The sequence below is a fragment of the Poecilia reticulata genome, chromosome 6 (genome assembly GCF_904066995.2).
Source record: "Poecilia reticulata chromosome 6, P_reticulata-male-v2, whole genome shotgun sequence".
Taxonomy (NCBI): Eukaryota; Metazoa; Chordata; class Actinopteri; order Cyprinodontiformes; family Poeciliidae; genus Poecilia; species Poecilia reticulata.
In genome coordinates this window covers 26,880,597-27,114,690 of record NC_088835.1, presented here as the reverse complement: position 1 = coordinate 27,114,690, position 234,094 = coordinate 26,880,597, and the positions used below count along the sequence as shown (strand labels likewise).

The window sequence follows — 234,094 nt, the reverse complement described above, 5'->3', positions numbered from 1 at the left end:
ATACATGATTCAAAGAGTTGGAGCATGAAAACTTGTGCAAGCCACTGTATTTGTTGCTTATGTCATAATTGAGAAGCACGCCCATGTTTTTAAACTCTACCTTGAGTTTTTTTTTTTTTTTTTGCTTTTGTTATTGTGCACGGAAACTGCATTATCAGGCTTTCACTGCATCACAAAGCCAGGTCATCCAACACCACTGTGCCCGTTCTGTTGTTGCGCTGCCTCACATTGTTCTCTGGGCTCATCAGCAGCCATGATGGGTGGTTCCAGAAGACGGACATATCTCCCAAATAGTCAGTCATGCATAAAGCTTGAACAAAAAGCTTGGGTGCCGACACTCGGCCAGGTCAACCATCTTTGTATTCTGTTTACCTGGAAAGATACTGATCTCATAATCTCCTATTAATTTAGCTTCATGTTACATTTAGAGGGAGAGATTTCCTGGAAATAAACAGCTGTAAGCTGATAGACTAAGGCAATATGGCTTGAAAATAAAATCTAATATTTCTTTCATAACTCCAATGCGCAATAAGGACCTTGTGGACAGAAATAAAGAGTAAAAATTCTGCCAAAAAACTCAAAAGTGTTTAGATTTATCTCAGAAATTTTCAAGAAAAAGAAAATTGGAAGTTTCTGAGTTGGAAAAGTCAAAGATTTTCAGAAGTCAAACATTTTCTAGACAAAACTCAGAATTTCTGAGATTCACCTCAGAAATTCTCTTGAAAAACTTGGAGTCTGAAAAGTAATGTTCAAATGTCAAACATTTTCAACTTCTGAAATTCAGAAATTTCCAAGAATATTGAAGAAAATATCTGAAAATAATCTAAACATTTCTGAGTTTTTTTTCTCAATCAGAAATGTCCTAATTTTCTAGAGAATTTCAGACAATCTTACATTTTTTCAAAACAAGCAACCATAAAAATAACCCGTCTGTGGTGGCGGTTATTGCATGTGATCTTGAAACCAACTCGTGATTGTAAAGGATCTGAAAGATGTTGCTCCTCACGTAAAACCTGAACTCCAACTCCTCTGAGCAGAACTTCAGCAGAAAAGAGAAGTGAAACCAACTTAACTATGACACATTTTCCAAAAGTATGACCTAAAAAAAACTTTTTTACTGTAAATTCATTGATAATTTCTTCAGAAAAACCAAAAATTGCAGGGAGGATGTGTAGGATTTCACCGTTAAGGCCCGGCGGTTCTGACATAACCAAACGTGAACGAAGGGGTTCTTCTCGGCAGAAACAGACGTTTCCCAAACGCAGCCCACAGTTGCCAGGGTGAACAATGCTGCACTAAGCCGCAGCTTATCATCCCCGCTGAAACAGCCTAAAACCATTTCGCCCTGAATGGAAGTGGGAAGCCGTGTTCGACCTTCTAGAGGAGGGATAAGTACAGAGCTCAGTCCATTTGGTGCTGAAGTGCCTCGGAAAAGTATTTATACCACCTGAGCACTTTCACATTTTGTTACATTACAACACAAAATCTTAATAAACTTGAAATAAAACAAAGCTAACACATAGAAATGCACCGATCTGATATTGACATCTGGATCGGTATTATTTACTTAAAAGAAGTGCTGGAAAGTTACATGTAAGTTAGTTTTGTCTGATTCCAAGTGTACTAAGATATTTCCATTAGAAACTAGACCAAGTGGTAAAAATACTTTCACAAGATACTAAATACTTCAACTGGAAATTTCTGAGTTATAGAGAATTAAAGCAAAAAGTTAAAGTAAGATGGGGGGGGGAAGAGAACTAGTCCAGGATTTAAATGTCTTGCTGAGATACTAATGACTTACCAGAAATGGTTTGGTGTTTCATGCAAATACAAAATCAGATTTCCAGACCAAATATAGGGAAGGCAGGCAAAAATAAAAGACAAATTGAAGAAATTTTATAGAACTTTCAGGTTAAAACATCGGATTGAAGATGGTGAATTTTACTTCACGTACTAAAGGAAAACCTGTGTTTACACTGCAAAAACACAAACTCTTACCAAGTATTTTGGTCTAGTTTCTAGTGCAAATATCTTAGTGCACTTGAAATACAACAAAACTAACCTAAAAGCAACTTTTCTGCAAGAAAGAGTAACCTGTTTTAAGTTAATACTTTCTTAAAATTGTTGAAAAGTACTTGTTCAATTGGAAGATTATTTCATTTAAAGCAAGTAAAAAATGTCTTGTTATAAGTGAAATAATCTACCAGACACTAGAACCGTTTCCCCATTATGAAGAAATGATTTAACTAAAACAAGCTGCAATGTCCTGCTGGAAAGTTACTTGTAAGTTAGTTTTGTCTTATTTCAAATGCACTAAGACAGAAACTAGACCAAGAATACTTATGTGTTGAACGTATATTACAAACTACAGGATAATCACCGCTGGCCTCAGAGCTTTATGGAGTTGGGATTGTGCAATGCATTCTTATGCAATTGCTCAATGCTGAGCAACGCGTGGGTTCTGCCCTTTGCTGCTCGGGCCAGACTCGAGACATGAGGCACAATGTAATGAGTAGCTGCACATTATGAGACAGCTGTTAGAGGCTTTGTAGTGGTGCCAGCTCAGGAGAGAAACCTCGTTCCTGTCTGAGCTGAGTGAAGTCGCTCCCATTTACACTGGAGACACTTCAGCACTCAGCTCTCCACCTTTGACGGGATCAACAGGATTTTTATGTCTTAGTTATAATTAAGAATGTAATCAAAATGTATAGATGTAAGTGTGGAAGATGATTAGGGCCACTGAAAGAAAAAATAATAATAACCCAGACTTTATTCTCAGAATATTTACTTTCATCTCAGAATTTTGAAATCAAAAGTGAGAACTCTGAGTTAAAAGTCTGAATTTTAAAAATTCAGATTTTTTTTTTTTTTCAAAATTCAGACTTTTTTCCTCAGAATTCTGGCTTTAAACTAAGAATTTCTTAAAACTCTGACTTTTACGAATTTGGACTTTAAATTCAGAATTCTGATTTTAATCTGAAATGTTATCAAAAATTTGAATTCCGAGTTTAAAGTCAGAATTAAGAGAATTTAGAACTGTTCAGAATTCTGATTGTTTTCACAAAATTCTCAGAAAAAGTCAAAATTTCTCAGAATTTTGACTTTAGTCACAGAATTTGGATTATGATTTTTTAAACATATGGGAGAAAAAAAATAAAGACTTACTTTCCTGGAAAAATTTCTCGAGATCCCAACTTAGTTTTGCGAGATCTAAGGGGACATAATGAAATAGTCACATAACATTTAAATAAAGCTGAAAAATGTGTGAGTAAATCTGACTCGGCCACACGTGCTATTTCTGGAAGAATATCCTGCAAACTATTGTGTTTGTTTATTTCGTTCTTTTACAATTTAAAATATGTTAAGACAAGCAAATGTTCTGAATAAAAAGGGGTGGTGTAAATAATATCTCAAGTGAACTAAGATATTTGCAATAGAATAAGATTTTATTTACACCACCTCTTCTCTCAAAAATATATTCACTGTGCCAGAGGTGTCAAACTCATTTTCATTTTGGGTCAAATAAAAAATCTGAATGTACTTAAAGGGCCGGTTGTGCCAGAATGCATTGGTAAAAACTAATTGTTAAAATATCAATAAATAGCTATTTCAGCATTCAATAAGTGATTCTTAAAGTTAAACAATATTGAACATCTTTCCACACCGATCAGTCCATTCAGGATTTTGTCATTGTTTTTGTTTTTTGCAATCAAAATTCCAGATTTTGTGGTTAAAAAGAAATTTTCATGATGTCTGCGCTAATGTGTGTCGTTAAATGTGACTTTTTATTAATAATGGACACCTATAAATTGACATCAAGTAAAGCTGAGGCCGCAGTCACTTAAACCAAATGTTTTTGGTCAATTTTGAGAAAAAATGTCAGTAAAATCAGAAAATTGTGGGGATCTGCTGATTTTGTGTGAATTTTGCGTGAATTTTTCAAATTTGTGAAAAACTGGAGGAACTTATTGATGTAATTTGGAGTCTAGAGGGCCACATAAAAATCTTCAGCGGGCCAGATTTGGTCCCCGGGCCTCAAGTTTGACACATGTGCTTTATACCATCAGCAACTAAACCTGACATGGTAGCCTTTGAGAAGGGAACACAAAATATTTGATCCAAATCATGCAGTTTGTGTGGCAGTTCTACTAAATACAAAAGACATACTAAATTTAAAGAAAGCAACAAGAAATCCTCTAAAAAGTCTCTCTTTCATCATTCTGGCTTTCAGAAATTAGAAATACCTGCCTGAAAGCAGGATGCCAAATCCGATTACATGACAAAAGAATAATAATTAAAAAAAAGGTTTTAAAGTGTATGTAAATATCTGGTTTCAGTTGTAGCAAATGTAAACTCTTATTTCTCACAGCCGAGCGCTTTAAGTCCATAGCATAAAGCCATCCGCGCCTCCCCAGTCTCAACACATGGTATCATTTGATCGGCATGCATAAACCACAACCCAGGACGGCTATTATGGCGAGGCAAGTCAGCAAACCAGGTTAATGGGCAACTCTGGAAAAATCATTTAACAGTTAATTTATTTATATGATTGGGAGACGTCTGTAGGAGTTTTAAGGTTTAAGAAAAGGCCCTGAATGGAGTGTTTTTTCTCACAGTTTACCTCTGAATCACTAAACACGCCTCCCTGAATCACAGTTAGTCACTTCAGAAAACAACCAAACCCTCCAGCAGCTCACTATTCACCACCGTTCACAGGCTAAATCTATTAAATATGCCGGTATGATCTAACCCAAATGTTTTCCTTACAGCTTTCCATGAGATTTAAAATCATTTAATGTTCAACAGATACAAACGCAAACTAGAGGAAACATATGAAATAGGTGCAGTAATATGAAGAGCAGAGCCACAACGGCAGAGTTTTAGCAGGCAGGAAGTAGTGGAGCTGCTTCTGATTTTGTGGGTTTTTGCCTGATGGCAGCAGATCAAAACGTTTACGCCGACTGTGTTAAGCATTTCTGAGTAAGTTGCAGAGGTTTGCTCCATCAGTAGCTGACCATATAATCGGAAAAATTGGAAGTATAAAAATAATTTTGCTTAACTGAAGCATAACAACTGTGAAAAAAGCTGCTTTTCAATAAAAGAGTTTGGCACTAGGATAGAATAATTTCCACTGGCCGTGTAATTGAACATTTTGACATTTCTAAAATAAATTTGCTTAATGGGAACATGATGATTTTGAAAAACGCTTGTTTTTACATGGTGCTAGGATTTGACCAAACAATTTTTCAATTTGATAATTCAAAAATATATTTGCTTCATGGAAACACGCCCATTTAAAAACAAAAAAACAAAAAAAAAACTTGTTTTTCAATAAAAGGTTTTGGCACTACTATAGCTGCCTTTACACTGCCTATATAATTGCGCAAATTTTATTTACAAAAATAAATTTGCATGAAAAAACAACACCTAAAAAGGACCTCGTCTTTTTTGATAAAAGTTTTTGTGTGTGGATGAGTTGGGTTTTTTTGGCCGTTTGAAAATTGGTTTATTTCTCAAAAGTACAATGGAAACACTTTTTTTGCATGAAAAGAGTTCCATAATAACCGAATGTTGCCACTGGCACAAACCATGAAGTAGAAAATGACAGGAATCATGGGGTGACATGATTATAGATATGGTGTAATTCGTTTTTGTGTGTATGAAACCATTTATTAGCCTTTCAGACTGACCTGAAATTGATTTCTTCCCACATACAAGCAGTTTAAATCAGCTGTCGGTAAATTACTCCATACGCCTCCACTTATTCTAATCCGCAAAATTTTGGACAAAGCACCAGATTGTTTATTTAACAATAATTAAGTACATTTTATGAAAATGGCATTTTCTATTGAGTATTCATTAGCCAATTGATGTAAACATAATCAAAATAGAAAACCTTTTTGAAAAAAATTAACCAAAGTATGTTTTAATACTAACAGAACTAAAACTAAACAATATTTAATTAATGAAAACACTGTAAAAATTAATTAAAGCTGAATTGTCACAACGAAATAAAACTATAATGAAAACTCTGGTTCATATTTTGTTGTAAACTCAAGATTCTCATCTGGTGAGCAACTAAACCAACATATGATTTTCTTAGACATGTAGTCTTCAGGCATTATTGGTTTAGACAAGGACCTCTGTGATTAGATAATGAAATTAGCCTGGCCCCTTCTAGCTCTCTCTGTGCTCCATAAACTACTTTATTAATTGCTGTCTCCATGCAGAGTGCTTTAAAAAACGTCTACTGTAAATACTCCAGACACTAAATTATCCGCACGTAGCAGGAGTGGGTCCTGCGCTGATTGCAGACGGTATCATTACTCTAAAGTTCCTGCTGTGTCATTTCAGTAATGGAGCATATTTTTATTCGAGATAAAGGGCCACTTAACATTGATCAGGGTCTTTAGCTCTACTTAGCAGCAAAGCGTAAATAACCCGACACTGGAGTGATTCCCCAACATGGAGTGCTCATTACAGCCCATCACATGTGCTGACATCACAACTAGTGATGTGCTCCTGGTTTCATCTCCATGAGTGCACCGCTGCACCTTCACCCTGCAGCGTGTGCTTATGCTTAAGTAGCAGATTGCAGATCAGTTCAGCGAAAACTACCTCAAGTGCAGGCTTGGAGTAGAGTCTCGAAAGCGTGATTATACAGTAAATGTGAGGCTGTGCAAATATAAAAGAAGCTGCATAGACTGGGGTAAGATGAAATAAGACCTAATGCAATAAGCAATAAATTAAAACAAGCTCAATAACTTCCATTTTCTCTCTTTCTACCAAAAACTGGGTGATAAAAATCTTCAGTTTGGTGATTTGGTCTCAACAGGCCCTTTTTTTGAAGGACATTTTTGTTTACAGAGACTTCATTATTAATTTTATTTTGTTTATGTATCTTGGATAAAATGTCTTCCAGGTCCAGTGTAAAATGTTCATTTGAATTTAAAGTTTATTGATCTTTGGGAATGTGTTCTTGCATTATTATCCAATTACCATTTTAAATATGGTTGCAAAACAACAATATTATTGTTTATCATGATAACTTTTGGGACAATTTATCGTCCAACAAAATTTGTTACTGTGACAGGCACTTTTGCTCATCAAATATATTCTATTTGTTGCATAAAATTCAACCAGTACAAGAACATTTTAATTGTTGCGAATTACAGCTAAACTTCTGTTTTTAAAAGAAAAATGTCCCAAACAAAACAGAGAATCTTTCAAGAATATTTTGGAGGTGAACATTGACATTTTAAAGGGAAAAAACTCTAAAACTGCATCCCTGTTTCAGAATAAAACATGTTTTCCTCCAAGCTATCTGGTCACATGATCAATGTTTTTAACATTTTCTAGAAACAAGGGGAGGCTAAACTTACCCGAGTCTCCTCTACTGATAAAAAAAAAAATCTCTTTAATCGCACAAGTTAATGCAGCCTGCTGTATGGCGGTTCAACCACAACATCTGTTGGCGTCTGCAGTATTTACGATGGCTCAGCGTGTTGTTGTCCCCTGATGACACACATATCCTGTGTCTGATGGGAAAGCATAGCAATGAGATGAGCAGGTCATGAGCGTCTTCTCGGGGCACCGAGGGTCATGTGAGCGACAGAGAGAAGCGTTCCGGGTTTGGAATAATTCTTCAAAGCAGATGGTAGGCACTCCTCAAGGACAGCTCCGATGTTAGACGATGACTCTGGGAGGATAAAGTCTCCCAGAATAAATCCTCTTCCCTTAGCTTTGAGTCGCTGCTCCCCTTACGTTTAAGATAGCAGTCGATTCATAATTCTGGGGCAGAAAGTGTGTCCAGCAAAGAATGTTAACTTCTTCTTCAGAGCTTTCTCTTAATTCTTTAGATGATTTTTGTTGCAAAGATCATATCATCATATTTTTTCTGTGCCATCAAGAAGTAGTTTTAGGTTGCCTTAAAGGGAATTTATTAGGCAAAATTCACATTTTGCACATTTTTTAACTCTGGGTATCTACTGCTTCTAGAAACAGCCCAAGCGCTTAAACCCCCCGCCCCCCCAAAAAAAACAGCAACTTGTTTTTGGGTAAAAACTATCTGTAAATGTTTTTTGGTGTCTGTTCAATGAGCCGTTTAAAACTCACATTTGATAGGCACTACGCCGTTACCTAGCAACACCAATGGAGTTCCACCGGTCACCTAGCAACCCAAGCTAAGCTACAGCACGTCTAGTTTTCCCCTTGTACAATGGCTACTGGAAAAGACATGTGTTTTGTTGTTGACTTACCATCCAGAAACCACTTGCTGCGTTCTTGTTAGTTGTGCAGGAGGCTCCACTTCTGCTTTTCAAAGATATACTGTGACAAAATTGCATTTCTAGAGCCATTTTCACACTGAGTTGGGGGCGTGGCCAGCAGCAGCTTATTTGGATTTAAAGTGACAAGACGCCCTAAAACAGCTCACTCTGACAGGAGTTGAAAATTGGCAGAACTGAGGAAACTAAAATGATTTTGTGCAAAAAAAAACAAAAAAACATCATGAACATGTTCAAGGAAGCATATTAGGTCACCTTTGAATATGTTGATAAATGTCCTTTAATTATTTTTAAAGACAAAAATAGTCAAAGTGAAGTGCTCCAGAACAAAGGAGCCCTTGACATCACAGTTTTACATATATTTATGCATGGACATCTGTTCCTGTTGAGCCTATTTTGGGCCTGCAGATTTTAAAATTCAAAGTCATGCTCATGCTGCAACAATCATACAACTATTCTCATTATCAATTGGTCATCGCTGCCTCTCTGAGTTACCTAATGTTCTGCATGAAAGGGCGATCCGTTAGCGCACGCCTTTGCATTTCAGGGATTTGTGTCTGAGTGTTAAACTCAGACAAAGGAAGTGATTGTGAAACATGAAATTAGTCGGCTGTTTTGTCTGCTACCAAACCTCATGCTGATTCTTGTGTCGTCAGGATTAATCATGCTACTTACTGCAGTAAGTGCATCTCTGAAAGCAAAACTATCAACTTCCACAGACAACATCAGCTTTTAGAAAACCTAGTCAGCACTCAGCAAATCAGAACCCTGAATCTGCTAACTTCCTAAAAGAATAAAGCTGTCTATTGTGCATGAAAGCCACAATATTTAGGCACTGAAACTGTAGGGTTGGCTCTAATCCTTTCCCTCCTGTTTTTCTCTGCAGGAACCCGGAACTGAAATGTAGTTTCCCTCTGACTCACTGTCAGATTCTGTGACTGCAGCTGAACTCACCTTGTCTTTTTAAATGTAGCTTTACCGGGTTTCAGTGTCAATCAACTTCGCTTCTAAGCCAGACTCAGCGCTCCCACAGAAAAAAAAAGAAAAAGCAGGAAGTGAGAATGGTTTTATATCCATCAGGAAAGTACTACAGTAATGAAATTCCAGTCAGGACACATCAGAGTGCTGAATCTGCTTGATTAAAACTCTGCAGTGACCTGTCCTTGTCCTCAGACAAAAGCTAATATCTACCAACACTGATGCAAATATGAATTGTTTTAAATCCAAAGGTAATTTAAAGCAGATGGTGTGTGTCTGAATATGTTGCTACACTGCAAAAGCGCAAACGTATCAATGTATAGTTTCTTGTGAAAATATCTTAGTATGCTTGAAATAAGACTAAACTGACTTACAAATAACTTTTTAGCAAAATATAAGAGCTTATTTTAAGTTAACGTCTTAACATTGATTTTAAAAAAGTGCTAGTTGTACTGGCAGATTATTTCACTGAAGACATGAGAAAAAAAGTGAAATAATTTGCCAGTAGAATCAGTACTTTTTAATCAATAATAAGTTATTATTGATTAAAATAATATTGGATTGGATTTCAAAAATAATTTGCCATTGTGTTTTGTTGCTGAGTAATCTATGTTTTTATATATTTTTTAATTTGACTGTTATGTTTTTATTCCATTAGTTGTTTGTCGCTGTTTTGGAATTTAAGATTTGCTTAAAGTGGCTTTGATATGTAAAATCAACATTTTGACCTTTACGTCACCTGCAGTGTTTATTATAAGAACTATTTCTCAGTCCAATGTTACAAAGAACATTTGTAAAAAGATTAACGCAGAAATGTTGTTGTGATGAATGTCGGAAAGAACAGAAACTTCTTAAAGACACAGAGGCCCAAATTCAAGACGTCAAATTGTGAAGTTTTGTTTGATGTAATCTATTCAGCATTTTTATAACAACTAAAAATAACAGTTACATGATTGTGCTATAGTAGAACTACAATACTGTCCATTTAAACAGACTTTTGAGCAAACTAATTGTTTTAATTGCTCTTTATTAGTAAAGTTAACTTAATCTTTTGTCATTTTGTCTTTGGTGTAAAATACTTTTTCTAAATAACTTTAGATTTTTAGAACGTGATAAAACATGATAAAATACATCTTAAAAGAGACATGGTGTCTATATTAATGTAATGTTCATCTTTCAGGCTGAGCTAAATATACACCTAAAGTCCAGCTGCAATGCTTTCAGTTTCATTAAAGAGCATCTCATCATATAGTGTTTCCATTTGGTTTCTCTTTAAAAATACCTGAAACAAGTATACGTATCTTTCTGCAGTTTTATGTAATATTATATCTGTTATGGGTTGGTATCATATTTCTGTTCTGGGTTTATTTATTCTGCTTATGCGGCTGCTTCCTCAAGCTTGAAGGCCAAGTATTTCCTCTGCAGCAGATCAGGTGCAGTGACTTTCATATTCCACCTCTGGGTTGAAAAACAACGTAACCGCATTTACTGTAACCAGTTCTCACGATGATCCGTGTCAGAAGCAGTGAAGGAGCCGGGACAGTAAACTGGTGCTGAATCGATGAGTGGGAGTGTTGTGGGAAATCGCAGCTCATTTCCTCACTGGTTGAGGTCCAGTAAGCGAAGGGGCGGTACGTCAACGTTCAGGCGTTTACTGCACATCCCCCAGAGATGCTAACAATGATTTATAATCACTCTCTCTAATGAAAAAAAAAAAACATCAACAATATAGGTAGAAAGAAAGTGTTTGAAAGGTGATCTGTTATGCAAAATTCACATTTTGAACGCTTTTTTTTTTTTTTTTTACCGCCATTTGGGTTTTTACTGCTTCTAAAAACAACCCAAGCACTTAAAAAAAAAACACCACGCTGTTTTTTTGGTGTCTGGGAAATTAACCGTTTCAAAAACCTTCAGAATGTAACTTCACAAATCAGCAGGCACCCTACCCTCACCTAGTAACCCCAGCCTGTTACCTAGCAACCACGGAAGAGCTCCACCCGTTACCTAGCAACCCAAACTGAGCTCCAGAACGTTTGATTAGCTGGTTATAGAATAGAAAGAAATAGTCTTTATTAATACCATAGCAGCAACTCAGAAACAAAATATACCCCACTGAAAATATATGGTAAATGGACTGAACTTATATAGCACTTTATCCAATCTTTTTTGACCACTCAAAGCGCTTTACACTAGAGCCACATTCACCCATTTGCACTTACAAACGCTCACACATTTATACACCAATATGCAGCTTGGTAGACAACTTGGGGTTAAGTGCCTTGCCCAGGGGCACATCAACATGTGGCAGGAGGAAGCTGGAATCAAACCTACAACCTTCTGATCGCAAGACGACTACTCTACCCACACAGCCACAGTCGCCATATATATGTACAATATAAACAACTGTATATTAATAAAGTATCTACAGATAAAACAACATTTTAAATAAGCAGGAACCTTAAAATTCGAAGATTATACAGCTATATGTTCTGTATAATGGCTGCGGGAGAAGACAAGTCTTCTGTTGTGCATAAATTGTGTATCTATTTGCAGTCATATTCAAGTATGATTGTAAAGGCTGAGTTGGAGGTGTGACCAGCAGCAACTTTTTGGATTTGAAATGATAAGAGGCCCTAAAACAGCTCATTCTGAAAGGAAATCTCATTATCTAAGAGTGATTTTGTGTTTTATATTACCCATTGACCCATCCTAACCTGTACAATGAAGATCACCTTTAATCAAATGCCCTGTGACAAAACAGAGTTATACCGTTTTCTTGAAAAACACTGGCATGTTTCAAAACCATGACAGAGTGCCACAGTGGGTGTGTGTCTTCTGCAGGAGAATCTAAATTTATAGGTCTGTTGGAGAGGATTCACGACACAGCCGGGACTTGCTGAGAGGTTGCGTCTGGGCCACTAAACAAGTCCTGTTGGCCGAGCACCGTTGGGCACCAGGACCATCTGCCTTCTGCAGCACGAAGCCCGGCTAAGCCGTGAGGGAAATCGATACGCATTGATTCCTCACTTATCTCAAATACAGCCGAGCTGATGAGATGAGATGCAACACATCTGACCAGAGCCGAGATTGGTATATAACATTTACAGGTATGAACATCCATACCTATATTTGTTAATGCTGCAAACACAGTATGTTGATTTATGAAAACACAGGAGGACAAAGGTCATGTCTGTGAGGACGTTTGTCTCTGAAATGTGTATGCTAACACTGCCATTTCCTCTGGTTGGACATGTTCTGAGCTAGCATGAACAGATATTCCCCTGCTGCTGCTTTTTGCTACCCATCTCCGATCCGCCTCCCCCTGCTGCTTTCATTCTCTCTCATTGCAGGCAGACAATTAATCAGCGCTTTGTCGGCTGGATGGCTCACATTTACTGCAGCTGCTGTGCTCAGCAGAAAGGTAAAATAAATAAAGAACAAGGAAACGTCTAAGGTGACAGTCACACAGGTGGACAGACGGACGGATGGGGAGCTTTACAGATAACCTTTTTAAGGTTTTTTGATCCAACTCCTTCTCACACGAGCAGAGACACTGTAGCAAAATTGTAATAAAAAAGGAAGGCACAATACAGTTTCTGACAGGAGGCAATAAAGCAGCTGAAATTGCCATAGAAGCTCACAGGAAAATGCAAATGCTCCATAGCTTACAGATCAAAGAGCTCAATGTTCAGAGATTTAAAAAGCCACATATGAAGGTGGCAAAGTAGGACCATAAAAACCTTCTAGATTTGCTTTTTTTTGTGCTGTGAATGTTAAAAATGCAACGCATATTTTATCTTGCTGTAACTCCTACCCTTCCTGCCTCACCTGGCTTCATTCCTCCAGCTTTACACGCAATACTTCCTGTACATGGGCTTTGAAGGCTATAACTATATTTATTTTCAATCTATTGTGATGTCTAGACAAACTCCCTACCCTCCTGATAAATGCTTGCTGAACAACTGAACAATTATTCCCTTTGGATGGTTGTTATGACGCGTAACCGTGGCAACAAGGCGTCGCTTTTTTACAACTGGTAGAATCCTATTAGCATCTCTAAAGCCCTAATGACACCTGAGATCCAGCACCTTTCTGGATCCATACGGCCAGACAGAGATTTAAAGAGGAGCGGCAAGAGCAAAAGAGGTGGATTAGCAGAGCTTGTCAACACCTGGAGATGTTACTGTGGATTATCATTTATGCTGTGTGGATACAGAGCTGTTAGCATGTTGTGACAGTCATGAGGCCGTCATTCAGCAACGGTCTTCAGTCAGAGGCTTTTTTTAGATTTGTTGCAAGACTGACTGCTACTGGAGATTCTTCCTGCCCACAGAATCATCATCCATGCAACATAAAAGTGAACAACTGATTTAATTGCACTGCTACAATTACCTTTTGCCGTCGTTAATGATTCAAAATTTAATTTTTCTTTGTAAAACAAATAAAAACATTTTGGATGCTGCAATATGACAAATCAGAAAGCAGTGTCAACAAAATGAGCCTATGTCTTCATAAACTGCGGATCACGACCGCTGTGAAGTGTAATTAATTCATCTTGGGTTTATTTAATGAGCTGTGATGAGCAAGTTAGCAGGAGCTCAGAGAGTCAAACTGCACTGTGCACACTTTATCCAGGCTTAGCATAAAATCCCTGTCAAAACGTCACGATGTTCTGCTTCTAGGGATGCATTAAAGGAAAAACACATTCAAAGAAACTTAAATTTAGATGTAGAAACAGCTTCTAAATAAAAAGGATACTGTGAATTCATACAAGCTGAATATAGAACAAAGTCAGATATCACCCAGTAGTTATAGCTCTAAGCCACTTTCAGTACATTAATGTATTTAAAACACCCTGTTGTATCATTTTATCTGGAAAATACCAACGTGGGTGTCATACAGAGGTCAGAGAGATTTTCAAAGAGGTAGATGTTGAGGGAAAAATCTTTAAAAACTGTGAGACATCAGTGCAAAACACCAAGATTTTCCACATGACTGTCATTGCCCTGCAGGGAAGAGCTAGCAAGAGGAAAACCGTAAAGCTACTCAATAATACCAGAAGATGCCTTCTGGAGATTTTAGGCTTCGTTGTTCAGCTTTGTTTGAACATGACGCTTTTAATGAGGATATGAGAAGAAGAAACCTGCACAACCACTGCTTATCTTAGCTGTGCTGGAAAAAAATAAATCTTTAGACATTATTACACATGCCTTTCCAGCTTTAACCTGAGGCTCCAGAGCCGCTAGCAGCTAAAATGATGAAGAACCAACTAACACACTAACATGTAGATATTGGATGATGTGCTATTAAAGGTGATTTATTATGCTACAAGATAGATCAATGTGTTACAGAACATGTTTGCTACCTTTAATTTTTTTAAACAAAATCATTCTTTGACATTAAGATTTTAATCAAATGCTGGCCAATTCCCCTCAACTCAAGGTGCACACTCACGTAAAAATGGCTGCAAACAGATACACAATTATACAACCGTACATCTTTGAAAAGCAAAGTGGCGCCTCCTGCACAACCAATAAGAATGCAGCAAGTGGTTTCTGGATGGTAAGTCAACAACAAAACACTTGTCTTTTCCAGCAGCCATTGTACAGCTCAGTCAGCAGGAAAGCCAGCTGATCAAACATGCTGCAACTCTACCGGAGTTGCTAGGTAACGGCGCAGTGCCTGTGGAGTGTGATGTAACAATCGGGAGGTTTTTGAAACGGCTCACTTTCCGACAACAAAAACATCAACATATTGCCAAAAATCTGCTTGGTTCTTTTATTTAGCACCTTTTAGAAGCAATGGAAGTATAAAAATTAGCTAAAGGTGAATTTTGCATAATAGGTCCCCTTTAAAACCTCATCACAGTACATTCCACACACACACACACACACACACACACACACACACACACACACACACACACACACACACACACACACACAAATCAATGTTAGCAAACATGATTTTTTTTTGCTATCATTGATACAGGTGGGGATGTTCTCTACATACATTTTTGCTTTTGAATTGGACTTTTTTTTTTTACAACATTGTCACTAAAAAGTAAATAAGTGATGATGAAAAGGAGTTCTTTATTGTTATTGAATGAAATAAATAAAAGGTAGGTAGTTTGACCATCTTTTCAGCTTCTTTTTATGAGCCAATTTGCATTTTCTTGTCTAACAAACCAAGATTTAATGAAACTCAGCTCCCTCGTTATAATCATTGATCTTCAGACAATACAGAGTGTGCCTACAAGAGTAGAAGGAAACATTTACAGCAAATTCAAATGTGTTCAGAATCTGGAGACTTGAACTCATTATGTTTCTTTAACAGCTTTTCACCAGGCAGATTTATTCTACATGCATAATGCTTTTGTGAGAACGCAGCTCCACTTTTATAGAACAAATAACCAGAGAAAGATTGCAGAAAGATTTTGTGCAACATATATTCGATACGAGAAAGAGAATATTCACTACACTGACAAAGAGATCCAGCTTGGACTCCTCCCAGGAAACAACGTGTTCAGTATCGCTGTGGAAAAACGCCGCCTCTTTGTTCTTCCTACTTTGCAATCTTTAAGGGAACTGCTCTCCAGACTCTGGACGCCATCACCGTTATTGTTCTTGTTGAGCCGTTTTTGCATAAACGGCAGCATTCTAATCTTTTTGTGTTGAGTATATTTGTCACTCAGTTTTATGGTGTGATATCTTACAAACAACAATTTATCCCTGCAGAACAAATAACAAGAGTCATAACCTTTTGCTGGAGTTTAAAGTGAAAGCAATATTGATCAGAAGAAATTATTTTTTGTTTTTATTGTCAGTTTCTGGAAACTCTTTACTGCTTGTTTCTTGATGGAGATGATGATAACCTTCAATGTAAGGAGGAATAAACTACAAGACCACTGGAAAATAAGCATTACCGAATTATACTGTCACTGAGCTGCTTTGCTTCTTCGGCATGTCTTGAATCTGAGCAGGGTATGATGAAATCTGAAGACAATCAAGGCATTCTGGAGAGGAATGTGCTGCCGTGTCAGAAAGCTTGGTCTCAGTCGCAGGTCATGGGTCGTCCAGCAGGACAATGACCCAAAACAAGCAGCTAAAAATTCCCGAAAATGGCTAAGAGCAAAACACTGGACTATTCTGAACTATCAAGTGAACAATCACTTGATTGTTTGAAAGTGGTTGCCTCAAAAGGTTGGGCAACAAGATGAGTTACAGGTGCCATCATTTTCTCAGGATATGTTCAACTTTTCAACAGTTTGATACAACACAAACAAAAAGCAAACCTTAAAAATTTGGCCCATAAACATCATCGTGCTCAAGTGTCACATAAGTAGCAGCATAAATAGAAAAAGACATAGCGCAGCATGAATACTGATTCGCACAAAGATGTATTCACTCATATTATAATACAGTGGTTCAGTAAGGACTGCAGATATATTCAGCCTTATGTATGGCAAAAAGGGTTTCATATTTTGATAAAAACATCATCTTTGTCATGCAGCCAGCATGTCAGTTAATCAAGAGAGTTGTATTTTACTGTCTACAGCACAGGGAATTCTGGGTAAATAAAACCAAAACAAATACAAGAGTTTACCGCTAGGTGGAGAAATTTCTTATTGTCATTTACCAAAGACAAAAGAGAAATCCTACAACCACTAAAATATGAAGCCTCCATTTTTGTTTACATTTTGAGAAGAAGGAAGTTGTGCTCAGTGTTTTCTTCTGAGGTTTTCACGTTGTTTCCTTCAGTGGCTCTTGTTGCAGCGCCACCACAGGCGAGGAGGGGAACTGGTTTTTCTATTGTGGAAGCAAAGCGTAGCAGCTGAAAATGTAACAAATGTTGCAAGTTTGGTTCCCAAAAGAACTGAGTCTACTGGACAGTCAGGTGTGAAAAAAAACTTAAATGTGACCAGAAAAGCAAAAATTTAAGAAGGGGGCAAATACGTTTACACTAAATACACATTTTTCAAGTTTTCCTTACTCTCAAAAAGAGTCGTTAGATGCTGAAGGCAGCTTGAAGTTTCATAATATTAACTTTTAAAGGGGAATACAAACAGTCCTACTACTGGGAGTGTTTGACATAATTCTCCATATTTCCATAATATGATTTATTTTGGCTAACAAAAGTAGCAGCAGAATACGACCTCACAGGAGTCAGGCAGCAGACAAACTCAAATACATAACTTATTTACCTAACATTATCTGTTTTTCCATGCTGCAGATTCATAGGAGGAAGAAAGACACGCACCGACGGATAATTCCGCCGAGGCACGGTTCAGCAACTAATTGCCTGGATGGAGAAGGTGCACGAACTATGATGGAGTGCTAAGTGGGTCAATTTTCCCTGCCACGTGAACGGCCTCCTCCAGCAGAACTCTTGGCAGCCAGCAAGGCTAACAGACACCAATTAATCTCCCATGTCTATTATGGGGCAAGCTGGCACAGAAAATGAATGGGGAGTCTCACTGAGACAGAGAGAAGATATGTAATTTGCTGGGGATTACTGCTCATTGGCTGGAACCAGCTATAATTAAGCAGTCAGCAAAAGTTTGACGATTATTCCATAATTTGTTACAGATGTAATTAAATTAGCGCTCTTGCTGTCGTGCTTTCTGGTCCTCGTGAGCTGCGCCACAGAGCGGACCAATTATACGTGGCTCGGTTTAAGTGGCTTCCATTGAAGACTGTTTTCTGCACAGTTCTGAACCGAGAAAAACAGTTTTGCATTCCACCAGGAAATTACTTGTGTTTATTTTTAAAGGGATATTATTTTGTAAAAAGAAAAAATTAATTTGAGCTTTACGTCATGGTGCAACGTGACGTAAAGCTCATCGAAAACAGACCTGGAGTGTTGCCTGGATTATTTCATGAATGTTTGAAAAATTCTTTCATCTCCATGGCAACCATTCAGTTGTGCAAAACGCCTGGGTGGACTTAGCCCCGCCTTCGAGCCACAGCTCCTCCCTAGAGCTGCAGTTTCCAAGTAGGGCTGTCACAATAACACATTTTGCTGGATGTTAAATTGTCCCAGAAATTATTGGGATAAATGAAAGTATTGTTGTTTTGAGACCATTTTCAAGTGATATAATGGTGATGGGATAAAAATGCAAACTTTAATTCTAATGAACACTTAACACTGGAACTGGAAGACATTTTAAATATACAAAATAAATAAACAAAACATGAATTATGAAGTCTGTGAACAAAACTGCCCTTCAAAAAAAAGGTTCAGTTGAGACCAAAACACCAAACTGAAGACTTTTGTCCTCCAGTTTTTAGTAGAAAGAGAGAAAAGGGAAAAATTATAAATCCTGCAAATGGAAATTATTAAGCTCATTTTAATTTATCATGCAATTAATTGATTGTTTATTGTGACAGGTCTATCTCCAAGCTTCAGAGCTGTGTCTCCTCCACTCAGCTCCTTCAGACTAGTCAACAGCAATTAGCAAACACCTGGTATAACTGCACATCTGCTGAACTGATAATACAAGCTGCTTCTCAGTGGGTTTTTAAAGAGACAGAGGCCCAATTTCAAGGCATTAAATTACACAGTGAAATTTCTCTTACATGATATTTAATATGTAAAACATTTGTGTAACAACTGAAGGTAACAGTCACTTGACTGTGCTATAAAATGGCACTAATCTTTGTTACTTGCTTCTCAATTGGTGATTGTATGTTGTTATCATGACTTTGTATTTTTGGGGTTTTATAAAACATAAGCTACACAAATAAACTTGATTCATAGATTGATAGTACTGCCTCTTTAAATAATTTGAATCCGATATGGGGAGACTTGTATTTGACCTGTGTTGTGACAAAACCTGCATTCCATCGTTGTTGTTTTTGTAAAACTCAACATTCCAGTTGGTTACGTTTCTCTGTTTAAAGCGTAATCTAGGTGTGGCCGGCCTGCCGCGGCTTGCAGGCTTGCCTCCAGAATCCGTGTATTATCAGGACTCACGCGTTCCCCGGACGGGCCCAGATCAGTATCAATGGCTCCATCCTGAGCTGGATTACAGATGAACGTCTCTTGTTCCTGCTGCTTTGACCTGCTGATTTCAGCTGCAACCCAGCTGCCAGTCGCTCCACACCCAGGAACTGCCACAGAATGCAGATTTCAGAGCCTCAGAAACATGCACGCTGTCGCTTCCCTGACAGATGGTCATTTGCTCCAGGCCACAGCAATATCTGTCAAGAAATAACAGGAATACTAACCAGCAAGGAACTTTGATTTATTTTCCAGTGGCAAACCAAACCAAACCTCCAGCATGTTTGTAATGCTGCATTATTGGCATGATCTGTCCTAGTGGTACTGTTGCTTCCTGAGCAACCTGTTATTTCTATTGTCATTTAGAGGATGCTATAAACATTATTTCAAGTATTTAAGTGGCAAGATTGGGTGTTTTGCTATTTTTAACATGGTATTTGTTACACAGAAGATCTGCGTAACAACCATAACAAACCACAACAAATCTGTGGGTTTGCCTACAGAAAATGCAATAAAATATGTAAAGAAATACTGAATTTTAAATTCACCTCACTTTTACTTACTATTAAACAATTATTACATCCATTAGCATAAAAGATGCCTGATACTTTTTAATTTAGCTGCAAATGTTTTATCAGGTAAAATATTATAACTTTATTAATCTATGTTAAATATATTGCCTACCAAGATGGCGCGGATCACTTCCGGGAGTGATCCGCACCATCGTAGGAGGGCAGCGTTTGCACAATGCATACTGGCTTCGAGACCAACAAAAAGAAAATATGTGGGCACTTTTAACCGATGTGAGAGAGAAAGAAAGATACATGAACAAAATGGCTGCTGTCGGGATCGACTGTATGCAATGGAGAAGCAAAATATGTGAGACGATGTGGACAAGCTGCCTCTGATCTCATGTAGTTCACTACTGAGTAAACATGAAAAGTAAACAGTCAACGTTTAAACGGATTTGTAAAAGATGTACGAACTCTTCGTGTGACGTCTCTTAGCTTGCAGATAAAAGCTACATCAGCTGAGCTAATTTTGCCAGTTCAGCAGTAAATATCACTGATATTTATCTTAGTATTACACAAAAGTGGTTAGAGTACTCAAAACGTTAGATAGGAATGAGGCAAGAGCTTGTTTTAAGCTTGTAGTTTGCTTATTGTTGCCATAGTAACTCAATTGCAAGATGGCTGTCAGTTAGGCTACGTTCAGACTCGCAACCTGAAGTGACACTATTCCAATTTGTTTTTATTTTTTTGTCTTAATGCGACCTGAATCAAATCTTTTGACAGCCTGAACAACACAAATTGGATTTTTTTTTATTCAAACCTGACTATTTGGATATCGGAGTCGTGTATGTGTCCTGAATCTGAACGTCCAGGTCGCATTCATCTGACCCGAATGTCATTGAGTCTCGACCAACATCACTGTTCTACGCCCTGATACGAGCAAGCAGGAAGAGAAACAGCAACCATAGCGGACTATAATAAGGGTTAAGTTGTTAATGCGCTGGTTCTGGTTGGATAACAAGTGTAAAATAGTAAGCTATGCTCCATCGTTAGCATCCATGTTTACTTCTGCACTGAGCACTTTTTCTTTTTTATGGCGGTTGGCAAAAACAATGAGCACGCTCTCTACCAGGTTGTTTTCAGTTCACAACAGGGATCACATATGGTGAACAACCATGCAGAAAAAGAAAAAAAAATCGGATTTGGTTCACTTCAGGCTGCAGTGTGAACGTAAACTTACAAAGTTCACGAACGTGTGACATTGCTTGAGATGTATGTATTCTTATACTGATCTGTTCTTCAACACTCCAATCTCCACAGTTGCACCAAAACCAAACCTGACAGATTTCATGACACCTACACGCCGCGACTTCAAATCAGTCCAGCTAACCGGCTGCGGAGAAAGAGGGACGAGGAAGCAGAGACTGGGGCCATAAAGAGGGCTTCATGCTCACAGCCTGGGAATTATCACGTCAGACTACTGCTCCAGATTGTTCTGACAGGCCCAAGGCCAAACAATTAAAGGCTGGTGTGGACAGAAACAACTCTGCCCATTTCAACTTGGCAACAGCTACTCGGTGTTGCATCAAAATGTTTAATCACACAACCAGGGAAGGAAGTAAGGAAGAGTGGATATTGTCCTGGAAACCTCATCGACATGCTCAGAGCATTTCTTCATGACGCATCAACACTTTGATCGTCTGTGGTTTTGGCTTTGTGGAGGATCTGGACTTTATTTCATGAAATTAACGCTGCTAGAACTAATCTGAATATCTTGGCAGTCATTTGCATGATATATACTGTTCCCTTGTAGAAAATTGCAAGCAAAAAGTAATTTGTGAGACACATGCTGAAGCAGAGAACACACTGGGGAACCAAATTATTGTTTTTCAGCTGCACTTTCCACAGAAAAAATGATCATTTTAACCTCAGCAGTGCAGATGTGAATTGTTCTTATAGCAAGAAGTAAGCAGCAGTATGACAAGGTTAGCATCACCGTTCATCATGGTGATGTATGCAAGATTAAAAGTTGAAAAATAAAATCAGAAAATAGCTGCCAAAGTTAAAGGGGAGAAAGTAAATCCTAACTCGTGTGTTAAACAATTTCATTGTTTTTGTTGTTAAATCAACTTCATGAACTTTAATTTCTGAGTTAAAACCAAAACAGTTTTCTTGTTCAAGGCAGCAGGTGAACTTTCATTTTCAAGTTAAACCACCTTCAAATGTTTTACAGTGTGAGGGGTCAAAAGGTTGCCTGCGTTTTTGCCAAGAAATCATCTGATTGGGAAACTAACCTTTAATTGGGCTCTTTTATATTCAGATTTGACTATATTCAAAGGAAAAAAAAGAAAACTGGAAATTTGAAATTCTGTTTTTCGTTAATTTGAAATATTTTAGACCTCAGAGACGATGGTTTATTAAACGCTTTAACGGCAGCTGTACCTCTAATCTGTTGTACTGATTCTGTCTTAGAAAAGATTTTAACAAAACTAAGAAGTGGAAAGTTTTTATAAAAACAGAAAACATTAAAGCAGAGAGGAAACTTCTCACCGGTAGCATAAAGGGAGGCAACACTACAGAGAAACTGTTGCGTTTGTGATTTTCACATTTCCTGCCTTTAGAACTGGAATGTTCCGTCACCATGGCAACAACTTTCCTTACCTACAGAGAAACTGGCTGAAAACTTTAGAGACTATTTTCATGCCCAACGGCTATAGCGCTTATTTTTTAAACATATTTTTAATATTAATATAAATCTATCTTTACATTTTCAAAGCAGAGGCTCAGCGGCCATCTTTAATCAAGGTAAGGTTGTCTCAGAAAAGTTTTGGGGAAATTAATCAAGCTGCGCTAAAGCTAACTGACGAAAGCCTTTGTTACTGTAAAAGCCATCATCATCATGCATCATGCATATTTTATCTACTTTTTTTGTAATTTATATTAGGTTCTTGGATGATTAGTAACCTAAGGGAATGTTTCATTTCTGCAGGAGTATTAAAAGTTAATTAAAAGCCTTTTCAGTATGAAAGGTCTTTTCTGCGCTGCTAACATCATCGTGGCATACAGGCACTTTGAAGGCATGTAGAGCTGAACGATATGGAGGGAAAGTGGCAGAAATAATAAAGAAAAATGAAAAAATATATATAAATAAGCCAGAGATTGTCACAGACTTTCCCCCCTGCCTGAGAGGAATGACAAAGACAGGAGAAGCAGTTTTTGTCCCTCCGAAGATTTCATCTGCGGAGGCAAAAATCCAGACTTCTCTTTTATTCCCTTTCATGTTGAGCTTGAGACATAAGTATTCTAAAGATGCGAACAGGTAAACACCGACATACATCTCATGGCTGACACCTCTGTTCACGGCCTCCGGAAGAAGTTTTGTGAAAATGTAATCTGTCACTGAAAGTTGAGACTCACAAAAATCATCTAAAAAAAAATGCTGCAGCTCAATAAATAAATTAGAATGTGATTAAAAGGTTAATTTATTTAATTCCAGAACTGAAACTTGTAGATTACATTGCAAAAACACAAAATCTCAGCAAGTAACAAGGTGTTATATCTTGCTGAAAAGTTACTTGTAAGTTAGTTCTGTCTTATTTCAAGTGTACAAATACTCGCTTGATTAAACTCTGTGTTTTTGCTGGACAATAAATTGTCCAGGAAGTTATCGCGATAAACGATGATATTGTTGTTTTGATTTTTAAGTGACATAATGGTAATAAAGCGGAAGAAAACATTCTCAAAGATCAAAATGAACATGTAACACTGGAACCAGAAAACATTTTAAAAATCCACAATAAATAAACAGAAAAACTAAACAAAATTAATTATGAAGTTGCTGTAAACAAAATTGCCCTTTAAAAAGGGCTAGTTGAGACCAAAGCTAGTTGAGAAGACTAGTTAAAAAGACAAAAGAGAAAAACAATAAATCCTGCAAATTGAAATTATTGAGCTGCTTTTAATTTATCATGTGATTGATTGATTGATTGATTGATTGTTTATTGCCTATTTTTACTGTGTATTTACTTTCAACACACACACAGTGTGACATATATCCAGTGTTGATTTCTGTAAATTCTGGTAATTATATTTAATCAAAAAACCTGAAATTCCCAGATAATTAGAATATCAAGTAAGACCAACAGAAAAAGTCAGTTTTGATGAAAAACCCTCTAATGAGCCTGAATTGATCTTAGTACGGTTTTATGTCTTCAATTGATTGATTAAACTTTACTTTATGCAGGTAATGTTGAAGAGAACCAAGGTGCTGCAATCCAGGAGAGTAGAAATCCTGTCTCTGTTTCAAAGATACACAGAAGGAATCCCTACTTTATCTGCGAGCGCTCTGCTGACGTTCCTCTGTAAGGAACAAATGGAGCTCGCAGCGAACAAAGACACGGCGGAGGATCTGATCGACAGATACGAGATCGACGAGGCAGGTGAGTGACTGAGTGAACGAGGGGGAAGCTCGTCTCGTCGCTGCATCAAGAAGGTTTAAAAATTATTATGGAAAATAGATGAATCATGACGATGGTGATTCAGTCTGCATGTAAGTTGGGACCTGACAGGAGAAAAGAGGATTCATCACTGGGAAAGTGGAACAGGTATTGTTAAAAGCTCGATGTGCTGCAGAGTGAGTCACAGAACGTCTCATTAAAAAGCAGGAAATGTAAGAGGACGTGTCTCCCAGTCGCACCGAGTCTGCAGCTGTGCAGGAACAAATGTTCATGCAAGGAGCATAATTCAATCTGATCTTAAAAAGACAGAACTGTGAAGAAAAACAATCCAGAAAGAACTGAATGTTACTGGAAAACCCAACAATCCCCTTAAAGTTATATAAAATAATATTTTTTTAATGCTTTAGTTGTTTTTAGGAAAAATTTTTTAGCATTTACTGATTTTCTGTTTCCTCTGGTTGTAAATCTAACATGATATAGATGCCAGTTTCTCTTTTTGGGACCGTGGACACTGTTTTATTAAAATTTAAATAAATAAATACTGTTAATCAAATAAAAAATATGTTCTAAAGGGGATTTTGTCGATCAGTTTTAGTTTTTTTATTTCAGGGTTTATTTGTGTATTTATTTAGTTATTTGACTATATGAACATAAAAATAAAGATCTCTGAAAATAAGTCACAAAATAAAACACCATTATTATATAAATAAGTAACAAAATACACAAAAACAATCTTGAAATGAACGTCAAACAGTTTAATATTTATTTTGTTTTTATTTTATGGGGATGCTCATTTGGTTTCATTAACCCATTTATTAAAATAATTATATATGTAATAAATAAATAAATTATATATTTATTTATAACAGTATTACTTCAGTAAAGTTTCTGGATCCTCTACCCACTGAGTAACTTCACAAGAAAATTTGTTTTAACCAAAAATTCACAGGACTCAAGACACAAACCTGCAATTTCTGTTAAGTTTCATATTGAAAGAAACGGATTTGAAAAAATGTTCTCTTTACCTAATTCAGTTATTTTGTAGTTATTTTATAAATATGATTTATTTTAATTTTGACCTTTAAAAACATTTAAAGTACAAAAAAGTTAAATATTAAATGATTGATCAGTTATATATTTTTACTTGAGTCATTTCTTGGAAAGCTACTTTTTACTTTAAAATTGTTGAAGTAGTGCTACTCTTGTGATTTTTGGGTACTTTACTTTTATGTAAATTGATCTGTGATTGCTCGGTTGCAACATGTCTATTTTGGAGCTGGAATACTTAAAGACGCAGCTCTGGTATTGGTAAAAAGACAAAATGGGGTATGGCAGCTCAGATATTCCACTTAGAACAAAATAAAGTGTTTTTCAATAAAACAAATAAAAAACCTCATTAGCGAAGTAGTTAGCAGACTGTGTCCTTACATGTTAAGGGGATCAGCAGTTTTTCTGCTTGGGTTTGCTGTTGCAGCTGTTTTATTAAATTTCCTGACCCAGAGTTCAGCCTGTTGTTTCCTCCTTTCAGCTATAGAAAACAGGTGCATGACGTTCGAAGGCTTCCTCAGGTATATGGAGTCCAAAGACTGCTGCGTGTTCAACCGGACTCATAAGATGGTGTACCAGGACATGGACCAGCCTTTCACCAGCTACTTCATCTCCTCGTCTCACAACACCTACCTGACCGGAGATCAGCTGGTCGGGAAGAGCCGCCTGGACGCGTATGTTAGGTGGGGAGCGTTTTTACGACGCCTTGTCTATCATTTAAAAATTTATAAATGAGAATTGGCATTATATAGAAAGAGGGAATGACAAAACATTTCTTGGTGTAATCTGGTGAAACCTACGGAAGATCAAAGCTGTCAAATGTACTGCAATTCTCAGAAGAATAAACAATATTCTGTACCAGAACAACGCAATAAGGATACTTAAAGTATTATACAAAGAATGCACAAACCCACAATTTATATAATTATGAGCATTGAAATCTCTGGATTTGGTTGAATTCAAAGTACTTAATGTACAGAGCAATACATAATCTACTATCCAAACATATTCAAGAATTGCTTACAAAGACGCAATTTAAGGGGAAATATTAATTTTAAAAAAGCATGGATGAAGAAATGAAGCAATAAAAAAGGTACAAAAAATATTTCTACATAGCTTTGTGAAGGATGAAGTTTATTCATGAATAGTAAAATAATACGGGATTAGGGCCCTGAAAAAAAGAATTATTCTGAATTCTTTTAACTTTTTTCTTCTCAGTTTGGAATTTTTTTCAAAGTTCAGATTGTTTTTCTAACTCTGAGAAAAAAAAAGACTGAACTCTGAAGGAAACAAACGTCAGATTTTTGGGAAAAAAAGTCTGATTTATTTATTTTTTAAGTCACATTTAACAACAAAAAAAAGTCAGATTGAGGAAAAAATTTCAGACTTTTTAGATTAAAGTTAGAATTCTGAGAAAAAAGTCGGAATTCTTTTTCCAGTGACCCTAATCCTCTTCTCTATGATTTAAATAAATGTAGTACCGTATTTTCCGCACTATAAGGCACCTAAAAACCTTCAATTTCCTCAAAAGCCGACAGTGTGCCTCATAACCCGGTGCGCCTTATATATGGACCAATATTGAGCCACAACAGGTCTAGCAACTACGGTAAGCAGCCGCCGACTTCATTTTCGCCCGTAGAAGAAGGAGTGCGCAGTGCATGCTGGGATAGTTGTCAGAACGGTGGTTTGTTAATAAAGTTTGGGAGGGTTCGGGGGAAGAGACAGAGACTGCGGCGGCAGCGTGTCGGATGGTCTGTGTTACCCAGAATGCAGTTGGGCACAATATCGCAACACCAACACTGAGTGAAACAACAACTGGGGCAGACTACTATATAAAGTACTCGGGGACCAATTCTTTATAAATGTGGATGTGTAATAATAGAGTACGGCAACCCAAACTGAATCGTCTATTCTATGCACCTTATATATGAAAAAGGTTTTAAAATAGGCCATTCGTTGAAGGCGCGCCTTATAATCCAGTGCGCCTTATAGTGAGGTAAATATGGTATATAAAAATAGGATAAAATAATATTTTCTATGTAAGCTATAGATATAACATACTGTCATATGTATCTTAATATAAGGGGAGTATTGAAGAATAGCAAAACTGGGTGGGAATTAAAATAAACTTGTAGCTCCTTTTCTTTTGTAGCTAAAATTATTATTAACTTAAGTTTTTAGTGTACATGTTTAAATGTATGTTGTTTTTGATTTATTTTATTGATTTGTTCAAATAGAATCTAAAAATACAAGATGCCTAAAAGGAAAAAGCGCTGAAATCAAGTTTTTCTTTGTAAGTCGATCCTGAACCTGCAGAGCTGCACGTTTGGTTTCTGAACACTGAATATCGTCCTTCTCGTCTCACTGACCTACTCATGTGCTGAGGCAGACAGCAAATCTGCTGTGGATACCTCTGTGGCACAATGAGAGCGATTACAAAGCAGCTGACAGCAGCAAGAGTTCAGTATTTATGGATCCGGCGAACGGCTGAATGCCCCGGCCAGCTGGTAGAAACCAACCATTCAGCCCCGGCAGCCTTCAAGCTCTGCTCTGGCCTGATAACTAAATGTTTATCTGCGAGAAAAACAGGACTACAGCTGCAGAAGGCTGCTGATTAGAGACTCAGCAAGGAAATAAAAAAAAGAGCTTAGATTCACCCTTTGGAGAGTGAACGCAACTGAACTGAGGCACAAAGTTAAAACTACACTGAAAACTATTACATTAGGCTTTCTATGTGTTTTATGTGGATTTTATGTGAAGTGAATCTAAAACACTGTTTTCCAATTTTCTTCATATTCTCAGTTCATAACTGCAATTACCAAGGAAAACGTCTTGAACTGAAGCTTTAACCTGCAAGTCGTTCAAGAAAAAATGGTCCAAAATGGATTCAAGATTTTATTTTGCCTTGATTATTACATAATGCGGTTTTATGTACATCTTAAAGTCTGATTTTGTTATGTTACTCCTAAAGAGTGCAGCAATTGCAGTTTTTACTGATCTTTAAAAAGCCTGACCTGCTGATTCAAATTTGGCCGATACTGATTGTTTTTGGTTAAAATGTTGCTAAATATAGCAAGAAAGTCACTGAGTTGGTAACAGTGGAGGGATTATTCTAACTGAAAACATGCAGAGATTACCTGGTGGATCAGTCAAACCTCTCTGATGGGAGAGCAGAAGAGGACAGAGGTTGATTTTTAGACCTTTGCTGATGTAGATAAAATCAGCTTCACATGCAAGTATCAGCTGATCTCCCAAAATTAAGGAAATTGTGCACCCATAACTGTTACTTATTGCATCGTTTCACTGATTAGAGTGAATATTTAACTTGTACGAGGGTTGCATCAATTCATCGGTACGAGATCAGTGATCGGTTGATCTTATGCCCTGATTTCATCTGCCTCTGTCCTCTTCTGCTCTGCTGTGAGAGGTTTGACTGACAGACCGGCCCATCAGGTCACGTCTGCGGTTAACGAGTCACCCGCCTCAGCTATCTGAGGACAATAATAATGCTAACAGCTAGTAAGAAAATGGGTAAAGGTGGACCCTCTGTCATGAACAAAGGATTGGAATAATAGAATAAATCTACATTATGAAAAAATTGACATGTCATCTGAGACTTCAGCAAATAGATGGAAGAAAATAGGACAAAATGGACACTATTCAAGACAAAAGACAGCGATGAAAAATAGAGAAAGACCTGGACAAACTGGATGGGAGAAAAGCTCCCATCAAAAGTTTTACGTTATATAATGTTTAATGTGAATTTTTCATGTATGTTTTATATGTAAACAAATGTGGAAAATGCTTATAAACGGTTAAATAATAAAAAACAATAGTCATCCACCTGTTGCCAACTCAGAGACTTTCTTGCTATATTTAACGACATTTCAGACAAAAAGAAAAAATAGTTAGTATTAGTTAAAACTGGAATCAGCAGGTCAGACTTTTAAAGATCAGTAATCACCGATCAGACAGAAAACTTACACTCCCAACTTGGACCATCTTGTTTTTCCCCTTACAGTATTTGCATTAACTGGACACCAAGATTTAAAAAAACAACATAATGATTTGCATTGGGCTGCAGCTTTTCTACGTCGCTTCGTTAGTGATATAAAAGAAGGCAATAAACTGGCAGAAAACCAAAAGCAGTCCCTCTGGAGAGCATCTGCAGAAACGGAGATAACTCTTCACTACGCTGCCAGAAAATATATCAAATCCATAACAATTTAAAGTGACATCATTATCATCCAGCTCAAGCAGAATGCTGCTTTCCACAAGACTTCATGTTTAAATATTGAGCAGAAGGAATACACATCTATGGTATCATTAAAAACAGAAATAGATGAGTGAGAATGTATGCATGGGAAGGAAGCAGTGAAGTTTGTGATTATGATAACCCTGCATGAACTCAGTGTGTGTGTGTGTGTGTGTGTGTGTGTGTGTGTGTGTGTGTGTGTGACGCAGCGCCCTGAGGAAAGGCTGCCGCTGTCTGGAGATCGACTGCTGGGATGGTCCAGATACGGAGCCCGTAGTTTACCACGGCTACACCCTCACCACCAAGATTTTATTCAAGGATGTCATCAGAACCGTGGAACAACACGCCTTCGAGGTAACAGCTCCGGCTTTTCACTCGCATTGATGCAGCGCCGAGAATCAGCTTCTGATCACACTTTTATAAGCACGAGGAATCTCTGCTGAGATGCTACTGGTCCAGTTAGCAAACACAAAGTCTTACCAAGCAGTTTTGGTCTAGTTTCTAGTGCAAGTATAATAAATTTACGAGAAATAAAGCTATAATATTACGAGAAAAATAGAAATAATACAAGACTAATAATAATATGAGAATAAAGTCAGATTTTGAGAATAAAGTGGCAATATGACTATTATAATACTATTCTGGTATGAGTTTATTCTCTATATGACTTAACTCTTGTAATTTTTTCCTAATACTTTGTTGTGAAAACTAACTTACAAGTAACTTTACAGGAAGGAATAAGAGTTTGTTTTAAGTTAATGATTCATTAATATTGATGAAAAAGTGCTAGCTATGTTAAATAATCTAACCGTTAAACAATAACTAAATTTCCCATGTTGTGTATAATAATTATATATGTGAAATTAGAACTTATTCATCGATAATAAGGAATAATTTACTTAAAACAAGGTTCCATATTGTGCTGAAAAGTTACTTGTAAGATAGTTTTGTCTTATTTCAAGTTTACTAAGATATTTGCACTAGAAACTAGACCATAAATACTTGGTAATATTTTGTGTTTTTGCATTGAACACTGTGACTGCACACTTTCTGATTTCAGGAGTCTGATTTTTTTGGACTCTTTCGTGATGTGATTTGTTAAATTAGATTTTATTTGCGTCCTGACAGGTCTCCGCCTACCCGGTGATTCTGTCTCTGGAAAACCACTGCTGCGAGGAGCAGCAGGAGGTCATGGCCGAGTACCTGATGTCCATCCTGGGGGACAAGCTGTTGAAGTGTCCTTTGGATCACCCGACCACCGGAGACCTCCCAAGCCCAAATGTAAGACTAGTATAACAGAGGATGTGTTGAAGAATGTAAGGCTACATTCACACTGCAACCTGAAGTGACCCAATTCCACTTTTTTGCCTTAATGCGACCTCCACCTGACCTTTACATGAAGTCTGAACAACACACATCAGATGATCACATACAAGTCGCATATATTTGGAAGAAATATACGCAGAAAATAAACTGGATTTGGGTCACTTCAGGCTGTAGTGTGAACGTGAGCTTGATGGCAGGATGACCGCTCATGGGAATTTTTAGCTGATATCATGGACAGAAAAAATGTGCAGAACAATAAATTGTTCATTTGGCCATTGGGTTCTTTGTCTCGGAGATGAAAACATTCTCCGTTTTTGAAATGAATAAAAGCAACGGACCATGTGACGAAGTTCGCTCAAGCTGGTGTTAATGTTTCTCCACAGAGAAACGAGTCCTGGTCCAACATCTGCTGCAAAGCCACTCAGAAAGAAAGGAGCCGTTATCCTAAAAACGATAAATACTAACATTACACAGGGACGAAGGGAAATGTCCTCGAGTTTATGAAAATGAGAGTTTAAAGAGAAACTAAACACAAAATCAATCTTTCTTTGCAGATAAAATGTCTAAACTGGGGCTCAAAGACAGCACATCTTTATGTTTCTGTGGTATATTTGTTTAATTCTGCGTAATTTGTCTAATACCAATTTTGTGCTGCCCTCTTTTGGTTGAACCGTGGCAACTGCAGGCACATTTTCCTATTGGTTATGAAACTTAGTTTCACATGTTGTTGTCATAAAAGTATCAAATGACGACAACAACAAAATGGCTAGTCGCTTGTTTGAGAAAAAAGTTGCTCTAGGCGTTTAAAAAGTCGTTAAATTTGGAGCCTGTAAAGTCGCTACAGTGTTTTACCTGAAACCTGTGCATTACTTAAACAGCTGATTGTGTTCTTGGACATGCAAAGTTTATTGGTGTCTATGCAGATTTTTAAAGATCTGTTGCACAAGTCTGTCGATCAGTTAAATTGAACTTGGTTATTTCCATTTGCATGATTGTTTCTCTAGTTTTGTCTCTTTTTCTTCTCAAACTGACCAAAGGCTTCAGTCTGGTGAATTGGTCCAAAATGGTCCCTTTTTTTAAGGACAATTTTGTTTGTTGTTTTCAGTTGTTTTGTTTATTTATTTTGGATGTTTAAAATGTTTTCCAGTTTCAGTGTTAAATGTTCATCAGCTAGAAAATGGTGTCAAAACAACAATATTGTTTATTCTGGGACAGTTTATGGTCCAGCAATATTTATTTTCATTATATTCTTTGTTGGGTTTGAGGAGGAGCTTATTGATGTGCGGTTTTATTTTCTTTGTCTCGTCAGAATCCCAATTCTTGTACAATTTTTTGAAAAATTGTTAGTACTGAAAAGAGGGGCCCTTATTTAGCTTTCCCCTGGAAACACTAAAGTTAGTCTTTTAAAGATGTTTTAACTTTGCTTTGAGAATAACTCTTATCTGAAGATATATTGTTAAACAAGGGAAGTAATTTGTAGAGTTTATAGACCCTAGCATTGCTTGCATTGGTAAATCTGCCAATATGCGTCATATTTTCTCCCCAAAAATCTTGTATATTACAGTTTGTGGCAGAAACAGATGACGATTTAAAGCACAAATAGAGTAAATAGTAGATATATTGGTGTGTGATTAAATGGTCTGTTTTTATAACCCCAAACTGTGTGCAGTAATGCGAATATGACCTGAAATGATCTCTGCTGTAGTGATTTATGCAAAAGTGGTGCTTGGCTGTTACACTTACGCAAGTATGTGATAATTTTTAAAAGAGGAGCATGAATTAATGATATATATTAAGGGTTGTGTGCATAACTTTATGACTGAGTTCGTGCCGTTTGTGTGGGACCGTTAGGACTTGATGTATAAGATCCTGATCAAGAACAAAAAGCTAAAGTCACAGATTAGGAGAGAGGACAAGACAGAGGACAGTGCAGATGAGGGCGAGGATGCTGATGATGAGGATGATGAGGATGAGGAGGATGAGGACGATAGCATTCAACCCAAAGCAAAGTTTTGGTCTCCAAGAAAAATGAGTTCAAAGAAGAAAGTAAGTCAGGGTTTGTTGCTTCAGTCACTTTAAAACAGATTCTAGTAAGTGGCATGTTTGTGTAATAAGTCAGAGTATCAGGGTCACGCTGAGAAAACTTACAAAATAAAATTACCTGAATAATGTATGAGAAAAAAGTCAAATAACATGAGGATAAAGTCATAATATTACGACATTGTGGTATTCCTTTTTCTGGTATTAAAAACACTAATATTATAAATATTATATAATATTATGAACTGTATTCTCATAATTTTATTACTTTACTCTCGTACGACTTTATTCTTTTGACTCTTCTCATATTAAACTTTTTTCTAGTGATGTGACTTCTGGTAATACAACTTTTCCTTGTACAAGTTTTTCTCATAAAATTATTCTCGTATTATTTTGGCATTATTCTCATGTTATTTCAACTTTATATATCACTTCTTGTAATGCGACTATTTTTCTCATAACATTTTTTTCTCATGATTATTATTGTAATTTTATGATTTTATTTCGACTTTATCCTCATGACCCTTTTCTCGTAACATGGCTGTTTATCTCTTAGTTTTTTCTTGTAATTTTATTTTCATATCATTATGACTGTATTTCTGCAATGCAACAACATTATTCTCAGAATTTTATTGTTTAATTTTTTTCTCAGTATGAGTTTAACCTTGTCTCACTTAACGGCACTGAGCAGAAGAAGGTGAAGGTGGCCCAGGCTTTATCGGACCTGGTGATTTACACACGGTCTGTGAAGTTCATCAGCTTCAGCCACTCCAGGGACAATCAGAACTGCTATGAGAACACGTCCATGGCAGAAAAGAAGGCACGCAAGCTCATCAAGGCCTCAGGTACACAGAGAGACTCGCTGATGAGGTCATGGTGAGGAGTGATGATGTCGTAGCGATGTCATGATTAGGAGTGACGATGTCATTGTGATGAGTGATGATGTCATAGTGCGGTCATGATGAGGAGTAACGAGGTGATGTCATGATGAGGAGTGATTATGTCATGGTGAGGAGTGATTATGTCATGGTGATGTCATGGTGAGGTATGATGAGGTCATGGTGAAGAGTGATTAGGTCATGGGGATGTCATGGTGATGAGTGATGAGGTCATGGTGATTAGGCCATAGTGAGGTATGATGAGGTCATTGTGAAGAGTGATGAGGTCATGGGGATGTCATGGTGATGAGTGATGGGGTCATGGTGATGAGTGATGAGGCCATTGTGAGGTATGATGAGGTCATGGTGAAGAGTGATGGGGTCAGAGACATTAATGGAGGTTTGATTCTGTGAAATACAAAGAAGAGCTGTGCAAAAGTCTTGGGTCTTCAAGGCACCCATGGACGGACAGACATGCTGCATCCATCTGTTTGTCCATCTATTCATCCATTCGTCATCAATCCATCCTGTATTCACCCATCAGTCATCCATTCATCCATCCATTCATTTATCCATCTTTGGGATTTTGTATCTGAAAATCACAAAGTTTTGGGATTCCAAACTTTTATCTGGAAATCGATGTGAATTATCTTCCATCATCCCACATTTCTCTACTGTTTGTTACCAAACAGCCAGGCTCTCTTCCATGCTGTTCATTGTGGTCTTGATTAGAGCTATAAATAGTTCAGAAGAATACGAAGGAAATGTTTACCCGGTAAACACCTTCTTTCTAAATCTGAGAAAGAAGATTTCTCAGACTTACTTTATTGAAGTAAACATACTTCAATAAAGTATGTTTATTGAACATACTTTGTTTATGTTCAATAAACAAAGTATAAAGAACGTTTGGGGTAAAGAAAAAAAATAGTGACAAAAATTCCTTGCAGCCCTGTCATATGTGTGTGCATGAGGAGCTGCAAAATCTCACTTAAAAGTTTAAAGTGTTAAAAGTTTTTATGTGAAATTATTGTTCTTGTGAACTGACCTTCTTTTGAACTCCAGTTGTCCACTTTCCTCTTTTTTGGACAGAAAATGAATAAAACAGAACCAAAGACAAACTTTTAGAGATGTTCAGAAAACCTAAGGAATCCATACATCAAGACCAAGTAATGAGACTACAGGACTGTCTGGCTCCCTGGAGGCAAAATGTTAAGAAATGAAGAGTTATTTAAACTTTTTCCACAGAACTGCATGTTGAAGCTGCAGAATATTTGTAGTCCAGGAGCAAGAATAAGATCCGTCTCATACTAAGCTGAAAAATGTATTCGAAACTCGTCAAAAATTGACCATGTCCTTCCAGATGAACCCCATTACCGCCTGATGGCGTCCAGTGTGACAGTGTGGAGCATCACAAGGAAGTGGCACTCAGTGCTGTATGTTTAATATTTCCCCCTGACCGGCTTCTGCATACTCTCTTTCAGCTTCCAGTTTTATTCAGCACAATCAAAGGTTCCTAAGCAGAATTTATCCAGCAGGCTCGAGAACGTCCTCGTCCAATTACAACCCGCAGGAGTTCTGGAACATCGGCGCGCAGCTTGGTGAGTCCAGAACCTCTAGACATACTTGTTAGAGCAGGAACATGTAGATTTAATTCATTATTGAGGAAACGCTGATATTTAAATTTTTAAATGCTGTTGCAACAGTGTGGAGTATTATCTAATGTTATTGATAAGTTAATATAAAGTTGACTGATCTTATTGATCAACTAATTAATTTAGAGACGCCCATTAATAAAATAAAAAAATTATTCTCTTGTGTATGAAGAAGGTTGATCGTTTCCGTTTCATCAAGGGCTACATTTGTCATTATATTTTGGCTTTTAAAAATAAAAACCTTGTGAAACTTAAAGAGCTTGTTATGTAAGAGGATTAGGGCCACTGACAAAAAAAGAAATCTGTCTTTAATCTTCTGAGATTAAAGTCAGAATTTTGAGTTCAAATTCAGAATTTTGAGAAGAAATTCAGAATTCTGAGATTAAAGTCAGAATTCTGAGTTCAAAATCAAAATTTTGAGAAAAAATTCAGAATTCTGAGATGTATCATAGTTCTAATAAAGAAAAAAGGTCAAAATTGTAGTAAATAAAAGTTCTGACATAGACATAATCCTGACAGTCGGGAGTCTGAGATTAAGTCCATATTTTTTTATTTTTTTTTCGGTGTCTCTAATCCTCTTTCGTAGCTTGTCGAGAGTTTATATTTCAAAACAGAACTGCATAAATGCATTGTGCATCCCACACCAGACCGTTTCTCTTTCCTATTCTGGTATCCCGCCGCCATCTTTGTTTCTGTATCAACTGGCTCTGTTTAAGGATGACCAGCGGCGCCCTTTGCTGGATGGTAGCCGAACTACAACACTAAAAGCAGACCTTATTAGTTTATCACAAGTAACTAATTTTAATCTAATAAACCATTAAGCAACATCCCAAGTACAGACACAAATGTCCTTGTCAAAATGTTAAATAAAATGAATACAGAAAGATTCTTTTTGATCCCTTGTATCTGCAGTGTCACAATGAATCAAAAAGCTTTCGACATTCACCGAATCGTCTTTGCAACTCATTACAAGCTGAGACGGAGAGAAGTTGCCGTGCAGAGGTTGAGTTGTCAAACTTCAAAGGGAATGGCTTAGAAATCTGTTTTCCATTTGGGATCATCAGCCCCTGCAGCAACGTCTCTGCTGCCTCCTATCACACCTCCTCCAGACTGATTTGCTCCTGTGTAAATGTATTTCTTTATTTCCTTTGCACAGCGGCTGTGTCATTGTCAAGAGCCCCATACATTTTCATTTTACACACTCAAACGGTCTGAATCGAGTTTGACGACATCAACAGTAACAAACTTCTCTCAGTGAAATTACGCTTTGAGTGGAAATATTAAACTTTACATGTACAATTCTGCAGCTATTCACTGCGTTTTCCTGACTCACTGAATCGCTGCATCTTGCAGGCTCCAGTCACTCCGTCTGTCGTTGCACTTCCTCCTCATCCGTCTCCATCGCTCATTCAGGTTGGTGGCGTCTTTGAAAAGGAGTCCTGCTGAGCAGACGGCGCGCGTTTGCGTGGGGGCAGCTCAGCAGCTGCAGAGCTCTGAGACAGACGAACAAAGCAGCAGCTCAGACAGATCAATCACTGTTAGATTAGCGGAGCTTCACGCCGTATGCTGGAGAAAGTTGTTAATTCAGACAAACATTTTGGCAGTTATACATATTTTTCTTCTTTTATTTGACAGTTTTCTCATTTGTGCCAGAAGTCTGGTCAAGTCCTTTGCAGAACTGCTTGTACCCCTTGAATTTAGTGTAATTTGTTGAGATTGTTTCAGAAAGCCCAATCAAAGTAGTGTATTGTTGTGCAGTGAAATTAAGAAAATACACGGTATTAAAACTGTGACAAATAACAAAATAACTGCAAACCCACTGCAGTCTGCAGAGTTAGGGTAGGGCACCGTTTGAAGCTCAATAATTCCTATTTGCATGATTTATTGTTTTTCTCTTTTCTCATCAAAAACTGGACAACCAAAGTGTTTTGGTCTCAACTTGCCCTTTTTTTAAGGACAATTTTGTGTACAGAGACTTCATAATTTGTTTTATTATAAGTTTAAATTTTGTTTATTTTACACATTTAAAATGCCCCGTGTTAAATGTAAAATGTAAAACAAACTCTTGGTTCCTTTTTATTTTAGCTGCTAAATAATACACAAAATTTCAATTTTATAAGAATGAAAAAAATGGTCAGATTTCTGTAAAAAATACAAAATCATTGTAGATACAAAACTTGAAGAACTCCGACAATTTCTACATTTTTGGGTTGATTGTTTTCTTGAAAAAGAAATATGAAAAGTAAGATTTGCTTTTGGGAAAAAGGTTATAATTATATCTAAAATTAAGATGAATGCAAAAACATTATTGATAAATGGGGATCTATTTTTGTACCTAATACTTATTTATCTGTAAATCATGTGAAGAAAGTGTCCAATCTGCATCAACCACAAGCCAGATTGGCTCCCTTTGGGCCGCCTAAAATGCTTTCAGCGGGCCATGAATGGCCCCCGAGCCGAACTTTGGACACCCCTCGTATATGCAGTGGACATGGTCAAAGGTTTAGACAACAGAAACCTCACAAGATACATTTCCCTCTATCTGACGCAACCTTTGCTGCAGAAACATTTGAAGTTGTTCCATAACGTAACTCTCCTCGGTGCGGTGGAGCAGACATCCTCTCACGCCGGCCTCCTTCCCCCCCGACCAGCTTTGGGCACAAAGCTCTCATGTTGCCGTGAGGCTCCTGGCTCTCATTGTTCTCAGACTGTCCCTCTGTGTTTTGCAGTGGCTCTGAATTTCCAGTCTCCGGGCCTGTCCATGGACCTCAACAACGGCCGTTTCCAAGACAACGGCGGCTGCGGGTACGTCCTGAAGCCAGCGGTGCTGATGTCCAGTGAGAAGAGCTTTGATCCCAGCACCAGCTGCCGCTACCTCAAACCCATACAGCTGGTGCTCAAGGTACAGATATGGAGCAACGAATGCTCAATAATCCCCCTGCGGTGGATTATGGATTATGGATTGAGGTTCAGTTGTACGCCGCTGTCTGTACCTCACAATCTAGGGTGTTTTTTTATAGCAGACCTTATTTCACTCTTAGCTGCCAGAGAAACAGTCCCCTGCTGGATGCTGTGAAGTAACAATGATGTAAAACTTCCTGAGCGTGTCTCTTTAATGAGATTATCTCCCTTTAGAAATTAAAGGGAAAAAGGAAACACAGGAAATCTAATGCAATTAGGCTGACAGTCCAATTAATAAATCATTGCATTCCATTATTCTAAGTGTCTTAGCGAGCGGTGCTCGGATCTTCAAGGAAACCTCGAAGCAAAGACTCAGAGAAGTGGTATGATCTGAATTTTTCAGATTTTGCCTGGCGGTGTTTCATAAGATTATCCTTTATAGAGTCTTAAGTGAAAAGAGTTCAACATATTAGCAGAAATATCACACACACTGCAAAAATACAACATCTTGCCAAGTATTGAGCAAATTTCTTAGTACACTTGAAATAAGACAAAGCTAACTTAACTTTTCAGCAAGACAGAAGAGATTGTTTTAAGATTGTTTTCCTTATTATTAATGGAAAAAGTACTATTTCCACTGGTAGATTATTTCACTCATAAGACATTTTTCCCTTGCTAAGAGTGAAATAGTTCGTGGAACTAGTACTTTTTCATCAATTTTAAAGGAACTATTTGCTTAAAACAATCTCCTCTATCTTCCTGAAAAGCAACTTGTAATTTAGCTTTGTCTTAGTGTACTAAGATATTTTAACCAGAATTACTTACTTATTTTATGCTTTTGCAGTGAAGAGGCTTTAAATGAACTTCAAGCTTTAAATTAACTTAAACTCAAGCAGATAACATCCCCAGATGTTGGTCAAATTCCTTTTAAGCCTTTGCTTCACAGTGACAACTTTGTGCTTCCGCAGTTTCCTGTGATTGCATCATAAAACATCCTGAAGAAAAATATTAAGTTCAACATACTGGCACTTACAGTGCTGAGAAAAGGTTTTTCCTACCTTACAGATCTCTTCAGTTTTATTTTTTATGTGACATTTAAAGGTTTTAGATCATTAAAAAGTTAATATCAAAGATTACTTGGGTAAATACCGGATAGATTTTTTTATTTTCATACAAAAATGATATTATAAAACAAACCTGACAGTATTTGAAAAGGAATATTAACCTGATATCTAGACAACAAGTGCTTAAAAACAGTCAATTTTGGCAAGATGTTTTTTGGTGTCTGGAAAATGAGACGTTTCAAAACTCCCCCGAATGCAACCCCAGAGAAGTCCAGCACGTTACCAAGCAACCCAGGGGAAGTTCCATCCGTCTCCTAGTTTCAGAACGTTTGGTCAGCTGGTTTTACTGCTGTATGTGCTGTACAATGGCTGCTGGAAAAGACAAGTGTTTTGTTGTTGACTTAACATTCACAAACAACTTGCTGCATTCTTTTTGGTTGTGCAGGAGGCTCTACTAATGCCTCTCAAAGATTTACATTTGTATAATTGCGTACATTTCTAAAATTTTCATTTTTGAAAATGACTGTTTGCAGTCATTTTCAAAAGTTGAGTTATGGGGCGTGGCCATTAGCAGCTTATTTGGATGTAAAGTGACAAGAGGCCCTAAAAAAGCTCATTCTGAAAGGATCTCAAAATGAGCAGAACTGAGCAGACTAAAATGTCATTATCGAAGGACGATTTTGTGGAGAAAATGTAATGAACATGTTTTGTAAAGCCCACAGACCTATTCTAACCTGTTCAAGCAAGCATAGTAGGTCACCTTTAACAGAATGCGAGTTTAATTACTCCATTAAGGGTTAGGCTGTAATATGCCTTTTATGTTTACGACAAAGCTTTGAGTCAATTCCAATCTGAGATTTAAACACCAACATGAAGGTATTGTTGCTACTGAGTAAAATGTAGTGTGTTTTTTTATATAGCGTGACTTTGGGTGATAAAGAAGGGACCTTAATTTGAGGCTGGACACTGTAAGGCTCCATCACGACCAAGTGATGCATGTCGTGATAAGTACTTGCAGGTTTGTCTTTGATCAGAGGCAGTGAAAGGGAAGGCACAGTGTGACAGGACTGCAGATAAGTTCGCTTTCTGCCAGACTGTAGTAATTACAGTCTGACAGAAAAAAAAAAAACATTACATAATTTCTTTCTTCTGTTTTGTTGATACCAATGTTTCTGTTATGGCACCATCTAAACTGAGTTGACTTCCACCTCTCTCTGTTCACAGGTGATAAGTGGGTCCAACCTTCCGGTCATCAAGTCTCGAAACACTCTGGACCCATTTGTCCGAGTGGAGATTCATGGGATTACATTCGACTCCCGCAGTAAAAGCACTCACACTGTCAAGAACAATTGTGAGTACCACAAAGCAAACTCCTTTTAAGGACTGGCTCTACTCAATTTAGCCTGATTTGTCCCAACTTTTGTCTTCTGAGGGGAAAAAAAGAATCATTAAAACACTAAGAATTGATATTACTGCAAAGTGGTTGATCAAAGCGTTTGGTCAAGCTAAAAATACCAGCCAGACTTTCTTGTGAAAGCTATTAAACTGAATTTAGATGCATATAAAAAGTAAAAATCACCCTCCTATGCAAACAAGCTTCTTACTTATGACATCACGTAAGGCAGATGATTATTATTATGATTATTCTTCCTTCTTCTTGTCTTTTTTCCCCACATTATTTCCACTACTTCTTTGAAGGTTTATGGCTGCAGCAAAACATTTTAACCGTATCCAAGAGAGACAGATTGAGGAACTACTTTAAAAATGTGCACTGATAAATGAGAATTAGTTCATACTGGATCTGTGAATTATAAACAGGAATTAATTTAAATTTTAATTAATTAGGAATTTTCTAGAAACAAAACAAGAAATTTTGTTTTTCTAGCAAATTATTTTTGCTAGAAAATGTTTTAATTTTTGCTAGAAAAAACTCAGAAATTTTTTAATTAATCACAGAAATTTTCTAGAAAAAAAAGCAAGGACATTTCTGAATCTGAAAAGTCAAAAATGTTAAACGTTTGTTTATTTTTTGAGTTTCAAGACAAACTCAAAATGTTCCTATTTTTTTTCTAGAAAATGTCTTCATTTCATAATTTCTGAGTTTTTACTAGCAAATTTTTACCAGCCAAAAACTTGGTATTATATGATATCCTATGGTTCTTAACACTTCATCTCCTACCTGTGTTTTATTGTCTTCTTGTGTGTTCAGTTTCACTCCGAGTGGCGATGACTTTCGGTTGTCGCTGTCCTTCATCGTCCTTTGTCGATGTCCTTCAGAGGCAAAAAGCTAGTTAGCTCCCTAGCATATATTAGCAGCTAGTTAGCGGTAGCCTCAACTGCCTCGAGTCACAGGACGCAATAAAAATGTCTAAACTTTTGCCTGACAAAATTTAAGTCCTGTAACTTTTATTTATTTATTTTTTTTTTACATATTTGTTAGAACTGTCACGACAGTATAAAATCAGACAGATGATCTGCGAAAAAGCTTCTCGACCTCCTCCCAGTGCTTTATTGACGTTTGAAGAAATACACCGGTTCCGGTTCAAAAAAGAGCCAGCAGGAGGCTCTTGTGTCAATCGTCTTCAGATACACCCGGTTTAATGTGCTAATAGCCGAGAAAGAACTTACCGTGACCGGAAAACCATTTATCCACCGTCACCGGTGGCCATGCTAATTAGCCTTAGCAGTCATGGCTCCATTGTGATGATCTGTGTTTCTGTCGTTAGCATTGAAAAAAAGACAGACTCATTCAATTGTTTTTCATTTATTATCTGTCTCACGACATAGTGACAGATTTAACAAACATATAGAAAAAAAACTTACACACCCCAGCTTTAAAGCCAACTTTTATTTTGCTTAATGAATTTAAGACATTACAGACTTTGATACATTAACGTTCCGATGTTGTATCAAACTTCCAGACCACTGAGGTCTTGTGGTTCTGACTTCCCAGAATCAGAACAAGAACCAAACACAAAGGAGCAGCACCACAAATCTGGAACAAACTTCCAGAAAACTGCAAAACAGCGGAAACCTTCTTTGAATCAAAACTAAAAACTCACCTGTTTAGTTGCTTTTAAAGCATAATAAATGGAACATTGACCAAAATATTTAATGTGTATTTTAAAAATGACACTTGATATAATGCAGTGGCTATTACTGCATTATATCAGTAATGCAGTAACTGATATAAGTTACTGCATAAATCTTGGTAAGATTTTGTGCAAAAACACAAAATCTTACCAAGTAATTTTGGTCTAGTTTCTAGTGCAAATATGTTAGTACACATGAAATAAGACAAAGCTAACTTACAAGTAACTGTTTAAGGATGATATAATTCTGTATTATTGATGAAAAGTACTTGCTCCATTAGTGGATAATTTCACTTACAAGACATTTATTTTCCCAAGTTGTAAGTGAAATAACCTGCCAATGGAACTAGCACTTTTTCATCAATATAAGGGAATTATTGACCTAAAACAAGCTTATATATCTTGTTGAAAAGTTGCTTTTAATTTTGTTCTCTTATTTCAAGTATATAAAAATTTTCACATTAGAAACTAGACCAAATGGCCTAGTAAGATTTGCAGTGTATTGACTATATGGTGTTTATTTTTGTGTTTTATGACATAAAACACTTTGAGCTGCCCTGTTGCTGAAATGTGTTTTACAAATAAGTCAGTGAAACCTTTGTGAAGCTAATAATGGTGATTTTTCCTGCTCCAGCTATGACTCCACGCTGGGACACCGACATGAACTTCAGCATCACCGTCCCCGAGCTCTGCCTCGTCCGCTTCTGCGTGCGTGACCAGACGACCCTCTTCAAGAGCGAGTTTGTGGGCCAGTACACGATGCCCTTCACCAGTTTGAAGAAAGGTGAGCCACAGGGCAGAAGGGGTGAGACTTTAAGTGGCTGTGGGGAGATTATATCAGATAACACTGTTGGTCCATCATTGCCTGACATTCGCAGTGTCAGCACAGCTAAGGGCTACGCTCTGCGGAACGGATTTTTAAAAACATGGAAATGGTCTTATCTGCCTGTTTGATGTAACTTCATTTGCCCCCTAACCTCCTCCAGGCTACCGCTGGGTGCCTCTCCTGTCCCGACAAGGATGCAGTCTGGATCCGGCTTCTCTCTTCGTGTTGGTTTCGTATTAGTATCAATCCAAGATGGACTCTCTCTCACACAAAAAGTTTAGATACAACGATGGATGGATTATCTAGCACCCAATAAGAGCAACAAAATATCAATAATTAAGTTACACAATGCATGATTTTCTGATATATAAATATAAATTTTATTGACAAAATATGTAAATGTCTATTTTTACTGATGGCTAACAGTTACAGAAAAAAGAAAAGAAACTGATTGCGTACTGCTTGAATTTCTTTGGTAATCAATATTAATCCATATATTAAATCACACAAATTTTCGTCCAATAATCACCTTGAACATGAACTACAAAAACAACAAACTTGAGCTTCATGTTTTCTTGGAGCCTAATCTCAGGCTGAATTCATTAAAACAATTCTAACTTTAGTTTGAGTCTTTTCACTAGAGAGGAAAAAAAATCCCACGTTAAGAAATTACTGCTTTTAACAAAATCACAGTTAGCACAATTACTGTCCCCAGCATAAATCAGTTTCACATTTTTATACTTTTAAGTGATTCACAGTTTCAATAAACTTCCTTATTGGGGTTTAAATAATAAACGACAAGAGGGACATTTCCTTTAGCAGTTAGGCTGGATGAAACCTTCATCAAATCTCCATGACAACCAATGGGCACAAGTTGTTAGGCATTTAGATAGAAAAAAAGGCTCATCTGTCCCAGTACCAAAAAAAGTAATTTACAAACTCAGGCAGTTGATGCAGAAACAAGTAAAAAAAAAAAAAAAAAAAAAAAAATCAGCTGCAAATGTTCATTAATTTGAGGCCTTAAAATGAAAAACGTAAGGTACAACACAAAGTTTTCATCTTTAATCAAACTTTTTTTTTTTGCTTTTAATTTAATAAGTTGGTGATTTGAGCTGAAAAAACATTTGGTGAATTTTACTGAAAACTAAACTTGAGCTCAACCATTGAGTGAGCTGAATGTTGTTGCTGAAAACACACACAGAAAAATATAGACAAAGATCATCAACCCCAAATATTTGGAACATTGAATGTTTTTTTTTTCTTGTCTTTTTAACTGCGCAGCCCAGCCCGTTACCTAGCAACCCCAGCAGAGTTCCGCCCATTACCTAGCAACCCCAGCAAAATTCCGCCTGTCACCTAGCAACAGAAGCGACGCTCCTGCATGTTTTGTGCAATTTGCTGTTGACTTACCAACCAGAAAACACTGGCTGCATTCTTGTTAATTGTGCAGGAGGCTCAACTTCTGCTGTTCAAAGATATACAGTTGTATAATTGTGCTTCTGCTTGCTACCATTTTTATGTGCAAGTGTAAACATCGAGTTGGGGGGCGTTGCCAGCAGCTTGTTTGGATTTAAAGTGACAAGAGGTCCTACAACAGATCTGAGCAGACATAAAACTCATCATCAAAGAATGATTTTGTGCAAAAATGTAATGAACTGCATAGACATGTCCTAACCCGTTAAAGGAAGTAATATGTCACCTTTAAAATACTGTGTGGAAAAAAGAGAGAGAAGTTCATATAAAGTAACTTAATGAAAAGAAAAACTAACTTTTGTGTCCCTGAGTATTTTCAACTTGATATTTTTAGCAAAACGTTTGGACACTGCTGACCTAGGGAGACTGTGTGTAGAAGAATAGTAAAAAAAAACTTGCTCTCCTTTCTGCTTCAAAACAGAAAAGTGTCCTATTGTCAAATGGTCTTTTACAGTAACTTAAAAAAAGACAACATTTATTTCTAAACACAGATTGTTTTTCCTCCCCGCTGAGTAAAGGTCGACTTCATGTAATGTTTTCAGTGAGATTATGCTGCTGCTGCGGCTGCGGCAACAGATACGTTTATTTTAGAGCTTTTAACACCAGAGGTGCCAACAAATGTGTCTGTGTTCTGTTGCTTTCACATATCAGGGCTGACAGTGGTGAGTGACACAGATTTTAATAACGCTACATGACCGCAGTCATCAAAAAATAGCAACCAGTTCCATTTCCATTCGAGAAACCCGTCAGGGAATATTATAAATAGTCTCCAAAGAGGTATATACATTATTGAGCTGAATCCAGTGCAGGGAAGTCTATTTCCATCTCCGTTCGTCACTAAATCCTTTAAATGAGGTAAAAGGAAAGTACGGGTCAGCAGGCCTGTCAGGACAGGAATGGCATCAAGATAACACGAAGACCCAGTTTGGCCCGGCAGGAGCGAGTGTGCATGTCGGTCAGAGTCGGTGCTCTGGTTGCCTCTGCGTGAACATGCGCGTGCCCGGCTGTATTTAAATGCCACTGATGGATAAAAACAGTGGATGGAGCGAGAGGGAGGCGGGCTGAGTGTTAACTCGGCCCCTCCGGCCTGAGATGCTGAGTTGTCATCCTGCTCACACAGTCGCCTCTAATTCCACTGGTCAAGGACATGCAGCCTGGAGGGACCAACATGCCTGTTCAGGTAAGAAGCAGACATCTTGACGCACCCCTTCACTCTTAATCTGTCACATAAAAACACATAAAGTCTCTAGTTTGACTCACTTAAAAAAAACAACAACAAAAAAACTAGACAACAAGCAGAAGCAGGGTGCCGGGCATGGCAGCCATTTTCATGTAGGGCAACATCCAGATTATAAATGTCCCCTATTTGGAAGAGGCCTAGGGTCACTGAAACAGGAAAACAACAAGAAAATCTGACTTTAACCTCAGAATTCTGAATTTTGACTAATCTTTTGTGATCCAAATTCAAAATTCTGAGAAAGAAATTGTCAGAATTCTGAGATTAATGTCAGAATTCTCTACCTGATCTCAGAATTCTGAATTTAATCTTCTGAGATCCAAAGTCAGAATTCTGAAAAATGTCAGAATTTTGAGAAAAGAGTCTGAATTCTGAGATTAATGTCAGTTCTCTCTTTAATCCCAATTCTGACTTTAATCTTCTGAGATCCAAAGTCAAGATTCTGAGAATAAAGATCTTTTTTCCTCCAGTGGCCCTAATCGTCTTCAAAGGTCCGGTTGGGTCACAATGTCACAACAACTACATATTGACAAACTGTTGAAATATTACAGCTTACAGTTTGAACTTCTTAGGATTAAATTATATTTAGCATCTTTTCACATTGTTTTAATTTTAACAGTACAGAACTAAAACTGATTTGTTTTCACCGATGAAATAATATTTAAGTGTACAGATGTTATCTTGACGTTCTGTAGCTCTGAGGTCTAGAGGGAAATGTGGGCACTACGCTCTTTCCTTCATAAATCATTTCTATAATTTTAATTTGATCTAAATTAATTTTTTTTAAAAAGATGATTTGGTTTATTTAACCATAAACATGCATTTTTAACATAACTTTAGCCAAAACTCCCAGCCAGTCAGTGCTTTAAATTCTGGAGGTAGGTTAACATAGCTTTTGTAGATAAATATAGTTTATATGATTTCTTATGGATAGTGTCCTGTATTTCCCTGCCTTGACTAAAAAATAACATTAAAATAAAACATATACAGTAAGTGTGCTGGCCCCCCCTGCTGGCGGCAGGCTCACAGTGCAGTCCTCGGGGTCAGATCACACAGTTCCCCAGGGGAAACCACATCTCCCTGTCCAGCAGTTCTTCTTCCAGTTTAATACTGGTTGCACCTACAAATGTCTTCCTGGCATTTCTGCTCTTCACCGTCACCTTCAGCGTGATCCCATCCAGCAGCGGGATAAAGTTGTACTCCAGCTGTGAGAATGAGGCAGATTTGTTTACATAAAGGTTGTTTTGTTTAATACACTTACATTAGTGAGGGTTTCACATACTGAACAGCCTTATAGTTCAGCATATTACTGTAAAAATATTTCATGTCTGGTTACAAGCATAAAAATTTGCATCCTCACTCAAAACATGCGTTTTTTAACATTCTCATCTGTCCAATTAGGCACTTGAATTTCAGTATGACGGCCATGTTTTCAAGATGTTTTTTGGTTTTTTTACCCTGATAAACCAATTATATTGCCATAATTGATTTATCATGACTTGGATGGACTTTATGACACATCATATGTTGAGGACTTTGGTCATTCTAAGTTAATGTTTCTCATTTGATCCTTTCCCAGTACTGTACAGGGTGAACTTTACCAGCTCATTGAAAGTCGGGTGGTCGTTGTTGCTGACCACCTTTGTCTTCCTCTTGGAGGTCTGCGCAGGGTCTGGTCTCAGCCGCGTGACCACGTAGGCATCAGGGTTTGAACCATTTGGCAGCTTCTGTCAAACAGCACAACAGCAGAGAACCCATTAGAGCCTGTTTTACGATATTTCATCAGAACACACAACTCTGTACAAAGAATGATGCAAACTAACGATGTTCTGCAGGTGTTTCACCAACACAGAGAGCTTGCAGTTTGAGTACGATATACGCAGCTGGATCTGAGGATCGTCTCCTGCAACACACAGAGCTTACATCAGACCTCTCTCCATCAGTCTTCAGTTATGCTGTGAAGGTTAGGGTGGGTCTACAGGCAATGCAAAACATGTTCATTACTCTTTCTTTCCAATTATACAACCGTACATCTTTGAAAAGCAGAAGTGGAGACTCCTGCACAACTAACAAGAATCCAGCAAGTAGTTTCTGAACAGTAAGTCAACAACAAAGTACTTGTCTTTTCCAGCAGCCATTGTACAGTGCACACAGCAGTTAAACCAGCTGACCAAACGTGCTGGAAATTCTCTTAGCAGCTAAGTGGACTGATTTGTGACGATACAGGGCCACCAAAAAGCATTAGTTTATTATATTACCAAAAAATGTCTGGGGTGGTTCCTTTTTTTAGCACCTTTGCTGCTTTTAAAAGTAGTAGAAACCCAAATGGAAGTATAAAATATACAAAATGTGAATTTTGGATAATAGATCCCCTTTGATATTACCTGTTCCCACATTTGTTTTAGCATTGGGACCGTCTAGAAACAAGCTGCACACATATTCATCCTGCAGGTGACACAACGAGACGTTTCAAAGTAAGAAATACGGATTTGGGAGGATTATGAAAAACCATCTTGAGACTGGATTAGACACTTACTCCCTTGCATGGCCCCTCAAAGAGCTGCTTTAAGTAAGTATTCAGCAGAGCCTTCCTCTTCTGTGGGGTAAACGACATTTGATACCAGCTCGGAAACCTTAATGAGATAAAAAAAAAGGGTCAGCTAATTAACATTAGTCAATACAAAAACAAGTAGTAAAACAAAAAATGGACTGCAATAATAAAATCTTACCACATGCTAATAGTCTAGTTTCTATTGCAAATATCTTAGTATACTTGAAATGAGACAAAGCTAACTTTTGATCAAGATATTGGAGCTTATTTTAAGTCAATAATTCTTTTGTATTGAAGAAAAAGTGCTACTTCCAATGGCAGATTATTAACTTCTAATAAAATCTGATGAACTAGTACTTTTTCATCAGAATTAAGGAATTATTTACTAAAACCAAACAGCTATATATTCATGCAAAGTCGCTTGTAAGTTTAGTATAGTTTGAATTGCAGTATAGTTTGTCTTTTACTCACTGCGGCAGCTTAGATTCAATGAAGTATGTCTGGAGCTTCTGGTGGATCAGTTCAAACTCCTTGAATGTCTTCTGACTCGTCAAAACTCCGTCATCAATTGTTATTCTCAGGTTGAAGGTCTGCAATTCACACACAGACACACAAAAACAGTCTGCAGCTGCATGGGGATTGAATACAGAGAATTAGTATAAGCCAGAGGGTGTTGCTGCAGACAGACAGATTGACAGGATTAAAATATTACCAGCTGATGTTTTTGTGTAAATGTTCTTGTGGGAAAAGGAACCAAGCAAATCTCTGAGCCTTCAAATGACTAAACCTGTCATAAGAAAACCTCTTCTGATCAAAGAGCAGCAAAACGCCCACAAATACCAAGATCACTCCACTCTACACCAGGAAAACAGGCTTTATGAGCTCAGCGTGTTCCTAGAAATGTTTCTACAGCAAACATGGAAGCCGTCACTCGACAATGAGCAGGGTTATTACTGCAACAGGAACTGTCAGCCCTTAGACACAGAAAACGAGGAGTAAATTTCTGTCAAAAAATAAATAAATCTGACATTTTGCAATTAATCTGAGAAATTAATCAGAAAAAATCAAAAAAATTTCTGCACTTTAGATCGAATATTTCTTTCTAGAAAATTTCTGAAATGAATTTTTATTGCAACTTTTTATCTTTTCAAGCAAAGAAATTTCCAAGTTTTTATTTTTTTTTAGGATTTCTCAGATAAATCTGAAAATTTCTGAGCTTTTTCTTCACAAATTTTCAACTTTTGTAGGATTTCTAGAAAAATCTTGAGTTTAAGCTAAAAATATTTTTGGGTTTTTTGGTCAAAATTTGCTCCTCTTTTTTCCTGGGGTGTCAGGATGTAACACAAAGCTCACACTCAGTGATGCTAAGAACACAAAGAACCAACATTTGGCCTCACCACAACTCGTCCCTTGACAGAAAAGTCCTGGATGACGACTTTCTGGATGTTGGTGTTGGTTCCAGGAAGGCTGTGCCGGCGTATCGTGTCTTGTTTCTTTGGCTGAACCATGGTGTGGGTGAAGAAGTTAAACTTGACAGCCACACAGTCCATACTCTCCTTGATTTTTCTACAGCAGAGTCAATCACTTGATTAGCACAACAGCAGACAAAATATACATCCTGGGATTACATTTGAGGTGATAATGTTACCTGGTAAAGTAGGAAGTGGCTTCTAGGTCTGTGTCATGAGGTCTGAGGTTGTTCAGGACGAACTGCAAGTCACTGAAGTCCTTCAGTTCTGGGAGTTCTGCAGAAAGCAGCTGGAAAAATCCACATTTTTAAGGTTCTGGTGCTCTCAGACAGACCGTCGGCATTTTGATGAAGATGTTTGTGTGTTTGAGGTCTTACCAGCTCCAACATGCTGAGTATGAGAGCAGAGCGGCTTCTGATGATGTTATAAGCTTCACAGCAGAGCTCCACAAAGTGATGCAGGCGCTGAGGCTTCTCTCCGCCGCCCGTGATGAAGTGCTGCATCTCAGACGTGAAAACGAAGGGTTTTCTGTCCCTGATGTCATGTGAGAAAAGAATTTTGCAGATTTATTATGTCTCTGTATTCTTTTGTTTTATAATTATCAACCCCTGGGCAGGACCTTAGACAGGGCGAACAGGGGCAGTTTGTGCAATAAATGCAGGTTTAACAAACATTACACTTTATATAAAACTCAAAGGGCCATATAAAGTGTGGAGTTTTAATCTTGTTACATATAGAGGGATTATCAGTCGACATCACCCTGAGTCAGCATCCAGTGTACTGCGCATGTCGCCTCCAGAAAGTAAGCAAGAATACTCTAATTATTGAAACTATCTACAATTAGGCTAACTAAATGATTTACAACTTGCAGCCAGTGCAGATCACGTCTCTCCTCCTGGCAAAGCACGAAGCTAAATGTTTGTTGGTTCTCCATCCTTGTTCAGGGCTGCTATTAGTAATTGCAAAACTAAATGTTGCTTTGCACAGCGTATTTTACCACGCTTTCATAAACAGTTGTTGTTCTGTGACAACAAGCTGGATGATGTTGAAACAGCAAGAGAAAGGTGAGTAACCATAGCAACCAGCAGCAGTTTAAAGGTCAGCTTGCAGGCTCTTTCTGAAGTCAATTTGCATGCATATTTGTGCGTTTACACATAAACAATCTCTTTATACAATACTCTATTTTAAAATTCTGACGTTATAGTACATCTTTTTGGGACCAACATGTAGCTGTGAGCTGTTACAGACCTCCTGCTGATGTGTAGGCCTGTCTGTTAATGAGTACAAAGCTTTTTTTTTTCTTTGTTTCGGGCATCAACACTGGCTCTGTCCAGGGGCCCTTATCCTTCTAGATCCGGCCCTGATTATCCCCACTACATTCCCTTTTCCACCAACTTGCCTGGGTATATTTGCAAACTTCTGTGGGTTCCCCATGATTTTGCTAAAGTCAATGTGGAACATGTGTCCGCTGTGCTTCAGCATGATGTTGTCATTGTGGCGATCGCAGATCCCCAGGATGAAGGTGGCTACGCACCAACCCGCACATGACTGGATGAAATTCGTCACCGCCTGCATGGCACAGCAGAAGGTTGAAACAAACTGACAGCAGATATACCTAACGGTCAAACGTCCGCATTGCCTTAAGGTTCAACCTTTTCGTAGCCTTCTTTAGTTCTGTTCAACATGTGGAACCATTTCTCCAGCGTGTCGACTCGAAGCGTCCCACTCACACCCCACTGCTGGTGAATCTTTCCCAGCGTCACGGCGTCTGGTACAACTTCCAATAGACCTGATGATCACAAGCAATATAATTAAGGACAATCTCAGAAAACATGGAATAATAAGCCAATAAGAGTCCTTTACCCTGAGCTTTGCCGGTAGAAACACACCGGAACGTAATCATCTGCAGGTCCAGCCCCTCCTGGAGCCAAACCCAGTCCATCACACGGACTATCTGAAGGATCAGCATGTCCTGACGCAGGTCGTCCCCCGTCTGAAAATCAGATTGTGTGTAAATGTGAGCAGAATAACAAAAATAACAAATAACAAAATATATTCATTAAATTTTTTTGCACAAAATCATTCTTAAACAGTGAGATTTCAGTCTGGTCACATCTGCCAATTTTGAGCTGTTTTAGGGCGTCTTGTCACTTTAAATTCAAATAAGCTGCTGATGGCCACGCCCCCAACACAACGTTTACCCTGCATGGAAATGGCTGCAAACAGATGCGCAAGTGTTAAGTCACGTGTGTCAAACTCAAGGCCTGGGGGCCAAATCTGGCCCACTGTAGCTTTTAATGTGGCCCTCTAGACTCCAAGCTACATCAATAAGTCCCTCCAGTTTTTCACAAATTCATAGCATTCAAACAGAATCAAGCCTCCACATTTGTTTCAGATTTTTACTGCAAATTTCTCTCAAAATTTGCTAAAAGCATTGGGTTTGAGTGATGTCAAGTTATAGTCTGTGACCAATATGGCGATCAATAAAAAGTCCCATTTAACAACACACAATAGTACAAAGATCGTAAAAATTCTTTACAAATATTTCTAAATTAACACCACAAAATCTGACAAAAACAATCAAGAAATCCTGGATGGACTGATCAGTGTGAAAAGATGTTCAATATCATTTAATTTTAAGAAATACTTGTTGAATGCTGAAACAAACAGCTGTTTAACGATATTTTATCAATACATTCTGGCACAATCGGCCCTTTAAGAACATTCAGATTTTTAATATGAAAATGAGTTTGGCTCCACTGTGTGAATTCAACAACAAAACACTCGTCTCTTTAGTGGATATTGTACAGCACATACCAAACGTTCTGGAACTCAGCTTGGGTTGCTAGGTGACATGCGGAACTTTATAGGGGTTGCTAGGTAACATGCTGGCCTTCTCAGCCAGCATGTTAGGTGAGGGTTAATTTGTGACATTACATTCTGGAGGTTTTTGAAATGGCTCGTTTTCCAGATACCAAAAAAAACCATTAACTTTTTTTTTTAACACTAACCGGCTGGGTGTTATTTTTAAGCACTTGGGTTGTTTTTAGAATCAGCAGAAACCCAAATGGAGGTAAAGAAACATTCAATTTCAGTTTTAAAACATAGTTTTTGGGTACCACATCTGGATGCTCGAAAAAGCCACAACGAAATCAAGTGCAGACAGACAGAAATATGTTGAACCTCAGTGAATCCATGACATTTTCAGCTGGAGAAATTCAGATAACATTCACCAAATGAACAGCGACAAAGTTCAGGTTGGTAATACATTTGTTAAATGTATAAGAGGAAATATCACGTAAGCAAACGTTAGCCTAAAAAAACAGGTTTACCAGGGGCAAACTATGCTAAATTCAACTTGTGTTGTGCCATTATTAGGAGTTATGATGATATAAAAATCTTGTCAAACAGCCAGACACAAAACACACCAGAGTCAAATGGCAGACATTTGCTGGAAAGCTGTAAAATCTGCAACAAAGACAGGCGCTTCTCCTGAAAACAGACATTTTTTTAGTAAACTACTGAGACTGAGAAAGTGTTGATCTGAATCTTTTTAAATACACTGTGGTCTCAATTTCACTCTAAGTGAGAGAACTGAAAGAGAAATTAGGCAGAAACCATAAGAGATATCAAAAAGCAGTTTGTTGCCGTGGAAGTTTATGATCGTCACTAACCTTGCAAATGACACTGGTGGTTTTAGCCAGAGAGTCTTCACAAATGAATGTCACCCCCAGAGGAGCAGCGTTGGAGCTGTAGAACTTACATTTCTACAAAAAAAAGCACAGAGGAGTAAAAACCACGGCAAAACGCTGCAGATGATACGCAGCATCATGTGGTGCTGCAAAAACTCTAAAGTTTTTGCAGCAAATACTTGGTCTAGAAACTAGACCAAGTATTCTTGGTCTAGTTTCTAGTGCAAATATCTTAATGCACTTCAAATAGTAGATAATTAAAGAACAAGTAATTTTTCAGTAAGATAACAGCTTGCTTTAAGTCAATAATTGGGGAAAAATTAGTTGTTTTAAGTGAAATAATTTGCCAGTGGAACTAGTACTGTTTAAGAAACAATTTTATGGCATTATTTACTTAAAACAAGCTCTTATATTTTGCTAAAAAGTTACTTCTACATTAATATTCTCTTATTTCAAATGTACTAAGATATTTAGACTGGACACTAGACCAAACCCTCTTGGTTAGATGTTGTGTTTTTGCATGCTTACATCCAAGTTGACAGCTTTCACACTGACTGCAGCATCTAGAGGCAGACGGCAGGTGACGCCATTTTTGAAAAACTCATCAATAACTCCCTTTTCTTTGTCCAAAACATTCTGCAAAAAGAATCAAATGGTGCAAAAATATAAAACCAAAGAAAATACGTAACCAACTATTTTACCGCTCTGATAAAAGGCAACTTTAAATGTTTCTTACAAACCTTGCGTTGAGGCTTGTCGGCAGAGTAAATTTTTTGGGCCACCTGAACGAGAAGTTGCACCAGATGGGATTCGTGCTCCAGCTCCTTCCTCAGCGCTCGGCCACAGCAGCGCATCAAGGCAGCCTGGACTTTACTCAGCCAGCTCTGGAAGTAGCAGTCAGTGTGGGTATCCTCCAGCAGCCTGCCGGGATATTTAAATCATAACATGTGAACAAAGGGATCTGGAAAAACAGAGTTTGACATATAAATACCAAAAACATTTAGATTAACGCTTGAAGGCCAAGTCTCAAATCTCCACCTGGATATTTTCTCTTATTTTAATTGTACAAAGTTCTTTAAATGGTCTGTGAGTAAATACTTTTGCCCATTTCTTCATAGCAACTGAAACTTTCAATATCTAGCAGTTATTTACAGTTTACCATCTATTAAAACAGTAAAACGTGCTTCCTGCAACGGTGGGAGTGAAATTACTGCAATAACCTGATATTGGCTGGAAAGCGCATGTTTCCCCTTTCAGAAACAGTTGGAATTTTTCAGATAGAGCTAAATATTGCAGTTACTGTAACGCAAAGTTGGCTGGTAAAAATGTGTCATCAGTGAAACATTTTGGGGTTGATTACAATTTTTGGTTTAGTTTCTATTTCAAATATTTTAGTACACTTGAAATAAGACAAAATGAATGTACAGGTACTTTTTCAGCAAGATATAGGCGCTAGTTCTCAGTAATTTTTTTAAAATTGATTTTTAAAAAAGTACTAGATCCACTAAGAGTTTTAACTTATAACAACACATTTTCCCCCATGTTATTTATCATCAATATAAAAATAATTATTGGCTTAAAACAATGCCTATATCTTGCTGAAAAGTTACTTGTGTTGTTTTATTTAACGTGTAATAAAATATTTGCACTAAAAACTAAACCAAATGTTTGTTTTTTTTCAGTGCAGGTTCTGTTGGTTCCTAATTTTCTTAATCATATTGGATCTAACCAGTGTGACATTTTAAGTCCTGTACAATTTTTGATCAGGCACAATGTGTGCACAGCTGCTTCTTGTAATGAAATATATTATCTAAGTAGAAAACATCTTATTTTAATTTTAATTTAACACATAATCAAAGTCCTTGTGCTTAAAGTCCGACTGACCAGTACAGCTGATGAGCAATCCGTATGTTCTTCAGGGATCGGTCCAACAGCAGCGTCACCAGAGGCCCGTCAAGCTTCCACTCGCTCTTCAGAGCCTTTAAGAACAAAACAAAACAAAAAGGTTATTCAGTTATCGATATCTGACAACTTTCTGTAAACTCTGAAAACGTTCTGTGTTACTTTCTTTACCTGGACCAGCTGTGGCAGAAACAACTCCAGCTCTCCATCTGGAATCTGAACAAAATAATCTACCGCAGCTTTTCGGACCGTTTCATCTGGAAAACTGAAAGAGAAGTTTTAAGAAACAAGATTTACATACGTTTTAACAGGATGGCAGGTTTCTTAGCTAAGAACAGTTTCTACGTCAGTAAGGCTAGAACTGCATGAAATACCACAACAATATTTGCAATCTATAAAAGTAACATTTAAAAGTAACAAGAGGCCTTTAATCAGACTAAACTTATGATATTGAGTGATATTTTACTTGTTACTTTCTTCAATGTGAGACATTTAAAAACAAAATCTTACCAAGTAATATTGGTCTAGTTTCTAGTGAAAATATCTTAGTACACTTGAAATAAAACTAAAATAACTTATCAGTGAGATATCAGAGTTTGTTTTAAGTTAATAATTTCTTGATATTTTTAAAAAGTTCTAGTTCCACTGACAGATTATTTCACTTACAATCTGGGGGGAAATGTCTCGATACAAGTGAAATAATCTGCTGGTGAAACTAGAACTTTTTCATCAAAACAAGCTCCGACATCATTCAGAAAAGTTACTTGTAAGTTAGTTAGTCTAATTTTAAATGTACTAAAATATTTGCCACAGAAACTAGACCAAACGTACTTGGTAAGATTTTGTGTTTTTGCATCGCAGCAAACTATTTGTGGAAGAGCAGGAGATGATTTTATGGCTTTAGTCATAAATAATTTCAAATCATCCAAGTTAAGTGGAACAACTTGATTAAAAATAATGTTATTACATAAAAAAAATCTGCCATGATATCAGGAGAAAATCTGGAAACTTCCATTAGTTTGGTTCATCCTCAGACACAATTCTTCTGATCTTTGAAGTTTTGACTGAAACATATTTCACAGTGTTTTTATCTTAAATGCAAAATTATAAATTTTTATACAGTTTTGGCTTAATTACTGCTCTGAATATGTTATTCTTTCAGCAAATTATATCTTTTTGAATCTATATACTCAAGTTAACGATTAATCAATTACCAAATTAGTTGGCAATTATTTCAATAATCGATCCGTCATGATTAATTAGATGAATCGTTTCAGTTCAAGTGCGTTTTGATTAGAAACGTGTTTCAACCCCACAACAAAACCAGGTAAGAAACTCGCTCGTGTTGCCCGAGTCTTCAGGTAAGAATTAAAAACCAACCGAGGCATATTGTTTTCCATTTTCTGTAAAGTCGTCGTGTTTCTGTTTACCTGGGCGTCAGCAGGAAGAGAGCCTCCTCTGGCAGATGAATGGGCCAGTTCTCCACCACCGTGTAGATTTCTGTCAAGTCCTCAGGATGCCACCGGGGGACGCCACCGAGAAGAAGGTGGAGGAACGTGCTTCCTTTGTCACTGCAGGAACGTTTGTCCCACAGGAAAGACTTCTCATTTTGTGTCAGGCTGATGATGCAAAGAGAAATCTGTGAAGGGTTTATGTAAAAACAACAAAACCCAGCCTGAATTCCTGATGCTGCTACTTACAAGGAGAGGCAGTACTTTTTGGAGATGTCTGATAATTTCCTTTGCACTTCATCACAAGGATGAGTAAAGTTGATCAAGCCAGGAAGAGCGATGGGTCTGTGGTATTCCCACTCACACTGGTCGTCAAATTCAAGCTGTAAAACAAGATTAATATGTGAGGAGGTGTTTTGATCATTCAGTTAGAGAGGAAGGTTAGGGCCACTGAAAAGAAATCTGATGTTTTACTCGTAATTTTGGCTTTTTTTTTTTATCTCTTAGGTAAAAAGTCAGAATTCTGAGATTGAAGTCAAAATTATGACTTTTTACACAGAAGATTAAAGGCAGAATAAAGTCAGAATTTTGAGTAAAAAGTCAAAATTTTGACAAATAAGTCAAAATTCTGAGAAAACTTAGTGTCGTCTTCCGTATTGAGTCGGTGTGAGGTTGTGCTGCCCGGTTCTCACCTGCAGTATGACGTCTTTGGGCTGCCTGTGGCTGTCGGACAGGGCAGGAGACGGAGGGAACGGCAGCTCAGGAAGAGAGGACATGCTGAGCAGGACAGCTCCTCTTACCAAAGTCCTGAACAGACACAGAGCAAAAAGTACAATCTACATTCAACAAACAGAAAAAAAAACTAATAAAATGAATTATGAAGTCTCTGTGAACAAAAATGTCCTACAACAAAAGGGCTACTGTATTGGCTATTGGTTAATTTCTGTCAACTCATCACATTTGGTTTCTTGTGTCTTATTCTGCTTGGTGCATCAACCAATCACAGTCCCTAGACGACAGGGTCACACCTAGCAACAGGGTCAACCACATCTCCTCACTAAGACGGAGATTTCTGCCAACTGACTGAGGACTCAATGGCAGAAACTTTTAGTTTAATTATAACACTCTGAAAATATCCCTCTGCCTTATCAGAGCAATGTGAAAATTAACAAAACATTAACATTTTTAAACATGTGATCGGTCAGGTAGTTAGGGCTGGATGATAAATCGATAATAAATATCGCGATAAGAGACGTGATCAGTATCAGTAGATGATAGGTCTGGTAGAATATTCAATGATTTCACTGAACTCTGACCCAGAACCGCACGGCATTCTGGGAAATGCAGGCAGAGGGAAGCCTTTAGCGGCTCAATTTCTCACTGCCAGCTTAGGATGGTGGAATCAACTCACTCTTTGGTTACCTAGCAACTCTATCACTCTTTGGTTACCTAGCAACTCTCTAGTTCTTTAGTTACCTAGCAACAATGGTCTTTAGTGAAAACTGGATAAAAGAGGAAAGATCACACCACCAATTTGGCATTATTTCAGATATTTAGGACTAAAGAACTAATTATTATCAATATCGACCGACATGAAGCTCTTATATCATGATGCGGTTTTCAGCCATATTGTCCAGCCCTACTTTTACGTTTTTTGAGGTTAGTAACGGCTTACAGGACTATTCACGATCTGTAAACCTACCTGTCGCTGTACAGGGGCAGAACAGCCCAGCTTAAAAGTTCTGGGTTTCTCCCTCGCTTCGTGCCTTTAAGGCGAAATGTCAGCATGCTCTCATATGGCAACTCACTGACTCGAATAGGAAACACCATCCTGAAATTTAAAAACAACAAGCAGCCTTCTGAGTGTTTTTCATCTTTCAAAATATGCATTTAAAATAAAAAAATCCCTCAAATCGTTATGAACTCTGGCCCTTACAGGCGGTTGCAGCAGATGTTGTTTCCTTGCGAGAAGGCCGTGCTGATATTCTCCGAAACACCGGTCTCACAGATCTTTTGTTCTCCGTATGTCAAGTCACAGGAAACGGAGAAACTTTCATAATTACTGTAATTGTCAAAAGGTAAAAAATAAAGATTTGTGCCTTATTAGTTTCTGTTCTGGATGGATGAAGGAGAATAAGTCTGAGCGTGAACATACGTCAGCCAGCTCGGGTTTAGTTTGTAGACGGAAATTATGCTGAACTGCAAAATCTCCTGATTTTTATCGACATCATCGGTTTGGGGTGTGCCGATAAGTTTGTGGGATCTGAAGTCTGACTGGAAATTGTCAAAATATATCTGCAGCACTTTGAGCAGAGCCCCGTAGAGCATGACCAAGGCTGAAATCAGAAACAGAACGGGTCAAAACTTTAAACAACCTCACTAAAACATCTTCTAGTTCTGAATCAATGTTAGAAAAGAACCATTAATATATGGAAGAACATTGTTTTGTGTGTCTAATGGACCATTTCTGTGTTGATTTATTTATTTGTGTTGCTCCTTTCGTTAAACATCAATTCAACTTTAATTAAACTCTTTAAAAACTGCTTTGTAAATATCTTTTCATTCACATACAGACAACTCTGCCTCTGCAGAGACTCACCAGCTTCACACTCCATCATTTCTTCTTGGTTCTGTAAAGAGAAATATGTACTGTAACTATGCACAGGCGATTAATGACATATTATGTCATACAGCAGCTATAAGCTGTGGACTGTGTTGTGTGACATCATTATCATCCCATTGGGCTGGTCTGGTCTGATCCATAATCAATATCATGATATAGTGAGCAGTTCACTTCGATAACAATACTTCACAGCCGATATCAATGGTATGATTCCCCTGTATCAGTTTTCGGTTATTTTAAATGCTACTGTAACTGACTTTTAAACTACAGCGTCTGCAAATAAATGAAGAAAATGCGCACTTTTAGTTGCTAAGTGTTATTGGATAAATAAGCACGACTGAAGGAGTTTAGAAGTATAAAATTGCTTAACTTCCAAATGTCCTTGCTGAATCCAAAATGTTGCTGAAGGTTTTTTTGGAAGTGAGCAGCTCCACTGCCGCCGCTTCAACATTTGAAAGTTTCTCCATTTTCTCAACTTCAGTTTCTTCTTCTTTTGTATTTTATTGGTGGAGGCAACCAACTGAGGGTACATTTACTGCCACCTACTGGACTAAAGTGTGGTCATCCTCTTTGTCTCTCGCTTCTAACTGGAGGGGGCGGAGTCACGTGACTATCAGGGTCTTAAAGGGGCATGAACAGAGCCTACGGAGCTACACACTGATGCAGTGTATTATGGGAATTGTTAATAAAGAAAAAGGACTAAATTCCCATAAAAAAAACTCAGATAATTTTAGGTTCATCTCAGAAAATTTCCCCAAAAAACTTCAAAAAAGTTGAACATTTAAAATTTTTTAAGCTCAGAAAATTTCTAAAAGTCAAACATTTTCGACTTTTGACACTTTCTGAGAAAGTGAAAGTTTCTGAGATTAAATAGAAATTTTCTGAGTTTTTAAGGTGGAAATTTACTCCCTCCTTTACTCTCTATCTACGACGGTACTAATACACCATCGTGATAATCACACTCATTGCCAAGTGATGGCTTTCTGGTCTCTCTGCTGTAGAAACATTTTCTCAGTTTTAAGAGTCAAAAATTTTATATTTGAAAATTTCACGAGTTCCAAAAGTCATAAAGAAGATTTAATATTTTTTTCTAGAAAATTTCTGAGATTAATCTTAAAATTTCAGATTTTTTTTTACTTTTCAAACTCAGAAATGTTAATTTTTTTCCAGAACATTTCTGAGATTAATAAATTAGTGGAAATGTATTCCCCAGTTTTTTCTATCTACAGTGGCCTTCATAATGCACAGCCAAAAACAACTTTCATTTCAATTTTTAAAAACACCTAAAATACCGACATGGGCAAAATGACGTTGCTCATCGTCAGAAATTTCGGTGCGAGTTAATTTTCGGTTTATTATTCAGGTCAGACCTACAACTGAAGGAAACCCAGGAATAAAGTGTAAACCACACCATTGTCTGGTTGCATTGGAAGCTTCTACAAAGGAAATAGATAAAAATAGCGTAATGATTTGTGCTGACTCATGCTCAGAGAAAATGAAGCGTAACAGGTTTTCTTCCAGGAATACTCCGCTTTTAGCAGCATCCATCATCTCCCCCTCAACTCTCAGCATAATACTGCCAAAACATACATGCCAAATGTGTGGCAAACACCTACCATATTTACATGACTGATTCGATTAAGGGCACCAATGGCATCCTCTAGCTCCTGACATGTCAGCCCAGATAGAAGATTACTGATGACGCGAACATTCGTCACAACCAGAGGGATATTCTTACTGCACTGCAGACACAATAAAGACTTCAAACATTAAAATGGAAGCTTTTCCATGAAGGCAATAGAGACCAGACTGGTTCTTTCCTCATACCTTAGTGCTCAAGAGTTCGTTCACATGTTTGTTGAAGGCACTGAGCACATTCCCCATGCTCAACCTGAGGAATGATATAACACACACAGACGTCAGCCTGGTTGTTTTGTGCAAACAGCGGCTGACTTGAGCTACGCTTGACGCAGCTACCGAAAACAAACAAGAAATGGACAGTATGTTGTTTGTTAAAGTATGTTTTAATCTCACTTTGCGGTGCAGTGGACGCTGACAGTCCGCAGGAACTGGTGCAGACTGCATTCAGTTTTACCATCTGCAGCCTGAGAAAACAGTAACAGATGTAAATAGCTAAGTTTAAGAATTATGAATTATGTGTACATTGGAAAAAAGTTGGTAATTATTGTTATTCTGTGTATTTACAATTGTCATTCATTATTATTATTATTATTATTATTGGTCTGTAGATTTTCTTGTCTTATGATTTTCTTTGTAATAATTTTCTTTATGTAATATAAGTTATTTGTTTGTTCTTTAGCACAGTGTATTGAACAGGAATATGAATACCACAACATGGTTTTAATTACAAATTTCTGATAACTATTGAATCAGTAAGTAATACATTGCGATAAAGGGAAGGATTAAATAAGTGTTCACGTCTTCCAACTCCTTCTCAAACAGAAGAGTAGTGATAAGCTAAATGTTTCGATCTTAGCTACGTATGCACATTTTCTCTAATTGATTTCTTGCTTTTAAAAACTTGTTTGAAATAAATGAAGAAAAAAATACAAATTAAGTGAATTTTGTTTATACAGAATAAACCCTCATGCGTTCCCATTCGGCATAAACAGTTTTCATTCACTGGAACTGGATCTAATATTTAAGATCCAGTTCTTTCTGGATCTTAAATACCAGCATTTATGAAAGCATGTGTAAACAAAACAAAGCTTTAAAATAATCAGGGTGGAGGTTTACAGCCACAATCACTCTGATGGCGACATTCTGGTTTCTTTGTGTTTGCAAGAGCAGAATTTCAAGATTAAAGATAAGCCCGACCCTTGATGGGCAATCATTTGAACCGTCAGCCCGACCAGGAAGGGAATTTAAATCGACTCACATCTCTGGCAAGATGGCGGTGCAGATTGTTTACGCGAACCAGTCGAAGATTGATCGCCTCTTTTGTTTTGAAAAACAGCTGCACTCTCTCATGCATGCCAATAAATTCTTCACTACAAAGAAAACAATGTGAATTCAGAAAAGCTCAATTTAACTATATATCTATGAAAAAAATCAACATTGTTGACATAAACAAAAAGCAGAGACAGACTCACTTTGTGAGGAACTCCTCAGAGTCACAAAATTTTAAAACATAATCCCTGCTTGTGTCAGCGGTGCGGTCGAGCAACTTGAAGTATTCATCTATTAGGTCCTTCACCTTCTTGTTCACTGATTAAAAAATAAAGTAAAGGTTACACAATGGACAATCTGTGTTTTTAAGAGTATAATAATTCAGTTCAGGTCTTAATTAACTAACTAACTAGCAATCAAGTTAGCTAGCTACCGATAATGACAACGTTGTGAGCTAGCTAGCTAGCTAGTTCACTCACTCACACAGTTACTTATTTGTTTGTTTGCATCTGTTAATGTTTTTTATAATATTGTATAAAAATGAGTTAAGAGATTAAATGAAAAATCTGCAGAATGCTGACTTTTTTTATCCGAATAATCATCAAAAATAGTCGATTAGTAAAATAACCGTTAGCTGCAGCCCATTTGTGATGACAGGGACTTTACCTGGGGTGGGAATGGGAAGCTTGATGTCGTCGTTCTCGGATATAGTGACTTTAACCTCCTGCTGCAGCAGCGCAGGGTGGATATTTAACAGTCGGCCCCATACTACACCCGAGTTGTGAATCCAGTCGGTGTGCTTGTATCGTGACATCAACCTGATGGAGAAGCCAAAGAAAACAGTCTGAAGTATGAAACATGACTAAAGAAATGATTAACCTTCACAACCTGCACAGAGCAAATATCTTAGTACATTTTAAATAAGACAACTAACTTACAAGTAACTTTTCAGCAAGATATGAGATTGTTTTAATCCAATAATTCCTTAATATTGATGAAAGAATGCCAGTTCTTCTGACAGATTATTTCTCATTGTAAAAACATAAAATCTAATAAAATCTTGGTTACTAGAGGAAACATCTTAAAACACTTGAAATAATATAAAACTTACTTATAAGTAACTTTTCAGAAAGAAATGAGTTATATACGAGTTAGATTTAAGTTTGGATTTAAGATGAAAAAAGTGCTAGTTCATAACATGTATGGGAAAAATATCTTGTTTTAAGTGAAATAATCTGCCTGTTGTACTAGTATTTTTTTCATCAACATTAGAGAAGTATTTACTTTAAAAAAAAACAAAGTTCATATATCTTGCTGAACAGCTACTTGTAAGTTAAGTTTGTTTTATTTCAAGTGTACTAAGATATTTGTACTATAAGCAGGAAGATTTGGTAAGATTTTGTGTTTTTGCAATGAACGTATAAGACATATTCCCCATATTATATGTGAAATAATATGTACTTTAACATCAATATTAAGGAATTATTAAGATAAAACAAGCTTCTATATGTTGCTGAACGGTTACTTGTAAATTAGTTTTGTCTTAATTAATATTAAGACAAAATATTAATATATTTCAATATTGTGATATTTGTACTAAAAACTAGACAAAAACAGTTGGTACGATTTTTTGTTTTTGAGTGTGAAGAACAGCAGGAAACTACAAAAGCTGCACTGATGTGTCTTACTGAGATGTTGCTTTGCTGAAAGCAGCCAGATTATTGGTGCTGCCTTCTGGAGAGTCTATCAGCCTGATAGCCCAGGGATCCTAAACGTGAAGAACATTTAGTTATTTTTTTTGTAATTGAGTAAAGTAGATACTACCAACTCATATAAACAGTCATGACATGGTGACAGTTTCAACAAATGTGTAAAAAAAATAGTTTTTAAAATAAAAGTTGCATACTGCAGCTTTACTTTAGGAGTGCATTCATTAAGCATACTCACATAATTGTGTACTTCTGTGTTGGATCGCATCAGTTTATGAGTACGCTGGTCAAGATCGAAGTAAAACCGATTTCTGCTGCGGTCTCCAGGCGGCGGGTTGCGCGGCGGCAGAGGGGGCGGATCACGCCGCACCTCGGTGGGGATAGTCGGAAGCCGATGTCTTGGTGGAGGTGGTGGAGCGCCGTCCCGGATCCGCTGGTTGGGATTTCCTGCAGGTCCAGGCTGCAGAGCGACCCCAGGAATCATGGTCTCATACTTAGGCTGAGCACCATGAATGGATTCATAATCAATCATCAAATCGTCTCTCAAAGGACTCGGCTCGTCCGTGGTGAAGGATTCACCTTGATCATCCATATGATTTCTGGTTTTTAGGCTTTGGCTGACGGTGTTTAAGCTTCTCTGCTGGTCCTCACTTCATTAGAAAACAATATGAGGAGCTAAAAGACAAGACAAAACAAATCAGAGTGAATTACACTGCAAAAACACAAAATCATACCAAAGTATTTTTGGTCCACTTTCTAGATCAAATAACTTAATACATGTTAATTAAGACAAAAGTAACTTACAAGTCACTTTTTAGCTCATTTTAAGTAAATAAGTCATTAAAACATAAAACTACTGCTACTACTAGCACATTATTTAACTCATAATAATAATTTTTTCTAATAATTTTTTCTAAGTGAAATAATCTACCAGCAGGATGACAACCTTTTAAAACCAATATTAACAAATTATTGGGACTTAAAAAAAAGTTATTTGTAAGTTTGTTTTGACTTAATTTTAGTGTATTATCATATTTACATTAGAAAAGGGATCTAAAATAAGATTTGTGTTTTTGCAGTGTACATTAGAGCTGGCAACGTATTGCAGCACCGTAAAAACATAAAATCTTGCCAAGTATTTTACGTTTAGTTTCCATTGCAAATATTTTAATAAACTAGAATTAAGACAAACCTGACTTAAAAGTAACTTTTCAACAAGAAATATAAGCTTGTTTTTAAGTCAATATTTCCTTAATATAGGTGAAAAAAGTTTTAGTTCGATCGGCAGATTATTTCACTTTTAACATGGGAAAATGTCTTTTTATAAGTTAAATAATCTGCCAGTGGATTAGTAATTTTGAACCAACATTCAGGAATTATTCACCCATAACAAGCTTCTATATCTGTCTGAAAAGTTACTTTTAAGATATGTTTGTCTTATTTTAAGTGAACTAAGATAGTTGGACTAAATGACCAAAAAACTTGGTAAGATTTTGTGTTTTTACCGTCAGGAAAGTTGAGAGAGCCATTTTATGAGCAGCTTTACTGACAACCTGAAGGTTTATGTTGCTGTAATCATTAACAAGATTTCAAATCCTAGCAGGAAATCCACCAGACCGCGCCGATAAGTTTCTGGAAATACCCTGAAACTCTTCAAAACAAAACTGCGACTAACCTGTAAAAACAACCCTACAAAACAAAAGTAACAACATGTCAAAAAGAAGATTTAACAGAGACCACAGTTTAATGTTGGTCGACTTATGAGATGTGGAAGTTAATGTTTTACAAAGTAGAGACTGTTTGTAAGGTAAAACTTACGATTAGAGGTCTGATGTATTGACAGCCCTTCTTATTGGAGGTGAATTCCCGATTGAAGCCATGCTGAGCGAGTCCGACCTGTACTGCTGCTCCCAGCTGAGCGCCTCAGCCCTCCCCCCCCCCTCCACCCCTCAGCCCAACTCTTCCTCAACAACCCGCCCTCTGCTGGAGAAACCTAAACACAACCACCCCACTTCCACTGAACACGTCATTTAAAAACTACCCAAACAAACTTCAGAATCCTACAGATTCAAATACATTTACCTGGGGGGGGGGGGGGGGGGGGGGCGCAGGTTGGGACAGTAACTTACATATACCTTTCTGAACAGGCGAGGGCGCACTTTCTCCGTTTAAAATCAGACATTAGAGCGTCTTGAAACCATTCCTTCCTCCCTGGCACCTCCAAACCCGGGCCCCCTTCCGCCGCCCCCCAGCCCCCCCCCTATAGCTCCGCGCCTGCCCAGCACTGGATTTAATCCCTGAAGGAGGTTTCATGCCCTACAATGTGCTACTTTTAGCATCAAGCAGCGACTGACCCACTCCTCATTCAGGAATGTTGGAGAGCAGGTTGAAGAATGAGCGCTCTGGTTCTGTAGGAGAGCGACACTGAAGGAGAGGACGAGGAGGAAGATGGGTGACTGCGTCTGCAGCTAGCGCACACACACACACGGTGAGTCCTCAGTTTTCTTCTCTACTCATCCTTTACTGTCACCGCCGCCTTTCAGAGATCATCTGCAGCGCATTCTGCCGGAGAACTGTAACATTATGTTCAGCTGGAAAAGATGGGTGAAGTTTTGGGTGTATGCACTGCAAAAACACAAAACCTGACCAAGTATATCTTAGTACACTTAAAATAAGACAAAACTAACTTATACGTAACTTTTCAGCAAAATTTAGGAGCTTGTCAATAATTCCTTAATATTGATTTCAGTACCAGTTCAATCGGCAAATTATTTAACTTATAACAAAACATTTTTCCCATGTTATGAAGTGAAATAATCTGGCGGTGGAACAAGCGCTTTTTCCATATTTACTTAAAACAAGCTTCTATTTCTTGCTGAAACCTTACTTATAAGTTAGTTTTGTCTTATTTCAAATGTACTATATTTGCACCAGAAGCTAGACAAAGAACACTTACTAAGATTTTGTGTTTTTGCAGTGTAGTAAATTACAAATGTTTACTTTTATAAAATAAATTAAGTCGACTTAACTCATTTTTTACATTGTTATACTTGATTTAAATAAGTTGAGGGCTTTTTGAGGTAAACACATTTTCAAAATTAATTTAGTCGATTTTAAGTTATGTGAAAGGCTATACCTCCACCAGCAAGATATCCCACAATGCATTGTTACTAAGTAAGCCACTTTTTATATGATTGTGTTTGTTTTACTTTAAAAAGTTCACTACCTTCCATTTTTTCTGTAAAGGTTTGAGAAGATAAAAAGCAGGAGCCTGGAGCTAAACTACTAGTAAACTTTATTTTTCTTAGTAGTTTCTAGTTAAAATGTGCATCAGAAAGCTTTGTGGTTTATAATAAAAATTAAGATTTGGGTGCCATTTAAGTAATTACAACATACTTGGATTTATTAAGTCAATTTAATAAGTGACGCTCACCAAAACTGCACAATTTAACGTTACTCAATTAATTAATGAATACTAAAAACAGTTGACTTGAGTTTCCTAAAATAATTTGAGTTGTTATTTTAGGAAGGTGATGATATATTCTTTAAGTAATGACAACCCAATTAGGTTTTACAGTGTGATTTCTTTGCTTTTTTTTTTTCTGCAGGACTAGTTATGAACTCTGGGATTTGGATGTCTTGACAATCTTTTATTTTTGTGAATTGCAGCAGTTTGAAGGTGTGAGCAGAGACCTTCCTGAAGAGCCAAACAGGAAAGAAGAGAAATGAATCTGAACCACACGACCTCCTTTATTTCAACTCCAAATGTAAAACCTGAATTCCCCAGGTACTACGCCCTCCTGCCTCTTGTTGTACTCGTGCTGAGTGGCTGCATAGTGGCAGTGGTAAGAATCTGTCTACTACTTCATATACTTTAAAGCAAATAACATAACTGTAGTAATAATACTGTGCAAATTTCTCTTTTAGGTTTTCTATATGAAAAGGAGATCCCGGTAAGTTCCATAAATGAGATGTACAACAAAAGTCTGAGAGTTAAGCAGCTGCTTAGGGCCTCCGCACCACCAGGGGGCCCCCAAGACCAACAAGCTAGCATGATTATATATTTAACATAAGATAGAGTAATGTAAACTAAAATGCTATTACACATGAAAAAATAAATTATGTATTATTTTTATACTTGTTACAGAAAAAATAGGTCAATATCTTCAAGATGTTGGGGAAATATAAAATATCAAACTTGTTCATTTAATTACCATAAATTCAGTGTTTATCAAGTAGTCACATTAAAATTGTTAAAATAATATACCACACTTAAATACCACTATGTATTTCAAAATCAATCTTTTATTTTGCTACTCCTGTAAGGTTAAAAATCTGCTTTAGTTTTATGTATGCTAATAACAAATTATGCTAATGCTAGTTGGCATATTACACACATAGCCTAGGAATTATGAAGCATCTGGTGTTATTGGCATCTGGCATGGTGGTATTAGGGCCCCAAAAAGGTTTTGATCGGCCCTGCATGAAGGAACAAAACCTCAAACCGAAACTAAAACTGAACAGGACGTTTTTAATTCACTGTTTTAGGTATCTGTAATTACAATAATAATTTCAAATGGGAGAACAAGTCGTAAGAATTATGACATGTTTACTTATTTGTAGAGCAGGCTTCCGGCAAAAACGAAACCACGTCTTCCTGTTTTGTAAATCGGATACGGTGCTTTGTTTCCAGTCATAAACGTCAGGCTCTTACCGTAGCAGCAGCTCCGGTGTAAAGTTCCAGTAAGCTCCACGACATCCAGGTATTTAGTAAGAACAGCTCCAGACCGAAACGCAAAATAAAACAAAGTATTTAGCTGCTTATCGTCTGGGTTCGTTCGCCAGACGTGTGTGTGCGCAAAACCACAACCAACCCAGCAACATACATGTCGCCTGGAACACAAAACAAAACATCCGCTTGTGTCTGCAAAGCAAAATCAAAACATTGTTCTCTTCACTTGCGGTAAAAAGCTGCTGTTACCCCAGCAGGCCAGCCCGAGTTATAAGCGAACTACAGGTTCACCTCAACCAGAAAGCCTGAACTACACAGGGCAGAAAAACAGCTGTGCAAGTTGCACAGCTGGGTTATTTTATAATTGGAGATACAGCTGGCCTTTCAAAAATAAAAATAAAAAAAGATTAGAATTTCATTTATACTACGGTGTATTCAGGATACTGGAGATATACAGGGGAAGAAGAAAAGAGTAAATTTCCACCAAAAAACTAATCTCAGAAATATTCTAGAAAAAACAAAGAGATTTCTGAGTTTCAAAAGTTGGAAACTTGCTATGAAAAAATCTGAAATTTTGAGATTAATCTAAAAAATGTTCTAAATTTGAATAATCTGACATTTTCAAGAGAAAACAAGGCAATATATGAATTTCAAAAGTTGAAAATTTGCTCGAATTTTTTTTAAATATATATATATTAATCTCAGAAATGTTCTTAAAAAAATTGAAATTTTTGAGTTTCAAAAATCAAAAATTTTGTACTTTAGAGAATCAGAAAATTTCCAAAAGTGGAATTTTTTTTACTTTTTCCAAACTCAGTCATTTCTCAGGAACCATCCTACAAAAAAATAATATTTGCAAAATATTCACTATCAAAACTTCCATCTACTGAATTTTCAAGAGTGGAGTCTTATTTATTATTTCTAAAGGAAATAGTAATTTTGTTTGCACCAAAATGTTCTGCACAGCTCAGTTCAGTTTATTTATATATTCACATTATTCACAACAAGTCATCTTGACAAACTTTACAAATGAGTCGTTTCCATTCAATCATACACAATGTGATCCTGGTTATCAAACAATGCATCAGGTTTGTTATTCAAATTAGTTTAAGAAGTTTAACCCAGCAGATTGCATTAAATCATTGACTTTACAGCACATAATGTAGATATTCTTTCTTTTTTAATGTTTTAAAAAGCTGCACTTTTTTGTCAAACATTTCCTCTGTTGCCTGGACAATTATAAACAAAAAGCAACATTTTAATAAAATAAAGAAGCCTGATTTCTGCCTAAAAGAAAGCTGTAAATCATTGAATATTTGAAACATAAAATCTGCAAAATATTGACTGTTTTCCACAATCGGTGCTGAATGGATTCCCCAAAAATGACTGGATGTTAGCGCTCATATTTAATTAATGCTTTTAGAAGATTTTTAATTGTCTACATTAAAAGAAAATTCCAGTAAGATTACCTTTTTTGTATAAATATAAACTAGACCTGGAAAATCAAGTTTGTGCAATTAAAAAAATTTCTTTTATTGTGGTCAAGGGCTGAAAAACAAAACAAAAACAAAAAGAAAACACTCGGAGGGTCGCAATCGGTCCCCGGGCCACACTTTGGCCACCGTTGGGTTTAGAAAGGTTTTCATCCCATTTCAGTTTGGTTGTATTTATTTTTGCTCCAGATTAGATGAGCTGCGCCACCATCTGATCCCGGTTTACACCTACGACCCCTCGGAGGAACAGGAAGACTGGGGAGATTATGACAAAGACGATGAGGAGGAAGAGCTGGCTGTAAGCAAATATATTATGCATTATTTTGAAGCGCTTTGTTTTTGGTGGAAGTTTTAACTATTCAAGACAACATTAATACGTTTAGAAAGTAACAATCTGGTGCAATTGTCCCAGTAATTATTGCAATAAACAAGAATATTTGACAATAATATTATCTCAAAGACAAAATAAACCCTAATTTTGTACAGAACACTTAATCCTGGTGCATATTTGAAATATTCAAAACAGAACATTGCAACTAAAAACAATAATAAAAACTTCTTGCATGGATTATTATGTCTCTGAATAAAAATACCCTTATTGTGACAGACTCAATCATAACTCGATTTTCATTTGGAATTATTTTCATGCCACAAAAAAATATTGTTTCTGATAGAAAAAGATTTAACAACGTAAAAAGAAAATTAATTTTAAAAACAGTTCCTGTTTTTCATGAGATTTTAGTTCAAAACAACAGAATGACAAAAATGGTTCCTCAGTAAATAACGGAAAAGTATCTAGTGACATTACAACAGTGACACCAATATCCAAAATAAAGCAACACAACCAAGAATAAAGAAATAAAACAGAAATAAAAAAAACAATAGCAACCAAAATTGTAAATAAAAATGGATTAAGATGTCTCTGTAAACAAAACTGACCTTCAAAACATTTATTAATCATCAGAAATTCTTTCTAATTTATTATGGGACTAACGGATTAATTGCTAATCGTGAGGCTTATTTTTAAATTAGTTGTATCATGTTGTGAAAAATCTATAATTTACACATTAACTCCAACTTTTAATTTTATTTTTCATTGCAGGAACCTTTGTACAAGAATTCACAGCTCTCCTTTGATAGAACATGAGCAGGACGGCAAGAAGGAGGATTTCAACTAGGAAATTAAATCTTATTTTACTAATTATGGTGCAAAGGCCTGATTGACAATGCAACAAATCATTAAAACCCACCAGCTGCTGCTGCATTGATCAATGTGCTGGATTTGCCACCAGATGGCGCCACAGTCTTGATTTTTGCCTCAGAAATGTTTTTATTTTGTCTTTTTTTTCTTACGGGACTGTACAGATTTTTTTGTTGCTTTTAGTCAAAGTAGTGACTAAGATGTAGTTTTACATGAATAAACTGAGAAGTGCAATCTGGTTTGGAAGCCTTTTGTCTTCTTGTTTCTTACCCCATATGTGCAGTGACTTTAATGCTGTTTTCCAGTTGTATTCCGAACTGGGAAATTCCGACCACCCAGTCGGAAAAGCCAACTGGAGCGCCCTCTGCAGCCATATGGGAAACTGGGAGCAACTCCAACTACCCCCAGTAAAGACCGCGTTTCAATATAGCCGCTCATCGCATCAACAGTAGTAAGACGTGGTGGAAACCATACACATAGACCCCGCATTGGCTGCTCTGACGCAGGAAATACGGCGGCCATCTTGGAGCGGTAGTCCCTCCCACTTGGCTAAACCAAACACCAGAAAAAAAACCTCAGCACTGCCGGATATTTTTGTTCAGATCGACAGACTATTAACGTGAGATCTCGGGGGATAACGTTTCACAAGTAAGATAACCGTTTATTTTTATGAATAGAATATTACTGTACTGTATTTATGTCCACCGGCAAAATGCCAGCTAACATTAGCTGGTATACTTATAGCCGCCCTAAATCTTGTCAGAGCGATGCATGAGGCTTCTGCTCTTTATATACGTGTATGGTGGAAACAAAGTTTGTTTTACAAGACGAAATCGACTTTTTCCTTTTTTTTTAAATATTGCTAGCTTACTTTTATGGTATCGTACTTTATTTTATTTTATTTTTAGTTTCGCTAGCTTAATGTTGTAACCCAGGATCTCAGAAACGTATTAACTTCTTAGATATGATAACAGCAGCTTGTGTTAGCCGGTCCGACATTACTTCCCATTACTTCGGTTTCCGCCTCTCTTAACAGAACGTCCGGTTACATTTCAAAATAAGAGCACCAACAGCAACAGAGCCTGCTGTTATAATAGCTAACGGAAGAGATTTTTCGAATCCGCTTTGGTTACTGAAATAACGTGAAATTAGTAGTAACAAATGTAAAAAAATTACATCATTCAAAAAATAATGTTATTTAAACTGACTTTCAGACAATTAAATTGTACCCTTCTTCAACTTTTAAAGCAAATTATTTCTGTAAGCTTCTGAAGAATTTTTGCTGATGAATCTTGCCAATAAGTGTTTTATTTCTTTAGAAACCCCAACTTAAAGACCGCGGAGAACACTCTGGCATCGAACACACCTGTTTGTGATTGATAATCAGAGGAACTGATGACGTTGGCACATATTTAAATTGATTGGGGGGTGGCTTACACTTGCAGGAAGATGGGGTACCAAAGAAAAAGCAGGTAAGAATTCAATTCATACATAGATCCTTAAAAACATAAATTTGTTTTCTAATTGACTATTTTTTTCTTCTATTCTGTCCATCAGAGTGGATATTCATCTTTCCTCCTGGCGCCTGACCTCTACCCTCCTGCTGTTTGCTCTGATCTTCCCTGCTTTCACCGTGGGGAGCCTTTTTTGTAATTTTTGTCCCCTGATGCCCAAAACCGAGCCCTGCTCAGTCCTCAACACGGAGTGTCTGCCCAACCATGGCTGCGCCAGTTCCTGGGGATGGCAAGGCTTCCGCCACGTTCTGTCCTCTCAAGGCTGCTTGGATATCCAACTCTGCAACTCCCAGGAGGTGGTCAAATATCGGGGTCAACGGTACGACCTCACTCACAGCTGCTGCTGTGGAAACAAATGCAATGTTACACCAAAGGTCAATGCCAGCCTGATTGTGTCACTTTGGTTCAAAACCAGTCCAGATAATCTCCTCTCCGCTCTAATGAAGACGCTCCAGAGTCCCTGTTCGAACCAAACCGCATCATCTTCTGATTCAAAATCGTAGCTGAGTGGAGGCCTGTTGGACCTAACCTTAGATCCCAACAGTAGACTCGCATTTAGTCAGATGTTTGCTTCCTGCAACTTTTTCAAATGATGTGAAAATATTGAAGGGGGAAAAATGTATTATTGCAGTTATTGGTGGTTTTTACATGTCTAAACCAGAGAAAAGGTTCATCCATCCTCCTGATTGACTGTGGCCTCTGGTCAATAAAGAACCATGATTAAGAAACAAGTGTCTTGTTTATTGAAAGCAGGTGTGCTTAAAGGTGTAACTTTTTCCAAAGACACTGAGAGAAAACATTCATGTTCAACTGAAAAGTTTGGCTGGTTGGAGTTAAACTCTGTGAAATGACTGGGTAAGTTTTAAAGTTCACTAAAATTCTACTGCATTTCCTTACTAACTTTAACACTCTGGGTGTGACGGTGAAATTGGCAACACCTGTTAAAGGCATGTCAACAAAGTGAAATGACTAAAGTCCTGGAGAGGGAATTCAACTCGAGTTTTTCTTGTTCCCATAAATTTGCACAGCTTGGAGTCACAAAAATAAACTTGCTTAGTAGGAAAAGTGCCAATCACATTTTTTCCCAGTTGTATCAAAATAAATGTTGCAAATCAACAATAGACACTTTTTGCATTGTAAGTTGTGATAACCAAATAGTGGGAAAGAAGACGGGAAGTGTTGGGATGTTGGTGCAACATGAACTCTCATTTTTAACGGTTTAATTTCTAACCTTTATTTAATGGAAACACAACTGCAAATTTTTTATTTTTTTTACACTAGTGGGATATTAAAGTTTTGTGCATATTGGCAATGGAAACGCAGCTATTCCACTTGGACGTCAATATTCTCCCATAAAAGTGCCACAAAGCTGACGACTTGGCCCTTTTCGGCATCAACATCAATAACCAACATGAACTTTTGAAAGGTTGGGAAACCTTTGATCCAACTTAAACACAGATGTTGCATTAAAATTCATTTAAACTCCTTACAACTGATAAAATGAAATTACTTTTTTTTATCCCAGATTTTTGTGCAGTTTATAACAAAGTGGTCTCAAACTTAATTAAATGTAATCAGTAAATCAACCGGATGTACAATATGATTTTTCAAATAAAACAAGGACATCTTTGACAAGACAAATACTATTAAGGCACTAAGTTTAAAGTAAAAATACAACAGAATAAATAAACTTATTTAAAATTCAATTAACAAGCAGTAACTAAAATGTGACTAAAACAAGAAGTCAAAGAATAAATGATTAGTTTATAGCTTGGAACCAGAATAAAAGTTCTAGAAATTAATTTCCCCCCTCTAACTCAAATTTAATAGGTTTCATAATGCTCCAAGATCATTTAATAAGTTTGGTTAGATACAAAGATTAATAAATTTATGCCAATTTGGCAGAAATTCTGAATTTATTTTTCTAGGAAATTTCTTTTGGGCAGAAATGTCAACAAAATCCTTAAACAAAAACTCAGAAATGTTGCTTAATCTCTAAAAGTCCAGAAGTTGACTTTTTTGAAACAAAAATTTTAAAGTTTTTCTAGAAAATTTCTGGAATAAATCGATAAATTTCAGGGGGGTTTCTATTTACAGTTGTGCTAACATTGTAGATTTCCTGGGAAAAATTTACAAAGTTAGATTTGTTGTAAAATAAGTTTGTCCAGTTTTGCCTTCGCCTTGTTCCCCAGGCAGAACGTTCTGCAGCTGCTGCCTGCCGCCATCTTGTGTTTTCTTCTTCTTCTGCCCTCGTTGCTCTGTGGGAATCTGCTGTGCTACTACAGCCCCATCCTGAAGACTGAGGAGGCGATGACCTTTGAACTCATTGTGACAGAGTGTCCTCCTCGCGAGGTGTGCTTCAAGGCGCTGGGTCGCTATGGAAACGTCACTGCCCTGTCGGCGAGGGGGTGCTTTCCGGTGAAGAGCTGCGGAAAACAAAGCGACATCCGGCTCAGAGGGACGATCTACGCCATGACCTTCAGCTGCTGTGACTGGCCGTACTGTAACTCAGAGGTCAAGGTCAAACCTTTTTATGTTCTTATAACTCTTCTGGCTGCCGCCGTTATCACTCGTTTGTGAGTAAAATAAGTAATAAGAGGTTGAGGGGTGAACACGCAGTCTGAAAACTGCAGTGTGCGCCGTCCGTCCGAGTGTCAGACGCTTTTATTGCCATGTTTTTAAGACTATTTATGTTTTTATTCCAAGATCTGTAATAAAATATTTCAGATGAAATAATGCTGTGCAAGACTTTTTAAAGCACTATTTAAATAAGACAAACCTGGTCATACCTGCAATTTCAATGGCTAAAAGAAATATTAACCAGAAGCAAAAAATTACTTTAAATTTTTCCACTTTAACCTCAGAATTCTGAGGTTAAATTGAGAAAAAAAAGAGAATTCAGAGATTAAAGAATCTAATGAAAATGTCAGAATTCTAAGAATTGAGAATTTTTTTAATCAATTGTGAGAAAAAGACAAGAAAAATAGTTGCAATTTAGAATTCTGAAAAAAAAATTCAGATTAAAAAATTTAGAAAAAGTAAATAGTCAGAAAAAAGTAGTTTCAAGTCAAAATTCTGATAAAAACTTTAGTGGCCCTAATCCTCTTCCATACAATCACAATCGATCAGATTAATGGCTTCAGGCTGACTTGCTGCTTCTCAGAGATTTGTAGTTTAGAATTAAAGATGATTTTTCTCAAGTCCTAGATGACATAACACATCGGCTTTTAAGAGAGGAAAAAAAGTGACAAAATGTAGAGTTTGAGGTTTGACAGTTCTTTATTTCCCTTTTATAAGGCTGCTGGGTCTCCCCATAGTGGATATACATATATATACAGGAGATTGCTATACTGGAGTTACACTGAGGGTCAGAGGGTCCATGTTACACAGACGTCCATAAACGACACTAATAGAGCCTCACCTCCAGGTATCAGAAATCAGCAGAGGGAGAGGAAGTGGGAGGAAAAAGGGAGGAAACAGCACAAGAAAACAGGAAAGGACGACGGCGAATTAGGGCCGTCGTAGACAGAAAAATAAATTTCCACCAGAAAACTCAAATTTTGATATCTCAGAAATTTGCAATAACTCAGAAACTTTGAGATTAATCTCAGAAATTTTCTAGAAAAAAAAGTGCTTAAGTCAAAAATTTGGGAGAAAAAAAACAACAAATTTTGATAAAGAAGTAGAAAATTCACAACTTTTGGAAATTTTCTGAGTTCCAAAAGTAAAAATTTTAAACTTTTTAGAAATGTCAAGCTTTCTCTATAAAATTTTGGAGATTAATGTCAATATTTCTGAGTTTTTTCTTGTATATTTGCAACTTTTCAAGCTCTGAAAGTTCAATGTTTATTTCCAGAAACTGAATTGACCTAAACATTTGAGTTTTTCCTCACATTTTTGATTTTGAGCTCAGAAACTTTAACGTTTTTTTTCTACAAACATGTGAGATTAGCCTAAAAAATTCTGACTTGTTGAGCTTAGAATTTCCTTATTATTTTGAAGAAAATGTTTGTAATCTCAAAATTTCTGCGTTTTTTTTTTTGGTGGAAAAGTACTTTTTTAAAATCCACATCAGCTCCAGTTCGCCATCGCAGGAAAGCGAAGGAAGAGGGGAGATGTTGCAGTCCGAGAGCCTGACTCGACTGTCCAATAACTTAACACTGGAAAATAACATACAGATTTCACGCACAGTGCATCTTAAATAGGTTACGTGAAGAACCATTTACCATAAATATCTGTATTTTTCAGAAACCAACATATATATAAAAAAACAATAACAAAAAAAAAGTTTTTCCCCATAATTTTTTTTCAGTTTTCGTGCAAATCTTTTCCTTCCTTCTCTGGTTGTTTGTTGAGGCTTTTTGCTCGTTGCTCATATGATCCAAAAAAATAAAAAGAAAAAGAAAAAACATGAGAAGGCAAACAAAACCCAGCATATCCCCCAGTCCCTCCCCTATAATATCATATGAATTAGTAGAAAACGAACAAACAAACAAATAAACGGAACACCACAGTCAACTCATCACAAAATTAACCCACAAACACACAGAACACCAAGAACACAGTACTCTATTTTTTTTTTTCTTTTTCGTTTTTTTTGAAGCTTCATTGTTGTTCCTCCTTTATGGTCATTGAGTGTCCTTCTCCTGGCTTACTGGTTTGGCAGCTTTGGAGGCGGCTCAGTGGAACTGGGAGGCTACTCTCCAATCAGCTGGTCAGTTCAGCAGTGATAAATCATCTTTTAATTTCACAGTGTGGTAGGAAAAGAAGGGATACGGCGAAGGACTTAAAGGAATGGCAGCGACAATTACAAAAGAACTAGAAACCGTGGACCATCCTTTCCAAAATGGCCGCCTTGTTCCTTCGTTATGAGTTTTATTGGGTTTGGTTGAGAAAGCCAAGGTGATTTGTTGAGGGCGAACAGAAGATGGGCGGGACGACTCGAATCCACCGGCGGACGGGTCACAACGGGGCGAAATGCGGTCAGGAGGAGAGCGGGGAGGGGGGCTCAGGCACGCTGCTGCAGTGCCCGCCGCTTGCGGCTGTAGTAGTGACGCATCCCGGTCTGTCTGGCAAAGCTCATCATGTAGTTTTGTTTGCGTGTGCTGCAGGGAGATAAAGTCAGCAAAATAAAAAAATAAAACAAAAGAGAGAGAGAGAGAAAGAGAGAGAGAAGGAAGGAGTGTGAAGATTAGTGAGAGAGTAAAAGCCAGCTGCTTCGTTCTCACACTCGGCAGATCCGAACATGCAAACACACGGATGGTTGAATGCAGCTTCAAATTTCTCTCACCTCCGTTTTCGTTTCTCATGCTTTGGTTTTCAGTCAACCATGACCTCAAACACTGAACAGATACGAGAAAACAAAAAAACTCCCGCTGCTAGATTGGATTTCTGCACGGAAACGATGATGCAGCTAGCTACAACAGCCATCGAGACGAGACGGTACGAAGATCCACAAATACGAGAGCCTCACTCGGACACAAAGTGTTTGAGGTCAGAGTTTAAAAAAGAAAAAAAGAAGTAAATAAAAAACAGAAGTGGGGGGTCCTGAGCAGGAAAGGGTTTTAAAGCTACAGTAGCTTGATAAACTATTAAAACCGCTTAAGTTTTTCACAATTTGACATATTAAAACCACAAACTTCAATGTTTCATTGGGATTTTCAGTATTAGATCAACACAAACTAACGTTTTTCACACATTTTATGCTTCAAATGTCCAATTATTTCCAGTAATCAGGCTTTTTCATTATAGTAACAATTTGTGTTTGAACTTGTCCAGGAAAGAAGGGAAATGTTTCGAAATAAAATAAAAAATACACAACTTTCTTAAAATCAAAATAGAAACAAATATCTACATTTTGTGACTTTTGTTCCCTTTCAAGGATTCAAGGATTTTTTTATTGCTCAACTCAGGTCCCAGATTAAGAAATCTAATACACACATAAAAAATAAATAATGAAGTCATTTATATTATGTATAGATATTTACATTAAAGAAATGAACAGGAGTTTCATCTTCAACCAGGAACATGATCCCAAACATCTTGCTCTCATTACCATGGCAGTATATTTATGATAAAACGGCCCAGTCAAAGTCCAGACCTTAAAAGTCGATCTTCACAGATGTTCTCCAATCAATCAGACTAAATGTGAGTTATGTACCAAATAAGAACGCAAACATTTCATACCAAAACAAAACAAGCATAACTTTTCTCCCACTTGTGTCGATCTGATAAAACCCAAATAAAACGCATTGAAGTTTGTAGCTGTTATGTCACAAAATCTGTCAAACTTCAAGCTGTATTAATACTTTTGCAAGACGCTGAAAATAACAGGAAAAAATTAATTAAAAAGCTGCAGAAGATCACTCTTGCTTAGCCTGTTCATTGCCTCTTCCATCCAGCAGGGCGGTGCCAGTGAGCCGGGAGTACAGCCAGGGCAGGCAGGGGGTCTCTGTGAAGCGGGAGGGTGGGCAGGAAGCGAAGGAAGGGGGGAGATGGTGTGTGTGTGTGATGGGTGGAAGCGTTAGGAATGCCTGGTGAGATGTGTGTGTGTTAGGAGAGAAATGGAAAACTTCATTTTCTGCATTTCTGACATTTAATCAGAAACCAAGGAGGCTTACACTGTAAAAAATAAAATCTCACCAAGTACTTTTTGGTCTAGTTTCTACTGGAAATATTTTTATACACTTGAAATAAGAAAAAAACAAACAAACTTGTGAGTAACTTTTCAAGAAGAGCTTATTTCAAGACATTTTTCCCTGAAAGTTTCTTGTTTTTTTTATTTCAGATGAACCGATCCGATACTAATATCGATATCGCTTCCGATATCAATTGAAAGAAGGTTTGATGCAGTTTATTTTTACATGTTTGACCAAAGTAGTCAACCTGTTTTTATTAGTTTCAGTTTGTTATTTATTTTACTTCAGGTATCGGAAGAGAAAAAAGTGCATCTCTACTTATAACTAGTATTTTTTAAAATCAATATTAAGGAATAATTAACTTAAATCAAGCTCCTACATTTGTCTTATTCCAAGTATATTAAGATATTTGCACTAGAAACTAGAACTGAAATTCCTGGTAAGTTTTTGTGTTTTGCAGTGTAAGGATGAAGGTCTTGGCCCAGAGACATGATGATGACGATGATGATGATGATGTTGTTGTCAGACAGACAAACAGACAGTCATTGTGAGGGAGAAGGATGGAGCGTTGTTGCATTGGTTGATCCATGAAGCCATGCAGGAAGCTGAAAGCTGAAATGTGAAGTTATTTCAGAGCAATGATGCGAGATCTTCAGCTTTATAAGTGACGTTTTAGTTTGAGGAGGGAACAGACTGTCCATGTTTGAGCTGCCCAGACGTACATACAGTATTGTACGCATCCGCTTTAAGTTCCGATCGAAATGAAAATAAATAAATTGGTCTGGAGCCGAGGTAGTGCCAAAAACAAACACGTATAGTGATGGATTACATCACACATATAAACACCAGAGGGTGACGAAACATCTGGCTCACGAGACGAGACGAGGTACGAAATTGGATTCACGAGAACTGGACAACATTTTGGTTTTACTGCTGGGAAAACTAAGCATCTTCTTTGTTGGTTTTCACAAATCGAGTAAAAAACTTCAATGAATTGTTTTTAAATGTTTGGTTTAGACGTATCCAGTTCAGGTTTGATCAATCTAAGCATTTTAGGCGTTGAACAATCTAGTCCAGATTCCTCTAAAAACTGAGAAACCTTTTAGCTTTTTCCATCTGCAAGTTGGTAAACTGGCCAGATTGGCTAATAGCTCTGGTGTTGCATTTCTCTTCATTTTAGGTATTCAAACTCTAAAAGAACTATATTATCAAAAAGTGGCCGTATAGCTGTAGTAGTATGTGTGTGTTTTATTTATTGTAATACAAACAGTCAGAAGTGTTACTTTGCAACTTTGACTATTATACTTTATGCAGCCATATTGGACGCTAACCTTAAGAATGCCATAATGATCATTGTTACATTTGGAGGAAAAACGGGGTGATTGTACCATCCCAACTGTGAAGTACGGGGGTGGCAGCATCATGTCGTGGGGTTATTATGCAGCAGGAGGAACTGGTGCACTTCATGACATAAATTATGTGGAAATACTGAAGCAACATCAGCCAGAAAGTTAAAACTTTGGTCCAAATGGACCCAAACCGTAAAGTTCAGAGGCAAAGATACCAAATACAGAGGAAATGTATGGAAAGTGTGATACTTGATATATGGAAATATAGTATCACTAATACCAATATTCATTATTTAAGATTATTAAGCTTCTGACCTTTAGGTGTTTTTCCTTTGAATTATTAATTTAGATAAAGTTTATAGGTGTCAACAAAAAAACAAAAATTATAGAAAAACAAAGAAAATTAGTATGAATTGTTTTCAAAATAAAGTGCAAAAACGTATAATTTGAGAACAAATCAACACAAAAATCTTTTATATGAATATATAAAAATATATATTGAATTGAGAATCTACAATGCAAAAATAAAATTTCAAGAGGAACCTGAAACTTAAGTATTGATTTTATCACACGGATATTGATCTCATGTTGAAAGTGACTTGGCATTGATACCGATATTTTGGATTTATCCCCTGACCTCTACACTGCAAAAACACAAAACCTTGCCAAGTATTTCTGATCTAGTTTCTAGTGCAAATATCTTAGTACACTTGAAATAATACAAAACTAACTCAACTAAACGTAACTTTCCAGAGATACAGAAGCTCGTTTTAAATAAGTAATTTCTTAATATTGATAAAGTTCCACTGGCAGATTATTTCACTTGCAACATGGTAGAAATATATTTTTAGAAGTGAAATAATTTCCCACATTGATGACTAGGAGTCATGAATATTAAGGAATTACTGACTTAAAATAAGCTCCTATGTCTTGCAGGAAGGTTTCTTGTAAGTTAGTTTTGCCTCATTTCTAATGTATCAAGATATCTGAACTAGAAACTTCACCAAAGATGCTTAGTAAGATTTGGTGTTTTTGCCATGTAATATAAACTTCTGATTTTGACGGCATTAATAAATACATTTCTTGCATATTCTTTCAACATTCTGTCATTTGGAAAACAAATATTTTTGATTTTATCTACACACCACTTTAGAAAAGTCTGGATGATCTTTCTGGCTTTGATTCGAGCCTTCACCTGAACATTGTGAGCTATTGGCTTGACCTTTGACCTGTCTCGTGTGCTACTTTACGTGACTGTAGGAGTGGGCAACATGGGCTTAAAGTTAGATTCCAATATTTTGTGGTAGAACTGTGATGACAAAAATGACGATAAAAACCATTTATTACTTCTTTTTTTTGCTGATTCAGAAAAATGTAACATGTTTCTTTAAGACACCATCATAAATAAGTGATTTTTATCACTAAACTGCATATAGTACACTGCAAAAACATCCTACCAAGTATTTTTGGTTTAGTTTCTGGTGCAAATATTTCAATACACTTGAAATAAAACAAAAACTTTCAAGTAATTTTTTAGCATAATTTAGGTGCTGGTTTAAGTCAATAATTCCTTAATGTTTTGCTGGTTCGACTGGCAGATTATTTTACTTATAATAAGACATTTTTCACAATAAGTGAAATAATCTGCCACTGGAACTAGTAACTTTTTTCAAATAAATATGAATTATTGTCCTAAAACAAGTTCTTGTATCTTAATGAAAAGTTAATTGTCAGTTAGTTTTGTCTTATTTTAAGTGTATTAAGACATTTGCACTAGACGTTAGATCAAAAATACTTGGTAAGATTTTGAGTTTTTGCAGTGTATGTTAGAGCTGGCAACTTATTGAGACACTGTAAAAACACAAAACCTTTCCAAGTATTTTTCTGAAGTTTTAAGTTAAAATGTCTTACTACAAGTGAAATAAAATAAAACTAACTTAAAAGTAAAATTGTATCAAGATATAAGAGCTTATTTTAAATCAATAATTCCTTATTATTGTTTTTTTTAAATTACTAATTCCAGTGTCAGATTATTTCACTTATAACAGGGAAACATATCTTGTCATAAGTGAAATAATCTGCCAGTGAAACAAAAACAAAAAAAACAAAAAAAAATCAATATTAAGGTATTATTGACGTAAAACAAACTGACATCTTATTGAAAAATTACTTCTGATTTAGTTTTATCTTATTTAAAGTGCACTGAGACATTTTCACTTGAATCTAGACCAAAAATACTTGGTAATATTTTGTATTTTTGTGCAATTAATCATATTTTTAAATTAACTGATAGTCTCATTGAACAAAGAGTGGAGAAAAAAAAATAAAACTAACAATCCAGACAATTTATTTTTTGAACAATTAATCAGAATTTATCGCAATAACGCTAAATCAAAATTCTTATCACAATAAACGATACGATAAAAGCCCACCCCTACGTGAGAGCATGGCGATGAATTTGGTAGTGATGAAAAGAGCTACTTAAAATCATGGAAAGGTGTCTGCAGTTTAAAAAAATGAAGATAAAGGAGTGGAAGAAGGGTCTGCGTGTTGGTTGGGGTGAGTTTGAGGGAGGGGTTGCATTCAGGAAGAGGCGGAAAACTTACCTCACACTACAGCCATGCCAGAGGGAGCAGAATACAGAAGAGAGCAGAGGTTAGAGCGCGAGAGGGGATGGGCAGGAGGTGGGGACTGCTGTCTTGTAGAAAGGTCTGGGGGGGATGGAGCCCCAGTCTGGGGAGGCAGAGGCCCGAAGTGGGGGAGAGAGGAAGGCAGAGAGGTAGTCAGAAGTGTGAGGAAGCAGGAGAGAGAGAAAATGGGAAGAAGCAGGAGGCAGCAGAGAGGTAACAAAAATGAAGACAACCAAAAAAGAAGGAAGGCGAGAGAAAGATTTACAGGAGAGATCCATTCATTGAGAAGGATTGAAGAAAAGAGAGAGAGGACGGTGGGAAAACGTTTGGTGGTGGAGTGAAGGAAGCAAAGGGAGGATGAGAGAAAAGAAAAGGTTGTGTAGGAGGAGGAGTGAGAGGGAATGTGTGAAGGAGGAGTGGCGGCGGGTGGAGAGAAATAAACAGAGCAAAGTGTGAGGTTCACTCTTTTCAGCAGACACTGTTGAAAACCGAGGAAACAAGAGGAAGGAGCACTGCAAAAACACAAAATCCTACCAAGTACTTTGGTCTGGTTTCCAGTGCAAATATCTCAGTGCACCTCAAATAAGACAAAACTGACATTCAAGTAACTTTTCAGAAAGAAACAGGAGTTTGTTTTAAGTCAATAATATTAACGAGAAAATTCCACATGCAGATTATTTCACAACGTGGGAAAAACTAATTCCCGTTGATGGCTCCTGTCGTTTATTGTTCATTTATTGTTTATCAGCTGATGTTACTTTCAAATAGTTTAAATAATATGGCACACTTAAATGCCAATGTGAATTTCAAAATTCAGGTATTTTTTTAAGTCTATGCATCCTGTAAGGTTAAAATCAATCAATAAAATCAATGGCAACACTGGTGTGATGTAAGATAACTACAAATTATGCTAATTATAGTACAGATGTTGCATAGAGCAGCCTAGTTGGCATGAGAGGCCCCAAATGAAAATCTGCTTAGGGCCCAAAATGTCTTGGACTGGCCCTGCTTTTGAATTATTAACTTAAAACAAGCTCCTGTCTCTTGCTGAAAAGTTAGTTTTGTCTTATTTAAATTATACTAAGATATTTGCAGCAGAAACTAATCAAAAGTGTTGGTGAGTTTCTGTGTTTTTGCAGTGAGAGGGACAGGTCACGGCCAGGTCGGCCAGGGTCAGCTCAGGTTAGGCAGACGTCAGCGTATTAGTGTGTGCGGAAGCAAATCTGCATAATTTGAACTGGGATGACGGTTATGCAGAATCTGAAATACAATCTGTGTGATGGGATGTTGCTGTGAATAAAGCATTGAAACGCTTTATGATGGTGTTATGTTAGTAATGAACCAGGTTAACCAACCAGCGTAGCAGTGATTATGCTCATGATATCTTCAGTCTTCTGCAGAGTCTCTACTCTTAATTTAACCTGTTTGAGAGTTTAGCTGCTGAAAATATAAAGTGCAACAATCTAAAATCCAAGAAAAGCAATAAAACCGATATTCAGTGAAACAGCATGAATGAGGCTCATTCATCTGAAATCATCTACAGCTGCCCTGCCTTATAATTAGAGATGCACTGAGAAAATAGCTGGTGACCAGTCAGATGACCTTTCACCCAGATCAATGAGCTTCTTCCAATCAGGGAACGCCACATATTGCCTGACCAAAATGGCAACATTTGTTACATTTTCAGCTTGTGTGGTTCTCTTTCACACTGCACTATGTCAAGTCATCCAAACTAACTGAAAAACATGTTCACCTCCTCACCTGTGGTGGCGCTGCACCAAGAACCACAGAAGGAAACGACACAAAAACCTCCAAAGAAGAAATGAGCGCAACTTCCTTCTTCGTGAAATGTAAACAAAAATGGAGTAGCGTCACATCTGAACAGTTTTAGGATTTCTCTTTTGTCTTTGGTAGAAGACAACAAGCCGCTTCTCCAGCTTATGCTAGACTCTGATGTTTGTTTTGGTTGCATTTACCCAGAATGCTCTGCACTGCAGTCATTGGTCCGCACATATGCATTTGATATTCAATATGAGTTCAATTAAATCTGACTAACCGGGGCTGATGTGAATGCACCTTCAAGGAGAAACAATAAAATAAAAACACAATTTGATGTGGAAGTTGTTACTGAAAGCAGTAGATGTAAAATTCTCCAATTTCAGTAGAGCGAGAGGTGCAGAAGCTTTTGAAAAGGAAATCATTTTCTAGTCAGGAATGTCAGCTATTCATCTCACTTCAAGTCTGCAGATGTATGTAGGTCTCTATTGTAAAATAAAATAACAGGGAGTTGGAAGTACATTTTCTTTAATCAGCCAATTCAAAATATAAAATGCTTAAATCAAACCCGAACTGGATTTGTTAAACATTTATTCTAGCTGTTAAAAATAATGATTTCAGTGCTTTATGTGGCATGTAAACCACCTCAGTATGGGGCTGAAATGGATTATTGTACACTGTGCAAACACTCATTATGTTTTTACAAACACAACATTTCATGAATTTTAAACAGTTTTAATATGTTGATTGAAAAACAATTCTAGTTCAAGTTTCAGATTCAGAAGAAAAGCTAACCAACGTTAGCACAGTTTGCTAAAAGCAGTGTTTGGATTCAGGCGTTTTCACATATACTCTACGTCAGGCTGCGCTTGACACTACATGCATCCTGTTATTATTATATGTGCATATGTTGATTGTTGCTATGGTTACTTGGTTTTGTTTGTCTCTTTTTGTAGATGTAGAGGCAAACTTCAGGGGCGTTGATTTTAATTTATCTGCTCTTCTTTCTCTCCTATACTCATGTGGCCTTTTCACCCAAATTTCTTCTTTAGTTTTCAGTCTCCATGTCCATTACATTTGACATAAACCCAGAGCAATTCTAGTAAAGTTTTATATGCATACATACCAAGTGGAGCACAAAAGTAAAAATCATAATGCTTCACTTGTGAAAGTAAATAGTTTGAGTGTCACCTTAACATTCACATAACAATTTTGACGTTAAAAAAAAAGAAGCATTGATAATAAAGTTAAATTTGGCGCCACACGGCGGTGGGCTCAGTGTGTTTCAACCCCATGAAACTTACTTTGCTTTGCAGATGTCCCATCATTAACAGAGAGCTCTGTTTTCAACAGTTTGCAACCCGCCACCTAGCTTGGGTTGCTAGGTGACGGGTGGAACTCTGCTGTGGTTGCTAAGTAACGAGCTGTGCCTGCTGATTAGTGGCACATTCCAGAATTTTTTGATGCCAAAAACCCCCCATTAACTTAAAGCCAAAAAAACAGAAGGGTGGATTTATTTGTTTTTTTAACTGGGCTGTTTTTAGCAGCAGCAGAAACCCAAATGAAAGTACAAAAATTTTTGAAACACATTTATGCAAAACTTTGTATTATGAAATGATAGAATAGAAACAACAGAAAATTAGAAATTTTTATAAATTTTTTCTCAATAAATAAAATGAAAAAAATATATATAATTAGAGAGCAAATCAAAAGAATAACTTATGTACAATGGAGAAAGTAGAATACAAAAATACATTACATTTTAAGAGGGAAGCTGAAACTAAAGCATCGATCTTATGCTATTATTGATCTGATACTGATTTGGTATCAGTATTATCGATAATTTGGATTGATCTGCCCACCTCTAATGCTGAGTAAGACAGCGCTACATCATGGCCCTGATTTTAAATTCTTTAAGCATATTTTCGAATGGTATATTTCTTAAAAGGAAAATCGTAAATCAGGTATCGGCCACAAAGTCTGTGATCAGTGCATCTCTACTTATAATGACCACAAAGAGCAGATAAGTTAAACAATTAATACTGTAAATTTTGACTGGTTTGTTTCAATCAAATAAGCATTTTAATGCTAAAAATTAAAGATAAGCCAGAAAAAACCCAAATACATCCAGAGTTAAAAGCTAAACATGATTGTATTTAGACAATTAAATTGTATGACATCAACGTGTTTGTGTGGAAAATGCCTAACTGAAAATATCATGATCCAACAGCAACAGTTCTGCTGTAAACGAAACGGCAATCATATAACGACACCCTTTCCACTAAACCACCCTGGTGTGAATTTCCTGCTCTGTGTGAAGTGGAAGGAAATAATTTTTACTGCGGCGAGACAGAGGTTGAGACAGGGGAAGCTCAGGGATCTGTCCGGGCCGGTTTTGGGTGGGTGGGAGTTTACCAACAGCTGGACTGGGATTGGGTACTCACAGAACTACTTCCACATGGTCCAACGCCCACTGGTCGTGTCCCGCACCGTCGTGTCTCGGTTGCCACCATCGCAGCATTACGCCTTTAACCCTCGCTTCGCTGGGAACAACATAGAAACATCGTGGAGTGAGTTAGTGAATCGGCATAAACCAGTGCAACAAGCACTTTAAAAATAAAAGGGGAGTTTTAACTCAGTTAGTAGATTATTTTAGTCATCTTAGTACGCACGTGGATGGAACAAATATGGTATACACACGGGATTGGTTTCCAAACTGTTTTTATCCACATTGCTTTAAACATACCAGCCATAGGGGGCAGTGTAGCGCAAAGATGGGACCTATGCCAGCCAATCAGAATCCTTGAAAAACAACCACAACTTCCTGTCAGGAAGTAAAGGTGGCCTAATTTTGCTTAACTTTAATTTCAGATAATACATTCAATTATTGGCATGTTTAAAGCCTGGGATATTGCATAATAATTAACCCTGGTTTAAACTTCTGCAGAATATAAACTTTATGTAAACGTTTTTATGAAACTGTTTCTTGTAAAATAAAAAAAGGCCACTTGGTGAAAATAAAACATATTCAGAGGAGTTTTTAAGCCAAAACTGTACAAAAATACATACATTCTGCATTTAAAATAAAAACACTTTTGTCAAAACTCGTAAAGTTTAACTTCACCTGGTTCAGATTTAAAGTATTGCTATGTTGCTGCATTTTAGGCAATAAAATATTTGTTTTCTTGTTTATAAAATGGAACTGATTTGTTTATTTACATCTTTTAATATATTGCTAATGTTGTATGAAAAGGCTTAAGCAGTTAAATTAAAAATCTGCAGAAAGTGTCTTTTTTACCCAATTAATTAATTGCCAGAATAATTGAAGGATTAATCGATTACTAAAATAATCTTTAGTAGTAGCCCTAAACATAAGATGTAAACTTTTGCAAGACACTTTAAATAAATGAATAAACTGGTTACAATCACAAATAATCCATCTTTTTCTTGCAGATTGGTGCATTTACTGATAAACTCACAGTGGGATGTTGTAGGAGACTCTCTGGGCCTTTATGAAGTCTTTGGGCTGATGCTGGGCAATGACGTGCCAGCTGACGCCGTTGTTGACGCTGTACTGCAGCAGCACGGCCCGGTCCACTGTGTCGGCCTGATCCAGAGCGATGTTACAGCTGTCTGTCTGTGCTACGCTGCCGATCTGCAGCACAAACATGATCTTACTGCAGGGAGACAGACAGACGGCGGGTTAGAGAGGAGACATGGAGACGTCTGGTCTGTTTTAGAGACAAGGAGACATCCTAATACACACCATCTTTTTATGATTTGCTTATGAATCAATCAAGTTGCTTTTCTTCATAAAAACATAATACAGTCACCAATTGTGAAACCAATAAATATTACGTTTTGTTTAGTGAAATCATCAAAATTATCATTACACATAAAACATGTGCACCAAGAAAGAACAACGAAATTTAGAAAATAGGACTATTGAAGGCAAGTCGAATAACTGGATAAAATCTATTATTATCTTAGTATATCTCAATAGAAATGTTGAAGAAACTCAGAACAACTGGGATATTAATGATGAACAAATAAATAAATGATGATGAGGGTTTTTTGGCTGAAGTTAAGGACAAACAGAATAAATATGTTGGTTAATGTTCCAGTGATTATGATTCAAAACTGTAACCAGGTGGGTTTTTAGTTTAGATTTACAGGAACTCAGTGTTTCGGCTGTTTTGCAGTTTTCTGTTCCAGATTTGTGGAGCATAGAAGCTGAATGCTGCTTCTCCATGTTTGGTTCTGATTCTGGATGCAGAGCAGAACCAGGAAGGTCGATACAACAGCAGCAGATCTTTAATGTGTTATGGTGCTGAGCTGTTCAGTGATTTATAAACTAACTACATGATTTTAAAGTCTATTCTCTGAGCTGCAGGGAGCCAGTGGAAGGACTGTAGAACTGGGTGATGTTCTCTAACTTCCTGGTTTTAGTCAGCACTCCAGCAGCAGCATCTGAATTTGAGTGATTTTTTTAGGCAGACCTGTGAAGACGCTGTTGCTGTAATCAATGCGACTAAAGATAAACGCATGGATGAGTTTTTCTAGATCTTATTAGGACATTAATCCTTTCATCTTAGAAATGCTCTTCAGGTGATGGAAACCCGACTTTGCAACTGTCTTTATGTGTCTCTGAAGGTTCAGGTCTGAATACATCACTGCTCCCAGATTTCAGGCCTCGTTGCTAATTTCTAGCTGTAGTAACTGAATGTTCTGGTAGTACCTGTACCTGGCTCTAGTGAGGTCCAGCGGTTTGGTAACTGCCTGCCTCAGCTTACAGCCACTGAAGTAGAGAGAGTCTCCGTGAGCATGTGGTGACAGCTGCCCGCAGCCGCTGCCCACGCCGCCGCCGTGGATCAGCTGCCAGCTCTCCGGAGACACCGCCCCAGACTCGAAGTTGTCCTTGATGGAGCTCGGCAAGTCTGTGCTGGAGAGGGAGCAGTCATCGCCTGTTGGTGGGACAGAAGGAGAGGGAGATGATTTAGAAGTGTCAGATTTCACCAACATAAGGGCAAAACTACAATGGAGCATTAGGGCCATTGTAGATTAAAAGAAATTACATTTTCACCAAAACAGCAGAAATTTTTCAGTAAAAAACAGGGACATTTTTGAGTTTGAGAAGTAAATAATTTGCTTGTGAAAACTCAAATTTTGAGAATAACCTTAAAATATTTTATAGATTTTTTGAAAATAAGTCAAATATTTTTGACTTTTCAAGCTCAGAAATTTCCAAGTTCTTTCTAGCAAATTATTTTTGAACAAAATGTGATGCGTTTATTATAAGCTTGGGCAATAAATCCATTATATCAATTAATGTTTAGATTTTTTTAAGATTTAATTTTTAGAAAATAAATTCATAATATTAAGAGAATTAAGTAACAATTTTTATAAGAACTTTCACAAAAAAATTAATTATTCAAGCTTTTTTTTTCTCATTAAATTTACTTTTTTCTTGTAATTTTAAGAAATTCTTCTGGTAAAATTGCATCTTTTTAATGTTATTACAACAATTTCCTCATAGTTAAACAGAAACTCATGTAGCATGGGTCTGACACTTTTTTGTGCAACTCACAGGAGGGAGAAGTCATGTTTCTATTTTTTATTTTTTGGAAAGAAAGTGAGAAAAATTAAGATTAAAATCAGACATGAAAAAAAAAAAATCTAGGATTTTATTTTAATCCGTGTCGCTCAGCCTTATTGTGACGTACGGCTTGTGACCCACCGTGGTATCCTTCATCGCAGATGCAGACCGCTCCACTCGTGCAGTACCCATGGCCGCTGCAGAGCCCTGGGCAAGCCTCGCCGATGTAAACGTTATCCACTCCCCAGCTGTGCCTCTCTCCTGTTCCCTCCTTCTGAATCCAGCGGAACTGCGTCGCTCTGAAACATCAGCCAGTTGGCAGATGCTTCACGCTGATGCCGTGAAAACTCAGCAGTGATCTTGTGAAACGCGTCGTCTCGTTTCTTACCCTGAGGAGACGTGGTCCGGCAGCTGGACCGTGACTCTGGTCCAGGTGGAGCTGTTAACCGGACTGTAGATGGTGGATTCGTGGAACTGGAAGGGGGAGCAGCCAACGTTGTTCACAGATGAAGGAAGGCACTCTGACTGGACCAGCTGCCACGAGTCGGACCTGGTGAGGTCAAAGGGACAGCTCAGGATTCTTAAAATGAGGTCTTGTAGATATACGCAATATGTTTTTTTCCCAAATGCGACCGATATTCACTGAAAGTCCCAATTCCGATCTTTTCACTCAAAAAAATCTGATCTTTGAAGTACTAGTTTGGATCTGGTTGTTTTCAAAGCATCTGCAGTCGAATGATCATGTAGATTTTATCTGGTTCCACTGGCAGATTATTTGATTTTATTTAATAAACTTTATTTATTAAACTGTAGCCAGCGACTCATTTTTACCAAAATGCATCACAGGAAATAATTTCTACCTGTAGCCACTCATTTATAGGTTATTTATAGATTAATATATTTGCATGTGCATGCCAGTTATTTCATTTATTTATTTATATTCAGTCATGTTTGAATTACCTACATCACTCTTAAGTATATATACAGCTCTGGAAACAATTAACAGATCACTTAAAATGATCAGTTTCTCTGATTTTACCGAGTAAATTGAACATTGTTCTTTTATTCTATGACCTACTGACAACATGTCCCTGAAATTACAAGCAAAAATTTAGTATTTATTTGCAGAAAATGAGAAATGGTCAAAATAACGAAAAAGATGCAGAGCTTCCAGACTTTAAATAATGCAAAGAAAACAACAATGCTAATGTTTTAACTCAGAGATCAATCTCTGGTGGAATAACCAGGAGGTTTTCAGAGCAGTGGGTTCTTCGTTTTTCCAGAGCTGTAGATTTTATAGCTTATGTTTATATTTGTACTATTAATGTTGAACACTTTGGATGGAGTAGCTTGTCAACTAATAAGCAATTTCCCCTTGGTGATCAATAAAGTATATTCTATTCTAAAATAATACTTTTATATATCAATATTAAGGAATTATTGACTTAAAGCAAGTTCCTATATGGGTGCACTGATTTATCAGTGCCAATTTCCTTAATTTTGGGGGATCAGGCGATACTTTCATGTAAAGATGATCTTATCTACCTCAGAAAGGTCTAAAAATCAGCCGCTGTCCTGTTCTGTTCTGCTGTGAGGCAGGTAATCGTCACCCCACAGTTAGCAAATCAGCAACTTTCCTGTTATATTTAGCAACATTTTGAACAAAAAATATTGGTATCCACCCAAAATTAGAATCGGCAGATCAGGCTTTATAAAGATCGGTAATTTGCGATCGACCAGAAAACTGCAACTCCTTTTTCTACATCTTGTTAGTTTTGCCTTATTTCAAGTGTATGAAGATAGTTGCACTAGAAAGTAGAACAAAAACTAGTAAGACTGTGTGTGTTTGCAGTGCAGGCTGATTGTTCCCTTGTTTCTCTCACCGTGCGTCCTTCCTGTACTGCAGCAGGACAGAGTGATGATCCTCACATGTGTCCGCCTCACAGCCGACAACAATCTGCAGAAGCGAGACGTTTAGGACCTAAAAACCATAAAACAGACGCCACTGTGAGCATGATTTCACTCTTACCTTAAACTGTAGAATATATCCGGGCTGAACTATAAGCTCGCGAGTGGCAAGGATGTTGTGTGTCCTGTCTTGGTTCTTGTTCGGCCAGTAGAGGTGAAATGAGGGATTTCCACAGAAGCCGGCGGTTCGCACAGCGTTCGGATAGAAACTCCAGCTTTCCTCATGAGAAACGCCCTCTAGTGGAAGTGAAACAAATGGTTCATCAGGAATGTGGTAAACCAGGGTCTTCACTAAAGAGGTGCAGAAAAAATTTTTATTCTATAGCGAAAAATGATTCTATGGAGAATCACAATTTGGAAATTCTGAAACAATTCAAAATTCTCAAAAATCTATTTTAGTCTGTTTCAGTTTTTAGCAAACTAAAAAACTAAGTATGTGTTGGGCAATATATATTTTTAAGCAGTCTAAATAATTTTTTTGTAAATAAATTTATATCTACAATAGGGATTTTGTAAATGTAATATATAAATTTATTTTGTATATTTTCTGTCTTACATTTGCATATATTTTTAAAATATAAATATAATTATTTTATATAATCCATCAGAAAATACATCAAATTTATTTTGTAAGTTATATATTTTAAAAATGTTATTTTGTAAAATTATATCTACAAATTATATATTTTTTATATTTTTTTTACTTGAGAAAAGGCCAGGTGGCCTAGTTAGCCTAATACTGGTAATATAACTTACATAATTTTATGTATTTTTGTTTAAATATAAACTGTTGAGTTTTGACACAGTGTGTAACATTTTAGAAATGTTTTAAGTAAAAGCTCTATTAGTTTACATTGTCTTTTCCTCTTAGTCACATAATTCAAACAGAATCTTTAAACTGTTTGAATAGAAAAATTGGTTTCTGAATCAAATTGTGACCCTAAAAATTGGAATCAAATCACCAAACACAGACAGATTCGCATCCAAACTCACCATCATCAAAGGTGTCCAGCAGTGTGGATGGGTTGATGTCTGACCCTCCCACCAGGATGTTGTCTATGGCCCACTGAGCTCTTTCCAGGCTCGGGGTGGCCAAGCCTGAAGAGACGGTGAAAGGCTGCCACCATCGCAGGCGTGTGGCGTTAGTCAGCGCCACCTCTGGCAGAACGATGTAGTCTCTCCTCACGGACACGTACTTCAGGTAATCCATCTCATGTAGCAGAGTCCAGGACACACCTGAGTATTCAGAGAGTTACATGGAAGGTGACCTACTGCGCTTCCTTGATGGGTTAGGATGGGCCTATGGGTGATGCAAAACACGTTCCTTATACTTTTAGAACAAAATCTTTCCAAGATAATCAAGTCACTTTAAATTCAAATCTGACATTTTTGTCCACAATGCTAAAACAAAATCGTACCAAATATTTTTGGTCTATTTTCCGAAAAACTGACTTAAGTAGCTTTTCAGAAAAACATATGAGCTTGTTTTAGGCCAACTACGTCTTAATTTTGATAAAAAAATACTAATTCCACAGGCAGATTATTTCACTTATAACATGGGAAAAATGTCTCATCAGTGAAAAGATATGCCAGTGGAACTAGTATTTTTAATCAATATTAAGGAATTAGTTACTTAAAACAAGCTGAACAAGCTACTATTGTCTTATTTTATGCAAACTAAGATATTTTCACAAAAAACTAGACCAAAAATACTTGGTAACATTTTGTGTTTTTGTAGTTCTCGGCCCCTCAACTCAGCGTTTACACTTGTATGTGAAAATGGCTGAAAACAGATGTGCAATTATACACCGTACATCTTTGAAAAGCATTAATTGAGCATCCTGCACAACCAACAAAAATGCAGCAAGTGGTTTTTGGACGTCATGTCAAGAACAAAACACTTGTTTTTTCCAGCAGCCATTGTACAGCGCATGCAGCGGTAAAACGAGGTGACCAAAGGTGCTGGAGCTCAGCTTGGGTTGCTAGGTAACAGCCTGAGCTTTGCTGACCTCCATCAGTGGAGTAATCCAGCAGGACCCCCTCTTTACGGCACGTGGGACGGTGGCACATGGTCATGTTGTCGTCACTTCCGATCCTGGCCCAGTACTCCACAAACCTATGAGCAGAAACATAAATAATGCAAGAGAGTTACGGAGTTTCTCTAAAGAGAAATCTTCTCCCTAAGAGTGATGGGACTCACTTGGCCCCCCGCAGGTCCAAATCAGCAGTGACGGCCTGCCTGGCATCAGCTCCTCCAAAATACAGAGCAGTGCCCTCCACCAGAACGCCACAGTCGGTGCAGGGCTTCCCGCCCTCCAGCACCTGCCACTGAGGTCCAGCTCCCCCTTCCCAGTCAAAGCGCTCCTTCAAAGATGCCTGCAGAAAACAAACAAGTGTTAAAAAACAAAACAAAATCACACAGTGGCTTGGAAATGTGCTCACATGCCTGAACATTTTCACATTTCCTTATGATTCAACCACATCATTCATCATATTGTTTTAGGGATTGAAGTAAAATGTAATTTATAAAGCATGTTTGTGAAATTGAAGAAAAGTGAACTGAAAAGTGTGGTGTGAATTTATTTTCAGCCCTATTGAGCCAATACATAAAGCCACAGTGTGCAACTTTTAAAAAATTTCACTGTCATGATTTAGTGATTTTTTTTTACAAAGTCAAAATTCCTGATTTTATGCTGCTAATTTAGACATTTTTAAAGAATTTTTGCAATATTTGTGCTCCTATATAACCGTAATTGTGACTTTTTTTCCCGCCATATTGATCACAGATGTCAAGTTAAGTTAACTCAGTAAAAGTAAATACTGCCACATTCAGGTTGGAGTTGATAATTTAAGCCCAATGTTTTTAAACATTTTTGTAGAAAATTTGCAATAAATTGAAAACTACACATTCATGTGAAAAAGTGGAGCAATCTGTTGATTTTGTGTGAATGTCTGCATTGTGGAATTGCAAAAAACGGTCTAAAATGGCAGAAAACAGATAAAAATCAGATTTTAGTTGAATGGTAAAATAATATTTAAGCAGACAGTTACAATCCTGATTTTATTTATGTGTCCCTATGTACTCTGTAGGGTCAAATAAAAGTATTGTGGGCCAGATTTGGCCCCCGGGCCTCAGGTTTGGCACACATGCTTTAAACCATCTCACTTCATTCTTTCACCCATAAAGACGGATTAAACGCTACCTTTAGGGCGGTACTGGCGTAACAGTTGGGTCCGGTGAATCCTGGATCGCAGATGCAGCGCTGATCCAGACAGTCTCCGTGTCCCCCGCAGTGGCCGTCACAGGGCGGCCCGATGTACAGGTTCTCCACACCCCACTGGATGTCCGAGTGCTGCTGGTAAAACCGGAACCGCACCGCGCTGGGGACAAGAACAAGCCTCATTCAGCAACACAGAATCACATCAATAATTAAACTTTCAGAACACAAAGCCTTTGGCTAGACTTTCATTTCAGATGAAAATCAATAATTATTGATTGTTTTTCTGTTTTAAACATCTGAAATAAGGCCAAACTGGTGCCATGACATTTCCTCCTTTATCCAGAGTTTTCACTCAACATGTTTTTTTTATTTTTAAGACGTTAAGAAGCACGGTGGAGAAACCTTAAACTGCTGCTGCGCCAGTTACTCAACTGGCTGTTGCTAGGTAACCAAAGAGTGAGAGAGTTGCTAGGTAACCAAAGAGTGAGAGTCAGTTGATTCAGTTGAGCAGGTTAAGCCTTTATTCTGCCTACATTTCCCAGAATGCTGTGTGGTTCTGGATCGGAGTTCAGTGAATATTCTGTATATCCTCATCTTGCTAAAAAGGTTGTTTTTTTTTGAAAGAAAGAGGTGGGGATTCATTTTCAAAAATTACTTTTGGCAAAATGCTACTTAGGCCATTACTTTAGGAAGGTGAGGATATTGAATATTCTACCTGTTGTATTATATATTGATACTAATCACCCATCTATCACAATATATACTGTCGTTGATTTATCGTGCAGGCTAGCTAAAACCATGCGGATGCAGGTCATGGACGGCTCACGTTTCAGCCAGGCTGTCTGGAAGCGGGTAGACTGCCCTTTTCCAGCTCTCAGCAGGGAAGAAGACTGACGGCTGGGAGACCTGACCGCCACAGCGAGGGTCAGCAGGCAGGCACTGAGGGACCAGGTACTTCCACGTGACTCCAAAATCTACCGAATACTGAACGTGGATCTGTCGATCAGCTGGACGGTCTGGAACATTGCAGCCAACAGCAATCTAAGAGAGACAATGACAAGGTTAACTCACTAGATAAGGAGATCATGATGCACAGCTCTCTATTACGATGTCATTCAAAGCAGATGCTCAGAACAGAAAAATGTGTGGATGTGTCAAAACTTTCTCCAGAAAACTGAAGTTATTATTTTGGACCTAAAGAGGAGCGATGTAGAGTCAACGCACAGCTTCAGTTATTATGAATAAAAATCAGCGATCAGGCCTGAAGTCTGGGTCTAATGATGAACTCTGACCTGAACCTTTCGAGCCACATAAAAACAGTTACAAAGTCGACCTTCTATCACCTGAAGAACATCTCCAGGATTAGAGAACTTTTTATTTTGCCACTGTAATGTTTCTGTTTTGTTTGTTTATTATAATGTTTTTATTTACAGCACGTTGAACTGCCTTGTTGCTGAAATGCACTATGCTAATAAACTTGACGCTATTATTACCTTGAACTGCATGACCCAGCCTTTGTCTGGAACAATATCATGTGTGACAGCATACACTTCTCTCCCATCTGCATTTCCACACACCATCACACCATCAGGGGAGTTGCAGAAGCGCTGCACAGAGCAATCCTCAGAGAAAAGCCAGTGGTCACTCACTGAGAACAAAACCAAGCAAACATTAGAAACCTAGAGAAACGCCTGTGACGGGCGGCGGTTGTTGAATCACCTATTGGTGTTTCTTCCTGTTCATTCAGCTGACTGACTCGTCCAGAAGTCTCATCTGCAGCCGCTCTCTCATGGTTAGGCAGAGCCACGCCTCCGAACGTGTCAGAGATCTGGGCCCGCGGGTCTGACCCAGCGATGAGGACGTTGTCCAGAGCCCAGTCGCTCCGGTCTGCGCCTTCATGCTGCGGCTGCCACCACCGCACCCGCACTCCTTCCTGACGTGCAGCAGGGGGCAGCAGCACATTTACGAACCTGAGAAGACGAAACACAGAGACTGAAGCTGCGTTTCCATTACGAATGTGAGCAAAACTCTGTTGATAATCCACTAATGTTTAAATAAACACAAATTTGGAATCGCTGTGTTCCATTAAAATAAGTTTGTTCATGCATTAAAATCATGGCGCGCCGTCATCCTTCTACTACTTCCCATTGTCTTCTGTGTGCAGTGCCTTATGGTACCAGTGGAGGAATAAAACTCACCCAGGTTTGGTGTAGAGGTCGTAGAAGATCTCTGTGAGTAAATGCCAGTTAATCCCCCCGTTCAAGCTGTACTCCAGAAGGACTCCCTGGTTCCGGTTGCTGGGAGGAATCATGCAGCCGTACATGAAGTAGAACTGGATGAACTCCGCATTCGTCAGATTCAGATCCACCGTCACCAGCTGACGGGTGCATGACTGCGCAGACAAATGGAGAGATGCAACCTGAGAAAATCTAATTCTTTACTTTCTAAAGTATTTTAAAGTCACAAAGGGTTTGAATTATGTAAAGAGGTGTAATTAATGTTTTTCTAATATTGTCATGTAGTTCTTTAAACCCATTTAACTTCATTAGGCTCCAACTAAAGAGCAAAGCAGATACTGAATAAAACATTTAGGATAACTGTTAAAACTGCCCTTTATTATTGCTTTTATAATGAAAAACATGGCTTATCTGGTATTTGAGAGAATCTTACCAGGTATTTATGGTCTAGTTTCTGGAGCAAAATATGAAACAAGACAAAACTAACTTTCAAGTAACTTTTCAGCTTGAGTTATGTCAATAATTCATTAATACTGAGGAAAAGTTCTAATTACAGTGGCGGATTTCACTGATTTGTAATATTAGAAATATACCTTATTATAAGTGAAAAGAATTCTAGTCGAAATGTTACTTTTTTCATCAGTAATTAAAACAAGCTCCTACATCTTGCTGAAAAGTTACTAGTTTTGTCTTATTTTAAGTGTATTAAGATATTTGCACTACATAAAACGGTAAGATTTTATGTTTTTGCAGTGTAAAATGTAATGGAAAAACTTTTGCCACACATAAAAACAAACATTTTATTAGTTATGCTCAAATATAAATCTTTCAGACATTATATTGTTAGCTACCCGACTTTCCTCCAGTGAAAAACATATTAGGTCTTTTGCAGGTTTTGCAGAAATTTCAATCTTTGCCAGGAGAATTTTAACTCCTGCATTAACATATTTCACAAAGACCTTTCTGTGCAAAATCCTTGTTATGATGTACAGCAAAAAGAAAATCATAAAGTATGCCTGTGGTGAAGAATCTGCACAACAGGCAGACCTACCCCGCTGAAGTGCAGCGCAGCTCCAGAAGCCACAGCTCCACACACGGAGCTGAGCTTCCCACCCGTGAGAACGTGCCAGTGGCTGAGCGACGGCGCTCGACTGAAGCTGTCCTTCAGCTGCGGCGGCAGCGGCAGCACCGGCTCATCACAGTACTCTCCTCCCCACTCCGGGTCACACCTGGCATGGGAAGTGAATTTAGAAACAAGAAGAAACATTATTCAATGTTAACATTGAATAATATAATAGGGATTACATTTTTATTTAGTTTCGGTTTTTTGGGGTCAGAAAATAAGATTAAGATTAAAACCTCTTAGCTAATCAGGCCCCAACATTTTTTGCTCTACTTTAATGGTGACCTTTTATGCTTCCTTGAACAGGTCAGTATAAGTCTATAGGCCAATCAAAACATGTCCATTACATTTCATTCAAATAATTCTTACATCATCATATTTTTGTTCTGCTTATTTTGAGCTGTTTTTAGGGCCTCCTGTCACTAAATCCAAATAAGCTGCTGCTGCTGCCCAACTCAACGTTTACATGTGAAAATGGCTGCAAACTGACGCACAATTATTCAACCGTACATCTTCGAAAAGCAGAAGTGGAGCCTCCTGCACAACCAACAAGAATGCAGCAAGTAGTTTCCAAATGGTAAGCCAACAACAAAACACGAGTCTTTTCCAGTAGGCATTTGTTTTGAAACAGCTCATTTTCCAGACACCAAAAATATTAACTTTCTGCCAAAAAATTACTTGGTGTTTCTTCTTAAATGCTTGAGACACAAATGGAACCATAAAATGTCCAAAATATTAAATATGCACCAACATTCCCTTTAGCATGTAAAACTGTGTATATTTTGCTTATTGACTGTAGTGTAAAAAGTAAGATTTTGACTTTAATGCCTTAGTGTTGATGTTCCAGATACAACAAGTATTTCTTTTCTAGTGATGCGTATGTTTTGGGACTTACACACAGGAGCTCTGTTGGCAGCGGCCGTGTCCAGAGCACATATCAGGACAGCCGTCACCAATGTAGAGGTTATCCAGGGCCCAGGTCTGCTGCTTGTCAAAGGGAGCCTGCTGGAACCAGCGGAACCTCGTGGCCGGAGATCTGGAAAAAAGGGAAAGATAAACTTTACAAGATTGGATAAATTATATGCCGATTTATTTACGCACCCCTAATTTTTAGGGTAAATGTCTGAACGCAATAGAACAGAAAGAGCAAGACAATCCTGTCGTTTTCTGTACTAGTATGTAATAATCATCTTAGGTTGGCAAAGCGTAGATCTGTGCTGACCTGGCGTATGATGGGATAGACAAGGTGACGCGGCCCCACTTGTTGTAGGTGTCTGAGACGAGGATCCGCTGCAGAGTGTAAGAAGAGCAGTCGGGACTGGTAGGCAGACAGTCTCTGACCAGCGGCTGCCAAGTCAGACCCAGATCCAGAGAATACTCCAACTCCACAGCTGCAAAAAGAAGTACAGACACTTAAAAACTCCTCCATTCATCTATTTACCTTTAAACCAGCAGCGTTGGGTCGTAACTACAGTTACATGTCAGTAACTTTTTTTGAAAAAATTTACTCTTAGGAGTATTTTTACTATGCTCCTAAGCATAGTAAAAATTATTTACTTGAGTAAAAGTAATTTTACTCAAGTAAATTTACTTTTACTTGAGTAATTTTACTATGAAGTATCTCTTACTTGAGTAAAATGTCTGGACTTTCTACCCACTGAATGAAAAACAAACATGTTTTAACCACAAATTCACCAGGCACAGACACACACCTGTAGTTTTTGTTGAAGTTTCATAAATTTTCCATTGAAAAAAACTGATTTGGAAAAAATTTATTTTGCCTGTTTTTTTGTGTTTTTTTTATGAATTTGTGTCAATTTGTGTTCCACATCACTTTATATTTTGGTCCATCTGATTATGTACTTTTTAAATATTAAATGACAGAAATAATTCCAATAATAATAAGACGGAGATAATTTAATCAGTACTTGAGGCAACTTTTTACCAAATACTTGAATTTATGAAAATATTTACAAACTTCTATCATATTATTCTGTTATCTAATGTTCCTTTTAAAATAAAACAAGCATATTTAAAGTTTTTAACGAATGCAAATATTAATAATGTTTGCTTATGAGTTCCTTTTGCTTACAGTAGCAAGAATTAGTGACAGAGCAGGATGCAGAAAAGTCAAACTGGATGAACGCGTCTTGGCCCAAACTGATGTCAGTAGTGACGGCGTATCGCGTGTTGGACTTCTCGATGAATGCGAAAGCCGGTCCATCAGAACCACACACAGGCATCCGGGTTCCGCCCGGGTGGAGGAGCCACGACCGTCCGTCGATGGAGGAGAAATCGTCTTCCAGTGGCCCCCAGCCGCTTGCACTGCCACCCACCACAACCTAAAGTGTAAAAGAGAAAACGTTACCGATGGCAGAGAGAGGAGAAAGAGGAGTCAAACTCATTTTCAGCTGTGGCAGAATGCACTGAAAAAACTACTAATCAAACTTAAAGTTCATGTTTCACTCAGTGTATCATAAGCCTGGCGGGCTGCCAGGCCTTATTCCCCCCACTAGGCTGAGTGTTGTTTCTTTATTTTAAGTAATTTTATTAATACACCAGTAACAGTGATAGCAAAGACAGATTAAGCTATACGTAATAAAACATATGTAATCTTCAGCAAACTGTTATCTATTTAAAAAGATAACAGCATGCAAATATAAATGCACAACCTACAGAAAGACTAGTTTTATTTAATCCACTGCTGTATTTTCTTTCTTTGTTGTTGATGTTTTACTTCTGAAATTTAATGTCAACTTTTAACTTTTTTTTTTTTACCAAAAAAATTAAAAAACCCTCAGTGGTGCAACTGGTTTAGCTAGATTTCTGGAGGAAATCCTAAAATATTATAGCTTTTTCTGAAATCGATGAATAAATACTTCTAAAATTAAAATATTTACATTTTTTCAAATTGTAGCAATTTGCCACTACACAGATAAAAACTGATTTCATTTGACTGATAAAATAATATGTTAGCACAAAACTGTTATCTTGAATTGTATTTATGTGGCCCTCTAGATTCTGGAGGGCCACATAAGTAGCTTTAGCGGGCCGGATTTGGCCTGTGGGCCTTGAGTTTGACATACATGATCTATAGAATGTCAATATATGGTGAAAATAATTATACAATTCAGTTTACATATATAAAACAAATTCACAAAAAAAATAAAAACTAAATTCAGTCACACACATTTCAATTGATCCTAGTTATCAAACACTGCAGGATGTTCAGTAAAGTAGTTTAAAAGGTTTCTATGTAAGGAAACCCAACAAGTTGCATTGAGTCTCTGATTTGTGGCATTAACTCCTCCTGGATGAACATGTAGCAGCAATCGCTCAAACTGAGCATGCATGTAGAGACAGTGTAGAGGAAAAACTCCCCTTTAACAGGAAGAAACCTTCAGCAGAACCAGAATCTGGGTCAGTACTATCAGACATCTGGCATGACCGACTGGGGGTTTGATTATCATGATTAATTATGTTCACGTTATGGATAAATTCACTTCACGTACCTGATCTATGACCCACGGGCTGTAAAAGTGACCGTTTTCTGACGGCTGCCACCAGCGCAGACGAGTGGCAGGTGTTCTGGCACGTAGGGGGATCTCCAGAGCCACCAGCCGAGCCTGGTTACTGGTATTACTGAAGAGAAACTCCTGGAGGAGTCCCCAGGTTAGGCCTCCGTCCACAGAGAACTGCAGCAGGACAGGCTGAGAACGAGGATCCGGCGCCGCTTTGCCACAGCCAAGGCGAAGGAAGAACTGAACAAACCTGAGGAAGAATGAAAAGTTTTCAATCAGAACTGAAAATTCAAAATGTTTCAAACATTTTCAAAGTAATGTTTGGTGTTGGCTTAAGCAGGTGTACCTTGCATTTGACAGATCCATATCGTTGGTGACCAACATGCGTAGACCGTCCTCGCTGAAGAACAGGTGGTTTCCGCTGGACATGATGCCACATTTTCTGGATGGCTTTCCTCCACTCAGCAGAGTGAAATGCTCAGCATCCACAGCTCCTCCTGGATAAGGAAGCAGAAGCCAGACGTATTTATTCAAATTTACTACATATATGGAATTGTTCTGCAAACAACTACATATTCCTACCTCGTCAAATAGGGATGCAAGCAATTAATCAAGCAATTGTTGATTAGCGGTTAAAATTACTTCAAAACGATTAACCAATTAGACTTCCTATTAGTGATGTAGTTTTTGTTGCCATCCAGCAGAGGGTGCCGTTGGCCGTACTTAAGTGGAGCCAGTTGATACAGAAACAAAGACGGCGGAGGGATACCAGAATGAAGAGAAACAGTTCTAGCACAGTCCGGTTTGAGCAAAATGCACTTTATGCAGTTCTGCTTTAAATATAAAAACTCGACAATATGCTTAAGTATCACTTTAGTGGGTCAATTTCTCATTCACAAATTACTGATGTGACAAAAAACGGAGGGGATAACGGAGAAAAATGTTAACATAATGCACAAAAACATAGTGCCAATGATTTTGATATTTGTCCTGAGTTAAAGCACTTAATGGAGCAAAGTTTTAATTTTCCTTCAAGAGCAACAACAGAGAGTATGTCTGTATGAACATCTCTCCGTTTGTGGGGAATTGAGTGTTTCCCATATTTTATTATTTTCATCTTCTATTTTCCTATTCGACAACCTGAAAGGTTCCTGTGTTGTTACATTCTATAAATATCTCTAAGTTTAATAATGTCAGAAAACCACAAATTTCAAAACCATCTGTTTTGTTTGAAACATTATAAATGAAACACTAATCAGCATTTTGACGTACAACAATGGCACTGGACAAAATGTAATGTTTCAATTGTTGACTAATATAATTACATTACTAAATCAGAATACCAATTATTTTGTGTGGCGGGTGGGGGGTTGGAATAAGAAGGGTTCGGTGAATGCGCATATGCAACTGGGGGGTTCGGTACCTTAAAAAAGGTTAAGAACCACTGCTCTATATACAAGAGAAAACTCAGGTTTTTATGAAAATGGCAACTCATCAATCAATCAAACCATCAACCAACTTTAAATTAACTCGTTACTTCATAACTTGCATCTCCATTTTTAATACGCAGCAACAAGTAACTTTATTCTTTTGTACCTTCGAAGTCCTCCTTGAGGAAGTCCGGATTGGGGGTTTCTGGAACAGAGCAGTCGGGTCCAGAGAAACCAGGGTCACACACACAGTGGGTGCCGCTCACACACACTCCATGACCGTTACACATGTCCTGACACTGCGGGCCGATGTAAACGTTATCCAGCGCCCACGTTGGAGGAGCAGAACCAGCTGAGAAGAAACCTTGGAACCAGCGGAACCTTATGGACCTGGATTCCAGGGAAAGAAATTTACAACTTACAAAGTCGTGATTTTAAAGACCGAGTGAGTGTTTTGGTATTTTTGGCCTTACCCACACAGGCGAAGCTTGCCAACGTGGATCAGCTCTCTCCTCCAGCCGTGTGTGGTACCGGGGAAATAGATGCTGGCAGGGTGAAGTTCTGTGGAGCAAAGCGAGGAGGGCTGAGGGCCGCCGGCACACAGCGGCACCAAAAGGTGCCATGTGGCTCCAAAGTCACGCGAAAACTCGAGCCGAACCGGGTTTGCAGAGGAGCTCTCAATCGTACAGCCAACATTGATCTAAAGAAAAGCAGAAATACACAAGAGAAATGTGACTGTGATCAGTTAAAGGAGTGCTTTTAGGAGAGGCCACCAGGAGGCGCTGTGGGGGCCTCAGAAAGTTGGAGGGAAGATGAGAAAAAATGCAACAAAAAAATCCCATAAAATTTTCAATCTTAAAATTTTCATAATTTTTTTATTTTATGTTATTCAATCATTTTTTAATTGCAAGTTAAAATCAAATTCTTCGAGTTGTTAGATTTTCTAACAAAAAGACGAAAGGAACCTTGCATTGCTGTAGAAAACCATAAAAACTAGGTAAATAAAATTCAATTGGATGAGAATAATATAAAATATTACATATTTTCTTATAATCAAGAGGAAATTGTGATGAAAAATTGTTTCATCTGGTAATTAAGTCATAATATTTTATCTAATACGATTAACCAAACTTATGAGCAGTTAAAGTCAGACGGGTTGAGGCAGCACTTATGCTAAATTAATGTCATAGTTTTTGAATAGTGAATAAAAAGTATTCTATAAGTTATAACTTATTTTGCAGCGATGTCTGTAGTAATGGGCATAGACATTTGGGAAAACCCGTTAAAGAACCATTATCGCCTCACCAGTGCAGTCATGGGAGATTCTGTCTATTTGTTATTGATGTGATTTCATAACATTTAAAATAAATATCAATCCATATTTTAGATAAGTCTATAAACAATGCAAATACAATACAAAAATGGTTAAAATCTTATTTTTTATGATGTTTTTTATTTTATTTAAGGACATTACAATCCATACATCATTGATCAGGTAGTGAGGCTTTTCTGGGATTGGTCAGTAATGCACATCCACCACTAGGTGGCTCTCCTGTCATTCCATCACTCTTGTGATCAGGAAATGCTGATCAAAACATTATATATTTGTAGCCTGTATATTGCTAAGACACTTTATAATCAATTCTTAATTTTTGTGGTAAAGTTTAGAAGTAATTTTATAGTTTTATGAGTTTATGAGCTCTGCTGTTGCTGTTAAACTAATGGCAGAAGATTAAAAAAACCTGTTTATTGTCATTTTTGTGAGAAAAACATGTTGAAACGCAAATATTTGACCATATCATCTAATTTTGGCTTATTAATAGGCTCCTATAGGAATTTATTATTTTGTATTCTTGAGATTCTTTCTCTCCTATTTCTTTCAAACTGGACCTCAAACTGGATGATGGTGTTCTCATTGACGTCGATGTCCCTGGTGGTGATGGAGTGCTCTCCGAGCTCACTGGAGATAAACACCATGGCCGACTCGTCTTCTTCCCTGCATCAACACACACGCAAACACTAGGATTAATCAGAGGTCAAAAATAAAAAATAATTTTTTTTTTTCACAGGTTTCATCACCGATTAGTCTGTGTGACAGAAACACATTAAAATAATCAAAACACATTTTTTCCCCATGTTATAAGCAGAGCTGGGCAAAGTACACAACAGTTACATTCAAGTAAAAGTAACGCTACTTCAACTTATTTTTACTCAAGAAAATGTAAAAAGCAGCCATCCAAGAAATGACTCAAATAAAAGTAAAGTATTTGGTAAAACGTCTACTCAAGTACTGAGTAACTGATCAAATTATCAATCATTTAGTATTTAAAAATTACATCATCAGACAGACAAAAATATAACAGTTAAGTGGAAATGTTGGCATTTTAAGGACAAAAATGACAATAACTCATTTAAGGAACAAAAATAACAAAATCAGGCAAAAGAAAATTTTTCCAAATCAGTCTCTTCCAATAACAAACTTATGAAACTTAAAACCTGCAGGTCTGTGCCTGGTGAATTTTTGGTTTAAACGTGTTTGTTTTTCACTCAGTGGGGAGAAAATCCAGAAATTTTACTCAAGAGAGAGTATTAAAATTTACTGCTAAAATTTCATTTATTCAAAAAAGTTACTCAAGTAAATGTAATTAGCTACTCACCAACTTTGGTTATAAGTGAAATAATCTGCAAGCAACTAGAACTCTTTTGTCAATATTAAGGAATTATTGACTTAAAACAAGCTACAATATCTCATTGAAAGTTACTCGTAAGATAGTTTTGTCTTATTTCAAGTGTGCTAGTATATTTGTAGTAGAAATTAGACCAAAGTATTTGGTAAGACTGTGCTTTTGCAGTGTAAGACTCACAGGCCAGCCTTCTGGTAGGGGCAGTATAGTCCTGTGTTTCCACCAGGGTAGAAAAGCCAGTTCTCCTCATTAGGTCCTTCCTCAAAAGTGTCGATTACCATTGGTGATTTGTGTAGAGAGCTGCCATCGATGATGAGATCATCAATCACCCACACCTCTTCCTTCTTGCCTGGAGGACAAAAAATAAAACGATTACATACTAATCAGTGGTGGTTCTTATTAATGTTCCGTGGGAAAGACCCTCCTTTCTGCGCCATAAAAAACAAAAGAAAAAAAATGCATCCGAATAACTTTTTTTGGGTCAAACTTGAGGCCCGAGGGCCAAATCTGGCCCGCCACAGCTATTTATGTGTCCAGATTGCTACATGAATAGAACTTCAAAATAATAGCTGTGTGTTGAAATATTATTTTATCAGTCAAATCAAAGCAGCTTTTATTTTTACAGTGCCAAATTTCATGAATTCAACAAAGTAAACTAAGAAAAGAAATGGACTGCTGCTATATGCTTGCTTGTAAAGTTAGTGACTCTGTGCAGTCACTTGGGTCTCCTTAGAAGGAAAACATTTTACCAATTTGAATTATAAGCTGAATTGTTAGGAATGAATATGACTGGATTGGATTTAATTCACTTTATATTTCTAGATATAAATTGGAATCACAATGTAAGACCTTCATATCAGTCAATATAGATTATTATTGATTTGTTTTTTGTTTTAAATATCTGAAATACTGCCAAACTGGTCGAGTGACCTTTCTTGTTTTATTCACAGTTTTTATTCCGCACCATCTTTTTTATTTTTAAGCAGTTATGAGGCACAGTGGCAAAACCTGAAACTGCTGCTGCGCCAGCTACTCAACAAGTTGTTGCTAGATAACCAAAGAATGAGTGAGTTGCTAGGTAACCAAAAAGATTGAGAGAGTTGATTCCACCAGTCTTGTTTAGTTGACTGTGAGATGTTTAGGAGATGGAGCCTTTCTTCTGCCTACATCCCCCAGAATGCTGTGCGGTTCTGGATGAGAGTTCAGTGAATATTCTGTATTTTGAGTATTAATTATCCATCATATTTCAGAGGACGTGAAGGAGTACCTACTGATAAAAATCTGTGTAATATTGGTATTGACACTTCCTTTTGTAAAACACCTGGAGCTGTCATTTGTTGTGACTCAAAGGCATACAAATAACAAAACTGAAGCTGAATTGGTGCTGCCGGCTCACCGCTGTTGTAAGGCTGCCACAGTCTGAACCGGGTGGCGTTGGTCTGAGCGCTGGCTGGCAGAGGCAGGTGGAGGAACAGCGTGTCTGTGGAAGACGGGAAGTAAAACTCGTCCAGCAGGAGCCAGCTGATTCCTCCGTTCACAGAATACTGCAGCAGCACCGAGTGGGAGCGCTCTGGCACTCCTAGAAAAGCCCAGAGGATGAACAGTTACAGCAAAATTCAAGTAAAAAAATCACAAATGCAGGTCAGAGGAAGTGAAGGAGTACCTTTGGTAATGAATTTGAAAGAAAACTGTATGTAGAGAGTGTTTGAACAGTCCAGATCCCTCGACACAATCATTCGCAGTCCATCCTGCAAACAAACAGAAGAAAAAATGTGAATGTGATTTAAATGTCCAAGTTCTGCTCTGGTTTTTTTCTCTGCACAAGCTCAGCACCAGTGTTGCCAGATTGGGTGAGTTTCCTGCTGGAAAGTTAAAAATTGGGCTTCTGTTCACAAAATTTGGCAGGTTTTTAGAAAATGTTCAGAGAAAAATTATTTCAAAACAGCAGAAAAACTAAAACTTCAGAAAATGTCATGCTATTGAACTTATTAGTTCATTTATTTTGAATTTGGTTAATCAAGTGCAACTCTTTGAAGAATTTGAATTAATATGAGTTTCGACAACATTTAATTTTCCTTTGGGATCAATCAGTTTGAATTGATTTTGAATTATATCTGGTGCTATAAACAGGAATTTCATTGGAGGTTGAGATTTTATGGAGTTGGTTTTTCATTGTGTTTGGACTGGAAACTTCCAGTCAGATCTGGCAACCCGCTCCAGCCTCCTCACCCCTTTGAAAATGAGCGCAGTTCCAGATTTAAGCGGTTCTCCGCTGAGCGTCCCCCTCTCTGCGCCGTACACTTCGGGCCAAGTCTCCTGCTGCAGATTCTCGTTGAAGTCTTCCCTCAGCACCGAGGGCAGAGGAGCCAAAGGCACGCAGTGCGCGCCTCCATAACCTTTATCACATCTGTGAGAGAATGAAAGGATGAACAGAAGTCAGAAATGTAGAGACTGAACTGAATCAAGGCAGAAATCGGTGAGAAACACAGAAGGAGACGGATTTACGTACACACAGCGGCCGTTGTCGCACAGACCATGTCCAGAGCACATCCAGGGGCAACCAGGGGCAAGTAGCACGTTATCCAGCGCCCATCCTTCTGCCCCTGGGGTGAAGTGGGTCTGGATCCAACGGAACCGAGTTCTGGGGGAACTTGGTGAGTCGGGAACATTTTATTTAGAAAGTCACCATTACATAAACATTATAGTACAAAACCGTGCATTGCTCTGTGTTGAGATTTAGAATATTTTGTATATATTTGAGGATTTTAATGTATATTTGTTTTCGGATTTCATGCTTGCTTGAGTGATAACATAATGTAATCTAAAAGCAGGGTTTTCTACAGTTAACGTTATATTTACATAATTTTACAAAGACAAAAAAAAAAACAAGCATATGTTCTAATAGAAAATAAAGATTTCAGTTTTAAATAGGGATTAATCAATTGATTTAAAGTTGATTGATCCTATCAATTGACGAGCGATTGATTGACAAGCCGCCATCTTTATCTTGTAGCGTTTTCTCTAGTATGAAGAGGGTCGACCATCTTTCCATAAAATATTTTTTTTATAAAATGCTTAATTTAAAATAAGAATATCACCATATTTTAACAAATTAGTGTCAGCTCTATTAAATACTGACTGAACAAACAAAAATTAGTTTTTCTCATATTACTAAAGCAGGAGCCTCTTAGGTTGCCGAACACAAAAAAGAAAATATTTTCATGCAATATGAACTGAGATATGTTCATGTCTTCTTTCAACGTCTCAATTTTTCTGCGCTATCACCTCCGCTAATTTACAATGGAAGTAATTTTAATCTAAAAAAACATTAATCGTAAGCCAACTAATTGCTTGCATTCCTAATTTTAACCACACGTGTGAGTCCACCTACTTAGCAGCACTGGGCAGGTAAACCGTGATTCTCCTCCAGTGCTTGTGTTGGGTTGATGCATAGACAGAGCTCTGTGTGTAACCGGCGCAGCCGATGGCTGGAGGCACACACTCCGGCGTGATGAGAGTCCAGTGGCGGCCGCAGTCTGTCGAGTACTCCAGTCGGACGCCGTGGGAGAAAGAGGTGGACTTACTGCAGCCCATGCTCAGCTCAAACTGGAGGAACGACGAACCCGTCACCTCAAAGTCCCAGCTCTCTGCATATCTTGGCTTCTCTGCAAAGTGGTTTCAGGTTGCAGAAATTGAATCATTTTAGAATTTATGAAGCATTATCAACATTACACAGCAAAAACTCCAAATCTTACCAAGTATTTTTGGTCTCTTTCGTAGAGTAAATATGTTAGTAAACTTGAAATAAGACAGAACTAACTTTTCCCCTGCATATCAGAGCTTGTTTGAAGTAAGTAATTCCTTAATATTGATGATGTTCTAGTTTAACTGGTAGATTCTTTCACTTCTAACAAGGGAAAAATGCCTTGTAATGAGTGAAATAATCTGCTAGTGGAACTAGTAGTTTTTTTTAATCAATATCAATAAATTATTAAGTTAAAACAACCTCCTATATCTGCTAAAAAGTTACCTACAAGTTAAGTTTGTCTTATTTCAAGTGCACCAGAAACCAGACTAAAATACTGGGTAGGATTTTGTATTTTTGTTTATTCTTGTTTGGGAAGAAACAACAATGGCTTCTGATTCCTTTCTATTGTGATCAACAATTACATTCTGAACAAGTCACAACACTAAAAGTCTCTCCAATAAAGCCTAGCCTAAGGGAGTTTGTTTATATAATGTTTTATAGCCCTAGCAAAAGTTAATCAGACTTGCACAACAATCTGAAACTAAATTATTAATTTATATGTTTTTGGTAAATTCTCCTGCCAGGAAAAGAAGAAGTGAACACTCAAACTTAAGCTAAATTTATCTCTCTTTTAATGCCATGAAGCATCAAATGTTCCTCTGACTCTTCGTGCTTCATCTGTAAACACAGAGCTCCTGTGTTTACAGATGTGCTGCCAAATCGGTCATGCTGTGCACACCTAATGAATGGCCCCTTTGTGATGCGCTATTTGCACAAACCTAATCCACTCACAGCTTGATGCAGGCATAAATAACAGGCAGGATGTTCGATGAGGTCTGCTCTCATTAATAATGCAGGATGGATGACACCACAGTAAATCCCAGGCTCTGTTTCAGCTGCTTGTTAATAGCAAAGTGCTGTGATGTTCCTCGTTTTAATGATTTTTAAGTGTCTGGGTGGATTACACGTGCTTGAGTCTATATGCAAACACTGAAGAGAGTATATTGATATGATTCCTTAATGTAATAAATGGCCGTGTGTTGCTTCCAGTTTGCACAACAAACACACTTCACAGCTGAAGTGAATGTGTTTCACTTACTATCAATGGCCTCAGAGTTAAAGGTGAGAGCAGTGTCCAGAGACAAGCAGTCCACGGTCACCTCCCCGCCCTGGATCCGGTACCAGTTGTGCCTTAGCGGGGTGGTGCCATCGAATTTATCGTGGAAACCGGTTCTGGAGCTGTCGTTCATACCGATCAGAACGTCATCCAGCGCCCACTGGGCAGAGTGCTTTCCTGCAGAGCAAATGAGTAAAACAATCTAAAGAGTTGGCTTACAGTAAAGACACTGACCTAATACTATTAAAAGTTTTTATGCTTGGGTCTCTACTGGGTCTCTACTTCTTCTAAAAACACTTTAAAAAACACCCAGATGTTTTTTGGTAATAAGTTAATAATTTTCCTGATTGTCAAGTCACATTTGGAGTGCAATGCTTCGTTACCTAGCAACCCCAGAGGAGCCCCGCCCCGTTGCCTAGCAACTAAAGAGGAGTTCCAGCATGTTTGGTCAGCTGTTTTTACCACTGTATGTTCGATACAATGGCTGCTGGAAAAGACAAGTTGTTGTTGTTGTTAACAACCAGAAACCACTTGCTGCATTCTTGTTGGTTGTGCAGGAGGCTCGACTAATGCTTTTCAAAGATGTACGGTTGTGCAATTGCACATCTGTTTGCAGCCATATTGATGTGAGAGTGTGACGCTGCGGTCCAGTTGTACTCGAAACTGGGAATTTCAGACTTTCCAGTCAGAAAAATCAACTGGAAGTCGGATTTCTCAATGGGAAACTGGGACCAACTTGCAAAGCAGACTTCCTGTTTCAATATGACCGCTCCTTTCATCAGTAGTGGTAAATTGTGGTGGAAACGTGTATTTTACAAGACGACAAGCATGTAAAAATACCTTTTATATCAATGTTGCATGTAGCGCCTACAACTCTAAACATTAAGTGTTGTTTGCGTTTAAAGTGATACGAGTTATTGCAAACAATGTTTACGGGTGTCACCATGTGGAAATTTAGACTTCTTAACTAGAATGCTGTTACATCAGGTCAGACATCAAATCCAGTTGCAAGTTCTCACTTCCCAGCATAAATGTTGTGGTGGGTGGGCGTGGCTAGCAGCTTATTTGGATTTAAGGTCACAAGAGGCTCTAAAACAGCTAAAATCTCATCGTCTAAGAATTAATTTGTGCAAAAAATGTAATGAACATGTTTGTATAGGCCTATCCTAACCTGTTCTAGAAAGCATAAGAGGTCAACCTTAAGTTACTTTCATTGCATAGTGAGTTTTGCAGACAGTTTCCTCACCTTGCTGTGGCTGCCACCACCGAAACACTGTGTAGGGAGTTTTTGCTGGAGGTGGAAGCTCAATGGTGACCACCTGAGGCTCCAAGAAGGAGCTGAAGTCCAACTCTCTCAGAAACTGCCACTGGATGCCATTATTGGTAGAGAACTGGACAATGACACCTGAAAGTACAAAAACAGCCTTTTAATAGAGAAGAGGGGGGAATATTATTAACAGAAACCAAATGGGAAGCTTGCACTGTTCTAAACGACATGCTAGTTCTGGATATAAAGTCCAGTCACAGTGAGTTCATTCATTACACTCTTAGCTTGATGTTTTAGTACAGATCCAGATTCTCAGCAGGATGGAGGAGACAGTTACTCAGAATATGGAGATGTCAACTTCCCACTGATTTCACATGTATAAAAGCAATAGAAAACAAATTAAATATTACGTATATTTTTACCCCCATTTCTAATGCAGCTGGGCATTTACCTACATGACCCTGATCAGAAACTTCTGATAAGTTCTTCTGTCGCCAATAATCTTATAAACCAGCTTAAAAAACTGTTTAAACAGGATGAGGGTCTCAGAGATAAAAAAAAAAATGCTACTGAAGATATTAAAAATGTATAAATAATTGTACATTTAAGGAGGAGAATGTGATGTTTAAGCGTCATTCAATGTGGGAATAATTTAAGAGTTAATCTGATGTTTGGAGATTTAAATGTTTATAGGTTATGAGAATGACGGGGGCAGGAAATCAGAAGATCCTGCTTCTTCTACCTGCTCCTTTTCAAACAAATAATGCAAAATTGCATGTCAATAGGCATGATAATTTGTTTGAATTTTATTTTACTTTTTGTCTGTTCTAAATAAATAGTTAATTTAAAATAATAATAATTTTACAGTGTGAAATTCAGTGTTAATTTAATCCACTCTAATAATTTTATAATAGTTTGTAACTCTGACCTGAAATGGTTTGAATATTCACACAACAAGGTTTGACACAGCCTGCTATGTTTTAGAAACTGGAGGAATTTTAAGACGATACATATTCAATTTGTATTTAGCTTTAGCTGGCTAATTTTATACTAAATGTAGAGCGATAACTCAGTGTGAACTTTTAAAACGCCTTAATTTCAGCAATTTGCTTCTTAAATTAAGAGAAATAGACGATGGAGATAAAGTCTGTGGCAGAACAAATGTACCTCACTGTAAAAACACAAAATCTTACCGTGTATGTTTAGTCTAGTGAAAATATCTTAATATGCCTGAAACGAGAGAAAACTAATTTACAGGCAACTTTTCAGCAATATTTAATTATTTCACTTATACCAAGATATTATTCCCATATTATAAGTTAAATAATCTGCCAGTGGAACAATTTCTTTTGATCAGTATTAAGAAATTACTGATCTAAAACAAGCTCTTGTGTCTTGCTAAAAAGTTACTTTTTTCTTATTTCAAGTGTACTAAGATATTTGTACTAACTGAAAAAATATTTGGTAAGATTTTGTGTTTTTGCAGAGCTGGAGGGATCAAGTTATCCTTTCTTTATTGATTTATAGGGTAGTTCCCACATTGAACCAGCAGAGGGCCTCATCACAACATGTGTTGTATTTGAAAACAACCTTCATTGCGCGAGCGAGGCCTGGTGCAGGTGGGTCCTAAACTTTTGCTGCCAATTCGGATGTAAAACTGAGCCAACCTATAAACAAAAAACAATAAAAGTGAATTTTATATTAAACAGCATCAACATAATGCTTCAAAACTGAGAGAATGAGAGGGCTGCTCCTCTCACCGTGTGTTGGTTGTGTCCAGAGGAGCTGTTCGAGCCTCCCGACGTCCAGCACTGCTGAAGTAAAGAGCCTTGCCCTCACTGATGATGCCACAGCCGCCTCCGATTTGCCCCCCGCTGATACTCTGCCAGAGAGGACTCAGCTTCCCCTCAAAGCCCTCTGTCAGCTCTGGGGGACTCGCTACGGATGGGACACAACTATCTTGCTCCACTATAAAAAAATAAGGACGATTACAGGTTAAAATACAGCAGCATCATGAGATACTTGGTTACCTGAGCTTTCTGTCACCACAGTACCTGTGAAGCCCATATCGCAGAAGCAGACACCAGAAATGCAGTCTCCATGTCCACCGCAGTGGTTGGGGCAGGGCTCGGAAATGTAGACTCCGTCCAAAGCGAACGGCGGCGCATCTCGGTACACGCTACTCTCCTGGAACCAACGGAACCTGGTTTTACTGAGAAAACGAATAAAGTTCAGGTATTTGAGTGCAAATAAGCCTTAGGATTTAAGGGTGAATTCACACCAGCCCAGTTTAATATGCTTTGATCAAACTCAAGTTTGTTTGGTAGAAATTCTGGTTTGTTTGGGGAAGTGTGAATGTGCAATTGGACTAAAAAAAGCAAACTCTGGTGCGCTTAAAACCCTCGGTCTCGGCTCAGTTGACGTGAATTATGGCGCGGTTCGGAAGCATCTGAATGCAAGCGAGTCAGAAACCGCTCCAAAAGCAGGAAGCAAACTACAGCGCAGGGCATTCTGGGTAAATAAAACCAAAACAAACATAAGAGTCTAGTGCTAGCGGAAGAATTTTTTTGTGGTCTTTTACCAATGACAAAAGAGAAATCTTACAACCGCTAAAATCTGTTATCACTCCATTTTTGTTTACATTTCATGAAGAAGGAAGTTGCGCTCATGTCTTCTTCTGAGGTTTTTGTGTTGTTTCTTTCAGCAGTTCTTGGTTTGTTTGACACAGTGCAGCATGAAAACGAACCACAACAAAAATGTAACAAATGTTGCAATTTTGGCCCCCAATTGAACAGAGTCTACCAGACTATGAGGTGTGAAAACAGCCTTTGGCTACAAAACCTGCCTTTTTCATGGCAGTCTGAACGACCCAATTCTGATTTTTTCACTTCCCCCCAAAATTCTGATTTATGCTGATAGCTAATAGCACAAATCAGATGCTAATTTGGATACAGATCCGATTGTTTTCAAAGTGTCTGCTGTCTGAATGATCATGTTGTATTTTATCCGACTTTTATATAGATGAGACATGCACCACAATTCTGAGCCAAACAAAGAAGGAAGTCGTGCTCAGTGTCTTCTTCAGAGATTTTTGTGTCGCTTCCATCAGTGGTTCTTGGTGCAGCGCCACCACAGGCGAAGAGGGGAACAGGTTTTTCCAATTAGAGTGGCTTGACAGTGCAGAGTGAAACCAAGCGGATCTACCGGACTAAACGCAAAAACACAAAATCTTACCAAGTTTTTGGTCTAGTTTCTAGTGCAAATATCTTAATACACTTGAAATAAGACAAACTAACTTACATGTACATTTTTTAGCAAGACACAGAGGCTATTTTTAAGTAAATAATTCCTTAAGATTGTTCTGAAGACTGATGAAAAAGTACTAGTTCCATAAACTTGTAACATGGGAAAACTATCTTGTTATAAGTGAAACAATCTGCCAATAGAACTGGTATTTTTCAGCAATATTAAGGATTTCTTTACTAAAAACATGCCTTTATTATGTCTTGCAAAAAAGTTACTTGTTAGTTTTGTCTTATTTCAAGTACACTAAGATATTTGCACTAGAAACTGGACCAAAATAATTGGAAAGATTTAGTGTTTTTGCAGTGTAAATACATTGAAACACACTGTAGGAAGATACCTGGCTGCCACGTTTCGGGGTATGACCACTGTGATCCTGGTCCACTGTTCGTAGTCTCCAGTGTTATAGACGGTCGGTTCTCTGAGCTCACGGCCGCTGCCTTCACAGATGCCTGTTCCTGGCGTTCCGGGGTAGCAGCCTTCTCGGACCAGCGCCCAGGTTCTGCCGGCGTCGTGGGAGTACTGCAGCAGGACCGGGGCTGAGGCGCTGAACTCTGATTCACAGCCGATGTTCAGCTACAACCATAAATAAAGGTAAAAAAAAAAAACTAATTAGAAAAACTAATAATTAGATACAATAAATAAGCAAATAGTTTAGATTTTTCATTTAACTACTTAAGCCAGTTCAGTACAATATAGAAATATATTTAAAATGCAAATGAAATTGTTTTTTTTTTTTAAATACAAAATTAAAACGTTAATTGCCTAAAAAACCGTAGCAGCACTCATTTATTGAACACTTAAACGTCTGCAGCTAAATAAATAGGCTCAGACTTTCTGCTCGACTTAACATCAATATGGTTTTGGGCTGATCTGTTGATTATTTTTTTAATTAACCAAATAATAATTGGATTGCAAAAAGTGAGATTTTTCACAGAATTTGAACCAGGTGAAGCATCACCTGAAGAGCTCAAGTTAAAACATGTTTACAGACAGAAGGTTTTTTTTTTAATATCTTAAATGGAAAACATGTTTTCATACAGCTTTGGTTTAATTACTGCTCTGAGTTTGTTGTTCTTTCAGTAAATAGCCTTTTTTAGCCTGTTAACAGGTAATCGATTACTAATTTAGTTGACAATTATTATTTTAATAATCAGTTAACTGCAATTGATCCAATTAATGGTTTCAGCAAGAGATGCATTGATCCGATATTAATATCTGGATTGATCCTGACATTGAAAGAAAATCTAAATGGGGAATCTATTTAACCTAATTCTATGCTTTGAGCTTTGAGCAATTTAATGCTGTATTATTTATTTTACATTACATTTAGATTTCCTAATTGCACTTTCTGAAAAACTTGAAAGGTTTGTTGCAGTTCATTTTTTCAAGATACCCAACCCATTGTTTTAGACAGTTTGTTATTTATTTTACATTGACTGTTTTACTTCTAATTTGACTAACTAGACTTACTAAAGTTGTTTTTACATGTAGCTTGTGAAGCTGCTGGTGTTTAAATGTGCGTTTCTGGTTCAGAGTTATCAGATACATTTGTAATTCAGTAAATCTATTTATATGTTTATTTTGAAAGAAACATTTTCAGCTGTTTTTCTGTATCAGATCGGCATCGGCCGATTCTAAACTCCAGATATTGGTACTGAAGATGTAAACAATGGATCCCTAGTTTCAGTATTTTGTTATTTGATTTGAGAACTTCTCCCTAACCTTAAACTGAAGGGTGTACCCAGGGCGGAGGGCCAGGTCCCTAGTGACGGCCACCCTGTCTCCATCGGAGCGTCCAAACACCATCGCCGAGGGAGTCGGAGCGCAGAAGCTGCTGTTGTTGTCCCTCTCCATGCCCTCGTTGCCGAGCATCAGCCAAACGCTCATTTGGTTCAGAGGGTAGTCGAACGCCGGCTTCTCGTAGAAGTTCTGTGCAGAAAAGAAAAAACAGATGTTGTGTTTTCTGGTAATATTTATCCAGAAATGATTTATTGCAAAATAAAAAAGGCAGATTTAAGAAGTTTTTGCTGTAGTGGAAAAAGCTGTTTATTGGCAGGATAAACATGTCAAACGCATCTTCATGAATCCAAATAATGCTTTTCAGACAGTCAGTCAAAATATTATTCAACTGACTTCATCACATGCATGTATGACATTATTGGAAAGCTTAGAATCAACATTTTCAGAATCTGTAAACAGGATTTTTTTTTTTTTCAGGGACCCTAATCCTTTTTTGTAAATACCAGATTACTTTACTTAATTAAGAATATTTGTATATATATGGGTGCAAATGTTGCTTCATAGAGAAAAATGTGTATAAAAAAGAACAATATGTAGATCTACCATAATAACTGCATACATTTTGCTGGGTAATAAATTGTCCCAGTAATTATTACGATAAGCGATAATATTGTTGTTTTCAAGTTATATATTGATAATTGCATAATAATGCAAATAAACCTCTGCAAAGACCAATAAACTTTAATTTTGTAAAGAACATTTCACACCGGAACATATTAAAATATTCAAAATAAAAAACTATCAAAAATGAAAAATAAAACAGAAATAAAAATTACAAACATCAGACCCTGTAAAAAATTTTCATAATCTGAAAATTTTGTTTTCAGATTATGAACTCTGAAAACAAAATTTTAAAAACTTAAAAAATATATTAATCATCAGAATAGAAATTATTGAGCTCATTTTAATTTATTGTGTGATTATTTGATTAATTATTTATTGCAACAAGCATAACCATATGAATAAAGAAAATAGATATTTTTCCAGTCCTGAATTTTAAAACAAACAAATTGCATTAAGTAATGAGAAAAGATGGGGTATTGGTAGGGTTAGAGCTCATAATATTAGCTGATGTCATGCTGGAGTCTGACCTGTGGCAGAGTCGGGTTGGCCATCGGGATGATGTGCTTCTCCCTCTCTGACAAAATGATGACGTCATCAATGGCCCACTGGTCGTACCCTTCCCCTGAATGAAGCGGCTGCCACCACCGAAAGCGAGTGGAGGGAGTTTTCGAAGCCAGAGGAAGCTCGTAATGAACAAAGCTGTGAAAGGAAAAAGAGCGGCTTCATTGTTCTGGAACCACATGCACCTCTGAGCAGCTGAGACGTTTTACTCTGCTGGTTTCTGCCTGCCTCACCGAGGTTTGGTGAAGTCTGTGAAGTACATCTCAGCGATGAGGCCCCAGCTGATTCCTCCGTCGTTACTGTACTGCAGCAGCACTCCCTCCTCCCTGCTGTCTGCCTGGTTACACTCCGCCCAGTCTCCACCCACACGCAGGTAGAACTGCACAAACTCTGCCCACTCCGTGTCCAGATCCCAGCTCACCAGCTCCCGCAGCCCAGCCTGACCGCAGCGTGCACACAGAGTCACAACATTTGGTCAGATTTCATCAACTCATCACTGCAAATACACAAAATCTTACCAAGTATTTTTTGGTCTAGTTTTTAGTGCAAATATCTCAAGTTACTTGAAATAAGACAAAACTAACTTACAGGTAACTTTTCAGCAAGAAATGTGAGCTTTTTTTAAACAAGCTCAATAATTCCTTAATATTTATTGATGTAAAATACTAGTACATTGGCAGATTATTTAACTTATAACAAGACATTTTTCCCATGTTATAAGTGAAATAAACTGCAAGACGTTATTGCAATAAACGATAATACTATTGTTTTGAGGCTATTTTTAACTAATATAATGATAATGGCATAAGAATGCAAGAACATATTCTTAAATATCAATAAACTCAAACATTTAACATGGACGGCATTTTAAATACCAAAATAAACTTCCAGAAAACTGTAAAACAGTCGAAACACTGAGTTCCTTTAAATCAAGGCATAAAGCCCACCTTAGAGTTTCAATCAATTAATAATAAGTGAACATAGATTAATTCTAGTCTAGATTACGTTGTTTGTCTTTATTCTGCCATTGTAATGCAATGTTGTCTTTTGTTAATTAAATAAACTTGACTTAAATATTTAAAAATGTTAAAGAAAATTCCACAATAAATCTTAACCCGTGCTTTTCAAAATCTGTTAAAGTTGATGGTCTTATTATTGTACCAATCTGGAAAAAAAAGGTTAAAATACATAATTGAAAGCCATAAAATAATAACATTCACTTAATCCACGACGAGTGTGAAATTCTGATAAGTACTGAGCTGAAAACATGAAAAAAATGTGGAAAAAATGTAGCTGCAGCTGGAAAATCTGATTTAAAACGTGCTTAGCAATGTGTCAATAGCTGTGTAATCCCAATCAGACTCATGAATTCTCTGGAGAGTTATTTTTTGAAACATTCAGGGAAGAGTTCAGAGGTCAACGGTTCTTGGCAATGAGCGCTGGACAGTAATCAGGGACAGTCGTCTAAATTGGTTTAATTTAATAAAACAAATTTACCACATGTTTAATCTGCTACGTGCGAAAACACAGAAAACTCTTGTGTGCCAGATTTCTTCGTGCATTTAAGCTCACTGGATTTTACATAAAAATAATCACATTTAACACTTTATCTTGACAGAACTGAATTAGGTCTACATTTTCGCTACCTTGCTGAAGTACAGCGACGATCCAGACGACACCACCCCACAGCCCATGTCGGGCGCCACCACCTCTCCGCCAATCACCTCCTGCCACGTGGCCAGCAGCGCGTCTTGGGACTCAAAATCTGAGAGGACGCTTGACGAGAGCGGAGACGACGGCTGGCAGTCCGGACCCGAGAACCCGTCGTCACACCTGTGTGAGATTAGAGGGCGACTTTAATCCAGCCGTCCGTTTATAATCTGTCCCACATGCATCCGCGGGTCAGGAGGAGGGACTGGCCTGCAATGTCCATGGTCACACCAGCCATGTCCGTGGCACATGTTGGGACACTGCTGGCCGATGTAGATGTCGTCCAGGGCCCACTCGTCCTGCTCGCCGTAGTAATTCTGGATCCATCTAAACCGGGTTGCACTGGACCTGAAATAATTAGAGTTTACAGCTCTGGAAAAAATATAGAGACCACTTAAAATGATCAGTTTCTCTGATTTTACGTTTTATAGCCATATGTTGGAGTAAAATGAACATTGTTCTTTTATTCTATGAACTACTGACAACATGTCGCCGAAATTTAGTGTTTAGTATTTATTTGCAGAAAATGAGAAATGGTCAAAATAAGGAAAAAGATGCAGTCCTTTCAGAGCTCAAATAATAAACAAGCGCATGTTCATTTAGAAGCAACAATATTAATGTTTTAACTCAGGAAGAGTTCAGAAATCAGTATTATAACCAGGAGGTTTTTAATGGGGTTCAGGGCAGAGGGCTCTTCATTTTTCCTGAACTTTATATAAAAAATTTTCTCAAATTTTAAAATGTGATCCATGATGCAAAATTGACATTTTACATGTTTCTGTACGTCCACTGATTCTAAAAAAAACCCAGCCAGCTGTTTTTTATGGCAATAAGTTGCAGTTTAGTGAACCATTTAAAAACACTATTGGGAATGTAACTTTACAAGTCAGTAGGGACTGCTCTTCACCTAGCGACTCCAGCGAGGCCAAGCTTGTTACCTAGCAACCCAAGCAGAACCCAGTGCGTTTCCTAGCAACCCAAACTGAGCTCCAGCACTTTTGGTCAGCTGGTTTTACCGCTGTATGCTCTGTACAATGGCTGCTGGAAAAGAGAAGTGTTTTGTTGACTTTACCATCTAGAAACAACTTGCTACGTTGCTGTTGGTTGTGCAAGAGGCTCTACTTCTGCTTTTCAAAGATGCACAATTGTACAACTGGGCATCTTTTGGCAGCCATTTTCAAGCGCGAGTGTGATGCTGCGTTCCAGTTGAATTCGAAACTGGGAAATTCCAACTTCTGAGTCATAAGAATCAACTTCAGACTGAAGTCATCCAAAGTCAGATTTCTTCCAGTTCAAATATTGAAACATGGCCATGTTGCGTCTCAATGTGGCCGCTCCTCACATCAGCAGCAGTAATTTGTGGTGGAAATGTGTTTTTTAATAAACACACAGGTAAAAGTGCATCTAAAGTCAATGTAACATGTAGCGCCTGCAACTCTAAACAGAACAAATTAAAACCGATGTTTGCTTATGGAAAGTAATCAGTAAAATGATGCTTGTAAGAGCTTTTGCACACTATGTTTATGGGCGTTGCCATATTGAGGAACGCTGTCGGGTCTGAAGGCCAGGGGTGAAAGTAGTTTTAAATTCTTGGGGGCACTATGACAAAAAAAAAAGAAAAAGTTATATATATATTAAAAAAATAAAAAAATTCCCTTCTCACCCTCCGCGGGTGGTCTGTTTCATCCTCTGAGCTCGGGTCCTCTACCAGAGGCCTGGGAGCTTGAGGGTTCTGCGCAGTATCTTGGCTGTGCCTAGAACTGCACATTTCTGGACTGAGATGTCTGATGTTGTTCCTGGGATCTGTTTGAGCCACTGCTCCAGTTTGGGGGTGACTGCCCCGAGGGCCCCGATGACCACAGCCACCACTGTGGTCTTCACCTTCCAGGTCTTTTCCAGTTCCTCCCTGAGGCCCTGGTATTTCTCCAATTTCTCATGCTCCTTTTTCCTGATGTTGTAATCACTTGGTATTGCTACATCCACCACAACGGCTTTCCTCTGTTCTTTATCCACCACCACAATGTCCGGTTGGTTCGCCATTACCATCTTGTCTGTCTGGATCTGGAAGTCCCACAGGATCTTAGCTCGGTCATTCTCCACCACTTTTGGGGGTGTTCCCCACTTTGATCTTGGGGCTTCCAGTCCATATTCTGCACAGATGTTCCTGTACACTATGCCCGCCACTTGGTTATGTCGTTCCATGTACGCTTTCCCTGCCAGCATCTTGCACCCTGCTATTATGTGCTGGACTGTCTCAGGGGCCTCCTTGCACAACCTACACCTTGGGTCTTGTCTGGTGTGGTAGATCTGAGCCTCTATTGCTCTGGTGTTTAGGGCCTGTTCCTGGGCGGCCAGGATGAGAGCCTCTGTGCTGTCCTTGAGTCCAGCTTTCTCCAGCCATTGGTAGGTTTTCCTGACATCAGCCACTTCAGTTATTTGTCGGTGGTACATCCCATGTAGGGGCTTGTCCTCCCATGATGGTACTTCCAGCACCTTGTCTTCTGTTCCCCATTGCCTGAGACATTCGCTGAGCACATCGTCCGTTGAGGCTTTGTCCTTGATGTATTTATGGATCTTGGATGTTTCATCCTGGACAGTGGCTCTCACACTCACTAGTCCTCTGCCTCCTTCCTTACGGCTCGTGTACAGTCTCAGGGTGCTGGATTTGGGGTGGAACCCTCCATGCATGGTTAGTAGCTTCCTAGTCTTAACATCCGTGGCCTTCATTTCTTCTATTGGCCAGCTAATTATTCCGGCAGGGTATCTGATTACTGGTAAGGCATAGCTGTTTATTGCACGGATCTTGTTCTTGCCATTGAGCTGGCTTCTCAGGACTTGCCTTATTCGTTGGAGGTATTTGGCTGTGGCTCCTTTCCTTGTGACCTCATCGAGGTTGCCATTTGCTTGTGGTATTCCCAGGTACTTGTAGCTGTGCTCTATGTCTGCTATTGTTCCTTCTGGGAGTGAGACCCCTTCTGTGTGGGCGACCTTCCCTCTCTTTGTAACCATCCGACCACACTTCTCTAGTCCGAATGACATCCCAATGTCAGTGCTGTAGATCCTGGTGGTGTGGATCAGTGAGTCGATGTCTCGCTCGCTCTTGGCGTACAGCTTGAAGTCATCCATGTAGAGGAGGTGACTGATCGTAGCCCCATTCTTGAGTCGGTATCCGTAGCCAGTCTTGTTGATGATTTGGCTGAGAGGGTTCAGGCCTATGCAGAACAGCAGTGGGGACAGAGCATCTCCTTGGTATATGCCACATTTGATGGACACTTGTGCAAGTGGTTTGCAGTTGGCTTCAAGGGTGGTTTTCCACAGCCCCATCGAGTTTGCAATGAAGGCTCTTAGAGTCCTATTGATGTTGTACATCTCTAAGCATTCAATGATCCAAGTGTGTGGCATTGAGTCATAGGCTTTCTTGTAATCAATCCAAGCGGTACACAGGTTGGTGTGTCGGGTTTTGCAGTCTCGGGCAACTGTGTGGTCTACAAGGAGTTGGTGTTTGGCTCCTCTGCTATTTATGCCTATGCCCTTCTGTGCCTTGCTCATGTATGTATCCATGTGCCCGCTTATCTTAGCCGCTATGATGCCTGACATGAGCTTCCATGTTGTAGAGAGACAGGTTATTGGCCGATAGTTGGATGGGACTGAACCCTTCGAGGGTTCCTTCTGTATCAGGATTGTGCGCCCTTCAGTTAACCATTCAGGGTGAGTCCCATTTTGTAGCAGCTGGTTCAGTTGAGCTGCCAGTCGCTCATGGAGGGCAGTGAGTTTCTTAAGCCAGTAGGCATGGATCATGTCAGGTCCTGGTGCTGTCCAGTTTTTCATACCCGAGACTCTGTCTTGGACATCTGCCACAGTGATGGTTACCGGGGCTTGTTCAGGGAGGTTGCTGTGGTCCTCTCGTAGAGAGGTTAGCCACTGTGCATTGCTGTTGTGGGACGCCTCCCTTTCCCATATGCCTTTCCAGTATTGTTTAGTCTCCAGCCTGGGTGGGTCTGCTCTGTTGTTATTACCCTGCCATTGAGAGTACACTTTAGCTGGTTGGGTGGCGAAGAGCCGGTTAATCCTCCTGGCTTCATTCTCTCTCGTGTATCTCTTTAGGCGGCTGGCCAAGGCTTGGAGCCTTTGTTTGGCAGTTTCGAGTGCTTCAGGTATGGGCATCTGGCTGTACTTCTTGGGTACTGATCTTTTCATTGCACCCCTTTGGAGCTCTGACAGTTGACTCACTTCCCTCCTTGTTATCTTGATCTTAGCCTCTAACCGTCTTTTCCATGGTGGGTATTGGGTCTCATGGTTGCTCTTATAACCAAGCATCTCAAGGATCACTGATGCTGAGTTGTATATCAGCTCATTGGTTTCTGTTATGGTGGTGGTAGGGATCGTTCTCAATGCCGAATTCACATCTTCAATGAGACTTTCTGATGGTGCTTCACTCAGCCGTTGTAATTGGCGTCGGGGTCGTCTGGTGTTCATTCGGGCCATGATTCTCTCTCTCAGGTCAGTTGCTGCCTCATTCAGCTCAGATGGTTCGTTCATTACTGGGGCTACCCAGTCTCTGGGCGGGGAGTTGTATATATATGTTGTATATATATATATATATATATATATATATATATATATATATATATATAAAAGCTGGGTAGCTCTTGAATTGCTACAAAATAAAGCTGTATTTCTCTCAGCCAACTGGCTGTAATGTTGACACCTTGAGATGCCATGAGACCTAAATCCTGAGCATCATGGCATGGAGTGTATCTCAGTTTTCCATGTCTGGCATATCACCATTCATTTTATCTTTTAAACTGGTTCTATTGATCCTGTGTCCAGAGAGAGGGATAATCAGTAGCCCAGCATCATGAACTGTTTGTTCTGAAGATCCTGCAGCTTCCACTTCTCTTCCTAACATGGCGCCTCCTCACCCTGACTCTCATACTGATAGGAGGAACCACAGAGCTCTGTTAGGTTAAAGCTCATCTTCTGAAGTTGGGATATTTTTTCAGAGGAATCACCTCAATCCAGATGTTGTACTGGATTTATTTCAATGTCATTTGTGAATGTTAACTTCTCATTTTCAACAGTGGAGCTATAAAGGTTGGAAAATGTTAATTATTTTGGAGAAAATCTCATCAACATCAATATTTCCACTAAATAAGAGGCAAGACGTATACTCACAAAGAACGAGGTAATTAGTCGAAGTTTGTCGTTTATTGAACGTTCAGAAACTACAGCGGCTGTGATGAGCCACAGCAAAGGTAAAACAACCCAAACAGGTGATCAACTCTAAACCACTCGCACCTTTTTACTCTTCGTCTCTCTCTGTCATTTAAGCACACCCGTTGCCATGGGAACCGCCTGAGTTCCACAAGCCAACCAGAGATTAGGTTAAAAACATAACATTCCGTCCGTTACGATATTAGGTTTTCAGGCTTGATATTTATTTTTGCGATTATTAATAAGCCTCCTTGAACACAGCAGTTGATTACAGATCAACACAGTTCATTTTAACCTCCTGCTCGTTATTTTAATAATGGAACCGAAACGCACAGAATTGCGCAACACCTTGTTGAAACAATAATCACTGAGATTATTATTTTTGTTGTGTCATTAATTTGAACACGTTTTGTTGACTTTGTTGTTCTTTAATAAAGTTATGAACGTTTTAAGCGAGTCAGAGGAGGACGTGCTGGTCTCAGCGTACTGGCTGCGTTCAGTTTGTCACCACATGCCAAGATCGACTCAAAACCTTCCGCGATCGATGTATTGCACCGCTGCTCTAACAAAGCACGAACAGTTCAGAAACAATATGTAATGGGGGAAAAAAGTTATTTATTAACTGATTAAGTCGTGCTTTAGATTATTCTTGAAAAACTAATCAGTCACAGCTAATTAGTGGGTGAACTCATGGCTGCACAGTGAATCCATTGATGTTTTACAGCAGACAGCTGCTCCCCTTTCTTGCAGGTACTGCGTACCCCCGCTACCTTTTAGGGGTACGCAGTACCCTGCCGTACCCCCTTACTTTCACCCCTGCTGAAGGCTAATCCAGTTTCAAGTTCTCACTTCCAGGCAACTGGATTGCAGCATAAATGTTGAGTTGGGGGCGTGGCCAGCAGCAGATTATTTGTATTTAAATCAATCAATCAATCAAATTTTATTTGTATGGCACATTTCAGCAGCAAGGCATTTCAAAGTGCTTTACATAATTAAAAATAAAAACAGCATGTGACAGTAAAGAGAAAGAGATTTTGGAAAAGATTAAAAAAGAAACAGTGAGAGAGAGAAATAAAAAGAAATTAATAAATAGAAAAACATCAAAGACATCAAAACCCGCACTCTAATCCTAATTTAGCCATAAGCAAATCTAAACAGGTGGGTTTTAAGTTGAGATTTAAAGGCACCCAGTGTTTCAGCTGTTTTACAGTTTTCTGGAAGTTTGTTCCAAATTTGTGGTGCATAGAAACTGAATGCTGCTTCTCCTCGTTTGGTTCTGGTTGTGGGGATGCAGAGCAGACCAGAACCAGACCAGAAAAGTGACAAGAGGCCCTAAAACATCTCAATCATCTCAATCTGAAATAAGCTCAAATTCAACAGAACTCAGCAGACTAAAATCAGATTATCCAAGAATGATTTTGTGCAAAAAAATGTAACGAACGTGTTTTATGTAGCGCATGGACCAATCCTAACCAGTGCAGCGAATCACAAGAGGTCACCTTGTAATCCAGTCAGGTGTCACATCTAATGTTTTATACTGTTGAACGTCAAATTGAAGAGATTTGGTGGTATAAATATGGCAGGTTGGAGATAATAAACCATTCTGGCCTCTTGGTTTACTGCTTTACGGATCCATATTGGATTGTCTCGTGTTCATTCAACCTGCACACAGCTGTTTTATTACCACCAGGGGCCGTGACCTTCTGACCTGTCAACGTACTCTACAGGAGATTACAGCACCGTTATTTAGGAGCTGGGGTGTTGGAATGAAATGGAGGTTGAGGTCAGGGTGTTCAGCAGAGGCGACGGTTTAAGCTGATATATGTCCGAACTGAGGCTGCGTCATGTTATTTACAGCCTATTTAGCTGCATGTGTGTTAAAGATCGATTTAACCCAAAACCCAATAATGCGTGACCTGATCAAATCTTTAACAGTATCTTACAAAAGAATAAAACACATCTACGGAGTTTTGTCCATTTTTCTGGGCAAAACAGATCAATGAGAAAGTTACAGACTGTCACAGCATTAAAATCTGGGCCGTTCTAACACATGTATATGTTTTTTATAATTTAATTTTTGTCTCTTTAATTTAACTAAATTGAATTTAAACTCCCTTTGGACTATTTTTGAATGTGAATTGAAACTGAATGACCAGAGAAATGTATTTTACATGTTTTCTGCTCTGACTTTCTTTCAACAACGTATTTCTTCTTACGGTTCAATAAAGTTCAGCATTGAACTTTATTTCTTTATTACTGCTGGATCACCCTGTTCAATCGTTTCCATAATTGGTTTCAGTTTTGTTTTTTTATATATTGCATTAAACTTACACTCAGTATTCAAGAACTGGAACAATAATGCAATTTGTTGAGTAAATTAAGTTTTAAAATACCATGTTTTACCTAAAATGTAAATAATTATGGATCATTTAGACTGAACATGTTACATATGTGGCTTCCAACTAATTTCTTACAACAACTTCCATATTTTTTTAATACTTTTTAGTGTTTACAGATATAATTTTTTTTTTTTATTTTATTTAGTAATAATTTGTTTCTGTTAAAACAAAATGTTTGTGTCCTGTGCAAATATAACAAATATAATTGTGTTTGATTCCTTGCAAATGTAATTAAATGAAGTATAAACAGTTTAGGACCAAACACTGGGCCCTGCGGAACCCCAAACGATACATCCAAACTACTGAGAACCAAATGTTTGCAGAAATAACTGCCTGTTTTTTTTTTAGATATTGCTATGTTATCTGCTCTAGCAACATTTATATTAAACCATATTGTTTTTATTTATGAAACAATATGATCCACATATTTCCAACTGGAATTTATTTAGGGGTATCAGAGTTAAGGAAGCTGGATTTATATGCAAGTCACACATTTCAGTGTTAAGTCTAAAAAAACCTTTACAAACTTTGCGCTTGAGTTTTGGATGTCAGATCACATTTATAAAATCTTAATAAAATGCATTTTGGAAGAACAAGTTTATGGTTGTAATGGTGAAAAATGTTTAAGGGATGTGAATATATGTGAAACAGTAAAAGTGTTAGCAGATGATTATGTATTTCTCAGGCCTGCAGCCGCTGACGGAGGAAAACGCAGACCTTTACTCGTATCCTGCTGTTCGTTTTCTGTAATTGACCTGACTGCTGTCAAACCCCAACGCGCTTATTAGCCACAATAAAAAAACCAAAACAAGGCAAAATCAAGATCAGAGAGCGTTTAATCCCAAAGGGCACTTTGTGAGTCTTTTTCTTCTGTTTTTGTGAATTGTACTTACCACGTCTTCTGAGGCAACGAGAGCGTAACACGTCTCCAGTCTTTGAACTCAGACGGATGGTAGACACTGGGAGCTGTAAACTCAGAGCAGCTCGGCATGCCAGGTAGACAGGCCTAGCAAGAGAAAGGAAACCTTTTAAGATATACTTTCTTTCACATATTCACCAGAGGGGCTACAACACGACTCACTCTGAATTTCTGATATGATCTTAGAACTGTATCCTGCAGATTAGGTTTAGCCAGTTTTATAAGATCATAAATAAAGTTTGCTGAATTACGGTATCTTTGACCTGGAGCATTGACTGATCAGCATGGATTACCTCTACAAAGAGCACAGCGAGCCTGTACTTGCAAGATGCATGTACACTGCAAAACATCTGAAAGTGGCCTAACTTAGAAAATGACAGTCCAACTACGGCCTTGAAAATGTAATTTAAGTCAACAAGAAAATTGCTTTACAAATGTTTTACAGTGTAGGTGAATCAGAGAAAAGTCACTGATGAAGAAGAGAAAGTCATTATAGTCCATTAAGTTCCAAAAGCAATAAAAAAATCAAACTTCTGAATATTTATGAAGCCGTTATGATTATAGAAAGTCCTTGTTGAAGATAATCTGCCGTCTCATCCACATACAGACGTGTATTTGCTGATAGCAGAGAGATTAAAACTAATTGTGATGATTTGTCATTTAAAATAAAGTGGCACATTTAGGCTCATTATTTACACATTATCTCTGTGGCTGTAATGGCTAAATCAATATTCATGATCATGAATAAATAATTTGTGTCCTTGTCTCTACACAGGACAATGTGAGAAGTTTCTGCCACAGAGAAGCGTGTGTTGGGAAAAATAAAATAAAATTAAAGCCACATTTACCTCTTTGACCAGGTGCCAGGTGAGGCCGTGATTGGTGGAGAACTCCAGGCGCACCTGGGTGTCGATGTGAGGGGAGGGGTCGCGGCCGCAGCCCATTACCAGGGAGAACTGCAGGCTGTAAGAGGCGCCGATTTGCATAGACTGGGTTTCAACATAACGGATGCTGAATCCGGGACTGGGCTCGCCGGAGAAACTGAAGAACGACACGAACAACCCGGGAGGATCAGCTTGTTAGGAGATTTTTTTAACATAACAAAACTATTTCTGATATGAGAACGTCTGAAACCTTAGAGTCCAGTCGTGCTGGCAGTACGGCTGAACGTTTCCCAGGTAAAAGCCGAGGCTCTGCGTGACGTCCAGCACGTTGCTGAAGTCCAGACTGATGGTGTTGAACAGAACCGAGGTCATGCTGATTTCATCCAAGGCCCAAACGTCGCGGCTGCGTCCCGAGTGATACGGCTGCCACCAGCGGAACTGGACGCCGAACTTACGAGCGCCCGACGGAAGTTCGACTGAAACGATCCTAAAGGAGCGAGAAAATCAGATATCAGCAAAAATAACCCATTAATGTCAGTAATTCAATTCTAAAAGCAAAACTTGAGTTATTTAAATTCACCTAAAGAAATTTATTTTTGTTTTTTTAGTTTCTGCTGACGACTCAGAACTGAAGAAAACTCAAAATTCATTTGCTCAGAAAATTTTAATATTACATCTGACTAATAAAAAATAGATTTTTAGTACTGAAATGTTGTACACTCTATGATAGCGATTTAGAGCAATATCATCCAATATCATTTCAGTTTTCACCAGAAAACTGAAAAATGTTGAGATTAAACATGGAAATATCTGAGCTTCAAAAGTCAAAAAAAAAAATTTGCATCTCAGAAAATTCCAAGTCTTTTCTCAAAAATTTCAGATTTTTTTCTAGCAAATTTTTGTCTTTTGAAGTTTAAAAATAATAATAAAAAAATTATTGAAAATTTCTGCGATTAATCTCAAAATTGTTGTTTTTTTGGTGAAAATTTAATCCTCTTTTTTCTGTGTCCGTCCTTTTCAGTATCTCCAGCATTTTGCATTGTTTTGTGATTTTTTTGCAATCAAATCACAGATTTTATACTGAAATACTGCCACCTGCAGGTGGGAGTTAGCAGTCACTTACACACAATGGGTTTGACCATTTTTGCAAAAAAAAAAAAAAAAATGCAACAATTATGCATTAGTAATGCACTGAAAAATACTGAGATGTGTTTATTTTGCATTAATTATTCTATATTTACTGAGGTTATGTATGATCCTAACTGTCTGGGGAAACGAATCGTGGGTTTTCATAAGTCATGATAATTTAAATTATCAGCAATCAATTTAATTCTATCCATAACAATAAGAATGATCTAAGGGGGAAAAACCCCTACATTTTGTAAACTGGATCAGTCTAAATACTTTCTTTGTTTTGAAAATGCCTGAGCAGCACATGTGTCATAATCACAGCCGAACCGGTGTAGGAACATTAAACTATACAGTTTATGATGTAATCCAAGCAGATCAGCAGGAATTAATCATACAGACTGACAGAGCGGTGAGTCAGGCCTCGACTTGGACGGAAAACCTACACAAACACATTCTGTTGTTTGTAATTAATGTACATGCAGACATGGTTTTAACTCTGACAGTTACACTGCACAGACAAAATAGCAAATTTAATGCAACTTATAAGCAACTTTTCAGTAAGATATATGAGCTTCTTCTAAGTCTATAAGTCCTAAACTCTGATGAAAGTGCTAGTTCCACTGGCAGATTATTTCACTGATATTAAGACATTTTTCCCTTGTTATGAGTGAAATAATCTGCCAAAATAACTAGCACTTTTTCGTCAAAATTAAGGACTTATTTACTTAAAACAAGGTCGTATCTGACTGCCAAAGATTATTGCTCCATATCAAAGTATAACCGTACAGAAGCAGAAACGCAGACGTTACCTTGGCTCGTGGAAGCCTTGGTACGCGTAGTGCCGCAGCAGAGTCCAGGTGATGCCATTATCTGAAGAGTAATGCAACAGAACGCCTTCGCCCGGCTGATCGGGAGCCGGGCATGAGCTCAGGATGCTGCGACTGCCGAGGCGCAGAGTGAACTGGAGGTATCTGCAGATCAGATCAAAAACATCAGGAAGAAGTGAAAACAGATTATTGAAAAGGTGATGGGTTGAAACGAGCCGGTTTTCTGTGGTGAGAAAAGGAAGGCAGGTAAGGTGAACAATTTCTACTTCATGATTTGTAATTGTAAAGTATAAATACAATTTTTTGGTCTAATTAATGTCTGAAAATGTTTTGGTATGAAAACATTTTGGACTACTTGCAAGGCACAGGATCTAATAGTGAGACATGGTGGTGGCAGCGTCACTCAGTAAGAGTAGCGTCACTACTTCAGCATATTTTTACTCAAGTAAAAGTAAAAAATAATTTTTTGTAAAAAGTCAACTCAAGTACTGATCAAATTATCATCTAATATTTAAAAAATACATCATCAGCTGGACCAAAATATAAAGTTTGGTATTTTAGGGACAAAAATGACAATAATTCATATAAGTAATAAAAAATAACAAAATCAGGCAAAATGATTTTCTTTCAGTGATCAATTATAACAAACAAATTAAAGTTTCTTGTACTGAGACAAAATTGGAACAAGTTTTAAAATAAGACGGATGAAATGATTACAAGAGCCTAAGTACATAAGAGGGGTTAAAAATAAAAAGTAGACACATGTCGGGGTGCACTGATTGCAGGTTTCCGGCCGATCCCTGATTATCGATCTTTTAACTGCAAACGTGCAGACATGGCCTGGTGGGCCGGTCTGTCAGTCAGACCTTCACTGTAGAGCAGAAGAGAACTGAGGTTGATTTTTAGACCTTTGCTGAGGTAGATAAGGAAGCTTTGGCCGATCACCAATCTCCCAAAATTAAGAAAATTGGCGCCGATAAATCGATGCATCCTTAATGGATACTTCTGCAAACCGTTGTATCTATTTAAGAAAAACTTGCACCTTTGTTTCCACTTCAGTGGTCAATTGTACTCCAATTGAAACACTGAAGTTTCTTGTAATCAGACAAAATTGGAAATAGTTTTAAAGTAAGATGCATGAAAAGATTATAACAAGGATCCAATTACAAAAGTGGGATTAGAAGTAAAGAGTAGACACATGTCGGGGTGCACCAACTGCAGTTCACTGGCTGATTTGTGATATTTAAAAACCTTGACGTGTTGATTCCAATTTCCAATCACTAATCTTACAAAATTAAGGAAATCGGCCAATAAATCAGCTGGCCGATAAATCGGTGCAAAACCCTAGACACAAGTATTCTTTGAGGTCTAAGTTTAGTTATGAGAAACTTTGTATCACATCTTCTAATCCCTGCAGACACATTAGTTTCTAATCTAGTTTAATGGATTTTTTATTCAGATTTCAATCATCTCCTCTTGGCTCCCAGATTCACCACCTCCGGCTCTCTGTCCTCGGTTAAACTGTTCTTTCATTAGCAGCACACTTCCCTCTCTCAGGCAGCTGTTTACTTTATCAGCCAGGAAACTGGCATTAAATATGGCCGCCATCTGCAACAGGTGCAATCAATCTAACATAATGCCAAATCTAACTGCATGTTTATTTTCATCTAACACTTTAACGTCTTCTTCTCTCAGCTAAAGCTTCGCCACAAACACCGTACATCTACAAGCGTGACATTAAAGCGGGAGAGCGCGGTGATGGATCACAGGAACAAGGAAGCTTTCTGCACTACTTTATCCTCAGACTGCAGATTTGCTTCTGTGCATGATAAACACTTTATATCCGCTCTATCAGTACCTGGCCTGGGAACTGTCGAGCGGCGCTGTGACCAAGTGTCTCCTGCCGTCCCTGTTAAAGACCAGAGCCTTTCCGCTGGCCAGCACGCCGCAGCCGAAGCTGACTTCGGCGCCGCGCAGCGACGAGAAGCTGTGGTAGGAGGAGAGACGCGGGCTGGAGAAACCCTCGGACAGGAAAGCGGGGAAGGTCTGCGACGCGAGCTCACAAGCCGGACCGCTGAAGCCCGGGTCACATCTGTGCAGAGAGGATGAGGTTTGAAGGCAGAAATGATCAAATGGAGCGACAGAAAATGAAAATTCATTAATAAATCATACAACTAATACAATCCGATTCATTTTTAATAGAGCTAAGGGCTTCAGATGTCACAGCTCAGTCGTTCTGGATTTATCTAGAGTAATAAAGTCGACTCTCACTTGCAGCCGGTGCGGGAGCAATGTCCTCGTCCAGAGCAGAACCGGAGACAAGCCGGTCCGATGTACACTAAAGAACAACAGAACTAATCAGATGAGAGGACCAATGATAGCAAGCTTACTCTATAGAAAAATGGAATGGAGTACAGATTTACCTTGATAACTAACTAAATATCATAATAAATATCGTAATTAATGTTTCGATGAATAAATATTTAGCTCTAGTTAAATAAACATGAACATAGTTAAACACAAACATATTTAATTTAGCTAAATATTTAGCTTTAGTTAAATGCTTAAGTCCTAAATATTTAACTAAAGCTAAATATTTAGCTTGAAGCTAATAACTATTCAGCATGTTAAAATAATTAGCACTTTAATATTCACATTGAAGCTAAATATTTATATGAAAGTTAAATATTTTGTTTAGAGCTTAATATTCAGCTTGCTGACTAAATATTTAGTATTTTAATATTTAGTTTTAAGCTAAATTTTTAGTTTGGATCTAAATATGTAGCTTGCTTACTAAATATATAGTTTATTAAACTGAATACTTATATTTCAGACTAATATTCAGCTTGCTAACTTAATAGGCAGTTAAATATTTAACACACTAACAAAATATGTAGTTTGGTGCTAAATATTTTGGAGCTAAATAATACATTTATAAAAAATTTGTATCAGTGAAAAATGACTTTAAAAATGAATCCCTGTTTCTTTCTCATATGAGAAGTTAAATTAACCAGCTTTCATGTCGCTAAAACCTCAGTTTCTCTCATAACATCTGCTACTTTTGTAGATATTTGAGTTCTGTGCCTATTTCACAGAAAGTCTTGGTTTTAAACCCTGAATTAGTCTGAACTATAGGTGGCATTCTAACCGTTGTCTATGGCCCACATGTTGCCGGTTCCGGTGCCGGTCTGCTTCCAGCGAAACCGGGTCGTCTCTGTCAAGGCAGCATTGGGCAGGGGGATGGAGATTCTGGTCCACCTGAACCAACAAACAAAGCACACTTTGGTAATAAGATTCATTAAATGCACAAATGTACGGCAGTAAGTGAGAACGTTTTAGCAGAAACTTTACCCGCTGTAGTTGTCTGAGGAGTAGATGGTGCTGTGAGGTAGATGTGGCCCGGCACAGAGTTCTGGCAGACACTCGGTGTGCAGCAGAGACCAGGAGCGACCGAGATTGGTGGAAAACTCCAGACTCACACTAACAGGATGAGAACCAGCTTTGTTTTCTGATCAGGCTCCCTTGTGGCTACTTTATTCTGCCGGAACGTGTGTCATACCTGTTGGCAGGCTGGTAGGAGCCGCAGCCGAGGTTGATGGAGAACTGAGCAACATGCGTGTGCGTGCCAGGCAACACAGGGAGCAGCTGCATGAAATCCACGGCCCACACATGACGGTTAGCGCCTCCGTGGGACCGCTGCTCCAAGCAGAATTGTGTGACCGGTGTTTGCAGCTCAGATGGCAGCGCGACAGATACGACTGAAGGAGTCTGAGGAAGAAGACGGGAAAGATCCGAACAGAGCAGCACAAAATTAGAATCAAGTTCATGAATTTACACTTTACAGAACAATAAAGGCTGATTTTTTTATAAGTCTGTGAGCAAACTGATTAATGAAATTTAATTAAATACTGAAGGGGAAATATTATGCATTTTCCAGGCATAAGGTACCATTTTATAGCACAGTAAAGTCTTTGTTTTAACTTTAGTTGTTAAGAAAATTCTGCATATTTCAAATGTGATTTACAAGACATTTTATTTTGTAACTTAACTCCTTGAAATTGGGTCTCTGTCGCTCAAAAAATTCTGCTCTTTCTAAACAAACCAAAAAAAAAGTTCCCCTCTTCGCCTGTGGTGGCGCTGCACCAAGAACCACTGATGGAAACGACACAGAGACCTCAGAAGACATGAGCTCAACTTCCTTCTTTCCAAAATGTAAACAAAAACTGAGCAGTGTCAGATTTGAGCAGTTATAGGATTTCTCTTTTGTCTTTGGTAAAAGACAATGAGTCATTTCTCCAGCTAGTGCTAGAGTAGCACGTTTGTTTAGGTTGTTTTCACCCACAATGCCATGTGGAATATTCTACTTCCTGATTTTGGAGCGGTCTCTGGTCCGCTTGCGTCAACATGTCCAATCAAACCGCAGTAGAGTTCCCTTCATAGGAAACGAGACCGAGGTTTGTAAGCGGACCTGCGTTCGCTTTTTAGTCCACATCAGAGTCCGATTGTGTATTCACACATCCACAAACGAACCGGACTTTCTAGACAAAAACACCAGAGTTGGATTAAAGTGATGCGACTGCAGCCTAAATCGCCTGCTCTGCCTGACATTAAGGGTAAAAACATCAGCATGTAACTTTATTATTAGTTTAGCTCCTAAAATCAAATTTACTGCTTTAATGAAATGTTGAGATTTTATGAAAAGGTTTATGAAAAGGTTCACTAAAAAGGCGATAGAAACGAAGCAATTGAGAAGTGAATTAATGTGGTTTCTATTTCAGTTTTCCGCTATAGGAGCTGTGTCTCACCCTGTAGGAAGAGTATGGGAGAGTGTCGAGCACCACACGCTCTCTTCTGCCCTCTGACCTTCCAAACAGAACCACGTCGTTCTCATGCGACTCCCCTGGATCGCAGTCACCTCCACCTGCACAAAACACCAGCCAACTGCTGTAAAACTACTGACAGCAACTACAATAAAGGTTGTCATCAGCAGAAGCCAGAGGGAACGCGTACCCATGGTGAAGTGGAAGCGGAGGTTTCCATAAGACGTGGTGTCCAGGTAGGGGGTGCACACTCTCCTCCGACCCTCCTTCTCGAACACCAGAGCAGCGCCTGATTCAATCTCTCCACACTTTGTCCCGTACATTGCTCCCTCTAAGTCCCAGCTGATGAAAAAAGTGAGAGATTTATTATGCGTTATGTAGCACAAATCTGGAACAAACATCCAGAAAACTGCAAAACAGCCGAAACACTGAGTTCCTTCAACTCTAGACTAAAATCCCACCTGTTTAGAGAGACTTTTGACACGTATGTCAACAATCTGATGTGCAACGACGGCATTTGACAAAATGTAATGCTTCAATTGTTGACTGTGTGTCTATGATTTTGTGTTTTTATGATGAAACGCAGTGTGTTCTGAAATGTGCTATACAAATAAACTTCACTTGGCTTAACTTATGTGTTTTCGAGGAAACAGATAACTATTTTAACTATTTTAACTCCAGTAGTTATAAAAATGCTGTGTATGTCAAATATGGCTTCCAAGAAATTTGACTGTAATTTGACGTCTGTCTCTTTAAAAACTGCTTCAGGAAGTCATTACAACATCACTCCTCTATTAACCCTTTAACAGCGTTTTTACTAGCAAGTAGTTGCTACAATGAGCTCAGCAGATCCACAGTTCCACCAGGTGTTTGCTAATTGCTGCTGGCTAGTCTGAAGGAGTCACAGAGCTCAGAAACTCGGAAACTGCAGTTTAGAGGAGGAGCTACGCTTAGAAGGCGGGGCTAGGTCCACCGAGGCATTTTGCACAGCTGAATGGTTGCCATGGAGATAAAAGGATTTCTAAACATGCATGAAAGAATCAAAGCAACACTGCAGGAATGTTTTTTATGATCAAACAACATTATAACATGATGTAAAGTTCAAAAAGGCCAGTTCCATATAATACTGCCCTTTTAACATTTAAGGCTACATTTTCATGCACGTTTGACGACCTGCTAAAATCACAGCGCCATCTAGTGGCCTGGCATGAGAACTGCAGCTGACTCAAGATGTCGTCTAAACATGGAACGTTTTCTCAATCAGCATCAGAAAATACCGGCAGTTTCTCGTGTTAACATAGCCTTAATGTTAAAACCCGGCTTATAAGGCAAACAAACAAACAAACAAACAAACAAACAGTTTTTGGCATGAATAACCTGGAATGGGACTTCTACAGGATGCATATTTCATCATGGCAGACATTTCAGATTCTCATTCTCCCCAACAGAAGTTTGCTCAGTGTGTCAGCCCAGCTCTCCGTAGTTCATCTGACTCCCCTCACAGTTTCTGTTTTTCTCCTGTTCCCCTTCCTGCTGTTACTATCCGTTTTCTGTCTCTGTCACAGTCACTGATGGGTTAAACAACAGGCGAAGTGTACCATTAACAAAAGAGAAGAAGTCTTTCCTGCCTCCTTATACATGTGTTCAGTTCACAGATCCCTGATGGGCGAGAGCTTCACGCAGGGCGGCGTGTCGGGATGTAGGTGTGAGGGCGTGGTCTTTCTCATTAATGGAAACGCGTACTGACAGAGCTGATGCATGAAGCCTGTTAATTACTCCCTGGCAGCAGCGCTATCCATCAGCCCTCTCTTTTCATCTTTGCGCCTCATGCAGAGCATCAGACAGTGCTTCCTTGCTCTCTGCTGTCCGGTGTGTGTTTTCCCGTACGTTTGTGTGCTCTGAACAGATGGACGGCCATCTCTGTAGCAGTCAGAGGTATGCCGATCACCTGTGTGGGTTCCCACGCTTGACTTACGCAGCGCTGCGTGTTTCATTACAGGACATATGACAAGTGACAGGTGTCAAAGCATTTTGAATGTTTGCATACCTCAGTAACCCTGCCAACGTAATTCTTTCCCACTTGCCAGGAGTTAAACATAACCACATAGGCAAACCAGTAATTCATTATTTATGTAGATTTATACAACTACACTGCAAAAACACACAATCTTAAAAGTATTTGTGGTCTAGTTTCTACTGCAAATGTCTTAGTTCACTTGAAATAAGACAAAAATAACTTACAAGTAACTTTTTAGCACAATATGGGAGATTGTTTTAAGTAAATAATTCCTTAATATTGATGAAAAAGTAATAGTTCCACTGGCAGATTATTTCACTTATAACAAGACATTTTTTCTGTTATACATGAGAGCAGTACTTTTTCATCAATATTTAGAAATTATTAACATAAAACAAGCTTCTATGTCGCGTTACAACGTTACTTGTAAGTTAGTTTTGTCTTAATTCAAGATATTTGCTGCATAAATTGGACCAAAATATTTGGGAAGATGTTGTGTTTTTGCAGTGTAGTGGTATATAAACTTGGGAAAACAATCACAGTCGCTCCATTCAATACTTCCATCCCTCACTTTGGAAGTTCCTCATGGCGCCTCACCATGATTAAGTTAAGTTGTTGTAAAGGGCGAGTTGATAAAAACCACATGAAAAACACATTTTTTACTCTGATCTTGACTTACTTTAAAGGTGGCGTCTCAAAGTCTTCCTCCCAGTAGCTTCTTCCCTCTTCACGGTGCAAATCGATGTCTCTGGTGGAGGCGAAGCTGCGGCCGACTCCTTCACCACCATGGAAATACAGAGCATTGCCCTCCGACTGACAGGCATGCTGCTCAATAAAAACACATGAAATTACATGCTTCAAATTTACATCATTATAGTTTATATTTCTCCAAACAATAGATACACACCTCCTGATGACATTTATTTATTTATACGCCTTGAGCTTTTTTTTAACATGTATGCTCAATATATGCCTGTGGGGATGATTCATTTAAATTTACTTCAAGTATTTTCCCTCCACGTCATAATTCTGCTCTATCTTGTATTGGCCTGTCAGTTAAAATCCCCTAAAATGCATTTGAAGGCACTTTATGTGTTTGTATCTGAGCGTACCTTGATGGTGGCCCCGGGGAAGAAGAGCCAGTTGGACGTGTCCAGAGGATCCAGGTTGTCCTCTATGAGGGGAACTCTGTGGGCAGAATTGACCAGCAGCACGTTGTCGAGGCCCCAGCAGGACTCGTAGCCTTCAGGCCCGTGGGGCGTCTCCTGAGACCAGCGCAGACGAACGGCTTCTCCTCTGGAGGAAAGTGGAAGTGGTACCAGGTGGACGACGGTGCTGCTGTTAGTGGGAGCTCTGAGAAAGAAGGGGAAAAGACGATTAACTGGCTGATATTTCATCTCATGAAAATATTCAATTAAGAAACACATCATGCTTAATATTTTTAAAGTGAACCTGTTAAGGAAAATTTATATTTTGCATGTTTTCTCTACCGCTTCTAAAAACAGACCAAATGGCTAAAAAAACACAGAGTTGTTTTTTTGGTGTTTGGAAAATGAGTCATTTCAAAAACCTTGCCATCCTTCAATTACCTACTGCTGGTGAGGGCCCCAGCCCGTTACCTAGCAACCACAGTGGAGTTCCACCCATCACCTAGCAACCCAAACTGAACTCCAACACATTTGGTCAGCTACTCCTGTATGTGCTGTACAATGGCTGCTGGAACAGACAAGTGTTTTGTTGTTGTTTTGCCATCCACTCTTGCTGCATTCTTGTTGGTTGGGCAGGATTCTCCACTTCTGTTTTTCAAAGATGTATGGTTGTATAATTGTGCATCTGTTTGCAGCCATTTTAACATGCAAATATAAACATTGAGTTGGGGGCGTGGGCAGCAGCAGCTTATTTGGATTTAAAGTGACAGAGGCTATAAACAGAACTAAAATCTCATTATCTAAGAATGATTTTGTGTAAAAAATTTATTAAACATGTTTTGTGTTGTCCATAGATCTATCCTAACCTTTTTAATAGGAGCAGAACATAAAGTAAACCAGACCTGTTAAGACGTTTACGAGTTAAAACTGAAACCTCACACCGTATCCTGACTAAACATAATAATTTTACTATGCCTGTTTGAAAGCTGACAAAACACAGAGGCCAAGAGAGAGGGATTAAAAACAGGTGGATCATCAAGACACAAACAGGAGAGAAATGACAAATTAAGAGGGGGAGGTGTGAAGAGGGAAGAGGGAGGGCGGGTGTTTATAACAGATGGAGGGACTGTGTGTGTGATGGATGAGGCGGGAGGAAGGAGACGAGAGAGAAACCGACCTGATCTTTTCCAGTGTGATCCAGTCATCCGAGGTGTTTGCGTTGCCACTTAGGCTGTACGACACCGTGATGCTGGGATCCGAGTAGCTGAACCGACAGGAACCTGAACCTAAACACAGAAAAAGGGCACTCAGGTTGGATAATAATAATAATAACTGTAAATAACATCAAATTAAGCTCCTTACTTGTTGCAACACCTTTTTAGAGCTCATTGCCTTTACTTAATTTAATTTGTATAATATATGGTTGACTTCTGGTTTTTGATTTGATGCTTTTATTTTGATGAGACAACTTCCACTGTATATATTATTGAACAGCAGCTTAATGACAAAAACAAGTTGCAATAAGATACATTTTTAAAATGTATTAGCAGCACCCTTGATAGAGGCACAAGGTATAAATTTTGTAATTTTAATCAGTTAAAACTGTGAATTTTTTTATTGCATATAACTACCGTATTTTCCGCACTATAAGGCACCTAAAAACCTTCAACTTCCTCAAAAGCCGACAGTGCGCCTTATAATCCGGTGCGCCTTATATATGGACCAATATTGAGCTACAACAGGTCTAGCAACTACGGTAAGCAGCCACCGACTTCATTTTCCCCCGTAGAAGAAGAAGCGCGCTGTGCATGCTGGGATAGTTGTCAGAACGCTGGTTTTTTAATAAAGTTTGATAATACATTTAAAGCCAGGGGGGGTAGAGGGGCGGGGGAAGAGAGACAGAGACTGCGGCGGCAGCGTGTCGGTTGGTCTGTGTTACCCAGAATGCAGTTAGGCACAATATCGCAACACCAACACAGTGAGTGAAACAATGACTGGGGCAGCCTACTATATAAAGTACTCGGGATCACTTCTTTATAAATGTAGATGTCTAATAACAGAGTATGGAACAAATTGGCAACCCAAACTGTAGCGTCTATTCTATGCACCTTATAATCCGGTGCGCTTTATAATGCGGAAAATACGGTACTAGGTATAGGTATAGTTTTTAAAATATAGTTGATATTTTCAGTGGTAGATATTATTTTTAGCTTAGTAAGAGCATGGTTTTGTAGCATACCCTGTTTTTTTTTGTGTGTGTACATAAAGCTCTTACAGTGAAACTACGGATTTACTTCCAATAAACCTGACTGTTCATCAGTAAAGCCTCAATCCTTCATTCGCTACAATAATAAAGAACAAGCCTAAAAGACGGATACATTTTGTGATTCGCCAGGCGGCTTGCTGGATTTTCCCACTCTCCCCTCCGGGATAAATTGGGAGGTTAAACTGTAAATGGTGTCATGACTAAAGGAGTCAGTCAGCAGTTTCTGAGGATTTAGAGAAGATGATGTATGATAAGGATGGTGAAGTGAAGGCAGACTGACAGTTGGAAACTCGATCTGAGTGTGTGTGTGTGTGTGTGTGTGTGTGCGTGCGTGCGTGCCTGCGTGCGCGTGTGTGTGTGTGTGTGTCTGTGCTTCCACCCAGATTTAACTTACACTATTTTTAAATGTGGACCTCTTTGGATGCCATGGGAGTAAATGGGGTCAAAGGCTGCTAATGGACTAGTACAGTAACTCCCAACGTCCTCACCTGCTTCCCCTCCCTCCGTTAACTCAACGCTACGTTTTAAAATTCATGCATCAACCAGAACTCCACGACAGTTTTTACCTCGCATATCTAGCAAAACAAACCGATTTTCCTGACCTTCAGAGAGCATAGCAGCCTGTCAGACAAGCGGTTGAAGGTGAGGCTTTACCTTCATGTACTTTTATTTTCTCCTTGCCTTCCTCCCTGGAGAACAGGTGGATGGATGTAATGGACATGAAAAATACAACACCTCTAAAACTCTTCCATGGCCTTCTCTGTGTCTTTCCAGAAATTGTAAATCATTCATTACAGATACAGGAGGGGGGAGGCTGGAGCGAGGACAGTAGGACGGAGGAAGAAACGCTGAAATATGGTTTGCACCAGCAGATTTACCGACATGAAACAGCGTAAATGAGCACCGTCTCCCTAAAGCAGACAGAGTAGTTTCTCCTCATGGACAGATTGTTTCCACACAATTATAAAGGATTCACAAAGTACTTATATAAACTCTATACACCTACTTACATTTTTCAGATGTAGAAGGAAGATCAAATTATATAATTAAAAAATGTTTTATGTTTAAAATGACACTTCAGATAAAAAAACTCCCAACACGTCTGTGAAGAGCAAAAGAAACACTTAAAGACGCTTCGATCTCAACAATTATAACCTTAATCAAGGCTTAACTTAAAGCTATAATCTGTTGGATAATCTGGAGGTGCAGCCAAAAAATAACTTTGTATTCTGACTAGTAATGCAAGTGGTCGATTAATGAGTTAATCTAAGGGGACTGCTCTTACCAGTCCACTAACGATTAACTGATAAGCGGCCATTTTCTTTTTCATCAGCAGGATTGACCATTTTTCCGTAACATGAGGGGCTAAGATTTTCACATGCTTAATTTAACAATTTTGTGTCAGCTGTATTAAGTACAGACTGAATAAACAGAAAATTGTGGTTTTCGCAAATGATTAAACTTCACATATTTATAAAACATAACAAAACAGTCACTGATTAGGTTGCTAAATAGAAAAATAAAAGATGAAAAAAGTAAATACTTGTACCACTGAGACATGTTAATGTGTTTTCCTGTCATGTTATGGACCGTTTATTTCCTGTTCTGATCTGCCTCTGCCATCTTCTGTATCTGGCTCTGTTTATGGATGACCCGCGGCGCCCTCTGTTGGATGGCGGGCAAACTACACCACTAAAACAAGGTCTTAGTTAATGCTTAGAACTAATTTAAATCTAATTAGCTATTGATTTTAAACGTAAGTTGATTAATTGTTTGCATCTCTAATTTTGACAGAGACCTTTTTCAAAGTAGGGCCGGTGAATATGCAAAGACAACTGATTATATAACAGGCTATGTGTAATTTATAGATTGAAAAAGTGTTTTAATGATTTATCACGGTTTGATAATTGTTTTTTTTAAACACTGACTGTATGCAGTGTGTTTTTGCAAATACTCACCCAGAGCAAACTGCAGGACTGAGGCTGTGCTGGTGTTGAGAGGAACTGTAGTCTAAAGAGGAAACAGAACAATAATATCTTTATAGCAAAAGAAAACAACAAATCTTACAATATCAATAAAATTCCTAAAAATGCACATATTTATTTTTCTATATTTTTAGGGATGAATAGTACAGGAAATAAGCTGTCAGTACTTGAATTGGAATTCAATAAGTCAGACTTTAGTATGTAATAAATTTGATTTGCTGTGAGCGGTTTTATTAGATCTCTTTAAATTTAAAAAGTTTTGTTTACATGATTTAACAATAGCAACCTATGCAATGTTTTCAGCTATAGATTGCTGTAAACTGCTTATTTGTCTTTGCCTAAATGTGTGTGTTGTTTCTGGATTAACATTTTTGTTGCACTTGACAGAAGAGCTGCCAGGGAGCTGCTCAAAAACATCTGGAACGGTGACAGACAAAGCGGCTGTTTATCACAGAAGTAAACAGAATCACAAGGCACTAAACACTTCTCTGCTGTGAAGTGTGAAGCTTTAATCTCTCACAGCAAAACCGACTGAAATCCACAGAGACAGAAAGAGGAAAAGAAAGGACGGAAAAACACTTTTCACTGGGTAAGATATAACTTTGCTTTAATATAGTCATGGTGTGATATGCAGTTGTTTTGCTCCAACAAACGTTTTCACTGCAGGTCCTATTTATAAACCCTTGTTTTAGGTCTTTAATTGCTGAAACCAAATGTCAAAAACAGCATCTTAAGTGAATCGGGATTAGGAAATTCAATAAAACAAATTGATATTAAAATATTTAGAAATTTAAAAAATTGACTTTCATTAACTTATTTTTTATTTTAAACTGATAACCACAGTTTAAACTTTAAACCATAAATCAGGGCAGAGATATTTCTTTTTAATAGATTTGCTCCTTTTATTTATGGCTTTAAATAGCTAGACAAATCAAATACCTATTTAAATAAAGGCTGGTTTTAATTTTTCAGCTTATTCTCATTTGTTTGAAATAAATAAATTAATAAAATAAATAAAAAATGTGATGTTATCATGCTAGCTTTTCAAATTGAATAAATACCTAATGAATAATTGCACATCTTAGTCATTTTCATTCTTATGTGATTGTCTATCTTAATAAAAATGTAAAAACTGATATTGAATTAGAGAGTTCAAGGTAAATGCTGCAGCACTAGGACATTTTAATTTTCCAGCTTCTGTTGTCGCAGCTTGCATGTTATGATTTAGAGTGGATGTGGTTGTGCCCACTGGGCGGCTGGCTTGGATCTGTAGTCAATGGGCCATAAAATACGCAGTGGTTGCATTGTGGTCAAACATGGTAGTTACCAGCTCTCGCTCTCCAAAGTGCTCACAGAAAGTGACGGCTCTGCCATGCAACAACACGCCACACTGCTCCCCGACCTCACAGTTACTGCACTCAGACCTGGGAAGAGATCAGGATCAGAAGAGTTCAAACAAAGAGGAGAGCTACAAGGTAATCATCTTGGCATGACACAAATTATTAGAGAGAGTGCTTTGCAAAAGTCTTCAAACTCTCTCAACTTTTTCATAGTTGAAATATGTATGATTCCAATTTCTTCTATCAACAAAAATCTAGTAAAGATTGTGATTCATTTATGTACTTAGCCTTCCTGAAGCAACTGCCATGACGCTGGTTTTACTTCCGCGGAAGTGGAGGAAACCCAACAAACAAACAGTGCTACAATGGTAGAGGTAAAAAAACTCAATGTGCTACCTGAGACATTTTTAAAAAAATCATTTTTGTGTTATCGGCCAACACTGAGGCAAAGACGACGGGCAAGGAAATTATCCAACAAGTCCTATATCAAACAACGGATGAATCAACAATAAAGCCCAAGACAAAAAATGATGAGGGACACAAAGTCTGGTTGGGTTTGAGTGTGAACGCTGTGTCCGACACATTTTACATGTACAAAACGGGAAGTAATGACTTAAACATTATGAGTTTGAGAAAATCTGCCTTCAGGAAAATGCTTAAAAATGAACAGCAGCATAAAGAAGCGCTAAAAAGTAAATACCGCAGTTACTGCAGCACAAGTTTTCAAGCTGCCATAGAACTACCGTTGGAATCTACACACACAAAATCAAGCATAACTATCATCACTTATTGATCTTTGATTTGAATCTGCGAGATAGGGTGAGCGGCTCAGAGTAGAGCCGCTGCTCCTCCACGTCGAGAGGAGCCAGTTGAGGTGGCTCGGGCATCTGGTCAGGATTCCTCCTGGACGCCTCCCTGGTGAGGTGTTCCAGGCACGTCCCACCGGGAGGAGGCCTCGGGGAAGACCCAGGACACGCTGGAGGGATTATGTCTCTCAGCTGGCCTGGGAACGCCTTGGGATTCCCCCGGAGGAGCAGGAAGAAGTGGCTGGGGAGAGGGAAGACTGGGCCTCCCTTCTGAAGCTGCTGCCCCCGTGACCCGACCACGGATAAGCGGAGGAAAATGGATGGATGGATGGATGGATGGATGGATAGATGGATGGATGGATGGATGGATGGATGGATGGATGGATGGATGGATGGATGGATGGATGGATGGTCATGAAAATTACAGCTGCAAGTATTTTGAGATATGTCTCAAAGCACTTGCTTTGCACATAAATTTTTCTTTCAAAACAGATAAAACTCAGTTTGAAAACTTTGTAATAACTAAACCCCCGTGAAAGCACAAATTTTAAAACGTTCCAAGAAAGTGGGCGGAGCCAAGACACGCAGAGGGGCGTGGCCAAGACATAAGTAAAGCTGTACCGTTATAACCAATAGGAACATCTGACTGCAATAGCCATCATTCAACCCACAGGCGGCAGCACTAAAATATGTTTGACTAAATATTGGATAATTTAAGAAATTTACATAAAAATGTCACATTTTGCACAGAAACATGACATCACACTTAATGACCAATTTAGACAGTTTATCTGAAAAAAAGATTTGGAGTTTAGTTACTCTTTAAATCTTCTCACAGATTCTTAATTGGATTTACATCTGAACTTTATCTGTGTCATAATGTAAAAGAGAAGAATAAAATTGCACAACATTTTTGAGATTAAAAAAAAGAACATAATTTCTCATTTGCCTTTCGCAATTGTTGGCTACTGTTTATTATCCTTGCACATAAAATCCTATGGTGATACATAAATGACGTCTTTTCAACATGGAAAAATGTGGAAAAGTACGTAAATGCATTTGCAAGGTCCTTCTTGTAGTAATCAGGCTCAGTTCACACAGCCACAAAATTCTGGTCTACTTAGATCTTGTCACAAAAAGCAACTTGATGATCCATAAAAACTGGTACAAATGAGCGAACCTCTGTCAAACCTGGTTGAGCGTTCCCAGAAAACACAAGTGGCCCTTCAGGCTGCAAGAGAAACGGAAACTTTTCCACCTACCATATGTTAGAGTCCAACTCTCCTGGGATGTTGGAGTCAAAGTCATCTCGTAGAACAGCATGTTTCGCATGGAGCTCCACTATAAACATGTAATGCACAACATGCTCACAGTTAAATCTACTGCCTATGCCGCTTTGTAGAGAGTATTATTGGCAGGATTGAAGTAATGAATGAAATTCATAACATTTAATGCAATTGAAACTCACCAAGATTGGGTCTCAAGGGGGTTTCTGTTGGAGCTAAAACAGAGAACAAGTGTTAGTCAAGTCCTAACCTTACACTGTAAAAATACAAAATCATAAGTATTTTTGGTCTAATTTTTAGTGCACACACTTTAAATGAAACAAAACTATCTTGCAAGTAACTTTTCAGCAAGATATAGGTGTTTGTTTGAGTAAATAACTCCTTAATATTGATGAAAAAGTGGTAGATTACCTTACTTATAGCATGGGACAAGAAATTGTTCCCAAATAATCAGTCAGAACTAGTAAATATCATCAATATTAGGGAAGTATCGACTTAAAACAATAACCCATATTTTGCTGAAAAGTTTCTTGTAAGTTAGTTTTGTTTTATTTCAACTGCACTAAGATATTTGCACCAAAATCTGACCAAAAATTCTTGGTAACATTTGGAGTTTTTGCAATGCATAACATGCAGATAGTTGCTGCCGGTGGACACAAACAAATCTGAAAAGTGCAGATACAAACACACAGGTTTCCATGCAAAAATGTATCCCACCACCTGTATTTGCACAGTTTGCAACTTTAACTGCACTCTTCTGGGATGTGAGAACAGGGAAAAGTGGCCAATCTTACATCATATCTGAGTCAAACAAAGTTTCTCTGTGTTTCCCCAAAGTCTCCTAGCTACTGATGTTAATTCCTTTCAGTAATGAAAGGCCTGGCCGCTATGATTAATAGTTCAATGGCAATTAACCGCCATCCTCCCCAGAGGCGGAGGCTGTGATCTGTGGCCGCTGCCCAGCAAACACACTCAGCCATCAATCTCTCCCAGGGGACATGACAGCTCCGAGAGCAGGAAGGAGGTGAATGGGAAGTTGATGAAGAGGCGGGGGCTCTGAGTGGTAGATCTTAATGAATCAACTGTGAGTTTAAAAAATTACTGTAGCTCAATTACAAAGAACGCTTTGTAGAAAAAGATCCGACTATAATTTAGAGGAAAAGAAAAGTGTTTGCAAGGTTTTTTGTGCTGAAAAATGTAAAGGTTGAAACTTAAGACAGAATATTCTTATATTTTAGAGCAATGTCTTTCAAAGTGGGGGCTTTGAGGGGCCACAGTGAGGCCTCAAAAGCTGGAGGGGAGAATTAAATTAAATTAACCTCCTGTTAAATGTTTTAATCATACATTTTTAAGTAGAACTTTTCTTAAAATCTAATCAGTTTTTTGACATTTATTTTTGTTTTATTATTATTTTTTTATTTAACCAGGTAGAACCCCATTAAAAATCAGATCTTTATTTATATCGTGTTAAGTTTTTCAGTCATACCATCCAGTCCTAAATTTTAATAAAATAATAACTCAAAACAGAAGAAACTGGGAGCAACAGGAGTTAGACGGGTAAAGGATCTGACAAACAGTGAGGAAAAACAGGGAGTAAGAGATGAAAAGGTGTTGTGGAAACAGGTGAGCAGTAACACTAACGCCTGATAACTTTAGTAAAAATATCTAAACAGAACATAACTTAACATGTGAGAACAAAAAAAAAGATATAACAAAAAAAATAAAAATAAAATCACAACAGTGACTCAGAGTATAAGAACAAGAGCAGTGAGATGAACCAGGGGTAATAAAACTAAACCAAACCCAGCTGTTTGTTATTAATCTGATCATAGCTACACCGTGACAGTTTGTGTGTGCAGCTATGAAAGGCATGTAAAGGAATCGTCTTTTTGCGCTCCAGCGTTGTGCACATACATAAAACTTCCTGATGTAAACTATAAAATGCAACAGTTCCATAGCTGTTAAAGTTAGTAAATTAGATTTTTGGTTTAACCCGATACCCGAGTTCTGACCAATTGTATTTTTTAATTTAAAAGCTAGTCAGTCTTGCTGAAGTTTTTTCGCCGTACTTTGGTTACTGGAATTTAAAGCAGCCTTATTTCAGACTTTATAAAAAGAATAATCTGCCGCAATACTCTCTTCCCTAGATGTTCGTGCTCAGCTAATAAGACACTCAGATAACAGAGCAAGGATTCATTCCAAACTTTTACTCAGTCCCTTAAGACTCCTTTAAAATTTTAAAGGAAAGCCTACCTAAAGCCCCTTTTAAACAACTGAACCTGAATAAAGTCAGGAGGGATTAAGGAAAATGGTCCTCTCCTTTCATAACGGTCCTGCAAATGTCCTTATTTGAGCTGAAGCTTTACTTTCGTCAGCTGCCCTCATTTCTTATCAATGCAAATGCTTTTAGGACGGATTTATAATTTTTGCAAGGGTGCAAAAGTTTCCATGCTGACTGTGGATGCTAAAGTTTTAGTGGCTTTAGTGACTGGTTCACTGGCTGCTCCTCTGAAACCGGCTCTGCGATGAAACCCAATAAAGGCACATGAAAGAGCCTCTGTTGTTTCTCTCCATCTTTATTCCTCACCCCTCTAATCCAACCGTTTGCTGATTCACAATGTGTTGACAGGAACCATCGGCCCCAATGTTTCTTGTTCAGAACAAGAGTTGTTACTCAGCTGTAAAAAAAAACCAAAGTGCATAAACTGTTTGATAGTTCTGCTCTCTGTGGCCTTCTTTGGCTCAGTTTTCATCTCTTTCCAGATAGACCATTTGGCTGGAGAACAGCCCAGAAGATTTATTTATTTTTTTGTGTGGATAATCCCTTACAGCTTCCAAAAAGGGCCTCATTTACAGATTTCTTTTCTATGCTTCATCACGTCTCTCTATCACACCCATTCTGCCTTTCTCCGCCTCACCCACAGCAGACAGTGGTGCTCATTTCGCTTGGATTAATCCCCCTCTCACTTTCTTAAAGACTTCAATTACCGCCTCGTCTATTAGCGGCTCATCTCTACTAATGCCTGTATCTTCCTGGCCAGGGCTTAAACATGCAAGTGTGCATGGGGAAAAACATACATTCATAGAAAGCTGAACGAGTGCTCTCTATGCTGATGCACAAATAATAAAAACCGTTAAATAAACACGAGGGACACCCAAATCAGACGGGTGATAATGAGGAGGATCGGAGCGCGACAACTGGGGACAAACGAGGATAAGCTGTGGCAGACTCAAACATGTACAAAGAGCACAGGGCACAAGTCATCTTAAGTCTTCTCCCCCTCATTCAACCCTAATCTCCTCCCTCTTCACTTTTCTAGGAGTGCTTTAAACTGCATCTGCTCTTGCACACTTGCTCTTTCCCTCTTCTGTCTGACTCACATTGTCGAAGACGTGAACTGCATTTGAAGTTGACTCGCTCTCGTCCAACTGGTGGTTGCAATTATTGAATCACCAGGGTGCAGGATGCAGCTTTTGTTGGCCCCCAGCGACTTGAAAGAACAGCTCCCTATGGCCACATTGTAAATACTTTATTCCGCTGAAGAAAAACCAGGCTTTGCCACAGTAATAATTAGGGCTCTGATCTTAAACAGAACTACAGAGACGAGTGAGGGCGCTGAAACGTGTTACTTTTACAAGTAATTTAAGCAGTGATGTAGGTCGGAACCACATCGCTCCTGTTTTCCTGTCATCCATATTTATAAACAGAGCAGTTTTGACGACCAAAAGTCACCCTAATTGTTAACATCAGTTTAAATGAGCATTAAAATTCAAATATTTGGACCCAAATATTCTAAAAATTTACTTGAGCACGACTTCAAAGCCAAAATACGTTCCGAGCTGTGATTTAAATTTTTTATTTTTTTTTTTACACTACTGACGTTAAAGGTACTTGTTGTGCTTCCTTGAACAAGTTAGGATAGATCTATGGTATATACATACTTTTTTTTTTTTGCACAAAATCATTCTTAGATAAGATTTTAGTCTGTTCAGTCTGCTCATCCTTTCAGAATGAGCTATTTTAGGGCCTCTTGTCACTTTAAATCCAAATAAGATGAGCAATTATACAACCATGCACCTTTGAAAAGCAGAAGTCGAGCCTCCTGCACAACCAACAAGAGTGCAGCAAGTGGTTTCTGAATGGTAAGTCAACAACAAAACACTTGACTTTTCAAGCCGCCATTGTACATATAGCAGTAAAACGAGCTGACCAAACATGCTGGAGTTTCATTTGCGTTGCTAGGTGATGGATTGGGCTCAGTTGAGGTTGCTAGGTAACGAACTGGGCTTCTAGGGTTGCTAAGTGATGGGCAGTGCCTGCTGATTTGTGAAGATACATTCTTGGTATCTTGGGAAATGGCTCATTTTCCAAGATACCAAAAAACATTAACATATTGCAAAACATGGCTTGGTGTTTTTTAAGTTCTTCGGCTGTTTTTTTAGAAGCAGTTGAGATCCAAAAGGAAATACACAAACATGCAAATTTTGCATAATACACTCCTTTCAAAAACCCATTTTTTTAATGTACAGTACCATCATTTGTGTGAATTTTGATGAAAATTAAGGCAATTTTAAGGAAAAAAAATCCCAAAAAGATAAAGATCAGAAGACAGATTTCAGGCGCAGTTCCTGAAAAAAGCAACATATTGCTGGAGATATTTAGGGCTCCAGAGGGGGAGACATTCAGACAACGAAGGTCTTAAGATTTCTTGCTAGTGAGGAATGGCATCCAGCCAGGAGAGCAGGCTGGCTGGCAGACTGGGTGGGTGGGTGGTGAGGAGTGGGAGAGGGTAGGCCACCCGTCCCCTCTCTGTTGCGCTGTGATCAGGCGACCCTCAGGGAGCGGTGGCCTCTTTGAGTTATATGTCCCTTTAATAATCCATCTGGGCCGCAGAACGCTCGACCGGGCCCATAAAGATCTGATTTATGCTCTCATTGGAAATGAGAGGAGCTGGCGATGCTGGGCAGAAAGCTGGGATTGTTGGCCCCACTGTCAGGAGATAGAAGTGATGGACGGCACACGGCGCAATTCAACACGTCCAAAGGCTCCACCCTTTTCCCCAACTGTAAGCCATATTTCCTGATCCACTTGGCTAGTCCCATCTAGACTTGCTGAATTTATGTTTTTGAAACTAAATAGCAAAGAAGAAGCTTTCACTAACTCATAATAATTTGAAACTGTATTTTAATTTACAAACAACTTAACTCAGAGACGAATGGATTCATTATTACAACTGGTTTTGTTTTCTAATTTGCTAATCTTACCCTATTTAAGTTATGGTGCAAAAATCTAGGGTAATAATTACAAAGCTACTAGACACTACCAATATTACAAAAAAAAGCAATGAGGATAATCCATAAGACATGATACTTAGAAAGCACTAAAAACTATTTGTAAAATCCAAACGGTTAAAGTTCATAGTGAAATTACAGACGGCACTAATTCTTCACAATGTTTTCACTGTAAAACATTCAAAATCTGTACACAAAAACTTCACCGGTTGCCACAACCGATTGTAGCCACACAGGCACAGCCAGTAGAAGGAAACAAACACACCCACTTGCATTCTATTGGCTGAGAGGTTGCCAAGCAACAGTACTTTTCTGTCCTAATCCCAGCAGAAAATGATTCACCAGCGAGCTGAAAAGTTTGCAAGCGGAGATTTGACCTAAGAAGAAACAAGTTTTGAGCGCGAGGAGAAAAGTTTGAGAAAGCACAGTGAATATTTGAAAGAGAGCAGACATTTTGAGTACAAGTGTTAAAAGTTTTGAGAAGAAAGACATGAAGTCCTGCTTTCAAACTGAAAATGCAAGCACAAATATTAAAGGTTGTAGAAAAAAGACGTGAATTTCTGCTTTCAGGCTGTGTGCTCTCGAATTATGGCAGAAAATTCCCCTGTATAAAGTACCTAAAATTTTACTCAAGAGTAGAACTATGCTTATATTGTGACACGTTTTTCAGTCATATCTTCTAAAAAATGATATAACTATTTTTGGTTAACTATTAAAAACGGGTTTAGTGTTGGATGTATGGATTACACATGCAATAAATGTAAGATTATGCAGGTGGTTACTCCTACTGACTCCCTTTAATTTGTAAAAGAAAAGTTTTGACATTATACTTATAAAAACAAACAAAACCACAGTACGGGAATATCAGGGTGAGTTATTAGAGTGCAAATCCAAGCAACCCAAACTACAAGGGATGCTGGAGGAAGATATTGCTGGCAGACTGAAGGGAAGAGGTGAAGAAGTGTGCTGGCACAGCAGAAAGGAGCAAAGGGGGGGAGCCGCAAGTCTGGTACCAGGCAGGCATCCCCCAAAACTGCTGCAGATTATTTTACACACACACAAACAAACACACACACACACAAATCCAGCGCCCTGCTCATATCTTCGAAGGCTTTCGGGGGCTTTATGTTGCTGAGAAGCAGAATGTTGCAGGTCACTTGATCCAACATTAGTTGAGGTGTTACAGTAAATCTGATTTTATCCATAAATTAGGATTTTTGGATTCATCCTTGTCAGAGTTTAGCCTCTTCACTAATCTACCCATGTGTTCCTTACTTGTTTTTGATCAGTCTCAATTGCTTGCCCTCTCCTTCCATGTCTCAATCCTTTGTGCTCCTTATTCCCTCGCTCTCCTCCATGGATCATAACCTAGATTTACATAACTCCCATTTCTAAAAGCTTGAGTCTTACGTATTTAAACTTCTCAAATAGCTTGAAGCCTCATATCTTTTGGTTAAAATTTAAAGCTAATTCTGAAATTTGTCTACTTACTGCATGGCAGCAGATTTTATGAATCTGATAAAGCAGGAAAAAAAAACGTTTCATGTGTCACTGACTGGTACATGAGCCTTTTGACAATTTATGAAAAGTTAAACGTTTTTCTATCTGACTTTGTTTAGCTTGCGTCTTTGCACAGTTATAGTGCAACATCAAAAGTTTGACAATGCAAAAGCATAAATATAATATTCACTAATTATTAGTATTAGGAATTAAAGTGAAAGACCAACACAGGATGGCGCATACACTTAAAATAAAGGGGAAGAAAAAAGCAGTTTAAGATTTTGGGGTATTTTTGGTATAAATCCAATTCTGTGAAGGTTTCATAGGTTTGTTAGAGAACATTAATGAATAAATTTTATTACATAGAAGGAAGTTTGAACCAGGTTGTAGGTTAAAAGATAAAATCCCAAGTATTGAGCATCTCGCATAGAACTGCACAAGTTATAATCCAAAGATGAAAGATGCATGGAAAACAACTGCAAGCCTAACAAAATGTGTCCGGCCACCTAAACTGATGCAACAATAATAATCAAAGCAGCATTTAGATAACTCTGGAAGAACTCCAGAAATCCACAGCTCAGGTGGGACAATCTGCTGACTGGAGAAATATTAGTTGTCTTCTCAAATTCGTTAGCTTAAAAGTTTAAAGTCCTAAAATTTTGAATAGAAAGCAACTGGAAACGAGAGAATAAAACCTTTTATCCAAAAAGCTACTTTAAAACTTAGTAACTGTGGTGTTGCCTTCATTCTTTCATGCATGTTTGAGAAATCCTTTAATCTCCATGGCAACCATTCAGCTGTGCAAAACACCTGGAGGGTCAAAGCTCCGTCTTCGAGGTGCAACTCCTCCTCAGAGCTGCAGTTTCCAAGCTTCCGCCTCACAGAGCAACCCTCCCCCACTCAGCTCCTTCAGACTAGCCAGCAGCAATTAGCAAACACCTGGTGGAACTGAGCATCTGCTGAGCTCATTGTAGGAGCTACTTCTCAGTTCAATGCTGGTAAAATTATTGTTTAAGGGTTAATAGAAGAGTGATGTTGGGATAACTTCCTGAAAGCAGAGTTTCAGAAAAAACAAGAGTTTTTAAAGCAACAGAGGGCTAATTTCAAGGCATTATATTATAAAGTAAAATTAATTTGAATCCTTTAAGGCCTAAGTTTCAAACTTGTAAAAATGTGTCGTCGCCAAATGATTAGGCCATGTTTGATATATTTTGCATTTTTATAGAAACTGAAGTTAACAGTTACTTGGTTGTGCTACAAAATGTCACTAAAATACATAATTCTACCTCTTGAAGATGAGTACAAACAACAAATTCATGAGAATTAGCCTATGTTCACTTGAACTTTTTTATTAAAATGAGTGCTTTGTTTCAGTTCTGTAATTGAGTCTTCAGATTGATACCTTCCTGTTTGGATCACTTATCGCTGTCACCGCTTTGATCCCAGCTCACTCTGTTCTCATCCTATCCGTGTATTACATTACCGCACTGTCCGCTTTACAAGTCGTCTCCTCCAAGGTCTTGTGAGGACTAAATATCTGCTTTCCAGCTTGTCTGCGGCCAGCGGCTGTGTGTTAGTGTTGATACTTTGGGGCCTTGGCACTTTACAGCTAAGTGACTGTTGTTGGCTGCAGATATTTCATGTGCAGGGAGGGTAGACTGGGGCAGTGTGTCAGGGGTGGTGAGAGGATGAGCTCTCCGGCAAGGAGACAAAGGAGAAAAGCCTTCTCGCTTTTCCGTCTCTCTGTTGATCATCCATGGCTAACTGAGCTCTGAGCTCCATCTCTTCCAAATGACACATTTAAGCACTTAATGCCCAGCTAGTTTTTATTCTAGAGGGTTTCCGATGACCTACTGAAGAATATACGGACTAACTTTAGTTGTCTTTTCCTAATTAAGTTTCTATGCAGTGCAAATAAACATAAAAAGTAAGTATTTATTTACTAAAAGCCACTTTTTTGCTGCTACAACTAGAAAAAGAGCAGCAGAATTTACGCTCCGTCTTCTTTTGGCATTAAAGATAAATTTTGATCTACAAGCGGGGAGTTCTTAAGTGAGGAGGAGGGAGGCATCTTGCCTGTAAACAAGCAATTATACACACTCAGCATGCAGAGTGGGACTGCACTGTCTGTCAATAGCTACTTAGGACTGTCACAGAAAGTGGATGTAAGAAGTCTTGGCAATACAGTGTAAATCTCTGACAGAGAAGGAGCAAAAAGGAGTGGGGGAAAAAGCTGAGTTTAGCATAAGCTGAAATTAAGCTGGCAATATAGGGCATCCGAATCTCTCCAACTCTGGCTGCATCATTAAGCAGAAAGAAAGCCAGGAAGTGCTGCAAAGGCACAGTCCTGAACATCAGCTGCTCTGACATCCAAATCCTGACTCTACACTCGTACACACAATGGGAAGTGACAGAAGGTGAGACCAGGCAGCATTTGTTGGTGCACATGTTTGTGTTTCTGCACAGATGTGAATATATTACCCCTACGAGTGCCTCATGAAGCCTGTGTCATGCCACGGAGAGGAATAGAGGAATGTTGCTATGTTGTCCTTGTTACTTACCTCCTTGCTCGCAGAGCTGCTGGGCCAGCGCATCCTTAAAAATGATCTGTCCTCGATGCGTTGCTGTGGCTCTGGGAAGAGGAAGGGGGAAACGAAGGAGAGGAAGATCATTAAAATAAACACCACCACGGGGAAAGTTAACTGGTTGTCCTTATTATACTGTCTGAACATCGATCGAGCACAGATGGCATCATTTTCTGCTTTACCAAAATGCATTTCACTGTTCTACATGAAAGAAGGCTTTTTATAAAACCATTATGATCTGACTTTGAGATCAAAGCAAGAAACTTCTTCACAAAGTCAAAATTTCTATTTTAACAAGCCGAGACTAAATCAGATATGGAAAGTAGTGGAGTGTGTTACCTTACGGATGCTCAATGGGATCTGACTGCTGCTTCTAATAAAGTTTTAACATCAGTTTATAATGTTAGGCAGGGATACAAGTTATTGATTAATCTAAAGTTGATTAATGTTATCGATCAACTAGTGATTAATTTGTTTCTTTTGTATCTAGACTTTCCTGTCAATATACTGATTTTTTTGTTTTAAAAAAGCACAGCATTACATTTTAACATTATTTTGTCAGTGGTATTAAAGGTGACCTATTATGCTTCCTCGTAGCTGTGTGCTACACAGAATATATTCATTACATTTTTTGAACAAAATTCTTAAATAATGAGATTTTAGTCTGATCAGTTCTGCCTCTTTTTTTTTTTTTAGCTGTTTCAGGCCGTCTTGTCACGCCCCCCATGTCAATGTTTAACAAATGTGCAACTATACATCCGTACGTCTTTGAAAAGCAGAAGTAGAGCCTCCTGCACAACCAACAACAATGCAGCAAGTGGATTCTGGACAGTAAGTCAACAACAAAAAACACTTGTCTTTTCCAGCAGCCATTGTATGCTGTGAAAGCTCAGCTTGAGTTGCTAGGTAGGTTTTTGAAAGGTCTCATTTTCCAGACACCAAAAAGCATTAATGTATTGCCAAAAAACAGGTGGGTGATTTTTTTAAATGCTTGGGGTGTTTTTAGAAGCACTAGAAAGCCAAATGGATGTACAGAAACATGCAAAATGTGAATTTTGCCTGGAAGGTCCCCTTTAATAAATGTGATAAAAACTCAAACACTGTCATATTGTGGCATTTGTGTGTAGAATTTTGAGGAAAGAGATTAATTTCATATAATTTGGAATAAAGCTGTAACATAAGAAAATGTAGAAGCGCTGTGAATACATTTTGGATGCACTGCATTTGTATCTCACAGAAAAATTCAGTTCAGATATACCAGAATAAAAACCTCTTTGTGACAATAATAGATTTAGATGGCTTGCAAAAACTACATTACCCTACTTTTAAAACATTTTTCTAACACAAAAGGCTGCAAGAAAATGCCTGCAGTGGGGCTGAGGTCAAAAACATAAAGAGGAGCAACACAACAGCTGCAACGTGTTTCTCCCAGACTATGTGCATGCTCTGCGCTCATCCATCAAGGGGAGTGCAGAGCAGTTGTATCATCTGGCACACAGACAAGCATTTTTCACATGTTGCAATTAGGGTTAAACATTAAATATCAAAATCATCTGTGGCTAATAAATCTGACCAACCTCCCAGTAATGAGCAAACAAACACACAACTACAGTATGTGTGCCACCCACAAAGAGACTGAAGAGCTCTTCAAGGATGGCTACTGTCTCTAAATCCACAAACATTACACACATTTTTAAGATACTCAGTCTGTGGTATCAGCACAAATGAACATTAAACAGCACGGATGCCAATGCAGAGATTAGCAGAGATTAGTCTTTGATTGTAGGAGGTCTGGTATCCACATGGCTATTCATTTCCCTTTCCGGTTGTGACTCTAAATGTGTTTTAATTTAATTTGATGGGTTTAGATCAGCTTGTCAAGGTGTACTGTTGTTTCTCAATTTTAGTTTGAAAAACTGAACATTTGTGGGATTTTGGCAATGAAATTGAAGTAATGTGCATAGGACGCTTTCTTAAAACAAAAAGAAACACAACCGTTTCGTCTTTTTGCATAGAGCAACATTTTTTTCAATAGATCAACAACTTAAAAGGTTAAAGGGGCTCTATTATGCAAAATTTTACGTTTCACACATTTTTGCTCTTTCATTTGGGCTTCTACTGCTTCTAAAAACACCCAGCTGTTTTTGGCAACATGTTAATATTTTATGGTGTCTGGAAAATGAGCCATTTCAAAAACCAGCTCCAGCACCTTTGGTCAGCTGGTTTTACCATTGTATGCGCCGTACAATGGCTGCTGGAAAAGAGAAATGTTTCTTTGCTGACTTACAACAGGTCACATTTAGAGGAACAGGCGTTTTTAGCGGCTTCAATGTAGCTCTTCCTACAAAAAAGTTCTTAACTTTTTGTTTATGGAACATGTTTTTTGAGTGCAACACATTTAAAGAAAAACCTTATTATAATTGTTTCATTTTTATCTATTTACTGTCAAAATATGTGTTTCATTTGCAGCAACCTTTTCTCTGAAAAAGATAAGTATAACATTTTGAATCAATGAGTTTTATGGTGCAAGGTGCTAAATTTTACTGACTGGTTTAATATCTAAGTTTATATTTCTGTGATCTTTCAACATCTGTGTAGTTGGAGGAGAGTAAAAGTGGTAATAGTATAATTGTCGTGATCCGTGTTTCTGTGTGTTTATTTTTGAGTTTCTGTGTGATCCTGTTCTCTGCGAGTCCTGTCTCTGCGTCTTCCCTGTTGATTGTCTCCCAGGTGTGCCTCGTTCCTTTGATTACCCCATGTGTATTTAGTCTCACCTGTTGTCAGTGTTCCTCGTTGGATCCTTGTCTATTGCTGTCAATTGTCTAACGTTGTCTGCGTTTGTTCGTCACGCGCCAGTAGAACTGCTAAGTCCTGGTTTGTGTTCGCTCTTATGATGTCCTTCAAGTCAGTTGCTACCGGCATTTAGCCGTGTGCTTGTTTTCTGCCGTGCTGCCTGTCCTGGACTATTACCGAGCATTATTATCATTAAATCCATCAAATTCATCATCTTACCTGGGTCTCAGCGTTCATTCCTCACCACTTCCACCCACCATTCCTGACAATAATATACTATTACACTTGTAATAGTTCTGATTACAAGTGAAGTACAAATAATTGGTTAAGTTTGGAGAACACCAGACAACTGTGTCCCTTTAAATACCTTGAAAGTTGCATCTTTCCATAAAAAGGAGTGACTTTGCATAATTGCTGTGGCAGAATCCTCCGTTGTGAAGTTATTGCCAATTGATTTTCAGCACGGCAGTCTGAAGTGACACTCTCAGCTTCAGCGGGCACAATTTATGTAAACAGTCCAGTTTTTGACCTACAGTGGATTTACAAACAACAAATGGCCAAAGTACGATGACAGATTTGGGTGGAAATGTGAGGCTGCAAAATTTGTATCAACTCTTTTTGAGCGCATATGCTTAGCCAAGTGGGTGTAAACAATATACCACCAGCTTCCTTAGTCCTCATTCATCTTCCCTCTTTTTCTTTCTCAACCCACATGAATCCGGTCTCATCTTCCAAACTCTACCCACCCTGCCGACTCATGCCGTTTTACGGGTGCCGAGGCATTTACACATTCATCTCATCCTATAAATAATGAATGGACTGCTCATTAATTGATTAAGACCTCTTGTGCCCGAGCATAGCTGGGGAGAAAACATACTTAATTACACTCATATTTCAGAATTGGTGAAAACTAATTTAAGGTTTGGTATTTATGAATAAAAGATGATGCGTAACGAACAGCGGGTGGGGATGTAGGAACAAGGCCCTTAAATATTTAGTAAACAGCTCAAACTCACTTAGCGGATTTTGCTTGGTGGCCAGGAAGGAGACATCCTCTTTGGAAAGCACACTTCCTACACAGTTTAGCACTAAACCTCAGCTTAAACAGTAAAGCATTGTTTTGAAAAGAGTGAAAATAAAAAAACAAATTAGAGAGCAAGAGTCTGTTGCTTAATTTAGACTATTTGAGAGCAGGAGTGGTTCTCTGAGAGCGTGTTTATGATTAAAACAGAAGCCGGGAGAGAGCAGTTAGTCTAAGCTGGAGCGTGTTTGATCTGAGCAGCATGACCCCAGTGTCTGTCTGCCGTCACCCACCAGTGGCTCCTCAGCGTGTGTCTCTCATTAGTCCATCCACTCTCTGGAACCCACACAAACATAAAAAGAGCAGCTAAATGTTAATTTTATTCGTTTTTTCCTTAGTTCAGTGGGTGGGGCAATTAGGGGCTGTAATATGTGTTGGGTTTTTTCCGCTCTTCTCTTCCTTTTGGATTCTAACTGGAGTTCATTTCATGAAAATAGAGCTCTGGAAAAAAGTAAGAGGCCACTTAAAATGATCAGTTTCTCTGATTTTACTTTTTATAGGTACATATTTGAGTGAAATGAACATATTGTTCTTTTATTCTATGAATTTCTAACAACATGTCTCCGAAATTCCAAGCAAAAATTTTGTATGTATTAGCAGAAAATGAGAAATGGTCAAAATAACAAAAATGATGCAGAGCTTTCAGAGCTCAAACAATGCAAAGAAAACAAGTTCATGTTAATTTAGAAACAATACTAATGTTTTAACTAAGGAAGAGTTCAGAAATCAATATTTGGTGGAATAACCAGAAGGTTTTCAATAGAGTTTAGTGCAGAGAGCCCTTAGTTTTTTGAGATATTTATATAACTTCTTCTGTACTGTAAGTCAACTGCATTCACAGACTGGTGAAAATTTATGTTTTTGGTTGTCCTTTATTGTAGTCTGATAAAATAATCCCATTGTGATTGCAAAGGACTTGACTCTGAACACAATCAAACGTATTTTTGTGGCACTGCAAAAACAAAATCTTATCAAGTCATTTGGTCTAGTTTCTAGTGCAAATATCTTAATACACTTGAAGTAAGACAACGTACCTTAATAGCAACTTTTTAGCAAGACATAGAGGCTTGTTTTAAGTAAATAATTCCTTAGTATCGATGGACATGTCTTGGAAATTCCAATTAAAAGTTTTTATTTATTTGCAGAAAATTAGAAATGGTCAAAATAACAAAAAAGATGCAAATACTCATTTAGAAACAACAATGTTTTAACTCAGGAAGAGTTCAGGAATCAATATTTGGTGGAATAACCAGGAGGTTTTCAATGGGGTTAAGAGCAGAGAGCTCTTAGTTTTTCCAGAGCTGTGCAAGTCGCCCATGCCCTGTTTGTCAAAATGTTGAATTGGAAATAAACTAAACACTCATAATCATGAGGAAATTTCAGAGAGAATAGAGAGTGGATAGGAAGAGAAGGCAGCAGGGTTTGGATTTGGTCAGAGGGAAAAAATGATTTAAGGGGGAAGGGCTGATGGCCTTGTCAGTCAAATACCACAATCTGCTGTCAAGTGGCAATGCGAGCCAGTAAAAGCAAAGCAGACACACACACAGACTCTCTAAGCTATATAGGAGCGGCGGTAACATGTATGCAGATGGACAGGCTGTCACTCTCAGAGCTCCCCAAAGGGCTGGGAGTGGGTAATTACCATCCATGTCATCCATGTTAGATTACATGTTGCTGTTGGCCGTAAGTATCCCCCGGAAACCGGCTTGACAGCTCCCTGCTAACCACACGCACAAATTATATAGACTGCTGATTTACCCTGAGCCGCAAATACATGTTAAATAAACTGCTGCTTAAAAGAAAGAATAAATGAATAAATTATATGTGCCTCAAAAGCAAACAAGGCCAGTAATTTTCTCTACTCCAAAATTTAACTTGCATCTAGGCCTGCAAATGATTAATCGGTTTAATTGTGAGTAATTGATTGCTGAAATAATCAACTAATTTAGTAATCGATTAATCATAACAGGAGTGTACAGTGTAATTTACTGAAACAACACACAGAGCAGTAATTAAGCAAAAACTGTACAAAAATATGTACATTTTGCATTTGAGATTAAAAAAAACAACAACTTTGTCTTCAAATGCATTTTACCCAAAATTTCTGAAGTGACAGATTTAGCTTCACCTGGTTCAAATTCTGTAAAACCTCTGATTGGGCACTTTCTGCTAATCAATTGATAATTGGTCAATGCAAAATTACTAAATTAAATGAATGCTATATTACTGCAATTTAGGCAATAAAATGTTTATTTCCTTATTTTTAAAAAAAGGAACTGCATCATTTGTTTATTTCCATCTTTTAATGTATTTCTAATATATAAAAATGGCTCTAAGATGCTTTTTTGTACCTCTTTGGCTAGAAAAACTTGGCATAATCTTTTTATCCGATTAATTGATTAATCATCCAAATAATTGATAGAATGATCTATTACTCAAATAATCATTATTTGCAGCAGTAGTTGCATCAATGGTTCGGACTGGGGGATATTTGTTTGGCACCCAAATGGACCGAAATCATTGGGGAATGTTTTCAACACTACATTAAATTAAGGCATTTCTTAAGTCCAACCCTCCTGTCAAGAAATAACTAAGAAAGATGCTGCTGAGTGTCTACCATGTGAGAATAGAGAACACACACTCTCCTAGTTAGAGGAAAAAAGACACTATTTTTCTGAAACCCCAATTAAAAGCTCATCTTCTCTTCCAGCCCACTAAGCCCGTTTAGTAATTATGATAAATACGTGGAGTTTCAGAGGGGTGCGGTCTCTGTTGCCAGCGCTGATTCGGAGCATTTGGACCTCTCCCTTTAAAATAACACGCCCTAATTGGTTGATTTATCCCCAACGTTGAGGACTCCAGCTGCGCTTATGACCCTACCGACCTGGACAACACAGGGCAGAAACAAGAATCACATTTCAGCTGAAAAATATCTCATTTTCAGCTCTCATACAATACAGTTTGAATATTTTCTTCATCCTTATGGTGTACCTATCTCTGATTTGTGCGACTCCACCAACCACTTCCTCCATCCTTGAATTAATTAATTGGAAAAGGGCTCTTAGAGAGCATGCAAATTTAATGAAGCTGCACAGAAGAGGGATCTGGGAGTTGTTTGGCAAATTACCTGCTTGTTAGCCCGGGGTCATTGATAGTTATTGCTCCAAATACAGTCAGAAGAAACACGGTTACTGCTCTCAGCTTAAAGACGAGAGCAATTGACCTTGACTGCTGCAAGTAGGTAATAACGGGAAAGATTAAGAAAACAACTGAAGCTACTTACTTTGGGGTGAATATGAGATTAAGGAAAAATTGGGGATGTGATCGGAAGAAATACTTTTATTTTAAAGGGGCAGCGTTACGTCAAATCAACTATTTTCAGCTTTACATCAAGTTGGAATTTCATTCCCTCATCAAAAAACCTAGATGGAGTGTTGCCTTGATTTTTTCATGCATGTTTGAGAAGTCCTTTCACCGCCATGGCAACCATTCAGCTGTGCAAAACGCCTGGGTGGACCTAGCCCCGCCTTCAAGGCGCAGCTCCTCCTCAAAGCTGCAGTTAAAAGCTTCGGCCTCACAGAGCAGCCCTCCTCCATGACTCCCCGACTCGGCTCCTTCAGACTAGCCAGCAGCAATTAGCAAACACCTGGTGGAACTGCGCATCATCTGAGCTCATTATATGCGACACTCTTCGGTGAAACGCTGGTTGTCAAAGGGTTAATAGATTACTTCCTGAAGGCAGAGTTTCAGAAAGAACAGGAGTTTTTAAAAAGACAGAGGCCAAATTTCAAGGCATTAAATTACAAAGTCAAATTTCTTTTAAGTCTTATTTGATATGCATAGCATTTTTATAACAACTGAGGGCAGAACACTCTGTGCATGGAAAATACATTATACTGCCCCTTTAAAAGCCAAAAGAGAAACTGATGCATGAAAACTCAAGGAAGCTTAATGCTTTGACAAAGATTTCTCTGCCTGTCACAGAGCATCTGGGTCAGACTGGATGCTGGGAAGAATTAACTACATTTACTTAGAGTCAACGAACGAGAGATGACTCCAAGCAAGCGGTCGTGTCTGGTTTTCATCAAAACTGAGCAGGGCTGATCACGGACAAATAATCCGACACCAGCATACAGTCCATCTGGGGCAGCTGCCTCCGCAGTGGTCCATTATGCTACTTTTTTTTCTTTATTTCAACCTTCTATTTAATCTCAGACTTTTAAAATGATCATCAACCCAGCAGGTGGGACAGTGACCTTTCGGTAATGAGGATGTGGGATTCTGGTGATGTGGACAATGTGCAGCATTATCGATTTGAGAAGTGGCGTATCCCGAACAGCTAAGTGTGTGCACCTGAGTCTCTGTGCACACTGGGGTGTGCACATAATTACAGGGGTCACGGCCTTTTCCTTTGGGAAATAACCCAATATAAATACAGAGGAAAACTTGAGACAGGGTCTCTATGCATTTTTATTGGCAAAATTTCACAATTTTACAGAATTGAATCCTCAGGACTCTTTGTTTTTAACCTCAAGAAACCAAATTAACTTAATAGTAATTTATTGGATGATGCTGCTTATGTAAGAGGGGTAGGTGTAAAAATACCCACTCCTTTACACGTAAAAATATACTTTGAAGTTGGTTTTCTTTTGCTTGCTTTTGTCTTCAAATTATTTTCTTTGTTTTTAAGTTTGTTTATTATTTTATTACACCAAGTTCAATTTAGTAAAACTCAAACATTCATGCAATTATGACTATAAATGTTTACTTTTAGGCTTTTAAAACCTAATCTGCAAAAAATGGATGGATGGATGGACAACAGTTAATTACAACACTTAAAAAACAGGACTAGAAATAAATCCTGGAAAAAAAATTTTTTTTCTAGACTTGGAAAATGCTTTGAATTTCAGTCATTTGTAAATATGTTTGCCCCCATGTTTGAACAAGAGTGCATAATCAAGTGATACAAATAATTGGTAAAGAAACCCTAAATTAATTAATAAATTTAAATCTGAAATGTTTTTTAAAATTGGTCATTAAAATATTCAGATTTTTTGCTTTATATTCCACATTTCTTCCTCAATGGCCTGTATCCATGACAAATATTTTGTTATCGTCAGCCAATTATTTCTTTCCTGGCTTAACATTTCCAGTAAACCTTCATGCACCCTGCGGCCAGAGGCCTTTGAGGACCTTTAATAAGGATGAAAGGTCATTAAGCAGTGGCTTTATGATAAAACAGAGTCAACTGATTGACTTGAATACAAACAAATCAATGGAGTAGACTAATAACTGGGTAAATTAGGAGCCCTGGGAAAGATAGGTCAGGTCTCATGCCAGGACTGTGAACCTGACAAACATAGAAAGATGTCTGATATTTTGTCAGACTCAATCTAGTGGATTCACAGAACATTTGCGAACTTTATTATGCAAACTAATTGACAAACTTGTTAAAACATCAATTTCAGTAAACCTTTTTTGGTTAAAGGTGACCTATTATGTTTTTTTCAACAAGTTAGAATGGATGTATGGGCTATAAAAGACTTGTTCATTACATTTTCCTGCACAAAATTATTATCAGATTGTCATTTCTGCCTTTTCTTTTCAGAATGATTGTTATTTTAGGGCTTCTTGTCACTTTAAATCCAAATAAGATACAGTTGGCCACGCCCCAAACTCGATGTTTACACTCACATGTGAAAACGGCTGCAAACAGATGTGCAATTATACAGCCTTACAACCAACAAGAATACATTAAACAGCTCATACAGCTTTAAAACCAGCTAACCAAACATGCTGGAACTCAGCTTAGTTTGCTAGGTAATGGAACTGGGCTTCCCTGGGGTTGCTAGGTAACTGAACTAGGCTTCCCTGGGGTTGCTAGGTAACGGAACTAGGCTTCCCTGGGGTTGCTAGGTAACGGAACTAGGCTTCCCTGGGGTTGCTAACAGCGCAGTGTCTGCTGATTTGGGACATTACATTTTGATGGTTTGTTAAACCTTTTCCAGAAAACCAAATAACATAAATTTATTGGTAAGAACCGGCTGGGTGGGTTTTTAAGTGCTTAGGTTGTTTTTAGAAGCAGTAGAAACCCAAATAGAAGTACAAAAATGAGCAAGATATGAGTTTTGCATAATAGATTCACATCTGCAACTCAGTGTAAGAAAAATGGCAGCCATTTTTATCAAAATCCACAAAGTTAGGTTATTCAAGCAGTACAAATTAGCAGGTAAAGTTGAATTTAAAGAGTGTTGGCTACAAACGCTTCAAGTTTACTCCAAAAATACACCATTCATTTGAAAAAATAGCCACTATCCGTCAGCCTCCCCCACCACCAGATACAACCAACTTCCAGATTGACAGTTTTTCCTTTCCCATCCAGAATTTCAGACATAATACCTCAAGTCTGGTGACGGGATTAAAAAACCTTTGATTTAAGGTATTCTGCCACCACATACACATTCAATGAGCACAGAGTTGATATTCAACATCCTATGCCTGCCACAGAAATCCAACAAACAGAAGCTGTTTGCAGAAACATGCTTTGGCTTGTTTCAGTGTCTGCCTCAGCGGTGACAGTAGAGTAAAACAAAACACTTTCCAGAAAGAGTCCAACATTGTTTCAGTGAGGTTTCCGTAGAGCAATAACTTTTGGATGAATGTGTGCTCTCCACCTTCCTCCGTCTCTTCTTCTTCTTCTCATCTGTTCTCCAAGGCCTTGCCTTCTCTTTTGGTGGCAATTTACAGCCATCCAGAAAATTAATTCTTTTGGATGCCCACATCACTGCACTCTATCACTCAGCTGCAAGTGATGTGTTACCAGGGACAATCCCACAATATCGGCCATAAAACTGCTCACAGGGCCCATATTAATGCAGTGGTGGACTGGTTCCAGCCTTCTGAAGGACAGAGCATGTCTGCGTCTTCAATTTAAACACTTCTTGGCTCGGCTTGCAGAAAACACTCTTTGTATCAATCAAGGCATGGTGAAACTTATTACTTTTTTAGTATTATGTGCAGGAAAGTGAAATGAGATTTTGCAAACACTTTTACCAAATCAGATGTCGTGCACAAACTGTCCATAACTGTGTTTTCATCTGTGCATTTTGAAGAATCGCATTAAAGAAGGTTGATGGAAATGGCAAAATCTGAAAAAACTTCCTAAAAAAAAAGTTGGCTACATTCGCTTAGATTTTCTGAAAAGGTTTTAATGCACGAAAGAGGAAATTGAAATACAAATGCTGAATAAGTTCTGATGCACCGATCCACTTTTTTCACTTTTGATACCGATGCAGATATCTGAGGGTTAGAAATGGCTAACACTGATCCAAATGGACTTAAAATGTATCTTATTTTTCAAAACACAGACATAAATGTACTTAATTACAAATCTATTTGATAACTCTGCACCAGTAGCGCTCACTTAAATACACCAATAGCTTCACAAGCTTAACAAATACAACTTTAATTTGTTCAGCCAATAACAGCCAATGTAAAATAAACAATAAATCAAAAATTTTTATCATGATAAGACATTTTTCACCATAAATGATAAACATTACAATAAAATTCCCACACCTAACGGCAAGGACTAATTTGCATTTTCTTTTTTGGGACATTTCTTAAAATTCGCTCAAAACTTGTGTTCCAATTGGATGGAAACCAGGCATATGACTGACAGAGTAACAGTTCTCTCAGCAGAGTAGAGAGAACTGTGTTTCCATTACAGATGTGCGCAAAACTTTGTCGATATTCAACTAATGTTAAGAAACACAATTAAAATCAATGTGCATCGGTCTGTTCACATATGTCATTTAAAAAACATGACATCCTCCTACCACTTCCTGTCGTCTTCTTTGTCTTTTCCCCCAGTACTACTTCTTTGTCTTTTCCCCCATGACTACTAACATCTACTACTAACATCCAGTTGTCCAGTTTTGCAAAATAAACCAATTTCTATATGGCTGACAAACCACTAGCGCAAAAATGTTTTATTGAAAAATTTGAGTTTTTCCCAGACTTGCCATGTTTCCATTTTCGTAATTACAATTTGCATAATTTCACGGTCAATGGAAACGCAGCTACTGAGGGTTCAGTCTTGGAATATTTTCTGCAGCACCAAAAGTGGCCCACGTTTTGGTTAGACTCCCATATTTATGATGAATTCCTCCCATGAGACACAAGAGAGTCACTCTGGAAAGCAAGATGAAGACAACATGGTCCAGTAATCATGCCTGCATGTATTTTTGAGAAGCGTTTCCAGTCAGCCGGAGTGAAAAGGACTGACTTTGATAAGGTCAACTGCAGGGACTCCCGATTGCCATACAGTTGTCCAGCTGTCATCAGCAGCTCTGCAGTTTTCACATGCATGCACACACAAGTCCTCACACAAAAACACCAACACACAAGCTTGACAGTAAAAGTGAGTTGGCAGACGGAAAAAGCCAGTAAATCCATTTATTGTGGTGGATATCGTCTAAATGGCAGCTTTAATTTAGCAGAGCTGTCGTGTTGAATTGTTCTCCGTCGGTCGCTCTATAAAATTCTCAGTCTGAAAATTAGCTGAAACATTCCAGGAATTTAGCCAAGCAGTTTTTGAGTGTTGTAAAGAGAGAGAGTTCAGTAATGGGTTCCAAAAAAACAAGAGAAAGACTTTCAAGTTGGGTGGCAGTTCTCATCAATCCATGACATGTTGAGCCACAGAGTAATGAGGTCAGAGCCCGGACGCTTAACCCAAACGTGTCGTATAAAGATGAACATTCCACTGAATAAATGATTAGTTTTGCACTCCACAATTCTGTAACTTAAGGGGAAATTACAGAATTGAATAAGTGCTAGTTTTGATACAATAAAAGTACACTGTAAAACATTTACAGGTGATTTAACTTAGAAAATGAAAGTCCACCTGCTGCCTTGAAAATGTAATTTAAGTCACAAGAAAATTGTTTTGGTTTTAAGTCATAAATTAAAGTTCATGAAGTTGATTTAACAACAAGACAAATTGTCTAAACATTGTTTTTTAACTTCATTAATCTTGAATTGTGAGTTTTAACTTAATGCTGCAATTTAAATCGAATAATTATTTCACAATATGCATGAAAACAAAACTGTCCTTACCCAGTTAAAGATGGGTAGAAACCCATCTTTAACTGGGTCCTCATATTATGTTATGAGTAAAATAATTACTTATTTTACTTTAGAATAATTTACATTCTTGTTTCAAACTGCATGAACTAAATTTCTGATCTGATGATGAATTTTATTAAACATCCCAATGAATTCAGCTCAGAAACATTTAGTGTGATCAGGACATTATCCTCAAGCTTTGCTAACTGAGAATTGCATTAAAATGAACATTTAATAAAACACCAGAGTCAGATCAACGTGACGCACTTCCACCTCAGGAGACAGAAACATGCCGCTAAGCATTCTGGGAAATAGCTCCCACTCCTGTCTTTCTCTTCTTTCAGTTTTTTTAGGTATATTACCTAAAAACTCAGTTGATTCAACTCTTGGAGGTTTGACTAAATGAATAACAAGTTAACACAACTTACTGCTGCTGTAAGTTTATCTTTCACAAACTCACATTTAGGTTCAAAATCTAAAACTGGATAAATTTATTTGACTTAAATAGTAAAAGATTGTAGACAACTAAATGTGGCTCATATGTTTTACAGTGTTGAGACTTGGTTGAAGGTTGACACTAAAGCTGCACATAGATCCAAAATTAACAGAAATATTTGGATCAAAGCACATTAAGCCTGACCAACATCTAAATCCTGCTACAAGCATTGCATTAGCATAGCTTAGCATAGGCAGAGAGTGAGAAAAAAGTAGTTTTGAGTTGTTCTTTAAGGGTTTTTCTACATTATTTTCCCTTTGCCGTGGCTCTAAATTAACTAAACTAGTAATACCTACATCTCCAGGTTTCATTCAGTTAACGGAGTTGTTCTACTGTGGCAGCTATGGACGGCTTGTAAAAGAATCGTCTTTCTGTCCTCCAGCATCGTGCACATGCGCAAAATTTCCAGATGTAAACACTAAGATGCAGGGGGGTCTTAGGAGGAAAAGCACAGTTTAATGCAGCTGATGAGCCGTTCTCAGCTTTTCTGGTTTAGCACGGAGCCTAAAGTCATTAACAAATAAGTTTATAACGTCCATGTCTGGAGCAGCAGCTGTAAAGGTGCCAGCAAATCCACCCATCTGCACTGCTTTCTCTTCGTTTTATTCTTTTCTTTGTGTGAACCTGACAGCAGACTTACAGGAAATTGACACAGCCGGTGCCCGGCGGCGGGGCGATCCAGACGAAACTGAAACTGGTGGAGGGCTGATGGCTAACATGAGAGGCCACAACACTGCAGACAAACTGGGTTCCAGCAAACTGGCGATCTGGTATCACACCTGGAATACAACAGAGAAGAAGAAGAGAGATTAACAGAAAGAGCAACAAGGAGATTCATAGGAGACGAAGTTAACCGACTAAACAAACCCCGTGTATGAAATTTAAACGCTTCGATAATATTTGGTTAGTTTTAAATACCCAATGAACCCAGTTTTATTATATTTACTTAGCTTTTCCACTCGTCAGTGATAATATTCTGTTATTTTTTACCTCACAAGTTTGTTTTTCATCTTTCTTTCTTTTTTTACATTCACCGTCTCTTCTCTTTGCTTCTACCCTCCGTCTCTCCCTCTTTTTTCCTCAAAATGTGTCTTTACACTTTGCTCTGTAATGGCGCTCTCATCAATGTGCGTCCTGGTTTGGCTTTGATTGCATAGCTGGAAAGACATCATGTCACACAGTCTTTCCTTGATATGGCAAAGGGCAAGGCCAGGGCACCACAAACGCGTCAATCAATCTTCAGACAGCCTGAACGGCTGAATAATTTACCGTCCCTAAACGAGACACCGAAGCTGTAGCAAAAACAACTCAGGTATATATATATATATATATATATATAGTTTAGGGTTTCTGATGCAGGAAGAAACAGTACTTTGAAAAAAAAAAACATAAGTCTTGAAGCTTTTCATCAAACAACTACAAACACCAGTGCAGGTTATTAGGATCTCATATGATAAACAAAGCAGAGCTTTTAAGTATATGGAAAAAAACATTTCTTTAAATAAAATCCTGAAAAGTGTGACATGTTGCTGTGAGGCAATGCTGCTCTGCAGGGAAACATGTCACTGAGATTATAGCCGCACGTCTTATTGTGAATGTTAACAGCTTTGCACATCTGGAGATTTTAAATTGTTCTTTTTTGCAGCAAAGTTCAAGTTCAGCTAGGTTGGACGTTGGAACAAGACATTTTGATTTGTGATATTCTCTTATAACAAGACAAGACTTGTACTTCTTCATAAATATTAAGGAATTATTGACTTAAAACAAGCTCCTATATTGTGCTGAACAGGTTTTAGTTTTTTTCTTATTTCATGTATACTAAGATATTTTCACTAGAAACTAGACAACGTACTTGGTAAGATTTTGTGTTTTTGCAGTGTGCAGATAAAGATGTTACTCTGTAGTGTAGCACAATTATTTACTACTTTGCTTTATTCACAAAAACCCTGTAAGACCAAATCAAATTTAAGGGGTTTAACATGATAACAAATGCAAAGGGTGTCAATAATTTTGCAAGGCTCTTGTACGCTGAAAGCTGCAGAACCTTCTCGTTGTCTTAATAAAATCTCACTTCACTGAAAATGTAATCAGCAGTGATTAATAACACTGAAGCTTTAATATCCTTAGAATCAATGTGCAGATCAATATGCACCGAGTGTGAGTGTGTGTCTGAAAACCAATTTTCCGAAACAGAAATATTTACACCCACTTTTGGCAGGAATAAAACTGACCTCTCGGTTGAGCATTTATAAACACTCCTAACGTTAGCAGTGTGTTAGTGTGTGAATGTGCTTGTTAATTTAATTGCTTTAAATTTCTGCTCTTGTGTTTGTGTGCCATGACACAAACAGACCTAGTTATCATTGCTGTTGGCGAAACAAACATGTTTGTACATTGTGCACCATTTATTAATTAGGATTTCTATTGAGTTTTTATGTTTTGGGTGGTTTTTTATAACATGAAAATAAAAAGGAATTCATTTTCAACTGCAAGTCAAGATGACAAATTAGTGACGCAATAACATTTACAACCTTTTCACAGGACATGTGTACATGCAGTGTGTGGTCCTAATGTGTCAGATTTATGAGGCAGAGAGCAAAAGCTGCCCTTAACCATGCTAACGAGGTGCTGGAGTGTAATGACAGAATGAGATGTAATCACCCAGTAATAGTGCGGCTGTTCTCCATTCACCTTGCCTTCAACCTCTCGGCTTAATGGTTGCAATTTATCGTAGGCATAACCCAACACATAAACATTCGAACAAGGGTTAAAGGAACTTTATATTGGAGTGAAGTCAGCCTTAGAAGCTGAACTGGAAGTGCTGGATTTTCCACATATGCCTCACAGACAATCCAAGACTTAATAAAAGAATTATAAGGAAATGCAGGTTAAACCGTGCTATGTGACTTATGTGAGGTACTTGCATTATCTGACTGAAACATTCCGAAAAGAGAAGTTTTACAATGTGTAAGGTGTCTTACACATTGTAAGGTGTAAGACACCTTACAATGTTGTAAGGTGTCTTACAACATTGGAATGTACTGAATTGCAAAAACACCAAATCTTAGCAGGTATTTTTGGCTAGTTTCTACTGCTTATGTCTTGGTACAATTGAAATAAAACTGACTTGCATATAATTTTTCAGCAATAGCTGCATTTTCATTTACCATTTGACTGCACAAATTGGAATTAGAAAAATAAATTTTCTTGACAGAAACATGCCAGTTTCTCTAAAAATCACGTTTTTTGATTAAATGATTTTGCTAAAAGTTTATTTTAGCTTTATCAAGATTGGTGTATTTCACAAAATTGCAATGGAAACAATTATTTTGGACAACACAGGTCATGTGATCAACAACCGAATATTACGACTGCTGGAAAAGAAAACAACAGGAAGTAGAAAAGAACTATGGCACGGCACGCTTTTTAATGACGTATCACAGGAACAAACTTATTCACATTTGATTGTGGGTTTTTTTGTTCTGTTTTGTTTTACATTAATTATCAACAGAGTTTTGCATACATTTGTAATGGAAACACAGCTGATGATTTGTCATTTTCAAATGGCCAACTGTTGCAATTCAGATCAGAGAACGTAAATACACTGCAAAAACATAAAATCTTACTAAATATTTTTGTGCAAATGTCTTAGTTTTCTTATTTCAAGGTAAACTTTGACATTTTTCGACAAGAAACAACAGCTTAGTCATTACTTCCTTAATATTGATGAAAAAGTACTACTACCTAGTACCTTTAGCATGAGAAAAATGTCTTTTGATAACTAAAATAATCAGTCAGTGGAACAAGTACCATTTCATCACTATAAAGGATTATTGCCTATATATTGCTTAAAGGTAACTTGTCAGTTAGTTTTGTCTTATTCCAAACCAACTAAGACAGTTGAACTAGAAACTAGACCAAAATTACTTGGTAATACTTTGTTTTTGCAGTACATTGAGTGATTAAAAAGCACCAATGTGGCTGTTGAGTCAAAAGAAGAGATGGAAATAATACTTCTGAAAAAATTATGAAAATGCAAAAAGGAAAAACATAAAACACAGAGCAAAATGCACATTTTAGAAGTTCTTCAGAGAAGTAAGTAAGCTAAAGGTCTGGTTTCAGGGAAGCAGGGAGGTGAAGATGAAAAGGCAGCCTGATGCACTTCAGGACACAGCAGCACTGGGACTTGACTCTGCTCATCGAATTTCTATTCCCACATGAAAAATATACCAAGGCGTAAAAATGCAAATAACAGTCCCTCTCTCCTTTCATGTCTGAGAGCGGAGAGTTAGAAGAAGAGCAGGAAGAAATCCCCATTATTCAGCCTGATCCAAATCCCAACTGTCCAGAGGAGCAACAGGGTTTAGTGAACTTGGACCGGAGAAAAACCTCCAACATTCCTGGTTCTGTCCAGAGAATAAGCAGAGAAATGCATAAGCTGTTTTGCAACTGTGAAATAAAATCTGGTGCAAAGCCCTCTCCATGCATATCAGCACCTGGGTTGCATCAGCTGAAAACATTTCTCTCTCCTTGTTTAAGTTTTCCTGGAATTTAACATTCTCAGCAGCCGAGATGCTTTTTCTCTTCCTTCCTCTTGATTTATCTTCCATCAATGTTGTGTCAACCTGGTCAAAATCTATCAGTGATTTAATCAAACAAAGAAACTTGATGCATTTTCGCTTTGAAAGCAGTTCCAGATGACAAGCAAACATTAAAATTACATGAATCTGATTGATTTTGTTGATACACAAACATAGTCGAAGGAAAAGAACTGAAGAATCCTTGATCTTATTAAGCAGATTTTACAGCCATTGTTCGCAGCCCACAAACATCTTATGACTCAGGATTGTCTGTCTGACTCAGTATTTCGAGTTTAAAGAAAACGAAATACTTTAAACATCTGAATGCGTTTTCTGTTCAGAGCATGTTGTTCCGAACAACATGCTCTGAACAACGTCTAATTTGCCGCAGTGTTTTCCATATAAACTCTTGCAAGTGCAGTGGGAAGAAATCAGATACAAAATCCAGTTCTTCCACTTTCACACAAAGGCTAAAGTAGTTCTTCATTAGATAAACAGCAACTTTTGCAAATTGTTTTATGAACCCAGTAATCTGTCGGTTAAACATTTTCCTCTGACTTTTCATTCTCATCGAAAAAGTCGCAACTTCTTCTGGCTGACCAGCTGCTGTGCCAGTTACTCAGCAGGTTGTTGCTAGGTAACCAAAGAGTAAGTGAGTTGCTAGGTAACCAAAGAGTGAGTGAGTTGCTAGGTAACCAAAGAGTGAGTGAGTTGCTAGGTAACCAAAGAGTGAGTGGGTTAGTTGATTTCACCAACCTTTCAGCTAGCTGTGAGAGGTTGAGCGGCTAAAGCCTTTCCTCTGCCTACATCCCCCAGAATGCTGTGCGGTTCTGGATCAGAGTTTAGTAAAATTATTGGATATTCTATAAGACGTATTATGTATCGATATTGAGGACATGTCTATCGCAATATATATGCTATTTTTCAGAAATATCTGGGTAGTGTGGACTTCGAAGGTTTCTCTGCTGTTATTAAAAAACATATTTTTTGCTCCTGAAAATTTTAATTTCCAGAAAGCAAGAACTAATCAGTATCCTGGACACCAGAACATTGAACAAAGACACTTGGGTTACATCCTACTCTGAGGGAAAGGGGATAGTCTGCTTTCACTTAGCCAGATTAGACATTTGTAGCTTGAATCGTGTGTCCAAACGTCTCCTAATGAATTGTCCACAGTAAAGGCTGTAAAGTGCTGTAGAGCATCTAGCGTCAGTCAAATGCGCAAATGCAAATACAAACACGAACACGCTCACACATGTAAACACATGCAAATCTTTCACATGCAGATTGGGCACTTATGAGCTGTCAGCAGTGATTAATGACAGGGGAAGATGACCTGCTAACTCCCACAATATAACTTGTTTTATTAATATGAAACCCCCCACCCCCTCCCCTACACACACACACACACACACACACACACACACACACACACACACGCGCACACACACGCAAGCGTGCTCACAAACAAACTGAGTCAAACACAGGAAATGGGTGTGTTAGCATATTAAATGACTAACAGTGGATGTAGGAGTATCATCCTGACATGAATCTTTGAAGCTCATTATGTGAATGTTTTTAAGTTCCCATAAAAGTGGAGGAGGAAATTGACTGCCCTTTGTTCATGTGTATTCAGTCTGGATATTTATCCATAAAAACTGTTGTTTTTTTGGTCAGTTATTTTTATGCATAACTAAAAATATTAAGAACTGATGTCTAAAACAGCTCAAGCAGAAACAGGTCATTTTTATTAGTTGTGTAGTCTTACAAAAAACAACAACACTGTAAAAACACACAATCTTACCAAGTATTTTACTGTAGTTTCTGGTGCAAATATCTCAGTACAAATTAAATGAGACAAAACTAACTTTTTAGGAATATATAGGAGCTTCTTTTTAAGTAAATAAACTGTTAATATTGATGAAAAAGTGCCAGTTCAACCGGCATATTATTTCCCTTTATACAAGTGAAAAAAACTCAGTGGAATAAGTAGTTGTTCATCAATATTAATTTAAATTAAGCTCCTTTTCTTGTTGAAAGATTACTTGCAAAATCGTTTTTTCTTATTTCAAGCATACTAAAATATATGCACTGGAAACTAAGCTAAAAATACTTGGTACATTTTTGTGTTTTTGCTGCAAAAGAGAAAATGAAGCCTTAAAATGTGTGCTTTTTTAATAATATACATCAACATTTTATTTGCAGTCTAATAGACTTTGTGGAGAAAAGCTCCAAAGCAAGTCAAATACATGGAGCGAGAAATCTCCTCGGTGCAGCAGATGGGCACTTGGTGGCTCAACCTGGCAGCGGCTGATCACTGTAGGACCAGCACGCTCTAACTGGCAATACAACGAACATTTCTGCTTTATGGTGTGAGGATTCAAAGGGCAACTTATTTAAACTTATGAGCACAGTTACCAAATCCATGCACACCATTTGACATCTGGTGAGCAGCAAATAGCTGCTTTATTTTCCTCTGAATCCATAAAATGTCCTTTAACTTTGTCTGGCTTGAGGGGCAATGGGAAGCCACCAGTCTGAGAGAACCATCTGTGTTTGGCTGGACTGTATCAATGCCTGCTAAATGGTTTTAAAAATGCTTTCAAGATCATTGTAAAATGTATCTTTATTGCCAGAGCTCTGTGTGACAGGAAAGCACATGATAAAATCAATTTGTGCTCCGAGAGACAAAAAGAGTTTGTTTGTTCCTTCCTTTAAGCTAAAAGTAAATTAGTGAACTTATCTGGCTTTACTTTACAGAATTAATTGACAAGATTATACAAGCTTAATGAAATTGCATCATTCCTGCAGAATAACACTGATAATACTGTAAACACGCGGCCTGATATGCTGACACAAACACAGAAAGGAGAACAATCAGAACGACGCTAACAAGGAGATTGCTTGGAGCGAAGGCCCACAATGCAGTGTAATCTGGCCACTTATATTGGATTCAACAGAGAAAAATGTAGATTATTTTAAAAAGATGAGGTTCGTGAAAATACACAGCAAAAACACAAAATCTTACCAAGTAATTTAGGTAAAATTTAGTATTTTTGCATTGTAAAATGGTAGAGAATCCTCTTTCCTACAGGATGTTGAGTTTACGCTGCTTATATGTATGTTCTCTCACACTGGAAGATAACAGCCGAATAACCAGATCCAATCTATAATTTTCCAGTTCAGACCTAAAAAGTCCAGCACCCAAAATAATTAGGAACACAAGAAGCCCAATATAGCGTCATATTCCACGCAGCAATTCTTAATACCCGTCATAAACTAACTGGAGCATTAACATGTGGTATTAAAACCCAGAGAATATATGGGAATCTGTCAAGGCGAGAATAATGGCTCCGTCAACATGTTTCAAGAGAAGGCCACACAATGGGGACATAAATGATACATCACAACAGTACTGACAGCCTGAGCAGGGACCCCCATACGCTTTGTGCTTGCTGAATGATCCCATGCAATGTGTGTTGCTGCGCGCCTCACATTGCGTTGCATTCACTCCTTCCTTCCAGCGCCGTCTGCAGCTGGTCAGCCGGACGACTGCGGGGGCTCGCAGCGCATGACAACCCCGCTCTGAGCCGCCATTGGCCAAAAAAGGGGATCCATCTCAGGAATTGCCAATCACGCTACCATGGAGACGGGTTGGAAACTTTGCGTTGATGGCAGGGGTCTGGCAACGCGCTGCCAGGAGGAAGCTGTGTGTTAATATGGGTGGCAAAAGATGCCAGTGGTCCGAGAGAAGTGGAGCGAGAAACTATGTGGGAAAATGAAAGGATGTTTGCCACATGAATGGATTAAAGGACTGGCATTAAAGGAACTTGTAAGGTTTAATGGATGGTGCTTTAAGCTCAAGTGCCTTGGCACTTTGGAGAATTTCTATTAAACTGAGGGACATTTGAGTTGGTATTACCCAAGAGTTTAAAAAAGATGACAACAAAACAAGCCTTTCAGGCAAGGAAGATGTGTTTTTATCTCCATAAATCATTAAATTGATACAAAAGATGAGAAAAAATGGCAATAAACCAGAGTTCTGCCAACTTTACAAACCAAAGAGCCGTTTGGTTGCACTAAGTCCTGCTAAGTAAAACTAGTTTAGACCCGCAAAAGTTACTTAACCTTTGCAAAGGGACAACTTGAAACTTTTTAATGCATATTTACAATTGACCATACAACTACGTCACTTAATCATTCAAAGCGCCATGATGGACGTCGGAAGTCAGGGAGAGGTCTTGAACAGAGCAACTGAAGTTGTTTCCGCCAGTTTATTCATGGCTTCTACTTGTTAGCATTGAGCTAATTTGTCCGTGAACGTAACTCGGCTGGTTGGGGCTCACAGACAGCGGGATTTATAAAAGTTGGAAATAGCTAGCTTAGAAATCGACCCATAACTGCTCCCTCCTGACGTGTTGATCAAATTACTGACTTTGCCTGAATTCACACCACATAATTTAAATCACTAAGTCATAAACAGCGTTTCCCCTTAAACCGGAGCAACATAAAAAACGTACAAAAGACGAGATGCTAACCAGTTTTTTCTATACATGTTAGGCTACATGACGGTGCGGCATTGTCTCCATGGTTACCAACGGTTAGACGCGTACCTTCTCCGTAATGCAATAATTAATATCTTTCTAAAAATATTTACTCGTAACATAAATGAACGTTGATCTTCTTACCTTTTAAAAAGTGTTCGCTGCAAATCCGCAGTTACACTGAGGGCTGCCAGTCATTATGATTGACGGCTGATATCCATCACCGCCATAACTTTCCTCATTAAAAGTTATCAAATAAAATGACAAGTTTGGTTTTCGTCCTTGTCCGTTTGTACGGCTGACTGCGCAGCATCCTGTGACCATTTTCACTGCGAAATCAACTAAATAAAAGCGACAGCAGGCTACCAGATGCGCAGGTTGTTGTGACGTCCGTCATGGCGGAGCGGGTTGAGTTTCGAAGAGAGTGACGTCACGTGCAAAGGGTCATAGTCATTTTAGAAGAACCACCATTTTATTTCTTTTATTTGTTTGTTTGTTTTGTTTTAAAACTAAGACAAAAATTCTTTACAAAAAGAATATCGATACATTGTGTTTTGATATTTATAGAAAATATTTTAAGGAAAGCACTTAGTTTTCAATGTAATGACTAGACAAACAAAAGTATCATACTTAGGCCATTCTGTTATTGAAATATAATGCAGCATTTATGGTTTTGCAAAAGCAAACTACTAAAATCTGCATTTCTTATAATAATTTTTTAAATAATTTTATTGGTTCGGCATTTTGTTAGCCAAATTATTAAAAGCTCTTTTGGAAACTCCAAAGAACCACTTGCAACTCTGGAGCCACAAGTTGAAGACTTCCTTCTGCAAACCTCCAACCAAACAAAATCCAGGAAATCATCTAAATTGCCAGGGTTGAATAAAATGCAGCACAGTCCTACATAAAACAGCAAAGATGATATGCATAAAGGGGACAGAAAACTTGTTCAAGATACATTTCTTTGATTTTTGTGTGCTTCAGTTACTAATGTTGCCAGGGGCAACTGCCCATATGGTTCATATCAAAAACTGCATCTGTGCCAAAGCACACCTTTTAGATTTAAACCACATTTTTTAAAGGAATGCCAGGAGAAAGTTGTTTTCATTCTGCAAAAACACAAAATCTTACCATGTATTTTTGTTTAGTTTCTAGTCCAAATATCTTAGTACACTTGAAATAAAAAAATGAATAACTTTCAAGTAACTTTAAAGCAAGATTTGGGAGCTTGTTTTAAGTCAATAATTCCTTAATATTGATTTAAAAATATGAATTCCACTGACAAATCATTTCACTTATAACATGTTAAAGAGGTGAAATAATGTGACAGTAGAACTATTACTTAAATATTAAGGAATTATTGATTTTAAACAAGCTCATATATCTTGCTGAAAAGTTCATTGTAAGTTAGTTTTGTCTTAATTTAAGTGTGTTTAGATATTTGCACTAGGAACTAGGTAAAATTTGTATTTTTACAGTGCAGATATACCATCAGAAGGGTATCTATCTATCTATCTATCTATCTATATATCTATCTATAGATTGTTGACAATTTCTGCAACATTTATGTAACCATTAACAGTAACTGTGTGTTTTATTCAGATGAAACTAAGATAAAAATAATAATAATTTTGGCAACAATGACTCCAGATGGTTCTCGTGATGAAAAATGATGAATACATAGGAAAACATTTCACATGCATATTCAAACCCAAAATCTGAATTTTAATGTCGTTTTGAAGAAACAGATGCAAATATGCATAAAAGTGAAACATGTTTATATTCATCCTAAGTTTGACTATAAGTGATTTAAACCAGCACATAATTTGTTTATCGAAAACAAACAAAAAAAACAAATGCTCGACTGAAATTTTAATTGTGCTTTAAGCTTTTATAAAACTCGAATTAGGCAAGAGATTAAGCAGAACGTTTATTATATACATGCTGAAGATGAAGCACTGCTGAAAGGCGTGACTGCAGAAATATTTCTGAAACTGCTGAGTGAGGCCCGGGAGAAGGGCCCACTGGAGGACGGCCAGCTTCGTGCCTGCAGACAAGCCGACAAAACTGGGCGGCAAAGTCAAAAAACTAATCTTCCCCATCCCTGACATCCTCCCGTTCTTCTTGAGCAAGAGTTTCTTCCTCTCGTTATCCATCCACACATCAATCCGAGAGCGAAGCCCGTGAGCAGCTGCGTCCTGTGGGTGTGTGTCATTGTGGCTTGGCATGCGCGCAGCCACAGCTTTACCGGCAGGCGCCTTGGCTAATTTGATTTTTAATTCAACAGGACTCCTCAGCTAATAGTTTGAGTTGGAGATTAATTAATCTGATATGACTTGTGCTAATTTCTTCCACCCGCCACCCTGCTCTTCACCCGTCGATGCAGCAAACAAACAAACTGCGTATGAAAGACAGAGACCTGGGGCGACAGGTGAGGAGTCAGTGGAAAGCCCTGGGACAGCGTCGTACAATGGCTGTGAAGGGTGTGTACACCCATTGTGTGCGTTTCTGAATGTGTTTATGACGGGGGTTGGAGTTGCGCCTGGTCTGACCGAGAGGCGCTGGGAGGCAGTGGAATAATCACGGCGACAGACCGGCTCTCATAAGGAGGGAAAAACAAGGAGAAGGTCAAAAACTTTCCTCTGCCAGAATATGGGTCAGAGAGGATCTGGGTGAGTTTTGAGAAACTCTCCCCTGCAAATAAAACATGAAAAGGTGATAGTTTAAATTCAGATAGGGATTTATTTAAACTGTTGTTGTTAGTCATTTTTTGTCATCACTTTCTCTGGCTATTGCTTAAAACTGAAAAAATTTAATATTAAGTTTTTTTTAAAGAAAACTAAAATTAGAAAATAATGAAAAATATTTTCAAAGGTCACCTATTATGCTGAATTGAACAGGTTAGAATTGATCTTCTAACCTGTTCAAAACATGTTCTTTAAATTTTTTGCACAAAATCATTCATAGATATTATTATGCATATTTTAAGGTCCAATCAGAATGAGCTGTTTTAGAGAGTCTTATTACCAATAAGCTGCTGCTGACCACGCCCATCAACTCAACGTTTACACTCACATAAAAATGGCTCCAAAACATGCACAATTATACAACTGTGCATCCATGAAAAGCAGAAGTGGTGCTTCCTGCACAACCGACAAGAATCCAGCAGGTGGTTTCTGGATAGCAAGTCAACATCAAAACACTTGTCTTTTCCAGCAGCCATTGTACAGCGCATACAGCGGTAAAACCTGCTGACCAAATGTTCTGGAAGTTCAGGTTGGGTTGGTAACACGTTGAAGGTAACGGGCTGGGCTTCGCTGGGCTTCACTGGGGTTGCTAGGTAACATGACAGTGCTCTTCAAATGCTACTTACCAACTGGGATGTTTTTGGGAACTTATTGCTGAAACTAAAAAAGTAACGGCTGGATGCTTAGCTGTTTTTGGAAGCAGCAGAGACCCAAACGGAAGTATAAAAATGTCCAAAAGGTTTGGAGGTAGGAAAAAGTCTGATGAAAAAAAGTGTCATTCCGTTAAAGAAAAATATGAATCAACAAAAGACCAATAAAATGTAAAACAAGGAGATGCTTTAATAACTTAACACTGTCTTTTTTTCTTCTTAGCCAAAATAAATGAGCAACTTAACCTCACTTTTTTCTTCCACACAACTTTCATGTCTATGTGGCCTACCTTCAACGTGTCCATGTCAATGACATTTCTTCCTTATTCATCTAATGTATCCAAGATTTTCTGATTAACCGAATTTCATAATTACTAGTTATTAATGATCAAAATTATCAAAAATGTATTAATTTCTATGCACTTGCCTGTCATGAAACTAAATAGCAGATCAGGTTCATCACAGAAACTTTTAGCAAAAGGTACAATCAGGGACTTATGTGGAGAAATCCTCCTGCGAACAGAATCACGGAGCACTTAAACTGTTTAAAAGTGGGTAGACTTAAGAGAGCAGCTCAGTTGGCAAGCACGAATTTGTAAAATCACACGTACGGTTTGCCTCAGGAACCCACACACTTGCAAGGTGCCTGTGGAAGCACAGAATTTAAAAAGTTTTACATCACCAAACAACAAAGATCCATTTCAAAGTCAGCTTCCCTCAGTGTTGAAATGATGCAAACCCACTGGTGTTCACAGAAATGTGTCGAAACGGGCGGCGTTTTCAGTCGATGCTCTCCCCGTCTTTCTTCCATCCATATTTCTCTCCCGTTCTCTTTGACATGTAACCAGCCTCTCCGCACGGTTAGAAAATAACTTAGCTCTGCTCGAAAGAGACCACACATGGGAGAAACAACCTACGCCTGCTGCTCTCTCCTGCAGCATAAAAAAAATAAAAATAAAAAAGTGCCCAACAGCTCACAGGCTGCTTTGAAATCTCTATCACAGTGAGTTTGGCTCCCGCCTTTCCGCTTCTGCTTTCTCGGTTACCCTGAACCTCCTTACCATACATTTAGATGCAAAAAAATACAGCAAGAAAAGGACAAAGCCCAGCATGAGCATACAAATTTATGTGGGGTCAAAGCTTTAAAAATGCATGAAAAACACCAACATTCACACACACACAAAATCTTACCAAGTTTACAGTGCAAATGTCTTTATTCACTTGAAATAACCCAACTTAAAAGAAACTTTTCAGCAAGATATAAAAGCTTTATTTGTGTGAATAAGTCCTTTATATTGATATTTCCAATAGAAGTTTTTGTTTCCATTTATAAAGACATTTTTCCCATTATATAAATTAATAAATTTACCAGTGGAACTAGTAGTTTTGAGTCAGTATAAAGGAATTATTTACCTAAAACGAGCATCTTTGCTAAAAAGTTACTAGTAAGTTGGGTTTGTCTTATTTCAAATGTATTAAGATATTTGCACAAGAAACAAGACAAAATACTTGGTAAGAATTTGTGTTTTTTCAGTGTAGAGTTATAGACTCCAGAATTTTCTTCAATTTGACTTCATTCATCGTCTTTTGAACTTATTAGACGCCATTACAGATAAAACAGGGCTAAGCATAAAGTTGCACCACACTTTACAGATTTTTATTTATAAAAGCAGCTTTAAAACTATATTTTCTCCTACTTAAAAATGATGCACCACTTTGTTTTTTAAAATACTTGTATTTGTGGTTGTAATGTACAAAAATGTGAAATGTTCTACAATCCACTGATAGATCTGAAGATGAGCACGTCTAAAGAAGGTAGAGGAACTGAATGAAGGGATTTTATTTCATAAAAAGAAATGGAGAGCAGTACCGGTTTCTAACAGGTCTATTTTAATCACATGACACAGAAAACGTCAGCAGTCAGGATTGTCTGATCAAGTACTGCAGCTTGACTTAAATGGGCAGAATTATGCAAAATTCTTATTTAGCACGTTTTTATACTTTCATTTGTGTTTCTACCGCTTAAAAAGACACCCAGCCATTTTGGGAATAAGTTATTGTTTTAAATGGGCTTTAAACCCGTTTTAAAAATCTCCCAATTGTTAAGTTACAAATCAGCAGGCACTGCCCGTTACCTAGCAACCCCAGTAAAGCCTAGCCCGTTACCTAGCAACCCAAGCTGAGCTCCAGCACGTTTGGCCAGCTGGTTTTACCGATGTACAACGACTGCTGGGAAAGACAAGTGTTTAGTTGTTGACTTAACACCCAGAAAACTCTTGCTGCATTCTTGCTGGTTGTGCAGGAGGCTCCACTTCTGCTTTTCAAAGCTGTACGGTTGTATCAATGCGGATCTGTTGGTCTCAATGTTCATCTGAGAGTGTAAAAGGGGAGTAGGTGGCGTGGACAGCAGCAGCTTATTTGGATTTAAAGCGACAGGAGACTCTAAAACAACTCAAAATAGGCAGAACTGATCACACTAGAATATAATTATCTAAGAATAATTTTGTGCAAAAAATTTAATGAACAAGTTTTGCATGTAGCCCACTGACCTATCATAAACTGTTCAAGAAAGCATAATAGATCACGTTTAAATAATAATAATAAAAAAAAGTTTCAGTTTCAAGTACCAATTGTGCTTGTTTTTTTGTTTCTAATGAGGCTGTGCACATTGAGATAATCTACTGTTGATTACTTAGTGGTGCATAATTATCTGAGCAGTCCTCTGGACTCTGACAGAGCGCAAATGTTTAGCCACCTGTTAGCAGCCTGCAGGCCTCGGGGACGGGGGTGCTAAGCAACAAGAAGGACAGAACAACAGCATCTGGACGAGAGGGATGGGGAAACCCTCTGCCAGCAAAAGAGCCGTTATTTACAACAAGCCGACCCAACAGACCTCAGAGTCTGATCCAACGCCGTGCCGCAGAGGACACAAATCACCTCCCATACATAACCCTGGCCCTGACAACCCATTTCATCTCAGGCGCTAATGAATTCATCATCGGGAAGGATCTGCCTTTGGTGCCCGTATCCCCAGCAGAGAAGGAGTGATGGATCAGATAAGTTATCATCCTCATCTTCAACATCGCCGTGGCTGCCACTCTACAAAACCTTACCAAGTATTTCTGGTCTAGTTTGTAGTGCAAATATCTTAAATAAGACAAAACTAGCTTACAAGTAACTTTTCAGCAAATTGTAGGAGCTTGTTTGAAGTCAATAATTCCTCAATATTGCTGACGAAGTGCTTATTCAATTGGCAGATTATTTCGCTTTTAACATGCGATAAATGTTTTATTATAAGTGAAATACTCTGTCAGTGGATCTAGTGCTTTTCCATCAATATTAAAGGTTCAGTATTACATATTTCACAGTCACATAGTGCTATTTTACAGCACCAATAAGTAACAATATTGCCTTCAGTTGTTGTAAAAATGCTAAACATTACAACTTAAAAGGAAATCTGACTTTGTAATTTAACACCCTGTCTCTTTAAAAACTCCTGCTCTTTCTGAAGCTCCGCCTTCAGGAAGTCACCACAACATACATGGCTTCTCTTTAACCCTATAGCAACGTTTATACCAGCGATGCTCTGAGTAGTAGCTGCTATAATGAGCCCAGCAGACGCTCAGCTCCACCAGGTGTTTGCTAATTGCTACTGGCTAGTCTGAAGGAGCTCAGTGGGGGAGGAGCTTCATCCTCGAAGGCGGGGCCAGGTCCAACCAGGTGTTTTGAATGGTTGAATAATGGTTGCCATGGAGATCAAATGATTTCTCAAACATCCATGAGAATCAAAGCAACACTCCAAGAAGGAATCACATTACAACATGACATAAAGCTCAAAAACATCCATTTTAAATTATACTGACGCTTTAAGGAGTTATTTGCTGAAAACAAGCTCCTATATGTTGCTGAAAAGTTACTTGTAAGTTAGTTGTGTCATACTTCAAGCAGACTAAAATGTTCTAGAAAGTAGACGAGAAATACTTGGTTAAATTTTGTGTTTTTGCAGTGCAGCACTACCTCCCCTCCACTGAGCCCAAAGTTTCGCAGCAACAGTTTGTGACTCTCGGGCGACCTTGACGATGTCGCTACAAGGTGAACGCTTCGCAAATGTGCTGTTACTCCTTTGTTTTATTTGTATTACATGTCCACCCACTAGGGGCACTGTTATGCCAGGAGCATATGTAATGGGTTTGTGTTCTTCTTCGTTGCTCTCTGCATGTCTGTGCGGAGGATGCACATGGCGGAATAAAGCTGAGTAAAGAAACTAGTTGTTTCTATGATTTAACATTGGTAGCAGAGGATGGTTAGTAACTACAGAGTTCCGCCAACGTTTGAGGAAGGAAAGCCTTATGAAAGCTGGAAGAATGAAGTCAACATTTGGACGAGAGTTACAGATTTGGAGTCGAAAAAGCAAGCGCTGGCTGTCGCCCTGGCCCTGTCTGGAAGAGCGCGGGACACGGCGATGGAAATTCCGGTAGATGATCTAAATAAAGACACTGGAATGACAACGTTGTTCGCTAAACTAGATGACTTGTTCTTAAAAGAGGAAAAGGACAGGATCTATGAAGCATACTCAAATTTTGATCGGATTATAAAAGAAGTTAACATGTCGATGGCGGACTATATTATTGATTTCGAGCAGCGTTACTCACGGATGAAGAAATACAACATGGAGCTGCCTGACCCAGTTTTGGCTTTTAAGCTTTTAGACACCGCGTGTTTGGATATAACGGACAGACAGTTGGCTTTAACGGCATGCCCAGATGTAACATTTGCTTCAATGAAGTCCGCTTTGAAGAGAATATTTGGGGGGAAAAAGGTGCGGCAGCAGAAGGCATTAGCCAGGAGTCCGTGTTTGCAACAGAGCAATGGCGGCAAAAAGGAAAGTTCTGGCGGCAGAGTCCCCATAAGAAAACTTCACAGCTCAACACTCCGCAGCCCGGTACAAACCCGCTGGATAAGTACGGACGACGGTCAAAATGTGCAGTGTGCCAAAGTACTTTTCACTGGGTTAAAAACTGTCCGCATAAAGCTGATAGTGTTAAAATGGCTGATGATACAAAAGACGTGGAAGAGTGCAATTTAACTCTGTACACCAAAGAATCAGCAACAGATGCAGAAATATTCATGACAGAATGTCTTGGCTCAGCAATAATAGACACTGCTTGCACTAGGACAGTTTGTGGACAAGAGTGGCTGGACAACTATAGTACTGTATTACAAAAGAAAAGTATGAAGTCTATGAAAGAGACAGAAACACAAAGTCACAGGCCCTTCAAGTTTGGAGATGGAAAAATCGTCTACTCCATAAAAAAGGTAAAGATACCTGCTAAAATTGGCAACACAAAGTGTAATATAGAAACTGAAGTAGTACCTGTTAACATCCCGCTGCTACTGAGTAAGACCTCATTGAAAAGGGCAGGGACTGTTTTGGACATGGAAAGGGACAGTGTAGTGATGTTTAATCAGCCTGTCAAACTGGACTTTACTAGTTCAGGTCATTACTGTGTAAACATTGTGGACAGTGAGAATAGAAGTTTCATTCACTCTGATAAGCTATTGCAAGCTAATGAGGAAGAAATACTGACTACAACAGACAAGATGAACACAAGTGAAAAGATGAAAGTTCTGGAGAAACTTCATAAACAGTTTGGACATGCCTCTGCTGACAAAATACAGAGACTCTTGACTAATTCTGGCAACAAGGACACAGAATGTGACAGTCTGCTGAAAAACATTGTGAACCAGTGTGAAGTGTGTCAAAAATATTGTAAGACCAAACCAAAACCTGCTGTCGGCTTACCATTGGCATCTACATACAATGAAACTGTTGCTGTAGATCTGCACGAACTTGAACCTGGGGTTTGGTACCTACACATTATTGACCAGTTTACCCGTTTCAGTGCTGGTAGTGTCTTAACCACCAAGAGGTCTTCTGAGATAGTCAGACGTTTTATTCATGATTGGATCAGTGTGCATGGCCCACCACAAAAGTTGTTCAGTGACAATGGTGGTGAATTCAATAACGAGGAAGTGAGAGACATGGCCGAGAACTTTAATATTGAAGTCAAGACAACACCTGCTTACAGTCCATGGAGCAATGGACTGTTAGAGCGCCACAATCAAACTCTGACAGAGATTTTGCTAAAAGTCAAAGCAAGTACTGGATGTGACTGGAGCACTGCCATGGACTGGGCCCTGATGGCAAAGAACTCTATGCAAAGTGTCCATGGATACAGCCCACATCAGCTGGTGTTCGGGCAGAATCCTAACCTGCCTTCTGTATTAATAGACAAAGCTCCAGCTCTAGAGGGCACCACCAAGAGTGAATGGGTTGCCAAGCACATTTCAGCCTTGCATGCTGCAAGAAAAGCTTTTACAGAAGCAGAATGTTCAGAAAGGATACGGAGAGCACTAAAGAAACAGATGCGGCACATAGACGAGCGATATGAAACTGGAGACAAAGTTTTTTACAAAAGAGTGGATTGTCCAGAATGGAAAGGACCAGGAGTGGTGATTGGTCAAGATGGTGCAGTCGTTTTTGTTAGACACGGAGGCACCTGTGTCAGAGTCCATCAACTCAGATTGAGGAAAGTTACTCATGAGAATGAAGAACCTCAGATTACCTGCGTTGAGAAGAACAATCGAGGACAACACACAGTGGACATCATTGAAGAGGATGTAGAAGGAGACACTATTGCAGTAAATCCTGAGAATCATCATTTGCTTGCTCCTGAAAATACAGAGGCTGAGAGACCGCACTCTGAGAACACCATCATAAAGACAGGTCAAATTGTGACATTCAGAAATGCAGAGGGTGTACCACAAAAAGCCAAAGTGTTGGGACGTGCCGGCAAAGCAACTGGGAAATACAAGAACTGGGTTAACTTGGAGCTGCTTGAGCCAGCAGAAGTGGCTGGCAACAGTGAGTCAGCTGACCTGTCACAGTTGGAGGATCTTCACATCCAGGCAGATGCTGAGGTTACAGATATGCACGAGGATGTTTTTGTGAATAAGGACATATCGTTTGATGAAGCAAAGGAAAATGAAATAAAAAGCTGGAAACAAAATCAAGTGTTTGAGGAAATTGAAGACAAAAGACAAAAGTGTGTCTCTACTCGTTGGGTGTGCACTCTGAAAGAGACTGAAAATGGAATAATGCCAAAAGCAAGACTTGTTGCACGAGGATTTGAGGAGCTAAAGGTTTCTGACCTACAAAAGGACTCTCCAACCTGTGCCTCGGAGTCACTGAGACTCTTGGTGGCAGTTGTATGTCAAAAACAATGGGAACTTCACTCTATGGACATTAAATCTGCCTTTTTACAAGGAATGCAACTGTCCAGAGACATTTTCATCAAGCCTCCTCGAGAGGCTAATAGCACAGGTGTGCTTTGGAAACTGAAAAAATGTGTGTATGGTTTAGCTGATGCTTCACTGTATTGGTATAACAGGGTAAAAAGCATCATGATTGAAGCAGGAGGCATCATGTCTAAGGTTGATCCTGCAGTTTTCTATTGGCTGGATGAGCACAAAAATGTAACTGGTGTACTTGCTTGTCATGTTGATGATTTTATATGGGGTGGATCACACATGTTTTCAGAGTCAGTCATACCTCACCTGAGGTCAAAGTTTAATGTCGGTCGTGAAGCACACAATAGCTTTTCCTATGTGGGTGTAGATCTTGTTACTGAAGGTGAGAAAGTACAAATACACCAAGAAACATACATTCAGCACCTGCAGTCCATACACCTCTCACCCTCACGAGCAGCAGAGTCCGCTTCACCTCTCACTGAGAAGGAGACAGAGCAACTTAGATCTAAGATAGGCCAACTTCTGTGGGTGGCAAGACAGAGCAGGCCTGATGTCATGTTTGATGCTAGTAATTTAGCATCCCGTCTCAAACATGCTACAGTACAGACCATTAATGAAGCAAACAGAGTTGTGTGTAAGCTCAAGGCCAAGTCTGTTGAATTGAATTTTCAACACCTTGGGGACGACGGTAACTTAAAGATGGTTACATTCACTGATGCATCTTTTGGAAATCTTTCAGATGGAGGTACTCAAGGTGGCCACTTCATTGTTTTGATGGGTGACAACGGGCGGTTCTCTCCCATTGCATGGCAGTCAAAGAAAATTAAGAGAATTGTCAGAAGCACACTGGCAGGTGAAACACTCGCCATGTCTGAGGGGATTGATAATGCCATTTTTCTTTCCGCACTCTTTTCTGAACTCAGTGCTGGTAATACTGCTTGTACTCCACCTATAATCTGTGTGACTGATAATTTCTCTCTTGTTGATGCACTTAAGTCAACTAAGTTTGTTGCAGAGAAGAGGTTACGCCTGGAAATGAGTTCAATTAAAGAACTGATGCAAACTAAGAAGGTTCATCAAGTGGTGTGGTCTCAAACAAAAGACCAACTTGCAGACTGTTTAACAAAGAAGGGAGCATCCACAACCTCACTCCTTAGGGCTCTTTATGAAGGACTATGGATTCTTCAGTAAATTCAGTCATAAGATGTTTCACATTCTGTTACTTTGAGACTGTTCTGACAAAATCTTTAATTGCTATGCTTTCTCATAAGTTTTTTTTTAGAAAAGTGGGAGATTGTTACTCCTTTGTTTTATTTGTATTACATGTCCACCCACTAGGGGCACTGTTATGCCAGGAGCATATGTAATGGGTTTGTGTTCTTCTTCGTTGCTCTCTGCATGTCTGTGCGGAGGATGCACATGGCGGAATAAAGCTGAGTAAAGAAACTAGTTGTTTCTATGATTTAACATGTGCATCCCATGTATGACGGCGAGTGAAAGTGTGGAATACGAATGTGTCGGAGTATGAACGGATAAGTCGGAAAGAGCGAGAGCTCTCGTGGCTGCAGGAAAGCGTAAGCGTGAGTATCTCTGCGCTGGTATGAAGGAGTGTAAGCGGCACAGTCAGGGAGCTGTCAGAGGAGAGCCAGGGTGCAAGCTGATCACAGGGCTGCACTGCGTTTGATGTCTCCCAGGGACTGACAGCTTCTCTCCCCATGGGAGCCCCTTTTTCCTCACCCCTTCTTTGCTCCGTGCACCACCTCTTTCCTCTTGTATCATTCTTTTTTATCCTGCGCCCTTTCCATACACGGTATAGCTCCTCACTCTGCATCCTCATCAAGCTGATTGAGAGGAAGGAGGGCTGCGCGGAAGCACGATCTCCCGGGACTGTTCGAGGAAACACGCAGAATTTCAAAACAAGGCTTTGTTCTGCAGGAAACACCTGAGAGTATGTCTCTGTAAATACTGACATGATGAGCTGCCATTTCTCATACACTGACATTTCCGCTGACACTCCATCCAGCCTGGTGGCGGCGAGGTGACGGCAGCTAACCTTCAGCCTTGAGATGGATGAATGTGTAGATATTTGCAACCTAAACGTGCGCATATTACAGAGGACCAATTTGATAATTTGAGCTTTTTTTTCCCCTTTTTTGGAATAGAACAAAATCCCACAGGGTTTAGGGGTCAGTGGATCACTCTACTTTGCAAAAACACAAAATTTTACCAAACATTTTGGTCTAGTTTCTAATGCAAATATCTTAGTACTCTTGAAATAAGACAAAAATAACTTACAAGTAACTTTTCAGCATGATGTAGCAGTTTTCTTAAGTAAATAATTTCTTACTACTGATTGAAAAACCAACCTGGCTCCACTGGGAGATTATGCAACATACAAAGCGTTTTCCCCATATTATAAGTAAAATAATCTGTTGTCATCAATGTTAAGAAATTATTTACTTAAACCAATCTTCTATTAATTCCTGAAAAGTTACTTGTAAATCAGTTTTGTCTCATTTCAAGTGAACTAAAATATTTGCACTGAAAACTAGAATAAAACCGCCTGGTAAGATTGTGGGTTTTTGCAGTGTATCAATTATCACACCTTCTAAATTCCAACGTTTCCATCAGAAACTAATTTTCCAAGAAATTCTGGCTTCCCAAGTTGCAGCGTGGAAGTGGAAACATATCTGTGCAGTTTTAGGGGTGATAACCCAGGACTGGTAATGTTACTAAATAAAATCCCAAATGCTCAGATTATTTTACTTACTTCTGCTCCAAACTCAACTGATTATTTGATTGACAGAGAAAATAATTTGCCCACTGAGCAGCCTGAAGTACATCACGGTTTGCTGATGGCATTAAATCTGTCTGAATAATGAGGGGAAAAGAGACTCTTGGAGTCTTTATCTGGGAGGCATTTTTATTTCTGGCATAAACATTTTGCAAAGTATTTATGTCTAATTTCTGCAGCAAATATCTTAATACACTTGAAATAAGACAAAACTAACTTACAAGCAGCTTCCAGCAAGACAAAGTGCTGAAAACAAAACAATTTGACTCAAAATTCAAATTGTTCTGAGTCAATTTCTTTATGTTAATGATAAAGTACAAATTTAACAGGCAGATTATTCACTCAAAAACAAAATCTTACCATGTATGTTTGGTCTAGTTTCTAGTACAACCATCTTAGTAGACTTGGAATAAGAGACTAAACCAAAAGAAACTTTTCAGCAAGAAATACGCACTTGTTTAAAGTAAATAATTCCTTAATACTGATGATAAACTACTGGTTCCATCAGCAGATAAATTAACTTATGGGAAAAATGTTTTTTATAAGTGAAATAATCTGCCAATGTAACTAATACTTCTTCATCAATATTAAACTATTTACTTAAAACAAACTACAAAGATACTTGTAGTTTGTCTTATTTCAAGTGTGCTAAGATAGTTGCACTAGAACCTAGACTAGAAATAATCAGTAAAATTTAGTGTTTTTGCAGTGCGTCTCAGTCTCCCCTACATTTGCGTGGCACTGTAGGTGCTGTCAGTGTTCAAAGGTGTTCCTTTGGGAATTAAATGTGCACGATTACGCTCTTGGCAGCAGATCTCCTCTCGCACCTCCCTCTAAAGGTCAAAGTTCAGCGGGATTTCATCTCTAATCGAGGCTGTGTGTTAGCATGAGCCCATCCGTCATGGGAGCCGAGTGTCAGCTGGATGTCCCCGTCACTAAGCTGTCCGTTTTGTCAGACGGCCAAATTCATCATAACGCGACGTGGGGGGGACTGAACCTCACCAGCAGAAGCCAACGACTCAACAAATACATACAAATATGCAAATTAACGACAAAATAAACATCACCCAAGCAAACGAGCTATCCATCACTGACCGGTTTCTGAGCAGCTCAGCACTGGAGAGGCAGCAGTAATCAGCCACTCCGTCAGAGGAAGTGATGGAATGCCATCCCTTCATCTTCCTCCTCTCTTCTTCATCGGTCCCTGTTTGCCATTTTTCATGCATGTTTGGGTCATTTTATTCCTCTACTCAAACACTGTAAAACATTTGAGCCACATTTAGTTGTGTCTACTATCTTTTACTCTTTAAGTCAAATAAATGTATCCAGTTTTAGATTTTGAACCTAAATGTGAATTTGTGAAAGATAAACTTACAGCAGCAGTAAGTTGTGTTAACTTTTTATTCATTTAGTCAAAGAGTTGAATAAACTAGAGTTTTTAGATTAACACTTAAAAAACTGAAAGAAGAGAAAGACAGGAGTGGGAGCCATTTCCCAGAATGCTTAGCGGCATGTTTCTGTCTCCTGAGGTAGAAGTGCGTCACGTTGATCTGACTCTGGTGTTTTATTAAATGTTCATTTTAATGCAATTCTCAGTTATCAAAGCTTGAGGATAATGTCCTGATCACACTAAATGTTTCTGAGCTGAATTCATTGGGATGTTTAATAAAATTCATCATCAGATCAGAAATTTAGTTCATGCAGTTTGAAACAAGAATTTAAATTATTCTAAAGTAAAATAAGTATTTATTTTAACTTGATATTGTGAGTAAAATAATAGAGAAATGTGGCTCTTTAACCAAGTGAGGCCAGTTTTTTAGTTAAAACTCACAATTCAAGATTAATGAAGTTAAAAAGCAATACTTAAACAACTTGTCTCTTGTTGTTAAATCAACTTCATGAACCTTAATTTCTGAGTTAAAACCAAAACTATTTTCTTGTCGACTTAAATTGCATTTTCAATGCAGCAGATGGACTTTCATTTTCAACTTAAATCACCTGTAAATGTTTTACAGTGCACATACTTCGTCAATTCTGTATTGGCTTTTTTTTTCCAAAGCCCCTCTTTCCTGTGCTCCTACATCAATGTAATTATAACGTAGCTGAAGACATGTAGAATGAATACTTGTTCTGTTTTTGTGCTTAAATGGATAATGGGAAACATTTAGCCGTTAGGGGAGAAACACAAATCAGGCCAAACGTGACAATTCTTTCCATTTAGACATTTAAACATTGGTCTATGAGTTTCAATGCATCACTTCATTATTTGCCTTGTGGCAGATGAAAGCAAGCCTTTTGTTTTGATAGCTAAACTGATTATTAGGGTAAGAAAAGCCGTCACTTTCAGTCTGAAATCTTTCCAGATCTCAGTTCGAGTCCCTAAAGTCTGAGGGATTGGAAAGAAAGTCGTCTAAGTTGAAAGTTTTTTTTTTTGGGAGGAAAAACAAGAACATGGAGAGGTTCTAATTCTCAGGCTGCTGAGTCAGTTCAGATTCATATTGCTGCGCTGGCAGCAGATACAGACGTCCCCATGCACTTACATCTATAAAGTTTGCAACAAACATGTCAAAATTACCACAAACAGGTCCGTAGTGAATAACCGAAGTGACAAACTTTACCACCCACAAGCCTCAAATGAAACCACACAGCCTACTCTAGCTAAAGAGTGTGAATTATAACAATAAATTTCAAAATAAATCTCAACGCCCGGCACCAGGACACAGACAAAAACACTGCAGACGGACCCAGCCTCCAGGACCAACGGGTATTTTTATGGAAACCACAAGCAGTTTATGCCCCTGTGCTCCGAGTGGGCACCGATCCAAAAAAAGAACATTGTTTTTAGCTCCAGTTTGTCTCACTAGCCATAACAGAGCAATTATAGTATCATAAAGGTCCTGAGGTTAGCCAACCAGCGGCAAATGTGTGATCTGCTGACTGACGGCAGAGGAGGAACGAGCTGCAGCCGCAGTTCAGCCCAAAACCCACAGAAATGGCATTCCTTTGAATACCTTAGTGGCTGCCGCAGCTTTGGTCACACATCAACTGATTTAATAACGAGTGGGCGTTGAGATCTGACGACGCAGTAAAAGTCAAAACAAAACATTTTTTATTAAAGTGTTGAGACTGTTGAGGGAAAAACCTAAACCGATGCCTTCTGTCTGCATGTCATTGTCTCTTTGTGACTAAACACTGGAGGGTCTAAATTTACCAATGTGACACACCAAAGAGAAAAACAGCAAAATGCACAATCATACAAAACAAACCTAAACACAAAGAGCACAGCAGCTACACACAGAAACAGTTCAGCAAATATCCTAGTTCACTTGAAATAAGACAAATAGCTTAGAAGTAACTTGGGAGCTTCTTTCAAGTCAATAATTACTTAATATTGGTAAAGTATTTGTTTATTTATAACATGAATTTAACACTTTGATTGTGCATCAGACCGACAACAATGTCATGAACATAAAGGAGACTTTATGAATGTTTATGACTGTTTGGTCTGTTAGGATAACAAATTGTCCCAGAAGTCTTTGCGATAAACGATAATATTGTTATTTTTGATTTTTAAGTGATATAATGAAAATGGCAAGAACACATTCTTAAAGATCAATAAATTTAAAATTCTAGCAAACAGTCAACACATTTGGAACTGGAAGACATTTAAAATGTAAAAAAAATAAATAAACAAAACAAGAGAAACAACAAATAAAACGAAGTCTCTGTAAACAAAATTATACTTCAATTCACTGAGACCAAAACACCAGACTGAAGAATTTTATCATCCAGTTTTTGGTTAGAAAGAGAAAAATGATAAATCATGCCAATAGAAATTATTGCACTCGCTTTAATTTATAGGGTGATTAACTGATTTATTGGTTATTGTGACAGGCCTATGCATCAGTGCAAAAATACAAAAAAAAAAAAAAAAAAAATATGGGGATTGGTTAAGTTTGCGTGAATTTCCGCAATAAAACAGAGAGACTGATAGGGCCACAAAAACGATCTACAGTGGGCAGAATTCGGCCCTCGGGCCTTATGTCTGACACCACTCTCTGTGTCTTCATGGCAGTAAGTGATATTAGTTTCAGGTCTAGAAGCTAGTCAATCACCATTTAAAAGTTAATAGTAATTGGATTATTTACAGTGAAAGCCATGTTGGTCTCACCAGGATAAATATCTGCTACAAAGGTAACGTGGTGCAAAACACAAAAACATTCCTGGACATCCAACAAATGCTGCTTTATTTTCCCCTCTGATGATCATGAGAGGTTTAATTTTAGCCATTTTGCGAGCGCACATTAAATATTGCACTGATACACCTGCTGACCACATGTTTCCTAAACCACACAGTGGGAGTGTGTGCGTGTTTTGAGATGAAGGGAATTAGTATTTTATTTTGTTGATGTTCATGTGTTAACTGGCTCCATTCAGAAGAATTAAAGACGCAGCTTGTCTTAACTCCTCTGGCCCTGATGGGGAACAATGACCCTCCTGTTGATCTGCTCTACACTCAATCTTATTTTTAAACTCTTCTACTTCATGAGTCTCACCGTGTTTTGATCTAACAGAGTAACGTCATTAGCTTCTACGCTGCAAAAACACAACGTAGGAGATATTTCTAGTGCAAAGACAAGACTAATTTACTAATTTAGCAAGAAATAAGTTTGTTTTAGGTCAGGAGTGTCCAAACATTTTGCCACTCACTGTAAAACATTTACAGGTGGTTTAACTTGAAAATGAAAGTCCACCTGCTGCCTTGAAAATGTAATTTAAGTCGACGAGAAAATTGTTTTGGTTTTAACTCAGAAATTAAAGTTCATGAAGTTGATTTAACAACAAGAGACACGTTGTCTAAACATTGTTTTTAACTTCATTAATCCCTAAAATCTGCCCTCACCTGGTTAAGAAGCCACATTTCTCTATTATTTCACTCACAATATCAAGTTAAAATAAATATTTATTTTACTTTAGAATAATTAAAATTATGGTTTCAAACTGCATGAACTAAATTTCTGATCTGATGATGAATTTTATTAAACATCCCAATGAATTCAGCTCAGAAACATTTAGTGTGATCAGGACATTATCCTCAAGCTTTGATAACTGAGAATTGCATTAAAATGAACATTTAATAAAACACCAGAGTCAGATCAACGTGACGCACTTCCACCTCAGGAGACAGAAACATGCCGCTAAGCATTCTGGGAAATAGCTCCCACTCCTGTCTTTCTCTTCTTTCAGTTTTTTTAGCTATATAGCCTAAAAACTCAGTTTATTCAACTCTTGGAGGTTTGAATAAATGAATAATAAGTTAACACAACTTACTGCTGTATGTTTATCTTTCACAAACTCACATTTAGGTTCAAAATCTGAAGTTGGATAAATTTATTCAAAACAAACTCTTAAATCTTGCTTAAAAGTTATTTGTAAGTCAGTGAATTCAAGTGCACTAAGATATTTGCACTAGACAAAAATACTTGGTAAGATTTTGTGTTTTGCAGTGTAGAAGCTCATTGATGAGGTAAATTAAATTTGAGGAATCCTCAAATTCAAGACTTACCAAATAGTTTCCTCCAGTTTATATTGCGAAAATCTTAATCAGTTCACTTGAAATAAGACAAAACTAACCGACAAGTAACTTTTCAGGAAGATATAAAATCTTATTTCAAGTCAACAATTGGTTAATGTTGACAGAAAAAACTACTAGTTCCACTGGCAGATTATTTCACTTTTAACTGGAGAAAACATCTTGTTATAATCAAAAAACAATCTGATAATGGAGCTCCTACTTTTTCATCAGACTCACAGAATTATTTACTTAAACTCCTACATCTTGCTGAAAAGTTACTCGTGAGTTAGTTTGTCTTAAATCCAATGTACTGCAATATGTGCACTAGAAGCTAAAATATTTGGTAGGATTTTGTGTTTTTACAGTGTGGTTATCAATTTCAGTATTGTAAATAAAGCAGATTCTACATCGTCCTGTCTAAAGATCCCACTGGTAGAAAATGCAGCAAGAAAGAAACTGACTGCACGGTGTGGCACAAACTCAACCTCGAGGTTTTCCAGGCTTTCATCAAATACTAGAGCCTAACAGTTCCTTCCACAAGCAGCAACATTATGCAGCAGTATTTCTAAATTTTCTAGTCATTAGAGTGTAGCGAAGGTGACGCAATTCATGCTTGGATGCCACCCCAGAAAGCAGAACTGCCAAGAAGGCAGAGCGGACGGGCCAGGGTGAAGTCAGCGTCTGAGGAACACTGGAGGTAGTCAGGATGAGTGAGCGCACTGGGCACCAGCTCCGAGCCGGGCCTCTCTGAGGATTCCTGTTCAGCTACACCAGTAAGACCCCACCCAGTGCAGAGGGGGATCTGTCAGGACGCACTTCTTCTAAAGTAGCCTCTCACTAAACACTTCAAGCTGAGCATTTTTTCTGTGTTTTCTGAAAGGAGCGTTATTGTGTCCGTCTCCACTTTTATGTCTCTGAGCCGCCAAGAGATGGAGTCGAAACTCCAAACCCGCCGACTTATGTAAGCGTTAGCAGGCTTTGCAGCTTGAGGGTGAGACGTGGTGATGAGTGCGATTAAAAATGTCGATGGAAAATTAAAATAAATCATTGCTGTGCTGCACAAATTATTTATTATGGGTTGTTCTGAAGTGCAGAGGAAAGAACCACTTTGGTCAAAAGCAGGGAACAATCGAAAATATTGTTGTCATTATGTTTAAAACTCTAGAGTCAGCTCTGTTTTTGATGTGGCTAAAGGTGCGTTCGCACCAAACGCATTCAGGTTTACATCAAAGTCTATGTGGAGTTTAGTAATTGTAGGATTTCTCTTTTTGGCATCCATGTATGCATTCGATCCGATCCGGAGTTCACTTCAACCAAACCCAGGTTTTTAGGCAAGTTTTTGGCCAAACTACTCCTTAAATGAGACCACTGCGTTCCTAGAGAAAAACTGCATTTTACTCAGCTGCCTCTTCATATAATTAGACTGAATTTACAAAACAAATCCCATTTTTTTGTTTGTTTTTTTGCTGTGAGAAAAACAGGATAAAAAAGGGCAAAACTAAGACCAAATAAAATGATAAACCCACCGATGGGAGAAGAAGTAGATAATGGATGCAGGAAATTGTTTGCACAGAGACAATCCCTGAAAATAACATTTCACATCCACTAAATTGTCTCCTGAAAACGGTTGTTATGCTTTTCTTCTGTGGAAACCAATTGCAGACAATCCTGCCCAAAGAACATTTTCCAACAAGTCGAAGGAACCGCGTCTCCTTTTAGACTTTTCACCACCCTTACTGGTTTGTTTGTGTTCAGTTTACATTTATGTCATATTCATATTTATTTAAAAACATGAAAGAAAAAGTATATGTGGTGAAATTCTTCCATCATTCAACATTCTGGGAGCAAAATAAATACTCATTTAAAACTTCTTTCTCTATATTTTGAGTGTTTTCCTTATAGAAATATTAAAACTTCTCACTTATTTTAACTAGCCATCAAGTTGTCAGCATAACATGCTAAATTTTAAATGTACATCTGATTTATATAAGAAATGGATGCATTGTTTTGCTAATAATTGTCAACACTACAATAACTAGATAAAGTCCAAAAGTATCACATTTCACAGGTCAGTGAAACGTCTTACTTAGAAAGAAACATGGCGCGTGAGACGAACGTAGCTCAGGCATGCTAGCTTGACTTTGACAAATTTAACATGTAGCTGTGCTTCTGAATTTGGTGCGTTTTGGTTGATTTGGAAGAAATAAGGCGCCACACAAAAACAACTATCTGACAGATCACCAATAGAGCAGGAGTTTAAATTAGCTAATCAACCACCGCTTTGCTCAGACCTATTGATAAGTGCAAAAAAAACATCAAGCCTGAAAACACAAAACTGTAACGGACTAAATATCCTGTTCTTTACAACTGAATATTGTAGACAGAATAAAACCTCAAAAATTTTTCTTTGATTCATTTCAGAAATTTTGTAGAAAAAAAAAAGCTTGAAATTTTAAGATTCAAAAGTCCAAAATTTTCATGACTTTTCTAGAAAATTTCTGAGATGAATCAAAAATTTCTGACTTTTTTCTCATGTCCATCTTTGTGGTACTGTGTGGTTTTTGACACGCTTCAACATGATCTCTACTTGGTCAGCTAGTGGAGCTGCAGTCAGCCAGTTGCTATGGCAACGGGTCTGCGTGTGGTGTAAGGAGAAGAAGAATGCACGTAGTTTCGAGTCGTTCGTCGGTTTTTCTGCATTACTTTCCCCTTTGCTCTGGCGCACCGCACTAAATTAACAACAACTACATCTCCAGGTTTCATTAAGTTAACGCGGCTATAGACGGCAAGTAAAAGAATCGTCTTTTTGCCCTCCAGAAAGGCGCAGATGTAAACAATAACAACAACAATAAGCAACAAGAACCTTCTTCCATGAGCATAAACGTAACTTACCAAAGCCGAAAGCAGCGGGGGCAGGAATGGGAGCAGACTGGACTGGGGTGGATGTGTAGAGGCCAGTCACCAGCAGACCATCAAACGGGACACTGGTAGAGATGGAGACTGAAGAAACAGAAGGAAGGAAGATTTCTTTAAAAAGCTGAAGGGAAGATTGATGCCTCATCAAAGCATAAAGAGGTAAAATGTTGATCACGTGGTAGACGTCACACATATGTAAGTGAAATAATCTGCCAGTGGAACAAGTATTTTCTTTTCAATATTAAGGAATGATTGACTTAAAACCAGCTCCCATGTGTTACTGAAAAGTTTCTTGCAAGTCAAGTTTCTTATTTCAAGTGTACTTGAAATAAGTTCACTTATTTCAAGTACTTATTGAAATAAGTACTGAAAAGGATATTTTCACAGAAAACTAGACCAAAACTACTTAGTAAAATGTGTTTTTGCAGTGTAACAACTTTCACCTTTGAAGTAAATCACTGAAACGACTGAAAAACATTTTAAAATGTATTGACAAGAACCTGAACAATGAAACTAATAATTTACTGATACAAATGGTAATTCAATGACACACAAATGTAGACTCACAAATGACCCCTCTTTTAACAAGACTTGTCCCTATCGACATGCGCATTAGAGAAAACTGATGAGCTAATTGGCTGTAACCCGAACAGCTTTGCTCTCCTCGGACAGCAGAAAACCTGAAAGCGTATCAAGCTGAACGCATCTGCAGCCCCGTGGATCCTGTAGAAAGTTAACCATAGATTTGTCTGGTAAGCAAAAGCCTGGAGTGACAGGCCCACAGAGTCGGCTTTAACACTGGAAAAAGAGGGAGATCGGCTACTGGACAGCTTCCAGTCAGCAGCGCAGAGCTCAGGGGAACCGTCTGACGCTCCCCCTCCAGAAAACAGCTCTGCACACAGAGGAGCAAAACGCTTTGCTGCAGTGAAACATGGAGGACTTGATGCTTCCTGACCCTGGGATCCCCATGCTTACCGAGAAGTAATGAAGAGAACAGGAGGCGCCTCACAGTGTTAATGTGTTTTTCTTTTTGTATGAATAGAAACATAATCAGTTTTGTCCCAGGGCGTTCGTTCTTCTGGGCTTGGTGTGTTTTCATGGGCAGAGCAGATTCTGACTGGGAGACGTGTCTCCCTTTAACGTGTCCTCACACAATTCACCATGTGTGTGCACTGTAAAACATTTACAGGTGGTTTAACTTGAAAATGAAAGTCCACCTGCTACCTTGAAAATATAAGTCAACGAGAAAATTGTTTTGGCTTTTACTCAGAAATTAAAGTTCATGAAGTTGATTTAACAACAAGAGACAAGTTGTCTAAACATGTTTTTAACTTCATTAATCCCTAAAATCTGCCCTCACCTGGTTAAAGAGCCACATTTCTATATTATTTTACTCACAATATCAAGTTAAAATAAATACTGATTTTACTTTAGAATAATTTAAATTCTTGTTTGAACAGAATTTCTGATCTGATGATGAATTTTATTAAACATCCCAATGAATTCAGCTCAGAAACATTTAGTGTGATCAGGACATTATCCTCAAGCTTTGCTAACTGAGAATTGCATTAAAATGAGCATTTGCCTTAATAAAACACCAGAGTCAGATCAACGTGACGCACTTCCACCTCAGGAGACAGAAACATGCCGCTAAGCATTCTGGGAAATGGTTCCCACTCCTGTCTTTCTCTTCTTTCAGTTTTTTAAGTGCAAACCTAAAAACTCAGTTGATTCAACTCTTGGAGGTTTGACTAAATTAATAAAAAGTTAACACAACTTACTGCTGTAAGTTTATCTTTCACAATCTCACATTTAGGTTCAAAATCTAAAACTGGATAAATTTATTTGACTTAAAGAGTAAAAGATAGTAGACACAACTAAATGTGGCTCTAATGTTTTACAGTGTGTCTGAATGTGTGTGTTCTCTGTGATTTTGTGTACGTTGGACGCGTTACACCCCGTCTGAGGCGTTCGGCCATCTCCCTCTCCCAGGCTCTCATCCATATCAAAGCCTCAATAATTCATCCCATTACCGTCTTTATTGCATCCAGACATTTCCTGTTCTGCTCTCCTGTCACAATCCTTAAACTCATAAGTCACATTTAAAACTCAACACCTTACTTTACACACCCTCAACCCAACTAGAACCTAAACATGCAGCCAAAAGACGTATTTTGGCTGCCATCTTTATTTAGTTTCAGCATCAAATTAAATTTTAGCATATAGAGCCCATGCTTCAAACTCAAGGCTCGTGGGCCAAATCCGGCCCGCCATAGCATTTTATGTGGCCCTCTTGACTCTTAGCTAAACACTAAATGTGCTTAAATATTATGTTTTCAATCAAATCAATGCAGTTTTTATCTGTTTACTGTCAAATTATATCAATCAGCCCTTCCAGTTTTGAGAATTATTGTGGAAATTTACACAAAATCAACAAATCTCTGCACTTTTTTGCGTTAATACATCATTGGGAGTTTGTTGCAGATTTTTCTCAAAAACTTTCTTGCTTGTACTAAACATCTGCCTCAGATTTAATTGATGTCAGAATATAGTCCATGATCTATACAGTGAGTATTAAAAAGTTGCATTTATCATAATAAATAAGGGCAAATATTTCCAAGTTAGTTCGACAAACACAAAATCCTGGAGAGGCTAAAAAGATGGTCAATAATATTATTAAATTTTAAGAATTCATTGATATTTTAACAGTTTGTAAACAGGTTTTATAAATACGTTTTGGCACAACTGGCCCTTTAAGAGCATTCATGATCTTGATTTGGTCCAAAAACAAAAATGAGTTTGAAGCCCCTGATATAGAGCTAAAACATAAAAACCCTTAAACTAGCCATAAAGATTAAAGGTAGTATTATGTGTTATGTATTTTCCAGGCACATAGAGCCATTTTTTTTTACCACAACAGAAGCTGCGTGTCCATTAAAAATGTGCGTAAAACTCTGTCAAAATCCACTCATGTTGAATAAACACAATTTTGCAATTGTGATTTTTGCCTTAAGAAATATAATTAAAAGTCAGATGTGAATAACTTTGTTCACATGATAAATAATTAAAAACAACCCGCATCATCATCCTCCTACCACTTCCTGTCATCTTCTTCATCGTTTCCACCAGTAGTAACATCCAGAAGTCGATCATGTGAGGCGAAAAGTGTTTCAATTAGTTTTTCAAAATTCACCAATTTCTATAAAGCTGACAAACACATTCAACAAACCCATTAAATGTAAAGTTGTAGGGGATGTTCACCTTCTGACGATGGTCTGAAACATCCAACCAGATGGTGCTGCAATGGAATGGCCTAGTCAAATCCACAGCTAAAATATCAGCTTATCTGAAAATGTATGATCACAGTTGCTCTCCATCTCATCTGAATGAGCTTGAGTTGTTCTGTAAGTTAGAACAGGAAACATTTTTCATTCTCTGGAGGTACAAACTTGGCAGCGATGTACTCCATAACACTTTTTACATTATTGACAGATAAAACCTTGTATCATTTTCCATCACTTTTACAACCATGAACTGCTTTGTGCTGGTCTGTCACATGAAATCCCAGTGAAACGCATTGAAACTGGTCATCGTAATGCAAGAAAATTTGATAAAAATGAAACTACAACCAGATTGGAGAATCTAAACATCGACTCCGATTTTTTGGAAATAAAATTTCAGGCTGGAACAATGCAACAAAAAAATATCAAGAGTAAGTCTGTGAAAATACGTCCCTCAGCAACTTGACCAAGGATCAGTAAAAGAATCTTAAAATATAATACAGATTAAATAAAAACAGCTGAAGAAACATTTTATTAATTTCTTGTTTCTGACTGAACATCTGCCACTGCATCAACCACAAACTGCCAAAATAAACCTAATTTACGTGAATAAGTTTCATCTTTATATGATACTACACATAACATGCTTTTCATTTCCCCTCAAAGCACATTACCTATTCAACAAATCCATTAAATGTTAAGTTGAGACATGTTTCATTAGTAATTGCATTCTGCAGTATTGATCCAAGGCCGTGACATTGTACTGTATTTAATAGAGTAATGCATTAAACTTGGAGCAGCTAAAATGCTAATTTCTGCAATTCCACTGACCTGCATCACCAAGGTTACACACCCTCCATTACTCCAAAAAGATACTGAAAAAAATAAATAAAAACCTCCTTCTGTAATGCAAATCAGCCCAGGTTCATAATGTTCTTCCACGAGTAAATGAGGGAATGATTTTCCCTTGCAGAAATGCACTTGAAGGCGCGCTGGTGAGCAGGTTGGAGAAAGGTAGGGGGGTTGAGACAAAAAAAGAGGAGAAGGTAAAGCTGGGGCCAGAAGGTTACCGCTGAAAAACAAGAGCAGGGAGAGACGGCGTAGCGGAGCCGCCCGAGGAGAACCGCGCTACCTGATCAATACAAATCCAAGATCTAAATTATTTAGCCTGGCCTCCAACAACCCCCACCCTGCCGCACTTTCTCACTCGCCTGTGTAACGCATCAGACAGATGAGCCAATCAGATGAGATGGGATCAGATCCAATCACCTGTGGGGGTACTTTACGCACACACACACACACACACACACACACACACACACACACACACACACACACACACACACACACACACACACACACACACACACACACACACACACACACACACACACACACGTTTCAGAAAAAGGGCCTTTGATGCTAGCCGTTAACATTCTCGTCCATACTTCATTTTTTGAGAGCTGTTCGCTTTGGCCGAAGGGGATGAGGAGCCATGAGGGAGGAATACGGCTGAAATTTACTACTGAGCGTCTCATTCAGAGAGCATTAAGGTTCAGTGTGATGGAGAATGGGTTTGTTTACACCGTTTACTGTTGATGTGCAAACAACACAAGCGTAAGGTTTGAAGCGGATCAGGGAGACATCTGGACTGAATTTAGGACGTTTCCTGCGTAAGACTGCATCTCTGGTTTGCAAATCAACGACACAAACACACGAAAATAGAAATCAGTTCTGGGAAAAATTGTGTATTCTGCAGTTTCATGTGGAAAAAAAAAACTAAACAATTTCTTCTTTTAGGATTTAAAAAAAAAAGACCAAAGCTTTTAATCTAAGCTTCTGATCTTTCTGAATATATAATTAGCAATTTTAGTTACTAAAAGGGTCAGAGATGCAAAAAGCAATCAAGATGAGACCGCATTCCAGCATGATGATGTATTTGCACATCTGTAAGAGGTCTGAAGTGAAGTTCTGCAAAATCCTCATCACGCTGTATGCATAACACTCAGACCCACACACTTTATACCAGAACACGGCGCTCACTGCTTGGCCCAAAGCCAGCATATAATATTGATGAAGAGATGCGGTAAGCCTCATTACAGACACACACAACCATGCTGCTCAACTATTGATGGGCCCGGGGCTTTCTACACTTCTCTGGATCCACCATGAGTAACATGAGGGCATAAACTGCACTGCAAAACATTTGAAGGTGGTTTAACTTCACCTTACAAATGCAACTTAAGTCACAAGAAAACTGTTTTGGTTTTAACTCAGAAATTAAAGTTCATGAAGTTGATTTAACAACAAGAGACAAGTTGTCTAAACATGTTTTTTAACTTCATTAATCATGAATTGTGAGTTTTAACTTAATGCTGCAATTTAAACCAAATAATTATTTCACAATATGCTAGAAAGAAAAATAGTTAAAGAGCCACATTTCTCTATTATTTTACTCGCAATATCAAGTTAAAATAAATATTTATTTTACTTTACAATAATTTAAATTCTTGTTTGAACTAAATTTCTGATCTGATGAATTTTATTAAACATCCCAATGAATTCAGCTCAGAAACATTTAGTGTGATCAGGACATTATCCTCAAGCTTTGCCAACTGAGAATTGCATTAAAATGAACATTTAATAAAACACCAGTCAGATCAACGTAACGCACTTGAGCCTCAGGAGACAGAAACATGCCGCTAAGCATTCTGGGAAATAGCTCCCACTCCTGTCTTTCTCTTCTTTCAGTTTTTTAAGTGCAAACCTTAAAACTCAACCTCCAAGAGTTATTCAACTCTTGGAGGTTTGAATAAATTAATAAAAAGTTAACACAACTTACTGCTGCAAGTTTATCTTTCACAAATTCACATTTAATCCAAAACTGGATAAATTTATTTGACTTAAAGAGTAAAAGGTAGTAGACACAACTAAATGTGGCTCTGGTGTTTTACAGTGCACCAGCGCACCAACAAAACAAAACACACATTCACCAGCTTAAAAGAGACAGGTACTAGAGATGCAGCAGGGATCTTCTGCAAAATAAGCATAATAAAGTAAAAGAAAAAACTTTAAGCTTACTGAGGTGTAAAACATTAGTTTTTTTATATAATCCCACCGGTTACGGTTCTGAATTTGTTTGATGAATATTTCAGGCATGATTCTCTCCGGCGATGCTGAAATCACCTGGTAATCAAGAACAACACGACTGCATTAACTTCTCCTGTCTTTTGTAAAAGCATCGTCAACATCAGAGAAACAAGGTACAAGAGGAAGACACAGAATATCCACTGAAAATTTGATAAGGTACCACAGAGTTGCTTCACACAGGTCCCAGTGAACTGAGCCTTGCAAAGTGAGTGAGCCTTCATAAGACAGTCAACTTATTTGTACTTTTTATTTTTAAAACAACGCTTTGACAAAATTCTTGGGAAAATAAGTGATGAAACTAATCCTTATTGCCATTTAATTACTGAAATAAATGGCAAAGCACAACCTGTCCTGGAACCATGAGCTCATTTTTCAAAGTAACAATAAAACTAGAGTCAGGAAAAGAGCTGGACGGCATGTTTTAGATCCAAGTTCATTTTTTATTTTGGGAAATATGAAGATCATGAATATCCACAAAGGGCTGGTTGTGCTGGAATGCATTGATAAAATCAATTAAACTGTTAAATATTAATAAATACCTGCCTCTGCATTTCATAAGTACTTAAAATTAAATATTAAACATCTTTTCTCACTCATCAGACTTTATAATTGTTTTGTTTTTGCTAATTTAGGGATATTTGCAAGAAATTTTGTTACTCACCGTATCAAACTTGGACACATCAAGTATGACTGAATATCGACATCAGCTTCATCCCACTGATACAGTTTGGAAAACTCAACTTAAAGCTGCAGCGCGCAACTTTTATTAAAAACAATGTTTTATACATATTTGTGAAAACTCTCATCATTTGGTGACAGCGGAATATCAGACAGATAATCTGTGAAAAGATCAATACCCTCCACATTTTCCCTGAACCATCTACAGAAATGCACCACTCCGGACCAAAAACAACCAATCAGAGGCAGGAGGAGGGTCTTAGTGCTGTCAATCACGCTCGTGTACTCACTGTTCAATGATGGTTGAGAAACAACTTACAGTCACAGGAAAACCGTTTACCCGCCGTCATCAGTGATAACTGACCTGAGCATTCATGACAGGCTCTGCTACCAGAACGAAGCTGTAGCCTACCACAGTTAGTGATTGAAAGCGCTAAGTCCCGCCTCCTGGCTCTGACTGGTTGCTTCTCGTTGGCACTGGGAGAACTGGCAGAAGGCTGAGGAGCTCGATTTTTCCCACCGATTATTTGTCTCATACCATTCTGTCACGACGCAAGAAATATATTTTTTATAAAAGTTACATACTGCAACTTTAACTGCTTAAATTTCACAGACTACTGTAAAGCGACAGCCCACTGTAGCTAACGTAGCAACTTTGTCACTATATGGTGACAAGCAACAACTTTTGAAGACTTTTTGGACAGCCATGTTACTCATGCACTAACGAGCAGCGGACTGACATGGACCCATCTCAAAGCCCTCACAGCTGTCCCCTGCGGCTGAAACCAGAACCTCCACCTCCAGGTTGCAAACTGCCACTTTTGATTTACAATAGAAAAGTTCACAAAAATAAGTAACTTCATTTCTATTGTCTCTTTTCGGTCCATCTAGATCGCTAATCTAGATTATACACAACATTTTAATCATGTTTTCTTAGTTTTAAACAAACGTTGCATGTTTGTACTCTCCTCTCTCCTGAAGTGTCCATTGCAATTACATTCAAATTGTCATTCAAGAAAATGAGATGATTACATCAATTAAAAACAGCCAGAAATGACTTTCCTGCCAGCAACAGCATTAAATGTCTGCAGGGAACATTTCAGCAGTTAGAGGAAGAAAATATTATTCAGCTACTGTGTGTTTTGCCAAAGATTTTGAGCACTGAACACTATGTCAGACTGTTAGAGTGATATTTACTGAACAAAAAGCTGATTTACAGGAGTGTGGCTGCACAATTTCAAAAAAAAAATCCAATCAAAGAACAAATACTGGAAAAATACAATTTAGGTTAAAATGGACCTACTTTTTCTGATTCAACTTTTCAGCAAAATAGAGAAGCTTCTTTCAGGTCAACATTTCCTTAATATTGATTTTAAAGAAGCACAAGTTCCACTGGCAGATTTTTCCACTGAAAAATTGAATTGTAATTTTTAATCGATCTGAAGGAATTATTGACTTAAAAGAAGCTTGTATATCTCACCCAAACGTTAATTTTCTGTTAAGTTTGTCTTATTTCAAGTGAACTGAGATATTTGCACTCAAAATTAGATAAATATTTAGTAAGATTTAGTTTTTACAGTGTGTTAAAACCAAGTTGTTTTCTTTTCTCGTAAACCAAACGATGGCCGTTTGGTTTTCTAAAGTTGGGAGGTTTTCCTGGCAATAATCTTGATAAAGATAACTGCCCATCTGACCCACATCCTACTGGCAGACGCACGTGCCCCAGAGATGACCAGGAAATAGAGGCCAGACCATAGGGAACCTATATATCCATCTGCTCCCATCGCCACGCCAGCCTTGGGGTGTCACTTCACCCTGAGCTTCCTGAAATGGTTCAGACTGTCACCTGACCATAATGATTCAAAGGATATACCACAATTTACTGGGATAAGAAAAGGAGGAATGAATAGTCAAATCGGCAAGTTGGAGCATTTTCCAGATCGTCAGAATTACTGACTATCGACGCACTGGTTCACTTTTAAACAGAAGAACGTGTGGGAAGTGTGTTTCTGCACATGCATGTGTCATGTGGCGTTCCAGTCAGGTCTTACAAGAATCATTCCATTGCGTAACCTACTGGCACCATCCTGGCCTGCTGGCACTGCCATCTGCTGCTGTGAAACTCTATCACAGATGACCTATGAGGAACTGAGCTTCTACAGGTCTGCTAAACTGCAGCTTGATGTGTTTTTTTGTTGGAATCAAAGCAATTGTTCAAATTAGGTGTACTTTACCAGTATTTACATAGGCACTGGCTTTTCTGAGTCATGTTTGCAGTGTTGAGACTCTGCCCATTTTTTAATTTTTTTTAAAAAATGGAGGTTGTTTTGGCTTCCTACTTGCAACAGTTATGTAGAAAAACAACCGCTTCAAGACAGTTTGGTGAAGAGACTTTCTTGAATTGATAGGGAAAGCTATAAACAAAGTCAAAGCAAAAATGGCAATACTTAGCATTGTACAATTCAAATCAACACAAGCTTAAAATCACAGATTTAAACCTAGACTATATGAGCATATCATCACCAATTATGCTTGATTTAACCAACAAATTATAAAGCAGACAGTCCTTGAACTCTATATAGACCCCAATAAACAATAAACAAGAGTCAGCATTGTTCTGGCTCTTCTACAATGATTACTGCTAAGATCATCTTTAGCATTTATCTTCACTAAAGATAATTACTAATAGTTGTGCTTTCATTTTATTAGAATCCTTCCCTGTTATGATCATTTATCGATACAGTTGATTCTCACTGCCTTGAAACCACTAGCATTTTCATTAGCTTTAACCCAGTTTGCCAATCTCTCTCAATAGCTTACAACATTCAACATCAACTCACCATGTTGGGAAATACTCAAAAATCCAAGTAAGAAGTGGTTTTAAGATTAATTTAGCTCGCTTACGTAGGCAGATGGCAACATTACGACGACTTCCGGTTCGCCATTAAGTCCCTTCAATCTGGTGTGAAATAAACCGTAGAGCCCCCTGGTGGAATAGGATGAGTGAATCCAAAGAACTGGCGGTCATTGAAAGCACGCAAAGAAAAAAAAACTGATCCTATCCAATTGTTAAAGTGTCTGCAGTCTGAACATCGTGATCGTCGTGTCGCATTTTACTTTTATGTCATTTATATGAGGTGTGCGTCATAATTCTGCACCAAAAACGTCAGATGAGATAAATCCAGACATAAACAATGGCTGAAAATTCTAATTACGAACTTACGAAGGAAGTCCTGGTCCGACCGCACAGAAGCTGTAAACAATTCTTCACTAAAGATAAATGCTAATAGAGTGCTTTCCTTTTTATTAGATTCCTTCTTGTTGTGATCTTTCAACGATACTATTGGCTCTCATTGCTAAATAAATGTGAAAATCGATCCATAAACGGCTCCATCCAGTATTACTTCCGTAAACAATGTGTTGCTATGTGACGTCTTCGTTCTTCTTCTGCGCATGCGGGTCGCTTTGGGACGTGAACCGTTCACACAGAAACGTCATTGCAGTCGGATTTAGTTAGTAGGATGTAAAATAAATAAATAAATAAAAATAATAATCATCTGACTACAGCAAAAAATCTGAATTGAGCACCACACCTGCTGTATAAAGATACTGAGGAGCTTGATTACTTGACAAAGGACAGGTGGATAATTGGAAATAGGCTGCAGTTGTGCACGGAGGCTAAACAGGGATGCTAGTGAGCAAGAGAGGAGATGAGGGGGAGGTAGACAGAATGGAAGAGGATAGAAGGATAAGGAAATGTCTAAATAAAATGTAAGAATAAACAGAGAACTGAATACAAATGAATGAACTGACCGAGGTTGCACAGAAATAAACAGTAAAACAAAATACAAACACTGATGAAAAGCAAAACACCCCAGAATCGTGACACAAACATCCTGTTCCTCACACACAATCTACCTCAAAATCACACTTCGTTGTGCTGATCTCATATGATGCCAAGCGTACTTGATGCCTAAACATGAGCAAGTGCAGGTGTCCAAATTATCCACCACTGAGCAGATCCTTTGTGCAAGTTCCCTTAATATTCCAAAATCAAGATTTATGTTTCTGTGCTCCAGGGACTCCTTTTGCTTTTTTTTAATTGGCTTTCAAGGGAGTAACACAATCTCCATCTGCAAGTAATTTGAAATCATATTGCTCTTCACATAATGTAATATCTTCTCTTTTCATTTTTCATGCCAAAAGACTTACGATGGAATTAAAAGAAAAATATAACCCCTCGGGGAAAGGATGTCAACAACATGTGCAAAGAGAGAACAGGAAAGACGCACATATTCAAATCCAAAAGCTAATGAGACATTTTTAATCTCTGCAAGCACACTAAAAAGTGGAAGCCTTTCATTTTTCATTCAAGGAATAATAACACACTCTACATGCTGGAAGAGTTAAAGTGGCATATTTCAGTGCAACAGAAAGAATACACACAAACAGTGATCATGTTTGAGCATAAAAGTCACTCAAATCAAAGAAAGACTAATAAGTGTAGCTGTTACAGGCCATGATGCAATCCAGTTTGATCCTCTCAGTAATTTGATTATTCTTGACTAATTTCTAATGTAAGTGAAAATGTCTCATTGTCTAAACTGAACCATGAAAAAAAAGGATTATGTAGTGATAAGGTTTTTACTCACTAGTGATAAAAATGGTTGTCTGCTCTGGGTCTTGAAATTATATCTTGTTTATAGCTGCTGTTTACATCGAGAAAACACATCCCCACACATTTTAGGAGGACTTTGTGTTGTAATATTTTTGCTGCCACAACACAATTCTCATAATAGTTTCGATAAAAGCAAGTGCTAATATCTACACTTTTGAAAGAGACAGAGCTTTTAACAGCGACCAAACATCCAGAGCATCAATAGTTTAGATCTGAGCATATTCACCTGAATGGCCCTGTCAAAGTTCAGACCAAAAGTCCTTTCAGAATTTCTCATAAGACTTGAAAACTTCCAATTTGACTGGGCTTGAGCTAAAAGCTTTAATCTCTAGATGTGCAAAAGTGGGAGACTTTCACCTGTAAGAAAGGCAGTTCTTCGAAGAATCAACTCAGGGGGGCTAAATACAGGTAAATTTCAGATTATTATCATGTAAAATCTCATTAAATGTGGTGAAGTTTGCAGTCCATCATTGTTTTAGCTTGGAAATGGGTGTGTTCATGAAACATCACAGACCTTACCCCACTTTCAAGGAGAGAAATGGACCAAACTTAATAAATGTCAGTGTCTCAGGGCCACTCAGTCATGTTTTATTAAAATAGCACACACTGCTTCTACTGAATTATTTCCAGCTGAGAGGAAATAGCTTGAAAAGTTTTTTTTCCCCCATATTTTATACAAAGTTAATATATTGTGAAAAAACATCTTGCTGTGTTTGCGTTGGACTGAATTACAATTCACACATTTCCAATTTCACACAGTCTAAACTTACCAAGCCTCTTGAGATAAAAGAGAAGAAACAGGTGGACTAATGTTGCTTTAATTAAAACTACACTTTTAAAAAAATCAATTTAGACATTTTTATTAACAAGAACATGACAGAGGTTATTTTTTATTACAGCTGGTTAACTGAGAAGACAAACTATTTCCTTTATCTTTTTTTTTCTAAAACAGAGAATTAGTCCCACTGAGTCCATCTGTCTGTACACTAACCTATATCTGCTGCTATGAAACATCTGGCTGTTTTCCTTGGCAAAGCCAGACAGCTGTTCTGCCTGTTAGCAGACATTACTATACATGAGAGCACTCACACATGCAGGCAAAAGATGTCTTTAGCATTCCAGGAACGCAGACGTCCAAACACTCATTCCACAGTCAGAAATAAAACATGAAGTCTCACTTTTTATTCTAAATCAACCATGTTTTAAAAGAATCTACTATGTTAGTGGCATTAAGAATGTCAGCCACAAAAAGGAAAATGTTGCTAGAAAACGGTTACAACTATAAAACACTTCACTCTATCAGGGTTGTTTATTAGTTTAAGAACAACAATATAATTGAATGTAAGAATTTATTTTTAAAGTTTGATGCTTTTTTTAATAAGTTTTTTTTAACGTTTTAATTTCAATTGATTGCACAGATTTTAACACTATTTTTACACAATTAATCAGATTTTCTTTTTTCTTAAGCAAAAGTCCCGACCCGGAACCTTTGTATCGTGTTCCCGGTACACCCATAAATCCGACGCACAAGTGGCATCTACACACAACAAATTAAAAAACTGCTTCTCTTTTCCCACTGGGAGTAAATTTTTTCTTCAAAAAACGATGTGATGTAACTATAAGAGAGACTTTTGTTGTGTTTAAGTTGTGCTAATAGAAGTTGAAATATCGCCGAAGCTATTGAGGCCTAAAATAGCATCTCAATGCTAAACATGTAGCAGTAAACGCAGACGGTCCCCACGTGGAGCCTTCTGGAAGGACTTCCAATTTACGGAGCCCCCCTGCTGGACATGGAGGATTTTTTGTTGTTGTTCCCAAGCAAAACTTTTGCGTTCCCTCGCAACACTGTACTGATCAGCTCATGCGTCATGCTTGTGTGAGCGATGCTAAATGTGCTAATGGCGGAGAAACACGGAAAAACTTGTCTGCCAACGTCGTGGCTATGCTAATAGTGACAGTTTTGAAAGAATATGTAATAACATATATATATATATATATATATATATATATATATATATATATATATATATATATATATATATTATAAAGGTTACATACTGCAGTCCTAACATCTAAAGAATGTTACATTTCATAAACCTTGTGGTAAAAAGGAGAGACTTAAAATTCATCATTGTCTGTAAATTTAGTCCGAACTAACTTCAAATTTGACACACAATTTCAGGAGAACTAATACATGCGAGTGTTGATGTATGAATAATCAGCCTCTGCCAGCCTGGATGCTGAAGGAAGGTGGTGCTGAATGGGGGCGGGGCTCGACTTAATCCGTCTGTGCCAAGGGATGAGGGCCCAGCACCCATCCAGTGTCACCATGCCGCCTCCTCTGTAGTGGGTCCACTGGGGCACTACAAGTCCCTCTGAATGCTATCAGCACAGACGACACACGGCCCCCCCAAGCAGGGATTACGTTTCTTTCAATGGAGCTGCCAGGAGGAGCAGAGAACAGAAAGAGGAGGAGGCGCACTTTCCTCCAGCAGGAGCTGCAGAAGAGGAGTGACATGCCAAACTGAAGTGACCCGCATGTACAAAAAGTAAACATCACTGTCAATATGTGCACTGTAAAACATCTGAGTCACATTTAGTTGTGTCTACTGCCTTCTGCGCTTTAAGTCAAATGGATTTAGCCAGATTTAGATTTTGAACCTGAATGTCTGAGTTTGTGAAAGATAAACTTACAGCACTAAGTTGTGGTAACTTTTTATTAATTTAGTCAATCCTCCAAGAGTTGAATTAACTAGAAGGTTTAGTTTAAACTAGAAGGCTGCACTTTGTCCACTTTATGCTTTTTTTTGTATTTATACTCTTACTTGAGTAAAATTTATGGATTCTCCAACTACTGTGAGTAACTTCACAGAATAAAACCATTGTTATTTAAATTAAATAACAATTATTTAATATAATTGACCTTTTTCCCAAATACTTTTTTACTCTCGAGTAATTTCTTGGACAGCTACTATTTACTTTTACTTGAGTAAAGATATGTTGAAGTAGTGTTACTCTTACTCGAGTACGATTTTTGGTTACTTTACCCGACTCTGATTTTAAAGTAGAGTTTAATTATTTGGTTTTAATTGGCAACACAAAAAATACATAACTTTTCATGAGGCGGTACTGCTAGTAAATCAAAAGTACGACCGAAGATTTGACAGACAAGATAGGAAAAAATATAAAAATAATTACAAGAATGTGGTCATAAAGTTAAAATATGAAATATATGAAAAGAATAAAGCCACAATATTACAATTCTGCTAATATTCTGGTATGAATTTATTTGCATATAATTTCGACTTTATTCTTGTACTACTTCAAATTTATTCTCGTAACATTAGGACTTTATTCTTGTATTTAAACTTAAACTATTTTTGTAAGATTTTGTAAGATCTTATTTTCATAATATGATTTTAAAATATGACTTTATTCTTTACTACTTTTTTTTTCATAGTATGGCCCTAATTGTCCTCCGTACAAAAGAAGTTGACAAAAATGAAGCAAAAGTTGTAGAATCAGGTATTAAAAATGAGCATCACTGAAAACTTGCATCAACATTTTTTGAATAGAATCAGATAGGAGCCATATGGTAAAGAAGAGTTTTATCTTCTTCACTTTGGCGCGTTTTAAATAACTCTACTGCTAATCTTGCTCTTTAGCTCTTGGCATGTTGATCTTCTTCTGGCTTGTCTTTTCTAAATTTTGCATTCCTCGTCTTTGTTGACATTCATGGATTCACCCCAGACTTTGACACGCCCTCCCTACTTCACCCTGCTTGCACCAGAGGGTTTGGCTTTCTCCAAATAAACTGTCTATAACCACAACAACGCTGCTGGCGTTCGGACTGAAATATCTCAGTTTCTGTTTTCAGATAATATCTGATGCTTGTTTTCCAAAGCTTCCCATGCATTCAGAGCATGCTGTTTACCAGAACATGGCAGCAGGGCTAACTTGAAAGCTGGTCATACATTCTGGGACGTTCATTAATTTTGTATGACATGTTCACTCACTCGGTAGAGCTGTTGCCTTGCAGCAAGAAGGTTCTGGGTTCGATTCCCGGCCCCGGTCTTTCTGCATGGAGTTTGCATGTTCTCCCTGTGCATGGTGGGTTTTCTCCAGGTACTCCGGTTTCCTCCCACAGTCCAAAAACATGACTGTCAGGTTAATTGGCCTCTCCAAATTGCCCCTAGGTGTGAGTGTGTGTGTGCATGGTTGTGTGTGTCTCTGTGTTGCCCTGTGACAGACTGGCGACCTGTCCAGGGTGACCCCGCCTCTCGCCCGGAACATTAGCTGGAGATGGGCACCAGCACCTCCCGACCCCACTGAGGGACAAGGGTGCAAGAACATGGATGGATGGATGTTCACTCACTCTACATATTTTTATGTGCCATACTATATCCAGAACCAGCAACGTCTCTCTTTACAATGAAGGGGTCGATATTCAGAGTCAGATCAAGGTCCCTCTATATATAGCAACCTTTGCTTCTGTGCAGTGAAAGTTAAAGTTACACTTATTTAAAAAAGGAAAAAAAAATCTGGATGACTGCAGGTTCAGTTCTTACAAACGAGGGAGGAGACAAAGTTAATGTCCCCATGGTGGACTGATGGACAAAAAGGTTGGAAGCAGCATTGGGACACATAATTTCCACTTTTACTTAATATTTAGAAGATTTAACAGATGAAAATAAGTTCATTTTTGAAATGTATTAAATTTACTGAGCTGATGGATCCTTAAGGATTTCAGATTTGGAGGTAAGAAGCGAGAGCATTCAGACGATGTGTCCAAAATGAGCAGAAGGGCGTCATGTGTTTGCTTGTCTATTAAATTATAACTACAAATCCTAGAGTAAAGACCTTTCTCCAAACTCTGTTTTGGATCATCTCACGTAACCAAGGGAAATGCAGGTCTGGTTTACATCACTGACAATGTCTGCAGTCAAATGGCCAAGATAGTTTTGAGAATTTTAGAGGTATATTTAATTGTTTTACCCAGAATCAGACAAAGAAATCAAGAAATGGCAAAGACCATTTTTGGAGATAAACATGAGCGATTCTATCATATAAACATCTTGGATTCTATAGTTTGTGTATCTGCACCTGTAAAGAAAAATTAATAGCCCACCTAAAATGATTCGTTTATCTGATTTAGCTTTTTATAGCTATATGTTTGAGTAAAATGAACATTGTTATTTTATTCTGTGAACTACTGACAACATGTCTCTGCAATTCCAAACAAAAAGTTTGTATTTATTCGCAGAAAATGAGAAATGGTCAAAATAACCAAAAAGATGCAGCGATTTCACACCTCAAATAATGCAAAGAAAACAAGTTGATGTTCATTTAGAAACCACAATACTGATGTTTTAACTCTGGAAGAGTTCAGGATTTGATGGAAGAACCAGGAGGTTTTTAATGGGGCTCTTCGTTTCTTCCAGAGCTGCATGTATTTTTCTCATGCTGCACTGCATTGACATTTATACAATCATTTCTTTTACACTTGGCAATGGAGGGTCTTAACAAGACAGCCTTACTTTCTGATGCAAATTTGGAAAAATCTCCTAAAATGAAGCGAACAGAGTGTATACCATGTTTGCAGATGAATGGCGAAGGCCTGGTGAGCTGTCCATGAGGGCAGTGTGAGCTCTGATGCAGTTTGTATTATCAGCGAAGAGGCACTCCAGATCAGGCAAACCCCCAACAGACGAGCGCGCACTCCAACATCCTGAATGTACTTACAGCCACTCATCTGCCCACTCATAAAACTAAATGAAATCACAACTCACATTTGCTTGTTAAGAGCTTTCCTGTTTTGGCTGGGAGACGACTCTACTGAGGAAACTGAAAATAAAAAATGTAGCAGCAGTAGCAGCAGCGTATTGCTGCTCACCCAGATAAGACTGGCAGCGGCGCGCACCTCTGCCTGGCAGCTGTCCACTCACTGTCTTTGTTTTTGTAGTTCTTCTTGCCCCACCTGGCTTTCTGCTGGCTTCATTTCAGCCAACAGTTTAACGACTAAGTAAATAACATTCTACATGCTCTGATGGAGCGAATCTGTTTTCCGGGAATAAAAAATGTAGGTGGAATTTAAAGTTTTTCTCAGTCAAATTTGGTGCATTTTTCGAATCATTTGACATTTGCAAAACAGTAAGTGCATTTCTCAAAAAAGCAACATTGATTACCTGCAAAAGTCTTTCTCAAAATCTATAGTTCAACTCTCAGAATTAAATGTCCGTGTCAGTGGACCTTTCAGTGCCTTCGAAAGACATTGTCTATGGATAATTTCTTAGTCATGCTGTCAATGTAACAATGTTCTGTTGTAAATTATGGCTGAAGATTTGATGTAAATCTGGGAGACCAATGGCAAGAGACTGGACAAAATGCAAATTTTTACTGTAATTTGTTGACAGATTCAAAATGGAAAAGACAGAAACGCAGTAAAAAAAATAGAAATGTAAACATAAGACAATCTTCTTAAGGAAAATTGTACATGTAGTGCTGCAGGAATTACATTACATTATAATTTCCATCTTCCTGCTGAGAAAAATCCCTGAATGGGGTTCAGGAATGAAAAGCAGGATGAGAGGAACTCCATCCTGTCGAGGGTCACAAACCATTGCTTGGTGATTTTGGATCAATGGAAACTCGGCCTTTTCTGTTCAGAGAAATGCACCAAGGCGACTGAGAGAAACGCATCAACCACGAGTATTAATGCAAAAATGTCTTGACACAAGCAATTGGCGCCTGAAAAAGGAAAAGTGCAAACCTTCTCCTGTCATGAGGTGTGTTTTGATAGTGGATCCAAATGCAGAGAAAATAAAAAAACAATGACGGACAAACTTACAGAAATCACAGGGAGCCAGAGCAGAACAAAAACCATAAATCCAATGAATAGTGATGCATCGAGCTCAGAGTGAAACCCTGAGTTGGTGCGCGTTTCGCTATAACAAAGCCACATGATCGATACAAAAACAGTTTCGAACCGACACTGACGGGCCAAACTGTGTCATATGTATCCACGGGATGCATCTGCCAAAAGAATCTCTGATCATCTGCGGTTCCAAATGGACGGATCCTATGAGAGACTGAGACAAGACGATCTATCCAAACCTTTTCTTCCTTACAATTTCTTTGCCCTCCAGCCTCGTCCCACCAGCCATGGGAGCGTTTTGTTTCCTACAGCTAGAGAAGTTGTATCAAAAAATGTAACAGACTCAATTACAAAAAAAGGAAAACGTATTATTTGAAATAAAAATGTGTAAATAAATAAATAAATAAATAAAATCCCAGTTCGCATGCATCCTCATTCACAACACCTTCACTTAGATTTTCACGTTAAGATTCATGATTCATGTTCACATTATTTATCTAAAAGTATCAAAGCTATTTTACATTTAAATAAAGATATGAAACAATAAAATATAAAAAACAATGACTTAAACTATATTACTGTTTAACTAGCTCATCAAATCAGCGTCAGATGACAGAACCAATTAGGTTGCCATTCAGGATTCAGTGGCCCAGTATCAATTCAGTTTGGCAATGTATCGAACAATTCATGACGCCTCATTAACCCATCACTACTAATGAAAAAACGGCAGCGAACAGAGGAGGAAACCGAGAAACCATTAATATTTTTAACCTCAATCTGTTGGTAAACTAACTTCATGTATCGCACGGCAAATAAATGGTCATTTACATGCAGTACCTCTCAGACCACTAGGGGGCACCAGCGGACACCACAGTTTGAGACAGACTGAGCTAATGGGCTGCAGGTGTGGAGAGAGAGAAAATGAGGAAGTGGCACAAGGGGCGAGGGAGAGGAAATGAATCTAACAAAATAAGAAACAAAATAAAAACTAAAGCAACTAAGAAAAGGACTAGACACAAAATAAACATAGCTAGAAAAATGGAAACAAGGCAGAACTAAGGAACACCAATAATAACAAAACCAAAAAACAAGCTCAAAGAACCGGAGATCCTGACAACTCCTCACGTTATCACATCATATCCTGTTGTTACACTGATAATTGCAGCAGCCTGCTGATCGAGACGGCCGTGTTTAGCCGGTGGAACATCTGACCTGTCTCCGTGTCATGATGGATCACCCACTAAACGCCGAGCGCTGTGCATATGACCAGGCAGGCATGTGTGACAAAGGAACGATGCCGACTGAATATCCATTCTCATTTCTCGCCCATCTGCTCCTCTGATAGAAAGGAAACTGGCATATCTCTGAGCGTAAAACGGTCTTTAAAGGATAAACCATTTAAAGACCAAACACAGATATAGATATTTTTGGGTCCACAAAGACCCAAACACATCTGGCAGTGCAGTGCAAACAGCACGAGGCTTGACACACTTCCCCATGCGCTGTGAAGTGACCTATTCAGACAAATCAGCAGGGGGCAGAGAGGCAGAAACAAATGGATGCACAGGTTTGGGCTCTTGAAAAGACAAGTGTTTCTTTTGCTCACAAGAGGGTCATCTGTTACCATTAGCCCTTAATTTGTTCCTCTTATGTTTTCTGGGTCCCTTCATGAAAACTAGGTCAGTCCTTTGATGGGTCACCAGCTAATGATTGATGAACAATATGAGATACACTGACTTTTCTTTGGATTCAAATGCACAATAAGAGATGCAAACTGGACTAAAATGCAGCTGAATAAATCTAATCTTATCAGAAACAGAACTCTGAACAATGTAGATTTGATAAGAAATGGACAAAGGCCAGACAGCAAACACTCCACAGCCTCTTCAAGCAGTGCAAACAGTGACATCCAGATATCTGTTGAAGTCCTGGACGACTCATGCTCTTCCAGGGGTTTCATTGTGGTGATGGTTGCTGAGTTTCCAGATGTCTGCTAAGGTAACACCTGTCTGAATAAATGCAGTCTTTTACTGCATTTACCTTTTTTCCTAAACTATCAATTTACCTGGTAAATTTTGTTTATTGTCCTATTGACATAATTCAACTTTGCAAGACATATTGGTTTGTTTCTCATGTAAGAGGATTGATCTACTTAATTCTATTTTAAAACCTTTTATTTTTTTCTCTTACTGTAGACGAAAATAAATAAAACACTGACCAACATTTTCATGTGTAATGATGTCAAAATGTAATGTTTACTGTCTGAACTGTCTGCTATCAGCAGCGCCTGCAGCTGTACTAACTGCGCGTACATTGAGATTTTCCTTTAAGAAAAAAAACAATAGTTTTTGGATTTTTTTATTATCTAACCCTCTATACTATCAATAACATAGTGCAGGAAAAAAAATCTTTGTGTCAAAATATCTTGCGCACATCAGTCTGTTGGGTGGACACGCCAAAGCCTAAATGATGTTGGTCAGTTTACTTTTGTTCATTTGGCAGCTGTGTTTTTTCTCTGAGATAGAAATGAATGAGAGGAGTTTGAATCCTCCTGTAGTTTTAAAAGCGGCCGTTTGGATCCCGCCTGAGCTTTTTACCGTGTGCGCAGTTTTCTCGGGGTCGCTCGTTTAACTTTTTTTTTTGTGTTTCGCAAACTGAAGAGCTGACAGATCACTCGGTTGGCCAACCGTGACGTCTGCCGCACTCTTCTTGAGCGTTGCACTACGACCTCGGGTTAAACAGTTAATCTAGTCAAAACGTTTACCTAAAGAGCATAAATTAAACAAACATTGTTGCTTCACCTTCTCCTGAACACAGGAATCTACATCCTCCTGTTGTGGATCACACGGATATAGACTTTGCTTTCCTGTCTTTTTTATTTAGCATAATTTGTAAAAAAAAACCAAAAACTTAAACCATAGGTCCGCAGTTTTAGGGCTGTGTGCATTACATACTTGTGGCCTGTATTTGTGTTTTAGGTTTCTGCTGGTTCTGATGATGCGTGTTGGAGATCTGGTTGTGCTCTTGTGGGTCAGGTGCAGCGATAGTTTTGTGTGAACCCTCTGATAATGTCCTGCAGGTGTCGCTGTCTGCTACTGACTTCATATTTTTGTGTTTTTCTGACGAAAGTGCAGTACAAATAAACATGATTGATTGATAGATGATTTTCTGGCAAGGGGCCATTTTTGTGTAAAAATGTCTTTGAAGATTCCAGTCCGCTTGAACAAGATGTTCCCTTTTCTTTCCCATTTTGAAGAGAAGTTAAAAGAATTGGGCTTGTGTGCATTGTCATATTTAAACCTCAGGAAAAACAATATTTGTTAAGCTGTTGATGCTGGAAAATCTGATTTGTTTTTCCAAAGGTGTTCATTAATTCTGACCTCAAGAATCTTGTAAAGCAAATTTAGCTCTCCCCAGTTAATTATACACAAAAGAATAATTATTCTTATGAAGAGTAGCAACACTAATTTTCAGGGTTTTGCATAGATGTTTGCTTCAGTGTGAAACAAGCAGCTAAATGCTGTTCGATGTTGTTCCCATAATGACGGGTGCGTTGAGCCTGTATTAACTCTCAGGGGCTTTTGTGAATGACTCATTCATTGCTTTTACAATCTAACCAATAACCCTACATTCAAAAACAAATGCATGCAGCTTTTGTATTTGCACAGCATGCAAATACAAAAGCTGCAGGAACAACCACTTACACACTCTCTCAAGGGTTTTTAACTACCACAGGTTTGAATAAAAGCCAGCTAATCTGCTCTCAGTGCAAACAGGTACTGACGTCGTGAGCATAAATAAAAATGGGTTGAAAAGTATAAGAAATAAGCTGAGCTAGTCTTGTTAGCCTTATTTCTGTGCAGAACTCTTTTTGGCAACTCTTTTAGAGGACACCACGTTGCAATCCCGTTTTCCCTTCGGTCTTTTCCATTGCGCTTCCTCCCAAAGAATTTCATGCTGTTAAAGGTAGGAAAGACGTCCTTGTTTTTAAGGGTTGTGCTCTAAATGAAAGGCCGTGTTTTCTCATACTAAAACAGTCTGAGGAATGTTGGCTCCTTCTGTTTCTTCCCATCACTGACCCTTTTTAACGCCATTGTCTGCCTGTGAAAGTGAACAAGCAAGAATGAGAAGAGGGACAAAAGACGACCGAAATGAAAACCAGCTCCCTGTGATTAACTGTGTTTAGATACAAGGCTCTGGGTTTTGTATTCTGATATCGCTTCTTATAAACACGCGGCCGCTTTGTGGAAGCCGTCTTGCTTTCCCACAGCAGTATTAAAAAAAGGTCAGATGCTAAAGGAAAACATATATCTAAGGTTGCTGCTTTCTGAGTGCAGCAAAAATACTTCAAAAGCTTCGCTTGATTATTTAGACGTCAGGATTCGCTTCTTTTTTCTCCCGCCTCGCCTCTCAAAGCGAGGTGGGCATGTGTTTGACACATGGTCTCACCCTACACTTTGAATGCGAGCGCAAAACTCGTCATATGTCCTTTCATTTCTCCCGCTTCTGTTTCCCAGCAGTTCATCCTCTCTCCACAGTGTTTCTATTTCCATTTTGTCCACCGTGACCCTGCCAATACACCCACCTCCTCAAATATTTCTCTGTGAGTAACACAGCCTCTCTTGGTCATTTCATCCTGATAGCTTAACACAGTGATCATGTCTGCAGCCTGCACACAGAGCAATGCTGCCCACACACGGTCTTATCACTGAAAAGCAACAGAGAGGCAAGAGGCACGGAGGTCGGGTCAGAAACTCAATTACTGTGCGGCCGCTCCAAATCTTCCTTTTGCTTTACAGCGCCTGCTGTTCTCAGAGACGCTAACCTCCTGCCTTTTGTTTGCGAGGTCACCGGTCTCTTTACTTTTCCTGTCTTCAGAGTTTTGCTTTATTTCTCTTTTCTAAAGCCCTTCAACAGTCTCAGATGTTTTCCATCCCCCTCTTCATACATGCAGCTCTTTCGGTGATTATCTCACTCCCACTGACCCAAATATAATCCATAACTAAGGTGCAGATATCTCATAAAGTGATTGATATTGGATTAAAATTGCAGTGTTGGCACACAAAAGCTCATTTAGGTGAAGCAGCAATTTTCTAAACGCTGTGCCTGATCTGTCACATGACCAGACCATTTTATTCATTATTGCTTTATGAATTTTTAACTTACTGGACAGACTTTGTTTTTGAATCAATCAAATTTACATTACAAATGCTTTGCGTAACAAAACGTTGCTAATGCTACGGCTAATGATCTCTGTTTAATTAACTGTGTTGATATCAGAGCTTGTATTCACATTTGATCTTTTGTGGTACTAATTTGTATTCTCCACAACTGCAGCATAATTTGTGAGAACACTCTATAGGCTTCCCCAAAAATGTGTCAAAAATATAAAACCAAATGCATCAAAACAGTTCAGCGAGAGTTTCCTTGAAAGTACCAGCTATACTGCTGGGAATCATCTCCAGCAGCTGCGTTTCCATCACAAACATGTAAAACTATGTTGATATTCTGCTAATGTCAAATTTCACACTACAATTTGCAATCATGATGTTTCTATTCAATTAGAAACAACTAAAATCACACAGAAACAAGTTTGTTCATGTGATAAGTCATTAAAAAACATGATTCTCCAACTACTTCCTGTGTCGTCTTCTTTGTGGTTTGCGCCAGCGGCAATATCTGGTTGTTGATCATGTGACTCATGTAATGCAAAAAAAAAAAAAGTGTTTCTATTGCAGTTTTGCGAAATAAACAAATTCTTTCGTTACGGCCAAAACAACACTTCATCTTAACGCAAACATTTTTATAGAAAATTTTCTCAAAATTCCCATTCTTCCAATGAGCAAATTTATCTTTGTAATTCCAATTCATGCAATTTCATGGTCAATGGAAACGCAGCTACTGGTTCCAGTTGAAATATTTCACAGAACTATGCCTTCGTCTTCATTACAACCTCCTTGCTATAACCATCATTGTACACAAAATCAGTGGGAAGAAATAAGAAAACATATTTTCAGTAAACATGGTATAAAAGTGTTTTATTATCTCATCAACATTTAGGAAGAAGTACCCATCAGGTATCTCAAACGTGTTTATTTGCCATTCAGAGGTACATTTACTCGTTTTTGGTCTTAACTGCATGTTGTATCGATTACAGAGTTTAATGTTATTAACATTTGTAATGTTTTGCCAGCAGTTTGGGCTAAATATGCTAACATCCGGTCGGATTTGGCTGATGTAGTGGCCGGAAGCAACCAGCAGGGGGAGTCTGGCGCTAGCACACAGTGAAGAACACCGGAACTTTCTTCTCTGATAATAATACACACTTAGGCTTTAAATTGAAATATTCCCCTTCTTCGGGTATGAGTGCTATATAAATATACATGAACGGTTGTACAATAGTTTATTAACTGTTGGAAAGCTTGTGAGTATGTGTTTGACACTCCGTATGTTTACACACTGCGTTGTTAGCTACTATGCTAACAACGGTTTGGTATCATCATGTATGTTTGCAAGCTAACTCAAATAATAATACGCGCTTGACAAGAAGGAAGGTGTCTGACTCTTTCATTCTTTATGGTTTTACTTATGCACTTTGTAGCGGGTTTTATTATAAAATGTCATCTGCGTTACTGCTGTAGCTGACTGAGGTAACACCAGCAGAACATATCAATCAAATAAAGATTTATAAATCGATTTGAACCAAAATCAATGTTCTTATCGTTTTCTTCAGCTGTAGTGTCCATGACATCCATCATGGCATCATTGTCATGTTCTGGCTCAAGCAGACTGATAAAAGCTCCCTCAAATAGTATTTTTATTAAGTTTTATTCAGAAAGGTTAGCAAAATAACAAAATGCTAGATAATGTTCGAATTCACGTAGGGAAAAGGACCTTAATTTCGGGGACCAGTTCTATGGTGTAAGGAAACTAAAACTTAACTGTTTAGCCATTGTTACATTGAAAGAAAAAACTATAGTAGAGCCTGGTGAACTGGTGTACAGCTAAAAAGTTAAAGCTTCCACACAAATGGGTCTTCCAAATGGCGAATGACCCTGAGCATACCAACAAATTACTACAAAGTGACTTCAGGACAGCAAAGTCAAAGCCAGGAGAAAGCCCTGATCTAAATCCCACAGAAAATATGCAGGCAGAGCTGAAGAGACGCTCCAGTTTTGTCAGGAGGAATGGGTCAAAAGTAAAGCAAACGATTGTGAGAGCCTTGTGGAAGGACACACAACAACTTTATCCCAAATAGTAAAGAGTTTATACTAAAGTTTGACGTGGTTTACAGGCAGTCAGTGAGGGATAAAAAGGCAATGTGACTTAAATTTCTCACAAGAGATAATGAAGCCTTTGGGCAAAACATTGGTTCATCAAGCGTTCTTGCATTTCCCATTCAGTAACAACCCTATAAGAACCACATTGACCTGCGATCATGTGACGAAACAAGAGGAAGAGGAAAAAGTGAGCAGCTTGCAAGTGTTTCATTTTTTTCCAGCTCAAGCCCCGCTGCCGGTATCTTATCTGCTCAATCCCCTCATCGTCATTTAAATCTCCCCCTACGCCATCCGATCCCAGCCGTGGCCCTGTTTAAATCTCTCCCTCCTCCCAGTCCAACACATTTCTAATGCTAATTATCTAAACCTCTCTCCGTGCTTTCTATCCCTCCCATCCGCCAGCTTCTGACTGAAATCTCTCCCCGCCCGTGTTCCTCATAAGCCCCAGTTAAAGACAGACTCCTTCCCTTTTCTCCCTGTTTTCTGACTTTTATTCATTCCTTTCCTCTGTGTGAAACTTTATGAAATATGTCAATTAATTCCAATTAAAATATAATTACTTTTTAAAAATCTAAACATCACAATAAAGTGGGATAGAAGCATGGGAATGTGACCTTTATCGACCAGCAGGTCACCAGTTTGGGAGGAAAACATCAGCTTTTATCTCCAGAATCAGGTGCAAACGCGTCATTGTGAGAAAAGTGGTGATTATCTCCTCCACCGTCCATTTTTCACGTTTTTATCGCAATCAGAGAACACAACTCTTTCCGCCCAGCTTCTCTATTTGCACTCTCAACTTTTACGCTCTCATTCAGCTGGTGAATTTGCGTTGTTTATTCCAGCGAGGAGCCACCTACACATGGAGTCCCACAAGCATCACTACAGATTACGGTTACATAAAAGCTGGTTATCATTAGCAGCAAAAACAGTCATACAGAAAAGAAGCTTCAAGCAAAACACTCGTAAAACTCGATGATTTACGAGTTTATAAACTCGTAAATCATCACATTTTTATCAGGTTCACATTTTTCAAAAAGGAAAAGCGTTCATGAAAATTCACAGCAAAAGCAACGCATATTGATGTAGGAAATTTCTGAATTTACCAAAATAATACCTAATCTAATAAACAACAAAAAGGAGGAGGACACCTCAGAAGGTGTGCTCACCTTGATACTCCTGTCCAGGCGTGTAGGAACTGGGATTTCCTGTGATCTGGAGGGTCAGCAGCACCTCTCCGCCGCCCTCTGCCACCCCGGCTCCCTCCATCTCCGCGTGGTGGGTGCACAGGAAGAAGAACGGGTTAAAACGGGGGTAGAAGCTCGCCGGAGGTGCCCCGAAATCCACATTGCTGCTCCCCAGAGCCAGGGAAAGCAAGACACAGCCCAAAACGCCCCCAAGAGAGGCCCGCGCCACGGCCATTTGCCCCCTCACCAAGCGGGCGGCTGAGGGACTGGAGGTGATGGGAGTGATGACTGGGAGCGTGGACGGCACAGGTTGAGCTCCAGAGGACAGGTGGTGGAGTCCACAGCTGAGTCGAAGTCCAGAAGTGGGTGTGTGAGAGTGTGTGTGTGTGTGTGTGTTTTTTCTTCCCAGTGAGGGATATTTAGGTGTGTCAGAGAAACTGCTCTGAAGCTTCTTGTTCCCCTGTCCTGCCTCCACTCTCAGGGAGTTCGGAGCTTCGCCTGAGCTGTCCTGCTCCGGCGTTTAAATACCTCACCCCCTCCCTGTGTTGCCCTCTCTCCTCCCACCCTCCCTCCCTTCCTCTCTCTGGCTCTCGTTCGTTCTAACATGAGCTCCACGCGTGTGCTGTTTCTCTCTCATCCAGCTCTTCTCTCCTCCCTCTTGTCTACCAGTCTATCACTCTTCCTTTCCCCCTAATCTCATGCTGCCCCCTCTCTTTACCTCTCTGTGAAATACTCTAAGTTACTCCACGCTGCTCTCCTCCAGAGAGCTTGGCTGTCTTATCTCCATGCATCTGTTAGTTTCTTCATCCCTAAGCAGCCCTCTGACAGATCCCCGTCACTCCGCTCTTCTTCCTTTGTCTTTTTGCCCATCCACCAGACTGTCTCCTCCTCTCCCACCCACTATCACACCTCCTTCCTCCCTCCTCTTCCTTTCTGCTGCTCTTCCACTCGGCCTCCCCTCCCTTCTTCCACTCTCACTCTTTCCCAAACCCCGTACGCCTCCTTCTCTCCTCAGAAATCTTCAGTTTGGTTTTTTCCTTCTCCTCCTCTGTTGCCATTTTTTTGCCTGGGTTTTCCATCAGAACCTTGTTTTCCAACTTTTTCAGAGCTGCGCGTGCCACTGCTCTGCTCTACATTAATCAAACCGACTGAGTGCAACACTAGCCTTAAAGCTGCTTTCTCCTCAGCCCACCAAATGATGGGGATAAGTAATTGAGTAACATATACTTCCTTTTTTCATCTGCTGCTCTCTTTCTCTGCTCATCCGTCTCTTGCGCTGAGTGTAAGTGATACACTCTCCCTCCACCTAACCCCACCTCTGACTGATGTTCCCTGCACAGACGTTGTGGATTCTCAAATGCTAAGAAAATGTCTCCAATGCAATTCCTTCAAGTGTTACAAAGCTACAGAGAACGGCACATTAAATAAATTGACACGGAGCTTAAAGGGATCCATGATTAGTTGAACATGGATTAAATATGCTGTAATTTTTCTATTAACAAAAAATTGTTTGTGATACATCAAAACTCAAAATTATTTAAAAGATGTATATATTTTTCACCCATGGAGGTCGCCATGTTTTCACCTGCTGGGTTGATGACGTTTTGGACCATTCTCTAATCTACAGAGGAAACACAGGAAGGCCAACTTTACCTGAGTTGTTTTTAGCATGTTGCTTTTGACTGGTGTAATTTTAGATAATGCCACACTGTGTCACTATTGACTATAATTAAAAAAGATAATTAAAAAAAATCAGTGAGGTGAATCTGGATGCTTCCCACGAGAAAAAAAAGAAGAAGAACGCAATGGGAGAGAGACGGATCTGAACACAACTTCTGAAGGTCCCAAATTGTGCTCTCAACATTTCTCTCCAGAAGACTTTGAGTAACTTGTATGAGCAAAAGTGACACAGGCTCTAACAGCTAAAAGTTAACAAGCTAAAAATAAATGCAGTGCTGACAGTTTTTATGCACAAAGTGCCTAAACCCCGCTGCAATGGAGCGAAAAACGCTGGAAGAAACATCAGAGAGCACTGGAAGCTCTTTAAATGCTAACGGAGCTCTGCAGCAGTGGTACGGTGGCATTGGACCAGGAGACCAGACCCTAAACAGCTGTTATCGGACCGGTCACAGAGCTATAGAAGTACTTACTGGATCACACAGTCCGACCAGAGGTAAATGTCATTCATTCATTCATTTACGACGCTAAAGGCAGCAGCAGCAAACACCAGCTCCTACGGCCAACTCTGTCCTCTTCTTCTGTTTTCATCATCTTCATCACCTCTTGTGATTTCTACATTCCGATTAATTTCAATGCACTCCAGTTCAATTTGAAAATCCTTAAGGACTTTACTCATCGCAGTTTTGGCTGGGCGGTGCTAGCGCAGTTGAACCTTTAGACGTCATTTACCCAGAATACATTGCAGCATAAAAAACATGGCGATGTTCGTGTGGCAATATTTTATAAAAATGTACAAAAACAAAACAGCCTACAGCATTATTACTGTATTGTTTTTATTTTTACATCTAAAATAAATATTTCCCAAATAAAGTCTATTGTTGCAACTAATCATGGATCCCTTTAAAGGACTTGCTGTTAACACTGCAAAACATCCACTCTGGCATTTCTCTTTAGCTGTCTGAGGCATTTATGTGGCCGAGTGCCTGTTCAGTTACAGACATAAACACTCCCGAACCAACAAAGCTGCACACAGTCCAAATAGTCTGGACGACCTGCAGCCGGAGAGCGCGGCCAGATGCTTCCAGCACCGGAGTCCTGCTCAAACAAACTCCAGTCTGCACATTTACAAATGCATCTTGTGTTTTTATCCTCATGTTTTTGCTGCCTCTGTTGGATTCAGAGGTAAAAATTATACAATTTAGATTTTTGTGTTACAATAATTAGTGCCTGTGTTCGCATGAACAAGTTTTACACAACCAAAATTGTATATTTTGTTTTTCTTATAATTTTTAAAGACTTTTTTTCATCATGTTATAATGTATATGTATAATGATTCCCTCATCAAAAACATTAGGGTGTTGCCTTGATTCTTTAATGCATGTTTGAGAAATCCTTTAATCGCCATGGCAACGATTCAGCTGTCCAAAATGCCTGGCTGGACCTAGCCCCGCCTTCGAGGCTCAGAGCTTCAGTTTCCAAGTTTCCAAGCTTCTGCTTCAAAGAGCAGCCCTCTGACTCGGCTCCTTCAGACTAGCCAGCAGTAATTAGCAAACCCCTGGTGGAACTGAGCTCCTTAGAGCAGCTACTTCTCACGGCAACGCTGGTAAAAACATTCTCAAAGAATTAATAGAGGTGCCACATTGTGACAACTTCCTTAGAAACAGCAGGAGTTTCTTAAAGAGAAACTTAAGGCGATAAATTACAAAGTCCAATTTCTTTTAAGTAATATTTTATTTATAAGGTCTTTTCATTTTACTTCAACTGATTTTCAGTCCAGCTCTGTAGGACATGACACATACTGCACAGTTAGTCTTTAAATATGAGCAAAAGGAAAAATGTCTTCCAGTTTTTCCAACCATTCATTTTGGTGAAGTTATCTGAGGTTGAGTCAGGAGGGATTCCTAGACATCCTGCTCTTTAGAGGCTCTCTCCTGCTTATTGTGGGGAATCTCAAGGCTTTCCTAATATAGAAGTTGTAGTTATTGTATAACTTGCTCCCTGGGTGAGTCCCATAACAAAACCAAACATGCACACAGTTCCCAAAACCATTTGGGGGGAAAGAAAACATCAAGTTTTTATCTTATAAATTATCCCAAGCGATAAGTCTTAAGTAAAATGGTGTTCATCTCTTTCACATTTGGTCTTCAACAATATAAAAATAATTGTGGAATAAGTGGTTGGATGGATTAAGTTAGGGCCATTAACCTGGACTTGACTGAAACCCCACTGTTATCGCTAAGGTTTAGTCTTTCTGTTGGTCCGCGGGCGCCCTCTAGTGGTCAACAAGGTACTGCGCGTAAACGACCGTTAATTTGCCGTGACGTCAGCTCAAAGTGCGACGCTACAGCTAGCTTACAAAACGATTGTTTAAAAATAATTATGTGTAAACGGCTTAAAACAGGGTCACTCAAAGGAAAAACTGAAGATATTGGTGAAAAGAAAACAATCATAATTATATGATCGGAGGAAGTGAAGTCATTCTGATGAGTTTTGATGTGTCGAAACTAGAGATTCGATTCTTCTGAACGGGTCTGTGCCGTGAAAGGTAGGAGGACTGTAGTCTGTGCTCGCACGTCAGCTATTATTATTTTTATTTAATTAAATAATTTTTTTTTTAAATACAATTGATAAAAATGGGTGGATGTTTTTTATATTTAATAGCGCAGAAAAGGATTTTTGTTTCTGCCAAAGCTACTCAACTCTATTTTTTTGTTTATTATGCTTCTAAATTACAAATAG

General features: G+C 38.3%; 6 protein-coding genes and 1 long non-coding RNA gene across 15 annotated transcripts; 4 read left to right on the top strand and 3 right to left on the bottom strand.

Annotated features, from left to right (window-relative positions):
- The first annotated feature begins 22,425 nt into the window (after positions 1-22,425).
- On the top strand, positions 22,426-43,664 carry LOC103466390 (1-phosphatidylinositol 4,5-bisphosphate phosphodiesterase zeta-1). 4 transcript variants are annotated; one of them, XM_081608284.1, is made up of 13 exons: positions 22,426-22,582; positions 22,767-23,096; positions 24,021-24,216; positions 25,763-25,964; positions 29,746-29,890; positions 30,665-30,817; positions 32,714-32,908; positions 33,555-33,747; positions 35,262-35,378; positions 38,162-38,334; positions 40,622-40,748; positions 43,124-43,273; positions 43,476-43,664. In XM_081608284.1, the coding sequence occupies exons 3-13, from the start codon at positions 24,024-24,026 to the stop codon at positions 43,553-43,555; spliced, it is 1,728 nt and encodes a 575-aa protein (XP_081464410.1). In that variant the 5' UTR covers positions 22,426-22,582; positions 22,767-23,096; positions 24,021-24,023; the 3' UTR covers positions 43,556-43,664. The 4 variants fall into 4 exon arrangements, with proteins under 4 accessions (XP_081464410.1, XP_017160596.1, XP_008410147.1 ...); XM_017305107.2 differs by lacking the exon at positions 22,767-23,096 and having other exon boundaries at positions 33,594-33,747; XM_008411925.2 differs by lacking the exon at positions 22,767-23,096.
- On the bottom strand, positions 36,365-42,130 carry LOC103466389 (uncharacterized). Its single transcript, XR_533940.2, has 3 exons — positions 42,026-42,130; positions 41,577-41,668; positions 36,365-36,925 (listed from the first exon to the last, which is right to left on the bottom strand). It is a non-coding gene; the product is annotated as an uncharacterized LOC103466389 (long non-coding RNA).
- Positions 43,665-43,668: 4 nt separating the features above from the next.
- Positions 43,669-69,346, bottom strand: pik3c2g (phosphatidylinositol-4-phosphate 3-kinase catalytic subunit type 2 gamma). 2 transcript variants are annotated; one of them, XM_008411928.3, is made up of 33 exons: positions 69,047-69,346; positions 64,571-65,007; positions 64,312-64,391; positions 63,290-63,441; positions 62,827-62,941; positions 62,613-62,724; positions 61,748-61,818; positions 61,541-61,604; positions 61,330-61,455; positions 59,690-59,720; positions 59,246-59,426; positions 59,027-59,152; positions 58,793-58,921; positions 57,783-57,897; positions 57,340-57,473; positions 57,070-57,258; positions 55,811-55,904; positions 55,622-55,716; positions 54,478-54,658; positions 54,266-54,373; positions 53,720-53,812; positions 51,909-52,038; positions 51,698-51,834; positions 51,445-51,614; positions 50,423-50,579; positions 50,225-50,334; positions 49,974-50,142; positions 49,048-49,166; positions 48,562-48,658; positions 48,410-48,470; positions 47,849-47,928; positions 47,627-47,752; positions 43,669-47,230 (listed from the first exon to the last, which is right to left on the bottom strand). In XM_008411928.3, exons 2-33 carry the CDS (start codon positions 64,922-64,924, stop codon positions 47,069-47,071), a joined length of 4,068 nt encoding a protein of 1,355 aa, XP_008410150.2. In that variant the 5' UTR covers positions 64,925-65,007; positions 69,047-69,346; the 3' UTR covers positions 43,669-47,068. The 2 variants fall into 2 exon arrangements, with proteins under 2 accessions (XP_008410150.2, XP_008410149.2); XM_008411927.3 differs by lacking the exon at positions 69,047-69,346 and adding an exon at positions 66,151-66,255.
- On the top strand, positions 66,620-71,996 carry LOC103466392 (small integral membrane protein 29-like). Its single transcript, XM_008411926.3, has 5 exons — positions 66,620-66,820; positions 68,002-68,177; positions 68,260-68,285; positions 70,747-70,855; positions 71,660-71,996. The coding sequence occupies exons 2-5, from the start codon at positions 68,058-68,060 to the stop codon at positions 71,702-71,704; spliced, it is 300 nt and encodes a 99-aa protein (XP_008410148.2). The 5' UTR covers positions 66,620-66,820; positions 68,002-68,057; the 3' UTR covers positions 71,705-71,996.
- A 259-nt stretch (positions 71,997-72,255) lies between these two features.
- Positions 72,256-74,003, top strand: LOC103466394 (sperm acrosome membrane-associated protein 4-like). Its single transcript, XM_008411930.2, has 3 exons — positions 72,256-72,406; positions 73,078-73,230; positions 73,316-74,003. Exons 2-3 carry the CDS (start codon positions 73,208-73,210, stop codon positions 73,773-73,775), a joined length of 483 nt encoding a protein of 160 aa, XP_008410152.1. The 5' UTR covers positions 72,256-72,406; positions 73,078-73,207; the 3' UTR covers positions 73,776-74,003.
- An 11-nt stretch (positions 74,004-74,014) lies between these two features.
- bncr (bouncer) lies at positions 74,015-76,415 on the top strand. The gene is made up of 2 exons (XM_081608286.1): positions 74,015-74,127; positions 75,465-76,415. Exons 1-2 carry the CDS (start codon positions 74,120-74,122, stop codon positions 75,850-75,852), a joined length of 396 nt encoding a protein of 131 aa, XP_081464412.1. The 5' UTR covers positions 74,015-74,119; the 3' UTR covers positions 75,853-76,415.
- reln (reelin) lies at positions 74,491-230,210 on the bottom strand. 5 transcript variants are annotated; one of them, XM_017305227.2, is made up of 65 exons: positions 229,658-230,210; positions 202,527-202,634; positions 172,074-172,212; positions 157,914-157,984; positions 148,743-148,775; positions 148,537-148,615; positions 146,456-146,552; positions 145,102-145,153; positions 142,055-142,163; positions 140,842-141,082; positions 140,409-140,554; positions 137,903-138,054; positions 137,698-137,813; positions 136,452-136,660; positions 136,244-136,372; positions 136,041-136,150; positions 135,164-135,230; positions 134,751-134,984; positions 132,875-133,036; positions 131,185-131,421; positions 130,899-131,091; positions 130,025-130,137; positions 121,729-121,866; positions 121,455-121,641; positions 120,042-120,247; positions 119,775-119,946; positions 118,606-118,812; positions 117,221-117,456; positions 115,632-115,789; positions 115,338-115,545; positions 115,168-115,244; positions 113,557-113,715; positions 112,293-112,487; positions 110,837-111,110; positions 109,955-110,095; positions 109,675-109,852; positions 109,109-109,193; positions 108,842-109,024; positions 107,626-107,794; positions 106,652-106,757; positions 105,235-105,461; positions 104,928-105,151; positions 103,678-103,828; positions 103,323-103,581; positions 101,903-102,152; positions 101,033-101,201; positions 100,706-100,846; positions 99,739-99,916; positions 98,649-98,842; positions 98,170-98,420; positions 97,944-98,098; positions 97,277-97,491; positions 96,433-96,610; positions 95,430-95,605; positions 95,239-95,345; positions 94,223-94,465; positions 93,291-93,466; positions 93,145-93,218; positions 91,650-91,811; positions 91,403-91,560; positions 90,404-90,629; positions 89,145-89,342; positions 88,110-88,208; positions 83,866-83,992; positions 78,260-78,377 (listed from the first exon to the last, which is right to left on the bottom strand). In XM_017305227.2, exons 1-64 carry the CDS (start codon positions 229,908-229,910, stop codon positions 83,872-83,874), a joined length of 10,461 nt encoding a protein of 3,486 aa, XP_017160716.1. In that variant the 5' UTR covers positions 229,911-230,210; the 3' UTR covers positions 78,260-78,377; positions 83,866-83,871. The 5 variants fall into 5 exon arrangements, with proteins under 5 accessions (XP_008410158.1, XP_008410156.1, XP_008410157.1 ...); XM_017305228.2 differs by having other exon boundaries at positions 90,410-90,629; positions 229,658-230,209; XM_008411936.3 differs by lacking the exons at positions 78,260-78,377; positions 83,866-83,992 and adding an exon at positions 74,491-75,698.
- Positions 230,211-234,094: the final 3,884 nt, after the last annotated feature.

Bases quoted from the DNA above. Each gene is read 5' to 3' on its own strand.
- LOC103466390 (XM_008411925.2), top strand. From the start codon at position 24,024: ATGTTGAAGAGAACCAAGGTGCTGCAATCCAGGAGAGTAGAAATCCTG. The intron at 29,891-30,664 runs GTAACAGCTCCG...GCGTCCTGACAG, and splicing joins TGGAACAACACGCCTTCGAG to GTCTCCGCCTACCCGGTGAT. The intron at 33,748-35,261 runs GTACACAGAGAG...ACTCTCTTTCAG, and splicing joins CAAGCTCATCAAGGCCTCAG to CTTCCAGTTTTATTCAGCAC.
- pik3c2g (XM_008411928.3), bottom strand. From the start codon at position 64,924: ATGGATGATCAAGGTGAATCCTTCACCACGGACGAGCCGAGTCCTTTG. The intron at 59,427-59,689 runs GTGAGTCTCTGC...TTCTGATTTCAG, and splicing joins AATGATGGAGTGTGAAGCTG to CCTTGGTCATGCTCTACGGG. The intron at 59,153-59,245 runs GTATGTTCACGC...TGACAATTACAG, and splicing joins CTAAACCCGAGCTGGCTGAC to TAATTATGAAAGTTTCTCCG.
- LOC103466392 (XM_008411926.3), top strand. From the start codon at position 68,058: ATGAATCTGAACCACACGACCTCCTTTATTTCAACTCCAAATGTAAAA. The intron at 68,178-68,259 runs GTAAGAATCTGT...TTTCTCTTTTAG, and splicing joins GTGGCTGCATAGTGGCAGTG to GTTTTCTATATGAAAAGGAG. The intron at 70,856-71,659 runs GTAAGCAAATAT...TTTTCATTGCAG, and splicing joins ATGAGGAGGAAGAGCTGGCT to GAACCTTTGTACAAGAATTC.
- LOC103466394 (XM_008411930.2), top strand. From the start codon at position 73,208: ATGGGGTACCAAAGAAAAAGCAG. The intron at 73,231-73,315 runs GTAAGAATTCAA...TCTGTCCATCAG, and splicing joins GGGTACCAAAGAAAAAGCAG to AGTGGATATTCATCTTTCCT.
- reln (XM_017305227.2), bottom strand. From the start codon at position 229,910: ATGGCCGTGGCGCGGGCCTCTCTTGGGGGCGTTTTGGGCTGTGTCTTG. The intron at 146,553-148,536 runs GTAGGTGGAAAA...ATCTCTTCCCAG, and splicing joins GAGTTGGACTCTAACATATG to GTCTGAGTGCAGTAACTGTG. The intron at 131,092-131,184 runs GTTTCAGACGTT...GTCGTTCTTCAG, and splicing joins CAGCACGACTGGACTCTAAG to TTTCTCCGGCGAGCCCAGTC.